Source organism: Esox lucius, chromosome 13, assembly GCF_011004845.1.
Source record: "Esox lucius isolate fEsoLuc1 chromosome 13, fEsoLuc1.pri, whole genome shotgun sequence".
Taxonomy (NCBI): Eukaryota; Metazoa; Chordata; class Actinopteri; order Esociformes; family Esocidae; genus Esox; species Esox lucius.
The window spans coordinates 28,364,263-28,623,607 of NC_047581.1; the positions used below are offsets into that span (position 1 = coordinate 28,364,263).

The 259,345-nt window shown below is 40.8% G+C and overlaps 2 protein-coding genes across 8 annotated transcripts; one reads left to right on the forward strand and one right to left on the reverse strand.

The window, feature by feature from the left end:
* The first annotated feature begins 24,013 nt into the window (after positions 1 to 24,013).
* lzts1 (leucine zipper, putative tumor suppressor 1) lies at positions 24,014 to 50,775 on the forward strand. Of its 3 annotated transcripts, none has more exons than XM_010876889.3 (5): positions 24,014 to 24,361; positions 41,154 to 41,599; positions 42,484 to 43,317; positions 43,566 to 43,760; positions 48,932 to 50,775. In XM_010876889.3, the coding sequence occupies exons 2-5, from the start codon at positions 41,264 to 41,266 to the stop codon at positions 49,418 to 49,420; spliced, it is 1,854 nt and encodes a 617-aa protein (XP_010875191.2). In that variant the 5' UTR covers positions 24,014 to 24,361; positions 41,154 to 41,263; the 3' UTR covers positions 49,421 to 50,775. The 3 variants fall into 3 exon arrangements, with proteins under 3 accessions (XP_010875191.2, XP_019907803.2, XP_010875192.2); XM_020052244.2 differs by having other exon boundaries at positions 41,154 to 41,476; XM_010876890.3 differs by lacking the exon at positions 24,014 to 24,361 and adding an exon at positions 38,803 to 39,012.
* Positions 50,776 to 58,138: 7,363 nt separating this feature from the next.
* On the reverse strand, positions 58,139 to 161,190 carry LOC105014502 (cAMP-specific 3',5'-cyclic phosphodiesterase 4D). 5 transcript variants are annotated; one of them, XM_020052812.3, is made up of 14 exons: positions 160,168 to 161,190; positions 80,192 to 80,383; positions 78,587 to 78,623; positions 78,354 to 78,430; positions 77,212 to 77,261; positions 71,706 to 71,818; positions 66,053 to 66,146; positions 65,485 to 65,663; positions 65,229 to 65,327; positions 64,960 to 65,124; positions 64,666 to 64,765; positions 64,202 to 64,356; positions 62,162 to 62,467; positions 58,139 to 62,048 (listed from the first exon to the last, which is right to left on the reverse strand). In XM_020052812.3, exons 1-14 carry the CDS (start codon positions 160,419 to 160,421, stop codon positions 61,578 to 61,580), a joined length of 2,292 nt encoding a protein of 763 aa, XP_019908371.1. In that variant the 5' UTR covers positions 160,422 to 161,190; the 3' UTR covers positions 58,139 to 61,577. The 5 variants fall into 5 exon arrangements, with proteins under 5 accessions (XP_019908371.1, XP_019908373.1, XP_019908372.1 ...); XM_020052814.3 differs by lacking the exon at positions 160,168 to 161,190 and adding an exon at positions 117,926 to 118,596; XM_020052813.3 differs by lacking the exon at positions 160,168 to 161,190 and adding an exon at positions 99,092 to 99,365.
* Positions 161,191 to 259,345: the final 98,155 nt, after the last annotated feature.

A 259,345-nucleotide genomic window follows, 5' to 3' on the forward strand; every position in this document is an offset into this window, starting at 1 on the left:
TTGTTAAATAGTGTAAAATAACAATTTGTTATTTTGCCCTTCTATTGCTGGGCAAATAATTTGGTTAGAGTTTTTTTGCAGTAATAGTAGAGCAATAGTGAAAATGCAAAGCAGGTTATTGGAAAGGAGGAAATGAAGCATGTTTTCCCAGAGGCTCTAGTGTATATTGCACACATATTAAGCACTGAGGCTGTGTGCACATTCATTAAAAGTTTTCATTTCATTTTCATAATTTTACCCTTGATCTTTCTTTAATTTCATTTTTAACTGCCTGCCTCATAAGTCAAGAACTGTCTAGTTTTTTTGTGTGTGCAAAGGGTATTGTAAAATGAGCATGGTTAGGTAAGAGAACCATTAGAAAAAAGTCACAGAAAATCAAAAACTCTGAGCCTTTAAGCAAGCAACGGTGTTGTCATGGGAGCGGACATAGCTTTTCAACCACAGTGGTTAAGATGTGATTTCCTGCTTTCTTGGAGAAAGTCTGGAGATGTCTACTGGAAATAGAAGAAGCTCTAAAACAATCGATTCTGCCACACCAAGTGACTTTGGCTGTCTCATTTCCCTTCCATGGGTTTCAAATGTAGGATGGTTATTGATGGAGCCATCATTTCCAAAGCCAAACATCTGTAACAAAATTCTACTATGTTTATTTGATTTCTTGATGGGATCTTTGTCTCTTACAACTGCTGGAGCTTTATTACACATCATGTCACCCTCTGTAGGCTTCTGCTGACCACTAGAGCAGATCATAAAATCTCTAATCTTTACTACTTTAAAACTGTTATTCCACAGAACACTCGCAAATAAATCAAATCAAATGTGTATTTGTAGAGTACTTGATATGAACAGGGACAACCTGGGTTAAACTTTACAAAGACCAATGCCAGAGGACAGGGTTCCTCAGCGTATAACTAGCAACCCACAACCCCGGTAGAATAATGGCTCTTCCGCATGAAGTGGGAAAACAACTGAAAGTATGGATTTATTAAATGAGAATGGACTTATTAAATTGATTTATTAAAAGAGAATGGACTTATTAAATGGATTTCTTACAACTCAAATCTTTGAATCCCAAGGAAAGAGTTCATTTTGTAATGATTGAAAGTAGAAGAATCTTACAAAGTGTTAAGTCAGGGGTGAAATAATAAATATTGTTGGTGAAATCTTCGGCTGAAAAAACTGAATAACTCGAATGTTATTGTAGGTGCCAAAGCCATAAGAACAGTTGTGTCTCTGCAGAGAGATAAAGACAGAGAAATAAAGCAGAGAAATAAAGACAGAGAAGGGCACACTAGTTATCTTCAATGCAAATGCTTGCCATGTGTTTGCAAGAATAACAAATGTGTTATTTATTGAAATATTGAGGGCTGCGTGCTGTAATGCTCCCTATATCACTTAATTACTCTCTTTTCATTTACAAAGCTCTGCTGCACCAGCTCCCATTATACCTGACCTCAATGTGAAACTGTAAAAACATGAGGCACCAAACCGGTCCACAGGGTTGGTCAGCTCTTTTTGGTTTTTTATGATGTGCAATGTTTTTTTATTTGACATCTAAAGTCCTTTGTGCCTCAAAGGCAGTTTAGGAGTCTGAGGGTGAATATGTTCCATGAGAACTGTAACTGTTTTGATTGAGTACACAAATGTGTCTTTTGTTGAGACTGTGGTGTTGAAATTGTATATTGTAATTTTATTTAGATTTTGTTACATTGGTAAACAGAGAGTATGTTTTTAAAAGTTTGATTTGATGTCCTCAGGGCACCATTGGAAATTAAACACAGGCCTCAACAAGAGACTAGACCAAAATCCAACCGAATCATTCAGACGGCGTAGCCCTTATTATGAAGCTCTTGCCCAGCATATGTATCATGGGCTAAACACAGTGAAACATTCATTATGGCAACTGCCAGTGATGATTTTAGTTAAAGGGATCCAGAAAAGTAGTTATTTTGCCATGTGAACATTTATAACTCGATGACTGAAGACCCCTTCGTAATGAAACAGACCCCCGAAGGAAAATAAATAAGGTGTAATTATTTATAATGCTAGCTTTCAAATCTACATAAACAAAGGTGGAACAAATCATCACTACCATCCATACCAAACTGTGGTTATGGTTTTAGTCCCAGTGTCTATGAATATGGGAAAAATATATATATATATATATTTTTTTTTTTTTTTAAATGTCCATGTTTCATAGATTTCCACTGTTAAGCAATGCTATAAGGATTTGTTTTTTATTTGTAAGACTCTAAAATAAAAGGTTCCTGGAGGACCCTTTAGTGGGTTTTCAAATTGAAACTATGGGCAAAGTTCATTGAGGGACCTTTTGTTTTGTAAGGTGGATTATTGGTGGGTAACATAGAATGCTCTGCATTGTCTCTGCGTAAAACAGGCAGAAATACCTCATCTTATTTACATTTACATACATCTACATATTCCAGGAGGACTGCAGCAGACAAACCTCAGTGCAAGGCATCACTAATTCTATGCAGACAAGGAGTTCTGGCAAATCTTAGCAAAAAGCATGAAAAAGATAAGAAATCAACACAAAAAGCAGTATACTTAAAGTGTATTCTTTTGGAACAACTAAGTTGTACTATAGTCTACCAAATTGTATTGAAATAGATTTTAAATCATGTTTAGTAATAGGTATACTGTGTTTTGGTGTGTTCAAATGGATCCACTAATTAAATATGTTTACGTAAAATACATGATTCCATTATTCCATTTAAGTACACTTCAAACATACTACTAATCATGTATTACACATATTCTAAAGTATGAAATAAGTTGGTCCGTGTTAACACACTTAAGTATACTTATTACTATTTAAATACTAGCTAAATAATATTTTATACCATTCTGTGTACTAAAGTACAAATTAACACACTGTAAATATAATTCTTCATATTGCTTGGGCTATTAAGAGCAAAATGTGTTTTTTAATAAAACTACAAACTTATAGGTATTGCTTCCTTTTTGAACATCCTGCAGGCTGTAACTAGAAAAGGCCTACTCCTCGACCAATTAGAAAATTACCCAGGATATGAATTACTGTACACTGGTGCTTCATCAATTACTGTAAAATTGAGTATTATGCTGCACCCGCAAACCTGCGCTGGCGGGGGTCATTATTTATGTCCTGCTGTTAACAGTCAGATCATAACCATGGCTGGAAACAATATTAATTAATTATGAAAAAATATAATACTGACGTGGTCTGCAAAACCAAAAACCTATATACAGTAGACGTCATCCAGACATGACGTGACCAGAAAACTGCCATTGACAGACTCATCGATATTCACTACTGCCTCATAGGAGTGGGGGAGCCAAGCCTTTTCCAGATATGACACACAGTATCGATAACCCTTTATTTATTGTCAATAACTCTAAATGACAAGTTATTCAACTGCCTTCTCAACAAACTGTATGCCCCCTACACACAAAATTAGCTAGAGTGCCGTGAAAACCCTGCCTCACGAGGTGAGCATAAGACGGCACTGGCTGCGCTTGTCAGAAGTGGCTGAGGATCCGTGTGACTTTGTTATGAACGGGTAGCTTGTATTTTTATGTCTCTCCCCTCAGCACATGTATGCACTAAGCCATACAGAGGAGTGGGGGGAGGCTAACGCAAAGGTGACTTCCAGGTTTGCATTGAAAGACCGGGTATTAGCAGGAGAGCAAAGCTTCACTAACAACAAATCCGACCCCAGAGGAGGTCTCCAGCACAGATGTGGACATTTCTGATAAACAAAATGTTAGGTCAAACCAGCAGCTGCCTTTACTAATTCAGCCAGGGGTTTGTAAGAAAGAGAGGGAGAGGAAAGAAGCCAAGACCCTGAAGATGTTTTTTTCCCTCTTTCAGCTCAGTGGTATTTCAATGAATACTGATACACAGCCTACAGAATGCCTGCCTGTGGACACCATTCACAATATGATCCTGGGGATGTGTCAATAATTTATTTTCTTCTGCCTTTTTTTTTTTTTTAGCTGTAGCTCATTACTGATTGTTTCAAGATTATGTTTAACTGTCTATATAAGTGCTTTTAATGCACGCTGTGTAACAACATTTGTTGTTACATTTGCTCTTAACGATTTCCTATCCATAACCCAGGGTTAAGGAAGGTTTCATAACAAGATAGATCGATTTGCAGTCAACTACACACCTTTACATTAGTGATAATGAATAGTCATGTCAGTACATGCGGTACTTATGGTAGCTCCATGCTTTCGAGATGGTGGTAGGAAGAACGACGGAACAGATGGAGGTGAAGGATGTGTTTGTGTAGGAGGAGGAAAATGGATTGACTAGGCCAAGTGTGCATCACTGGGAAAAAAAAAAAACTATGCATTTTGATGTTCACATTTAATGGAGGAAGATGGTAACTGTCAGAGGAATAATGGCCGAACATAAAGCTTGTGGACTGCATTTTGTACTTGTACTGTTTCCTGGCATTTTTTATTCTGTTATATGTTTTTTCAAATATATTATTTTTTGATAGATGTCTCTCCCATGCTGACATCTCTCATGCTGAGCTCAATGTCCAGGAATAATCTATTCTCAAGCAATGTGGGGCATTCCTACATCCAAGTCCATGGCTTCAAGTCCTTTCTCTAACACCTTTCTCTACCACCAAACTTCGAAATTGCATTGAAGATGTTGATATGATGAACTCGGGGATTTAACATAATCAGCTGATACTGAGAAGCAGCTTTGAGGGTGTGATGTGTTATACTGATGCCCTCCTCTCCCCGCGGGTCTAATGGGTTCAGGCAAAGGGGAGGACAATAGCTGACGTGAGTTCATGGGCATTAGCGTGGACCAGGCACCAGGCAGATCTACTTACCTTTAAATCATCTTCATTTAATAGATAATACAGCCAACTCCATGACTAGAGCAGCGTTGCCACCGGTCCACCAACACAGGTTGTAGCTCTCTGCAACACCGTTCAGTCAGATGGCTGCCTTCTGCCATAGTTCGCACGGGAGTCGAGGGCTGGTTTTGATGGAAGGATAAAGGGGACATAAGCATTTGTACCTCACAGTGAGGCATTGACATATTTAAGTAACACATTCTCTGTGCTTCTATGACTCAGTGATTGGCACCTTGGGGTTTAGAAACCTCATTTACCTCATTAAACTTTCCAAGTCATAATGTCAAATTTCCTGCAATTCCATTACTGTCTTCTTTTGATGTTGCAGATGACTATATCTTCACAATAATAGGAGACAAGACAGACTACTTTGCCATAAGCTGCTTTGAAACCAAAGTAGTAATTACCGACAATAATTCATTGTGATTACCAGCCAGCGCACTTTGACTGCAGTTAGTGTTCACATTACCGTCAGAACAGTATGAGTCTTACAAATAATCTTCTATTTTATTTGTTCTCTCCAACGATCTCATTTAAACCAATATGGCAAACCCCAAAAAACTGTTTGTGGAGTTAACCAAAATCACCACTGCTTTGCTCTGTTGCAAAAATGACAGAATATGTAATACACCGAAACAGCAGTGACTAACTGCTGTTTTGTGTTTTTGTGCATTTTGCCCCCTGCCAACAGCTGTATTTTCTCCTCTGTTGGAAAACCTTCCCTGGATAATTATCTATTGTAGATGCACATTCTCAGATAATGAATGCTTTCCCACCAAGCCATAAAATGAACAGAGGCCCTTAAGTGCTGAAAACACACATAGAGACAATAAACTATGTCCCATACCCTGGTGCTTAATTCAACCACAGAAAAGGAAGAATAGCTTGAGTGATGTTCTCCCTAAAATAAATATCACAGAAAACATACGGTATTGTCATTGCGTGTCCATTTCTATCTGGGAAAGAGAATTTAAATGTAGGAAAGGATTGTATACTTCAGAAAAAAAGGACAACAGTGCCCCCCTGTGGAACAAAGCGGCTCCTCAGCCAGTTGAATGAAAAACTTGACAGTTGAAACGAATGTGCAGTGCTGTTGGCCTTGGCTGCATTCTTTTCACAAATTAACTTCCAGGCCTTGTGGTTATAGTTTTATTATATGTTATATCTATATCCAATAACCATTAAGAGCAGCTTACGTCTCCTTCACACAATGAATAGTCGTTAGCTCGTTAAGTATTAACAATGAAAATGATATATGGCTTCATTTGTAAAAATCAGTGGAGCCAAAATAATTTTCTCTAGAGTTGTGTTTCTCAAAGCACCCACGTGCCACAGCAGTCTTCAGAACAGTGAGGTGGAACAAAACTGAGTTGGAACAAACCAGTGATTAAGAACAAATCAGTGAGATGGAACAAAGCAGTGAGGTGGAACAAAACAGTGAGGTGTAATAAAGCTCTGAGGTGAAGCAAAACCGTGAGGTGGAACAAATACAGTGATGTGGAACAAAACAGTGAGGTGGAAAAAAACAGTGAGGTGTAATAAAGCTCTGAGGTGAAGCAAAACCGTGAGGTGGAACAAAACGGTGAGGTGTAAATAAGCTGGGAGGTAGAACAAAGCAGTGAGGTGGAACAAAGCAGTGAGGTGGAACAAAACAGTGAGGTGTAATAAAGCTCTGAGGTGAAGCAAAACCGTGAGGTGGAACAAAACAGTGAGGTGGAACAAAACAGTGATGTGGAACAAAACAGTGAGGTGGAACAAAACAGTGAGGTGTAATAAAGCTCTGAGGTGAAGCAAAACCGTGAGGTGGAACAAAACAGTGAGGTGGAACAAAACAGTGATGTGGAACAAAACAGTGAGGTGGAACAAAACAGTGAGGTGTAATAAAGCTCTGAGGTGAAGCAAAACCGTGAGGTGGAACAAAACAGTGAGGTGGAACAAAACAGTGAGGTGGAACAAAACAGTGAGGTGGAACAAAAACAGTGAGCTGTAATAAAGCTCTGAGGTGAAGCCAAACCGTGAGGTGGAACAAAGCAGAGAGGTGGAACAAAGCAGTGAGGTGGAACAAAGCAGTGAGTTGGAACACAACAGTGAGGGGGAACAAAGCAGTGAGGTGGAACAAAGCAGAGAGGTGGAACAAAGCAGTGAGGGCATCACCAGTGGGGGACATAGGATTTCAAAAACCAAGTGCCAGACATTGCCTTTGTAGAGCTCTACATTTAATCTTTTAGTTGTGTTCTGATCTAGAGCAGGTTACAGCAGTGAGAACATAGTGTACATTTGCATTATTTGACCTGAATATGAGCTAATACACATTTTGCAAGGGGAATTTTAGACCAGGACTAGGCTTATTCTGAAAATGTGTATCCAAGACTTGGTGTATCCAAGGTCACAGACATGGAGCTAAATTGGTCAGACTAACATTTGCCTGAGTGATGTTCAGGCTAAGGACTTATTTCCCTGACCACTATGACTTAAATATAAACGATGTGACACCAGTGGGCACTCCTGGACATCAGCATGAGATCTGGAAGAGATTGACACTTGTTGTCCCCCACACCCATTGTGTGGTTCAGAGGGTCCAACTGACCCCATTACCTCATTTTAGTCCTATAGAAGGGGAACAACTAAATTGTCCTCAGTCAACCCTGCCGGTTTCTCTCTAGCCAGTATGTTTTTGTTGCCGGAGGAAGAAATTGTAGGGGAGAAAATTGCCTTTGCACTGCTTGATGTTTTACTATGCTCTCACTCTTAGCATCAAGGACAATTAGACTTTTTACAGACACCACACTCTATTGTGTATGTGCCTCTTGTCTGTAAGTTAGTGTTAGGGAATCGTCAATTTGTCAGCACAGAGTGCTATTCACAACTAGGTCAACAGCCAATGCAAATTAAAAACCAGTGTATAGCTAGCTCTGTGTGACATAGTTGCCGCATTTCAGAGCTAATTTTGGAACATGAAAACAAGTCATGGTGGGTCCCTGCTCTCTGGTAATTGTATATTGTTGGTATTAAACTCTTGGAAGCTGACTGTTGTAAATTAATGTGTGTGTTATTCTACGATGTGGTGCCATTTCTGTCACCAGGAAAATATAATTTGCTATTTTGTGTATATATTGTAATATATGTGTTTGGAACCCTTTTATTGGTGAATGAAAGTTGACAATGTCCACAGTTATTTATTTTGTGTATTTGTTATTTATTGAGTTCTATGAGAAGTAATTGAAAATCTCCATATTGGTTTTTCCCATAAATATTGCATTTATTATTAATCAATCAATGAATCAATCAAATGTATTTATAAAGCCCTTTTTACAACAGCAGTTGTCACAAAGTGCTTTACAGAGACACCCGGCCTTAAACCCCAAGGAGCAAACAACAGTAGTGTTGAAATTCAGTGGCTAGGAAAAACTCCCTAAGGTCGAATTTTAGGAAGAAACCTAGAGAGGACCCAGGCTCAGAGAGGTGACCAGTCCTCTTCTGGTTGTGCCGGGTGATTAAGAGTCCAATTGGAATAATAAATACATTTCTCTGGGCTAAATCCAGAGTCTATTTGATTTTAGACTAGGTCAGAAGTATGACCAGGTGGACAAGGACAGGGACAGCAACGGGCCCTCCAAACCAGGTAATCCGCAGGTGTGGACCAGGACCTCATCTCCTTCTAAAATTTAAAACTGGAGGAAACTGAGAAAAGTTAGTAGTACATCCCTCATATCCCCCAGCACAATAATATAGCAGCGTAACACCTTGGAACTGAGACGGGGGGGTCCGGTGACACTGTGGCCCTACCTGGGGGAGGCCCCGGGCAGGGCCCAACAGGCAGGAAATCAATCCAACCACATTGCCAGGCATCAACCAAAGGGACACCCACCAACCGCAACCCCCCTGAATGAGGGCCGAGTATTGCTAGCGGCGTACAGCCCAACAGAGAGTCAACAACAAGCCATTGACTCTTCCCCCGAAAGGCATTGGAGGGAGGGCATCTCAGTGGCGACGAGAGCCCACCTGGCAAGACAGCAAGGGTGGACAGTATCAAGCCTACTGGTCACCTTCACGCCCCAGGCTACACCTAATTATAAACCGTGCTGTAGAGATGAGTTTTTAGTAGACACTTGAAAGTTTGCACTGAGTTTGCATTTCTAACCTTAATTGGCAGATCATTCCACAGGAGTGGAGCTCTATGAGAAAAGGCCCTGCCGCCAACTGTTTGTTTAGAAATTCTAGGTACAATTAAAAGGCATGCATCTTGCGATCTTAGGTTACGTGTAGGTATGTATGGCTGGATCATTTCAGCCAGGTAAGTAGGAGTCCATGTATTGATTTATAGGTTAAGAGTAAAACCTTAAAATCAGCCCTAACCCTAACAGGCAGCCAATGTAAGAACGCCAGGACAGGAGTAATGTGTTCAAATTATTATTATTTTTGTTCTAGTTAGGATTCTAGCAGCCGTGTGCAGCACTAATTGAAGTTTATTTATTAATTTGTCTGGATAACCAGAGAGAAGAGCATTGCAGTAATCTAATCTAGAAGTAACGAAAGCATGGATTAATCCATTTCAACATTTAATGTGTGTACATAACATGACTATAAACCCCATTAGGTTGTAGTATTTCTCCTTTCACAAGCCCTTTCCACAGTGACATCACATTTTGGGAAGTGTCATAACATTTTAGGTGGGAAAACAACAGCTCAAAAAAGTACTTAATTATCATTCTAGCTTCTGTTTTATGTTTCATTATTGTGACTCTGAATGTTCTACTCAAAAATGTCCATGCTGACAATTATTTAAAAAAATGAAAGAAATGAATCATATTTGAACAATACCATCAGATGTTATGCATATTATTGTGTTAACTTGTAGAGATTGAAAGGTGCAACTTAATATAAAAAGAAATGTTGACCACATTCACCCTTATTAGGGAAAGAATTGCATGCAAATAAAGTGCTGCTTCTGAAAATAGGACACATTTTATTAAATAATTAGATAAAACAATGCTACGGAAGTATGTACAGTTGATTAATTTGAAAATGTAAATCTAGGTGAATATGTACATTTTAATGCGTTCAGATACAGTGAATGTAAAAAGTATACACACCTCTGTTTCAATGCCAGGTTTTGTGATATAAAAGAATGAAACAAAGATAAATCATGTCAGAACGTTTTTCACTTTAAATGTGACCTATAATGTGAACATTTCTATTGAAAAACAAACTGAAATCTTTGAGGGGGAAAAATGAAAAATAAAACCCTTACAATAACCTGGTTGCATAAGTGTGCACACCCTCTTATAACTGGAGATGTGGCTGTGTTCAGAATTAACCAATCACATTCAAACTCATGTTAAATAGAAGTCATTAAACACCTGCCATCATTTAAAGTGACTCTGATTAATCAAAAATAAAGTTCAGCTGTTTTAGTACGATTTTCCTGACATTTTCTTAGTTGCATCTCAGAGCAAAAGCCATGGTCCCCAGAGAGTTTCCAAAGCATCAGAGAGATCTCATTGTTAAAAGATATCAGTCAGTAGAAGGGTACAAAAGAATGTCAAAAGCATTAGATGGAACACAGTGAAGACAGTCATCATCAAGTGGAGAAAATATGACAGAGACATTACCAAAAACTGGACGTCCCTCCAAAATGTATGAAAAGACAAGAAGAAAACTGGTCAGGGAGGCTTCCAAGAAGCCTACAACAACATTAAAAGAACTGCAGGCATGTCTGGCAAATACTGGCTGTGTGCTACATGAGACAACAATCTCCTGTTTTCTTCATATAAAATGGCTATGGGGAAGGCTGGCAAGACGGAAGCCTTTTCTTACAAAGAAAAACATCCAAGCCCAGCTGAAGTTTGCAAAAACAAACATCAAGTCCCCCAAAAGCATGTGGGAAAATGTGTTATGGTCTGTAGAAACCATGGTTGAACTTTTTGGCCATAATTCCAAAAGGTATGTTTGGCGCAACAACAACACTGTACATCACCCAAAGAACACCCACAGTGAAGCATGGTGGTGGCAGCATCATGCTTTGGGTCTGTTTTTCTTCAGCTGGAATCGGGGCCTTAGTCAGGATGGAGGGAATTATTAAAAATTCCAAATACCAGGCAATTTTGGCACAAAACGTTCAAGTGTCCATTAGAAAGCTGAAGATGAAAAGGAACCCAAGCGACCCAAAACACACATCCAAATCAACAAAAGCATGGCTTCACCAGAAGAAGATTAACGTTTTGGAATGGCCCAGCCAGAGCCCGGACCTAAATCCAATTGATCATCTGTGGGGTGATCTGAAGAGGGCTGTGCAAAGAGTGGCCAAATATTGCCACGTCAAGATGTGCCATGCTAATAGACTCCTACCCAAAAAGACTGAGTGCTGTAATAAAATCAAAAGGTGCTTCAACAAATTATTAGTTTAAGGGTGTGCACACTTATGCAACCAGGTTATTGTGAGTTTTTTTATTTTTTACATTCCCCACTCAAAGATTTAAGTTTTTCAATTACATTGTTCATGTTATATGTCACATTAAAGGTGGAAAAAGTTCTGACATGATTTATCTTTGTCTCATTCTTTTCAATCACGCGTGTGTACACTCACCTAAAGGATTATTAGGAACACCTGTTCAATTTCTCATTAATGCAATTATCTAATCAACCAATCACATGGCAGTTGCTTCAATGCATTTAGGGGTGTGGTCCTGGTCAAGACAATCTCCTGAACTCCAAACTGAATGTCAGACTGGGAAAGAAAGGTGAATTAAGCAATTTTGAGCATGGCATGGTTGTTGGTGCCAGACGGGCCGGTCTGAGTATTTCATAATCTGCTCAGTATCTGGGATTTTCACGCACAACCATTTCTAGGGTTTACAAAGAATGGTGTGAAAAGGGAAAAACATCCAGTATGCGGTAGTCCTGTGGGCGAAAATGTCTTGTTGATGCTAGAGGTCAGAGGAGAATGGGCCGACTGATCCAAGCTGATAGAAGAGCAACTTTGACTGAAATAACCACTCGTTACAACCGAGGTATGCAGCAAAGCATTTGTGAAGCCACAACACGCACAACCTTGAAGCGGATGGGTTACAACAGCAGAAGACCCCACCGGGTACCACTCATCTCCACTACAAATAGGAAAAAGAGGCTACAATTTGCACAAGCTCACCAAAATTGGACAGTTGAAGACTGGAAAAATGTTGCTTGGTCTGATGAGTCTCAATTTCTGTTGAGACATTCAGATGGTAGAGTCAGAATTTGGCGTAAACAGAATGAGAACATGGATCCATCATGCCTTGCAATGCACCATGTCACAAAGCTTGAATCATTTCAAATTGGTTTCTTGAACATGACAATGAGTTCACTGTACTGAAATGGCCCCCACAGTCACCAGAACTCAACCCAATAGAGCATCTTTGGGATGTGGTGGAACGGGAGCTTCGTGCCCTGGATGTGCATCCCACAAATCTCCATCAACTACAAGATGCTATCCTATCAATATGGGCCAACATTTCTAAAGAATGCTTTCAGCATCTTGTTGAATCAATGCCACATTGTTGAATTAAGGCAGTTCTGAAGGCGAAAGGGGGTCAAACACAGTATTAGTATGGTGTTCCTAATAATCCTTTAGGTGAGTGTATATCCACTGTAGTTATATGTATGTCCTTAAAAGGGTGGGTATATCTCCTGATCCCATGAGAACAATCTGTCTACATTTATAAAGATTTTAGTACCTGAGTAGGACCTGAGTTTGACCAATGTCAAAACACAAAAACATGACCTTTTTCTGAAAGTATATAATAAACATTTAAAATTAAAAAAAAATCTTTGCAAATATGTTAAGTTCCAAATGGCACCGCATAGTAGGAATGACCCATGTAGTTAAAAAATGGAGCACAAATACATCACCCTACAGCGGTGTCCCTTGGGCCCAGAAAGACAAAGTTGTGAGAATCAATGAATCCCAGGCCCAAATCCTACCTCTACATATTCTTATCCCCTCATTTCTTCTCCCCCTCGTTTTCCTCCAATGCTTTCTTTCTCTGTGTGTCACTTAGTCTGCCGACAACTTCTGTCAATATTATCTTTTCTAACCCCCACTCCTGCCCCAGGTGTACAAGCTTATAGACAGCTGAGGATTCCGTTTTGGCTGCAGAAAAGAGAACAGCTCATTAAAACCAGGTCGACAGGCTATTGAAGGTCCTTTATCTTGTTAGGGCAGCTACCTGTCATGTCTGGATATTATAGCCTTCAAAATGTTGGAGATTATATTACCAATTCTAATATGAGAGCCTTCTGTACTACAAACAAACCTGTTCAGTCTCCAACTACAATGATTATGGTAAAGATACAGAGAACAGCATACATTCAGAAGTACATTAGCATTCATGGGTTTCAGTGTTAATGGAGTACCTTTTTACAGCCAACAGGTAAGCCCCTTCCTGTTGAGCATTTCAAATCAATAATTATGTATGTATGTATATACAGTATAGTATGTATGTATGTATGTACTCTCTGTATGTATTCATGTATGTACAGTATGTATATCAATATTAAGTAATCAAATGTGGATTTTAGGTAAAAGAATATTAAGGGAATTGTTATTATCAAATGGTTATATTTAAATAAATAAAAACACTGTTTTAAGTGAGAAGCATGAATGGGATTGATGCCAAAAATAAAAGGGAAACAAGAAAGGACATTTACACAAGTAAATGTGGTGTGCTTGCTAGCTTGTTTACATTAAAAAGTTTACAACTTCAGAATCCAGTAGGCGTTTTTAAACAAAACTTGGGTACTGTTTTGGTGAATGGGAAGGACTGTATAATTTTGCTGGTCTGTAAAAGGTTGTGGCCTTCAAGGGGACATCGATCAGAATGCAGACAAGATGTTCCTTTTAGATGATTTATTAGAATAAATATTGAAGCGGGTATTGGTGTGTGTGGTTCTAAAACAGATACAGACAGAAATCAGTAAATGAAAGCAAATGTAGATATAAGGCTTGCAAAGCAACACCTCCATTAATATATATATATATATATATATATATATATATATATATATATATATATATATATACTGCGTTCTAAACAATTAACATGCGGGCAGTGCGAGGCTCTGCCATTATACAATAACGAGCAGCAACGTGCTACAACCTCATTACAGCACAATAGACAAAGCGTAACTTTAAGGTAAACGAACAACAACTCACTTTTCTACAACCAACATCGAGGAAAAAGTAATAATTGAAGCATCTGAATTTCCAGAGCTGTACAATGTGTCCCTGTTCAAATATTAATAATGAGCAGGAAGGCATTTCATTTGATATTATTAATAGCTAGTTATTAATGTCTTCATAAAATACACAAACACTACACTAGCTACTGTAGCCTAGTACTGCCCTGTAGGTGCAGTACCTTCCTCACCTATACAACAATTTGAACATTTTTGTTATTTTCATTTATCTAATTATCCCTTTTACAATTTTAAGAAGGTGAGTTGGCATAGTCTAAACCTGTGAAACAAAGTTGGTTTGGTGTCTCTACCTCAAATGCTTCCAAAGATACCACTAGGGGGTTAATTAAAGATTTGCGAATTAGGCTAATTAATCATAGTCATAGTCAATAACATATAAGTATTTTAATTTGAGATTGCGAAAACAATGCAAAACAAATTTGGTTGGTCACTAGCTTGAACGGTTTAAGAGATACACACATTCACTCAGACAACTGTGTCACCTAACCCAAATGCAGAGTTAAAGCCTCCTTGAAATCTCAGTGCCAGGTGACACAGCAGGCTCCCATACAACACAGCCTGAATGACATCACTAACAGTGACATTGAAAACAAGAAGCTATTCCCACCATCATTATCACTCACCCTCCACAGCGTATCACATAATGAGGACATCACCTCTGGTTGGTCACGGTAAAGAATAGAGAGCTGCACTGCTGTTGCAGACAGATGTACTTCTACGCCAACAAGCATGGGATGATGTTATTGGATTTTGTCCTGGATTTTGATTACAGATAATTATACAGAAGGAAATACAGATTATATTCTTCATCAACGACAAAATGGCACAGCAGGGGTGTTGGAGTCGGGAACCATCATTTTAAAACGTGCATTGAATGCATTTACCATTCAGCACCACAGCAGGAGCTCGGCCCTGCATCCTGCTGATAATTAATTGACTTGTTACATAAACTGCTAAGAACCAAAACTTGGTATGTTGGTGAATGAGTGAGCTTTTCACCATAACATTGTTTTAATAATGTACAATACTGTACTTGTACTTGTTTTCGAAACAAAATCTATTTCTTGTCCATACAAATAGCATCAGATTGATCAGAAATACAGTGTAGACATTGTTAATGTTGTAAATTACTATTGTAGCTGAAACGGCTGATTAACAATGACTTATCTACATACTTTAGGTGTACAGAGGCCCATTTTCAGAAACCATCAGTCCTGTCTTCCAATGGCACATTGTGTTTGCTAATCCAAGCTTATCCTTTTAAAAGGCGAATTCACCATAAGCAAACCCAATTATGTTAGCACAGTTGAAAACAGTTGTGCTGATTAAAGAAGCAATAAAACTGGGCTTCTTTAGATTGAGTATCTGGAGCATCAGCAAATCTCGTTCTCGTTCTGAGAAATGAAGGCTATTCCATGCAAGAAATTGTCAAGAAACTGAAGATCTCGTACAACGCTGTATACTCATCCATTCATAGAACAGCTCAAACTGTCTCTAACCAAAATGGAAAGAGGATTGGGAGGCCCCGGTGCATAACTGAGCACAGAGGACAGATACATTAGAGTGTCCAGTCTGAGAAACAGACGCCTCACAAGTCTTCAACTGGTAGCTTCATTAATTAGTACATGCAAAACACCAGTCTCAACATCAACAATGAAGAGGCGACCCCAGGATGCTGGCCTTCTAGGCAGAGTTGCAAAAAAGGATAGCCATATCGCAGTCCGGCCAAAAAGAAAATATTAAGATGTCCAAAAGAACACAAACATCAGACAGAGGAAACTCGGGAAAAGGTGTTACAGACAATCTGTGAAAGTTTGAGGTTTCTGGATCACAAAGACAAACGATTGTGACAGGCAGACCAAATGAAAAGATGCTGGAGGAGTACTTCATGCACTTGACTCTGTCAAGCATGGTGGAGGCAATATGATGGTCTGGAGGTGCTTTGGTGGTGATAAAGGGGGAGATTTGTACAGTATAAAAGGGATTTTGAAGAAGAACTCCATTTTGCAACGCCATGCCATACCCTGTGGACGGTGCTTTATTGGAGCCAATTTCCTCCTAAAACAGGACAATGACCGAAAGCACAGCTCCAAACAATGCAATAACTATTTAGGGAGAAGCAGTCAGCTGGTTTTCTTTCTACACTCACCTAAAGGATTATTAGGAACACCTGTTCAATTTCTCATTAATGCAAATATCTAATCAACCAATCACATGGCAGTTGCTTCAATGCATTTAGGGGTTTGGTCCTGGTCAAGACAATCTCCTGAACTCCAAACTGAATGTCAGAATGGGAAAGAAAGGTGATTTAAGCAATTTTGAGTGTGGCATGGTTGTTGGTGCCAGACGGGCCAGTCTGAGTATTTCACAATCTGCTCAGTTACTGGGATTTTCACGCACTGTGACGACTGCGACCTCTGCTGGTTCACCTCCCCCTGCAGCGGGCGGGCCCCAGCGGTCGACGTCACCTGCTTTCTGACACCACCGTCTCATCATACATTTCACCTGTGTCTCGTTGGTGCACCTGTTCCTCATCATCGCTGTTTCCCCCCGGTATATATGTTCCCTCTGCTCCCCCTGTCTTTGTGTGTAATTGTCTCTACTTTATGGAAGAGCTGTTCAACGCTTTGTTAATACATTTACTGATTTCTCTCGCTGGGAAACATTAAACTATCATTCCATCACGCCTTCTCCGGTTCCTCCTTGCTCCTCTCAAACCCCGAAGCCGTGACAGAATTACACACCAAAATAAAGACAGCAAGGATATGGAGCCTACGAGAGCCACAGGCGAGGTCGGTGTTGCGGAGGCGGTCCAGGTACATTCAACGATGCTGGCCAGCTTAGGCGCTGCAATGGACAATGTCTTAAAAGCGGTGCAGCGCCTAGAGCTGCGCCAGCAGACCCCCGCAGCACCGGCCGTTTCTCCGCCTGCCCCTGCCGTGCCGCCAAGCATGGGGGCACTACATCTCCCCTTACCCAGGGATTTCGACGGGGCGGCGGACCGCTGCCAGGGATTCCTTCTACAGCTGGACATCGCGCTCCAGGCGATGCACCCTGCGCCGACCGAGGCACAGAAGATCACCTCGCTCGTCTCCTGCCTGTCCGGAAAAGCCCTGGAGTGGGCCACCGCCGTCTGGAACACCGAGCAGCCCACCCAGGGCAGCTACGCCGAGTTCACCCGCCGCTTCCGAGCCGTGTTCGACCATCCACACGAAGGAAGAGAGGCGGGTGAACGGCTGTTCCACCTACGGCAGGGGACGAGGTCGGCGCAGGAGTTCGCACTGGAGTTCCGGACCCTGGCAGCGGGATCAGGGTGGAACGAACGGGCTCAAATCGACCACTACCGTTGCAGCCTTCGCGAGGACGTCCGGAGGGAGCTGGCTTGTCGAGACGTGTCCCTCTCCTTCGATCAGCTGGTTGACATGTCCATCCGTCTCGACAACCTGCTGGCTGCCCGAGGACGTCCCGGAAGAGGCCCGTCCGTTCCACCCTGCCAACCTGACACCGCCGTCCCCATGGAATTGGGGACGGCTGCACTGCCGGGCAGATGTCGGGGAGGGCAGGTGCGGAGTGCCTCCAAGGGGCGACGAGGCCGTACTACTGCACCACACCGCACCTCCCTCCCTGAGTCGAGAGGCGACAGGCATGGCACTTCCGCGTCACCCCAGGTAGCACATGCCCATTCGCCACTAACCTCTTCCCTCTCTATGTGCACTGTTCCCGTTAGGTTCCCCAGCTTTCCGCTGATTTCCCGGTGTAAGGCGCTGGTAGACTCAGGCGCAGCTGGGAATTTCATGGATAGGTCTTTTGCCCTGCGGTCACGCATACCCCTCCAGGTCCTCGCCACCCCCCTGCCCGTGAGAGCTTTAGACAGCCGGCCACTAGGGTCAGGTCTGGTCACGAGTTGCACTGTTCCCCTCCTCCTGATTACCGACAGCCGACACAGCGAAACCATTTCATTCCACATCATCGACTCACCCACGTTCCCCGTCGTTTTAGGTTTCCCCTGGTTGTCCCTACACGACCCCTTCATCTCCTGGTCTAGTCGACGTCTGTCGGGGTGGTCGCGGAAGTGCCAGGGTAGGTGTTTGGGTGTTTCCGTTGGCTCGACCTCGGTGGAAAGTCCAGACAGTGCGCCCGCCGTGCCCATTCCCCCCGAATACAGGGACTTGGCTACGGTTTTCTCCAAAGCCAAGGCTGCTGTGTTGCCACCACACCGGCTGGGGGATTGTGCGATAGACCTCGTTGACGGAGCCGCACTCCCGAAGGGTCACGTGTATCCACTGTCCCGCACCGAAACGGAGACTATGAACGCCTACGTTACGGAAGCGTTGGAACAGGGCTACATCAGGCCCTCCAAGTCACAGGTCTCCTCGAGTTTCTTTTTTGTGAAAAAGAAGGACGGTGGTTTGCGCCCGTGCATCGATTACCGGGCGCTGAACAAGATCACCATTCCGTTCCGCTACCCTCTCCCTTTGATCTCTGCGGAGGTGGAGAGGATGCACGGGGCCCGCTTTTTCACTAAATTAGACCTCAGGAGTGCCTATAACCTGGTGCGTATCCGAGAAGGAGACGAGTGGAAAACCGCTTTTAGTACCACGTCTGGCCATTACGAGTATTTAGTGATGCCGTACGGGTTGATGAATGCTCCTTCAGTCTTCCAGTCCTTCGTCAACGACGTATTCCGGGACTTGTTGTGCGAAGGAGTGGTAGTGTATATTGATGACATCTTGATATTCACTGCCACCCGCGCTAAACATGTCTCGTTAGTGCGCAGAGTGCTGGCTCGACTGCTGGAGCATGACCTGTACGTGAAAGCCGAGAAGTGTCTGTTTTTCCAGTCGTCTGTGTCCTTCCTGGGTTATCGCTTTTCCAGCACTGGTGTGGCTATGGAGGAGCCTCACATTGACGCCGTGCGTAATTGGCCGACCCCAACCACGGTAAAGGACGTGCAACGTTTCTTAGGCTTCTCTAATTACTATAGGAGGTTTATCCGGGGCTTTAGCCAGGTCGCGGCTCCGATCACCTCCCTTCTGAAGGGGGGGGCGACCCGGTTGCGGTGGACCGGGGACGCGGAGCGGGCGTTTGTGGAACTGAAACACCGTTTCACCACCGCTCCGGTCCTGGCCCATCCCGACCCGTCGCTCCAGTTCATCGTGGAGGTGGACGCGTCCGATTGTGGGCTCGGTGCCATCCTCTCCCAACGGACGGGGTGTCGTAACACGCTCCGTCCCTGTGCCTTCTTCTCCCAGAAGCTCAGTGCGGCGGAGTGGAACTACGACATTGGTGATCGTGAGCTGCTGGCCGTGGTTCGAGCTCTGTCGGCGTGGAGGCACTGGTTAGAGGGGGCTAAACACCCTTTCCTCGTCTGGACTGACCACCGGAACCTGGAGTACATGCGGGCAGCGAGGAGGCTGACCCCTCGCCAGGCAAGGTGGGCTATGTTCTTCACCCGGTTTGTGTTTACTCTCACCTACAGGCCGGGGAGTAAGAACGTCGGGGCTGACGCGCTGTCCCGCCAGCATGACACGGAGGAGAGGCCAGTGGATGATGCTCCCGTGCTCCCGGAGTCATGCATCGTGGCACCGGTGGTATGGGAACTGGACGCGGACATCGCCGGAGCGCAGCGCGACGAGCCCTCTCCGCCCACATGCCCTGAGGGTCGTACGTATGTGCCGGCGTCTGTCCGCGACCGCCTCATCTACTGGGCGCATACATCTCCCTCCTCCGGTCATCCTGGAATCGGGCCAACAGTGCGCGCCCTGGCCGGTAAGTACTGGTGGCCCACTTTAGCCAAGGACGTGAGGGTATACGTCTCTTCCTGCTCGGTGTGTGCCCAGAGTAAGGCACCCCGGCACCTACCTGTGGGCAAGTTGCACCCCTTGCCCATTCCACAACGACCATGGTCCCACATTTCTGTTGATTTCTTGACGGATCTCCCCCCTTCCCAGGGCCATACCACCATCCTGGTCGTTGTGGATCGGTTCTCGAAGTCCTGCCGCCTCTTGCCTCTGCCCGGCCTTCCTACTGCCCTGCAGACCGCGGAGGCCCTGTTCACACACGTCTTCCGGCACTATGGGGTGCCCGAGGACATCGTGTCTGACCGGGGTCCCCAATTCACGTCTAGGGTGTGGAAGGCATTTATGCAGCACCTGGGGATCTCGGTCAGCCTGACCTCGGGCTACCATCCCCAGTCCAACGGGCAGGTGGAACGGGTCAATCAAGAAGTGGGCAGGTTCCTCCGGTCCTACTGCCAGGACCGGCCGGGGGAGTGGGCAGAGTTTCTGCCGTGGGCAGAATACGCACTGAATTCTCTGCACCACTCCTCCACGGGCGTGACGCCTTTCCAGTGCGTCCTGGGCTACCAGCCGGTCCTGGCGCCGTGGACGCCGAGCCAGACCGGTACCCCTGCGGTGGACGACTGGTTCCGGCGGGCAGCGGGCACATGGGAGGCAGTACAATCCCGCCTCCGGCTCGCTGTCCGCCGTCAAAAGACCTATGCAGACCGCCACCGCGGGGAGGCCCCGGTGTATCGACCGGGCGACCGGGTCTGGCTCTCGTCCAGGGACCTGCCCCTCCGCCTGCCCTGCCGGAAGCTGGCCCCGCGGTTTGTGGGGCCTTTTAAAGTCCTGAGGAGAGTCAACGAGGTAACATATCGGTTACGCCTTCCCCCCGACTACCGTATTAACCCCTCGTTTCATGTGTCTCTCCTCAGGCCGGTGGTGGATGGTCCCCTCCAGGGGTGTGAGGTGCGGGAGGTGCCCCCTCCCCCTCTGGACATCGAGGGGGCCCCGGCGTACTCTGTCCGCTCCATTATCGACTCGAGGCGCCGGGCGGGGGGCCTCCAGTACCTCGTGGAGTGGGAGGGGTACGGCCCGGAGGAGCGGAGCTGGGTTCCGGTGAAGGACGTCCTGGCTCCCGTCCTTGTCCGCGACTTCCATCAGCGTCGGCCGGACCGCCCTGCTCCGCGCCCCCCGGGTCGGCCCCGAGGCCGGTGTCGTCGCGCGGCTGGGGCCGCGCGTCAGGGGGGGGGTACTGTGACGACTGCGACCTCTGCTGGTTCACCTCCCCCTGCAGCGGGCGGGCCCCAGCGGTCGACGTCACCTGCTTTCTGACACCACCGTCTCATCATACATTTCACCTGTGTCTCGTTGGTGCACCTGTTCCTCATCATCGCTGTTTCCCCCCGGTATATATGTTCCCTCTGCTCCCCCTGTCTTTGTGTGTAATTGTCTCTACTTTATGGAAGAGCTGTTCAACGCTTTGTTAATACATTTACTGATTTCTCTCGCTGGGAAACATTAAACTATCATTCCATCACGCCTTCTCCGGTTCCTCCTTGCTCCTCTCAAACCCCGAAGCCGTGACACGCACAACCATTTCTAGGGTTTACAAAGAATGGTGTGAAAAGGGAAAAACATCCAGTATGTGGCAGTCCTGTGGGCGAAAATGCCTTGTTGATGCTAGAGGTCAGAGGAGAATGGGCAGACCGATTCAAGCTGATAGAAGAGCAACTTTGACTGAAATAGCTACTTGTTTCAACCGAGGTATGCAGCAAAGCATTTGTGAAGCCACAAAACGCACAACCTTGAGGCAGATGGGCTACAACAGCAGAAGACCCCACCGGGTACCATTCCTCTCCGCTATAAATAGGAAAAAGAGGCTACAATTTGCACAAGCTCACCAAAATTGGACAGTTGAAGACTGGAAAAATGTTGCCTGGTCTGATGAGTCTCGATTTCTGTTGAGACATTCAGATGGTAGAGTCAGAATTTGGCGTAAACAGAATGAGAACATGGATCCATCATGCCTTGTTACCACTGTGCAGGCTGGTGGTGGTGATGTAATGGTGTGGGGGATGTTTTCTTGGCACACTTTAGGCCCCTTAGTGCCAATTGGGCATTGTATAAATGCCACGGCCTACCTGAGCATTGTACTTGACCATGTCCATCCCTTTATGACCACCATGTACCCATCCTCTGATGGCTACTTCCAGCAGGATAATGCACCATGTCACAAAGCTCGAATCATTTCAAATTGGTTTCTTGAACATGACAATGAGTTCACTGTCCTGAAATGGCCCCCACAGTCACCAGATCTCAACCCAATAGAGCATCTTTGGGATGTGCTGGAACAGGAGCTTTGTGCCCTGGATGTGCATCCCACAAATCTCCATCAACTGCACGATGCTATCCTATCAATATGGGCCAACATTTCTAAAGAATGCTTTCAGCACCTTGTTGAATCAATGCCACATTGTTGAATTAAGGCAGTTCTGAAGGCGAAAGGGGGTCAAACACAGTATTATTATGGTGTTCCTAATAATCTTTTAGGTGAGTGTATAATAGAGTGGCCTGCACAGGCCCTGGATCTCAACCCTACTGATTTGTTTTGGTAAGAAGTTCCCATCAAGTCAATCCAAATAATGGGAGATGCTTCAGGAACCAATTAGGTGAAATCTCTTTATATTACCTCAACAAATTGACAGCTAGAATGCCAATAATCTGCAAAGCTGTAAATGGAGGATAATTTGACGAAAACAAAGTTTGAAAGATACAATAATAATTTCTATAAAAAATCCTTATTTCTAACCTTGTCAATTACTATATTTCCTATTCATTTTGCTATACTTCCTACTCAAACACATTTCATGTATGTTTTCATCGAAAACAAGGACATTTCTAAGTGACCCCAAACTTATGAACAGTAGTGTATACGTTAGTTTTTTTTTATTCCCTTCTTTCAAATTCCCTTTCATTGGAGCCAAACTGCTCTGAACCAAAATGCAATCTGTGAAAGAGAAAGCTCTACACTATAACATTGTTTTAATTAAAATATACGTATATAGCTAACATCTTTGGATAAAATATTTTTTCCAGATTCCCTTTCATTTGAGATATTATTTGAGCTATTATTCATCCCATACACTACTATTGCTACAGTATTAATGGCACCTCTTCTCTGTGAATTGTCTGTGTATCCTGTTTGTTCACTCTGACCTAATTTTTGAAAGAATGGATTTTAGCAGCAGGTATGTCATTGTTTGAGATACTTATGTAAGGCGAGACAAATGTTCAACTTGTTTAATCCAAAGCATTTTTGCACAGTTTACTTATCAGTCTGTTTTTAACGCCTAAAGCCTCGGCTAGTTCTCAAAATATCTCCGTCTGAATAATTGAACGGCGCTGTAGAAACCACTGAAGTGGGGGTTTGTTCAGTCAGCCGAACTGAATGTTTCGTAACTTAAGTTTCTATTGGAGAAATTCAGGTCCATCCACATAATCTTTGGTTTGCTGCAGATGATATTGAAATATTTTACAGAATAAGTGTTTTTGCAATAGAAATGCCAAAATGAATACACCCCAGGTTTAACCCCCAGGAGCAGAACGTTGAAAGCTAAAACCAGGGAGACACAGAGGATGAGTCATATCATTAGCTCCAGAGCAGTGGTAGCACTGTTATCTTTCATAAAAGCCCAACCCATTTTCAGTACACAAATCTACATAGCATGAATTTGTGTGCTGATGAATACGATACAGAGGTTGTGCAGGATCTTATAGACAAAGTTGTAATGGTTTTTTGTAATTTTTATTATTGACTTGCCTGCTCTTTATTATACAGTACATTTGGAGTACTGCATTTTGACATTTGAAGCTGTTGTGGTTAGAAATACATACATTCTGTGCTTAGGAATAGCTTTAACAGAGTGTGGAGGTATCAGGCTGTAGGGTAGGTATATGGGTATACAAAAGCAGTGGAGTGAGTTATGGGTTGATAGCAGAACCTCTAGGCTGAGTGCCAAGGAGGGGGGGGGCAAGAGAGAGAGAGGCATTGGGAAATGAAAGAGAGTGAGGGATAAAGAAAGCGGAGTGGGAGAAATGGGCTTTTGAGATAGCATGAGATACAGAATGATGGAAAGACTGAGAGGACGGGAAACAAGGCGAGAAAGAGCAGTAGAGAGAATGTGGGAGGGAGTTAAATAGGGAAAGAACAAGGTAGAGGAGAGGGAGAAAGAGGGGCTGAGCAAAAGAGTACATTCTGTGTTTCTGTGGGAGGGTGACAAGTGCATACTTCAAGGCAGATGGGATGTAGTGAACACAGTATGAGGAGATGAAAATGGGCTCAAAGAACAAAGATACATAAACAGTAAAGGAGATACTGCGCCTGCGGTCCTGCAACAACAGCTCTAGCTACCCTCCACATGAACGGTCAGACCAGGAAAGACTGCACACCACTCAATAACCCAGGTAGGTAACAACTGTATGCAGAAGATTTTTCTTAACGATGGAAACAACTTAATGAACAGCTCTCTGTAGTTCATGTGCTTGGTCCTGGCTGAGGTTTCAGTTTTCTACTGCTGTCTCTAAATGTTACCTGCTGCTGAAGTTGTTGTTGAAACTACGACGTTATACAGCATTATTGTTATTCTGGATTCTGTTCTTTTATTTCACTTTTTTTTTTTATTACACTTGCCGTAGCACGAAGATAACAGTCATTCCACTTAAATTCTGCAATCCATGTCACCGACATGACACAAACCAGTGCTTTACCTCTTTTTGATGATTTTCTAATGATGCCTACCTTAGGATTTTGGCTGTGTTTCTGATACAATTTCTGTTTTCTTATTTATTTTTTTCAAAATCATAACGGCTTCCTTACATTTTATTGACGCCACATTGGTCTTCATGTTGACAGACACCAATGACTGTGTCGAAAGGCAAACGCAAAACTTTGAATTATTAAAGATAACACATTGACTGCTAGTTTTGGCCTGCACAAATAATGAGACAGAACACACCCATATAACCATTAACACCTACAAAAGCCAATTATCCAAAAACGTTGTTTTGTGAGCAAAGTGCACACCCACTGGCAGCGTGAGTTTCAAAGTAAACACATAAGTATTCTGAATAGTGGAAATTCCAAAGATAAATGTGACTTTTAGAATCTTGTCAGAGTGCTGAGGCGAACGGGGGCTGCAGCTTCCCCATCACCCTCACTTCCAACGGTTATGCCCTGAGAAATAAAATCAGCAAATTTACTATGAACTTTAAAGAGCCAAAAGGAGGATTTAATCACAGTAGGTATTAAACACAAGTTTAGCTGTTATCACATTTGAGCAAAATTGTTTTTTGCGTTCTTACTGTAGTATTTGCGTTCTTAGTCTACTTTTAATCTACAAATGCTCATGACATTTTAGTCTTATTTAAGTCATGTATTTTAGTCTCATTTTAGGTTCCTCCCCTTCTGATGTTCCCTGCCCAGGGACCCACAGCTTCATACTTGGTATTTTCTCTCATCTAACCTAAATGAACTCAACTAGGCCAATACACGTATTGAAAATTGGAGCATGCGGACAGGTTATGTAGGTATGCTGTCAGTTTAGTCAGTTTTAGTGACAGTTGCAACTGTCAAATGGTGGCAGTTGCAACATTCGAATAAATAGATTACTCAGTCAACGCATACTAAAACAACAATAATTAATGGCCTTTTGAGCTAAATCAACACCAACACAAATCATCTCATGTGAATTGCTGTGCAATCATATAATAATAATGCATTTCCGTGTCTTGTGTATAACTACCTCATATATGCTTTTCTCTATAATGAAATACAGATACAAATTATTTTATTATTAAATGAAATCAGCAATATTTAACAAATCCAGTAAATGAGGCTGAATGTTGATTATTTTGTTTGCCACAAATGGCTCATGATACTCAGCCAAGCTTTCTGTCAGGCCAGTTGTCCCTGTTATAGTGCATTTAATGTACTGTACCAGTCAAACATTTGGACACACTTACTGCAGTGACCTAATACACTGGTCAACAAAGATATTTCTTCTTGGACACCTTTGGGTGTATCTTATAGATTTTTGACTGCTGATCAAGAAAATTAGCCTATCACAGGCCATTCTATTGAAATCTTCTATTTTTGCAATTTCATGTCATATTGTCATCTTTCAGATTTTGAACATGCATGTCTAGTGAATCTCATATAATAACTCAGTCAGAATTAAACGACCTGGTCAGGGATATTACAAACTTTTTTGCACAGGTGGAAAACCTTGTTTTCTGTACTTACATTGATGGGTTGTTCATATCTTTGGGTTGTGAGTATGACCCAAAAGACTGGCGTCTATTGATTCATCAGTGTTAAGTCTCAAGGCTATCTGGTTATACAATGGCAATGTCCACCGTTCAATACCCGTTGGCTATGCTGCACACAGGAAGAAACATATGAAAACATGGAAATGTTGTTGAAGCACATCCAGTACATCACGTGCAACTGGATCATCTGTGGAGATCTTAAAATAGTGGCTCTGATTCCTGGAATGCTGCTCGGATATATCAAGTACTGTTGTTACATTTGGAAATGGGACAGTTGTGCTAAAGAGTCACATACCATTAAAATGAACTGGCCACTCCATAAGAATTTGGTTCCAGGACAGAAAATGTGGCCCATGAACCACTTGTTGACCTGACAAAGATATTTGTGCCTCCTCTTTGCATGAAACTGGGACTGATGAAAGATTTTGTGAAAGCGATGAATAATGAAGGTGAAGGTTTTCATTATTTCAGAAAGATGTTTCCAAGAATAACTAATGCCAAGATTAAAGAAGGCATTTTCGTCGGACTACAGATCAGATACGTCATCAGCTGACAAGCGGTTTGAAGATCTGTTATTGGGGCCAGAGAAAATTCCTTGGAAAACATTCAAGGGTGTGGTTGAGAATTCTCTTGGCAACTACAACTACATGGTGAAGAGTTTCACCAGGACATTGCCACAATGGAAAAACGGTATCAGGGAAACAGGAATCCATCAATGCTGGCTGACCATTGTCGGACACTGCAATGAGATGGACCTGAAACTGAGTACAGACAAAAATCTGGCACAAAACACTTTTAGCCACTTTTTAACTTATGCATTGTGTCAGAAACATTATGCGATTAAACATGTTATAGTCAATGAAACATGTTATAGTCAATGAAACATGTTATAGTCAATGAAACTTAAATTCATGTTTCTCAAAATGATTGCGTGATACAGTCAATCTGAAATTATATGTGTGTTCACTTTGATGGAAACTATCATAATCACCAAAACTATTTCAGGAAGTTGTGTTGTCCAGTGATACTATAAAAAATGTGTTGTCCAGTGATACTATAGGTGGCCAGTTGCACCTGGTAGTTGGTGCCTTTAAAGATGCTTGTTTTTGTACATTTGGCCAAGAAATTCAGCTCTCTAGAAAAGTGGGATGAATTTCACCTTTAAATCCCTGAAAAAGACAGGAGCTGCAGGTTTTTGGCAGAGTTCTTGTGTTTGAGTTATTTTAACAAAGTTTGCATTTCCTGTTTATCTATGAAAACACATTGACACCTTTGATTTCTTTTATGCAAAATGTAGACACTTGCAGCAAGAATTTGATTTTAAAATTGATGAAGACTTGCTGTGGCAGCAGGGTCATTTTATTATTATTTTTGCCCTGTCGTATGTTGAGATTCGTCACGGCAAAAAAAATCAGAGGCAATATACTCAGGTTTTGATGACGAAATGATTGCCCTGGCCAAAATATCCATCACTGAAATGCTGTATGTTGGGAATAGGCCCATAAATGTCCACATTCTTTGCAACATAATTTTTTGAACTATTGCCTACAGTATGTTCTAGGCAGTTTTATATTAACCAAATAATTTGTTATTTGGTGGACACTTTGGGCCTCGACAGATTCAAATACATTGTAAAGAATCATAGTAAAACCGAGAAATATATTGCTGCTGGTAATGTAAAAAATTTAGTCTACTGGGAAATATGGTTGCCCCTTTGGAATGTAGAGGGATGGAACTAAATGATTACTACAATAAAATGTGTGTGTATAAATAAGTGTATATGTGTGCACATGGTTGAGTAGGTTACTCAAACTCAGTTACATAACCCTATTACTTTAAATTATTTCATATTAAGAGGCAAAAGAAGAAAAAAAAATTTAATAGCCTATAACCATTTGAACACATTTTGCAGTATATATTTGTTGTATATAAGAATCAAGATATCCATAGCTTTCCGCTATCTGGAGTAATCTGGTGTCTTGCTCCACAACCACCAAGGTTGTCAAAACATTACAAAAGCCCCAGGCACGCGAATGCACGTTGGCAATCATGAACACCCACACACAAATACATTTTAACCACGAGAACGTAACCTGCGATAAGGGCCTGCAAATGAAAGAAATAAACAGTGATTATACACCTGCACTTAGCTTAAATTCAGTGTAGTCAGCAGCAGCAGTGATAAATAAACACAATGTTCTGCGATGCAAAGCAAGCAGGATCACATGGCCTACCCGTATGGAAGGAGTTGTGGTGGCTGCGTCAAATGCAAATCATCACCCTTTGGCAGAGTGCTTCCCAACACCTTTTCTCCTCAAATATTCCATATCATATTTTATCTTGAAGACAGCGCCATGTTACTGTTATCTAACAAATAGTTGCCTAATCTTCAAAACAATTCCTATCTGAGTTGTTCAGTGCAACTCCCTGGCTGTGTTGTTCAGTGCATTTGACAAATAAACCTTATAAACTTGAAAAACATATAACACGAGGTAGGCCTCTCGCTTATTATTGTTCTGAGAAAAACGCGTCAAGTTGATAGATAAATCAAATATTATATTGGTCGGCTAATATCATCGTAGATATAGGCCTACTCTGTTATTACCAGCCATCCAAACAACCAAAATCGTAGAAAATTAAACAGCTTCATCAATCACTAATAAGGTAGTGTGCCCAATTTTTGCGCTTATGATGATCACACACAAAACTGAGGCGCGCAATTGTTATTTTGGTTCAAATAACCATGTTTTTCAAACATTACATAAAAAAAAATCAAACATGCAACGTGTCAATTATTTCACACACCTATTCTTATTTAATTAAAGTAATCCAAAAGTTATCATATTTCTTTCCATAAGCGTCGGTAATCCAATATTTTAGTTGGTAGTGTAAGGGATTACAGTTACTGTTTTTTGTAATCATGTACATGTCCCGGATTACTTGAAATCCGTTACTCCCCAACACTGTGTGTACATGTGTGTATGTCTGTATATGTGAATATAAATAATGGAGGACTCCCATAGTGATACTACTGGTGGTCTCGGGAATGTTTTATTGTATAAGTACCTCTGAATGAGCAACATATTTTGTTGCAGGCCAAAGTTTTCATGGCTCGTGCTCTGGGGGGACTTTCGGACACTGTGGCATGTGGGTGGAGCATCTTTTTATTGGAACTCATGATAAAACCACCTTGTGCTACAGGCAGCTGGAGAAACACTTGTGACATAAATTACATCCCCCAATCCCAACTGTGATATCGGGATAACCTAAGACAGGCACAGTCGTGCATCTGGCCACAATATACGTCTGAGTTATGTACCCAGAAACAGGATCTGTGCTGAACAAATAGCACAATGAGTAGACCAAGAACATGTGCTGCTTTCCAGGTCCCGGGAGGTTGTTGAGTTAAAGTCAGATAAATGCACTGGATTCCCAACTGTACACATTGTTACAGTCTCACTGGAGACTGGTACACCACCCACATACTGGTTGTTTATGGTTTCCCTGGAGTGTGAATCCTCACATCTGCCGGATATGAAGCAAGGGACAGTGCACTACTTGGATGGTGTTGCACTTATCTGTTTGTTTGTGAGCTTGTGTGATTGAGTGTAGAATGATGCATTAGGGGAAAAAAATGTGTGGGGGGGTGAAATTATGCAAATAATGACATGATACACCATTGACTTTTATGACTGATCCGCAAGAAATATAATAATTCAGCCACTTCGATCTCAGAAAGGCTTCACTAAACATCCTTTGAAAAAGAAACTATGCTTAAGTTAAAAAATATATGTTCAGTACATGTACGTTGATCTCATATGAACTCATATGAATTGAAATAAACTGAATTCGGCAATTCCCAAATAAACTGAATTCGGCATTTGCACTAACGACACATGAAACACTCAAGCTTTGATAAGCTGTGGTTGCTTGTTTGATTTGTCTGTGTGTATTGCATAATTTTCATGTTGAAAGGTACAACTCATTCTACATTTTAGCAGAGGTTCTGCATGGCTTGGTCCAAAATGTCTTGATTTTTGGAGTAATTATTTTTTAATCTATCCTGACCAGAGGTCCCCGCTGTGGAGGATGCTTGACAATAGGTACTGTTTTCTTTGGAAGATGACTTTTGCGGCAAAGGTGTCTTTTGGAATTTAGACCAAATAGTTACACATTGTCCTCATAAGACTATAAAACATTTTACCACTTGGTTTTGGGAGATTGAATGTATCTGCTTTGCAAAATGTACAGAGGGTTGGCTGTTCTTCTTGCTGTATTGCAAACATGCCACATAATTCGGACTTGAGGAGAATACACACACATTAGTTGTAATATGCATACTAGAGTGCCAAATTCCTTCTTTCCAGTTGCTGTTGGCCTCTTGGCAGCTTCCTTGATGAGTTTTCTCAATCCCTTCACATCAATCTTGGAGGGACATCCTGGTCTTTGCAATATCCTAGTGATCCTATCTTGCCTCCATTGCAATGATGGGGTTCCAGTTTTTACCAGTTAATTTAGCTAGGCTTAGCATAGCATGGCCTGGTCTAAGTGGTTTGGTATAACCATTAGGAGCACTGGTGAATTAAAAGGGATGATGGGTGGGGTGGTAAATAGGTTAAGCCACAGACTCTGACTCTGTAGTTTGTACGTTAACACTTAAAGGTCTCAAAACCATTTTAATTTAGATTCCAGTTATTGCAAATTGAACACATGCATTTATTTATTTTATTTTTGGATTTTCCATAGATGGTGTTGCATTTTGACACATGTATCACTATAGATCAGCTTGTGGGAATCCTAGAGCAACATCAAAACCAGGCCCTTGTTCCAGGGACATCTTATGCAGATAGAACATACGTTTTTTTTTTTAGCTCCAACTGTCAATTCTTAAGGAATTTATCAGTAAGTGTAGGTGATATGGGAATAGTAAATGGTGTGTTTTGGAAACGCTAGAATGCTACTAAATGCTGTGAGGCCAGGTTTTAACAAGCGTGAACTGTCAAAACCTGTAAATCTTGCAACATTTATGTACATTAGGTGTTGAAACCTGCAGCCAGGTTTTAGGCTGGGTGACAAGATGACACATTGGATAACCAGTGCACCTGAACAAACATGTTCAGCCAGCCAATGTAGTGCAGCTCACTGCAGGGAACGAGACGGGATACATAAACACGTCTGGGTGTAGAGAAACATGGAGAGCTTTGGAGAGCAGCACAAAACTGTCTTTTCTTTACTCCATCTGCAGTCTATTCTGAATAACCATTAAAACTGTCATGACCTGTTAAAGAAGCTCTCAAAATAACTGACCTAGATACCCAAATACAACATGTGAGGCTGCGTTCAACTATGCAAATGTAGTACTGCTACTGATATAGTTTTAGCACAATGAATGAGGAAACATCATTGATTCCTCATCCCCAAATAAGATGTATACATTGATCTCTAGTACATAAACGTATTTCCTTAATGTCAGCTGCACAATCAAAGACTTATTTTAAAGTTGCCCACAAGTTCTAACCTTCAGAATATGGCTTAAAATCACAACCTGGAAGTTAAATTTTAGCCTAATGGCAGCCTGGCCAAATTAGAAGAGATAGAAATGACCCTCACTGGCAGTCCTAGACATGTCACATTAGTCCTGCTAAGACACAGCTACTGTGTGTGTGTGTGTGTGTGTGTGTGTGTGTGTGTGTGTGTGTGTGTGTGTGTGTGTGTGTGTGTGTGTGTGTGTGTGTGTGTGTGTGTGTGTGTGTGTGTGTGTGTGTGTGTGTGTGTGTGTGTGTGTGTGTGTATGTATATGTGTGTGTGTGTCATTTCTGGCTGGCTCAGATTTCAGGACTTGTTCTGTTTACAGTTCAAGCCAGTGTATTAAGTTGAAGACAGTGTATTACCATATCTAACAACGTATGACATTATATCCAGCATGGACAATGCTCTATCATATAGACCTATAATTCCTGGTTTCATCATGTGAAGCTCTGTAGGCATGTGAATATGAGAAAAGGCTTTGTATTCCTGGAAGTACTGTAGATAGGTTCACATAGAACTTCAAATTCAGCTTGTGCAAAATGAGTGTGATGGTTATAGATTACAATAAAAACATTGGAGTCATTAGAGGCCACAACATGAAATTAGGTCCTTGATTACCTTTTGAGTCAGCACAGCAAGGTACAATATAAGAGATACAACTAGATACAAGTAGAAGAATACTACTTATTGAGTTGCAATAGCTAAAGGTCTGATGTGTGCTTTTTCAAGGGTCACTTTGTACAACACACTATCAATCAAGCAATCACATTTATTTATGAAGCCCTTTTTACATCAGCAGGGTGGACAGTATCAAGCCTTTCTGGTCACCTTCACACCCCTGGGCCAGACTACACTTAATCATAATCCATGTTGTAGAGATGAGTCTTTATTAGACACTTGAAACTTTGCACTGAGTTTGCATTTCTAACCTTAATTGGCAAATCATTTCACAGTAGTATGAGAAAAGGCCTGCATCTTGCGATCGTAGGTTACGTGTAGGTGTATATGGCTGGATCATTTCAGTTAGGTAAGTAGGAGCAAGTCCATGTATTGATTTATGTAGTCACACCTTCATGCATGTACAACCTAAAAATAAAACTCAGTCAAACAATACGTTTTGAGTTGACCTGGAAGCCTCACATTCTAAGTGATGAAATCACATACTGATCCTCTGCACTTCATTACGCTAAACAGTAGTTATCACAATTTTCATCCAAATTGAAATGAGCTCTAAACTTGGACCGCATAAGGCCAACAGGGGTGCTAGGTACAATTTCCCCTTCCAACCAAATGTTTTGCTTTCAGTTGACAAGCTCCAAGAGAAGCATGCCCTTAAAACATGATCAATATGCTTCAACCGTATCAAATATTCTGTCATGCATTATTGACAATTTGGCAGGAAATTTGTTGACTCTGAAAAGTATGAGGAATGGAACAGGGGTGTAATCTAACCATGTTCCCCTCCCTGAACTCAATGTGTCTCTTGGTCAAGCAGATGCAGCTGTTTCATTGTTCAAGCCTTCATTCGGTTCCCAAATTATTTTGCAAACATGTGAGCAAATGAAAAAGAACCCCTTCTCCACAGTGAGGGTAGACCACACATTACAATCAGCCTGAAATGATAACAAAATGTTCCCTCAGTGAAGGACTCATTGGGCAACCTGGTCTCTTTGAAATAAGTAAGGTATATTACATTAAGTAACATTAAAGTTATAATCCAGAAAAACAATTGTGATTGGCGTGTCCTTCAGCTCCACAGATGGGTGCGCTTCGCACTGCTCCAAAAAGGGACATCTTGTTAGGGGTGGCACGTATTGGTTGCTGCTATATGTTACAAGTGATTTTTTTCATCTAACCATAAACCAAACCTTAACCCTAACCGTAACCCCAGTGCTGTGATACCTAACCTTAACCCAAAGTTTAACCCCAGGGCTGTGACACCTAACGTTAACTGCAATGTTAAAATGCATTTATTACATATTGTAGTTACCTTGGTAAGGCCATAACTCCACTGAAATGTGTTGTCCCTGTATGGAGCAGTGGGTACGAAGCCCATCTGCAGAGCTGAACATGACTGACTTGAGACACGACTTGGATGTTTTGTGTACATTCGTAAAATATGATATGTTTTAGTACCATTCATAACATGTCATATGTTTTAGTACCATTCATAACATGTCGTATGTTTTCGTAGCATTCATAAAATAAGGTTTGAATAGCGTTCGTAACATACAATACATTTTAATAGCTTTAGTAAAACATATGTTACGTTTTAGCCAATTTGTAATGCTTTAAAATTTTTGGTTGCGCTTTGTAATGTAACCTAACGTAACGTAACTAATCACACAAAATCGTATGCCATTGATTTACATATAATAGTTAAAAAATTCCAATGAGGCCAGGTTGCAACGGTAAACAATGTTCTTGGGGTTTCGTGCTACACTCAAAACAAAAAAGAGACACTAATCCTGTGGATGGATCACACTTTCTTTGAACAGTTGTCACAACAAATGAGCCACTGATCCACAGCGCAAGGCACGTAATTCCAAAATTGGGTACTTCGGTCCGACACTGTTGAATCAGCATGTCCTACTGAGTTTTGACAACAGGCAAGTGGGGACGCATTCCCTCTGTTACCTCCTGACGTGAAGCAGTGCAACATACAATACTTCACAGGGTATTGCAACCCAGGTGCAGAACTACTTTCCTAGGGAACTCCAGCTCTTTAAAGTGGAGGCTCTAGCCCTCAGCCATTTGGGAGTGGTCAGCTGTCAGAGACCATAGCGCTCCACTAGACGCGGACAAACTCACACTAGGGGCCGCAGACCCTTCTATACACATTTTACTCAGTGGATCTGATTCACACTTAAAGTCTCTCAACGGTGGACTTTGTTAATGGTCGATGTAATCCTGGTTTCTAATTCTGTAAGTAGGTTCGTAAGCCACCACAAAGTGAACTGCCTTTCTGACCTGGGGTGTGACGATGGACCTTGTTCCCTGAAGGAGGGACTGAGGGTACAACACAATAAGGGTAAAGACCATCAAGAGCAGACATAAATCAATGTGGTTTGGGTCAAGCCATGACCGCCTTGATGGTGGAGCTTCTCAACCTTGGCCATGACTGAGGCGTGATTGAATTTCCTATTCAGATGGAATACGTGTCATCGTTCATTCCCTCCTTTCAGGTAACAAGGGTTCAAGAGTTATATTAATACATTATTGTGTTGATTATTCACTCTGTAGTTGGCTTTATTGATATATTAGTTAGCTCTGTTGACTGTGATCACTGTCAGGGTCAAATAAACTACTACTTCAAAAGTACTTACATGTATGTTGTCACAAAGAAATTAAAAGAATGTGGACGAAACAATATTTTAAGAAATTCATGTTTTAAATGTTTTGAACCTTTTGTAAGCCGGGCATTGGCTTTTGTGATAATATCTGACCAGGAAAGACTACATCTGGGCTGAAAAATTGGAGATATATCTTTCTCTCTCCACTCCATCTCCAGAGACACTTTCCTTGAAATGGGCTTCTACTTTTTTGGGGGGAGTTGCAAGCTTTTGGTGTATGGTCCCATACATTACTAAAGGAGGATAATATAGGATTGCAGATATTTTACTCACATTTCCTTTCCAAGATAACTTATGTTGTTTCTTGTAAACCAATCTAAAACAATAGTACGGATCAAATTGGCCAAAGACCATGGTTAAGATGCAAATAAAATAAATGCTGCCGTATATTTTGCCGTCATTAAATTTGTTTTGGTGGGTGGGGTCCGATGTGGATAAAAGCTAAAGTAAATATTTCATGTGAACGGGGAACCTGCTGATCTGTTACATCTAATGGACAACATACACAACTCTATAAAATGTTTTTTGGAAAGATTCCAGGCACTTCAAAGATCAGGAACTTTAAGTGTACAGCCATCAGAGAACAGTAATCGATGTATAATGTGGATAGCATGGCTCAGTAAAGGGGAAAAGAATCCTCATTAAGCATGAAGCATTAAGCACTCACAAACATCATTTGTTCCGCCTGGTCATTAAAAAGAGTATCCTTTGCATTCAGTTAAAGACATGTTTCTCCTTGCATGGAGCCCAGCTGCCAGGCTTATGTAAATGCTTTGTTTAATGGAAATATCATGCAACCCAGAAATGCAATAAATAGAATATACATCTCCTTTTTAAAGTAATAGTTGATTGTTTGTCAGCCTAATGTCTAATTTGAGGCAAGCATTCTAATGTCTGAGATTGGCCATGAATGTCAGAGATAGGCCATTAAAACTGCCTTGGCTGATTATATCTCACTGAATATATGTTCACTACACTCCAGCCACTCATTTAACCTTGCCCCCATCCACACAAAGCCTGTTTCCTCCAACCTTCAAAGTATTGATTGCCCGACATTCAAGGTAGCCTACAAAAACACCCATCGGCAAATAAATGTGAAAACTAAATTCAAACATATACTGTAGCTGACATTTTGACTGCAAACTCACTCACTCACACACACAGAGAAATAGACAGAAACTCCCTCTTCCCTTGGTGACAGTAGGGATGAGGGTGTGCAGTTTACTCTTCAGTGCTCAAGGATCATTCACAGAGCCTCCTGACTAATGCACGGAGTAGATTATCCAATTAGCTCCCATTGTGAGCTCTAAGGAGGAGAAATAACGCAGGGCATTCATGGCCTGGACGGATTGAAGGTGAGGGAACTAATGGGGATAGTGACAGATAGATGCTTGTCTGTTCCTCCCACATCATTTTCAGTACAGTCTAATTTGAAACGAGATTACTCATGCTTTCAATGCGGCCACACAATGAATAAGAGACCATGTCCAGTGATGTGAAGGGGGTCCTTGGCAGGCTACATAGGGAGAGATGGATGGAGACTTCTTTTGCAATTATTCACCTCATCACCCACTGGAAATGCTTTTGCTGTCACGCCCACGCCAAATACGCACACACACACACTTCTCTCTATACAGTATGCTGTCTGGCGTTTTTTTTATTGGGTGTAAATAAAACTTTTACAGGCATTTTATGCTTCAGAAAAAGAAATAAAACAGTTGGGAAAGTGTGTTTTCTGAAAGAGCAGTGCCTAAACAGCAGAAGAGCACTGGACCCAGCTGATTAGACTGTTGGATCTCACTAGACCACAGACTGAGGTTTTTCCATAAATTACAACTCTACTAATTACAAAAATATGCCATTCCCAACTTAAAAGCTATTGTAAGAATAATTAGTTGTATCGTGCCATTTCATATCACTCTAACCAGACATTCATCAGTTTTCAATAGAAATGCGTGAAGTGAATTGGGTTTTGAATTCAACCATGTAACACAGGACAAACAATGCAAACTCTATTTATTCAATGTATTGCAACAACAACAAAAAAAGTGATGTATTATTACTCCTTTGGTGATAACATAAATACAGACAACAATAAAAAATGTGTACAAAGACAAACTACTGTAGATTTTGCTAGATGTTGCTAGGTACTGCACACTTTGTGGAAGCCAGTGTAAATGATCTGCCACCTGGCTCTGTGGACGAGATACAGTAGAGCAGAGCAGCAACATTGTGTGGCAAGTGTAAATCATGTTCTTTTATGGGCCTGCTATCGCCTGTGACGTGATGGATTGGCCACGCATGTCAACGGGTGTCACTTTTCCATAAGGCCTGTACGCCAGGGCTTTACCCAAAAGGCTCAGACTTTTCTGTGTTCATTACCATGGATGGGTGCCGGGTGTCAGCTGGTCCAGTGCGTGGCAGGCTTTTGTGTCATGCAGATCAACTGGGGGTCGCTCATTGCACCAACCATCCTCCCCCCAACTGAACACACACTGAATCACCCAGAAAGATTACACCCCCAGAAAGCCCCAAATTCATGTGCAGTTACTGAGGGCCTTAAACAATGGTGATGATACTTTATATCAATGATGTTCAATCTTTTAACAATTAAATAGATTATTCCGATGATCAACAAAAAAACAGCCTTTATAACTGTACAGGTCTTCATTGGTCTACTTGATTCTTTGCCCTTTCTGAGATAACCAGTACATTCTTTCTTCTCTGTGTCGTACCAAACAGTTCATTTTGGCATGCCCAATTTTAGGTTATGTTTCTGATTGCAGTATTCCTATGTTTTCTGCCTCATGATTGCCAGCTTGACTGATATTTCTATGGTCTTTATGTTGTCAGACACTGGCAAATCATCATTTTAGAATCAAAAGTAGACATTGACATCTCTTCAATAAGACATACTCTATGAAACAGCAGTGTAGCGAATTGTCCAAACACTTTCAGCACCCAAAAATGGTGGGGGGGGGGGGGGGTGCAATGTATAAAACATGCTGTTTTGTATTGGATGATGATTCAAAATGGATGAAAGAACTGCTCACTGATCTTGAAAGAACTGCCCCTGCTGGCCCTTCATGTACAATATCGACCTCGATATTATATAAAAATGAATACTATCCATTCATTCTCTTTTATGTCATTTTATAAAAGTTCCTCATGAATACAATGCCAAAGTGACAATAATTTTGTAATGCACCTAAGATTCCAGGAACTCTTGGTAAATTACAGGGGCTTGGCAACCATGAGTAATGACGGCCAGTCAAAGTCCTTAGCAGTGAATAAGTACACCTGCACCACCGACCCTTATTCTAACATTTAGCTACTTATTTAACTCTGAAAGATGGTGTTTGCTGTCTAGCAGGAATGGATCAACTGCCAGACAAGAGTTCACACAAAGACGGGCACACTTCAGCGGACAAAGAAAGGCGAGGGGGTTCCTTCTCTCCAGCCAGAGAGGTGTTTGTTCGAGTGGGTGCGGGGCAGTGTGAACAGGGAGGGGAGGGATGGTTATAACACAGTCGATGGAAAGAAAGGGGGCAGAGGGGGTTTGGGGGCGTGAAGGATCCATTGTGAGGAAAAGGAGTTAATCACTTTAGCGGCGTGTGCCGTAAAAGGAACACATTGTACACCCCTTCCCTTAGGGGGCTTCCATGGTCCCATCTCCCGCCTAGCTGAATTTACATGTCAGTTATGCAAAGCCGGGCTGACTGAATAGAGAAAATAAAGACCCACGCTCTCAGAACGGTACCCTTTTGGTTTGTGATAGTAGTGATGTTTTCACTGCATGACTGGTTCATTCAGGGACACAAGGCTGACATGCACACACAGCTTCGTGGTATTTCCAGGACTGGAGGGATTGCTGCTAAACTACTAGATTGATGCTTTGTCGTGGCAGTAAGTCAATGTGAACATTTATAGTGTTGTGATTAATTCTGGTGTTGAATTTTTACAATTTAATAAGAGGGACTGTGAGAGAAAAAATGACCAGACTGTGTGTGGGGGAGGGGAAAAAGATGATGTCCAAGATTGTTTACATGTGGTATTTGCAATGTTAAAATGGTAACAACCAAAACAATGACATTATTCAATTGTAATAATAGACTGAGGACAATAGCAATGAACCATGCCAAACAGTATAAACATAGATTTATTCAGATTTATTTTTCTCCTTCAGCTAATTTATATATATATATATATATATATATATATATATATATATATATATATATATATATATATATATATATATATATATATATTACATCCTGTGTTGGATAGTGGGCAAGTGGCTGTATTCTGTTTTGTGATTTAAGTCCTGGCACACATAGCTATAATTATTGAACTGTCTAAGAAAAGATAAGCAAAGGCTTAATTACTTGGTGCATGTTTTGTATTTTCATCTTCACCAGAGACAAACACTGCTTAGTCGTTACATATTTTTACTGCATTTACATCGTGTTATAAACAAAAAGCACATTAGTAACCAAAGTGTCTTTCAGGCCAGCATCGCCGTGGATAGAATGATTTGCATCAGATTAGCTGTCAGCTATGTACTACTAAATGTGACTGTTTTAGTTGGCTTGTTGCACAATGCTTTTGTTCCTGTGGACATAATGCTTAAAACAAGGACACCAGGTGGCAGGGGAGGCCAAATGCAATAGCATTCACTTAGCTACTTAGGAAGTAGTGAGAACTGAAAGGGCACACGGTCTGTTCCCTAGAGTGTTACAGATGGTTAGTAACATCTGGGACCTTGCATCTACCAGGGCAGGGCTGGGATGGTGAGAAGGGAATAATGTCAACACTACAGTAGGGCTGAGATGGTGAGAGGGCGATAATGTCTACAGTACAGTAGGGCTGGGATGGTGAGAGGGCGATAATGTCTACAGTACAGTAGGGCTGGGATGATGAGAGGGGGATAATGTCTACAGTACAGTAGGGCTGGGATGGTGAGAGGGGGATAATGTCTACAGTACAGTAGGGCTGGGATGGTGAGAGGGGGATAATGTCTACGGTACAGTAGGGCTGGGATGGTGAGAGGGGGATAATGTCTACAGTACAGTAGGGCTGGGATGGTGAGAGGGGGATAATGTCTACGGTACAGTAGGGCTGGGATGGTGAGAGGGGGATAATGTCTACAGTACAGTAGGGCTGGGATGGTGAGAGGGGGATAATGTCTACAGTACAGTAGGGGTGAAATGGTGAGAGGGGGATAATGTCTACAGTACAGTAGGGCTGGGATTGTGAGAGGGGGATAATGTCTACAGTACAGTAGGGCTGGGATGGTGAGAGGGGGATAATGTCTACGGTACAGTAGGGCTGGGATGGTGAGAGGGGGATAATGTCTACAGTACAGTAGGGCTGGGATGGTGAGAGGGGGATAATGTCTACAGTACAGTAGGGGTGAAATGGTGAGAGGGGGATAATGTCTACAGTACAGTAGGGCTGGGATTGTGAGAGGGGGATAATGTCTACAGTACAGTAGGGCTGGGATGGTGAGAGGGGGATAATGTCTACGGTACAGTAGGGCTGGGATGGTGAGAGGGGGATAATGTCTACAGTACAGTAGGGGTGAAATGGTGAGAGGGGGATAATGTATACAGTACAGTAGGGCTGAAATGGTGAGAGGGGGATAATGTCTACAGTACAGTAGGGCTGGGATGGTGAGAGGGGGATAATGTCTACAGTACAGTAGGGCTGAAATGGTGAGAGGGTGATAATGTCTACAGTACAGTAGGGCTGAAATGATGATGGGAAACACTGACATTTTTATAATGTTGCCTATAATACTGCCTAGAATCTTAACTAAAATAATGGATAAATAAATTCAACCTTTAACAAACTGATTTACGTCATCATTAGGGCTCAACGATCAAAGGTTCCCCCTTTAAAACCACCTAAAGAAAATAGAATTTGTATTATTTTTACTCGATCCTCCAGCTCTAGTGTACATGTTGGTTGTTACACAAAATTAAGGCAAATTTACATCCTCAAAATTGTACATGTATAAAACATGTTTCTTTTCTTCCCTTCAGATGGAAACACAGACCATATCTTTCTGGGGTCATGAGTCGACCTCCCACTCCCAGTGTCTTTTCATCAGCATCCGGCAACACTGCCACGACACCTTTTCTGCCTAGAGACCATGGGAAGCGTCAGCAGCCTCATCTCGGGTCACAGTCTCCACAACAAGCACTGTCAGGCCACAGAGTACAAACTAAAGAAAGCAGGCCGTAAGCAGAAAACAGGACGGAGTCTGGAGGGATTACTAAAATGCAGCTTTGCACAGGGGTCCTCCAACCAAACAGCGAAGGTCATCTCTCGAGCAGGCAAGAGTGAGGACTTCTTTTACATAAAGGTGAACCACCAGCCGCAGGTGACTCAACCCTGGGGAGAGGACCATGTAGGAAATTCTAATAATATGGAAGCAGGTATTAGAGTGACACCCAATCTTTTGCCCATGTCTGGGAAACTGAAGAAGGTGAGCTTTCTTCTTGCTTTTCTACGTTGTATGAATAAAAACCAGTAGGACAACTTCAAGCACAATTTCTTACAAGACCAGACAAGTACAGCGTGTAGCAAACAACCAAATTAAGTCGGTCGATGAATCAAGCTTTGTTTGATTTTGGATTTTCATAACTGCAAGGCACCACACTTATATTGGCTGGGCAAGGACTGACTGTCCAAGAGATGATCAGTTTAACTGTAAACATATTTTCAAAAAAACTATTTTAATTATAAAAAAAAACTATAATGGTGTAAAATAAACCTAAATAACCTTGTGATTTTATGCTAATGAAAGCATCATAGGTTTTACAGTATTGTGTATTTTAGTCATTAAAATCCCAGAATACATTTGTAAGAGGTCATCACTGAGGTTCTTATGCAAAAACTACACTCTGAAAATACCTTTATGGCCCAGGCATGAAGTCAGTGGACAGGAATGCTGAGTCCACAAGCGTACCTCTCACACTTTAACAGCACTGTACATTATTCATGTTAGAGAGTAGGGCTATTCATCTCAACTCAGACAGGAGGAGGAGGAGTATATAACTGGTGGTATTTCCAGACAGATGGGACATGAGTACGCAATAAGTTCAAGCTCATCTCATAGTATATCATTTATGTCCATTTCATGTATCCTGTACAATTCTTACATTTCATTTTTACATGTACAATCTCCAAATTCTGGCCAGTTATAATAGTACTTTCTCTTCAGCACTGAATGGCAAATTATTAATTGGCAGCATTACGTTTTTAAAACTATCATCTCTGCTGATTACCTCTGTAAAAAGCAAGTTCAAAACAACACTTTGATATGTTCCCGGAAAACAAATTAAATTGATCTCCTCCCTCTGCCTATAGAATACCGAGAAGGCTTTGATCCGGCCCACGGCTTTCAAACCAGTCGTCCCCAAGAGCACCTCTTCTGCAGAGGCTCGTAACGATCCCGCCCACCTCCTTTGTCCCCCGGAGATGAACAGAGACTCGCAGGGGCCCGGGCAGGATAACTTTTCAAGCACCTTCTCAGACTCCGGGCAGGACTCAATGTCCAGCCTGCCTAGTCACAGCACCAGCGAGAGCATAGTTGCATCCACCGGCCCATTGACTCAAAATGCAGGAGTCTCAGCCCATTGCATGACTCATCCCCTCCTGTCTACAAGGACCAATGGGAACGGCATTAGTGCCAGCGTCAGGGCCGTGGCTCTGAGTAATGGTGATGCAGGGAAGGCCAACAGGGACACCGTCTCCCTCTCCTCACCTCAGCCGTCTAGCCCCCTGTTGGAGGAGATGGGGGGCTGCAACCGCTCGCCCATCTCCCCAGACGAGTCCCTCATTGAGCTGCTGGAGCAGAGGCTGCTGGAGAGAGAATCAGAGCTGCAGGAGCTGCAGGTGAGCTTTGAGGAAAAAGAAGTGGACACATGCAATCTGTTTGAAGACAGACAGCGCTATTGTGTTGAGGAGATGGAGGGCCTGAAGCAGAGGTGCTCCACCAAGCTCAGGCAGGTCTCGCAGAGGGCCGTGAAGAACCACCAGGCCTTACAACTACAGGTCAGCCAGCTACAGCAAGACAAGCAGAGGCTCCAGGACGAGCTGGCTCGGATGACTCAGGAGAAGGAGCTGACAGAGGTCAAATTGAATTCATTTGAGACGGAGAAGACCAAGCTAGAGCCTACATTAGAGGAGGCCCAGTGGGAGGTGAGTGATCAGCACGTGTCATGATCCTGGCCAGTAAAGTTGTAATCCTAATATTCAACATCACAGACTCACAGCCCTATTTTCGATAGGGCCCGAAGTACATATTTGCTGGTCAAGTCACAAGCAAAAATTAGTTGTAGTTACTGAATCCATTGTAAAGTGTTTGCGCAGGCAAGGGCTTATCTAAGTTCTTTGATGAAAGCAGCCACTAATTCAACAATGTTTTGTCTCCTCCCATTCATTTCTAGGTATGCCAAAAGATTGGAGAGATCTCCCTACTAAAGCAACAGCTCAGGGACTCTCAGGCAGATGTCACTCACAAGCTGAATGACATTGTGAGCCTCAAGGCCTTGCTGAAGGAGACCAGGGCTAAAATGGAGGCACTGGAGCAGAAGAAAGATGTACTGGAGGACAAGATACGCATTCGCAGTGTAGATGTTGAGGTAATACATCTGTATTAAAGGGATAGTTTGGCCAAAAATCTTATTTCGGTGACAGTCTCTTTACCTAGAGTAGGTTCTTCAGGCACACAAAGTAATTTTTTAAAACAATCCATTATTCAGCTCTGTCTAAATCAGTAATTAGCGTTATTAGCATTGTACAAATTCATGAATGGAAACCATACATAGCCATATTGCAAAGCTGCATTGCAAGCTACTCTCAAAACTACTCTGAAACACCGTTTTTTAAACTGTACACTGACAAAACAGTCGGTGGAATTGTCTGAATTCAAACTGGCACTATACTAATTATTTCCTATAGCCATCATACACAGCTTATGTTCTTCGGCAGTGATGTAATCGATGTGAGGGTAAACTTTAATCTCAACAAATTATGTGAAGATAGGCTGCTTTGCCTAGATTTTTTTAATTGCTGCAAGTTTACACTCATGTATATTATTGCTATATTTTTTGCTACATTTTTGCTTTATATAGTTCTTATTTCTGTTACAGTAATAGTTTGAATAATTTTAACTTGCAAGGAAATCAACAATGAAATCATAAATGATCAAACCATATCCTTAGCAGATTTTAAATGTCATTAACACATTTGAAAAAGTGGATATGGGAAGTAAAAAGAACAGAGGAAAATACAGGATCTAACAGTACAGATGGAATGCTAGGGAAAGAAATTTAATATCTTTTTACAAATATAAAGGTAAATGGACAGATCATTTTGAAAAATGCAAATCAAATGTCTACAAAACTACAAAACAAATTACAAAACTTTCAGATTTTTAAGAACAATATATTGAAATACAGTGGATATAAAAAGTATACACACCCCCGTCAAATTGCCAGGTTTTTGTGATATAAAAGAATGAGACAAAGATAAATCATGTCAGAAACTTTTTGGGGTCATGAGTCCCCAAAATATTTTGGGGTCATGAGTCCACACATTTTTAATGTGACCTATAATGTGAACAATTCAATTGAAAACAAACTAAAATCTTCAAGGGGGAAAAATGAAAACCTTACAATAACCTGGTTGCATAAGTGTGCACACCCTCTTGTAACTGGAGATGTGGCTGCGTTCAGAATTAACCAGTCACATTCAAACTCATGTTAAATAGAAGTCATTACACACCTGCCATCATTTAAAGTGACTCTGATTAATCACAAATAAACTTCAACTGTTCTAATAGGACTTTCCTGACATTTTCTTAGTTGCATCTCAGAGCAAAAGCCATGGTCCGCAGAGAGCTTCCAAAGCATCAGAGGGATCTCATTGTTGAAAGATATCAGTCAGCAGAAGGGTACAAAAGAATGTCCAAAGCATTAGATATACCATGGAACGCAGTGAAGACAGTCATCATCATATGGCACAACAGAGACATTACCAAGAACTGGACGTCACTCCAAAATTGATGAAAAGACGAGAAGAAAACTGGTCAGGGAGGCTTCCAAGAGGCCTACAGCAACATTAAAGGAACTGCAGGAATTTCTGGCAAGTACTGGCTGTGTGTTACATGTGACAACAATCTCAAATATTCTTCATATGAATGGGCTATGGGGTAGGGAGGCAAGACGGAAGCCTTTTCTTACAAAGAAAAACATCCAAGCCTGGCTGAAGTTTGCAAAAACAAACATCAAGTCCCCCAAAAGCACGTGGGAAAATGTGTTATGGTCAGATAAAACCAAGGTTGAACTTTTTGGCCATAATTACAAAAGATATGTTTGGCTCAAAAACAAAACTGCACATCACTCAAAGAACACCATACCAACAGTGAAGCATGGTGGTGGCAGCATCATGCTTTGGGGCTGATTTTCTTCAGCTGAAACCGAGGCCCTAGTCAGGGTGGATTGAATTATGAACAGTTCCAAATACCAGGCAGTTTTGGCACAAAACCTTCAAGCGTCCGTTAGAAAGCTGAAGATGAAGAGGAAGTTCACCTTTCAGCACGACAGCAACCCAAAGCACACATCCAAATCCACAAAAACATGGCTTCACCAGAGGAAGATTAATGTTTTGGAATGGCCAAGTCAGAGCGCAGGCCTGAATCCAATTGAACATCTGTGGGGTGATCTGAAGAGGGCTGTGTACAGGAGATGTCCTCGCAAAATGTCAGATTTGGAGCGCTTTTGCAAAGAAGAGTGGGCAAATATTGCCTCGTTAAGATGTGCCATACTAATAGACTCCTACCCAAAAAGACTGAGTGCTGTAATAAAATAAAAAGGTGCTTCATCAAAGTATTGTTTAAGGGTGTGCACACTAATGCAACCAGGTTATTCTTATTTTTCCCCCTCAAAGATTTCAGTTTGTTTTTCAATTGAATTGTTCACGTTATAGGTCACATTAAATGTGGAAAAAGTTCTGACATGATTTATCTTTGCCTCATTCTTTTACATCACAAAAACCTGACTGTGTAGACTTTTTATATCCACTGTATTTTGCTTCTGAAAGTATCGCAAAATGCAGTATATTTTGCACCTTGATGTCCGGCAGGCCTGCCATGCCAAACACGATCTAGCTGCATAGGGCACTGTCAGCCAGGGCACTGTGGACTCTACTGAGTTAACATATTACAGACGCATTATAGCATTGGTTAGTTAGCTTTGCATTACTGTATTGGTTAGCTAGCTCTGCATTACAGTATTAGCTTTGAGAATTATGTAAAATAATGCAGGTGAGAGAATATAGAGTAAGTAAGAATACGAAGATACTTCAGTTGTTGGGGAAATAATTATATTGATACTGATGGAATTATATTGATAGTAGCCTATGTAGTGTAGCTAACAAGTTATTGGGTTGCAGGTATGCGTTTGCCCATGCTGTTTCATGGAGCTGCAGCAGTTCAATTTATTTAGCTTTGTAAAAAAAGGTTAGATGAACTATATACAATTATTTACAAATTAAACCAGACAACTGGATTAAGACATGTAGCTAAATTCATAGTGTGGGAATTAATTAATCTACAGACTATTAAAGCAGATGTAGGAAGAATTTATGGATATTTAACAAACAAAAAATTGTGCTTTAAAAAGGTATGTATGATATTTTGTATATTGTTTATAAAAGTAATGACTTGAAAACAGTGAAAGAGTTAATTAAATCAGTAGCAAACAACATTTGATTCAACAGCAATATTAAGTCCCATTCAAAAGCCCCACATAGCCCAAGTCTCACCCAACAGCCCACAGTGCCCAAACCCCGCCCACCAGCCCACAGTGCCCAAGCCCCGCCCACCAGCCCACAGTGCTTGGCTGACAGTGCCTGTCTGCAGTTAGACTCTTCTCCATGCCAGTGAAATCGAATGCCCTCTCTCCATCATTGGAGCATGGACACCTGTGTGTTGGTATTGCCCTCTCTCCATCATTGGAGCATGGACACCTGTGTGTTGTTACTGCCCTCTCTCCATCATTGGAACACGGACACATTTGTGCTGTTTTTGCCTTCTCTTGTGTTCCTTATCATTGTCCCTATTTAAAGAAATAGTTTGACCTAGATTCATATTTGGGTAAAATAACGCTTACCTTGTTGTTGTTGAAGACCAATGGAGTACATTTTCACAACAAGACATTATTCATCTCTGTCCCAGCCTGGAATTAGCATGATTTGCATTGTCCATATTCATTAATTCAATCTGTGCATCCTGAGCTACAAAAGCTGCATTGCAAGCGGAAACCTACAGTGGGAGTTTCTTTTTTTCCATCTCAGAGAACCTGTCAATGTAACATTCCTCAAAATATTGTTTTCAATTTCCCTATATGAATCCATTTTTTAACTGAACTCATCTTTCCTATTTTTACCTGTCTGTTTTGTTCATAACGGTACCAATCCATGTTTTTTCAAGTTTAGACTTTATTGACCACCTGGAACAACCGCTTAAAATTAGCTTGCTACCAATGACATCATTGCGGAACAGAGGTGGTGTGTGGTGGTTACAGAAAATAGCTTTCATATTGGCAGTCTGAAGTCCCCAAATTCCGACAGCTGTTTTGTCAGTATGCAGTCAAACAAATTGGATTTTTTGTTAGTTTCTGCCTTCAATGTGCCTTCAAGCTTTTATTGCTCTGGAATAATTTTTGAAGGTGCATGTGCAAATGAAATACAGGGATAGGTTCCCAAGGTAGATGTGTCCATGTAGCAACTGAAAACTTCCTTATCAGACTTTGCAAAGCAGTGTCAGAGTGAGAGAAAATCTATACGTATTAAGTATAATGTGTGTTACAAGTGGGATGTATGGATAATGCAGTGTGGGGATAGCAGCAGTGAGGTTCCCGAGTTAGACAAGTACATGTAGCAACTGAAAACAATGCTAATAATGCTAATTCCTGGCAGGGACAGATATTGGCTAATCGCGAATTATCGTCTTATCATGAATAGTGGCTTGTCATGATCAATGGCTCCATGGCCCTTCGTGAACAAGCCAGGGTAAGCATTATTTCAAATATGAATCTAGATAGAACTATCACTTTAAGGTCCTCCTCCCCCTGTGTTTCTTGTCTGTGATTTTTTTGGATCCTGTTCCTTTGTAACACTGTTCCTTTCTTATCTTGTTTTAGTTATGTTACATTTTAGTTTTTAGCCCTTCATTCAGCCACCCCAAGTCCTTCCTACTGAAAGGGAATTTAATCGGTGGTGACTAGTGGTCCAATCACTGGCACCGAAGGAGGAGAGGAACTGGCATGACATGTACTGATTACAGTCAATTGGTGTCTAGCGACGCCATTAAGCATTAAATATTTATAAATATATACATTTTATAAATAAACGTAATATAATTTAGATATAATTTAACTAAATGACATTCGTAGCATATTTCATAGTACATTTTGAACAGGTTTTAAATAAAGTATGAATGGATACTTCATATATAAATGCTTGGATGGTTTACATTTCGTGAGTTTCCTATTCAGTGGGTGAAAATAATCTATAGCATTCTCAAGTGGAAAATAGTAAATAATGGCTACTTCTCTGAGAGATCTTAACTGTCAAGAGGACAAGGCTGTCTGCTGTCTCTTTATGTATTTTACAAAATTGGAAATCCAAGACTTTATAACAAAGGAGCCTGTGTATGTTGATGACTGATTTTGAATTAAGCCCACAAGGTTAATCACTGCAATCTCTTACTCAAAATTAACAATGTCACAATACATCAATTCTACAACAGGTATGCCAAAATGAGCTCCAGCGCAAGAAGAATGAGGCTGATCTTCTAAGAGCAAAGGTGGGCATCCTGGAGACAGACATTAAGGGAATGAAGAAGGACCTGGCCATGGCAAAAGAACAGAGACAGCAGCAGAAGGCCAAAATGGAGACCCGGGGCCCGGAGAGGTCCAATCAGATTGGAGGGAGCACTAACTCTCTCCAGAGAGAGGTAGAGAGGCTGAAAGAAGAGCTCAGGAATGAAAAGGATACACAGGAGAGGCTCACAAATAGCTTTGAGCGTGAGCGACAGACATGGAACAGGGAGAAGGACAGAGTCATCAAGTACCAGAAACAGCTTCAGCTGAACTATGTCCAGATGCACAAGAAGAACCAAGACCTGGAGAGGATCCTGCAGGAGCTCACAGTGGAGCTGGAGAGTCGTCCAGAACTTGATGTGGACTTCCACAGCTCAGTGTTACATTATGAGGATATTATCGCCACAGAAATTTGAGGAATAAACCCACCAAGTTGGCTACCTTATGACTGCAGAATATGGTCAGGTCTGACTGTTGGGCTGCAGAATGAGAATTGTGGTCAGGTTTGACTGTTCTTGTATATTAAAATCATAATTTTTCTCTAACTGTGTAAAGAATGGCCAATCCAGAAGAATGGCCAATGCATAGTGAAATACCTTTGTCCTGCCATCAGCATTGTTGAAGTGTACTCTGACCAAAATGTAAGAAGGTTCTGCCAGTGTGTGAATGTAGAAGAAATTTGTGAGAAAGGTAGAATTAAGTCAAGAACCACCTCTGAAGACCCCACTGCAGAGTTCTCATTCGTCTGACTGTTTTTGTTTCCCAATGACTTATAAATCATATTGTCACTGGAGATTCTCCACTGATCTTGCTTAACAGGTCAGTTATTTCTCCATTTCCCAATACTGTAGTAAGACAGAGGAATTATTTCTGCATGCGTGAAGTCCTACAAAGGATGATGAAAGTCTCCAGAACAACCAGTGAGACTCAGTGATATGATATTGATTTATTAAGATCTAGCCTTTTAAATCATGATCACCACTGTTGCCAGAAATACTGCGGAGCGAGGGACAAGAGGCTGCACTTATCTGCACCCACACTGATGCTAGCATCTGCACATGTAAAATGGGAGCATCCATGTTGCAGCAGTATATGCAGTAGCTTAATTGCAACAAAGTAGTCCCTCACTTTACACTGTGGTCGTCTGAAGATACCTTGCTCATGGTAAAAACTACGGTAAAAACGACCTTTCTAGAAGCACTCCAGACTTGAGGTATAATTTCAGCCAGTGGTTGTTAAGTGGTGTTCAAGAGCCAAAACGGGTCTCAATTGTGTGTGTACTAAGTCATTCAGCCGTGCAATACATCCACTTAATATGATATATTACATTGTGCAAAGAATTTGCAACTGAATACAAACTCGATGGGCTTAAGAACCTGGAATGCATCTTTAAGAGTCAAACCACTGGATTTAAATTTGGTGAATTGTCATGAATATTATTGATTTAAGAGACACTAAATGTCAACACACAGTATAGAACTGTTTGGTGTTAGATGACATGATAAAGTATGTTTAGCATTGCACTTACATTTTAAGAGGGACTGGAAGAACATGATTGTCAAAGTGTACCCACACCACATTGAGAATGTCTCATCAGTAGAGATAATCTTGAGGACGAGCAGATTACTTGAGAAATACTGTATAAGGATGTTTAAAATGTTCCCTATCACATGGTTTATTTATATGAAACATGTACAATCCCTTTTCCAAAAAAGTTAGGACACAGTGTAAAATGAAAAAGAAAACAGAATGCAAAGATGTGCAAATCATTTAAACATATATCCAATAGAAAATAGTACAATGATAATATATCAAATGTTGAAACTGAAATGTTTTATTGTTCCTTGAAAAAAAATATGCCCACTTTGAATTTGATGCCAGCAGCAGGTTTAGAAAAACTAGGGACAGAGGCAACAAAAGCCTGGAAAAGTTCTGTAATACAAAAAATAACCTGGTGAAACATCTCACGTCTAATTAGGTTAATTGGCAACCAGTCAGTTATATAATTGGGTATAAAAAGAGCATCCCAGTGAGGATGAGTCTTTCAGAAGTAAAGATGAGGAGGGATTTACAAGCATCCAGGGCTAAAAACCATTATTGGATAGCCTTCAGACGACACTCCATTAAAACCAGATTCTGTAGTGGACATCACTGCATGGGCTCAGGAACACTTCCGAAAACCATTGTCTGTGAACAGAGTTTGTCTGTTCACAGACAATGGTTGGGAATGATTGGGAATCATGGACGCTGCATTCTCTGAGAAAGGGAGCATCTGTCTTGTTATAAGAACACAGTTCAAAAGTAATCTGTGATGATTTGGGGGTGCATAAGTGCACATGGCAAGGGTGAATAACAAATATGTAAAGGCACCAGTAATGGTGAACAGTATATACATGTTTTGGAGAAATATATGTGCCATCCAGACAACTTATTTTTCAGGGAAGGCCTTGCTTATTTCAGCAAGATAACTCCAAACCACATTCTGCACTTATTACAACAGCATGGCTCCATAGTAAAAGAGTCTGGGTGCTAAACTGGCCTGCCTACAGTCTAGACCTGTCACCCATTGAAAACATTTGCCACATTATGAAAAGATAAATACGACAAAATCCTATAAGCTCCTATACAGCAAATGGTCTCAGGTCCCAAACGCTTACAGAGTGTTGTTGAAAGAAGAGGAGAAGCAACCCAGTACTAAACATGCCCCTGTCCCAACTTTTTATTAAATGTGTTGAAGGCATTATATTGAATAGGGGCATACATTTTTTGAAAAACAATAACATTTTTCTGGTTCAACATTTGATATGTTGTCTTTGTACTATTTTCAATTAAATATAGGGGTTAAATGATTTGCACATCAATGCATTGCTGTTTGTATTTGCACTTAATTCAGCGTCTCAACATTTTTGGAAATGGGGTTGTACATGACACAGATGTTGCTGTTTTTATCAGAGAAATAAATGTACAGTTATAATACAAAATATGTTTTTTTTCCTCTAATATCTATATCCCAAGCGCACACATTCAAACACACATGAAAAGGATCCAGCTTCTTGAATTAATAATGACATGTTTTCTCTTCTTGTTACTGCTGTATTTAATCTTAGTGTCTTTAGTTTGCAATGCCCTTGCACACAAAAAGCCTGTTCATTTTTAGCCCAGCTTGATTGTGACATACCACCCAGTATTAATGCCTATTAATAGAATAAACCAGCAGGTCAGAAAGGCTATGTGTGATCACCTCCACTTTCACCCCTAATACAATACCACTCTATTGAGATATATCCATTTTATCAAACAAAATGATTGCAATCAGATTTCAAAAAGGTCAAGTAGATATTGAAATGGCTATTAAATGTAATTGTATATTGGCAGAGGTTTAATGGCAAATAGCAATAAGGTTAATGTACATTTAATTGTCTAGGACCTCGGGATGAAAGAGAATTACAGACCAATAATAAACAATGTACATGGCAACTCAGATCTCTAAAGAAGAGAAGGCTGTTATCACATAGATGTTTTTAAATTCACTTTTCTTACACGACCCCATAAAGACTAGAACAGGGTTATAGGTTCTCTTAGACCAATAGAAGTAATCCAGCTTGTGTCAGTAATTGGACAGCAGTTAGGCACATGATCAGGATAAAAGAACGTTATCCTGCTGTGATTCAGCCAACATTCAAGCACAAAGACGTTTGAATAAATTACCATGGGAGGCAGATGTGCCGTGTACAAAAGAAGCGCCCAGATAATACAAAACTAGACATTTGGCTTAGAATAGGCCTAACCAAAAACTGAAATATAAATATTGAAATTCGGGAAAACGATTATAAACAATAGGTTTTTTGCACACATGATTTTAAAATCCGCCCCACAAACCACAGTCTGAAATGACATTTCATATTTTGCACCAATTGTACTTAGTACCAAGTAAACATGAACGTGAATGTTACTTATTCTAGACAGAGGCCCGGATACACAATATAAAAAAGTTTCATTTTTATTAGATAATGTTTCTATCTGAAAAGACAGGTTGTTGAGACAGCAAAACTACAACAGCTGCTAACAGCCAATTCAGTTTTGGTGACATTATTATAATATATAAGATGCAAAAAACAAAGGCAAGTCCATAACAAATGTATTTCAATGCAGGGAAGCTCATTTTCGGCAGATATCCGATGCCAATAATAATGTATTACCGTACCGGCAGGCTGAAACCATCCTCTTACCCGGTTGCTGCTGCCATCTAGGGGTGTGGTGGAGAAATAGATCAAATAACCTTGCTGTTGTTTCTTTTTGTAACAATGTGGAATCACTATCTCCTTTGGATATATTTTCCCGAATTCTACAGTGGGAATTTATGACATGTAGTCAATAATACACTGTGTATTCAGTAAATAAATCTAAAACTACGAATATGATGTTTCCAAATGTAATTGTAAATCCAAAATTCCAATATTATTCTTATTATATTATTTTCCAAGATTCAAAATAGCATTATTTTTCTGATTAAAATGTTTGTCTGAAAGGATAGTTTAAAAGAGTATCTTGTATGTTTATTAGCTTCCTCATCATGCAGATTTAATTGGCTTGCAGACATGCCTACAACCTGTAACTCCTAAGTCTTACAGGGTCAGTCCTGTACTCAGCCCTCTTGATGATAGACTGGCTTCAATAATTCAGAGGAGTCTAGGTCCTTTGTTCGAGCAGTTGGTCTAGAGGGAATAGATGTGTAGCCAGTAAACCATTGCAAACCATTGATTTCTACTGGGCTTAAAATAGGCTGTAACACAACCAAAACAAACAACATGCGAATTCCAATGACCTGGCATCTGTTCTGTGTTAAATGTGTGAGTAATATGAGTAGGGGGCGTGGCCAGTGAAGAACTTACAAAGACGCCTGCTGTACCTAGATTCTTTGATTACTTGAAGTACGGTCATACTAGGTGACCGTATATAGATTATCACATGCGCATGTAAAAAAAATTTAAACCCTATAGAAATCGGAATTCAAGACTGATATTGTTTTCTTTAAAAAAATTCTCAATCAAATACTTTTGGATCACACTGTATATTACAGTCAGTAGATAGCCTTGTAAATACACCGATCAGCCATAACATTATGACCACCTGCCTCACATTGTGTAGGTCCCCCTTTTGCCGCCAAAACAGCCCTGACCCATCGAGGCATGGACTCCACTAGACCGTGGAAGGTGTGCTGTAGTATCTGGCAACAAGACATAAGCAGCAGATCCTGAAGTTGCGAGGTGGGGCCTCCATGGATCTGACTTGTTTGTCCAGCACATCCCACAGATGCTCAATTGGATTGAGATCTGTTGGGTTCCTCAAACCATTCCTGAAAAATTTTGCTTAGTGGCAGGGCGCGTTATCCTGCTGAAAGAGGCCAATGCCATCAGGGAATACATTGTCCATGAAAGGGTGCACATGGTCTGCAATAATGCTCAGGTAGGTGGTACGTGTCAAAGTAACAACCACATGAATGGTAGGACCCAAGGTTTTCCAGCAGAACATTGCCCGAAGCATCACACTGCCTCCACCGGCTTGCCTTCTTCCCATAATGCATCCTGGTGCCATGTGTTCTCCAGGTAAGCGATGCACACGTATCCGGCCATCCACGTGATGTAAAAGGAAAGGTGATTCATCAGACCAGGCCATCTTCTTCCAATGCTCCGTGGTCCAGTTTTGATGCTCACATGCCCATTGTAGGCACTTTTGGCAGTGGACAGGGGTCAGCAAGGGCACCCTGACTGGTCTGTAGCTACCCAGCACCATACTCAGCAAACTGCAATGCATTGTGTGTTCTGACACCTTTCTATCATTGTGTCATTAAATGTGTGAAAGCGGGCACTTGAAACTCAAGAACATTCCAAGGTGTGGTATTCAGTGTTTTTCTATTCCATGTATTTGGTGTAAATAATGAGCACAGGGACATCTTGAGTTACAACATTTTCATTTTGATACAGCTTACTGGGACAACTATAACCAACCACAACCCAATAACAGTAAGGGGACCTTACTTAGCTACACGTTTCTAGCAGCAAAGTCAGTTTTAGAAAAGAACTGAATGCAAGGATTAGATCAGAAAGGCGACAGTGGAGAGACGGTGGAAACTGTAGAGTATTGTGGAAAGCACAGTTATCAACAAAATCTATTCAATATATTAAAATACATGAAAATCTAAACACCCAAAATAAATCCAGATTTAGTCTTGAATACCGCAGGCTTGGGTAGGTAGTGAGAATAAATGAAAAAAAAGTGTGAAATATTTGCTAGGTGGCAGCAAAACATTAAACCAAAATACTAGGTAGCCATGTACCTCTAGGTACATATACCTAGATTCACCACTAGATGACACCAAAAAGACTTGTAATGTATCTCAATGGGTTGGTCTTTATCACCTACATGCATGGTACATTCTCAAAGAAAGCGTTCCAGAAGTTTATTTGTCCTTCACGGTGAATCATTGTTAGGGTTTCAGGTACAACCCTTTTTAGTTCCAAGCAGCCTAAACACCTGTCGGGTTCCAATACTTGTCATTAACTTTTGCCTTGATTGAGAGCTATATATAATAATATCCCTAAATGACAACAAACATTAACAATTCCTTTTCCAAGATAACTGCTCTGGGTCATCTCCTTTAATGTTTAATAAGGGGGGAGAACACATAGGATGGGATCTGAGATCATTCCTCCATACATAAATACTCCAGATTCGTCCAATCCTTGGTCCTCACCTACAAACGCGATTCCAAAAAAGTTGGGACACTGTACAAATTGTGAGTAAAAAAGGAATGGAATAATTTACAAATCTCATAAACTTACATTTAATTCACAATAGAATATAGATAACATATTGAATGTTGAATGTGAGACATTTTGTAATGTCATGCCAAATATTGGCTCATTTTGGATTTCAGGAGAGCTACACATTCCAAAAAAGTTGGGACGGGTAGCAATAAGAGGCCTGAAAAGTTAAATGTACAGATAAGGAACAGCTGGAGGACCAATTTGCAACTTAGTATGTCAATTGGCAACATGACTGGATATAAAAAGAGCCTCTCAGAGTGGCAGTGTCTCTCAAAAGTCAAGATGGGCAGATGATCACCAATTCCCCCAATGCTGCGGCGAAAAATAGTGGAGCAATATCAGAACGTTTCTTAGAGAAAAATTGCAAAGAGTTTGAAGTTATCATCATCTACAGTGCATAATATCATCCAAAGATTCAGAGAATCTGGAACTATCTCTGTGCGTAAGGGTCAAGGCCGGAAAACCATACTGGATGCCCGTGATCTTCGGGCCCTCAGACGGCACTGCATCACATACAGGAATGATACTGTAATGGAAATCACAACATGCGCTCAGGAATACTTCCAGAAAACATTGTCGGTGAACACAATCCACCGTGCCATTCGCCGTTGCCGGCTAAAACTCAATAGGTAAAAAAGAATCTAAACAGGATCCAGATGCGCAGGCATTTTCTCTGGGCCAGGGATCATTTAAAATGGACTGTGGCAAAGTGGAAAAGTGTTCTGTGGTCAGACTAATCAAAATTTGAAGTTCATTTTGGAAAACTGGGATGCCATGTCATCCGGACTAAAGAGGACAAGGACAACCCAAGTTGTTATCAGCGCTCAGTTCAGAAGCCTGCATCTCTGATGGTATGGGGTTGCATGAGTGCGTGTGGCATGAGCAGCCTACACATCTGGAAAGGCACCATCAATGCTGACAGTTATATCCAAATTCTAGAACAACATATGCTCCCATCCAGACTATCGTCTCTTTCAGGGAAGACCTTGCATTTTGCAACATGACAATGCCAGACCACATAGTGCATCAATTACAATGTAATGGCTGCATAGAAGAAGGATCCAGGTACTGAAATGGCCAGCCTGCAGTCCAGATCTTTCACCCATAGAAAAAATGTGGCACATCATAAAGAGGAAGGTGCCACAAAGAAGACCTAAGAGAGTTGAACAACTAGAAGCCTGTATTAGACAAGAATGGGACAACATTCCTATTCATAAACTTGAGCAACTTGTCTCCTCAGTCCCCAGACGTTTGCAGTCTGTTATTAAAAGAAGAGGGGATGCCACACAGTGGTAAACATGGCCTTGTCCCAACCTTTTTGAGATGTGTTGATGCCATGAAATTTTAAATCAACTTATTTTTCCCTTAAAGTGATACATTTTCTCAGTTTAAACATTTGATATGTCATCTATGTTGTATTCTGAATAAAATATAGAAATTTGAAACTTCCATATCATTGCATTCTGTTTTTATTCACAATTGTACTGTGTCCCAACTTTTTTGGAATCGGGTTTGTAGTTTTCAATGGGATTTATGTAAGTGGACAGTGATGTCATTACCAATGATTTATCCTAAGGCCAGTGAACCACTTTAATGTAGATTTGGAGGAATGCTTTGGATTGTTGTTCCCACCTGGCAGAGGCAGACGTCTTCTTGTTCGTGTCAATGTTGCAATGTATACAAACAAGGTTTCCATGGGCTTTGAAATTTAAAAAGCCCCACAAAATCCCAGATCTACCAATCTACAATATGTTTTGGTTTATTTTCTGTATGACAATGGCTCTTTTTATGCCAAACCCACCTTCAATGTTTGTTGCCAAAAAGCTAAATGTCAGTCTAATCACACCATAGAACCTGGTTCCAATCCAGGTTCATTGTGGCATGCCTGTCTTCGATAAAATACTTATTTCTTCATTACACCTTTTCACTCCCTTTTTGGTTCATATTTACCTCGGGTTCCAATCATTCTGGAGGGCTCTGAAAATACTGTGCATGTGTATATATAAACAAAACAGACAAAAATGTATATTTTGTATAGGATTCATAGACTATCCTGAGACAGAATAGAACACTGCTTTACAGAATACACATACAAATAAAGCCACTGCCTGCGTTCCTATTTTACACATACAAATAAAGCCACTGCCTGCTTTCCTATTTTACACATTACTGAATCGGTCCCAGTTTCTGCTCCTTGTCTACTCAATTTACAGATTTTTAGAAACATACATCATCATATTTTGGGTAAACCTATAGAAAACCTACCATACAAAATTCCTTTATATTGACACAGTAAAGACCAATGGATAGGCAGAATCAACACATGCTTTATTTCATCTGTTGCATATAAAAACATTTTTTCTTAATTTTCGTCATTTTGTACAGAAAGTTTATGATCTACAGTTCTATCCAATAGACTGCAATTTACAAGGAATCCATTAAAATAACTTTATATTGTCTTGTGAAACTTCCAGACAAGTTGGCATTCTAAAGACATAACCCAAAAATAATGGTCCTTCAGACCTTTTTGAAGTTACAGTTTGTGTATTTCTTTCATACCATAAAAATAGAACACAAAATGAGAAAAGAACCCACTGATTCCATTGGTCCAGGGCTGTTTAGAATCTACAGTATGTGTGTCAAAATAAGAGTCCCCATTGCAAGACATGTTTTCAGGATGATCCCCGCCCCTAACCCCACCCCCTCCCTCCACCCAATATTGCATGTGGTATGAGTGAATGTGCTTGCCAAGCTTAAATGAGCAGCACATCTCAAGTGTTTCAGCCTAAATAAATGCAGCAGTGACTGAACACATGGATGGGTCTCAATGTCTGGGTACTTCATAACCATACAACTGAATGTTACCCCCACAGGTCCAGCTTGGCCAAGCCAACACTCATCCGACCGTAGGTCTGAGTCCACCTGAAACTTCACAGCTGTGACCTCCGTCTTCAACCTGGTAACATAACGTATAGCACGTGCAGCCTTGCCTTACCTATGTTCACATAATAATTCAGATTTGGCTGTGAAGTAAAAAAAAAAAAAAAAAAAGAGCAACATTATTTAATAAATATCTTTTGAAGCTGGAGGCCACTGTCTGGTTCAGGTCTCCTCAACCCACAATATTCTCTAATGCAGCAAACGAGGAGAAGAAACAGAAAAGGAAAAGAGATCCAACGAATGGCATGATGATTTTAAGGCACAGCCTATGGGCCAAGGAACAGCATCCCCTAAAAAACGATTTGGCTTTCCCTTCTACCTCATCGCTCGTGAGCGAGCTTCTCAGAAAACTAATATCAATGTGTTATTTTACACTGAATAAGCATGTGTAATAACCATTCTCTCAACAAGAGGTACATCATACAAACACACCATCACCATAAGGGATGATAAAAGTCGATCATTTACAACAAACAGCGTCATGATGAGAACTATGGTAGTATATACAGCACAATAAATATATGTTTGTAAACAGACACAACCAGATAAACTGTATTATGGTAAGGTCATTGGGTGAGGATGGAAAAAATAACTTGGCACAAAGAAACATTTAAATAAAACCTTTCTTCCAAAAGTGAGCGCTTGTTAAAAAGCCATCTTCATTGCTTCATTGTTATTCTTTTTTTTTTTTTTTACATTTCTTGATTTTCTATACTGTATATACATAGTAAGAGGGAAAAAAACTACATATTTGGGTATAGTAACTGGTTTGCCTGTACTGTGGTCTATGCTACAGTGAAGGTTTTACTGTACCGCTCTAATATACCAAGACAGAAACAACAAAGTAAAATAAAGCAATAAATAATGGCATCAGTTGTAAAAACAACAACACTGGAAATGTGGATAAGGAATCTCTTGGCTTAAGTCTACAGAGACTTGTTCAAGCCTAAATGTGCATGTGAGGTTGGCGAATTGAATAAAAATAGTAGTGAGATGAGAAAATCAGTGCATTAGCTATATAGCTGACTAGTCTTGAGACGAATACACCATGGAACTGATTGTCTTGTGTTCTTGGTCAAAACCAAACAAATCAAAGGTTAGAGTGATGACAATAACAGGCGTTTTCGTAATGTGTGAAATCAACAACCAGGTAGAGCACAAAGACAATCTGCAGTAAAGGCTACAGTCAATTCCATTTCAATGAAATTCTGGATACAAATTGAAATTCCTGTTAAGGAAATGCTTAATAAAATATCCTTTTGATTTGATTATTTTCCAATTAGGACAATAGCATTCATAAATGGTGGATCAAGTTTTTACGGATACATTATTTGACAGATTTTAAACGTTAATCTCTGTATTTACTTTTAACACCATTGCTAAATAAATTGCTTTCAGAATATGCAATGGAATTTACTATATCCCCACACCAGAATGAGGAAATTGGGACAGGTAGAGTTACCTGGTAATTAGCCGAAAAAGGTCCAGAACCCACAAAATAAAAAAAATATTTAACCAAAAGATTCTTCTTACATCCAATATAAGCAGATGACATGCGCTCACATCTACTGCAGGCAACAATAAGTAGAACATAAAGGCGTCTTTCTTCATGAAAAAAAATCATTGCCATTTTTGTTAGAACCATACATGGGGACTGTGTGGTATGGAAATAACAGTATAAATGCTTTTTGAAGAATGTGCAATCCTAAATCAAGTCTGACCCCAGTGCCACGGGTGGGCAAACAACGGCCCATTCAATTCTTTGAATTCTATGAGCTTTACAGGTTCAAATAACTGCTCTTTTTCTGGCCCACAAAAGCATTTTGATAAACTTATTCCGCAAAATCTCTGCGAAATCCCAATGTGGCCCCAAGCCAAGCAAGGCCCTACTTTAGGCCCTTGCTACAATCCATCCAATCCTCTCAGATGTGGTGTGTAGAGGTAGGGGCTAGGGCATGATTTGGATCTGGGTGAACACTCCCCTAATACTCCCCCATTACAATACCTGTTAAGCGGTGGCAGATGAGGCATTTGTCATTAACAGTTTTAAAGTGCCTTTCAAATGTTTGCAAGTCACTTATTTTTCTCTCAGTTAACAAAAGTAAAACCTACGATAGCAAAAGTAAAACCTACAAAAGGTCTTCATGTACCTACGGTACGGAACGTTACATAGGTTTTCTAGGAAGACTTAAACTTCAGAAAAGTGTCTCGATGAACTCCCACCATTGGTATTTTCTCAGTGCGCAGCGGCGCCTCTCTCTGTGGTGAAGCGTCCCGTTGGGTTGTCATTCATCCAGACAACACAGCAACTACTGTTAGCACTTTGCTTCACTTGCTTTGCTAAGAAATACAAACAACTGAGAAAAACAGACACTATAGCCACTTCTGCAGAATGGGCACTTAATAAAACAGAGAAACACTGCCATTGGTCAGGCAAGTCTGAACGGACATGGGATACACTACATGAACAGCATTAAACACACTCTAAACAGCTGATCCAAATCCTTCATCACGCTAGGACTGGGTTTTAAAGTGAAATGACGCAAGTAACACTTCAGTAAAAACGAGAATGGAAAATAGTTTTCCTGAGTCCAAAAAACATGTAGAAGTACCTGTGGGCGTGTCTGAAAAGCTGACCAATAGGATGAGTAGGGAGGAGTGGCCAAAGGGTGAAGAGCAGTGTGCGCTTTGGAACCATTAACATAGACATAGAAAAAAGTAACAGACAGACTCTCCACAAAAAAAAAACTATAAATAATCTTCTCTGTTTACTAAGAATATCAGTTCAGTTGCCTTCCACATACTGCTATGTATCAGCTGTTCTCTCTTCACCCTTTTCCTCCTCCCCCTCCTCTTCCTCTTCCACAACAGAAGATTGTAATGAAGAGGATTCTCCCTCCCCTTCCTCCGCCTCCCCTACCTGTTCATCAAGTGGTACCTCCGTGGACTCTGAGTCCTGCGTGCACAGTGTTTTTGAATCACTGCCACTGTTTTCTTCTTCCTCATCATCCTCTTCCTCAGGTTGGCTGCCACTGTCTTTCTCCGTGTCTGACTCCCCGTCTTCCTCCAGGGTGAGTTCAAATTGAAACTTGTCCCCACCAGGAGGACGGCTGCCGTCCTCAGGCTCGTCCAGAGTAGGTGAGGGGCTCTGGGGGATGGTGCTCTGGTACCACTCCCTATTGTCTTCCAGAGTGTCCAGGATGTCCTGGGCGTCAGGATGTACCAGGTCTGCCCAGGTCTCCCATAGAGGGTGGACGATATAGTCAATGAAGCCAACCTGGAGAGAGGAGAGGTTAGGGTTGAATGAGTGTACTGTATGTGGGTGGGGTGGGGTGAGGGGGGGGGGTCAGTGTTTTAGCATGTGTATGTGTGCCTTGGGTGTTTGGGTACCTGGCTCTTCTCAACCGAGGCGTTGTGTTTGTCACACATGGGGCTGATCTCCATGCCTCTCTCCCTCTCCCGGTCCCCCTGGGTGAAGAACTCTTCCATGATGCGGTCGGTCCACTGGCGGTAAAGCTGCAGGGGCTTAGTGGGATTACTCAGATCCGCACAGTGCACCATGTTCTGCAGAACCTGTATCCTGTCAGAGTAGTTGTCCAGGAGTAGAACTCCAGAGCTGGTCACCTTCTTGGTCTCCACCATGGTCTTCAGGTCAGCCAGGAGGTTCATGTGTTTGGACATGTCCGTCGCCAAGACCTAGCCAAAAGAAAAGACACCACACAGGCTGTCACAATTCTGGACCAAATCATGGAACAAACCAATAGATCAACATTACCGTAGAGGAAACCTGGAAAAGTACTAATAGGTATTATCACGAGCAGAATACTGTGAAACCTTTTACTGCCAATACTGTCAAGTCTGGTGCATTGCAGAGAAATGTTTTGGCCCAAAATAATTGCTGTATTCCATCCCATGGAGTACATACTGTACCATATTTCTGGAGCGACAAAAATCCTCTGACCACTAGTGGGAACACGACTAAATCCCAAATGTACCCCTTCCCTTTGGCTCAGCCCTCCATTTGTGTGTTCATGGCATTCACACCAGTGTCTCTAAGCTAAGGTGTCAAAAGCTAACTAAAACCATTAGTGGCTTCATCCAGTGCATGTACAACGGTACTATTAACCTACATTTATAGTTGAGTAACTTAGTAGACACTCTTACCCAGAGCAACTTACAGGAACTATTAAGGGTAACTGTTGCTCAAATAAGTACAATACAAACTATTTCCACAAACTTTTACAGAAACTTACTAGAAATATATTATACTGAGTAACACACGCCTTAGGTTTTGCACTGTATATGAATACGACCACATGTTATTTTTAAGGGATAGAAAATATTCCTGCACCGTAGGCTACATAATTGACATTTAAACCTACATTGAAATGAAATTATATTACAATAGTGGTTATTAAGATATGCTATTTAATGTTGTGTTTGTGAGAATCTCATAGGTTGGTGAATGCTGTGTTGCCATGCTAACAGGTGTGTGCTACCAAGCGTTGTGTGGATACCTTAAATTGCTTATGCATAGAACTTCATTAGAATCTCAATACTGAACCATTCATTTACAGTTGTCTATGTAGTTGTCTGCAAATAAACGGTAGCAAGCAAGAAATTCAAATGAAAACAGTTATCTTACTAACAGTAAACTTTTGAATTTAAGAGGTATTTCATCTTTTACATTAGGTCAAGTTTTGAAATCAGACAAACAAATGCACGCCATATACCTGTAGACACATGTATCCACTCTTTTGTTTGAAGTGGTGCAAGCTAAAACATAACATCATGCTATCCTTAGAGAATTCCAGTTTGCTCAATCAGGCTGTAAAACTGCACATTCGTCACTGTATAAAGGACCAAATTTGCCGTAATTACATGAATAAATGCATTGAAATAAATAAACTAAAAATGAAAAATGCACACAGAAAAAACGGAATAAATGCATAAATACATTCTATTTAAATACAAATATATGGTAAACTTTATCCTCCAAGCAGACTGCAAGGGGATTGTTTGGTATTTAGCCTTAATAAATATTTGTGTTCATATGCTGTAACAAAAAGATACCTAACAGTTAAACCTCTTGCATCCCATGCAATTACAGTAAAATACTGTAAAATGAAGTACTTAGGAATGTTACTGTGTCATTACAGAATGCTTGCGTTGATACAGTATTTAAATAACAGTAGGTAGATATACACTTCTGTACTGTATGCTGTAACTTACGAAACACTAGCTGCCTGAGAGTTACGCTAAAATTCACTGTAAATCCCTTTTAGTGCAAAATCTTCATATTAATGGAAATGTGCCTTAGGTAACATATGACTAGAAGAAGTAAACAATAGCAAGTACAACATTGGATATTTTTTTACCTACTTGAACATTGTTTCACTATTGGTTACTAATGATTATCCAGTCACTCACAATGTCAATAACCATCTTGCGCAGTGATTGTCGTTGTTTTTTGGTCAGGTTTTGAAAGATGTCACAGTTCTCTTCCTGAAGCAGCTTGAAGCCCACAGCCAGGTGGTGGTTCTCCAGAACGGATGAGTCATTGTACATGAGAGCCAGCTCTGAGTCTGAGGGACAAACATACTCCGATTTTTATGTATAAATGATGTTATGTCCACAAAACAAGTTTAAATGGAGACACATTGTTGAGGTCTTTTGCTTTACAAATCAAGAGTACTATATGATTGTTATGTTAAAATGTTTGTAGAGGTCAGTTTTGACCACTGATAACACACTTCATTTAATACATGAAGAACCCCCAAGATTTTGTCACATTAAAATTTTCAAGAGGTTTGTCCATCCTAGATGTGCGTTAAAGACTAAAGCATTGGTGAAACACTGACAGAGCTATAAGTCAAAGCTGCATTTAGACTCACTGGTGTTGATGAGGAACTGGTTGGAGACACCAGGGTGGTCTACATCGTGAATAGCACTGGCGAAAATGGCCGCTAGGATCTCCAGGTCTGTGAACACAGCCTGGGAACAGCACAGAGGAGTCATTCAAACATGGCAAGAAAGTGAGTGCCACACTGGGTAACATCAATCAAAAATGTGCCAGTTACATCATAACAAATGCAAAAAGAGGTCAAGGGTAGTAGGTTTCTGTTTTCTATAAACTGAAATGCAATATTTTCATTGAATTGATTGACCGGTTGGCTGAGGTGACCAACCTCCAGAGCAGGGGTGGATAGAAGCACATGAGTGGACTGAGTGACATCAGCAGCATGAATGTTGTTGTGATAGGCCACGTCACCATGGTAATGGTCTTCTAAGGTCATCAGGTAGGTTATAAAGGTGTCGAGTGGAATTTTAAAAGTTTTTAACAAGTCTCTCTCCTATAGGAAAAAGGAAAACAACAAACCAAAAACATTTGGTTTTCTAGTCATAATAGTACAATCAACAAAAACATACCGGATGAAATGTATTGTTGGATGTTTACCTGGAATATAGTGTGCATCATGACCGTTAGTGGCCGGTTCCCAGAGAACTCAGTAACTTTGAAAACGTTAAGGCCCCATTTATTTACATCTTCCAGTGCCTGCAGAGAACAAACAACCATTGTTACGGCATTCCTCCGTTTTAGAGTCTATTGCAATTTTGATTGGTCTTCAACAGACCCTGTGGTCTCTGGTCTCCTCCCCCTCTCGCCCACTGCCGGCCCACTGCCGGCCCACTGCCGGCCCACTGCCCCTCACCTTAGCTAGTTCATCCTCTGTCTCTGTCTTGACACCGAAGCGAGATATGTTGGAGTTGGTGAGGCTAGAGCTGTGCTGCAGTTTCTTCACCCCACTGATCTGTGACATAGGCCTGTTCTTCTTGTCTTCCTTCTCCTTCTGCGTCTGGGGAGTAGGCATCTCCACCTCATGCTGCTTGTCTATATCCAACATAGAGATGTACAGTCATTTAGCTGACACTCCTATCCAGAGTGACTTACATACATTATTGATTGCCTACGTTTCTTTGTTTCGTTGGTAACAGGGGTTTTTGGAAAGACAAAGAACAAGGCAACTGGAAGCTGCAGATGATGATGTCCATAAATAGAACATTTTCTTTGTGCAAATTACAGAAGGCACTCAGGCCAATATTGAACAGAGAGTTGTGTTGTGACCATAGACAGATCGGTTTTGGAATTTCTAATGAACTCAAGGTTATGCTAGAAATGGCGTTCAGGCCAGCCTTGAAAGGCAACTGCCATGCAGAGATTATAGGACTTCCAGATTTATTAACGCAGAAATCAGTGCAGAGTTCACTGTGGTCACTCACCTAGGAAGGTGCTGGAGATGAACTCCGACACCTGATTCCCAGAGCGACTCATCTCGGACAGGTGGCTGAGCTCCCTGTTCAACATTCTCTTGAACTGGAAGAGAAGAGAAGGATCATCAGAGAGAGACAAATAGTCATTCATGATTTGGTATGATTTAGGACAAAGCTGTTCCTGGAGCATTTGGTTTTAGAGGATTATCTCTGATCATGTCTGCCATTGAGGGCCAAAGTGTTGTTTATGTACAAGGACAATAGAATACTCTGGACACACACTGTTGAGAGGCCGAAGGAAAAGAGCTGCCCCCCCCAACCAGACAGAATTCTGATGTCATCAGTAACCAAATTCTCCATCACCCACTTTTACTCTCCCTCCCTCTCTTCCTCCCTCTCTCTCCCTCAATCTTTCTCTCTCCCTCAATCTCTCCTGATTGAAGTGGAAGATCCAAATTTAGCCTTGGCCCTTGATTGAAGACAGTCAGAGGAAGGTGGAGGAGAAATTGAACAACAGTGATTGTGAAACAGTGATTTCTGTAGGCTAAAGGCTGTATGGCAGCAGCGCTGACAGTATCTTAATATAGGCTGTATCTTAATATACAATTTACATTTCATTCTCAACCTGTCATTTGTGCTCCCCGTGTTGGGCGCCAGCACACATACTGCATGGAAATGGTCAACATTAATTAATACTAAAGCCCATTATAAACACATAGTATTTAATGTACAGTAGCAAATTACCAGGCCAGAAAATTTATTAGAATTGAACACATGCTTTGGATGTGAGGCACATAGTTCTGAATTTCCCAGCATCATCGGACAAATCTTCCCTTCCTTGCAAACATCGCAACAATTATTTTGGTACCCAAAGCACAACAATCATTTTTCTACAGAGTGACTGCCTTTCAACAGCCTTTTCATCAGTGCACTCCATCCCACTGCTTTATGTACAGCAAAACCCTGCTTCTGCATTATTATGAACTAGAGCACCACCATTAGCACAAGAGCTGAGGTCTATGCAGGAGCTACCCACTGCGAGCCATACTACCATTAACTCATAATGCCAGCAATACATACATTACACACAAATCACATTTTGTCTCCCCTTAAAAGCTCAAACAAAGAGAGCCCACATGCTTTGTCAGGGACAAGCCTGGTTATCTGTTGTCTGGTAATGACATCATTCTCACCTCATCGCAAACAATTATGTCTTGCTTTATCCGATGAATGTGTATAGTATGACAATATGTTCTACTTCCAATCTTACCTTAATATATCCCCAAGACACAGAAAGCAGGTAATTGGCCTCAGGCATGTTGAGGAAAAAAAGTGGTCCAAATATTAAAAGAACCTGCAGACTAAAACGAGCTACAGTACAAAAACCTCAGAATGGGCGCAAGAGAGAAAGAGAAAGAAAAAGCCCACCAGCAGAAGACGCTCAGCTCAATACAGTGAGAGAGAGAGCAGAGTCTCAGAATTAGAAAGGCTTTGGGGTGTATTACACGGCCATCCACTGAACACAGCCCTATCTGCCAGGTCCTCGTCTCCGTTCCAACGCATGGGAAAAGCCATTGTCCAGGATCTCGACTGGAGCGCTGCGCTCCGGGGAAGCTGGGGACAGTGAGGCTGCCAGTGGCTGGGATGAGAGCCTCCTCTGGCGCACACACACACACACACACACACACAGTGAAACACAGGTGGTGAACGCTGGGCTGCTGAATAATACAGCGGAGGAGGTGAGAGGTGGAGGCTTGGGTGCTGCTGGGGTTCTGGGAGAAAGAAGCTCTCCCGTCAAGGATTGGTAAATGAGGCTGCCTCTGGCTCTCACACACACTCAGTGAAAGCACACAGCTGCTGCCCTCACCCACACACACCCAGCCTATGAGGGAGAGGATAGGGGGAAAAAACTGTGAGCTCATCACCACAGTTGATTGGCTGGTCTGGAGCAGAATGAGCTAATCCGTCTGTGTGATTGGCTAAGAATAAGGTAGGAGGTAAGTCCTGTAAAGTCGTGTCTCGAATAACTTTACGCCTAGGGTCCCCAGAGATGCCTCCAAGGCTCTATGGGTTTGTTTAAAGCTGCGCTAGAGAAAATGAAACTGCTGGTCTCCCTTTAAGAAAGATATAGCACCTCCGCCTGTGTCCTGGAGACCTGGAACAGGCTTTCGCAGGCCCACAAAGCACCTACACACATACACTCAGGCAAGCACATACACGTTGCCAGAAAGCCAGACAGCCATTGAAAGCTCATTGAAGAGGTGTGAACACACTTTTGGGTAGAAATTGGAAATGATCACACCATGTTAAGGTGAGACTTGTGTAATTACTTTTTAGGGACGTGAGACCCAAAATAGGATTTCCCCACTGAAAATAAACCTAGTATTGGGGAACTGTCAGGGCCTTATAAAGCTTCAGAGAAACATATGATTGACGCAAATGTATACTCAATATATGATTTATATTATTATTTAATACTTTTTTATTGATTTAACCATTTCAATTATATTCTGATTAAATGTATTTAGTTGGGATTGGAAAGAGAATGGTTCATCCTAAAGATAATAGAAAACACAATCAGAATGGTCTGGGGGTCTGTAGGCAGCTCAGCTAGCTTGTAATGTCTAAGGATGGAACTTCAGGATGTGGACAGAAGACATTCTACCATTCAACTGTATAAGAACTGCATTTTTCTACGATAGCAGAATAAACCAATCACAATATTATTTGCAATGGGTGAGGTGTTTTAAAGTGGAAAAATAACACGATTACACCTTCTAGAAATGTCCTTGTATGCAAATGATTTTAGAGCTGGTTGTCATTGGTCACGACTGGAGTTTACTTATTTACATCCAATAAGTTTGATTATGTTGTTTATCTGTTTTAGAAAATGTGCCTTGATTGATTGATGATTAATAAAATGGTCACTCCAGCTCTGACATAATTTGTGTCCATGACTGTAAGTTGTGGTTATGTTAGTGCAGGTGTAGCATAACATGGCCAGTACACTGTATGGATGTTGCTGTTGTCAAATTATTCTGAAGCTACTATTCTCTATCTGCCCAAAGTACTGACCATAGTAAGTCAGTGAACTTACCATCTGTACTCCCACTAATCACTCCTTTCCAGGGGATTTTTTTTTTATTTCCCCACCCCGCAAAAATCATTCCATGATTGCACAAAATTTGCTTAATTTTTTTTCACATTAACAAACAATGCAAATATCACACTGTCAGAATTTTGATACTTTTTTTTTCACTCTGAAATTGTAGGTTACTATGTGTAAATAAAACCCGTAAAGTCCAATTCTATGTTTTTTCATTTCATGTTTTAAGGCAACAAAACATGAACATTTTGAAAGACCTTCAATATCCACTGTACTTAAACAAATTATTGCAATATTTTTTTAACTAAAAACGTTTGGAACAAATTCAACATTTGTAGACCGCATTTTTTGCATTTTACATGTGTAAATGCACATTTTTATACTTGTATTAAGCAGCTTCTTTCATCATAAGCCATACCAAAAAGATATCAAAACCATCAAAAAAAACTTATGTTTAATGATGACACCACCGATTCCCACCTGGGCCTGTTCCAGGTCTCCATTTTCAGGGACAGGCAAATGCAGTACACTGCAAAGCAAGCAAGACAGCCTCCAGGGACTGCAGTGTGGTTGACCACTTAACATTGCCTGATAAAACCATTTAATAAAGAAAAAATTTAAACATCAACGCAAGACTTCTACCTGTAACGAACTAGACTTAGACTTAATTTGTGCAATTTTAAATAACAAATTCACCTAATCATTTTCACTCCAACATAAAGGTTATATCTACATAATTACATTTGTAATCTTATAAGATAAATGTTTTTTTTTACAGATGTTCTTATTTCCCGGGACATAATTTAATTGTTTAACTTTACATTCACCTAATAATATTGTGTGCAAATTGTTGCCTTAATTAAGCTTTTATTAAGATTCAACACATAATGTTTTGCAATGTAGAAACTCTCTACCATTGTGGGCCTGTGTTTATTGTGGCCCCAAAAAAAATATGTTACATTTTCATGACTTTTTACAAAATTACATATGCATTCTAGTGGAAACATTGGCATACAAATGATGGCCCTGTTTAAGAATTGCCTTGCCCAATCTTGAATCGTCCTGAATCAACAATTAAAACATAAGACCAGGATGTACTGCGGTTCAAAACCATATAACTCTATTTAGGTCTTGATCGATTCACAGATTTACACTCCTACAGAATCCCTCCACGAAACATAACAAAAACAGCTACTTATGTCAATACTACAAACAGTACGCAATTATACCAGGTAGCTCTTAGTGTCCTCTAACCTGTAATACATATCTTAATGTATTGAATGTAATGAAGAAAATAATAAAAAAAAAATATATATAATGATACTGGTAAGCAATGCTACTAAAACACTTAACTTTTATGTCATAGTTTGATAATGTCACATAAGAACTAAAAGTTGTATACATGGTACTGTGTGTATAGGTGTGTGTGTGTGTTGGAGCACCAGTACTGTGGGCTGGAGTGAGACGACAAACCACCCAGGACTGTGTGTGTTGCTATGGAAACCAGAGATAGCCGTGTGTGCGAGCCTCTCATATAAGAAAGGGCAGCACTGGCAATGGTACAGAGTACAGCATGCACTTCTCCCTTCTATGGGGGAAACACATGTCTGCCTGTCTGTCTGTCTGCACTATCCTAGTGTTAGGCTACAGGATCTGTGTGTCCCTTTGTCTGTCCGCCTGCCTACCTGTCTCGCGCCAGGCCCTTCCCCTCACTGTGACATCACAGGGTGTGACATCAGCAGGCATGCGGGCAGGCGCTTCAGCGGAGCCCAGGGATGATCAGCATGCAGCGCGTTGGGCTGATCTGAGCATGCTCCAAACATGCTACCTCCCTGCATGACAACGCTGGATACAGCTACAGATACTGACACAATGTCTTTGCCCATATACCGTGAGAAATGGCTGTAGGAATTACAAGTATTTTACACATACTACTGTAGCAAGTTAAGAAATATAGAGGGGTCCGGGGAAAAAATGAGGTAGAGAAAGACAGAAAGAGAGACAGTGAGAGAGAAAGAGAAAAAGAATGAGTATGGATATAATCTCAACAGTATAATTTCAAGTATTAATCCAAGATGGCCATTGCAATAGCTGTGGACAGTTTTGGGGATAACAGCAGTTGGATACCACCAAAGTTACTGTAAGGTGACCAGACACAGTGCCTAAATTGAAAACCTGGGAGACATGAATTCCCTTTTTTGAAGCTTATGTAATTGCTAGTCAGTTCAGATTCACCTAAATTTGGGAGCCAATGTTGTTGCTGTTAAGGAACTGGTGTCCAGCACAACCCATTCTGGCTCTGGATATGGTTAATTATGAATGAAAGCAGGCCCGTTTGGTAGAGAAATTTGGTAGAGGCATTCTGATTCGACTGAAGTGTTTGATTAACAATATATCAGCTGCGATTCAACTTCAGAGTTAACTTTTCTGAGTTCTAACCAGGGACATTTTCAGGAGCAGCCCTGAGGACAGGTGATCAACAACAAGGACCTCACCCAGAAAACGGGGACATCTGGTCACCTTACCAGTAGGGAACGTTTGTTGGTCTTACAGTACCTTGTTGGAGGCCATCTCACCGACTGAGTGTCTGGTCTGAAGAGTCTCCAGCTGGTCCAGGCACCAGTCCAGTTCCTCCAGCGTCTCAGTGGCCAGTTTCTGGAAGGCCTCCTCTGGGGGGGTGAGACAGGGGGTCAAGAGGTCAACACGGGGACACTTCAGTGGGCTAGTGCAGGTTGCTGGCCCAGGGTCTGCCCCCCCACACACAGCGATGCCGAGATGCCCCGAGCGAACACATGGGTGACTCTTCATACTGGTTCAGAGGGGCCAGTTAGGGAGCGTGATGGGCCAAGTCCCAAGGCCACCTCAAGGCAGACTGCCTGATGGAGCCAGACCACAGAGGCCTGTACTGGTGAGTCTTAGTCCAGATCCCAGCTACCTGAACTGTCTGGACAGGCTGTTCAAATGTTGAACCCCAAAAGTCCTACTTCTTTCTAAACCCTTGGAGGATGCCAGAGTCCTGTAATCCCAGCCCAAGCCCAGCACCAGGCTTCTAGCACAAGCACTCCCTAAAACAGTAACATTGTCCAGCAGCCGTCAAAAATGATCTCAGTCAGGAGAGCAACAGTGAGGAAGGGCGAACGGCCGTAGTTAACCTGAACGGAGCGTGAAACGTTACAGAGCCGAAAGGCTGTGGGGGGTGTCACAGTTCAAATCACAGGGGGGGGAAATGTGGAGGGTGGTCCATAGGTTCAGATACCATGCATATAACAGTTGAGACAAAGAGGAACACAAATGCACAAACACAGACACACAAACCCGCAAAACACCACACACAATCCCGTTCTCTCACTGAAGTGTGTGTGTCTCAGTATGAGGTCCACAACAGAGATACATTTCCAGTCATGGAGCAGGATGAAGAGCTGTCGTGTGAGCAGGCCCATGTCTGCCTGGAGGTGGGGAGGAGGAGGAGATGGAGGGACAGGGAGATGGGGTAAAGGAGGTGGGGAGGAGGAGGAGATGGAGGGACAGGGAGATGGGGTAAAGGAGGTGGGGTGGAGGAGGAGATGGAGGGACAGGGAGATGGTGTAAAGGAGGGAGGGATGGGGTGGAAGATGGCCAGTATGTCCAGACGCAGTCCCAACCAGAATCTCACAACCAGATGGATTTCATCTCCAGACTGAAACACCAGGTAGCACACTATAGTATGCTGACTGACTGACCGGCTGGCTGGCTGGCTGACTGGAGGGTGTGCGGTTACTGCACACACCACACACACCCCACACACAACCCACACATACCAGATGGAGAGCAGACCATAACACAATAACACTGCCTGCCCAGCCTCCCTGCTGCAAAGCTACACGTCAACGATATCCAGAAACAGAAGTGCTTATAATCCAATGAGTGTGTGTTGTGTTTGGGCTCCGTCCTAAAGATGCTGTGTGGCTAGCGTCCCCGGTATCCAGACGGCAGATCAACGCTCTTCCTCAGAGCTGTACCTACAGCCTGGGAGGACTGCACCGTGGATAGGGAAGGGCTGCACTGAAAGCCTGGCCTGGAATTGTGGGCAATGGAGCTGGAGCTCGATGCGTGCATCCATTCAACAGATACGGGGGGGTGCGTACAGATGAGGAGAGGACGGAGAAACAGGGGTGGTGAAGAAGGGGTACTGTGTCGTCATGCAGAATCTGCCTGAGACAGAGCTCTCTAGGACGAACTGGCAACAGACTTGTCGTCGTTTGTGGGAAGATTTAAGATAATGGCACATGGTGAATTACAATGTAACTACAGTGCACACTGAGAGGAAGAGAGAGAGAGAGAGAGAGAGAGAGCACGAAAGGGAGAGCAGTCAACAGTTGATTATTAAGAAACACAGAAAGGCACATTGATAAACTGGAGTGCATAGCTGTGGTAAAAAAAGGAAGTCCCCTACACGCGTACATTCACGTCTGTGTGTGTATGACTGCCACAGTAATGTTCCCAGCATTCCTCACAAAACATCAGCACTGTGTATGACTGCCACGTGTACACTAATATTCCTAGCATTCCTCAAAAAACATCAGCACTGTGTATGACTGCCACAGAAATATTCCCAGCATTCCTCACAAAACATCAGCACTGTGTATGACTGCCACATGTACAGTAATGTTCGCAGCATTCCTCACAAAACATCAGCACTGTGTATGACTGCCACATGTACAGTAATGTTCGCAGCATTCCTCACAAAACATCAGCACTGTGTATGACTGCCACATGTACAGTAATATTCCCAACATTCCTCACAAAACATCAGCACTGTGTATGACTGCCACATGTACAGTAATATTCCCAGCATTCCTCACAAAACATCAGCACTGTGTATGACTGCCACAGAAATATTCCCAGCATTCCTCACAAAACATCAGCACTGTGTATGACTGCCACATGTACAGTTATATTCCCAGCAATCCTCACAAAACATCAGCACTGTGTATGACTGCCACGTGTACAGTAATATTCCCAGCATTCCTCACAAAACATCAGCACTGTGTATGACTGCCACAAGTACAGTAATGTTCCCAGCATTCCTCACAAAACATCAGCACTGTGTATGACTGCCACATGTACAGTAATATTCCCAGCATTCCTCACAAAACATCAGCACTGTGTATGACTGCCACAAGTACAGTAATGTTCCCAGCATTCCTCACAAAACATCAGCACTGTGTATGACTGCCACAAGTACAGTAATGTTCCCAGCATTCCTCACAAAACATCAGCACTGTGTATGACTGCCACGTGTACAGTAATATTCCCAGCATTCCTCACAAAACATCAGCACTGTGTATGACTGCCACATGTACAGTAATATTCCCAGCATTCCTCACAAAACATCAGCACTGTGTATGACTGCCACAGAAATATTCCCAGCATTTCTCACAAAACATCAGCACTGTGTATGACTGCCACATGTACAGTTATATTCCCAGCAATCCTCACAAAACATCAGCACTGTGTATGACTGCCACGTGTACAGTAATATTCCCAGCATTCCTCACAAAACATCAGCACTGTGTATGACTGCCACAAGTACAGTAATGTTCCCAGCATTCCTCACAAAACATCAGCACTGTGTATGACTGCCACATGTACAGTAATATTCCCAGCATTCCTCACAAAACATCAGCACTGTGTATGACTGCCACAAGTACAGTAATGTTCCCAGCATTCCTCACAAAACATCAGCACTGTGTATGACTGCCACGTGTACAGTAATATTCCCAGCATTCCTCACAAAACATCAGCACTGTGTATGACTGCCACATGTACAGTAATATTCCCAGCATTCCTCACAAAACATCAGCACTGAATCCCTTTCTCCTGTTTCCCTCCTCCCTCACTCTCTCCCTCACATTGCTCTGGCTACACTGTATCTCCTCCTCTTTATCATTGTCCTTTTGCCTCTTTCTCCCTCTGTTTATCATTCTTCGTCTCCCTCCCCTGATACTTCTTCCTCCTTCTCCCTCTCTCTGCCTCTCCCCGGTGTGGTGTCAGTCGCTGGGGTGCCACTGGTTCTGACAGGGACTGCACTGACGTCAATGACATTCTTCTCATGCTTAGTGCGACATCAGACACCAGCGCACAGAGAGACCTCTCTGCTGCACAGACGGCAGGCTGCTGCCAAACACTGAACTGGACCAGCTACTCTGGGAACACCGGCGCTGGGCTAGAGCTGAACGCAGCAGAGGGGTGAAGCTGAGCACTGTCTGCAATGTTGAAAACGAATGGCATGTCGCTTAGGGAGTCATCGCTATCATGATCATCGTTGTTAGGTTTCGGTGTCCCTCCACAATGTTTTAGTCATTCATCTTGAACAAAAAAAGAATGATGTCAAATGTCCCTTACACGCCCCTGATGTTATTGTTCTTCTAAAACGACCATAGCTACAACAGTGTAATGATCCACGATGCAGGGTGTGCTTGGTGCACATCTAAATGAACACGCTGAACATCTAAATCTACACCTCAGCAGACAGCTCACTACTGGACAACCACTACTCTCTGTCCTGCTCCGGGCAGATTTCAGACGTCTACAGCGTTCCTCATTGGTCCATTCCGCTCTAGAGGCCACTCTGAACAAAGTCTTGTTCGAACACCAACCATGTGACACGTTGATGGACAGTCATTGATATGGGAGAGAGGAGAGGGTGGCGGTGGGAGACTCAACGGCAGGGCTAAATCCAAGGCTCCGCCGGCCCCTCCATGTCCCATTTACACTGTAGTAAATCACCTCCTTCATTGTCCTCCTCAGCAGGACGGAACTGGCAGCACAGACCTCCGTGTGAATTACAGGCAGTCAATTAAAACAATCATGACTCTCATGGCTCTTGCAGTGTAGCAGGGCCACATTGGACGTCACGAGACATGATGCTCTGAGGAGTTTTGAATATAGTGCAATGTCACATGTTCTTCCTATGAGACCTACTATTTAAAACAGTCTCATGACTCTCATGGCTCTTACAGTGTAGCAGGGCCACATTGGACGCCACGAGACATGATGCTCTGAGGAGTGTTGAATATAGTGCAATGTCACATGTTTTCCTATGATACCTACTATCAGAGTGGCTAGGAAAAACTCCCTAAGAAGACCATAATTTAGGAAGAAACCTAGAGAGGACCCAGGCTCAGGGGGGTGACCAGTCCTCTTCTGGCTGTGCCAGGTGAAATATCAAGAGTACAATTGGAATAATTAATAAATGCATGTGGGCTAAATCCAGGGTCTATTTAAATTTAGACAAGGTCAGAAGCATGACCAGGAGGACAAGGACAGGGACAACACAGGGGAGGGACTATCAGAGTATGGGACCTACTATCAGAGTTTAGGACCTACTATCAGAATATGGGACCTACTATCAGATTATGAGACCTACTATCAGAGTATGGGACCTACTATGAGAGTATGGGACCTACTATTAGAGTATGGGACCTACTATTAGAGTATGGCACCTACTATCAGAGTATGGGACCTACTATCAGAGTATGGGATGTTCTATCAGAGTATAGGACGTTCTATCAGAGTATGGGACCTAATATCAGAGTATGGGACCAACTATCAGAGTATAGGATCTACTGTCAGAGTATGGGACCTACTATCAGAGTATGGGACCAACTATCAGAACATGGGACGTTCTATCAGAGTATGAGACCTACTATCAGAGTATGGGACCTAATATCAGAGTATGGGACCTACTATCAGAGTATGGGACCTACTATTAGAGTATGGGACCTAATATCAGAGTATGGGACCTACTATCAGAGTATGGGACTTACTATCAGATTATGGGACCTTCTATAATAGTATTGGACCTACTATCAGAGTATGGGACCTACTATTAGAGTATGGGACCTAATATCAGAGTATGGGACCTACTATCATATTATGGGACCTTCTATCATAGTATTGGACCTACTATCAGAGTCTGGGACCTACAATCAGAGTTTGAGTACTATCATAACCCCCCCCACACACACACACACCCACACACACACACACACTAATAGAAACATAACGATGATAGACGTACCCGTGAAGGAGGTCTTGGTGATGGGAGGTGGATTACACATCGGCGATCTCCTGGTGTGGGAAGAAAAGCATAACACACACTGATGCAGTTGTCCTCCCAAGACAAGCCTTCTGTACTGCCTACCTCAGTGATCACGAGGACTATGGCGGTTGTCACCTTTACTGAGTGGGACTACTGTTGTTGTAGTCCCAGTTAAGACCAGTAGAGGGAGAACTACAGTAAAATTACGAGTAACTGTCTGTCTCGTTAACATTACACTCTATTTACTTCATGTCATCCGCCAAATACACTGTCCTTTCTTGAATATAATCATCCTTTATTAATGAGTGCAAGGAAAACAGAGGATTGTATCCTCATTGTTTAACCCTGACAACTATCCTTCAGTCACAATGATTATGCACATAATTCTTTTCCCACACAATATGTTGGTATCTGTGTTTTTGATTGTCCCTACAAAAACATTAGGTCAAAGGTTGTAAGCTCATGTCCACATTCTCAAAATGAATCTATATCATAGACATATCAACTGAAATTTCTATAACAAAACTTTTCAATATAAAGCCTTAAAATACAAAAAACAGCCTAGCTGACAGCTGAATGTTTGTTTCTCATCATGGAAAGTATTAATGTTAATAAAATAAACTAATTAGCAGCTCTTCCATTAATCTGGCTGTAAATGAAACATTGAGATTGTTGAAATGAGTGGCGTGTTGGCTAAAACCATACTATAGATTCTTCATCATAACTATGGCAGAAGGCACCTTTAATGAGTGGGATTGCTGTTGTTGTAGTCCCAGTGAAGACCAGTAAGGGGAGAACTACAGTACAGAAGTGATTTAAATTCACACTCTATTCACCACAAACTACAGAATTTAGCAGCAGTAGGTTCCTGGTTCGGCAGCAAACAGATCAGGGCACCAAAGAGAGATGGCATTGGGTAATGCTGACGCCCATTAACAGCATGGTGGGATACCTCATATGTAGACACAAGAGTCCTCAGACTGTACATTCAGAATATAGCCCCAAAAAACACTGAACAAGACTCATATTCGGCAAAGAATTATGGCAGCTTGTGCCTTGGGGTAAACTACTAGGTTCATGAACTATACAGTACATGCCAGTGTATGCTTCTGACAACTTACTTGTTGGATGTTCGGTCTTGTGAACAATTGGTTAACGCAGCAAAATTATTCCGTACAGTTCTTAGACTGGCCAGAACCTGGAGGAGATCAAGACAGATTAACATTAAAACCTGCCTCCTAACATGTTGAAACAGTTCCCCACTCAATGTAAATCTGTGAATAGGCTTGGGCCTGTTGCACACTATCATGAGAATAATTGGAATTAGGCAATGATACAAGTTAGCATTGCTCACCTGTGCAAATGGTGTTACAATCATGTCATCGCCGTGACTGCAAAAAGAGACAAAAACAGAGGTTTTGTGACATACCGGATACACCTTTGATGAAGAGATGATTCTGGCTGATTCTATATTATGGCAAGATGTGTGTATAATGGTTGTCCGAACTAGACTAGGCTACAAGGCTATGTAATGGACATAGGAGCATATGCTTCTCATTGACCATAATGCACTTTCATCAGCAGGGAACCTACCCACAGAGTGGACCACCAGCTCCCTAGAAAACATGCCTCCATCTCACATGGCTGTCCCTACACCCTCACATTGATCCCAATTACCACACGGCAATAGGACAAGGAATGCGCTATTTCCATTGCCTTCCCTTCTCTTTAAGTTGCCTTATTCCTCTTCTCCTTCTAAACCTGTGGGTGTATGTATGGCCATCAGGGAGGGAGGGAGGGAGGGAGGGAGGGAGAAAGAGAGGCGAGAGGGGAAAGCACCTCAGAGGTTGTTTACACTACTGCCTCGTGGGTATTTTCATTAGTAGGCTAACAGTAGTAGTTCATAGGGGCAAACTTGGAATGAATTGCTAGATACCAGGGATATTGTACCAGGGTGAGTGGATGAGCCTATTTCAACCGTAGTACTGAAGCGCTGATGAGTAGGAGCAGCTCCTGGTAGTCATGGATGAAACACATAGTTTGCAGGGTCAGAACTCTGTGCTGTGTATGTAGACTGTCGTTAAACCTGAATAAAATCATATCACTGGTCCTAATCGACTTTGTGGTTCACCATTATTTGTGATGTTTAAACGTTGGCTTTTCTGTCAGGGGGAAAAATACTTTTACAGAGTCTATAAATAAGAACAAGGAGAGAAAGAGATAGAGGGAGAGAATGAGGCGGCGACCTCTCAGGGGGATAACTGAAAGGTTGCATTCCAGTATTCCACTCATTCCAGTGTCTTAGAACCATCATGATCTCAATCTCACATTCTATTTCGCTATGCTATAGATCTGCTAACCGAACTGTTTACATAAAGAGGCACAAGGGAGATTTAAAAAGATTCTATCAGTTAATTGTTTCCTTAGAAACATCTGCTCCCTGTGTCTATTTTCCTAGGACAATTTGTTCTTTAGACCATCAGAAATGACTATTTTTAATACAGAAAATAATATTCGGCATTCACGTTAGATAGGAAAGACAACTTCATTTCTTCATGTAGTGTTAAGTCAATGATAAGCCTTATTGAGTCATAATTGGTCTCACTATATCACCCCACACTCCTGTGAAAACAGTGCCACTTCACTGAGAGACAAAGAAATGCATTTGCAGTCGAAAAGTGAGTGTGTGTAAAAGATCAAATTTGGTTTAGCATTAGAATTAGTGTCACAGGTTTCTGTGTTTAGGGTTACACTTAGGTTTCTGGGTTTAAGGTTAGGATTAGGTTTAGAAAAATATAATTTTGAATGGATTCTTACAGTGATGGCAAATGTGAATGTAAATGTGCCTGGGGGAACATGATTGGATGGGATGTGAACAACTAAAAAAAAGAATGAGAGAGCTAAAGAAAGAGAGAGACTGATCGAGAACAGTTGAAACAATCAGAGAAGGAATGCTCACATGTCGCTGGCGATGGAGGAGTTCCTGGACATGGACTTGGGCGACAGGTCGTAGTCCGAGTCGGAACGGTAGAGGAAGGACTCCCTCCGCTGACTGTGGACAAAGTTGCCCTGGAGTATGAGCCCAGACCCCGGACTGGCCATGGGGTCCAAAGGGCTTCGCCCAGACGATGTGCCGTTGTCCACATCGAAACTGTCAGAGAACAATCAGAGAGAAGAAGGGGAAACGTTAATGAAAGCAATGGATCAGTGGGTGGTTGCTGAAACATAGGGGTGTCTGTGTCTTTGTTCGCACAGTTGTATTCCAAATGACACTGGACACAGAGTTATTTTTTAAAAAGTATGAATTTCAGCACCCAAAGATCCTACAACAAAGGACACACAAAGGTTAGTGTTTAATATGGCACATTTGTACAATTATTGACCCTCTGTGATTTGATCAATCAGTGATGGAGTCCATAAACGTTCAACAGTGACCCTCTTCCTGAAAAAAATAAATATTGTGGAGATTGGTTTTCTTAGTGTTTTTTATTGCTTAGGATTTTAAAAACAGCCGTGTAGCTGACCAGTTACCTGGGCAACAGACCTAGCTCCACTGTAATACTTTAATGCATCTAAATCCTAACATTCCTGATCATTATAATCACCACTGATGTTGGTTTTGATTATTCCTATTCCTATTGATTGCAAAACTTAACATAAAAAAAAATTACCTTGATTGAATATGAGTTAATTTATCTGAAGGGTTCTTTAACAGAACCCTATGAGGATTTGTTCAACAAAAATGTAATGTGACATGAGATTCAGCAGCAAGCTTTAAGGGAGAAGTGGCTCCTATCAAGTGACATATTGAAGTGCTGATGCTGACTACTGTGTTGTGGTTCGCAATTGTTCGTGGACTCAGTCCAAGGATACTTTTCCTTTCGTAATGCTAAGGTCATTCAACACATTCGTCGCAACTGCAAGGTATAGCCTCATACCAAAAACGTATATAGACACACACAGTCCTGCCCACCGTGTTACCAGGGTTGTGGTTGTAGCCCCTCCATGCAGACCAAGTTGAAACCTGGATCTAAACACATGGCCCTACCTGGAGTCTAAGGCTGCTGCATAAATGAATATTGCACTTCATTTAGTACACTACTATTGATCAGGGCCTATAAGGAAAATGTTGTGTGCATGTAATTTGGTGTGGACCCTGCTGTTTCCTGCAGGCCTCCCCACTTTTATGGGACGGCAACTCCCCCTCAGCACAGTCAAAGCTCTTCTATGTGTGGCACACGGATGGTGGAAACATCTTCCTCTCAAAGCTAGTGCAGCTGAGTCCATATAATGATTTTCAGTTCTAATTGCGTGTCAAACATCTACGGCAAAAGTTAAACAAACCATAAAACAGAGACTAATATTTATTTTAAAGCAGTGTCTCTCAACCCTGCTCCTGGACGCCCCCTTCCCTGCATGTTTTAGATCTCTCCCTGCCCTAACATACCTGATGTAGCTCATGAAGGACTTGATAATCAGCTGATCGTTTGAATCAGGTGTGACAGAGCAGGGAGAGATCTAAAACATGCAAGGCAGGGAAACGCCCAGGAGCAGGGTTGAGAAAGACTGGTGTAAAGCGTGCACCCCTTTTCAAACAATGCCAAATTCAGTTGATATTAAAAATACCTAGGTTTATAGATCACAGAGCACAGAGAACAACAGAACAGCACAGAACCGAGCTGTACAAAACCCAGCAGAGGACAAAACAGCTCATAGTGGCTTGACATTCCATAACCCAGCACAGCAGCAAGTACAGTTCTGTATATTAAAGAATAGTTCACATTCATGATACTGTAGCGTGCATAAGAAATGAAATGATTACATGCATTCCTACATGCAGGAATACTGCGGCATGACCATTTCTGTCATGAATGACATACCAAAACGTACTAAATAAAAATAAACATGTATTTTAAGAGCTTTTTTTCACTTTAAACTAACGTACGATGATCATGTTCTCTTAGGAATACAGGATGTTCCATGTACTTTTCTCTGTCCAAATGAATGGGTAATCATGTAGTTATCAGTCTGATCTCTTTAGTCTAGTTCTGCCCAGCAGATTGAGCAGACAGGGCCTAACTGCTCTGACCTTTGGATGGACAAATTGCCAGTTTGGCCTTGTGCCTAATGAGTGAGTGAAAGGAAAACATATTGTTCTCATTACTGTGTCCCGTGTCCCGTCTCTTTCTATCTGCTTTCTCCTGTTGGTGTTCTGTCTGTTTCCCTCTTAGATGGCCTCTCTATGCACTCTGTATCTTCCTCCTCCTCCTCTCTTTGTACTCTGTATCTTACTCTCTGTGTCACATAGTTTTTGTAAGGAGGGCAAAAACTCTCCACAGTAGCTGTCACACTGACTGACGAATGATGTTCATCTGTTCCTTACTCTAATGCCCTAGCAACACAATTAGTAAACAAAACCTAAAATCTGATGTACAGCATACACACATTGTTGATAAGGTACCACTTACCGTAAAAAATAAAGTGATGACTTTTGGCAACTGTCTTCAAGATAGTAGCCTAAATTGCAGTGTACACTGACTGCTATACTGTACATGCATTTTGGACATGTCGTAACCTGTCGTAATGTTAAATAATGGTCTATCTGGCCACACTCTTCTTGGCATTTCCTTTGTGTAATTGTGATGGACTGTCATTTTACTGTTACTGCCAGAGTAAACATTTATTTATTTTGCCAGGATGCCGTAATGGATTGGTTAACTTTCTGTATACTCCTGAATGCATATGTAGGTGCGTCGTAACCCATCATGCCAAGATCAAAAGACCTATCCAATATTATTGAAAGATTAGTCAGGGAGGTGTTACAAAGCCATTTCTAAGCAATTCCAATACATAGTTCCCTTATCCTACGGATCAAGATTGATGTTTGCCAGACAACACCTGGTTAAAGGCCAAAACTACTGGAGCAATGTGCTGTGGAGTTGGGTGGCAGTTGGTGGGGTGCTTGGCTGAAAAGCCAGACACTGTCCTCGGCGATAAAGAAACAATGACATTGAAGAGAAGGCCTTCCGGAAAGTATGGATGCCGTGGCATTATGGTTTTCTGCCTCAGTCCTTGGGTAACTAGCCGTCATTGAGTCAACTATGAATTCCAATTTGTACCAGATAATTCTAGAGGGGAATGTGAGGAGATCTGTCAAAAAAGCTGAAGTACTGAACATACATCTTGCAATAGGTCAAGGATCCAAAACATTCAAGCAAAGCTACAAAAAAATTGCTTAAAAAAAAGAAATACATTCAGAGTCATGGAAAGCCCCATCAAAATGCTGTGGAGGGACTTGAAGTGGGCCATGCATACAAGAAATCCCTCAAGCCTGACACAGTTGTTAAAGCAGTTCTGTAAAGAAGAGTGGGCAAAAATGCATCCATGTCAATGTAAGAGACTGATAGAGAGTTACAAAAAACAGCTACATGAAGTTATTTCAGTCAAGAGGGGCAAATCCAGCTATTGAAGCTACGGGCAAATCCAGCTATTGAATCTACGGGCATATCTAGCTATTGAAATATACTAAATATTTCTGCACTATGAAAATCTGTTTATTCTGATAAATAAATAAAGTGTAATGTTTCAGTGTCATTTCTTTAATTGTGGTTACCTTTATCTTTCAATAGTGTTGAAGTGAAGATTACACATCCATATGTTGAAAAACTTTCCAGGGGGCAGTTTTCCACATTACTGGATAATACCATTCAACAGCACCTGATTAAAACACTCTCTAAAAAAATACACTGCTCTATTTTGTATTGATTCACTACTAATCTGGATTGCCTTCTACAAGGAAATTGGTAAAATGCATGCAACTTGATCTGTTCAAACAAAGCCTGAACTCCTACATATAGACCTAATTGAGAAAGTATTTTGGTTAAAAAATAAATTGGGGGCATGCTACAGTACGGCTGACCTTCCCACAGAATCACCCATATTCAGTGGGAATGACTGGGAGAGCACAGAAAACCACATAGCAACACAGAGGTGCTGGGCAATACAGTTACTGTGATTTCTGTGGCTGACTACAATAATTCTCAGCCCCTATTGGACAGGTCATGAGATTAGTTGTTGATCTGGAACATGTAGCAATCACTCTGTTGAGCACCACTCTAAGACCTAAATACATCTTGGGCATGAGCCATGCAAGTCCACTTAAAAAGAAGGCTAACTCTGTTTTTAGCAGAGTCCATTTTCCAGTCCACTTTCCAGTCAACTGGTATCATGTGACGTATTTTGGAATGTTTTATAACACGTCATAGACACATTTTCAAATGTGCATTGTAGTCAGTGTCAAATGATGACTTGTAATAACAAAATGTAAAAACATTTGCAACTGAATGCCAAAAAACATATTTCTAACCTTAAGACCAGTCATTTAATGTCTATTGCTGCTTGGAATAACCTTCACCACAGGTGATGATTAATAATACCACCTACATGGCTGGTCATCAACAGTGACCTCAACAGTATTACAGCAAGTCTGTTTGGATTTTAGGCTGACCAGAGCTGAGGCTCTTGGGTAAACAATCAACTCTGCATAAAACAATGCTCCGAAGACTAACGATGAAGCACAGACAGAATAAGGAGAGGCACTGGTGTTGACAGTGTGTCCTACAGTTGGTTACACTACAAATTCTAAATTAAATATTACAGCCAGCCAAAGGATTTAGAGATGACAGAATGAAGTAGGCAGTCACAGAGATCTGGTAAAGTAGTCAGTTGGACACAGACTAGGGAAGATTTAAGACACCATCATTGGATCTAACAAAGTGTATATTCGCTACATCTGTCATGGTATATTTATTTCAACAGGCCCACAATCTGGTGACTCATGTCTTGGTCATTTTATATATTGGTCTGCTTTTGCTGATATTTACAAGTTGTCCTTTTTGGGTTTATAAGTGACAGCTGAATGTGTGGGGGAAATCATCCTGAATCTCACACAATGTGTGTAAATCTTGGCAATTATATGGGCATTTCACACTATGTTGAGGTAAAAATTGCCGTAAGATGCTTGTATTGATGTCAACCCCAATACAGTGGGGAGAACAAGTATTTGATACACTGCCGATATTGCAGGTTTTCCCACATACAAAGCATGTAGAGGTCGTAAATTTTTATCATAGGTACTCTTCAACTGTGAGTGACAGAATATAAAACAAAAATTGCATTGCATGGTTTTTAAATAATTAATTTGCATTTTATTGCATGACATAAGTATTTGATCACCTACCAACAAGTAAGAATTCCGGCTCTCACAGACCTGTTAGTTTTTCTTTAAGGAGCCCTCCTGTTCTCCACTCATTACCTGTATTAACTATACCTGTTTGAATATATTTTTATTTTTTACAGACTAGATTGTCAACTATATTGCCATATACATTTCAATGATGACTTTTATTGTGATAAAGAAAATCTGAGTGCTACCAGCAAAAGATCCAGCTGCTAAAATAACGCTAATGAGGCCTCATTAGGCCATCACTAACTGTATGTTCATGCCAACGTCACCAATCAACTGCAATACAGATTAAAGTGACTTTGACTTCCACCATTTCTGGATGCTAGCTATGCTACCAGTGTATACAAAGTGAAGGTAGTGTTTACCAGTCTCTTCTAAATCTAAAAAAGGCCACATGTAAATCTTACACAGCAAAAACAGTCTATATCCAAATATGACTTAAATAATCAATTTTTCTGGGTCTGTCACATAAAAAACATGAAAGATAATACAAATACGAATTCTGTTTCATCTGTTTCAGGATGTTTCGTTTAAGGACTTGCCTGAAACATGAAAGGAATGGCAGGAACAGATTTATAAATTTTTTATTTACATTTCCAGTGGTATGTTAGCAAGATTTTTATTCCAAGTCGTAGTATAGAAGAGAGTGGTCTGCACAGTTGTGCGAATGCAGCCCAAGATTATTTAATTGACATTCTGGTCATCTGGTGAACATTATTCCCACTTAAGGTGCAGCATTTCATGAATAATATTTAATGCTGTAACCAAAGCATTTTCCTACGGAGACACAGTCCATACAGTGGGGAGAACAAGTATTTCATACACTGCCGATTTTGCAGGTTTTCCTACTTACAAAGCATGTAGAGGTCTGTAATTTTTATCATAGGTACACTTCAACTGTGAGAGAAAATCCAGAAAATCACATTGTATGATTTTTAAATAATTAATTTGCATTTTATTGCATGACATAAGTATTTGATCACCTACCAACCAGTAAGAATTCCGGCTCTCACAGACCTGTTAGTTTTTCTTTAAGAAGCCCTCCAGTTCTCCACTCATTACCTGGGGCTCCATGCATGATCTCACCTCGTGGGGCATCAATGATCATGAGGAAGGTGAGGGATCAGCCCAGAACTACATGGCAGGACCTGGTCAATGACCTGAAGAGAGCTGGGACCATTCTAAGGAGGGACTCCGTAAGAAGCATCTCAAGGTCCTGGAGTGGCCAAGCCGGTCTCCAGACCTGAACCCAATAGAAAATCTTTGGAGGGAGCTGAAAGTCCGTATCGCCCAGCGACAGCCCTGAAACCTGAAGGATCTGGAGAAAGTCTGTATGGACGAGTGGGCTAAAATCCCTGCTGTAGTGTGTGCCAACCTGGTCTAGAACTACAGGAAACGTATGATCTCTGTAATAGCAAACAAAGGTTTCTGTACAAAATATTAAGTTCTGCTTTTCTGATGTATCAAATACTTATGTCATGCAATAAAATGCAAATGAATTACTTCAAAATCATACAATGTGGCAAATTAATTACTTAAAAATGTGATTTTCTGGATTTCTGTTTTAGATTCCGTCACTCACAGTTGAAGAGTACCTATGATAAAAATGACAGACTTCTACATGCTTTGTAAGTGGGAAAACCTTCAAAATTGGCAGTGTATCAAATTCTTGTTCCCTCCACTGTATGTATGAAAATAAGACTCTGGTTGTGATGGATTTCTATTAGGTTCTGTTTTTGTTCTGCTTGGATTTTGCCTTTCCTGTTGCCTGTTCTATTCATTTATTTCCTTTGTTCTTAAACGTGGCCTGGCCTTTTTGTTCTGATTGTTTTCACCTGTGTGGTTGTTTTCACCCCTCATTAAGTCCTTATGTAAGTCTCTCCCCTAGTATGTTTGTCAGTCATTTTTGGATGTTACAGATGTTACGGTTGTTGTGTTTAGCGCTTCATGGCACTTTCAGTCATTGGAATTTAAGAGCCTTTTGTTTCTGTGCCTGTGTCCTGCTATGCAGCCTTCCGAAATCGTGACAGTTTCAGACACTTCATGGTTGGGAGAATTATCATGGTGTCTCAAGAGGACACATATAGATAAGGTGACATGACAAAGGAAAAAAATGAAGAAATCCCTTAGAGTTGAACCTGCAGTGTATTCAACCATGAAGACATTATATAACAGAGAGATCCACCTCTTTCCCCTTCTCCTCCCACCTCTCCAGCCTGAGAGCCCAGATAATGAGTTGACAGGGAGCAGACTCTTGGCCCTGTCCTCTTCAGACATGCCATACAGACCTCAGTACACACTCCTCTCCCAGTCCATGTAATTTAGTCACCCCAAAGGATTGTACTGAGACGTCCTACTCCTTTTCCCTCTACTTTTCTTGTCACCAACCATGCGCCTCTCCCTCACCCAACTCATGTTGACACCCAGCTCATGCTTAACCAAACAGTCACTGTACATGCACAAACACGGACACGCACAGATCCATCCATCAGAGAACAAGAGTCAAGCCAGACAGAGAAATAAACAACAGCCCAGTCGTGAATTTTCTTTTTGAAAAAAAAGAGTCTGGTAGTCATTCAGAAGGATGGCTCTTATCAGCCCACTGCTCAGTTTACTCTATAACGGAATCTGTAAACTCTAGCAAAATCTTACAGCTATGTGCAACATCTTCCACATATATGCAGCATTGTGCAGTCAATATCTTACAGATACAGGCATACACAAACTCACAACAAGTAAAAGAGAAAGATGAGGTTGAACACTTATAGAATAGTTATTTAGTAAAAACCAAACTTTGAAATAAGGGTCTTTAGAAATACATGTTTTTGGAATGGATCAAAATGAATGGAATCACTGTTAATCGTGGTGTTTGAGGCAACCAAATAGAGTTTTTTTCTTTCTTGGCTACTGAGCCCTGCTTGTCTGAAAATCATTCCTGGCTACGGACCCCTGCTTGTCTAGTGATCTTCCCTGGCTAGCAACCCCTGCTTGTTTAGTTATCCTTCCAGGCAACACATTGTTACGTTACGAGTCAATCATAGCATACTGGATGAATACAACAAATTCCAATCTGTTAAATGTTTTTCTAATCTAATGTTAAAGGGTTCAGCGATGATACATACAGACATTTGATTTAATCACATTTTGATTTGTTACCTAATTATGTTTAAATAAATGTTATGCATCAATACTCATCAGTATGTATAAAACAATGTAGATGATATAGATAGAACACATCATTTTGATTATTGATACAATTTCATAGAATCTGATCTTTGTCATTGCAAAAAGACAACATGTTAGACATCAGTGTTTTGGAAAATGCAGTCCAGGCATTTTGTGAAATAATGCCAGTTACAAGGGTGTTGCTTATGTTCATTTAATGACAAAACATTATATGAAGGAGGGGATATTGGTAAAGAGGAGTTAAGTCCAGCACCTGGGAAGGTCCACTGACTTTGAAGAGATTCACTTCCCACATCATGATAGAAACCTTTCTCTAACACACTACTGCTCTCAATTAAAGATGGCCTCAACAAAGCCATTTACCAAGCTTCCATTGTTCCCCAATACTGCAAGTCACCAACACAGAAGTTTAGGATTGTACAGTATTCCACCTACTACTGATCCACGGAAATTCTGAAAACACAGTTGCACATAAATGACCCTGAGCTGAGTTGCTGCTGAGAACCTAGTCTATATGTTCCAGCATTCTCTGCAGCTATGAGTAACGTTTTAAATAGAGGACTGAAAATGTAAATAAGACCTATAGCGATATGTTAATTTGTAATTTCAAACAAATACTATCTAATGACATGTTTTTATATATATGTATATATATATATATATATATATATATATATATATATATATATATATATATATATATATATATATATATATATATTATCAAATTGTAAATACACTCAAAAGTTTATTTCAAATAAAATAAGAAATGTAAATGCTAGTTGAAATGTCTTGAAACGTAACTTGAAGCCATGCCGGTGGGGTGCTTCTACATGTTAATCCAATTGTAATACCTGTCATAGTCAGCATCATCCAGCCAACTCTGCAATGGCTTTAATGACGGCACACAGTTCACACAACCATTCTCCCAGACTAAGGGGCTTATGTGGATAATTATCAGACTGTGTGAGAAGACAGTGACCCTAGGGCCAGGGTTGAGGAGGGTCGGCGTGCTGTTTGTTTGCTGAGGACTGATCAGCTGAAGTACAGCCTGAAAGAAAAGCACCCCAGCAAAACACAGCAAACATAAAGGACTTACCCTGGCAGACAACACGTGAGCGCAGACAGGATCAGAGTCCAAAGAAAGTGCCAGTGTGCAAGTGGAGACAGGAGGGAGACGAGACCAGAAGGCAGGGTGAGGAACAGCTCCCAGTGGGGCACTCTAACAAAGAGGGGAACCCTGGGGCCATGACAAACTTCCCCGGCTGACTGATAGACATTCCAGGGTAGATGATGATTTAAACACAGGCTTCGAGACCTCGCCGGTCTGGGCTGTTTGCTGGGGTTGATACAGCAAGCGTTGATGCAGGGAAGGGCAGGAACATACCCAGAAATACCACGGTCAAGAAACAAACTGCCACGTTGGATTCCTGCTCTTCCTTGCACCCAGTTACAGCTAACAGAGTTGAATACAGGGCAAGGCACTCACATACAGTAAACCATACAGTAAGTACAATGACATGTACCCGAATAAAATCCCAAAAATATCTGACATGAGACAGACAAGTGAGGTTTTGACAGCCGGAAGAGGTAAACAGAACTAGGGAACAGTAGGAAGTATGACAGGGGTGGCGATGGGGAGGGAGGGATCAACAGGACAGGCAGAAGACAGAGCCAGGTTATGCACAGCATTGTGGAGGTGAATGAAAGTGAGGCAGAGAACTAAAACGAAGGAAGCGCCGCTGATAAATCCCGACGACTGAAAACCCGATGAGTGACAGTTGGGAAAGCTGACGGACAGGAAGGACTAAGGAAGAGAAAAGGTTCGAGGAGGATGATAACGGATGAGGGTGGGAAAGGGAGAGAAGAAGAGGTGACGGACAGATGGCAGTGTGCGGTCGATAGAGGCTGTATGTCTGTTTACCAGATTCCTTCGGCGTTCCGTAGGGAGCTGGTGGAGCGAGATCGGGGCTTCATAACAATGCTCATGATGTGATCCCCGCTCCCACACCCCCTCCGGGTCGAACCACAGACACCACAACGACTTTGAAGGGAATGTGGTCGAGTTGTGTTCAAACCACAGTTTCCACCTGCTACTCCTGGTCCTGTCAGGCAGTCCGGTTTTGTTCAGACCGCAGCTGAAACACCCTCTTCACTACCTTTTTCACCGCGGTCTCTGATCATACAGTTATTTAGAAAAGTGTTCCTGCCCTGGTCATTATCATTTTTCAAAACGAACTGTCCTTCGGAACTACAGTGATCCTATGGAGCGCTCCAACGGTGCGTCCTTGTTGTGGTTGTGTTGAGAGCTTCTATGCCCCAGCCTGATGGCGCATGGTCCACTGTGAGACGGAGGTTGGTAGATCAGTCAGACAACACATGACTGGAGTCCGAACTCAAACTATTCACAACACAGTAATCCTCTCTCTCAGACCAAGAGTGTGTGGGAACTGCCTCTGTCCCTTCCCCACCACTTCCTTTCCCTTTTCCTTCCTACAACTGTTTTCTCTGTCTCGCTGTCTCTGTTGATGTGTCCAATGTCTTGGAGTTCTTATCCTTTTTCTTCCTTCCCACTGCGCTCCATTGCGCCCAACATTATTTTCCTGGTCAGCGAGTAAAAACCCTCCCTGTCCTCGTTCCCTTTTTTTCTCTCCTCACTCCTTCTTCCTCTCTCGAAACACTCTCTTCCCGACCGCTAGTGTGAGCTTTCTTCCTTTTCCTTCGGTCTTTCCTTCCTTCCTTCTTCCCTCTTAAGAGGGGTTGGTGTTGGGGTGGGCCGGGTTGTTCTAACTCCTACAGGGGTGGGGCTCTATCCTATCTGTCAATCACATTGTTTCCACGGAAAACCACAACACTGGGGGTGTTGTATTACCCACAGTACTGGAGAAGTACTATAGAGGCAGAGTGATATGTAGCTACTATTATCACAGTGGCTTACTATGAGTGTGAAGAAAGCAGTTGCATAAGTCTTAATACTATGAGCATGGTAACTTTAAAAACCTAACATTTAGAAAATGTTAATGGTGAAAAACTGTGAGAATAATAGATGGTTGAGGGGGTGTGGAATAGAATGAGTATTAGAGGAAAACATCTAAAAACATAAAGAAAGAAGATGATAGTGTTTAGGGTATGAGAGACGGAGGCTACAGGACCCCACCAGTACCTGACTAATCTGCAATGCTGTGAAAACCCAGCGTTGCATGCAATCAAATCAAACAATTACATGAGGTGAATTCATCAAATGCCAGATCTCTTAAACATCAATATATTGTCCATTTATTGTTAATTATAAGTCTAACTTGACCACCTAGTGTTACTTATTGTACAGTATGTGTCTGACTTCACTTCTTTTTTTATAAGTTTAACTTGAGAGAATGTGATCATGGTGAATATGTAATCGACAAGTGTATGTGTACAATATGTAAACAAAGAAAAGTCAATAAGCAGTACATCATTAATACTTCAACTTATTTGTTATGATGTGTAATACTCAACTATAAAATAATGTGTACATGCTTTAAGTTATGAAATGCCTAAACAGACTGATACAGAATTGCGTACATTGCTATTATACATTTTAAATGTGGCAAACATTTATTTTCTCAAAACCATACAATTGACCATTTCCACATCATACTTTCTTATGTTGTGAAGGAGAAGGCAAGTATGAGTATTCCCATTCAATTTCTCTGATGTGTGTCTTTAAGATCTTAGCGATATGGTGACCTTGATGGCACCCCACCAGGGACAATTTACCCAACAGACTCACAGGATACCTGCCCTGGGGCCCCACACTCTATGGGATTCTAACAGCAATAAAATATAACAGCAGGAAAAACACTTTCAAACTGAAAAGGTTTTCACAAAATGGTTGAAATGAGCTTAAAAACCACAAGATTAGCTGTCAATTCCTAGAAGCTCAAAGTACAGTAGTCACACATGCACTTTGAATTCTGTATACTGTCCCAAGATATTGTCTAATAAAAGCAGAACTGTTGCACAAACAAAATATTCAGCGTATCTGTAAAATTAGTTAACAAATCAAAGTGATACTGAAGGGATGATGGTCATTATAATAATTCAAAATCCTTAAAAAAAAAACTGATTAGTAATTATAAAGCACTATGATTGATTTGACTACACTTATAATAAGGAAAGAGAATTGTTGATAAATGGAATTAGTTGAAGTTTGTCGTTGTGTGTTTTAAATTTTGCTGATACTGCAATGCAACTCCATAATTGATCATGTATAATTCAGCAATAAGATAGGAGGGGGTGTGTGTTACATAGGCAATATACCAAAGCTAAGAGCAGTTTTTATGCCCAACTCATTACAGAGTGCCTGATACAGTTACTAGTAGTGTTATATTGGCAACATACCACAAACCCCAAGATGCCTTATTTATATTATATACCGGTAACTAACAAAATTAGAGCATTAAAAAGTGATGTGATGTCAAACCCATTGCATACGGGCTCATAAACCACAGGGGGTCTCATATATCATTACTTTTAGCCAATCATCATTCAGGATTTTAACCACCCAGTTTATAATGCTTTATAATGCATTACACATAATTCTGGATTTCATGTAAAGTATAACCAAACTATCAATCCAATTGCAGCTGCTTGCTTTATATTGTATGTTGAATCAACATCTTGTTTTCTCTTCTTCGCCTTTTATAGCAATTCAACCAATATACACTGGCATAACTAAGGGTTGTTAGCACACACTCCAGTCCAAAACACAATGACAACAAAATGACATCAACCGGAGTATGTTGTCTCTGTTTTTACTTTGTAACTTCACTTTCATGCTAATGGCATGTTTACTTAATGTTGTGCCTTGACTTTTGCAAAAGCCTTTCAGAATTTGCAAACTGCCTTTTATGCTGTTCAACATACCTTGTGTTAATTTAAACTTTTTCCCAATGCGGTCAAAACCGAACTGATGGTGTTTTCCAATGCAAGAAATAGACCTTTGAATCTTCCACATACTGTATTACTAGTTATCAGGGGAATGAGATTGAGGCAGTAACTTCATATAAATATCTTGGAATTTTAATTAGTGATGACCTCTTTTTCAAGTTGCATATACAGCAACTTGCAAAAAAAATAAAATAAGGTGGGATATAATTTTAAAGATAAAAGGAGACTTGGTTCGGCCATGTTCATGCCTATACTGGATAATGGTGACATTTAATATATACAGTATCTCACAAAGGTGAGTACACCCCTCACATTTTTGCAAATATTTGATTATATCTTTTCATGTGACAACACTGAAGAAATGACACTTTGCTACAATGTAAAGTAGTGAGTGTACAGCTTGTATAACAGTGTAAATTTGCTGTCCCCTTAAAATAACTCAACACACAGCTATTAATGTCTAAACCGCTGGCAAGAAAAGTGAGTACACCCCTAAGTGAAAATGTCCAAATTGGGCCCAATTAGCCATTTTCCCTCCCCAGTGTCATATGACTCATTAGTGTAACAAGGTCTCAGGTGTGAATGGGGAGCAGGTGTGTTACATTTGGTGTTATAGCTCTCACACTCCCTCATACTGGTCACTGGAAGTTCAACATGGCACCTCCAGTGCTCCATATACTTAATGCTGATAACAGATAATAAGGTAGGTAATAATGTGTGTAGAATAATGTGTTTAACACATTGGATGCAGTACATTTCCCATAAACATCAACTAGGGAATTCAGTGGTTCCTGGTGCAAGGATTTTGACACCAGGAACCTGAAGTGAAGGACTTAGTATACTTAATCATTTTGATCACATCGTAATGGCGTGTGCATGTATTATGATGACATTTTGTGGTCAATTGGGTCATTTCGCTGTTCGTGCACTTGACATTTGTTTCTTGAGGCGATTGGTCAACTTTGTCAGCGATGGCAATGACATGAGTTTCTCGGTAAAGCCATATGCAGTATGGATTGCACACAAAACTATTAACAAATGGCCATACAGAACTGACATATCAATGTATATATTTGCAGTACCCTATAGGGAAAGTATACAAAGAAAAAGTATGAACAAATTATTAAAAGAAACTTAAAGTATCAGCACAACAGAACATGCCGTACTTATGTGACTGATCAGGATTTTTTGAACAAACACTATTAAAAAATTATGTACGTGAGTCTTTAAGTTAAAAAAATTATTCTAAACTTACTTTAAGGAAGACGAAATACAAAAATCAGCAATGCTTATGGTGCAATCTGAAAACGCAGTGTGTCAAAGAGTATTTAAAATGTATAAACACTTTATAAAACTATCCTTTGTATTATCAGGCTTGACAGAAGAGAGACACTGAAAGAAAAGAGAAGGAAAGAACAGGCAGATGGTCTTCATTATTGTGACTGTCAAAGTGTTGCCTTGTCTTCCAAGAAATTTTGCATAACTGGTTATCATTTCTTTCTATAATTTTTAAGACCTTATTTATTTTTAACTTAAACCTTAATATGTAATGTCATGTGAACACATCCAATGCTCAGGTTAGCAGAACAACGCACAGTTACAGTCCCTATGAGACAGGGAATACAGCTGGAATTGATTACAATCCCCAAATGGGATTAAATGGGAGCCAACTAGGCCCTAGTGGCAAATCAGCTTAACCATAAAATTTTGTCAAAAATAAGCCTATAAATACAAATGTTTTCCTAGATATTAGGTAAAAAACTTATTCTGTGTAATATCATATACAGCTATGTAGAATGTAGAAAAGGTTTTAATCAGTTGATGTCTTTTTATTTGTGCCTTTTCCACTATCCACTACAATATAGTACCACTCATCCATAAAGCTATCAAGATACTGAAAAAGTTTGCATTGCGGTTGTGTGAATTATATTGATGATGATAGGTTCCTACTATTACATTTCATCATGGATATCTCCTCCCCTCACAAACATGTTTTGGCTATTGTTGAGTTTGGTGCCGTTCTGTTCATGCTCACACACCATTCTTGCATCGCACAACAGTACCCTACCCCACACCACTGGTATTAATGTTCAAGCTGTTAAGATGTCCAAAAAGAGACAAAGGAAACCAAATATACTGTACATCAAACGAGACCTTCATGAAAGTTTTTCTTTGCAAAGAAAGTGTTCTTCAATGACTGAAAAGCGTACTGTATATCAATCAGCTTGACACTGCCAGTCTAACAACACTTTGGTTCAAATCAACGTTTTATCGTTGCTACATTGTAGAATTCTAGAATACTCTTCTTTCTATAGCTATAAAACTTGTGTCCCAGATCACAACACACTATTTAAATGATGGAAGCATCAGACAAAGAAAGTGTCAAACAATTTAAGACTTTGGTGTGAAGCAGAGGCTGAATATTTTTTTAAACACAAACACCAGTGATTTTTACACTATATTTATTTTAAACTAAAGTCACTTAAAAGGTCCACAGAAACATCATAACAGCACAATAAGTGCATGGCTTAACAAACATAAACTCAGGTCATCAGACAGCATTAGGCCGGTCACTGAAAGGTCACTGGCCGGAGCTGTCAAGTTTAAAACATGCCATTGTGCCCTTGAGCAAGATAACTAATTCTAATTGTGCCTGTACTTTATTTGGCATAAGAATGTTGGCTAAATAAAACATTTTTATTTTTTTAAATAACACAATAAATCAAAGCAACACAGAAAATTAAGCATACGGTAGTTAGAAAATTAAAACATTTACTGTAAGTAGGTACTGTAAAATCAGTTCAGAACACCGATAAATGAGTAAATGCCAAACAGGCTTGTGAATCTGTTTTGACTATTAAGTTATTTCATCCTGTACAAGGTATCATACAATTCTAAAAGCATTATGTCCCCCTGGTGGTCACTTGAAGTTATATTTTTGCCTGGTAACCTTATAGGAGTAAGAAGCAAGCAAGAACAGACCAAAGAAGTCATAAAAGTCTAAAGTTACTTAGTTGTATTGACATTAATAATAATTGAATGATACGATGAATAGAATAAAATTAGGTCTATGTAACATCAGTTTATGATGCATATGACCTAATTTACTCACTATCTGTGCATACACTGTAGTGTTATAGATAGGTTTAAGTTAGGTTACAGGGGACAGCTGGTGCCCCCACTCAATCAATAGGATAAGCACACACATATCTATATGTCTATAATGACAGTCTGACCTTTTACTTATGGCTTGGTTATGGCACATGGACTCATTAGCTATATTACACACAGGCACAAGCACACATGTACTACACAAACACACACACACACACACACACACATTAATATATACCATATGCCCTCCTCTATTTGCCTTAATTGCACATTTAGCATTGCCAATTGTACTGCATTTGCCTTCATTACTCATCTATACATTATACTTTGTGATAAACATATACTTAATACTTTTTCTGCCTTCTTCTATTTGCACTTCTGATTAGATGCTAACTGCCTTTAGTTGAATCTAATCTAATGCTCAAAATGGTCAAAAACAAAGAAAGTTATTCTGAAACTCATTTGACTATTCTTGTCCTAACTGAAACTGAAGATCTTGTACAACACCATGTACTACTCCCTTCACAGAACAGTGAAAACTGGCTCTAACCAGAATAGAGAGAGGAGTGGGAGGCCCTGTTGCACAACTGAGCAAGAGGAGAAATACTAATATTTGAGTATCTAGTTGGGGAAACAGACGCCCCACAGGTCCTCAACTGGCAGCTTCATTAAATAGAATCTGCAAAACACAAGTCTCAACATCAACAGTGAAGAGGTGACTCAGGGATGATGGCGTTCTAGGCAGAGTTGCAACAAAATCTCAGACTGGCCAATACAAAGAAAATATTAAAATGGGCAAAAGAACACATACACTGGACAGAAAAAAGTGGGATGGACAGATTAATCTAAGTTCGAGGTGTTCGGATCAACATTTATGAGATGCAGACCAAATGAAAAGATGCTCGAGGAGTGCTTGATGCCATCTGTCAAGCATGGTGGAGGCAATGTGATGTCTGGGGGTGATTTGGTGATGGTAAAGAGGGAGATTTGTACAGGATAAAGGGGGATCTTGGAGAAGGAAGGCTAGCACTCCATTTTGCAACTCCATGCCGTACCCTGTGGACGGTGCTTGATTCAAACCAATTTCCTCCGACAACAGGACAATGACCCAAAGCACAGCTCCAAATTATGCAAGAACTATTTAGGGAAGAAGCAGTCAGCTGGTATTCTGTTTATAATAGAGTGGCCAGCACAGTCACCGGATCTCATCCCTCTTGAGCTGTTTTGGAAGCAGCTTGACCGTATGGTACATAAGAAATGCCCAACAAGCCAATCCAACTTGTGGGAGGAGTTTCAGGGGTGAAATCTCTTCAGATTACCTCTGCAAATTGACAACTAGAACGCCAAATTCTACAAGGCTGTAATAGCTGCACATGGAGGAATCCCCTTACAAAAGCAAAGTTTTGAAAGATTATTATTTCAGTTAAAAATCCTTATTTCAAATACATCCCTGCAGAATTTGTATTAGTGGTAGGAAAGTGCTTTGGCTATGTGGTCACAGAAACCAGTAACCTGGATAACTGTCTGAATGGATCTGTCTCCCCGAACATGTAGTAAAACTACATGTTATTAGAAGAGTAATATATTGGTCAGATACGTTACTCTTCTAATAGCTTCGATCTTTCTACGGTCGTATCTAACAGTAAACATGTTGCTCGGCAGCGCTGCCTGCACACACAGGTGTGCGCACATGCACACACATGCGCACACACACACACGCACACACACACGCGCTTCAATGTGTACCGTAGCTATCGACCAGCACCTTTGCAACACTGGATCTACACAGAGCAAACTGCAGAACTAAAGGCCAACAGATCCCTCATGAAAACCAAAGCCACAAAGCTATCGCAGCCTTGCATAGGGGAACGGAGCAACAGCATTTTAAATAGCCATCCAATGTGAACACGACTCTGGTAGTCAGGGTGGACATATTTATCAGTACAGTCCAGGTAGGGCTCAAATAAGAGCACACACACAAGCACGCAATAGCGTCCACGGACATTAAATTAGGAAGGGCTTTAATGAACCCTCTCTGATCTACAAACTCGCCCTTCGGTTTCTTCTTCCAGCGTATCAGCCTCCTCCATACAAGGAATCACTAAACTGACGATTCGCTGAACAAAGAAAAACTCTTGCCGATTTGGTAAACAACAAAGACAGTGCAGGAAGATCAGGAACATTTATATTGTGCTCCAGGTCAAAGCTCAAAATATCTGTGAAAACACACCAAAGCAACAAAACAATAACCAAGCATAGACCTGACACAGTGGCGTAGTAACAGTAATAATAATCTTATTAAAAGATATTACTGGAGGAATGCAGTCACAGCATCCTGCCCTCCACCCTTGTCCCCTCCGCCCGAGCCCCTGGCCCATCAGTTACCCTCTCCTCCTGGGCTTGATGTCGATGGGCTTGTTGGTAGCGAACGGAGAGCCGTTGGAGCAGGCGTGCCGGTAGAGTGCTATCCTCTTAAGGGACTCGGAGTTCGCCGGCAGACTCATCTTACTGCTCCTCCGTAGTCCACAGACAGCCTCCACGGACTCACAGTCGACACAGGTACACACACATGCAGGCACAAAGTCCCACTCCCACACAGCTCAGACAAACACTCAGAAACACAAGCGCTGGTGACGACACCCCCCACTAGAGGGGAAAAGCCCTCTGTGAGGTGAGAGAAAGAGGAAGGAAAGACGGATGAAGAAGCATGAGATAAGGCGAGCATAAGAGGAAGGAATAGAGGGGAAATAGACGGATGACGGACAGAAACGGACGACGGACAGAAACGGATGATTTAAAGAGAATAAGAGAGACTGAGAGAGAAAGAGAATGAACGAATGATTGTGTTGAGGAGCAGGAACACATAGCACCTGGCTGTCACGTCATGTTTGCTAGTTAGCACAATAGGACAGCCGTGCTATTGCGGTCACTCTCTAAGTCTAATTATCTGAAAGAGTGACTATTACTGTCGCTCCCTAAGTCCATTTAATATAGCTAAGAAGATAATACTCACTTTGCTCGCTCGCTCACTCACTCACTCCATCTCACACTCGATCTCAGCTGTGATATCAAATAAGAACTGTGATACCCCACAGTCCAAAGCTAGGTGGCAGCAGTGCCTCATGCATCGACCTCCAGATTTTAGAAACGGGGTCCAGTTGCAGATCTCATCTGTCAATCACCTCTCAACCGTGTAAACAATTCTCCTGGGCCTGTCACGTGGGGCTGACACGAGACAGTAGCAGAATATATGCTTCAAGGATAGCATCCAAATGACTGACAACAAGCGGGACAAGTTATGTAGCCGGCTAAGGGCTTATTTACAACATCAACAGTCATCACAAAACATTTTAATATAAATACCATTTAAATAATATGTTTATTTAATTTTCTATTTACGTTCGCCATGCCACAAGCTATTCCATATGAAACGTACAAAATAATTTATAATAAATTATTATTATTTGACTAATCAAATGTAAAGATTATCTGACCAGCCAAATGCTGTTATAGTCATTTGAAAAAGTAAGTACACCTCCTGGAAAGATATATATGATTATATGATTAATCATTAATAATAGCTTTTTTTATTCTTTTTTTTAACGCAGTGGCTTCTTCCTTCCTGACCTCCCATCTAGGCCTAAAGACATTTTCTGATAGTTGACTCATTCACTTTGGGGATTTTAGAGACTTCCATGAAAGACTTCTCATTCAGTTTGGGGATCTTAGAGACTTCCATGAGCATACCAAATGTCAATTTCAAGTGTGGAACTATGGGCTGAGTAAGTTTAACAGTCATGAATGGTTGTATGCTAGCTGAGTCTAGCAATCACACCCGGTGATCCATAGGTTGGGCATCTACACCAAAGGTTGCCCATACTACTTTGGAAAGGTGATGTTTGTCAATTTAAATGGTAAACTGTTTACACTAAAACAAGTGAGTCTTGCAAAGTCTTGCAACAAGTCTCCTGACAGAATCTCAATAAACTATGGTATTGTTAATAGGCCAAAAGACTTGGCTAGATAATGTTAACTAACATGCTAGATGACACAACAATGAAGATACCAAGCCACAAAAAAATGACATATTTGTCCCCCCTTATTTAGCACTGAATATATAGTAACAGTGAAATGTTATGACACACTTTCACTTGAAATGTGTCCAATCTACTTTACTTTTAATTGGTACTGTATGCACGAAGACACTAGACCAGGGGCATATAACGCTTACCATACGAGGTCCAGAGGCTTGCTGGTTTTCTGTTGTACCTCCTCATAAATTGCACCCATGTGGTGTCTCATGTCTAAACCAACCACCTATTAGAAGGCAGCAGAAAGAAAGAAAAAGAGTGGAATTGGCCTTGAGGTCAAGAGTTTGAGGGCCCTGTACATACACTCACACATACTTCCACTGCAACACACAAACGCTGCTGCTTCTGTTCATCACTTTTTCACTATGACCCCTCTACACATACAAAACAAATGTACTCTGTATTACCCCATGTTGACTCAGTACTCGGTACTCCCCTGTATTTAGCCAGATCATTGATATTTGCATCAATATGTATCTATTATTTGTTATTCTTTAATGCATATGTATTCTGCCCTCTCCCCAGGGCCACCCAGACTTTCTACAATTTGGTTGCAGACCTCAGCAGGCACACCTGATTCACTAATCAAGAGCTTGATGATTAGCTGACAAGTCTAATCAGGTTAGCTAGACCTGGAATAGATCAAATACAAGGAATAGCTGGGCCCTGAGGAGACAGTTGAATACCTCTGCATCATGGGATACATACATACATACATACATACACATTATGTACAACGGGTTGTTGTTGCATGATAATTATTAATAATACCATCAATCAACAACTAGAACTTACTGGTTCCTGCAACAGCAAGCATCAACATTGATGATTTGACCAATATTTGACCATAATGAGATTGAAATGGGCATGCCATTCACAACTAACCGAAAAAACAGTGTTTTTCATGGCTTCTCTTCTGTGCACCCAAAAGCAGAGCTAACAGATGACAACTGCCTGTTGGTATCTATCCACTGCTTTACAGTGCCAGGTGCAATCACAGATGCAGCACTGCAGTATGTTTAAACATATACACACACACACACAGACACACATGTCTAGCTGCGAAACCGGCCACACAACATGTGAGACACCAACCAGGTGTTTTGTTTTTGTCACAAAACCAAAGAGAGAAATGGTCCTGTGTAGCTCAAATGGTAGAGGAACTTCCTTGTCTCCTGCTTGTCTAACCCAAGCAAAAATGTATGCATGCCTTGTACAATCACTCTCTGTATAGTGTCTGCTCAGCGACAAATTGTGTTTACTGAATACAGATAACAGATAAAATACTGGAGAGAGAGAGTGAATGGTGACAGATGTATAAGGAAAAGGGGAAGGGGATTGCTAGAGAAAGAGACAGTGGCCAGTTAATTGGCAAGGTGTGTCAGTGGGATTGGGTTATGAGGTGCCCCCCTCTCGTGTAGGGTTACGTACCTTGTTAGGGGATTAGAAACAAACCTCTGTCACCTGCAAAGCAACAGGGGATAGAGGGAGGAAGGGAAGTGGGAGTGAGTAAGACAGAAGGGAGACCCAGAGAGTACGAGGGAAGGAGAGAAGAACGGGGAAGTGGGAGTAAAACAGAAGGGAGACCCAGAGAGTACGAAGGAAGGACAGAAGAACGGGGAAGTGGGAGTAAAACAGAAGGGAGACCTAGAGAGTACGAGGGAAGGAGAGAAGAACGGGGATGTGGGAGTGAGTACATCTGGGTGTGCTTTCCTCATTAGTGGGACTACGACACTTCTTCTGTTCATAGGGGCCTCCCCCTCTGCCCTCCAATGGCTAATTCACACTCGCTATGTCCCAGTCACTGTCTCTTAGTAGCCCCTGTGCTGGCCCAACCCGGGGCCCGACCACCAGAGCTTTAATGTACGTCAGGGCTAGTCAACTAGTATATTCTCACAGCGACCAGATTTGAAAAAGGGTTATTTATATGGGGGCTCGACATTTTAGGCATGAAATTACTCTTCCTCAGACAAGAATAAATTCAACCCACAATGGCAATTAAAATAATATAGCAGTTTTAAAAAATATATATAAATGCTACATTTATTCAGATAGTACAAAAAGACAGTACATCATTATATTTCCTGTATGTTTTATTTAGCATTATTTATTGTTTGTTGTTTACATAAGAAAAACCATATGCATTGCACATATGTCAATGCTGCCCTATTCTTTTCACATTGCAGATATTGTGGACTGTATCACAGAATCCAGACCTAGAAAATGTAGTGTTTAGTGCTTAGCAATCAGATTGCAAGTTGGCAACAGCCTGGTTCGTGGCAAATGCAGCTGAAAACAGTACTGTATTGTTAGCATAAAAAAGCATATCCTTTTATACATTGCTACATCGAACGTCAATTACATTATGTTAAGAAATGTAGGCCCCAAAACAGAGCTGTCGGGTACCACTTTACGCACTTGCCGAGATTTCAGATTTGACACCTTAAGGCACAATAGACTGAGTTCTATCACAAAGAAACAGCAGTCCTGAAACCACAAGCAAGCATTATGTTGACAGAAAACCGCAGAGATTAGCATCTTATTCAAGGCTCAAGCAACATCATTAACAATCGCTGTGTTTGGAATCAGATGAACCACAGGCTGGATCTACATTTCACCCTACATTTCTTAGAAGTGACATGTTAATCTGCCATTGTGAGGAATTCCAGATGTGACAGGAATTGGTTTGATTGACTTGGTCCACCAACCAAACACCCACCAGTCTTGTGCACTCAAGCACCAATTGCCACCACGTATCGTCCATGATGATGGGAAGGTTGACTATTTTTACTGAATCAGGCCTTTTCAGGTTCTTCTAAATGTTTGTTAATTTGTGTCAGTAGCACCCAGAGCATGCCGGACACACTGCTGACAAATGATGAACAGAACTCATTGCTAATTGTTCAAACAAACCATTACATGGAAATAACTCAAATGTTCTGAATGTATGTTCTATAAAGCAGTGTCTATTATATTGTTCACTAATTAATACACAATATGAAATACTGCATCTGCATCCGATTGTCAGTCCTTAACTTGTCTTTTTCTCCTAAAATGCTACCTGCAGCTTTATCAATCTTTTCCATGCATGCGAGATAGACAGTCACTGGTCGATACACTGAGCTGGACAACCACATGTGAATCATGCCTGTGATATTGTTTCAGACCTCTTCTGCCGGCCATTCAAAGTAATTTTTTATTGAATATGAAGAGAATGGCGCTATATGCTTGATAAAGGGCCTCAGATAGACAAAGAGGATCGTTTTGTGTATTTCTTTGATGGAAAAGGCATCAATTCCACTACCCACAAAGAGAGAAATCCCAGTGGCTGGGCAGTAAAAACCTATGGGAATTGGCCAACATCCTGCGGATATTCTCACTGATGAAACATCTGATCTACAAGTGCAGTTTTCTGTTCCCAAAAGTAGAAGCACACTTCACAGAGTAGGCGTATTGTGACAGAAACATGCTGAAACCCACCAAAATATTGCACAGTGGGATTTCACTAGCTTGTGCTTGGCTCTCTTATTTTCCTGGTTTCTGCCCACTCGGCTTACACCAGCCTCCCACTGTAAACTTTAGCTGCTTGGCTATCTTGGTTTAGTCATAAAAAATGTCTGCGCTAGAGGTGGCAAGATGCTGACAAAACAACATGCCTACTCACTTTCATGTTGTGATTTATGATCATATTTGTCATATGATCTTCATCTTCATGCAACCATTGAATAGTAACAAACAAAATCACAGGAAATGAGATATTCAATATTCAGATATTCAGTATTCAATGTTTTTACAGTTTTGTTTTGTCACTTTGGTACTACTATCAATAGTATGTTGTAAATTTTCAAAACTATTAGTACAAAACTCAAAAGCGATGATAACCCATTAAACCTTGCATTCAAAACAACTGCATTTGCTTTCATTTGTTTTATAAACATCTTTCACCACAAGATCATTTATTCAAGTTTTTGGTGAAATACAACAAGTATATCAATCAATTCAGCCATTGTAGCAATCTCTTATTCCAAGACCAAACAATGTCAGACACACGTTTCACAAGCAATGTAAGACAAGGAATCTTTGAAGCGCTTAAGGTAACCTGTTACAGTTTATTTCACTGTTTGCACATTAGGCAGAACTCTTACTGTACACTGCCCATTACAACGGACTAAAAAAAATGTCCCTGATTTCTATCCCATAATCAAAAACGTGATCAATAAACAAATCTTCTATAATCATTGATGCAACAAGCTAGCTTTTATTGCAGAATGGGTTTGTTGTCAAATCAATTGTCACAAATACAAAAATGTCAATGTTTAGCACACATTACACTAATGTGCGTAAATTCTGTCATTGCTATTTGGCCATGATATTTTGCCCCCCTCACAATTGATATCTTCATTTTTCATGCCCTGTCGGAAAATATTTTGGCATGGCAAATCCAAAAAGGAGATTATAGGACCAGGTCTAGGGTCAGGAATCAGGGGTTAGCCTAGAGCAATTCCTGAATCACCTTTGAATGGTGGAACCTAATATCGTCCCACACAATTTCATTGAGGAACTCAATAAGGTGTGCATCTCTAACATTGTAAGATTCAAGAAGGGGCTTACGTCCTACCACCTAATCTTCAGATACGACTGCACAAATGGTTATGTTTCCATCACATTGCTCAGGCACATGGACAGTTACTCATTGGCCAATGACATTGCATCAACACTGTGTAGTGGGTTGGGCAAGTAGAAGCCAGCTTTATCCACTGTGTACTTGTGATGCTTCACAGCAGCTCAGTAAGTTGCTATTAATCCGGCTCCATTATGAAAGACATTGCCAGTGTTCCCACGGTTTATGTGGTTATTTAGTTACCAGTTGTGGTTATTACTATGGATGGGAATCATGTCCTGTATTTGATAGTATTGTATTGTACACAGGTAATCCAGTGGTCTTTTGTGGCTAACACTTTCAATAGCAAGGTGGTGGGTTTGAACCCCACTGAGGTCACATACGTACACATCTATGGCCCTAGGGTGGGCATTCTGTACTTTTCAATCAGAACATAGTTGGCCAAACCATGTAAAATACATACTGTGTATTATGTGAGTATGAATGTGTGTGTGTATGTAAAAGCGTGAGTGAGCCCTTGCCACCCTATAGGCTCCAACAGGGAGGGAGCACTCACACTCCTGCTTTTCTCCCACTGGCACCTCCCACCTTCCTTTCATTGAAAACATCTTGATTACACATAGCACCATGTTGGATCTGGATTATTAGGACTGTATGAAAATACAAACACACATACACATTCATTCAAACACACATTCATGTCACTGTATTTCAACTCTGGCCGAATGGAGATAAACGGTAGGTAAGCTAACAGTAACCTCAGCAACGTAACGTTTATGCCCAAACTTAAATTAGCTGAAATTCCAAACCTTAACCAGAAATGCCTAACCCTACCACAAACCCTAACCCCAATCCCTAGGCCAAAAGTTGTGCCTGGTGTGGACCTGCCAAAAAACTTTATGGGGACCTGTTTTCAGACTATACTATCTTTTTGGGGACACCAGGTCCCGAAATGTGCACATAGCTGTATTAGACGCACACACACACACACACACACACACACACACACGCACACGCACCCACGCACACGCACACACAATTGGACCAGCACATGGCTATACTAATAGGTTTAGCCTGGCAACCATCCCAGTGATGTCAAGAGTAATCCCTCTTTAAAGCCCTGATGGCATCAGCACAGCCTGGCATCACCAAAACATGGGTGAGTGCATATGGGTATCTACATACTGAGAAGCGGGTTATTCAAGTGTTTTTTTGGGGATGGGTGACGCATCCATTTGTGACAAATAAAGAACCAGCTCTACAATGGTTTTTTAAGAGTTCAGACATTGGTGCTTCAGCCTATTTGTGCTAATGAAAATGTTATAAAGTAAGAATCACATTTTAGGTGTGTTAATAGGATTTGTGTGCCTAATGACTTAATAAACACTAATCTTTAACCATTAAGACACAACAGAGTGTGGTTTATGGCCAATATAGATTCTATTTGCCTAATATGGCAAATAGAATATTAGGTATAGTGTATGTTACAAGTGGGATAATCAATGTTTGGGTACAAATGTCAATTTCCAAATGGCATTCTAGATGTGCAACGAGACAAATAAAGGAGTAATGTAGTAGTGTAGCATGAGCAACCGGGATGCAGAAATGGCAGCACTAAGGTCCCTGAGGTAGACATGTGTGTAACAACTGCAACAACTGGAAAACGTCCATTACCAGGTTTTGCAAGGGGGGGTGGGGGTTGGTAAGTGATGGGTCACAGATTTCAAAGAGTTCTCTGGGTCACAGTGTTCAGCAGGGTTACAGTAGATGGGAAGAAACTGTTCCTGGGCTTGCTGGTGTGGGACCAAAGAGACCTGTACCACCTACCTGGTGGAAGGACGACAAAGTTTGTGGCATGGATGTGATCCCTGATGATTCCACGAGCCCTGTGCAGACACCCTTTCCCTGGAGGTATGCGATGGCAGGAAGCTGGGCACCAGTCATGTTCTGGGCGGTTTTAACCACCCATTGCAGTGCCTTCTGGTAGGCCATGTAGCAGCTGCTAAACCACACTGTGGCGCAGTTTGTCAAAATGCTCTCAATTGTGTAGCGGTAAAAGTTCACAAGGATCTTTGAGGACAGGCCAGCTTTCTTCAGCCACCTCAAAAAGTACAGGCGATGCTGTACCTTTTTGAAGAGAACTGAGGTGTTGAGGGTCCTGGCGAGGTCCTCAGAGATGTGGACACCCAGGAATTTGAAGCTGGACACACGCTCCACCTTAGTACCAGTGACGTTGACTGGGGCGTAGCTGCAGCTTTTAGACTTCCTGCAATCCACAATGAGTTCCTTTGTTTTCTTTGCATTGAGGGCCAGGTTGTTGTCTGCTCACCATGCCGCCAGATGCATGACCTCTTTCCTGTAGACTCGTTATTGTCACTAAACTGGCCTTCCACCGTGGTGTCGTCTGCGAACTTGACGATGGTGTTGGAACTGGGTATAGGAACACAGTCGTGGGTGAAGAGGGAGTATAGGAGGGGGCTCAGCACACAGCCTTGTGGAACACCAGTGTTCAGGATCAGGGTGGAGGAGGTGAGGTTCTCTAACCTGACAGACTGGGGTCTGTTGGTTAGGAAGTCCTGAGTCCAGTTGCAGAGAGAGGGGCTGATCCCCAGGTCATGGAGTTTGTTGACCAGCCTAGAGAGGATGACAGTGTTGAATGCTGAGCTGAAGTCTATGAATAGCATTGGTGTTGGTTTTGTCCAGGTGGGTCAGGGCGGAGTGTAGAGCCACTGAGATAGCGTCCTCTGTAGACCTGTTTGACCGGTAGACAAACTGTTTGGGATCGAGTGCTGGGGGAGGCAGGACTTAAGGTGGGCCAGAACTGGTCTTTCAAAGCACTTCATGATCGTGGGGGTGAGTGCAACAGGTCAGAATTAATTCAGGCTAGACGTGGTCGACTGCTTCGGCACTGGAACAATGGTTGGAGTCTTAAAGCACATTGGGACAACCAGCTGGGCCAGTGACAGGTTTAAAATGTAAGTAACGACCTCGGCCAGCTGCCCAGCAAATGCTCTGCGGTGGACAGTCTGAGGGGGAGGGGGGGGGGCGTCTGCAATCTTGTTTCCAGGAAAATACTGACGCTCCAATCCATAATACATTTTTGTGAGATGATTCTCAGTAATATTTCATACATTTTGTTCGCCAGTGACCGTACGTTAGCGAGGAAAAGGCCAGGTATTGAAGGCCGATGGGGGCTAGGGGCTAGCATTAGCCTGGCCCGGGTTCCTCCATGCTTCCCACGCCTTTGTTTAAGATTCAGACGCTGGAATCGTAACATGGGTAGGATGGGTAGATAACATGGGTACAGGAGGAACCTGCATCAAATGACACTAATGATGTAAGTGGTATCCTTAAGGATTGAAGAGGGGGAGCATGGTTTTTGCAAGTGTCCAAAAAAAGACAAATAACCCTTATTTGGCACTTGTATTTAGTGTGCAGACAAAGTGTTTGTGTGTGTGTGTGTGTTTGTGAGTCACTGATCAAGGATTCACGGAGATCCCACAGGAATGTGAAGATTAACAAGGTTAAGTTGTTCTCAAAACAGAAAATAGAGCAATCAGCATAAACATGACCATCATAATAATACTAAGCTCTGACACAGTCATAAACACACCAATGATGTCATCATCCTCAGAACTCCTATGTTCTTCTGAGGTTAAGATTCTATTCATAGTTTTTTTTTGATGTCACAAATTCTGATTGCGAATGTTATGTTGCTAACTCTCATATTTCTGAGGTTTGGCAAACCAGCATGCACAAGTCTGACAGAACATTTCTACAGCCCATATGCCACCCCGTATATATACAATGGCCCATATGTCCCCCAAAAAACTAAATGTTTATGACCACAACTAGTAAGTCATAGTGAAACCTCACGCTTTACAATGGGACCGCCAAGATGAGTTCCTTTCATTTTCTAGCTGGCTCCCATCTTCACACTGGAATAACTTGGGAAACACAAATGTGACCACTCAATGTTTTTTTTTTGTTGATTCCTTTGTTGATTCTTCTATTCCGTGTGCTCTTGTGGGTTCCCCCTCTTGGATTAGCAGAATGGTTTTTGCCCTCTTGTGCTGTAATACGAGAAGATCCGGGCTAGCCTATATTGTGTGCGTGTGGGGAACTCCCTCTGTAAAGATAATCCAAGGTAAGCTCCATCCATTGTCGTCATCATACTGATCCTAATCACCTTGGTCGTCATAAGTAACAGGACTCCATTGTAGGCTATTGTCTGCTGTCTTGATTGTTGAAGTTCTCATAAATATTTTCATCCTCTTGAGGTTCTGCAGGTGTAGCCTAATATGATTACCATAGTAATGTCACATTCAGGCCAATGGATAGAAGCAATATGACAATAGACGGACGTCAGATCAGTTAATAGTTCCTATCTGTTCCCAAATGACCTACACGCACAAACAAGTAGACCTTGCCAACTACTTGCTGAATGATACCTGGAAAGTTATGAGAATGTTCTAACCCTAGTCAGGTTTGTATGGTTCATGTGCTTAACATGTTGTATGGTTCATGTGCTCATAATTGTTAAAAGCAGCGTAAGCACATCCTTTTTGTTTCATTAGATTTGTTTATTTTATAGATGTGCTGTGACTCCAATTGGCCGCCGGTTTCAGTAGTTCTTTGTTCCAGCAGGAAAGGCCTGTCTGATTAGATCTGATGTCCTGGGGAGGAAGCATTGTTGGGGTGTAATGGTGACGTGAATCCAGACCCAACTCTCTCTCTAGCAGATACTGTATGGTTGAGTAAAATATTTACTGTAAGGCTGCTTATGTAAGTCATCCTCATAGATCTGTCATGTATGTTTTTGTGTTTAGTTTGAATGAAGCTGAAGGTTAGCTTAGCACAATTGTTGTTGTCTGGTGGGTACTAGCTAGGTCCTCTCAAAAGCAGGGACATAGAGCCTCTAACTGATCCACAGCGGGGTGGTTGTTAATTTACAGTGCGGCAAAAGTAGATATAGTAATCAGCATTTTATGGATTAGTTGTACCTATAATCAACATTCTATCCCAAATTCTCAATATTCTTCTGTTGGTAGATTACAATTCATAAATCCCATTTTTCTTTGTCTCATTAGGGCATCGGTAAGTACCAGAGCAGCACCTGGGAGACTGGTATCACTGAGGTTTCCAGACACCCTGCTGTGGCGCAGTTACAAGATCAATCTTCCTGCAATTTGAGAGGAGCTAGCTGGTAACCACCAAAGATTTCTGGCAGTTGTGCTAAGCTAACCTTCAATATCCTTCAAACTGCAGCAAGAAGCATGCAAATGGAATCCAATACATTTGTCTGGGTACTTTGGGTAAGTACGAAATTATCCATAATCCCCAAGAACACCTTCAGAGAAGATGGCATCTCTAAATGTGCTTACATTTGTATTTGTCCTTTTTTATCTCCAGTCTCTTCCTCTCTGGAATGTGGGAAAATGCCATGCTGTTAGATGAGATGCTCACAGTTTACTTTACCCCTGCTATGAGATGTTCATCCATTAAGACACAAGTATATGAAAAAAAGATACAGATCTGATTCATGGTGAGTTTAGTCATGAACCACCTGCAGCCATATCGTCCCCCAAAGACAGATTCGAAGTGAGGTTGCATTTTCATTGATCTGACTGTCGTGTTCCAAATGTCCCTGGGAGATATAGGAGATTGAATGCTCTATCTTACTGCTGCTACTGGGTAAATGGGGGAAGAAGAGCGGAGGGAATTCAGTTAAATGGATGGAAGTGTTTTGTGGCTGGCTCTCCTCAATGTGAGGATGGGGCTGCACATATCAGCAATAAATGAATTGACCCGCTGTGTAAAAGGCCTTGTGGCCATAATGGTTACAATGAAGTATATGACACGTGGTCTATGGTGTCAAAAAAATGCTATAACATACCACAATGCACATCATAGTCCTATAAAACAGCACGATGCACGCCCTGATGTTATAACACACCATGACGCACATCATAATCTTATAATACAAAACAATGCACACCATAATGATATAAGACAACACTATGCACATCATCATTTTATGTACCACAATGCTCACCATAATGTTATATCATACCACAATGCACATCATTACGTTATAACACACCATGACACACATCATAATGTTATAACACACCATGACGCACACCATAATGTTATAACACACCACAATGAACACCATAATGTTATAAGACAACACAATGCACATCATAATTTTATAACACACCACAATGCACATCATAATGTTATAACACACCACAATGCACACCATAATTTTATAAGACAACACAATGCACATCATAATTTTATAACACACCACAATGCTCACCATAATAATATAAGACAACACAATGCACATCATCATTTTATAACACACCACAATGCTCACCATAATAATATAAGACAACACAATGCACATCATCATTTTATAACACACCACAATGCTCACCATAATGTTATATCATACCACAATGCACATCATTACGTTATAACACACCATGACACACATCATAATGTTATAACACACCATGACGCACACCATAATGTTATAACACACCACAATGAACACCATAATGTCATATAACATTATGGTGTGCATTATGGTGTGTTAAGACAACACAATGCACATCATAATTTTATAACACACCACAATGCACACCATAATGTTAAAACATACCACAATGCACATAATAATGTTATAACACACCTTGACACACACCATAATGTTATAAGACAACACAATGCACACCATAACGTTATAACACAACACAATGCACACCATAATGTTATAACATACCACAATGCACACCATAATGTTATAACATACCACAATGCACACCATAGTGTTATAACACACCACAATGCACATTATAATGTTATAACACACCATGACACACACCACAATGTTATAACGCAACACATCGCACACCATAAAGTTATAAGACAACACAATGCACACCATAATGTCATAAGAAAACACAATACACACCATAATCTAATTACACGCCACAGTGCACACAATAATGTACTAAAGACAACACAATGCACACCATATTGTTATAACATACCACAGTGCACACAAAAATGTATTAAAGACAACACAATGCACACCAAAATGTTATAAGACAACACAATGCACACCATAATGTTATAACACACCTCAATGAACACCATAATGTTAGGGGTCAACCGATTATCAGCCGTGCCGATAATTGGATCCAATAGTCAGCGTTTTTACAATAATTGGAATCGCTAATTTGTCTGATATGATTGTCGATAAAATACTTAGTTACTGTGGAGTAACGTCAATCCACCAAAAATGCTTGAACTAATGTTTGGGTGCAGCCTACAAGCAGAACACAAAGACATTGGAACGTGATCTTTAAGGGCCCCCATTTAATAGGGCAAACAAGATCAGGGACTTCATCCAACGGAGGCAAAAGCAATGGCTTTTAAATCAGTCACACCTTTTCCGCCAAAGTCCCTACCCAATGCCCTTTGTTGAAGTAAAACTTAGCTAACACTAACGTTTCAGTTGATTTATGCAGTGATACTTTTGTGTAACAAAGTAAGCGCTAATGAACTAGATAGCTTCAAAATATAATGTTTAAATATTCTGTTTTCTAGTATTAAATAAACATATTTTTAAATGCATGTGCAGAAAGTTTTGTGTTGGTGTTTGTATATCCGCCCCAAATATCAGTCACTGGTCTCTTTGAATTATTATTATTATGCACTGCTCAGTGATAAAAAATAACTACATGACTCAGACTTATGGTCAGTATAATCCTGCATGATCCTTGTGGGAATAAATGACCAGTGACTGTAAGGCCCAATGGTGCGGTACATTATAATTATTATGATTATAATTATAAAGCCTTGAGTACTGTCGGTAATGAATAGATGTGTCGTTATGCGTCCATAACTACTCCTAAACTGGATTACAAATGAATCACAGGGCATGATTAGTACATGTATGATAAATTAATTGAAGGCACACACACAAACACACACACAGCATCTGCTTACATATTTTGATATCATTTTTGCCAATATAATGTATGATACCCCTGACAACATCCCAATCTGCTGTATATACGCAAGAAAACTGATAAAACCAATAGAAAATATTATATAAAAGATACAGACTTGAGAATGTTCACAACTACTGTATCGGCACCAGAGAATTGTAATAAATTTTATTGTGACGTCAGTGGAAATTCCCAGGCCTACCGAACGCACACATTTGCCTGTAAAAACAGCGTCTATGGTCTCCCTTAGAACGCTGCCTGGTCTGGCTGAATAGAGCCCTCTTTAATAAAGACCTGCATCTCACCAGCAGCCAGGTGACAGAGGCTGATGCTGTGGGAGAGCAGCTATGCAGCATTTGACCCACACATGAAGGCACACACACACACTTTCTCCCTCTCTCATCTCTGCTGGTCCTATGGGTACACTGAGTGATGGCATTGCTTCCAGAAAGCCGTAATTCTGTCAGAGCTCAGAAAGCCAATTTTGTTAACCTGCAGCCCAGTCACAGCAATGTAACTGAGTGAAGGAAAGTTTGGGTTTGGGTTTACACTATTTGATCCTGCAGAAACCTTAATGGAGAAAAAGGAAGCAGCTCATTTCCCCAGTGTCACCACAGGGCCTGACTTGATTCTTCAGGCCTCACATCAACAATACTTTAGGGAGAAACAGCAGTGCAGAGCTCCTTCTCAATGCCTTTATACTAACTACATGTATATACATTTTGTTTGGTACCCTTCTCCGTTCATCAAAATGAATCAGTACTACAATGGCTGTGCCTTGCTATACAAAGAAGACTGTCACAGAGGCATTTAGTTCCAGTTAGATTAAACTTCACAATGGGCAAAACGAGTGACCTGAACAACTTTGAACATGAAACGATAGTCGTGGCAGTCTCATATGAACTTGCACTCTGCAAATGCACATCTAAGGAGGAATAATCAAATCGTCCTTTTGTGTGCATGTGTTTGTGTATGTGGTTACTTGCTTCCTTGTATGCCTGTTGAGTGTCAAAGCCAAGGCCAAATGGGATTGTGTAACAACTCCCCAGATGAGCCTTTATTGTCTGGGAGTTGAATGGCAGATTTAAACCGGCTTCTGCCTGGACTTCTGATGCCCTGCTGTATCAATGAGGATCAGGAAACATGGTGCCTTCAAATAGATGCGTGGACCAGTTTATTGTAGTGAGTGGTACATTTTAACAATACAAGATGGTCTGCAAGTAACAACACAGACTTGACTTAAGAGCTCTACTGTACTCTACTGTACTACATGTACTTCTGGAAAAAAAAAAAATAATAATCTTAAGGATGAATATGTCGAACCAAGAAAAGAGGACAACAGAAGCAACATGCTAATCCTGAGAAAACAATGATAATGAGAAGGAGAGTTCTGGTCATTCAGTCAGCCAGGGTCAGGGAAGGCTGTAAGAGGAGCAAGCTTGTCCATTATTAAGACAAAATGAATAAATAATACACAAGCTTCTCAGCACAGACACACACATACACACACTGTAGGGTAACGTGCATTCCTCGTCTCTGGGGACTGAAACAACACTCTGTCCGTCTGCAGCATATAGACACAGTGCCAAATGGGCTTTGACAGCTCTTCTCTACAGGAATGAGAAGAAAGCTTGTGTTCAGACAGCCATGATGACACGCACATGTAGTTTTAGCATTGTCACTTAATCTGTCTGCTATGGAACATCAAACCATTCAAATGCTCCATGAAAGAGGAAACGTGTGATTGAAAAGCACATTCATCAGTACCCTAATTAAACTGCAGGCCTAACATTGTACCACGCAATGTTTTTTGGTATTTCTATAATGCCATTGTATGGACTTAACAGCAATTCAGATTGCCTATCCATTTATGACAGTTAACATAGATAACGAGAGATAATCAACATACACTCAGAGTTCCAAAATCACCAGGGTGAGATTTGAATGAGGTCAGGTTACCATGTCCCACCTAATTCATTCCCAGTATACGGTCATTGGCGCATTTTTGCCGAGGTAGTGCCGGGAAGAGACAGAAATCACATTTGCGTCTGTAAATATCCCACCAATTGTGGATGAATGGTTTGGTACACATGGATCAGAAGGGCAGAGCCTGGGGAACACACAGATTATTTTTCAATAAGACACACATAGCCTTATAGCCATATCCTTCTGGAGTCAACAGTGATGGTTCTTCCAGTACATAAATATCACCATGACAAAATGGTCCAAGCTACAAAGTCATAGGCACCCTGGTTAGAATCAGGAGTCTCTCCACAATAGCTGGTCAAATGGAGCATCGCCTCCACTTTTATTAAGAAAATAAATCATTAAAATATGTTCAATACCCATAACAATCACTGGAACAAGGAGCTGGTTTAGATTTTTCTCCCACAAGTTGATCTACCGTGATAAAAGTATGCATGGGATCACCTCTTCTGATGATACTGAATATCACCTCTTCTGATGATACTGAATATCACCTCTTCTGATGATACTGAATATCACCTCTTCTGATGATACTGAATATCACCTCTTCTGATGATACTGAATATCACCTCTTCTGATGATACTGAATATCACCTCTTCTGATGATACTGAATATCACCTCTTCTGATAATACTGAATATCACCTCTTCTGATGATACTGAATATCACCTCTTTTGATGATACTGAATATCACCTGGCACATATTTCAGTCAAGCACTGAAACAATGAGATCCATATAATAATAACTGAGAATTGTTTTTTTCTCCAGTGATCTCCCCTGAATAATCTGCATCCCAGACAACACTCTATTCCTCACATAGTGCACGATCGTGCTGTTTAGCTCACAGTCTTACTGAGGAAGAGACCTGAGGCAGTTAACATGACCCAGGCCTACTGTACATGCACTATGTACACCGCCAGCTACTGTCATGGATGTGAGGAGGAGGATGAGCAAGCACCTCATGGCAGAACAGCCACATCTCTGTGTTTTCCATTATTTCTGGTTTGGTGTTTCTAAAAGTACCCTGAAACATGCGCTACAGAGCTTTTGTGTGAAGTCAGTAGTTTTGAAAGTTGCGCTCAGGAGCTGAAAGTGTGGCAGTTCCTGTGAACTATGTCATCCACTTGTGTAACACATTATTCGTTTTGTTAAACATCTAATTAATATGTCAAGGATTACAACAATAAATAAGTATGGTTTTAGCTATGATGTAGCAGTGTTAGAGAGACAGGGCGTGGAGGGACTGGGGACAGCTGTGTGTCTCTGTCCATGCAGCCACCATTGGATTAGCTAGGAACACTATATATAAAACAGACTACAGAGCATCCACCCAGAGCCTCTGGTCTGACCTCTCTGAAGGTCACCACCTCATGGCACTCCTCCATAACCATTCATCTAATACTGATAAAGTAAACAATGGTTTGGCACAAGAGCTCTTCCTTGCTATGTTACTTGACTAAGAGAAACTAAATAACTGAAACTCAAAAACCAATGCTAAAAAACTATTGTCGTTACTATACTGTCTAAAGTGGAGTATTCTTGGCTGTACAACGACGCTTGGCTGTGAACCAAAGGAATATCTTTGACTTTACACAGCGTGTGCTGCAGCCAGCATGACATCTTCTGTCAGTGCACGCTTCTTGCACTGCAAGTAACCATAGGCAGAAATCTGTCTGTCTGCGAGTCTGGTCTGTCAGTGTGACTGTCTGTACTGTACACATTGCATGCTATTCTGGACAGGGAGGAGGCAGGCGAACTGAGGAAATTTAAGGTATGGGTTTGTGTTCCATTGTGGTCCAAACATGGAGTCTCATATGACGGGCTGTAATAACAGACCATCTAAAGACGGCAAAAAACAAAGAAACAGTAGCACAACAAGACATCTTTCATGGCGCTGAGCAAGGCACATCCCCAAAGGCACATCAGTTTAACTGGCGGGTGAAAAGTGCACAGGAAGAATCCCAAAGCAGGGAGCATCGGGCAGCTCTGAGCCTCTGCTACGGTATATTCAGGTCTGTCCTAAATTAAAGCTGCGAAACCCTCCTCCCTGCATGTTGCTGTATTTCGGGTCTGATTTAGAGTCTTGTTTATGGATCAACACGACAGTTTATTGTGAGAGGAAACGGCGGGAAATGAGCGGCCCATTGAACTGTAAGCCTCCCAGAGCAGGCCTGGGTCAAAAGCCTTGTCTGGGCACTCTGTCGGGGGCACTGACTGCTGGAGAACATGTCCAGTACAAAACAGCATTAGTGCACCAGACCTAGCAGGAATACAGGACATTATGCAAGATAAAGAAAACACTATGGGTTAGTGCGTGGTCACGCAGAGCAGGGGTGGGCGTGTGTGTGTGTGTGTGGGGGGGGGGGTTGTCAGTGCGGTTGGAGCGAGTTTCACGTCGGGGAAGGGGGGTGGCGACAACACGTCCAGCTGCTTCCGTGTTGGGAACACACACACGCACACGTGCACATGAACAGATACTGACACGCCACTCACCATATCCACGAGTGCCTCCTGAAAGGGTAGTCGCTGAACTGCATCACACTCCTCTCCTGCGGCCCGTGGCAGAGTCCAGGCTTCATTGGAGCTGCGCACTGGGTCTTCCCCTAACTTTTAATTATCCACGCGTACGGCGAAACTCCCCCCTGTTGGCATGCCCCTACACCGCTCTACACCTTAGTGGTGACCAGGGGCCACTAAGTAAGTCCCCTGAGGAGCCATCTCGTTTACAAGTCAACAACTAGCCATTGGAAGGGATATGACTGTACATACCACAAGGACTGTACTATCCCAACTCGGTTAAAAAAATAAAATAAAAAAAAAGAATCACACAGTTAAACTTAATTCTAAAACAAAGAAGACGCTGAGAGACTGAAGATGGTGCGTCTGTAAGCCAGCGGTGTGGACGGGGCTAAAGTCCTCAGCACTCTGACCCAGGTGTCCACCCCGAAACAGCTAGGAGTTTCTCGGTCGGCTGCTCTTTTTTTCGCGGGATTCTTCCGGAGAGGATCTGGAAATCGCGGTCCCACATCCTCATTGTGAATGGGTTCAGGGATTCATCTTACCGGAAAACGTTCCGTTTCCTGACAGCCAGGAAAGACGGTTGGAGCAGGAGCAGTCAACTCTTGGTGTGACAGAGTGCTACTCTCCCTCCCTCTTAATCCTGCCTGTCCTCATGAGCTCAGTGGGAAGCACTCCCTCCTTCCCCTTCTAATTCCCAACCTCCCTCCCTCCCTTTCCTACTCCCTCCCTCCCTTCTTCCCTCTCTAACTCACCCTCCCTCTCTCCCATGCAGTGAGTCAGTGGGTTGTCCTAACCCTGTTATGCCTGTGTACAGTGAGCTAAACCTATTGATCCTCTTAGTGCCTCACACTGCTCACAGCCTTCATTCAACTCACTAGTGTGTGTGTGTGTGGGGGGGGGGGGGGTTGAGGGAAGCTCCCCAGTCCTCAATTGTAGTCGGATTGTTGTGAAGGAACCGGCAATGAAGCATGTAGTATGAATGCACCGTAACATGTCTATGTCAAACGTGGTTTTGCCCATCTATTTGTTTGTGTGTGTGTGTGTGTGTGTGTGTGTGTGTGTGTGCAGTGTGTGTCAGCTTGTTCACCTGAGGCAGCGTAGTGAGGTTAAAACCCCAAACATACAACCATGCCACCTTTACACAAATGAAACTGACACACAGATGTGTTGTCAGAGATAGGCTGGGGTGGAAACACAGACCACTTCCCACATGTGCATACTTTATTACCTTGAATACTAAAACAATGCTCCGAGCATCTCTACTTCCTGTTTATTCTGTTTTTTTCTGTTTCTGTTTTTTTCTGTCATGTTTTTTTCTTACTGCACCATGAGATTTCAGATTGCTGAACTAATGGTGGCTTATAGTTCTGATTCTACGTGTCCAGGTGTACAATATCTGTATTAATTTGTGTCTGAATGTGTTTGTTGCATATTCATTTGTGTCTGCATGTGTTTGAGTGTTGAAAATACACAAGCACTCTTCAGACATGTTCTTAGAAAGAAACATGCTACATGAAAGCATATATAATTCAGCCACATGGGTCAAGCCAACATCCGTTTCTTTGTAATGTAGACCTCTCGAGAGATGCCTGCCTGACTGACCACATACTCATTACATTGCTGGCACCAACCTCAAACCCATAGTTGAATATGATCTTACATACTTTCTAAATAGAACAAATGATATAGAATCACAGTGCACATGCATGATCATGTCAAATATGCTGTTTGTTGTTTGTGTGTGTGTGTGTGAAAGTGTTGGATGCAAATAGATGGAGGTCATGGTTTGCATGTGTATTCTGAATATGGGAGCGGGTGTGTGTGCGTGTGTTTGAGCATTTTAACCATCACCCTGGCTCTCAGCCAATGGCTGTGGTCTGAAAAACAGGATTCAGTCCTGCCTCTTACACACATCCTGCCCAACACGCACGTCAGCAGTTTTGTAACTCCTGCCAAGAGTCAAAAGGCCTCGCCCACCACAACCCTATTTATCACCCACACCCGGCAGAATGATAGGCAGGGGTTCAGAGTTGTGTAGAAACAGGTGGTAAGGGGTTAATTTGGGAGGAAAAAATTGGTATTCCATTATTTTGACTAAACAATCCATACACTGACATCCAAAACTATGTGGTCAGTGACAATTATTTAGTTTTTCGCTCTTTACTGAAGCATCTTGGATATGAAATGATATCCAAGTGCAGACTGTCAGCCTTCATTTTTCAGGGGAAACCTCCTCAAGTATGAAGGGTGTGGGTGTGTGTGTGTGTGTGTGTGTATGTGTGTCTGTGTCTGGTTGGGGAGTTGTATACAAGGGGGTTGGAGAGTAAGTTCACAGTGGGTAAGCATAGCTAGAGTGCAAGGCTCAGTGAAAATATGGTGGGAGGAAAGAGATGGATGTGAGCCTCAACCATCAATCTTTACGGTCGCCTATGGGCAACAATAAAACAAATACTATTTCATTCTAAAGAAGCACTTTCATTCAACCAAGCACAACAAAATGGCACATTATGGATTCCCCTGCTTGGAACGGGAAATGGATGGCAGGATTATATAGGATTATTTAGTCCTGGGAAGTGGAAATTGATTTTGTGTGCAATGACATTTACCTAAATCCTTTTCTTCATCAATCTCCAGATCATTTATACAATATCCTACGATACATATTTGGAAAACAGTAGAAAAAACGAAACAACTACAGCACGTCATGGTAAGAAAAGAATGCGTCTAGAGTTCCACACACATCTCCCCACTGCTCACTTCTCAGTCGCCACCAGGTGGCGTTGTCTTATTGACAGACGTGAGGAGCTGCCAAACCTATCAAAGTATTCTTTATCTCAAATAAACACAAGGGTAATGTGAAGAGATATGTGAAGAGTGAAGTACCCTTTATTCTCTGTCCATCAGGTGCTAGAGAGATGCTGAGTCGTACCTGGCCAATCTTGGCAAGCTGTCCGTCAAAAGGGTTGTCGTGGAAATGCCAAGGCCCGTACATGCTTGCCTTGTCAATCTTGCCGTGTGATGATGTGGCATTTCACTAAAGGTCATTTTCCCATCAAATTATACATTGCCGATAAGATATACAAACCTAATGTGGGATTTTGGTAAAAGGATAGTTTGTGATTTTGGCAATATGCTTTTTACAAATTTTCTCAGAAATCAGATTAACTGCTCAATGAATCTCTTCATTCGGCTTGAAGAAAACTGTTAACTAGCATTAGCATAGTAACTAAAAGTCTTTTAAAACAGCTAGAAGTTCCTTTACACCTGGTTGAACTAATGCTAGCAAGCAACATCATGTAATACAATCCACCTAAAAACTGCCTTCAAACTGGATGTAGGTAAATACAAATCATATTCTCAAGATCATATAACTCTGGAGAACAAGAGAAAAGGAGTAATTATGAACATTACAAACTACCTCTGTAAACTGTTGTTCTAAATACAGATGTGTAGAATTCAGAATAATATTATATACAACTTTCTAGGCATCATAGGCATACACAGTAAATGTAATGGTTCAATAGAAGATCAACGATCACCTGAGGAAAAACATTCTGGAGCGTCAACTGGGTATAGGTTACAATATTCCAAAATTAAACAAATTGTCATATTATCTAAAGATGTGTGGTTTCTCTACAAATATGTATCAAATAATGAATAATGTATTTTGTCAGAACGCAGTGAATAATGACAAGATTAAAATGTTCAGGTTCCCTCGGAGGACTAGGCCACATTAAGCAAGTTGAGTTCATGATTAGCCACCAAACATGACGAGTCATCTGCAATGCATTTGGAGGTGAGGAGGAATAGCAAACGCTGTGTTTAACCAATATGGCAGAGTGACGATGACATGGAAAATGCTGTTTACATTTTTCCTCTAATTTAAATGTATTTGCGTTCCAATATATAATGGAGTGACTGACACCACGTGCATTTAATTACTAATAATACAATGTTTCAGACACAGGCTGTACCATGAAATCGATAATAAGTGTTACATGTTTCAAAAGCACTTCAAGCACTTATTGAGCTAGCACATTATGGTTATGACTTCAATGACCTTATTTTAGAAGTGAGGTTATGTCATTGGAAATCACAATTCATAATCCTAATTGCAATATTTATCCAACAAATCGCAATTCAATATATATCCAAATCGTGCAGCTCTATTTCTTAGTGAAGCTGATGGAGGAGCGAGAATGCGTGGCTTTTCCATTTAACAACAAAAGACTGTCTGGCTTCCGTCAAACAATAGAAATTATTAAATGTAGACAATTACTGCACTTTAACTCATCTAAAGCCTTTCATTTATATATAATGGTTCCAGTGCATATCTCTTGTGATTCATTCACAATAACTCAATTAAAGTCTTCCACTTTATTAATATACTCCCAATGAATGTGTTCTGTGATTACTGCATGTTAATTAAAGTCTTTCATTTTAATTGGATAGTACCAATGCATTTCTATAGGAGTTATTAAAGCATTAGTGGAGACACTCAACCTGCTCATCTGTTGAATCATATTTTAATGTGAAGTAGCCAGAATGTAGTCCAAAAACTTAGTCAAACAACTCAGCACTACAAGTCTATTTGGATAGATACTAGGATGATGGGCAATATGCTGTTACATTTGAAGATGCTGGTAGTGTCCTGATATGGTAGATAATCTATATCTGTATACATATTAGGGATGGGCACGGATAGTCGAATATTTGAATACCCGAAATGAATTTAGTATTCAACGAATACTTGTGTGTGTATTCAATTAACCCCCTTTTCTTTTCTGTTTTCTTTTTTTTTTACCTATATGTAATTTTTAGATTGAATGTTATTTTTCTAAATACTTTTTCTAAATAATATTTTTTTTTACATTTGACAATGTACCATGACATTTTTAGTCTACTGTTAGCAAGTGGATGAAAGTCAGCAAATTCAAGGGAAGATTGAATATATTTAATGAATTAATGCTACCTGCGGAAAAAAATATTTGGCCACAAAGTGCTACAATTCAGCTGTGGAATCGAAAGGCGGTTGAGAGCGCAGAAAACAGTGAGTTAAGCAAACTAGCTTCTTAGACTAATAGTCGACAGATAGTGTTGTATAAAAGCAAATTATATACTGAACACGCTTACCTGTCCTTACGTTAGTTCTGTCCAGTCCTGTCCACATTTCAAATAAAATTTAACAATCTCATTGGTTTGATTTTAGGCTGCAGGGATGATATCTCCTGTATGATGTTTGGTTGGACATTTTCTGGAGGATGTCAATACTAAAATATTACATTGGCTTCAGGGGCAGATAAACAAGAATCTTATTCCACAACATCATAGGTAAAAGAAAAACTGTTAATGCATGGGCTATGTTCATTGTAGTACCATTGGGAATAGGAATACAATTTTAAACAATTGAATAATTTGAATAGCACACCAAGACGTCCCAGTGATCCACAGATCCTTAACATTAGTTTAGCTAAATCAAGTTGGTTATACAGCATATTGAAGCATTCATTACACAGATCTATTGATTTTAGGAATTTATACTGTATAAGATAGACATTGATTTTTTGTTCATGATCAGGCACCATGCTGGAAAGTATCTGTTCAGTCCCGGGGGGTTGTTGATGCTATTATCTGTTTTTCTGGTATAATAACTGCTTCACCCTAGAGCAGGTAAACATGGGAAGCTGGTGAAATAGCAACGGGCCATGACTGCAGGCAACCAACAACAGTACCATCTGCTGCAGCTAGCTAACACATTCTGCTGCTTCTCTGTAAGACATACGTCCCCTCTTAACCCAGAGGACCAGTTGAAAGTGTGTGGCCAATCTGAATTTTCATCCCAGTTGGGGTGAAAGACATTTTGTCAGGCAGTGTCAAGTTAATTTCCCCACTCAGCTCCAACTACATCCTGGCCAAAGCCAACTCTGAACCTACTCCACCTGGCTTCCAGCCAACAGTTCCTCTTAGAAATTGCGGTTGTATGAAGCTATTTTGTAAACCTCGATTACTTCCAGTATGAAAATAAATTGGTACGAATATGTTTGTCATATGTTTATCAACATATCCCCAGTGCTATTGGTCCTTAATAACTTGCTATTACGTTGCTTTTTTTACGTTTCACTATTATGTTGTTCCTTAACGTAATCTATTAAAAATGTTGCAAATATCATTAACCATAAAGGTTCACTTGGTGTAAAGGTTAGGCATCACAGTACTGGTGTTAAGGACCAACAGCACTGGAATGTGTTGGAGTTGAAGGTAATAGCTTTGGTGGTCATCAGTAACTTGCCCAGAATGTGTTTTGGGATCAAGTGTTTTTATTTTTTAACACTAGATGAAATACAATCTATCATGAGGGGAACACATTCACTGGCTTTAAAAATACAAGCCAGTTAGCTTATTTAGAAAACAATTTTAGTTGTGGGCTAGAGTTATGCTAACCTGTTAGCAATCCCTTAAGCTTTACTCCAGTAGATCACTCTCTGGTTAGTTACAGTATATACAGTAGTTTGCTACTGCCATAGAATGTTTTGATATTACTATCGACTATTCCTCTGTTTGCAGATTGCATACTGGCATTTGAATATAGCTCAGGAAAAGGGAATCCAGACACAAGATTGACACATTTAAATGTAGGTGTAGACACATGACGGGTTATGAACTCCATAGTCAGAAGAGGAACGGTTGATTTGCCAAACATTCACTTTTGCTGTCACATTTGGATGTGGTTCTGGGCAATGTCAAGACAACTTTCCAATAATTATACAGATCTTGAAATTCCTCCCAGCACAAGATGTTATATCAGTCCCAGAGGAAATCCAGCGATGTTTCCATGGCAAAATATTCCCACCTCAGGGTAACGCAATGACCTCCCAATGACCTACGTGATGTCCAACAGTCAAAGAAGTACCGGTGACTTAAATGTGCCTTGAGTTAACTGCTTTGTCAACCGCTTTTATTCGCACCTTTGGTCAGTGTAAGTGCCCTTGGAGAATGTTTCAGCCAAGGTTTCAGACACGTTTAAATGTCATCACATGTTGCAGTAGACGGTAATAAATTATTTGGAGCTTCAATTTGTTTTACGGGGGACGAGTGAGTTTTTCATAATCCTATGAAAACCCCAGTTTGAATAACTACCACTTCATGTAATCATATTTAACAAATATTACACATCATATAAATAATTATTCAGGAAGTAATTTTCTCTTAACATGAAGTGAATTATGTTACGTACCGATTACAATGAGCTCCATTGTATATATGGGGAATTTAAAATAGATTTACATCAAATTTTAAGATGTTAAACAACACTGACGTCAGACTTAGTGCATGCTATAATAAACTAATTTGATCATCTTAGTTGCAATTGATTGACACAGGTACTGTTGACCAGATGTCTCCTCCTTATACCAATAACAATGTGACCTGCCTTTCCAAGGGAGAGCAGAGAAGAACCGAAGGAAAAGTAATCAACTCATTTAGACGTGGTTAAGGCTCTTTGTTAGAGAACAATAAACAGGGAATTAAATAATCAACGCCTCCCGTCGGAGAGCCATTTGCATAACACTTGTATGCGCAACACATTTCTGCGCCACACATCACTTTGTTTTGAATCTCTGGAATTCCATTAAAGAGCATGAATTATGAAAACAGCTCTGTGTATGAGTGTAATGAACTTAGATGACATTAAACTGCTGAAGCAATTACATGCTAGGTTGAGGCAGCCAGCCCATAAAATTACCCAAATGGCACTGTCTACGAGATTAGTGTGAAGCTCAGGGACACAACTGTGTTTGCCTTATCCGAAGTAGCACTGAATCCGTTTTTTTTTCTCAATATTGCGGCTTCACTGTGCATGGCAGAAACATTATTTCATAGGACACATGATTACTGCGTAGACCATGTGATTCTAAGAGGGGTTTGACTGGAATACAAAATGAACTGAGCCAACTATGCTACAGTCCCCTACCCAGAGTAGATGTGACAGGACACCCAGGAGTGAGGCTGGGCAGGCTATAGTGACTGCTACTACTGCAGCCTGCCCGCCATTCCCACCTCTAGCATCTCTACCCTCCATTATGATGTGGTTCTACCACGTGTCATGGCCACCTCTACCTCTCCTACACTCATCCACCATATAGGTTTCTTCATTCTCTCTGAATAAGGGAAAGCTAATAACCCTAACTAGAAAACATTTCGGATGATATATGCCTAAAACAGTAAATTCATCAAATGTCCATGTTTTACTGGAAAAAAACACATTATAGCATCTGTTGCAGGTGTCGCAAATTCGTTTTGTATCTACTCCTAAACAATACCATGGGTTCAAAAAAGTTGCGCTAATGCACAAAAAGAAAGACCAAGTCCACACAAGTTCAAATTACTAGGCAAGCCTAGTTCAGCCCGACCGCAATAGAACGTATTGCCCTCTTGAGATTCAAACCCATGTGAAAGGCTGTGTCGCTAACCACTGCACGACAGAGCTCTATGTTAAACGAGCCTCTTGTGTCTATGAACAAATCCTCTTTTGCCACTGGCTGTTTTGATATTGAATGATATTGATACAGTTAAATTTACGTTTCTTACTAAGTTTACCTCCACCACAAATAGCGTCTATGAACTGTTAGCTTTTGCCACTGGCCTTTGAACAGCTTATTAGCCAGTAATAGGCTTTACTAGTATCTAATAACTTACTGGAATAGTCATAAGTATTGAGCAATTGCTAGCAAGTCTGCCAAAGCTATTTCATTTCATGGCATAAGAACGTATTTTCTTTCTTTCACGGCATATCAACATACTTTTTTCTTTAATTCGTGAATGACATTGATCCAATAACTATCAAGAAAGGTGACGATAACTAACTTTTTCATCAAGTGAAACGACGAGATAATCGTGGAAATAAAATAAATTAATGTGGTTTTCACAATATATTCCCTGTGAGAGGCACTGTCTTTAACCATAACGCCACAGCATTACACATTTCACCAGTCGCGAAACACTATTGAGCATTGCGTTAAACTGACTAACGTGTCTTATTAAGTTTACCTCCACCGCAAATAATGTCTACGAACTGTTAGCTTTTGCCATTGGCCGTTTGAACAGCTTATCAGCCAGAAATAGTCTTACTGGTATCTACAAACTTCTTAGGAATAATCATAAGAATTTAGCAATTTCTAGCGAGATTGAATATGAACTTCTCCATGCCAGAAACTGTCACAAAATAACCGTATACAGTTTTAGTTAAGGCTCACTGTTACGTAACTACTGTAGCCTATGTTGTAGCCAACAAATGTGTATGTCTATCCTGACCCAAAACGCATGCACGAATGCATACTTCGAAAATCCACCAGAAACAGTCGCACTATAACCGTAAACTGTTTTATTTCAGGCTTACTATAATGTAGTCACTGGATGTTTTAACCAGCGATGTTTTCGTCTATACCGAATAATTCATAACGCGAGTCCGCTTCTCTAACCACTATTCTATTTAAGAAGGGTCAGTCAGTCATTCACTCACTCACTCACACAGTGAGAGACATCTTACTGAAAAGATGCAGTTCATTAAACAGTCTGATGGCCTCAGGGATAGGCATCTTTCAGTCTATCGGTCAATCTTTCAGACTATCCTGGTTTTGATGGTCCTGCATTTTCTCTTTCTTTTAGATCATTGTATATTTGTGTGTAGTAAAATATTGGGCTGAACTCACCTCAATCTGAGCTAGCTACCTAATGTTATACTGTGTCTAACAATCAAGTGACATGAACATTTTGGCAAAGGATTTAGCTACCACTTATTTTCCATCCTTGGAGATGGTATTGTTTTTCGAGCCTCAGTAATGCACTTTACGCCAAATCTTCATCAGCTTATTCAGTAAAAAACACTCTGTTGGGCATCAAACATTAAACAAATATTCAGAACAGGATTTTGATGAAATGTGCAACACATGAATACATGTAAAAAATGAACTGAGATACACAGCTGAGAAACACTTTGTACATATTACATATGTACATGTATAATCTTGGTCACATTCACCAGCACTCAACGTCGGAGGTGAAATATGACAGAACAGCACTATTACAGACATGATGAAGGAAGGAAGAGCAGAAGGAAGGAGAAGAGGAAAGAGGACAGGAGAGAATGAAAGGAAGAGCAGAGAGGAGAGAGAAGACAGAAAGTACATTTCCGTAAATGTTTTATAAGCCACAGAGCTGGGCCAGCTAAAGGAAGTGGATGTTTCAAGACCTGAAAAGGTTCTCTGAACGCCAGGGTCAGGGTATGGGGCGGCTCCAACTTGGCTTTAGCTGAATAAACGAACTGTCATTCAATGAACTGATTAGACTATATTGCCACTATAAACGACTGCAGGAAGTGGTATTTCAGGAGCAAGGTTAGCTTTGAAAGCCATTATGGAGAAATGAGGCTGTGAGGAAGCTTGCACGATTTGGAGAATAAATGTACAGGAAGTGAACTGAATCTGACCTAAGCTAATGGTATAGTATGTATATTCACACTGAATTTCATATGGCTGTCTGGCAGGTTAATGTGGCCCTAACAGGCATAGCCAGTCATGAGAATCCGATGAGAGCATGTTGGAATTATTACACTTGACCTCCAAACGACCCCTGAGCACCGCAAGCTCTTCCTGCCTGCTAAACACTGCAAAATGCTCTATAATACTGCAATATGAAAGAAAATATATATATTCCAAACACACTCCAATAATATTGTATTATGCACTACACATATTTGGGAACTGGGGATAAAAATGAGGAATATCAAGTGACAACCTTAACCCTTCCAACTGGATTGGCAACCACCACGCACATAAACCTTGTAGATTTCAAAATTCCTTCCTCTCTCCTCTATCTACCTCATCCTGTCTCTCCCAGGTCCATCTCTGAACACTGTAGGTGAATAAATGATTGAATATAATAAGATATGACGGTATTCCCCTGTAAATGCCTGCCACACCTTGTATGTGTCTCTGAGTAAGAGTGAGGGGAGAAGATGGAGTGTGGGAGGAGAGGGGCAAAGACAGAGAAGGAAGAGAGTGCTGACTGTGGATGTGTCAGGGCTTGCGCTGTATTGCAACGCATTGCTGCACAAACAGACACACACACACACACACACACACAAAACGTACACTCACAGACATTCAAAGGCAAGAATAGCAGTGTTATGCAAGGGGTGGGAGCAGCCTTAGGGGGGCTCCTGGGTCTGACTGAGTGGCAGATTGACATTCAACACTGGAAACTACAACGGTACACACACTGTACCCAGTGCAGGTAGGCCAATCAGACTCATCTATCAACATCTCACTTTGACAGGCCGGCCAATCACAGCCGTCTATCAATACCTAACTGTGACAGGTAGGCCAATGACAGTCATCTATCAACATCTCACTGTGACAGGTAGGCCAATCAGAGTCATCTATTAACATCTCACTTTGACAGGCCGGCCAATCACAGTCATCTATCAATACCTAACTGTGACAGGTAGGCCAATGACAGTCAACTATCAGCATCTCACTGTGACAGGTAGGCCAATCAGAGTCATCTATTAACATCTCACTTTGACAGGCCGGCCAATCACAGTCATCTATCAATACCTAACTGTGACAGGTAGGCCAATGACAGTCAACTATCAGCATCTCACTGTGACAGGTAGGCCAATCAGAGTCATCTATTAACATCTCACTGTGACAGGTCGGTCAATCTCAGTCATCTATCAGCATCTCACTGTGACAGGTTGGTCAATCTCAGTCATCTATCAGCATCTCACTGTGACAGGTTGGTTAATCTCAGTCATCTATCAGCATCTCACTGTGACAGGTTGGTTAATCTCAGTCATCTATCAGCATCTCACTGTGACAGGTTGGTTAATCTCAGTCATCTATCAGCATCTCACTGTGACAGTAGACCAATCAGAGTAATCTTTCAACATCTCACTGTGACAGTAGACCAATCACAGTAATCTATCAGCATCTCACTGTGATGGGGATATATTTATCACAAAGCACCAGAACAGGGGAAATGACACAGTCATTGTATAATGCATTAGAAAGAACAGAAAAAATCAGTCTATATTGTTCTAATATAAGGCAGGTCTACTCTGACATCTCCACGGTCACTTCCACCTGCCCCCTGCTTTCAGCAAAAAATAGCTAGTCATACAGCAACAATGTTTGAGCTGACAAGTCATCACTCTGGTATATACTGTAAAACATTGGGTAGTCAGAATTACCCGCAGGGCCCAGTTGATTAGATTAGATTCAACTTTATTGTCATTGAACAAGTACAAGTACAGGACAACAAAATGCAGTTAGTATCTAACCAGAAGTGCAAAAAGAGGAGTGCAGAAAACGGATAGGTAATAAGTATACGTATATTACAAGTGGAATGTATAGATGTGCAGTGAAGGCAAATGCAGCAAAAATGGCAACACTAAATGTGCAATAACGGCAAATAAAGGAGCCAATTTACAAGTATTAAGTGTAATGTATGTTACAATTGGGATAAACCGTTGTGTGGGTTCAAATGGCAATTCTAAATGCGCAGCCGAGGCAAGCTGAAGGTGTAAGGTAGCATGTGCAGAGATAGCAGCAACGAGGTCCCGAGGTAGACATGTACATGTAACATCTGAAAAATGCAAGTGTGATGGCAAATCTAAGTGCAACGAAGGCAACCTGAAGGCGCAAGGTGGCATGTGCAACTGAAATGCAGGAATAGCAGCAGTGCGGTTCCCGAGGTAGACACGTATCTGTAACAACTGAAAACGACCTTATCAGACTTTGGAAGGCAGTGATTTTGATTGATGTCCCAACTGATAGGTTTAGGCGGCTGCCACATCGGATTCCCAAGAACCAGTTGTGGTTAATTACTTGGATAATGGCAGAACAACATACAGGATTCTGTAGGCCACCACTCCGCCTCCGGCAGAGGTTTGATGTAGCGGATTGTCAGAAAACCCCCGGAAATGATTAGAATAATTCTAATAATAATGTACACATTAAATAGAACAAAACTAAACCTAAAAAGAGAAAGTGTTTTAGAAGAACATTGATTTTGTACTGTGAGACAAGATCACATTGTCTCTTTTTTGTATTGGAGGGAATTTCCTCCCTCCACCCACATTTTTTAAATGTTTTGATAATGTTGCCAAAAACAGAATAGTGAGGCTAAGGAAATCAACATTTGCTGACCCCTGGGATACAGCCCATAATCCACATGCACAAATAGCTTGACATAGGAGGATCAATTGATGAAGTGTCACTTACAGATAAAGGGAGAGGGAGAGAGAAAGACAAATACTAACAAGGCATGTCATCATTTGCAATCACATTTTCTAGAAACAAGCAGTAGGTCTTTGGAGTGTGACCCTGGGCCTGCTACAAACCTGCTGCTGAGAAACACACACACACACAGTAAAGGCTGTAGGTTTAGAGTGACTATTTGTTCAAGGATCTCTGTGTTTAGTTCCCTATTATAACTCATATTTACATTTTTGTCTAAATATCTCATTCCTGGCTTAGGCTCCCTTGCCCATCTTCTTTATCCTCTGTTTATTCCACTGGTACAATGGTGGACCCACTGCCATAGAGATAGAAATGACAATCTGACAATAACTTTTTAATGACTACAACAGTGCTATGATGAAGGAAGTAGATTTAAAGGTCCACTCTCAAGGAGTGAATTTACTGTAAAACTCTTTTAAATTCAACCCTGTACTCCCCCTGGTGTTGGATTGGGCACTGATGGTTAAACTGACATTCCAGCCCCATAAGGGATTACACAGCAAGAGGTACACAGTACCTCAAAGCTGGATAATTACCAAAGGCTATAGATAGTAGAGCACAATAAATAGATACACTTGTAAAATAGCACAAGTTCAATCATAAACAGAATATACTGTTATCCAATAGTTACAGCTCAAGGGTAGTCTCCAGAATATCATCACTGGCAAAAGCATCACCAATATCATATTAATGTCAATGTTTTTCTCTGTCGTGATAATGTGGAGTTAATTTGATGTTCCTAGTCCCAGTGTTGAGTCTTTACATGTGCTGCTGGAGTACCGTCTCGTTAACCGCCTATGATATTTGTACAGAGACCATTGGCAGACAAACACCAGCTTTAAAAAATATCTAATCAGAGGGAGATTACTGGGGCTACTGTGAAATATAGAAGGGCCTGCCTATTGTTCTTAATAACAGGATACAATGAGCTGTATAAACTTACACTTGGGGAGTAAAAATACAGGTCTTTTACAGAGCTTTCAAAAACCACTAAATGCTTAACAACTAGTTAGTCAGTCAACGTGTGGTTAACTGGGCTCCAGGTACCATCACACTGTCTTTTGTGTTTAGTTGCAAAACATTAGCAAATGCTACAGATAGAAATTCCATTAACACAGCAGAGGTCATTCTTAATTCTACTCGTCGGAGAGGCATGTTTCTTCTACAAAGCATCTTTCTTTCCAAACAATCCAACATAACAGCTCAGTCCTCCTCTCTCTGAACCCTGACATCATCCCGCAGATGTGCTGGAATCTGACCGGAACGAGGGGGGAGGGGGGGAGGGTCTCCCCCTAACTAAAGCTCGAATCAACACCCTCGGTGACGGCCTCGTCGGAGTCTGCGCGTGACTGTTGCATCCGTTACATGACCCACAGATCTGGAGCCCTCTGGGGGGACTGATTATATAAGCTCGTACTGCACTTGTCCTGAATGAACCCTGTCAATTCCCTGGACACACCGGCGAGTAAAACCCCTTAAACTGTGATTGTGCTACAGACCTCTGAGCTGCACCATTGGATTTGTCTAGTGAGCTAAGTGGCAGAGGCCTTTGAAAGACAACGGCGCATCCCGAAGGGCCCATGGCTGGGTCTTTTTATGTCTCTGAAAAACCTCTATAAAAAATATGCAAAGACGGCAATGAAAAGCTGAGATTCTCGTAAACACATATATCTAATGTATGTCATCGGTAATCTTACTTAATGATTCTTATAAGCCACACAGCAGTAATTAAAATGGATAAAAGGAATTTCACAAGATAGAAGTTTATAGGAAATTACAGAACTTGGTAATCTCTGGTAATGTGTCAAAGAGTCAAGGTTACTGTCACAAACTCAACTTATTAGATATTGGTTTTTGAATTAGCACAAATCATTTCTTTATATAAAGGATACAATGTTTTATAATTTTTCTGTTTATTGTTTGTCAGACCTAATTTGTATATAAATTGCTAATTGTCAACTTGTTTTGTGAACTTTGTTTAGCCCACATAGTACTGAAAACTACATGGGCTAAAATACTTCAATGTGTGGTGAAATATCAGGGCAAAGCAAGCAGATAGATTGAATTAGTAATTAGTATGTGCAGGGTGTGCTGTAATAGTTCTTCTCCTTTAGATAACAAGGCTTGCGTTAAGGGTTCTTGATTTGTCTGATTTATAACATCAGATGGTCATTATCTCCACACCCTCATCTGAGAGTGAAGGACAGCAGCTTGTTAAAGAGAACAGCTGTGGAAAAAAGGTGTGTTTCTCATTAAAAGCCAAAGAGAGATAAACAGGGATTTAATCACCTGCTCTCTGCGTGGTGCCAGACCATAGAGGGGAAATTATGTGTGGATGTGTGTGTGCGCTTGTGTGCTTAATGTGGTGTGTGTAGTAAATGTGTATTTGTGTATGTGCATAGTATTTGTGCGTATGTGCTTGTGTGTGTATGTGTGTCTGTGTGCAAAAAACCAAGAGAGAGTCTGTGTTCTCTAACATCAAACACGGTTAGATTTCCATTGTAAATAGTGCAGTGAAAGCTACAAACCAGTAATAAGGCAAATTATTTTCACTCGGGTGCAAGCTTGCACAGATAACTGAGACCAATAAGCTGTAAGACGTGGGCTGATATTCAAGCAGCTTTTCAGCTTTTCTTTCTCTGGCCTCACCCACACGGACTGCATCATGTCCTTGAAGTGCTTAAAGTACTTGAATTTGGGTCAAAGAAATGTAAGTACTGGGATACCTGGAAAATCACCCCTTGGACAAAGCACTTGAAAAAGTTATTAAAATTAAAATATCTCTTATATTACAGCACAATATCCACCCGTGTTTATAATCTCAAAATTCTTCAATTGCTGTGTGACTATCCACGTGCAAGCTACTTTGCCTCAGAAAAAGTGACTCCTCTGCAATTGTAGCATTCTTCCTAACTGCAGCAATGTTTCTATACAAATTTGAAAAATACACATTTTTTGACCAAGTTGTTAAAGGTGCCATTCCTTAGATTTCCATCATACCATATTAGAAAAGTTATAATTATTTATCAGAAGGTATTGGGGAAAGATTTAAAACAGTGCGCCATAAATCATTTGTTATTAAAGATGCATTCCATTCAGTCGAAGTTCAACCTGAACTTAATGTTTTCCAGTATCTCCAAATGAGATTTATTAAAAAGAACGGTGAAAGAAATATGTGACAATCATGAGTGTTACCTAATCTATAGATTCATTTTATTTGTAAGCATTTTTTACAAATAGTTTACTACTGGATGTTATTACAAAGTGTTATCCATCTTTGTGTTGATATGGCTGCATGTATAAAGTACTGAACAAGTCTTTGGAGAGTAGAACTATTCATAACTATTCATTAATTTGTTTCTTTATTTCTACTTGTAGCTGACAGAGGGCTAATCTTACCAATGGCACCTTTAAGCAGTGCTTACGCTTTTTTATTGTTAACTAAATTGAATGTGTTTGCCATTTTCTTGTACAGTAAGCAACTAAAGTTAGTGTTCCTGACGTACAGCTATTGGTTCTGGGTGCCGCTTAGACACAGTTAGTAGCTGGTGGCACTCTGGATGCACAGTACACAGGGCCGGCCCTAGGCGTAAGCAACATAAGCAGTCGCTTAGGGCCGCCGACTGCCAGTGGGCCTCGCACCACTAGTGATCCCCGGACCACTAGTGGAGAGGGGGCCCCCAAATCAAATTTTGCTTAGGGCCCCCAAAAGGCTAGGGCCGGCACTGACACACAAACACACACACACACACACACACACACACACAAACACAGAGAGAGAGACAGATAACAGTGTGCGACATAGTAACACTGAAAACCTTCCTGTGAAGTTTTCAGTGAAAACCAGGGACCTCTTACAAGCCAAGTCATGAAGAAAGAGGGTAGGGAAAGAAAGCAAGAAAGAAAGTGAAAAAAGAGAGCGAAAAGAGAAGGAGAAGAATGCAAGCCTGGACCCTCACCTCACTGCAGATTCTTAAGAACATAATCTCCACAATAAACGCAGAGAATGGCAAAGCTCGAGATAATCATCCAGGCTTATTCCCCCGTGACTCCGCCTGACCAGGAACCCACGCTAGGCTGTGTTCCCACCGTCCACAGGCGCCGCTGCTGCCTGCATGAAGACGGCTGCTTATACACACACACACACACAACAATCCCGCAGGTCCGCTACCAACGTCATTCATTTTATTAAGCATTTTTTACAAATGGTTTATTACTGCATGTTATTACAAAGTGTTATCCATCTTTGTGTCGATATGGATGCATGTCTAAGTCTTTGGAATGTAGAACTATTCATAGAATCCCAACTCAAAAATGTAATTCACCAATATTGACTGAGTGGGTCATGACAGATCACTAGAATGTCCTTAAGTGTCTTGAAAGTTTGTAAGATAAAGTGTATTTATAATATAATTTGTTATTAAAAGTATTATATAAGAAAATGAGAACATGGATATCTAACTTACTCTCCACTGATTTTGCAGCAATTGTTGCTTCCATTCAATCTGTCCAGTTAGAGGCTAGAAGATATGTGATATGGTGAAGACATAATTAGGAGGTCTTAGGAGCACACACACACACATATGTGACCAGAGAGCAAAGAGCACCTTCAGTTGCTCAGAGAAGACCTCATCATTTCCTGTTATAACTGCTTTTATAATGTACTGTATGCTGTCCTCCCACACGGCTCTAATGCGTCTAGCTACTGATTAAATCCAGCCTAATTGAATTCCAAGATGTGGTAATTCAATTTAACAGTTAGATGTGATACAAGGCTTTAGAGCAGTGAGTAGGGCTGTGGTTGGTCTAACGCATATTAAGTAATTTATAAAAATCGAGGACTTGTAGGGATATCGGCCAACATAAATCATCAACATTTACGGAATGTGCTCTCCTTTCCAGACCCAGGAGTAAACACCCCTGGCAGAGGAAATGGAGGACCCTGGGATGCTCCTGTGATTGCTAGACATTAGTCATATGGTAAAATATTGATGATACAGTTACATATTGTGAAGCTGTCTTTGCGATAAATCCTACTATGTACTGTTTTCCCAATACTGCACAAAATGTTAGCGCTAGGTCTCTGTATTTTTCTAAAAAATACATTATTTAAATACAGAACCCGATTGTTCTTATAGTGCTGGCTTGCACAGGGTATCCAACAGGGCTGGAATAATAAGACTAATCAGGGGAAGAAGGGATGTCAGATCTCTTTTTTGTTTTTAGCATTTCTAGTTTTCTGCGTCACTTGTTTGTAAAAGAAAAATAGGCATTCATCCCTCTGCATTCAGTACGCCAATACAATATGCCTGTTCTGAATACGTGATGAGCAACACATTTAAAAAGCACATGTCTCAGAGAACAACTACCTGACTGGCACTGATCCATCAACAGATTATGCTTCCCCCGTTCCTTTGTTCACAGAGAGGAGGGGATGTTAACTCCTCGTTTCACTGGAACGGAAATGAGAACTGTCCAAACAAAGAATTTGATGCAATGAAACTTGATGCCACTGACACAAACTAACTCAAACCCACTTTCTTTCCCCTCCTCTCATTTTCTCCTTTCCGGTTGCCAAGATAAACTCCCTCTTGAATTCCTATTTAAAAAGAAAGATTAAGTAGTTCTGCTCTCAAATCAATTGTGCCCCATGCAGCTACTTAAATCAAACACAAACTGGCTACTACAGTACAACGCAAATTCTCTGCAGCTGCCTGATTAAAATACATACAGTTGCACTACTCAGGGAGCAGCGTAACAACCTGCATCACACTGCTGGCTTTAGTGATGTGAGGTTGCTAACGAGTTGTTCTTTTAAAAATATATATTTTTACAGACTCCAGACTTGGGATAATATTTTTCTGGAGAGATCAATTAATAGTCGTTTGAATGGCAAGCATAGATCATAAATGGCACTCTAAAATCTAGCAACTGTTATCAATACATTGATATTACAGAAGACAAGTCAGTTAGCAGAACATAGACTGAAGCAGAAACAGAGTGATCATTGCCATTTGACAGTCAGGCCAGTGTAACCACATAGAGTTTGGTAGATCGCCCATAGAATTATGGTGGCTGCAAGAGGTTTCTGTAGTCGGAAATGTGTAAGCTGATACAGTCAAGTACTGTAGATCTCTTTAGGCATTTCCAAGAAGATTTCACACTAGCATGTACAATCTCAACAAAGAAAAAAGCTAAGAAAAAGTCCTGCTTTGTCAGGTCTTAGAACATGCTGATAGGATGCCAAACCAGTGTACAATAATGTAGCAGGAACAGAAGAGGGGACAAACTGCCTGAACAGAGAGATTTTCTAAAGGTCATAATTGTTACCGTGAGTAAGAGAGGGACTTGTGGCTGCTGTGGTCACAGGGACCAGATATGCAGTAAAGAGCTCCAAGCCAATATTGGCTGCCGCCAGGTAATTTACAGGTTGGAACAATGTTTCCCTGGTAACCATTGCGCACAGCTGTCCAATAGAATCAAAGCACGTTTTTCCTCTAAATCAATTACACCAAAGACCCGACAAGGTCCTTAGACCACTGGCAGTTTTCTGAATTCACATTTATCTGCTGTCTAATAATTCTAATAAAATCACACAGAATCACACCTTTCAGCCCTTGGAGTTACTATATAGGTGTGAATGTCTTTGTCAGCAGCATTGTGACACACAGAGTGGGGAGACCAAGAGGTCCCACTACTGGGTCTGGAGCATTACATTCTTATACAAAGAAGTGTCATCCTTGATGTAGATTAGTTTCAAGATTAGATTCAACTTTGTTGTCATCGATCAGTACCAGTAGTATCATCCTTGATGCAGGACGAGGTGCGCAATCAAGGGTGACAGTAGCTTATGACCACAAAGGCAGTTACTGGCTCAGTTTGCCTGTCAGTCTGTGTCCACCTGAGCTCTACTACTGTGGTTGATGAGGTCATTGTGGTGTGGCCAGTCTAACTGGTCTCCAAAGTCTGCAGGTCCATTTTAGCATTGGTCTTCCTACTGAAGTACATTCCCAGTGAAGTGTTCATGGCCAGCGGGACCTCTCTCCTTTGAAAGTCCATTAGGAAGAATGTGTTGGCCAGCTACTGTTCAATCGTCATGGTTTACTTTGTACAGCTATTGGGTAAGTGAGCTAGCTATTTACCTATTTAACGTTTAGAAACGTAATAATCGCCTTTAACAAATTGAGCAGCAATTTTAGTTTGTCCAACTGAAAACTGTTCCATTGAAAGATTTATTTCAAAACATTTTGATCTTCTGGACATTTTTTTATAAATTCCATTTGAGTCACTGAAATCATCAGCAAGTCCATCATGAAAGTACTTGTCTCTCGTCAGCTTAAACTGCCTACAGTCACATCAGTACTTAACCAGACAACCTCCAGAAATATAGGCCTATCAAACCCGCCCATACTGACTAAGATCCTCTTACATTTCTATCCATATTTGGCCACTCATAACCTATTTGATTCCTTCCAGTCCGGTTTCAGCGCTAAACACAGCAGAGAGACTGCCTTGGCAAAGTAAACAGACTTTGTTCACTTTCAACAGACTTAGGTTGTCCTGAATGCCACTTGCACCATCATTCTAACTACATCAGTAGTTATAAACTTGATATTACAGGTGCAAATATAATATAACAATGGAAGACTCATGTCTTCAGAGTAAACCATCATCAACTATTTAAAAAACAACATTTGTACTGAAAAAACTGCTACTAAATACTGAAAATCCTAATAGAGTTGTGCTCATAAGTTTGAATACCCTGGCAGAAATTGTGAAATGTTGATATTGATTGTGATCATGCAACATTTTTAATTTTAATTTTATTTTATTCTATTTAAGGATAGTGATCATATGACGGCATTTATTATCACATATTTGTTTGGCTCCTTTTAAAATCATAATGGTAACAAAAATCACCCAAATGTCCCTGATCAAATGTTTACATACCTTTGAATGTTTGGCCTTGTTACAGACACACAAGGTGAAACACACAGGTGAAAATGGCAATTAAAGCAAATTTACCACACCTGTGGCTTTTTAAATTGCAATTAGTGTCTGTGTATAAACAGTCAATGAGTTTGTTAGCTCTCACGTGGATGCACTGAGCAGGCTAGATACTGAGCCATGGGGAGCAGAAAGGTGTCTGTCAAAAGACCTTCATAACAAAGTAATGGAACTTTATAAAGGATGGAGAAGGATATGAAAACATACCAAAAGTCTTGCAGATGCCAGTCAGTACTGTTCAATCACTTACTAAGAAGTAGAACATTCGGGGATCTTTTGATACCAAGCCAAGGTCAGGTAGACCAAGAAAGATTTCTGCCAAAACTGCCAGAAGAATTTGTTCATGATACAAAGAAAAATCCACAGGTGATACAGGCTGCTCTGGAAAAAGACAGTGTGGTTGTTTCAAGGAGCACAATACAACGATACTTGAACAAAAAAGAGCTGCATGGTTGAGTTGCCAGAAAGAAGCCTTTACTGCGCCAATTCCATTTGGAGTGATGAGACCAAAATAGAGCTTTATGGTCACAACCATAAGTGCTATGTTTGGTGAGGGATCAACAAGGCCTATAGTGAACAGAATACCATCCCCACAGTGAAGCATGATGGTGGCTCACTTTTTTGGGGTTGATCTCTAAAGGCACAGGGAATCTTGTGAAAATGTATGGCAAGCTGAATGCAGCATGTCATCAGAAAATACTGGCAGACAACTTATATTCTTCTGCACAAAAGCTGTGCATGGGACACTCTTGGACTTTTCAGCATGACAATGACCCTAAGCACAAGGCCAGGTTGACCCTTCAGTGGTTACAGCAGAAAAAGTGAAGGTTCTGGAGTGGCCATCACAGTCTCACCTTAATATTATCGAGCCACTCTGTATATTACCAATTCTCCAAGGGTATACAAATTTGTGAGCGCAACTGTAAAGACACAAGGGACAGCATCATTTAAAGACACAAGGGACAGCACAATTTAAAGACACAAGGGACAGCACAAGGGACAGCACGATTTAAAGACACAAGGGACAGCACAAGGGACAGCACGATTTAAAGACACAAGGGACAGCACAAGGGACAGCACATTTTAAAGACACAAGGGACAGCACAAGGGACAGGACAATTTAAAGACACAAGGGACAGCACAAGGGACAGCACAATTTAAAGACACAAGGGACAGCACAAGGGACAGCACGATTTAAAGACACAAGGGACAGCACAAGGGACAGCACAATTTAAAGACACAAGGGACAGCACAAGGGACAGGACAATTTAAAGACACAAGGGACAGCACAAGGGACAGCACAATTTAAAGACACAAGGGACAGCACAAGGGACAGCACAATTTAAAGACACAAGGGACAGAGCTTTGCATGCAACGGCGTAGGAGGTCAGGGTCATAGGATCCCAGGATTTTCTCTCTTTTCCAGGAGGGTCAGATTGACCTGTCTGTAATATTGCAGGGGTCATGACCTCCCAATTCCCCCCTAATCCTACAACCCTGCTTGCATGTATTAGAAACGACTAACGGCCAGTTTCTTGATTGAGAGAATAAAAAAGAAAACATTTCAGAAATAAGGAATCACTGAACTAATCCGGGATGAAGAATACTGATACAGTGGCAACATGAGGAAGTCAGATTTTTCAGTGTATTCTGATCAGTTTTCTGTTTGACTGTGTATAATACACTTGCCTAATAACTGTGTTCATTGTTGAGGACCTATTGCAGTCTAAATATCGACGACATGATTGCTGAAATGAACCATTGGAATTAAATAAATATAAATCAACAGATTTTGGATGATATTATCTTTAAATTAGTATTCTGCAAAGCAGCCTGAATATACTAGCATAATATTGTATAATGTTACTAACTGTAACAATGTAATTTCTAACCAGGTTTAACAATGAACAGATGTTTGTTTTTTTCACGATGAGGACAAAAATGAACAGAGAACGCCGCTTTGATTCATACCAGTGGTATGTTGTCTCTACTTCTGCCATGTCCCTGGATCTAGCATTATCACACACAAAGCTACAACTCCCTCCCACGGAGCCCTTTCTGGCAGCCATGTGATTGGACTGTTATCAGTGCCCCTTTTAACACATTCATCCTGGCAATCAGAGACACTGCTCATGCTGCAAACATACATATACAGACCGCAACCACAACGCGAGCCAAGAATCGAGGCAAACCCATGACACGACACCGCCAAATTAAGTTCTATAAATAGATCTTATGGTAGTGGAGGATCTGCTACAGAACAAGTGTCAATACCAGGAGGTGGGCAGACAGTGTGAGACAGAAAGATAGACTGGGAGATAGAGCAACAAGAAGATAGAGAAAGATAGACTGGGAGATAGAGCAACAAGAAGATAGAGAAAGATAGACTGGGAGATAGAGCAACAAGAAGATAGAGAAAGGTAGACTGAGAGAACGAGCAACAAAAAGATATAGAAAGAGGATGGGGAGAGAGAACGAGAGTGATGGGAGAATTCTGCTGGAACACAATATAGGTCCCCACACAGTGATTTTCTGCCACTCCCCTCTTTCATTCCAGTTTCAACAAACTGCGGCTCTGCGACGCTCTCAGCCATTTGGCATTACCACCTAGGGACAAACTACGAACGTTATACATATTAAATTTCAAAATGCACCCTTGAAATCATCCAGTTAACAAATTTACTGAGAGAGGACATTTGTGTAAAGGTGAAACGTTGTTATCTACAGTATATTTGTTAGTCAAAAATCTCCAGAGAACATGTTAAGCTTGTTTTGGTATAAGAAAACATTCTCTTAATATTAATATATATAGAAATAAAACTAAAATGTCATCACCATGTAATCAGAAAGGCAAATACATGTTTTAGATATGTTTCATTTAAAGACTGCAAAGGTATTCCTGTGTCATGTTTTGTAAACTATGTACTATTCCATTATAAACACGATTGCATGGTACATATGGAGTATTCCCTTATCCAGCAGAAAACTGCAAACAATCTTGCAATATCAATAGAACATGTCCTGAACATTAATATTTCATATTCTGAGAACAGAAAATCATGTCTGTGTTGGATATGACAATAATCTTCTCCCAACTGGTCTCCAACGACTTGACCTCCACCGCTGTTCACCTGCTTTGGATTATTCTGTCACTGAAATCATCAGCAAGTCCATCATGAAAGGACGTGTCTCTCGTCAGCTTAAACTGCCTACAGTCACATCACAACTACAGGCCTCTCAAACCGGCCCATACTAACTAGGCTCCTATTGCATTTCTATCCATATTTGATTCCTTCCAGTCAGGTTTCAGCGCTAAACACAGCAGAGAGACTGCCTTGGCAAAGTCAACAGACTGTGTTCACTGTCAACAGACTTAGGTTGTCCTGAATGCCACTTGCACCATCATTCTAACGACATCCAGCTACAGACTTGATATTACAGGTGCAAAGGTGCTCCCATCCAGGGAGGTTAACAAACTGCAAATGTTACTTGACAGTGAGCTCTTGTTGAAAACCCACATCAAAAGTGGGATGAAAATATATTTCTTCCCATCTACAGAATGTTTTAGACTGCTGTAATTCCCTTTCTTTGTACCTCCCAAGGCTACTCTCTTTATCATACTCCAGAGCTGTGTGTGCTTCACTGTTCTCAAAATCGAACAAAACCTGCCCCGTCCCTGTTTCTTGCCCCTAACACCTAGCCTTCTTAAAATAGATTTGCCAATTTAACATTGGATGGAAACAGTGCAGCAATGCTGCTGTCATAAGCTTGAGTGTCAAATAGTCAATGGAGATTTAGTCTATCCAGCATTGCTGTGGCATGACAGCAGAGTGAAACCAAATACAAAATAGGCTGCCTGGTTGGAATCAGGGCTGCAACTGCTAAACACAATGACCGTGACTAAATTGTTAATACATTGCCCAAACATGCACAGGTACACACACAAACACACACACTCACACAATCAATCACATTTGACAAGCCACAAGCCACAACACAAATTTGCTCAAACAAGCTGCGCTGTTGCTCATTTGTTAGCATCTAGAACAGCTGCAGTGTTTGATATTTTCTCTAGCCAAACAGAAAACCAACCACTAGGGGCAATGGTGAACACTATTAGCATGTTGTTTTGGGATGATGTATGGGCAATTAAACCCCAAAAACAGACTCAAAGGTTGTAAGTTCAAATCCTGTTTTAGTTGTTTTTTTCTTTGTTTTAAGTAAGACGATTGTCCCTTGGAAAGCATCTGATTCTGAATCAAATGGAAATATCTGAAAATAAAATTAATTTGTGATCCATTTTTGATGTAGCCAGAAAATGTGACTACAAACTTATGATGGCTTTAACCAGAGGTGACTTACTAGGCAGTGAATAATGCAGCCTTACAATAGCCAAAAGTCACACAATAATGATTCTCTGAACGAAGGACTCCATTTTTGATGTAGCCAGAAAATGTGACTACAAACTTATGATGGCTTTAACCAGAGGTGACTTACTAGGCAGTGAATAATGCAGCCTTACAATAGCCAAAAGTCACACAATAATGACTGATCTGTAGTCAGATTAAGACATTGCATTACATTTAACAGTTCCATTTCACATCACATTGTTCATAGAAATAATTTATGATAATTGTACAATTTCTCACCTTTATTTAGAAAGACAAGAATGTGTTTCAATGGGATATCCTCAGTAACCTTAGTCATGCTATTAAACAGAAAAGAAGCAACGCAATCAAAACAGACAGGAGAGGACTAGTACTCAGATTACAAACAGACAACTACACAACACACACAGACAAGCATGTGCACACAAGCTGCAATGTTCACCCACAAACAAGGGTGTGAACACACACATACACACAAAACCTAGACAGACAGAATATGTGAAACAGACACCACACCCACTCATAAAGAGCAGGATATTGGAAGTAGCTCTAGACAATGACCAAGGGGTGAAATGTATAACGGATGGATCTGATCTTAACATCTGAGGCATCTGCATCTTAATTGGATTCCCTCCTTATTAAACTGCTAGTAGGAGCGGCTGCATCTCTGTCCCTTTCGTTCACATTCTCCTTGTTGGGTATTTTTACACAGGAGAAAGAGAGTTAATGGGAGAGGGAAGAAGCATTATTTTACAAAATAATTTACACGATGATTCAGTTTACACTGGCACATACCACCAGACAAGCTGTGAGAGGACTGTGGCCTAGAATCAAGGCATATGAGCATACAGTAACTTGTACAGACTCTTAACAGTTTCCACTATCTATTGTAGACATATTTTTGTAGGTTTCATTGGGAAGCCAATGTCAAATATTTTGGCCTACTAAGGAAGAGAAACTGAACTTAAAATGTCCTTTCTCACTCAGTTGGAATCCTGTTTTGTGATCTATTATCTTCAATCAAGGGCTTCAATTTTTACTGACACATTACTGCCTTGCCTTGCCTTGCCTATTCGTTTTAAAATTTGGTTATTATTTTGTTGCTTGAACTGAGAGCAGCACCTGCAAAATTCTAACCTTTTATTGGTGGCTAGAGAGGGACATTTCCACAACTATACACCGCAAAGTAATCAAATGGTACTCCATGCCTGTCTCCACATGCTTGTGCGAAACAGTGGTTATTTCTTGACAATGTGAAAGTTTGAAATCATCTCTTGAAGGAGTGTTCAATTGACCACCTCTTTGAGACAAAATAAATCAAGGTTTGTGTTGACATAATAGTTTTTGTGTGACACTGATGACAGCCAATCCATCAAATGAATGTGATAAGACACATCTCATTTACAAACATCAGATCTCATCTGAAACTCAGACACAACTTTGACAGCTGTTAACATCTGGTGGTAATGTGTTGTGTACTAGAGCTGCTTTGGGGATCACAAACTCCTCCCCCACTTTCAGAGACTCTGGTTTGGGACATTTAATGTCCATATAATTCTCACCACATTTTGACAACATCGCTGGTTTTAGTACACACAAACTTTGAATAGAGAAAGAACTCTCTAGGATAATCATTAATTGAAAATATTAGCAATATTACGTCAGAATGTGTAGTCAAGAACTAGCGAGACCGGGAAAATTAATGCAAGCGTGTTTTCTTTCATTTTGCATATTCTCCATGTTATAAAGATTGCAGTATAAGTCAATTTGTGTCTAGTCATGGTTGTGCTTGATTGATAGAGCTATTGGATGTCTTGTTCCTATCGCAGATATCTCGATAAATGTAATTGGTGTCCAAAAATACAACTATGGTAGGGTGGTATTTCCTGCTTTGAACAAATTGATTTCAATTTTTTTTATTGAAAAAAAGTGTATGGGAATTTACTATTGAGACTAGAAGACTAACTGAAATGTATTCCGTACTCATCATTTGCTTGCTATAACACTGTTTGATAAAAAGGTATCTCTCGGAATGTATACTGTCCACTACGATCTTTAATCAGCTCAAATACAGTTATTTGACTGCTATTCTGACTGCTGCACATGCAGACGAACAAACTGTGGCATCTTTCATAGAACTAACGAGGGATGGGCACAGATAGTCGAATATTTGAATATCCAAAATTAATTTACTATTTGAGTACTTGTGTGTGTATTCAGTTTTGCCCCACATTTTTTACATTACTTTTTTTTAAATATATAGACTTTAATATTATTTTTCTACATGCTATTAAAATTCCAATCTTCCAATTCACAAAACGCTACATAAAGTCCGGCTGTGGAATCTAAAGCCTCGATCAGACCTAAGCTGTTTCTCAATGTCAAGGATCCTTCCTTGGTAGGACTAGTCCTTCCCATAGACTGTATATGGTCCTTCCAAGGAAGGATCCTTCAGAGGCTAGGCCAGGCCAGGCTCCTCCTTAGCATTCGAAGAACACGTACAATGGAACAGGCTACCAAGTGCACGTCATTGCGTCATTACGTCATTTAAGAGCTGGCAAAGTTGTGCGCATAGGATTGTGGGTAATATAGGAGCGCAAAGGATACACATATGCATCCTTTGCCGTCTATGGGAAATTCTCTGAACGAAGAACTCAGTCCTTGGTGGGATTCGGAGGATCCTCGACATAGCATCCTCCAAATTCTGGCTTCGAAGGATCCTTCCTTGACATTGAGAAACAGCTCTACAGTGTCAATGCGTTGTGATACACCGGAAGTTGTGATACACCGGAAGTTAATTCCTTTCAAATGGAAGGCTGCGACTGGCTTGCAGCATTGCAGTGTAGAAGCAGCTGCAGAACGTTTGGTCTTGTGTATGCGTTGGACTTTTCCAACGCATACAAGGCGGAAGTAGTAGCGAACGTCAAACTTCTTTTGCACTTACAGCAAACTTTTTCTTATAAGAAATATCATAATATATAATTTGTGGATAATTTACTAACAACATTAATAGTACATATTTCAGAAATTGTATTGTGCAAGCATATCATGTTTGACTGTCTATATAATCCAATCTCCCTCTGTAATTAAAAGCTTGGAGGTTATTACAACACTAAAAAGTCAAGATAGTCTTGAAAGACTCATTCAACAATGAGACCAACCAACTGCAATTTTCTTTTTGTGACTTTCACCGACTGATTGAAGAGCTTCGGCATTTAGGAGAGACATGTCTTAGCTATTTTCATCTGGAGCAAGGCCAATACAATCAACTGTTTGCCAAGTTGAACGCCTGGTCATTTGTCTCCGGTAAGAAGAACGTATTTGATTTGTATTGTTTAATACTGTAACTGGAATTTAGAACGAACAACCTAAACTAAATGTTATGTAACCTGCTTTCACAAACTGTATTGCTTTTGCATGAGAAATTGGACTGATAGGGATGGAAAGTCTATAAAGTCAAAAAAAAAAAACATATGGTTATGTTAGCAAGCTGCTAGCTAGCCAATAATTGGTAGCCTATGTAGGTAGCTACTTAACACAATATGTTCAGCGTAAATGATTCTCTCCATTTTATAAAATGCAGCATCTGTTTAGAATCAATGCGTTCTGAGTAATTGCGTTGCTGCAGAAAATGTCCCACAAGCTTTCTGATCTGACGCCGTAGGTCTGATCGAGGCATGACGCCTGATGTCCACCAGACAAGTCAGACTCGTTGCGTTGCGCCGGAAATCATTCATTGTCAATGAAGCAATCCGAAAAGGTACGTTTCAAATGCGATGTTGCATTGCGGTGCGTTTGGTCTAACGCATAGGTTAAATAACTTAAATTTGTGCATGGTTTTACTGTTGCGATGGTACGACGGAAGTTCAAGTTCCCAATGACTGGAGTACGTGGCAACGAATGGCACATAGCATGACCATAGCCTACAAAAAAATAATAATAATTCAGTCTTCTACATTTTTATTTTTCAATAACATTTTGTGGTATCTACGTTTGTTATGAATGCTGGAACTTGTGGTATTTTATGAACAGTCAAAATAAAGAGGTAGTAGTCAACAGTTCCAGATCCTACAGTAAAATTCCAATTCTAGATTAGGGGTGTCGTAATATACCGATAATGACTCCTCTCAATTATACATTAAGTGTAATTGTTCTTTTTGTAAGCTTTTATTTTTTTATTTGTACATTTATGGTTTCAGACTGGCTCTACCTCCATACACTCATATTTAATTTGCCAAAAAAGAGGGGGAAAAACACATTAAACAAAATGTCTATAGATACCGCGATAAAATCGTTACTTTGAATTATTTTGGCCACAATAATCGTGTAGTGGAAATCTGATATTGTGACAGCCCTAGTTGGGATGTTTTATTTTTATGACACGTTATTTCTTTAATGTCATAAAACTACTAATAATATCTAATTACTTAAACATTAGTAATTAGTACATTAAGTAGATCAGCTGTGGTGAAATTCCCTTTTTAATACCTATGCTTATTATGTGCTCCCAGTGGGGAGCAACACATTACACATTCAGCCAAAAAATTTTGATTTAACAAAATAAAGCCTGGGTCCCAGACTGCATCCTAAAGAATTAATCTGGATACTAAAAAGGAATTAGGCAAGGCTTCTGATGATGATAATAGCCCTTAAACCAAATCCAAATATGACAAATGGTTTCACCACAGTCATGCATCCCTAACGGTTGTCATTCTGGGTTATAAAAAAGCCTGAATAATTTGGGCTGTTGGGGAAGGATAGCTCTGTAGACCCCATTAAAAGCTATTTCTAGCAATGCAAATTACTCATTGGTTAAGGATCCCGTAGCTCTAGTTCACATAATGGGGAATGCTGATGAGACATGGCCGATGACGCAAGGCCTGCAGCCTCCTCTACAGCTACAATGGAGAAGCCTTGGCACTCAGATTGGCCTTGGGCACCTGTTCAATAATAGATGAATATAGCCCTCTTCCTTCAGGACTTATTCTCTTTCCCTCCTTTTACCTCTGCTTCTTCATGCTTTCTTAATAAGCTGCTGTTATACACATAAGTACATATAGCCCTTAACCCAGAGGAGAAACATTGAGGCCAGGCCTGAATGATCTCTAATCAAAAGAAACCAGCTCTCACATCCTCCCACAACCAACAAAGGATCACAGTGTGAGAAGGATGCATGAAGACCGAGAGAGGCAGAGGAGAAAAAAAGGGAGCAAGATAGACAGGGAAAGAGTGGGAGACAGGAGAGTGAGTAGGAGAGCAAGAGCAACAAAAGAGCTGCAGACTGTCATAGGCTCAAGCACATTTCTCCTAATTTTGCTTCAGCTTAAACAGGCATCAAAGGGCCTTTGAAGGAATCGTGAAACAGCTGGGTCCTCCTGTGTTCAGCCCTCAGCTCATTATGTCTGCACTCTTCTCCATACACTTTCTTCTAACATCAACCGACTGGACACACAGTGCATCACCAAAAAAGGCATAGTAAGGATGATCCGTTACATGCTAAGGATATACAGCACATACAGTATGCAGGTAAGAACAAAACAGAAATGAAGAGACATTTGATTGTGTCTTCAGAGTTATCAGGTTGGACGTTTTTCACAGAATGAGAGGAGAAGTAGAGGGGGACCAGAGTAAGTAAAGGAAGCACACTGAGATTCATGGGTATCTGGAGGTGGCGGAAAGACACAGCCTTGAAAACTAACTCTTATAGTGGATGCTTTTCCTAATCGTCTCAAGCCAGAGAGTTACTGTGTACAAAGACACACTCAGTTCTACTCTGGTTTGTAACAAGCGTTTGCAAACTTTTCAAACGTTTGAAGTCGAAGATTAATGTATGCTGAACAAAAATATAAATGCAATCTGCAGGAATTTCAAAGAGTTTCAGTTGATATATGTAAATCAGTCAATTATAAATTAATATAATTTGTGCATAATATGCATTGCAAATGATAAGGAATTCTGATGTGTGGATATGGAAAATGTCAGAGATATTTTATTTCAGACCAGGAAACACTGAACCAACACTTTACATGTTGCATTTATATTTTTGTTCAAAAAATTCAAACAATGCAGGAAGGGATTACTTAATATTGATAGAAAATTATTTATAATCTACTGTGTAATGGTCTTGCAATGCAGAAACACCTTCTCGTGATGTTCAGCTTGGCTGAATCTTCTACCAAAACCTATATTAGCTAAGCAACAGCTACCAGCCTTACTAAGTGGATATATATATGTATGTATATGTATGGGGAGTGGGGAGAACAAGTATTTGATACATTGCCGATATTGCAGGTTCTCCCATTTACAAAGCATGTAGAAGTCTGTACAAAAATCCAGAAAATCACATTGTATGATTCTTAAGTAATTCATTTGCATTTTATAGCAGAACTTAATATTTGGTACAGAAACCTTTGTTTGCAATTACAGAGATCATACGTTTCCTGTAGATCTTGACCAGGTTTGCACACACTGTAGCAGGGGTTTTGGCACATACCTCCATACAGACCTTCTCCAGATCCTTCAGGTTTCGGGGCTGTCGCTGGGCAATACAGACTTTCAGCTCCTTCCAAAGATTTTCTATTGGATTCAGGTCTGGAGACTGGATAGGCCTCTCCAGGACCTTGAGATGCTTCTTACGGAGCCACTCCTTAGTTGCCCTGGCTGTGTGTTTCGGGTCCTTGTCATGCTGGAAGACCCAGCCACGACCCATCTTCAATGCTCTTACTGAGGGAAGGAGGTTGTTGGCCAAGATCTCTGGATACATGGCTCCATCCATCCTCCCCTCAATATGGTGCAGTCGTCCTGTCCCCTTTGCAGAAAAGCATCCCCAAAAATGATGTTTCCACCTCCATGCTTCACGGTTGGGATGGTGTTCTTGGGGTTGTACTCATCCTTCTTCTTCCTCCAAACATGGCGAGTGGAGTTTAGACCAAAAAGCTCTATTTTTGTCTCATCAGACCACATGACCTTCTCCCATTCCTCCTCTGGATCATCTTGATGGTCATTGGCAAACTTCAGACGGGCCTGGACATGCGCTGGCTTGAGCAGGGGGACCTTGCGTGGGCTGCAGGATTTTAATCCATGAAGGCGTAATGTGTTACTATGAGACTGTGGTCCCAGCTCTCTTCAGGTCATTGACCAGGTCCTGCCGTGTAATTCTGGGCTGATCCCTCATCTTCCTCATGATCATTGATGCCCCACGAGGTGAGATCTTGCATGGAGTCCCAGACCGAGGGAGATTGACCGTCATCTTGAACTTCTTCCATTTTCTAATGCTACCCTAATACAGTACTCCTTCAATTTGCCTCAATTGTACACCTAGAATGCCATTTGCCCTTTGCTACCCGTACAACTATTTATCCCACTTGTAACATACACTGTACTTAATACTTAAATATCTGCCCTCCTTTATTTGCCTTAATTGCACATTTAGTATTGCCACCTGCACTGCATTTGCCTTCTTTACACATTCCACTTGTAATACTCGTATCCTTAATACTTGTATATTTTCACTTCTGGTTAGATGCTAACTGCATTTTTGTTGTACTGTACTTGTACTTGTTCAATGACAATAAAGTTGAATGTAATCTATTCCAATTCTCGCAAATGTTTGATTATTTCTGATTCAATACCTATTTAAGAAAATAGAGAACAAGCTGACAAAAAATATACTGACATTCTGGTTTAGGTTAAGCTATCGCAAAGATAATATTGTGAATATGTAATTTGCCTTCATTGAACATTTATACACATCCACTTGTAATATACATATACTTAATATGTGTAAATGTTCTGCCCTCTTCTTCTGGTTAGATGCTAACTGTAATTGCACTTGTTCAGTGACAATCATGTTGAATTTAATCAAATTAAAGTAGAAATTTATAGCGTATAGCAGAAACAGTGTAATCTAGCTGATGTTATACAAGGCATTGTTCAGAATTCCCATTTTTAAAGCCAATCCTGATTCATGCCCCTGGGATAACTAACTAACTAAGCTAACACTTTCTCTATAGATTACCTAGGTTAGAAGCACAGGGCAGGGAATACTTCAAAGGTTTATGTATTGGAGCAAAACGGTAAGGAGTAAACCTAGAATAAACGCAGACCTTATCCGAAGGGGATATAAAAAAAAATAAACACGGATTAAATTAATGGTGGAATAACACAAAGAGACACTTTCAAGTTTTGATGCTAGTTTTTAAGTGGATAATGACTCGTAATATTTTTGTTAACCATGGTACATTAGCATGTACCAAAACTCATCAGGTGCCTTGTGATATTACCAACCTGTCACCAACCTAATCAGAATTATACAATGATTTGTCAGATTTGTGGTATACAGTGTCATGTAACTTTTGAAAATCAAAAGCTTAAATTAAGGAAAAAACACTTCAAAAACCCGGCTCAAACTTCTACCTCCAACAAACCACCAAAAAATTTGAAGAAGGAACCTGGTCAATCAGTAGTCTGCACACATTCATGTTTTTATGAGCAGCATTAGCCCACCATTACTGCTCAGAAAACTGCTTTATAACATAATATCGTATATCCACTGACACACATATAGTATGCACAGAGACAGATCAACATTGTCCCCCCCATTTTCATTGCAGGGACAATAAAGTTTTAGGACTGGTATCCTTGGAGATTTTCCATTGGGAAAGTATTCCTCTAATGATTCTTATGTGACTCGAACCAGTAAATCAAATATGTGTGGAAAAATCCTTGTTTCTTTAGTCTTAATAAGAATGCTTGGACAAAGGTTTGGACTGAATATGGCCTCCGAAGGCACCACGCACGTGAAGCTGAATACGCCCACTCACCCTTCTGATGCAGTGTGCACAGTAAGGACTGCCAGGCTCTCGTAAATATTGGGACAGTTGGTTTTCTCTTTGTACTTTTTATGGTAGAGAGAGATGACAGATAAGAGAAAAGACAAAGTGAGGTTGTAAATAAGGGGTGGAGGAGTAGAGTCACGCTCGGCTTGGATAAAAGTGGCTGTGCCTCAGGCTCTCATCCTACGCATTGACTCTCCCTGACTCCATCCTTGTCTCTCTTCGCATCTCTCCCTCCATCCACACCTCCCTTTCTCTCTCCATCTCCACCCCATCTTCTTTCCATCCCTTTTCCTCCAGCGGTCTCTTCATCTCCATCGCTACTGCTAGCCAAAGCACTCCAAAAAAGTAGCTTTAGGCAGAGTGCCCTGATTGTTTAACAGCACTCATGCACTGTATCTCATGCACTCACACTGTATCATACCCCCTTACTGAACTCCACAGTTACGTAAATAAAGACATTATTTTTACCGCTCTGGTATTTTGCCCTGATTACTCAGTCAGCTCTGATGATTGTGATTAGAATGTTAAAGATGCGTCTCTGCTAAACCAGCGCTAGCCCACACATTGCCTATGCAGTACTAGTCACACATTTCAAGAGCATGCTTAGCATACAGTTAAAATTCAGCTATGTTACAGTCCATGGTGAAGTCCCGACTAAGATGAAGACAGTGATGAGATTGCATCACTGACCTCACTCCCCCACACCACCACATCCAGCAGTAAACCTCTAAACACAGGAGGCCTGAACTCCGTCATCTGTTTAATTTAAAGCAGTTTACTAAAGCATTGCGTAGCCAAGATGCACATTTGGGTTCTGGGTGGAACAATATAATATGTTCCACCCATATGTGGAACAATAGAACTTTACTGCTACTGTTTCTCACACTATTGCTGCACCTCTTATAACTACTGCTCCTCTTACCGCTCCTCCTCTTACCGTTCCTTACCACACCTCCTCTTACCGTTCCTTACCACTCCTCCTCTTACCGTTCCTTACCACTCCTCCTCTGACCGTTCCTTACCACTCCTCCTCTTACCGTTCCTTACCACTCCTCCTCTTACCGTTCCTTACCACTCCTCCTCCTGTTGTGAATGGCTCCTGTTCACACGTAGAATTTTAAGGTCTTTACATTTGCTTCTTTGATTCACAGAAGATGAGGTAACTGCCCATAACATTGTGCAGCTATATGAAAGTTTTTTTTGTGACCAGCTCTCCGTCTGTTTTGCCAGTCCAGCCCACGGCAGGGCATGAGGCCATGCAAAGTGCACGCCATACCTAGACTACTGCAAATTGCTGAGTCCGGGTGGTCTGCTGTGAGATGTTTTCTTTTCGTATGCACGGGTTCAGCGTGGGCTGTAATTCCAGCTTTTCATACTACAAATTGCATAGAGAGCACAGACTGAAGGAGAACATGTACAAAGCAATGAATACAATATAACTGTTCTTCCCAAAAGGAGTGAAATGCGGTACAGCTTAATTTTGTATCGCACTTAACAATACCGGGCTCATTGAAGAACAGTATTTTTTAATTTGCCTTGTCAGGGTTCATTTAAAATCTTCAAACAAGTTGTTGAAATTGTTTAAAGGTAAAATAAGATTAAGAATTTATCAGGTTTCGGGTCCAGGTAAAGTATCTTCTAATACACTCTTTCATAATAAATTGTGTGCCTATAAGTGTGCCTTTGCTGGATGACGTCAATAAGTTGCTCCCACTGACCAGGTACTTATATAATATTCAGAGTAAAGAAATGCTGCCCACTCACTATTTGTAACTATTTTGTTATTGTTATTATACATTTTTACATGATTTACAGTAGTAACTGCTTTTTTTTTTCTCCTTCATTTTCCAGATTCAATAGTTCTTTTCTTTTGGAAAAATCCAGTACCTGAGGCATCTGGTTACAGGTCTCTCTCTCCCTTATGATCTATCCCTAACTCCTAAACCTGAACCTAATTGTGACCCAAACTGTAACCCTAAAACCTAATCCAAACTCTTACACTAACCATAAAACACTCTCCCCTCAACACACACACACACACATACAACACACCCTCACAAAGACAACCCCACATAAGTAAAACCCCATGTTAATACTTCTGTCATTGGGCAATGGATGTTAGAAATGATTGCCATCCGGCAGACCAATTACAAATTGCCATCCCTGACTCCTCCTTCCTAAACATACGGTATCCTTTGTACAATGTAAGCTGAATGCCACAATTACTCGTTAATTTCAAACTGCAACCTGGGATGAGGTTATATTTCTGTGGCAGATGTTTTTTGTGTTTTGCACTTCAGAAACATAATGGCCAACCAGTGACAGAATACCCATCCCCTAAACCAGTGGCTCACTCTCTATTATGTCCTCAGTAAAAGGTACACCACAAATGTGTATGTGTCTCTCTAAAGGACATGTTGCTCTATTATAGCCCCAAACGGTATTGCCTTTACCATTTCTCTAAATAGGAGTCAGGAGTCAGCATTTCATACAGTTATGTGCTTATTCACCACTCAGCTCAACTGAAATGAGACAAAAGATCACAAGACCTTATGAAAACAGTGAGCAGTTGCTGGTGCTACTAAAATGGTGTTAAATGGAACTTGTGTTTGGCAGATAAGAAAACACCTGAGCAAATCCATCTCTCTTCTAGAAACGAACAATTTACAACTCCTCCCCTTTTGCGGAGTTACAATACAGTTTGAAGGAGTGGGACATTATTATGTCACTGAGGTCTTAAATTCTTCCAAGACAGCATGTCTTTCGGATTGTATCTCCCTTGTTTACTAAAGGAATTCAGCAAGACTTTAATGTTAAGTCATTCACACTGAAGATCGGCTTCTCCAAAGCTCTACCCCATCTACCTCCATTCATTCTGGGTGGAGCGGATGTTCCAGTTGTAACAAGCTCCGAATGGTTGAGCTTCCATGTGGACAACCAACTCAGTGGCGACCAGCACACTGTTCAGGGGCTGAAAAAGGCTTCAAACCATCTCCATTTCCTGACGGCGGTGGTAAGATTTGGCCTTCCCCACTGATGACCTTGTGAAAACGTGCACCACTCTGATCTGACTTTGGCTGGAGGCTACACAGGGAAGGGTAGGGAAAAGGGCAAGTGAGATCAGGACAACGTGACATCCCACTGACACCATCAGTACAGCCTCAGAGAAAAGCGAGGAGAAGATTACAGTTGTCACTGACATGCACAAACCAGACCCCCCTTAACATGACCTCCCTCCACAATCAAACTACTGTCCTACACAATCAAACCTTTAAATAAACTAATGTGACTTTTCAATCTAATGTGACAATTTTATGGTGAAACAATTAAAATGTATGTAGAATTTGGGGGTTTTAAATGTTGTTTTAACTATTCATACTGCATTATTCAGTCTTTATGACTCCGAGCATGAATGAAAATGAATCTAATCTAATCAACTAATTGACTGCTTGATGGTTATACCAGCTCCTATTATTGTATAATTTTTTCCCATATCCCTCCCACATCCATTCAGTCAAACAATCAATCTAATGTAATTTTAGACCCCAGTAGTTTTCACAAACACAAGCAAGCAATATCATTTGAATCATTGTACCGAGAAAACCATCCTTTGAAAAGCAAGAACCAAGGAAGGTTGACTATCTCTGTGAGACCGTTCTCCTGTGTTCTTCTTTTTCAGGATCCATTGGGTTCTTCTGCACAGCTCCTCAATCCTTTGAACACAATGCAACCAGCCTCCTGAACTATTGAATCATTAAGTGCTTTCCAACATCAATAACCTTCAACCATCTGAACTGTCAAGATCCTTTAACGATCCTGAATAATCAAGATCATTCACCTATATTAAACCATCCAGATTGTTCAACGATCCTGAACCATCAAGATCATTCACCCATCTCAAAATATAAAGAGCCTTCAACTATACGGAACCATCATGAACTTAAAACATTTCTGAACTATTACAATTGTTCAACCACCCCAAACCATAAAGAAACCATCAAGCTCTTCAACCAAATCGAACTGTCACGCTCATTTAAATATCCAGAACATTCCTTTCAACATGTGACACCTCTCCTGACAACTTCTCCCACTAGATTTTTCTCCTGCAACCACCTGACTATCATCCAGCCTGATTCCAAACTCAAGCTCATTCAGCTGACGTAATTGTGGATGCATATAGTGTAACGTATCCTACATTTAAATATCTTAAACATATTTAATAAGCAATTTCTTCTAGATTGAACCTATGCCAGAAACAGTCTAAACAATTCTGACAGCAATTACCCCAAACCTTACTAGAACAGGAGATTTACCCTATATAATACTTTTTAAATCGAATATTTTGGTCACACTATCATCAATATTAATACCATTCATAATGCTTGTACTGTAAATAAGCTCTGTATTACCCATCATCCTAGCAGCTTTATCACCACAGCACAGTCAGAGAGATAAAAATATCTAGCACCAGAAAGAGTCAGTAGTGTGTGTTGTTAATGAAGTGTGTAGCAGAGCCTACAGGGCAGTAAGCCATCAGATTTACTGGCCTGTCCAGTTGTCCTGCTCTCCTCTGAAGCTGTGCTGTAAAACAATGAGAGACTGATTGAGAGTAAATGGACTTCAATCAACAGTCTAACTGACAATAAGAGTCACTCACTGGGCCTAGGCATTCCCTTTATGTCACTCAAGTACAGGTAATCACTGGTTACGCACTCCAACCAGGAAAACCTGGCAGTTAAAATGTACTGGAATTTTGCTACCGGAATTTTGCTAATCTGACTATGCCTGTAAGCCCTCAGTCATTCCATGGTACCTGTTTTTGTAGTCATAAAATGGTAACACATTAGGATAGAGAAGGTTTGGGAAAAATTATTCTGTATACCTTTCATAAGGTCTAATATGTATGCTTTTTATAACATAAATCTCTGTCACTAAGATGGAGAAGATAAGTTGTTCTATTACTCTGTAATAGTTCTTACACCAAGACACGACTCAGTGCTGAGCAACAATAACGGTCTTTCTCTCTGTCTTGCTTCATATCAGTCATTGTCCTGAGTCGTGACTCGTGAGCAAGTACTGCTGGCTGCACCTCACTCACAGTCTACTCAGTTTGGCATTGCACGCACATTCTACCGCATACACAGATAAAGGCACACAAGCAGACACACACACATTCGTAAGTATATATACAAACTAATGTACTCACACACACAAAAAAACACTTCAAGGCCATCTTGAATCAGAGCCATTAATCTTTGAGGAGCCGAGAGTGTTTGTCGTGTGGCTGGAGGGGCTTCTTGTCACATCGCACCAGGCATGAGAACAGAATCATACCAGTATCATCTGAGTGTGGACAAGCACAGTTTCCAGTCTTAACACTAAGTTCGTGGTTAGAACTTCATGGTAGGAACATTGTAAAATCTTTGATCTGTATCCCAAAGCCTTCATTATAAAAAGCTGCACTTGGAAACACTCAAAACGTGACAACTGCCTAGTCCCATTTTAGAGCCGCTACCATCCAGTATCTGCTTGGTTGGACGCTGTTCCCCTTCCACATAAGCTGTCACACAAAGGATCTCTGCCAAACACAGCTTACTTTTTACTGTCTGTGACCACTGACAACCTCAGAACGAAGTGGACTGCATTCTCTATTTTTTGTTATAATAGCTAGCATTGCTTGCATTGCCAATAATACCAAAGCAATAATAACAATAACATTGGGCATAATCTTTGAAGACTTTTGGCACAACCACTGACTTTCTCTAGCAGTTGTCTCCCAGGCTTGTGTGACATCCGTACTTAATCAGTGCTCTTAACCTCACAAGCAGTAAAAAAAACTGTGATGTGTGATTAATTGGGTCAAAAGAAATGCACAAAATAGCAACGTGTTCTCTTCGACAGCCCTGGTTTATATCAGTGGTTGTTTATCTTCACTGGAGTTTTTGCATCTTAGCGTGATTGCCTGCTGGATTTAATAGTTTTCCCACCTTTTTTAGCCACTAAAGGCATGTTATTAACCACAGTAGACAATGGTTATGCCAGACTGTGCGGTCGCAAATATGGCGAAGAGAACAAAATTAGATTGCAAACTCGACATAGCTGGTAACTATGAATTTTGTTCATTCATCACATTGCTTTACTATTTTCAAAGGTTTTGCGTAAACCATTTGTGGTATGTCTCTAAGAGCTTGTTATTGCAAGTACATGGTAAGCCCAAGCCTTATTTATTACAACAATGTTATCTTACTAAAACCATATGTACTTCACATTATGTTTTTCAAAATGCATTGGTTATACATTTGAACTGCCAAGTACAGAACAATGCTTGCAGCACTGGTTTTTGTCACACGTTAGCTAGCAAATTTTACTTTTTCATCACGAATGCAAACACATCACCCTTTTGCTATATAAAGAATGCACATTTCACTTGAGTTTTTAAAATTCATTTTATAATGTTCATTATCTAAATGGTTAGGAGGCTGGAATTTCTCTCTCTCTCGCTCTCTCCATCTCGCTCTGTCTTTCTCAGAAGGCAACGCAAAATTAAGATGGAGAACGACGAGGAAGGCAATCGCGAAGCCTAGCTAGTTTCCATATCCAACTCATTAGCTCCATCACATCAAGAACAGAACACTAGAGAAAACTAGGGAAGGGATGGAAGGACATGAGGTAGAGGAGGAGAGGTTGGGGAAAGGCTAGAACGAGAGGGGAAGGGATGCTAAAGATCAGGACAGAAAAGGAATCGGGAAGACGTAGGGGAAAGAGGAGGAACATTAGAATGGATTTTTCATGAAAAAGATAATGAATGCGAAACAGGATGGTAAAATGTGGAATAAATGGAATTTTAATCACATAAAGGGCCTTGTAGAGGTTCCCTGGAGAAAAATGGGAAGAGGGGGAGGAGTGGAAAGAGGGAAGAGAGAAGGAGGGATGGATGATGGGAGGGGGAGAGGATGGTTAAAGGCGTGGGAGGCAGACAGGAATAGATAGGAGGCCAATTTATTCCGCAACTGCAGCTCCACACCCACTAGATGATGAAAGAACAGGCGGCTGAACAACATAATGCTGAATATCATTGTTTATAATACCAGCATAAACAGCGGCATAAACCAATATCGCAGGCAAGGTAGAATATATAGCAGGTACTTTAACAACCAAACCCATTTTTCCTTTTTCCTCCTTTTTTCACTGCATTCTAACACATCTCTCTCTCTTTTTCTCTCACTCACTCACACGCAGCAGCACATACACACATGCCCACACACACACACACACACACACACACACACATATGTCAGGACTGGACATGCACATACACATTCTATAGCCCCTGTACAGTGTGACAGCAATGCTATCGATAAGAACTCTGTTGGCAGTAGATTCAAAAATACATCAGCTCTGGAAATTCCGCAACAACAGCAGACACAAATTACAAACAACCAACAAAGAACGGGAACGGGCACACTTGAACAGCTTATCCAATCTCCCACACTGCCCAGAAAACCAACTGTCCTACACACAACTTGCTCAAGTTGGATACATGAGAAAATACGGCCATGCCCCGCATACCCACACAGTGTATTCACCCGTGAAGGTCGGGGAGCCCATTGAGACGCTCTCAGACCGACAAGCGCACCTTTAAAAGCCCTGCCCGCCCTCCCTCCCAGAGGCTCATGTTCCCTCACCATGTGTGCGCCACTGTGAACCTCCTCTGCTTGTGGTTGTTGTTGTTGATCAGCATGCGGCGTAGGAGGCGAGGGGAGTTCCGGGGGGAGAGGCGGGGAGAGATGGACGAGGGCGACCGGCGGTGCCCCCGGGTCCTCTCCGGCTGCAGCAGGTTCTCACGCAGGATTTTCACCAAGTCCTCGTTCAGACCGATATGTTTGACCATGGGAGGCACTGCCAGTGTGTCAACCCCCACGCTGGCCTGCTGGGCCATGGCTGCCTCGGGTAGACCGCCACCAGAAACAGCCGAACGACCGTGACCAACTGCCAGTCAAGAGTCAGTCTGGAACAGCTAGCGGTCGCCCACAGAAAAGCACTTCTGCGGCTAAACAACGCACTGAATCCCCAGCTCCCCCTGCAGCGGCATGGAAAACACCCTCCCACAGCTGGCTCTTATCTCACCGTTCTTCTACAGGGAAAAAGGACGCAGAAATCCCCCCCCAAAAAAACGAAACAACTATTTTGGGTCTTCCTGTGCCTGTCTTTCTCTCGGCTGACAGACGTACAGTGCATTCATTGTGCTCAGTTTCTCTGCTGGGGAGTACTGAAAGGCGCTGCTGTGGAGGTGTGACACAGGGATTGGCGCCTGAGAGGGGGTTCCGTCTTCCCAGCTCCCAAAGGTTGTTAGCCAGCCTGGCGCCACGCAGCCCTGGCTGACCTGTACCCTCTTGCCTGGCACAGCCTAGCCCGGTTTACTGCAGACCTCGTCCAGTGCAGTAGTCCAGTCCAGTTTGTGTTATGAAGTAGAAGTCTAGCTGTGCAAGACAGTCCGGTAGAGTCCGGTAGAGTCCGGTAGAGTCCGGTACGACAGCCCAGTGAAGTACAGTCCTGGTCTGCCTCTTTCCTGGTGCTGTGCAGAGCCTGGTGTAGATTGCTGACTGCAGGCTGTCTCTGTGATAATGATTCTCTGGAGCAGAGCTAAGCAGCACAACGCAAAGCGTCACAGCTCAGTACGGCACAGCCACTGTTTCAGCTCTCCTCCGAGCTCCGCTATGGCTGCCTAGGAAACTCTAACGCAGCAGGAGGTTGGCTATGTGGATGAGTCTCCGTGACATAACGACCAGAATCAGGAGAGCTTGTGTGTGTGTGTGTGTGTGTGTGTGAGACAGTGTGTTTAAACAGTGATTATGAAGGAGAATCAGGAGAGCGTGTGTGTGTGTGTGTGTGTGTGTGTATGAGACAGTGTGTTTAAACAGTGATTATGAAGGAGAAAGGAGCGTATGCGATTGAGATTGAGAAAGACAGACAGAGCAAGTGTCTGTGTACAAATGAGACGAGACACGGTGGTGTGACAGGCTGGTGGAAAGAGAGTGTGCACTGACCACATTTTGCAGGTATTCTACTGATATCAATCATTGTGATAATTATAAACGTGACAGCCGTTACTATGGACACCAATCACACTTCTAGTTCATTAATTGGTCATAAAAAAAAATGTGATTGAACATGAATGCATAAACAACATTCTGCTTAGTGTTATTATATTGATTCAGGGAATTAATTACGTTGAACAGTATGGATTTTGTTCACATCACCGAGATTTACATGAATGCGTGTGTCCACTCCATTCATCTGTCTGTGTGTCCGTCTGTGTGTGGGCAAACAGAAAGGAGCGTGAAGGGCGTAGGTTACTCCTGGGTCACTTGACAGCAGGTGCAGGAGACAGAACTAAAAGTGCACATTAGTTATTGAGTAACCCTTAGCCCGCTGAAAGCAGAACAGACTCATTAGCGGATTAGACAAGAGTGACTGGCTGGCTGGGAAACGCCCCAGGATGCTGGGAATGGTGTGTGGATTCCAAATGCAGCCCCATATCAGTACACTTAGCAATTCATGAACATTCGTACTTCACTGGATGGCTTTCCTGATAATGAATTAGCTTTCAACTGCAATAACCTAACAAGGGAAAAAAGACAGTGAGAAAAATGCTCTTCAGTCTCACCCAAGTACTAAAGAGCTTGGCATTAAATGAGAGCTAAAGTCACTCAAAGCTGGGAGAAATATGTAATTCATTAAATTAGTTTAATTGTATATTTTAGAGCAATGTTAAGGCTAGAGAAGTTGCTAATTTTTATCAATATAATTATATATTTTTTTTGTTTATCTATCCAAAGAGAAATCTCAAGTGCATAGCCAGCAGGTAAAAGAAGAATCAAAGATAATAACAAAAGGATAGTAACAACATTCCACCAGTCCTGTTCCCCGCTAACCACCAGTCAATTCCCGACCGAACTGTTGAAATAATTAATTGATTTGTTTTATGATTGTAATTATTTATCAATTTCTGAATTAATTACAGATCACCATTAGGATTTTATTTTGATCCTAAGTAAACAAGAAATATACACCGATCAGCAACAACATTATGACCACTGACAGGTGAAGTGAATAACATTGATAATCTCGTCATCATGGCACCTGTCAGTGGGTGGGATATATTAGGCAGCAAGTGAACATCCTGTCCTCAAAGTTGATGTGTTAGAAGCACAAAAAATGGGCGTAAGGATCTGAACGACTTTGACAAGGGCCAAATTGTGATGGCTAGACGACTGGGTCAGAGCATCTCCAAAACTGCAGTCCTTGTGGGGTGTTCCCAGTCTGCAGTGGTCAGTACCTATCAAAAGTGGTCCAAGGAAGGAAAAGCGGTGAACTGGCAACAGAGAAGTACACTCTTTTCCTGCCTTATACATAATGCCAGAGGCTGTTGTAAATAGCTACATATACGACTGTCCCTCTATACTAAATGCTGAGACTAATCACATGCCATGCATAAGGGAAGGAAAATAGCAATATAACCTTTGCAATCTGTCTGTTTCCTGTGTCCCTCCCTGTTACCCCACTTTAATTATTTCATCAGTAGTTTCACTGGTCTGTTTGTGATTACCTTTGTGTTACACTTTCATTCAGAAGCATACATATTGCTCAACCACTGATAAATGACTGACTTCTTGCCTTCTTGCAGGCCACAAACAATCTCTAAAAGCAAATAGCCAGCTTATCTTTATATTTAAAGTCTAGCCAATTTAGATATATTTGCTTGCTAACAAGGTGCAGTTTAATTGTTATGTACACACATGTCCAGATTAAACAACATGCTAAGTAAACTTTGTTTACATGTTCAAATCAAGTAGCCTATAAAATGCTTATTTCTCATAAGGAAAATGAGTGGCCTTAATTTTTTTTGTTCACTTTTCCAACTCCCAAATAATAAGTATCTTACAACTTTTTCTTTAGATCAGAAAAGAGGGTGAAGGGCCCACAGCTCTGAGCAAATGTTGAGTGGTCAGATAACCATAAACTCTCTATTTTGTAATGGTTACAAATAACATTTTGATTTCCTGTACAAAGAATAGCAATGGAAATGTCTGGATGACTATCAGATGTAAATACTGTCACGGTGGCAGGTAGGCAGGACACGAGATGCAGAGCTGTAAAACATCATTTTAATGTTCTTTCAAACAACAGAACAGAAAACAAAAAAAGGGGGGGGGCCACCAACCGAGAACTGTACTTAACACAAACAATGATCAACACAGAGTGTGATCTTAATGGAACTTAAATAGGACCCCCAATTAGAGGCAAAGCAGGGCAGCTGCCTCTAATTGGTGACAAACAAAACCAAAAAGCTGAGAAGCCTAGTGTCATCCCTGCTGTCAGGTCCTGCCTATCACCCCTAGACCAAGATAGGGACAGGTAGGGGCATCCCTAGGGACCTGACACAAACAAACCTACAGTATCTCATAGACTTTTGGGTGGGTAGGGAAAGGGGATCTCTGATGGGTGTTATTAGGTGTGTGTTATGTCAGTTGTTTCTATGTATTTATGTGGAATAAGCAGAACTCTCTGACTATTGAAATGGTCAAATTCTGTCTCAGGACCATAATGTACACTCTGTAAACAGTTAATTAGTTAGTAGTACTGGGTCAGACACTGTTGCCTCCAGAAAATAATTATTCAGAAAGTGGCTTCTAAAAGGTCTTGAATAAGCTCTATGGGGATGTTGGTTCATGTTGACGCCATTGATGAGATGGCATCACGCAGTTACTACAGATCAGACTGTGATACACTCACATTCCAAGCACATTCCACCTAATCTCAAAGATGGGTTAGTTGAACCAGGCAATGTTTGTCCACTCCTCACAGTGTCCTGTGTCGGTGATTGCATGCCCACTGGAGCTACACCTTCTGTTTTTTAGCCGATTTAGCTGAGTACAATCTATTGTGGTCGTCTGCTGCAGCAGATTCTTTGGATTAAGGACGGACAAGTTGTGCATTCTGAGATGTCGTTCGGCACACCTCTGTCCTACTGTGCCATTTTCCTGGTTGTGGCATGCCTATTAGCTTGCAAAATACTTGCAATTTTCCTTCAACCTCTTTTAAAAAATATTTTTTAACACACAGATGTTTTCACACACCTTTTTTGTCACACCCTTTTCAAATAAACTGTCCATTAGGTGTAAATAATATAGTGTTATTCACTGGCTACCACAACATACCTTTCTAGATAGCTAGCTAGCAATATATACTGCACTAACACTCAAAAGCTACCACAGGCAGCTGGTTTCCAGTTCAAGAGCGTGGAAGTCCTTTATTGCAAATTTGATACAGGATCCTGACTCAAACATGCATTATTAGAAGCAACAACACATACAAGTGTAAACAGAATGTTTTTCTTCATGTTATTAACATAAAAGAAAACGGGCAAGACAGATAGACAGCCGACACTAAAATTAAAAGATGAAAATATGCATACCCTATAGATTCTCAAATCATATTATTTAGCCTCTTTTCAATACCACCCCTTTAAGCACACTGTGTGTAAGTAGTCCGTGATTTTCCATATAGGCGGGATCTGCTGGGTGTGTGTACTGTAGGGTTTGTCGAGGAGAACAGTGTGTTACTTCGGTAAGAGGCCTCATCTTGTCCATCCCCCTTTTATAGGCTATTCACAGAAACAACTCAAGAAAAGCCAGATACACAGAAAAGGACACAAGATCACAATCATTATTATCGGCATTGACAGCATTGTCACCATCAGAGTAATAATCTCCATCATCACCGCCATCATCACCGCCATCACTACTGTATTCACCATCTGCATCATCATCCTATTGCAATGATCAGTTATCAGCCAGCGTTATCAACATAATCTTTCAATTCCTCTAATCTCGATGTACGACTGTCAGAAAAGTCCTGGCCAAACCACTCTTCGGGGTCTACTAGTAATTAGACATTAAACGAAAGACTAGAAAGACTAGCAGACTTCACAGAATCTTAAAAAATTCAGTTTGGAAAAGCACACCTTCGAAGTTGGTGGTCTTTACAAAGCCAGAGAAAATGATTCCACATTCACACACAGCCTAAATGCCACCAAATGGCCAATTCCGTGAATAATATGCAGCAATATTTTATGTATGTAAAAATGGGAATAGAATCGTGGGACTTGTAAATCTATAAGCTCCAGCTGTGTATGAATGGAGCGGTAATGCAGTGGCAGCTGTAACAAGGAATTGTCTATATAGAAAACAATATGGATGAATGTCTCTTTCATAAGACAATATTGAAAAGTGTTTGCAGACTGAGCCTAGTAGCCTAGCTACCTTATCGTCTTATTTTTCACATCATTTAGTAACGTTACAGCGGAGCCAAAAATCACTGCACTTGCACCTCACATAATATATATATATATATATATATATATATATATATATATATACAGTGAATATAATGAGTCACACACCCCTGTTAAAATGCCACGTTTTTTTATGTAAAAGAATGAGACTAGGATAAATCATGTCAGGTGGAATATTCGAGGGGGAAAATCGAAAAATAAAACCATACAATGACACTTAATTAATGAGGACGTCCACCTGAAAAGTCGCTGTTTCCCCAGAGGATCATACAAGTGAGAACATCGCAACAAGGATGAGAGAAGCTTTAGCTGATTGGGGCCTAGATGAGAGTCGTCTAGTCTGTATTACAAAAGACAATGCCTCGAACATGGTCAAGGCTGCACCTGAACAAGTGGACCAGATTGCAGTGCTTTGGCCACAGACTGAATCTTGCCCAATTGCGCATTCTATTTTACTACTGTTGCTATTGCTATACTATTACTGTTACATATTATTACCTAGCAACCTGTTCTGAAATATAAAAACCTTCATAAGTTTCATACATTTTCATTGTTGAGGATGGGACTGGGGAAGAATGAAGGATACAGACTATCAGGTTAATAGCCAAAGCTCTTTCTGAAGACATCCTTTCATATTGCAATATATATATCGCAGAAAAACTAAATATTGCAATGTCAGTTATAACCCTATTGTAGAGGCAACTGCAGAATATTGGTGTAGGAAACACTGGATTAGACCAAATCATTGCTTTTCTCTCCAATCCCTTCTTTCTTTGCCTCTCTCTGTCTATATCTCCCTTCTCTCTCTCTCTCTCTGTCTCTGTCTCTGTAGCCCTCTCTTTCTCCCCTCCCCCCTGCCTGCCAGCATGACGTCTGTATGTATTTCAACATCGTTTCCAGGGGCAACATGGATGGAAGAAGACAAGTGGTTGTGTGAAAAGAAATGGCTCAGGGCTTGAGACACAAAAGAGGATTGAAAATCTGCAGGACTCATAGCTCCTGCTGAGGACACACATACCTACGTAAAATACACACAAACACATACTCTTTCTCACTTCTGTCTATCTTACATCTTACCTATTTCTCTCCTTTAAAAACACAGCAGAATACAACACACAATAATATAACAAGCATAATAGGCCTACATAGATAATATAATACATAAAAATGTAAAATGCTAAATATTGTCTGTTTGTCTTCACACTCCCTGTGGTGCAGCAAGGTGTTCTGGACTTGAGAATGTGAGGAGACCTAATGTGTTGTGTGGGACTGATGTGTGGCTGACCTGTGTGGCTACTGCCTTCAGACACGTGAAAACTCCCAACACATCTGAGGGTGGAAGCCTAGTGGTGAGAGCAGTAACCGAAAGGTTGCTGGATCAGATCTTCAAGCTGGCGAGTGTGAGAAATATGTTGACACGTCTTTGAGCAAGACAGTTAACCCTACATTCAGCATAAAGACCAAGAGCGACAAAGCAGTCTGTCTGTTGTCCACTATGCGCAAGGAGAGACTGGCATGCACATCACTGAAATTAATTCTCCCTGTACATCTAAAGAGTCAGCCGCACCCACCTGTGAGGAAAACAATCCATGGCTACCTTGGTTACCCATTAACCAAATGGAAAAAACTTTTTCAAATGCATTTCTCTTCAAATCTCCTTGATTCAGTCAGGTACAAAACCACAGTTATGAAAAGTACGAGATATCTGAAGATTATTGTCAACATGAGCTAATCCCAAGCATATTCACTATCTACACAAAATAACATAAATCCAGTTCAGAAATTATGAATTTGTGACATTATGGCAAAAACTAAATTGAGGATATTGAGAGAAAATAAAGAGAAATTGTTGGTAGACTAAATTATGAAAACATAGCTGCAATATGTACAGGTGCAACTCAAAAAATGTGAATATCGTGGAAAAGAATATCCGTAATTCAAATCAAAAAGTAACACATTCAGATCATCACTGACTGTGGAAACTTCAAGCGACTTGGGTTATGTGCTTCTCCACTCTTCCTCCAGACTCTGGGACCTTGATTTCCAAATGTATTGCAAAATTTAATTTCAAGACTTTTGGATTTCAATCTTGATGATTATATACACTCACCTAAAGGATTATCAGGAACACCATACTAATACTGTGTTTGACCCCCTTTCACCTTCAGAACTGCCTTAATTCTACGTGGCATTGGTTCAACAAGGTGCTGAAAGCATTCTTTAGAAATGTTGGCCCATATTGATAGGAAAGCATCTTGCAGTTGATGGAGATTTGTGGGATGCACATCCAGGGCACGAAGCTCCCATTCCACCACATCCCAAAGATGCTCTATTGGGTTGAGATCTGGTGACTGTGGGGGCCATTTCAGTACAGTGAACTCATTGTCATGTTCAAGAAACCATTTTGAAATGATTCAAGCTTTGTGACATGGTGCATTATCCTGGTGGAAGTAGCCATCAGAGGATGGGTACATGGTGGTCATAAAGGGATGGACATGGTCAGAAACAATGCTCAGGTAGGCCGTGGCATTTAAACAATGCCCAATTGGCACTAAGGGGCCTAAAGTGTGCCAAGAAAACATCCCCCACACCATTACACCACCACCACCAGCCTGCACAGTGGTAACAAGGCATGATGGATCCATGTTCTCATTCTGTTTACGCCAAATTCTGACTCTACCATCTGAATGTCTCAACAGAAATCGAGACTCATCAGACCAGACAACATTCTTCCAGTCTTCAACTGTCCAATTTGGTGAGCTTGTGCAAATGGTAGCCTCTTTTTCCTATTTGTAGTGGAGATGAGTGGTACCCGGTGGGGTCTTCTGCTGTTGTAGCCCATCCGCCTCAAGGTTGTGCGTGTTGTGGCTTCAGAAATGCTTTGCTGCATACGTCTGTTGTAACGAGTGGCTATTTCAGTTGATTTTCTATCTGCTTGAATTCAGTTTGGAGTTCAGGAGAATGTCTTGACCAGGACCACAACCCTAAATGCATTGAAGCAACTGCCATGTGATTGGTTGATTAGATAATTGCATTAATGAGAAATTGAACAGGTGTTCCTAATAATCCTTTAGGTGAGTGTATATATATATATATATATATATATATATATATATATATATATATACACATTATATACTAATAATGTATAATTTAATTTTAAAAAGACATTTAGCAGACACACTTACCAAGAGCGACTTATAGGTCAGTTAGGCTTAAATCGTTCACGAGATCAAACCTTCAATTTACTGACAAAACTCTCCTGGCCACCAGGCTATCAACCCCACTGTTAACACATAACAATGGTCAAGATAGACTGATGCCAAAAAGAAATGTGGGTACAATATCATATACACTCAGTGCCCAGTATATAAGGTACACCCTGTTTGTGGGAAAAGGCATCTGACTTACAGTGAGATGTAACTTGATACATAAAGCAAGCGGGCAGGCATGACAGATTCATTTAGTGTTCTACTGAACATTACAATGTCTAAATGAGTGGCCTTGGCAAAGTTGAGGATGGTATGCGCCAGACATGTCAGTTCCAGTATCTCAGAAACATCCTCCCTCCTGGCCTTAGCATGCACGACAATGCGGAAGGTTCACTGAGAACGGCGTGACAGACAGAAAACAAACATCCAGCTAGCTGTGATGTAGGCAGAAACAGCCTGTTGATGAGTAAAACAGCGGCGTGTCGAATTGCATCTCTGAACGCACAACTTGTCAACACCGCGTTGAGTTCCACTCCCATCAGCTAAAAACAACAATGTGTTTCCAGTGGGCAAGCTGTCTCCAAAACTGGACAATCATTTTGGAAAAACATCGCCTGGTCCCACAAATCTCTGTTTTCTGTATCTGCGTCACGCTGATGCCAAAGTCAAGATTTGGCATAAGCAGAATGCGTCCATAGATCCAGTTTGCCTGGAATAAACGATACAGGCTGGTGGCAGTGTTGCAATGTGTTTTCCTGGCACACATTAAAGCCCCTGATTCCAACTGAGCAACCTTTGAATGCCACTAAATATCCAAACATGGTTGCAGACCAGGTGAATTCCATCATGGCTACAGTTTTCCCTCCATCACATGGATACTTCCAGCAGGATAATGTGCCATATCACAAACCAGGTTGTGTGGTCTCCCAAATCTGGGTTGTTACGAGACAGGCATGATAGGGGCATGAACTGTGACTTCTACAGAGCTTCAACCGGCATTGGGAGCTGTTGTGGACACATTGGCAGTGTCCACTCAAAGAATCTCAAGGTCATTCGCCAAAGATAAATCTACATACTATGTCCAGTTATTCTGATTGGACTAATGTGTCCATTTCATAGCTAATGGTTTATCAGTCATTGCGAATCTCTTCAGCCAGCCAATAGCAAACCATTTCCAAACGTGGCATTATGAATAACATTTTGCAATGTTTTTTCAGACTGATGCTGAAATTGTTTGTACAGTTAAGGAAACATTGCATCTACTCCCCACTGCTGTGTTCAGTACAATGAGTTAGATATTTAGAAAGTGGCAAATAAATGGCCAACTGTTGGCCATGGGTTTCTGTGGCCACTAGTTCCTGTCCTAGTCCCACAGAGATTGTTTGCTACTAAATGATAATGAAGTAATCTATGTCATTTTATGATGTAAACAGCATTGTTTTGCTGATACACTGTGTTTGCATGTTTGGCATTCTGCAGACCTGCTAGCCACTATGGACTCTAAAGATGGATGAAACTGTTCATAAGCCAAACGTTATGTGTGGGTGAGTGGTTCAAATCACATTTTGGGATTGGTTATTTTGGGATTCACTCACACAAATTTGCACAGTCCTGATTCTGTTCTCTAGGCCCAAAAGGGAGGCATGACTTCTCTCCAATACTGTATAGCACACTTAATGAACCTGAAATGATATCTACTACTCCTGAGACACTCATCCCCATGAAATATTGCCTTCAAATCACCTCATTCATTATACATGTGCAAGTTTTGTATTTCATTTAGTGGCATGAAAATATGTCACCAAATCATATAAAAATCTAGCTTCTGCTATGGAAATGTCATTAGTCAAGGATACAGAAATGGAATACATACAGTGAAAGGCTGGTTGGTATGTGCTGCCCTCTACTGGTGACTTCAGAGTATAGTATCAAGCAAGCCAAGTGTAAGTTCATTTTCTTGAATGGAGACGAGAGGTTATCGTGAAAGTATTTTACTGTCACAGAAGAATCCACACACATCTAATTTGTAGAATTGAACTTCACAATGAGCATTAGTCCACTTTCCTGACTGTGAAAGAGAGAGATTTTACAGATTGGCACTATTTTTGAAAGATTAGACACAGAACATTCAAGCAGTGAAAACCAAGGCATAGAGAAAAGCAGACTGTTAGAATCCAAAAATTTCTGATATAGCCAGGAATTAATGTCGTTGATAATGCGAATTAACACGTGTTACGGAGAGTGTTTGGGACAGTGTTAAGGGAGAATGTTAAGGGAGAGTGTTAAGGGAGAGTGTAAAGGGAGTGTTAAGGGAGAGTGTAAAGGGAGTGTTAAAGGAGAGTGTAAAGGGAGTGTTAAAGGAGAGTGTAAAGGGAGTGTTAAGGGAGAGTGTTAAGGGAGAGTGTTAAGGGAGAGTGTCAGGGAAAAATCACAGTAAACTGCACACTTAAAACAATACAAACTAATGTACAGAATTAACTATACCAAAGTGCAAATCACAAAACAACAAGAAAATAAATGCCTTTTAGGAATGTATGGTTAGAGATATAAAAATCGCTGTCCCAAATTCTGGAATGTAAGATGTCCTTTAACCTGTCTGTTAGTAGACCTCATGACAGGGCACATGGTGAAATGGTATCCAATGAATAGAAATATTTATACTCACATATACTGAACATTTTATTAAAACACAGGAAATTAAATGATCCTCAGATTCTAAGAAAATGGAGGAATCAAATTATATAATTCAATATTTAAAAACAAAATGTCTACAGACAGGAACGATGATAGTCATCTAGCCTCTGACCTTTATACGGTTCTGTTTTGTTCCGTTCTGTTTTTTCTGTTTCCCTGACTGTTGCCTGTTGTGTTTTGTTTTCCCCTTTGTTCTTAAATGTAACCTGTCCTTTTTGGTCACATTGTTTTTCACCTGTGTGTTGTTTAGTCCTCATTAGCACCCTTTCAATTTGCCCAATTTTGTCAGCCCTTTGTTGAGTCATTGAGTCTTTTAGTGCCATTTTCTTTTTTTTTACCTGCCTCAGTTTCCCTATTAAACCCTCATGTTTTCTTTCAACTCCCCGCCTGGCGTCCTGCTTACCAGAAACAGGACACCCGTAACCAGAGTGACTCAGCAGAGAGTGCATACATTTCTAACCTGGTGCCCCGTGGGAATCAAACCCAAAACCTCCGGAGCTGCAAGCACCATGCCCTACCATTTGAACTACACAGGATTTCCAGGAAACTAAGAATGTGGAGGTATATGGGGAGAGTCCTGTATGCACTGGAAACAACCAATGGCTGATAACAACTGCTTGATTACAAGACAAAATAAGAAAGTATTTCCAAACTAAACAAAAGAAATGGGAATGATGAAGCATTGATGTAGTGGAAGACTGGGTCTGAGCAAGTCTGCCACAACCTCCAACTGAGAACTTAAGGGACCATTTACTGAAAACATCACGTAATGACTGGCTAAAATATAATGTCAAAATAAAGAGCATTAAGCCAAATGCCAATAGTTCATTAAACACATTTTATCTTTACAAGATACTGTATATTATAAAGCAAACATCATAAAACAAAAATACACTGCTCAAATAAATTAAGGAAACACTTAAATCACACATCAGGTCTCGATGAACGAAATATATTACAGATCAAAATCTTGCAGTGCTCCTCCTGTTCCTCGTCACACAAAGGAGCAGATACTGGTTGTGCTGCTGGGTTCATGCCCGTCTATGGCCCTGTCCAGCTCTCCTCGTGTAATGGCCTTCTCCTGGTATCTCCTCCATGCTCTTGAGACTGTACTGGGAGACCCAAACTTTGCGAAGGCGCTTATGGATGTGCCATCCTGGAGGAGCTGGACTATCTGTGTAACCTGATTGGGCAGCAGGTACCACTTCGTGCTACCAGTAGTGACAAGGACACTAGCAAAAATCTAGAGAAGAATCAGTCGGGGGATAAACATAGAGCAATTCTCTGTGGCTAGCACCAATTCTCTTTTTGTAGGTTGTCTTGCTGTTGCCTCTCCAGTGCACCTGTTGTCACTTTCATTTTAAAAAAGGGTGATACTGATTCACAACTGCCTATGCTTCCTAACTGGATAGATTGACATGACTTGGTGTAACACTATGATGATTACGTGTTCCCTTAAGTATTTTGAGTGGTGTACACTAATTCCACCACTAGAGGGCAGGCATTAGCCAGAAACCACTCCAGTAACCACATAGAGCATTGACAGTGGGAAAAGGTTACATGACACCTGTCTTACCACAATAGAGACAATGAGTCTACTATATTTCATTTCCAGAATTGACACTATGAAGAAAACTATCATCATAAACGTAGCTGTCTTCAACTGTCGAATGAGAATTTTTATCTGACTGACCTTTCATGCCACACTGAGGTTTAAGAATGCCTTAAACTTCAAAACATGTCACATAAAACCCTAAATCCCTCTGCTAGCTACACAACAAAACAAAACTCCTAGGCATGGACAAGGTATTCTGTGTAAATATTTGCACATCCTGGTGTTGGCACGAGTTATGCACCACTATTTTTTATAGCAAGCACGTAAGCAAGTTTATTTATATAGCACAATTCATACATAGAAGCAATTCAATGTGCTTTGCAAAGAAAAATAAAAAATATACAAATAAATGTGCATAAAAACAAATACTCAAATGAAAACATCAAAACAACATCATAATATTAAAACATAGAATAAGAAAATATAAAAAGAACAAAAAAAGGTTAATAATATAGGAAGCTATAAAAGCTGTAAGGCTAAACAGTGTGGTTAAGTTTAAGCACTCAGTCATAAGCACATAAAAAAAAAGTGTTTTTAACCTGGATTAAAAAATTTATACATCATGTCAAAGATCTTCTGGTAGTTTATTCCAGTTGTGTGTAGCATAACTGCTTTAGTTTGTACTCTGGGCTCTACTAGCCGACCTGTGTTCATGGATCTAAGAGCCCTGCTCGGTTTATATTCTTCAAACATATCAGAACTGTATTTGGGGCCTAAAACATTAAGTAATTTATAAACTAAAAGCACCACTTTAAAACCTATTCTGTTACTGACTGTAAGCCAGTGCAAAGATTTAAGAACTGGAGTGATGTGCTCTGTTCTCTTGGTCCTGGTTAACATTCTATCAGCAGCATTCTGAATGAGCTGCAGCTGTTTTACAGTATTTTTGGGGAGTCCAGTTAAGAGGCCATTACAGTAGTCAACCCTACTAGAGATAAAAGCATGGATGAGCTTCTCTTGGTCTTTTTGGGATACCAAGCCCTTGATTCTGGCTATATTGTTAAAATGATGCTATGCTATGACTGTTATGATGGGTGAACGTGCGATCTGAGTCTATCAGAACACCAAGTCCCTGGTCCCTGGTTTTTAGGGCCAGAGAATCCAGCTCTAGTACTAGTTATTTTATTTTAGTTGCCAAACACAATAACTGTTTTATCTTGGTTTAATTGTAGACAATTTTGGTTCATCCAGGTATTTATGTGCTCTATACAGTGACACAGAGAGTCTATTGAGCTGTTGTCATTTGGTTCGGCAGCCATATATATTTGAGTATCATCGGCATAGCAATGGTAGTTAGTGTTGCTGTTCTGTAGAATTTGGTCCAGAGGTAGCATATAGAGATTGAACAGAAGTGGTATGTGAACTGATCCCTGGGGAACTCCACATGTCATAGCCACCCTATCAGATTCATAATTACCAATGGTAACAAAGTAACTCTGGCCATCTACATTTGATAAGATCTGAACCAATTGAGGACTGTCCCGAAGATTCCTACCTAATTTCCCAGTCTATCTAGAAGTGTTCTATGGTTTACAGTGTCAAATGCTGCACTGAGATCTAATATAACCTAATAGAACTGTCTAATAGAACCTTTTTAAAATTATACAGTTTAAAATGTAAGACATGTTTGTCCAGCTGACATATCCCACTAATATATGCATTTGGCTGGCTGGAGAGAAAATGTCACTGTGATTCAAAAACAGTTTGAGTGTTAGGTGGAGGTTGTGAACCCTCAAGTATTCCCTGACTCAAAGCATTCTGAGCAATCAAGTATTCATGTGTGGACTTGTTCTGGCTGAATGCATAATTCTACCTTTCTTCTAGTGATGTCTCCTTGATCACAGAAACAAATGGCAGCACCGTCTACAGGAATACTTAAATGATCCCAGTCTGCATCCTTTGTCATCACACGACCCACAAACTAAAACCCTGTTTCCAATTAAGTTGTGTAAAATGGAAATAAGAAGAGAATTCTGTATGATGTGCAAATTAATTAAACCCTATATTCAATAGAAAATAGTACAAATGTTGATTTTTTTTTATTGTTCCTTGAAAAATATATGCTCACTTTGAATTTGATGCCAGCAACAAGTAAAAAAACTAAACAGGACAGAGGCACCAACAGACTGTAAAAGTGGTTTAATGCAAAAAAAACTAAACTAACTAAACTGGTGGAATATCACCCAACTAATTAGGTCAACTGGCAACAGGTCAGTATCATTGCATTCTTTTTCTATTTGCAGTATACGCAGCATCCCGATAGTTGTCCAGACAGTGTAAAATCCAACCAACAATGGTTTGCATATAATCAAAACACTAGCAAGAAAAACACACATCTCAGCATCTCAGCATCTAAGGCTAACTGTAAGGCTAACTGTAAGGCTAACTGTGCCAGGTTGCGCTACCACCCTGGTGTCCCAGGCCTAAATGTGACCAGACCACACCCTGACTGCAACAGCGTAGCTCTGCACACTGTGAGTGATATCCTCGACTGTACATTCACTTACAGTACACCCTTCTGTGTAGATATATTGTGATTATTGCATCTGTAATAAATACATTTTTTAGAAACTGGACAGTCTGGGTCCTGGATGCTGATTGTCTTAAAGCTGTGATATGTCATGAGAAGATCCCTCCGGGATGGCGCCTATGTGGCTGTACCCTTATCTCTATTGTGCTTGTGGTTGAACGGAGTCAAGTGTTCATTTTAGTGTTCAAAGCAAATCTGACTCAACTCCACCCTCTATCTGATCACTGCACAGGATTATTCAGCATAGGCAATGGAAATGGAACAAGCTATGTTCCTCAGAGGTGACAACATTTTAAATGTCACACAATGTTGTTTTTTTTACTTTATTACACAGATTTTGTTACTGAATGACATAAAATCCCAAAATAGGAACAAAAGTCCGTCTAGCAGAAGACTGTAGAGTTCTCACCGTGTTATTATGTTAACATAGATATACACACAAATAGGACTATGGCATTGGATTTATTTTAAATGTTGTTTATTGCTGCCCGCACCATTTTACCAGGTAGAATAACGAGCGTATGGAAAATAATCTGTTTATTATTCTTATCCTGTTATAAATGTAACTTGGTTACTGCAGACCATTTCAATAAAAAGAAACACTGAAAATCTCCCTACAGAAAGGTACAATGAAATTCAACAGCGGTTTTTACAATACCATGGTTCTTTTAAACATTTAATTAATTACATCTCATGCTCACACAGTTAATTAAACACATGAATCTACACAAAGAATGTAATAGCACCAGGTTCCACTGACCAATTTACTGTGTAACTAACATTACAACTGCCCTTCTGAATAGCTCACTACGCAGACACACAAAACCCTGCACTCTGAAATACAACAGAAGCAGCAGTCATTTAATGTTTCATAAATGCATCAAGGTTGCTCCACTCTACACCGAGTATTCATGGCATGCTATTCCTCTCCGCCAGCAAAGTCTCATCAGGCTGAATGACATACCGCCTATGTGTTGTCTTTTTGTCTCTTAAATGTCTTCATCGAATAGAAACACTTATCCGATGCTGGACGAGGCATATGAGCTGTTATTAATCACCCCTCTCCTTGGCACAAAGACAAGCATGATTAAAAGAAATACTGAGTGAGGAATAAAAGAAAGGGGGGGCTGCAGACTGAGAGACGCAATGAAAGGAAGGTGGTTGAGGCAGTGAGGATGGCACTTACCCAGACAGAAAGGAGAGCTGGGGGTGGGGAGACAGAAACAGCCAATAGACCCTAGTGATAAACAGTGATCACAACTCCTCCATGCCCAGTCAGCAGTTTATGCAGCAAGGTGTTACAGGGGCTGAGGTTGTGTCCTCAGGGACTGTAGATTCATGATTCAAAATGAAGGAACGGAGGCCATAACAACATAGTTTCCCTTGATCCTGCAGATATTACACAGGGTGGACAAAATAACAGAAACTAATAAGGAGTGGGGCCACACTTTGCCCTCAGAACAGCTCCAACCCCTCCAGGAATGCTGCCATACAAGTCCTGAACTGTGTATAGTAGGATATTGCACAATTCTTCAAACTGAAAAGCCTCCAGTACTTTGGTGGATGGAAGTGGAAATACTCCAGAACATCCCATAAACGTTCAATTATGTTAAGATCTGGTTATCGGGGAGGCCATGGAAGGTTGTTTGATGTCATTCTGGTGTTAATAAAACCACTCTACAATTTGTTGAGCAGTGTGTATGGGGGCATTCTCAATTACATTCAGAGGTAAATATCAAGGTCAGCTTTGACTTGGGACCACTGTTCCTCTTTGCCAGGGCAATTTGCAAATGTTTAGAATATTCTGTCATGATTTTTGAGACTGTTCACTTCGACATATTGAATAATTTAGCAGTTTTTGTGACCAATCCACCTGCAGTTTGGGCACTGCCTATTTGGCCTCTTTGGAACTCTGTTACTTGACTCATGTTGAATTCTAAAATCTAATTGCTAGTTGCCTTACCTGACACATATGTACAGGTCATTGACAATCAACTTAATGCAACCAAACAGTGGTCTCAAAATATTACAAAATCTCGTTCCGATCCCCTGGACTTATGCAAGAAAGAATCACAATATAAATTTGCCAGGTAGGCATAGGTAACTGTACGTCGCTCTTAATATGTGAAAAATGTAAATGTGTAAAGGCTACTTTGTAGTTAACAAGCTTTTACATCAATCAAAAGACAGTTATCAGAAATATTGCTTACAGCCACACAACATGGTAGTCAAATGCACACAAACAGGCCGTGCGTAACAGCAATACATTTAACCTTGACAAATCATTCCAAACTCCACGCCTCCCTCTACTTTATGTGGTTGGGAAGAAGTGTGTCATCCTTTAACATTCGTTGTTGCTTGTACATTTTCATCATTCCCTCTCACATTATTCCTCTGTCAAAGTTTTACTGGACATAACAGTCAGCAGATATTACCGTCTCCTCTGTAGAGGAGACTGAAATTGCATGAATCCCATTCAAATAAAACAATGATAACAGTATTTGAAAATTGCCAAATAAATTATTCAGATTCAGTATGAGTCAGTCTCAGTAGCCAGAGGCAGATGAATGTTCCCAGTGGGCTTCCTTGGAATGGCACAATGAATCAATGGAGAGCTCATAACCATCACCAAGAAGCCATCTAGATCAGCAGTCCTTACTAACAAAGCTCATGTGGATCTGTTTAATAACAAAATAACTCAATATCACATATTTTCACAGCTGCCATCACATCCCCCGTCAGCTGAGAAAGCTAATATTGAAGCTCATGTCCAGTTATTACTCTTTCACAATCTACCCACTTGTGTCAGTGGCTTGGCAAAAGGCACCGATCTCAGCACTTGCATTTGCTTTGCCAAAAGCTACTTTTCATTGGACAGTTCATAAGAAAAGATAGTATTTTTTTGCAGAACGGATCACACATTCAGCGACACTGAATAATGTATGTTGTGTCTTTCTCCTCCTCCTCTAACTGATAACTAATCGCTATGCTATTATGACATGGGCTGCACCTTTCACAGGTGTTGATAGAATGAACACTATACCAAGCACATCCAAAGATCCAAGGCTTAGTGTTAGTGTTTAGACATCCACAGAGAAACATAAAGACATTAAAAACCAAAATCAAAAACAGGCTTGATTCTTACTAGGTCCGGACCATAGTGAGGCTTTTTTAGTTTAGTCAATGAGAAGAGATAAAAAGTGGATCATGAAGTAAATCTGAACGCAACCTCTTGTAGGGTACTCACCTACAAGAGGTTAAGGATAAAGAACCAGTCCAGAGTCCAGAGCCCACAGCAATGGAAGAGACATGGAAGAGACATGGAAGAGACATGGAAGAGACATGGAAGAGAGAGAACATTTAATAGTATAAATGTATACATTAAACATTTGGACACGTATTTTACCAGGTAGGTATGACTGAAAACACATTCTCATTTTCAGAAACAACAATAATAATAATTAGGGTTGACTGCCTCACCCATCGACAGAAAATATTTTCCCCATGCCTATGGTAGAATGTTAAGCGGGATCACGAGAACAAAACACATCATGGCATTGAACACATCACAAACCTAGGCACCGGCTTCCAGTCAGTTACAGAATAGATTTTAAAGTGGTGCATTTAGTTTATTAATCAATGAATGGTTTAGGCCCCGAATACAGTTCTGATATGTTTGAAGAATATAAACTGAGCAGGGCTCTTAGATCCATGAACACAGGTCAGCTAGTAGAGACCAGAGTCCAAAGTAAATATGTTCAAGCTGCATTAAGTAGTTATGCTGCACACAACTGGAATAAACTACCAGAAGATCCCCAAAACGTATACATTTTTAAATCCAGGTTAAAAACACAGGTTAAAAACACTCTTTTCACGCAACTATGACTGAGCATTTATACTTATAAACACTGTTTAGCCTTAAAGCTTTTATACCTTGCTGTGTTTCTATCCCGTTTTTATTCTATTTCTATTTTCTTTTTCTATATTGTATTACTATGATGTTGTTTGGATGTTTTCATTTGAGTATTTGTTTTTATGCAAATGTATTTCTTTGCACTTCTTTCTTTGTAAAGCACATTGAATTGCTTCTATGTATGAATTGTGCTATTTAAAATGAACTTGCTTGCTTGCTATACAGTGGCTGGACATACTTTTGGAATTCACTGTAAAGTAAGTACAATGGGGTGAAAGTGCAGAGTCAGCTTAAATCTGAGTGTATGTTCATCCTTATAAAACCATTTAGACATTGTAGCTCATTTTGTAAATAGCTGGGTGTTGGACAGGGCTGCCTTGCTTGAAATGTATCTATCAACTCTTTGTGGCTGAACGGGTGTCTGCAAGCTCAATATGCTTGCAAACTGAGCTGTGGTTGTTGGCCAGAAATACTTGCACTCCTACCTGCATTTAAGGGATCAACTCCCAGTGTGTCTGATCCTGGTCTATTCTAAGTATTAGATGCTCCACACTCACCTCGGAGTTATAGTGATCTGTTTGCTTGAATTGCTTAGTATGTCCATTCAATTAGAAATGATTATTTAGCTAAGATTTGAGAGAAATTGGGAAATAAATACTGTCAATGTAAAATGATAAAATGCTGCTTGTCTCAAAGTCAAAGTTTTTAATTTGTCAAATGCACCAAATCACATAGATCCTTTTGAACAGTGAAATTCTTGTGACATGGCATGCAACATCTACACAGTAAGGATTTAGAAAGATAAAGCAAAAAATATAGCAAAAATATGCACGAAAACTAGCAGCAATTTTGTGTGTAGAAATATGCTCTCATTGTGTTAATTTAAGAAGAAAGTATTATTTGGGCATCTTAACTAAGAAGCATCTGTGGAACACTTTACTAAATAATTGTATGTTGACGGCAATAATTAAAAAAAATCCAACACCTGCAACAGGACTAACATTGACAATGTGTTGGTTTATGGCATCTTAGTAGTGCTTGTAGTAATAGTTGTAGTGCACTCTGAATTTGTTCAGTATTAACAAATAATTCTGTAAGTTTAACATCCATAACTAGTCTATCTAGAATCCATAGACAGACACATAAATGGTGCAGTAACAAAGGTGGAACCTTAGGTTCTAGTAATGAGCCAGAATTATGCAAAAACATGCAAACAAATGCATATCAGGACAAAAAACAGAAACTCAATGTCCCCGGTATTAAGTCTTACATTAAGAGAAGAAGAAAAACATTGCTTGACTTTCAAGGTCTTACATAACCTGCTAATGGTTTGTTGTTCCACATTTCATTAGCAGACCCCCACAGACACATTAAAAAACAGTAGAACAATATCCACTAGACACACGTCCATGCTATTAGTCAGAGAGCAGCCCTATGTGGGACCGAAACTTTTCTATACCTGCCAACAGTGATTCTCAGTGACTGAATTTGAGCTGAATATTTTTAACCAAGAGACAGGAAGTTGTTTTGCACATCCTTGAAACAGTATTTAAACTCCTGGGGAAACTCAAAGTTGAGAGGGTGAAGTAGGCCGAAGAGCACTCCAAAAGAGGTCGGGAAGTCTGGAGGGCTCTCAAAGACATCTTCCTCCAGCACAACTGCCACATCCACCACTGATCCTGGGTTGGCAGAACCCTCCAGGACACCGACTCAGCCTCTCCACAGCATCAGAACTCCGATTTGGAGCACAACAGAGAAATACGCATTGAATCTTGAGTGCCACAGCATTTCCCTGTTGTAAAGATGTAGATTCTCCTGACAGATCATCACAGTCGGGGTGTATTTCAGAAGATAAAGGGAAAGTTCTCAGAGGGCCACAGACCTCTGATACATGTCTATGTCAGTGGTCTGCATATAAAGTTGGTTAGAATCCCAGGCACCATACAGATGGGTTTGGTGAAACATTTACAATATTGTCAGAAAGGTAACATAGAGCTGACAACTCTACATCAAATGTACAGTGGATATAAAAAAGTATACACACCCCTGGATTTTAACTGCTGTCAAGGCATGAAAAGTTTGCTCAAGTACCTACAGATCTAGGTTCTGTAACAGGGCCTTCAAATCTAATTCGCCTGTACAGGGATACATCCTGATCAGGCCTCTTGCATTGTCTAGCTCTAACGTGGTTAATCTGCATTGCACTACTTAGCATGACGGTGTATAGTTGTGGATAGACTCAAATTAACTATCTAATGAGAGAAAATAACATGAGATTAGAAACATTCCATTTAGTCAGCTACACTTAACTGTATATAGACGTTCTCAGAATAAATCGAGTCGAATACAGGGGTGGCTCCATCTGTCTGAAAGTGGTGTGACCAACTGTTTTTGTCGGGTGGAGTCCAATGTGTGGGCATGAAATTGCAGAATTGCCCTATATGCCATTTATTAATTCAAGCTTGTAGCCTAGATATTTAAAAAAATTCAAAAGGCATGTCGTGTTTTAATGAGCTGCAATGTTTATTACAAGACATATTCAGTGTATCTGACATACATAAAAATACACCCGACCATGGAACTTCTTTTAAACTATACACACACTTTAACACAATAATGTCAACTATAATTAATGTTCTTGTATTTTTTATATACTTGCAAAAAGTTCAATTGGGATTTGGGAAATGGGGGGGCCCTACTTTCTACATTACAGTTGTATCCAAAATGTTAAACTGCAGGTCGGTGGAAGTACAGGAGCTCAGCTCTCACTAGGTCTCACTAGGTCTCATTTCATTTACATGTGCAGGAGTCTTCATTAATTGTTAAGCTTTTCATTGATCCTGAGTGTATGAGACTGCTCTTAGTACTGTCCTTTATTATCGGCACATCAGCTGTTGCTCTGAACAAGGAGGCATGAAAATGAAAGGGTAATTCCTAAGATACTACAGTACTAGATACTACACAGAAAGACTCTGAATCTTTGCTTTGAATAAATGTACTTTTACTTGAAGTATAGGTACGGTTAGATAAGATTTTTGAGCATGCAAATAGTATGACTGTCCAAACTTAAGCAAGGCGAACCAAACTAAAAACATGAGAAAAAAAATCTACATTTAATGTCAACACACAGACAACAAGGCAAGCAACTATACACAGATAATTGCTAGGGTTTATGTTCCCGGATTGTCCTTGAATCATGTCTTTAGGTATTGTGTGAAAGCATGGTAAGTGGTATAGTCACGTGCCAAAAGGAGGTATTCCAAACATGGAAAGCTCTAATAGAGAAAGCTTTCTGACAAAGTGCTTTTCCTTAAAGAATAATACATGCCGACCTTGTGGCTCCCTTTCAGTCTGTCATTTTGGTACGACACAGGCTACCTGCGCATCTTACACAATTCACTACACAATCATGACTTCCAAGGCCAATGAGGGCTTGAGCCTAAATTAGAAAACCGTCTTCCAGGTGATTTTATTACTCTGATCCTCCATTCCACCATCACACTGAATGCAATGTCTCGTACTTTACAAAAGAACAAGTCCGCCTAATCTGGCACCTGCCTGCCAGGGAAGGTGTACCCAGCTGGGCATTGTCACTGGAAAATGTTACAGTAAGACATTTCATTTAAAGTATACTGGTGCTTGTCCCCTAGCTAGCCCTCAGCTAGCCCTGGCTACAGATGAATTGGGTCAGATCTGTAGCCAGAGTCAGTTGACGAAGGCATCCAGTTAAATTTTGCATTTACACCATGTCATGCAGATTTGATTATCTCACCCCGCTGAGTTCTCAAAGATGCATGGGTAGTGCTCCTACTGCCCTTCTGCATCTGCCTCCTTGAAATTTCTGCACCAAATGTCTGCTCCAGTAAGACAATTAAACTGCCATGGATGTCTCTGCCTCCTCCAAAATATACTGCTTACATTTGAATCCGGTAGACAAGAGGCTCGTGTTCCCCCTCTCTCCCACTCCCATCACCGTCTCTACCAGCTCCATCTTCTTCCTCTCGTCCACCTCTTCAGACAGGATGTGGATGTATACAGCGCTGGTTCCACAGGAACAGATTAAGCAGGGTCGTGGACTACAACATCTTAGATTACTGATCAAATGCATTAACCTCTAGGCCAGGGCTATTCAAATCTGGCCCTTGAAGCCAGTTCCACTACATTTTTTCATTGCAACCCTCTAATCAGGGACTTACTCAGACTCAAGACACCAGATGGGTCCAGTTAATGATGCGGTAGAACAGAAAACCAGCACAGGCATGAAGATATGTGTCAAGTGTATTGATGGATAAGTCGATATATTGAAATCAAAGCAGGAAAGTTGAGAATTAAGCAGCAATGGGTAAACTGCCGAGACAGACAGACATGTCCAGTCGGCAACAGACAGACAGATATCCACCTATCGGCAGAGGCATATACAATCGTAGACAACACACAGATACCCTTATAGATAGAAATATCCTCTGACAAGTAGTCAGACATATCCACTGGTAGGCAGGCACATACATTCTTACAGAGTCAGACAGGCAGGCACAGACAGACAGGCAGGCACAGTCAGACAGGCAGGCACAGATTTAGCAGTATGCACATCCAAATTCTTTTCAGCACGGTTGTCATTTTATCAAACTGCAAGACAATCCTGTGCAATTGAAACACTTTTGGGTCAGTGTACTTGAAAAATGCCAAGACCTGACGCTACTCTGTTTAAATAATAAAAAATTATTAGGAATCACTTTTTAACACTCTGAAATGTAACATTGCCCAAATACTGTTATTTCCAACAATCAACAACACAGGTTTCAAATCGGTCCCACAGAGGGCGGAGTGTCTGCAGGTTTTCACTCTCACCTTGTACTTGATTGATTAATTGGGTCACTAATTGGTAAGTTTCTACCCTCACCTGGTTGTTTAGGTCTGAACTGGGAACCAATTCATAAGAAAAAACTAAAACCTGCAGACACTCAGCCATTCGTGGAACGGATTTGACACCCCTGATCTACAATATCGTGACATCACATCCGTGATTACGAACCTGCCGGATTTACAGCAACTCCTCAGCAGATTTGGGACAGAGTTAAAGACTGACGTGTACATGCATGATTGACTGACATGGATGTGCATGCCAAGGTGTCGCTCTTCTTATCACTGCTCACACAGCCAGGGAGTAGTCAACAGTACGCGGACACTTGGAAGAGGCCACATGCTCGGGCAAACAACTAGGACGGAGCTTGCGGGCACTCGATCTACCACAAGGAGTTGCTAGAGCACTGTAAGAAAAGGCAGCGCAGTCCAACATCCAAATGCTCCACCCAGAATGGTGCTGAGCCAGTTCACACCAACCTCCACAGTGTCACATTGATGCAACTCTACTGCAAGACTGGGACTTTGAAGACTGCGCCAAGCAGGAACCTGACTGCTAACATGTCTGAGGCTCTGTGTTCAGGTTGACTCATTCATGAAGTCCATCACTCCTTGGGTCTGTGTCTAACACTTCACCAGACCAAACACAACCGCGAAAGTCTCTCAGGTCCCCTGAAGCACCGCCGCAATGCGTTATATTTTACACTGAAGGTCGCCGCAGAAGCAGACTCTGTTGTTGGCTACACCTTTGTATGCACGCATGTTCATAACTGGCTGGGGAATGACGACTGGAAACCTGTGAAGGATCTCATGGCCATCTTAATATTATTTAAAAAAGCATGCACTGCATCCATTCACAGGGGACTGAATATTGTACATGTTCTGCCTATATAAATTGGTTCACTGCGGTAAAATAATAATAGGCCTCTAGAGCCTGTAGTTCCTCACTATTGGAAACAAGGAAATCAATTACGAAACATTTCAGCAACAAGGCATTCAACGATTAGCAACAACATGATGTGTTGGTCAAGTTTTGACAGTGAAAACAATGAAAGCACTGGATAGTCTATGGACATCCTTGCCGTATAAATGCATTGATCAGTTGATTGACAGGTGTAACCTACTGCAGAGAAATAAACTGCCTGCTGATATGAGATGTAGATGTTCTATATAATTGATTTGTTAGTTGTTGTCCTTGGTGTGTATCTGGCCAGTTCTCTCAAGGGCAAGGGAAAAGAATAACATTAAATGAGTCACATTAACATTGATTTGTCATTACCTTGGTTCTTGAATCCAAATTGAATTAATATTAAATTAATAATGGGTGGTGGGAGGTTCACTATATCAGTTCATAATGGGTGGTGGGAGGTTCACTATTTCAGTTCATAATGGGTGGTGGGAGGTTCACTATTTCAGTTCATAATGGGTGGTGGGAGGTTCACTATTTCAGTTCATAATGGGTGGTGGGAGGTTCACTATTTCAGTTCATAATGGGTGGTGGGAGGTTCACTATTCCAGTTTATAATGGGTGGTAGGAGGTTCACTATTTCAGTTTGTAATGGGTGGTGGGAGGTTCACTATTTCAGTTCATAATGGGCGGTGGGAGGTTCACTATTTCAGTTTATAATGGGTGGTGGGAGGTTCACTATTTCAGTTCATAATGTGTGGTGGGATATTTACTATTTCAGTTCATAATGGGTGGTGAGAGGTTCACTATTTCAGTTCATAATGGGTGGTGAGAGGTTCACTATTTCAGTTCATAATGGGTGGTGAGTTCACTATTTCTTTTTTATCAGGATGCCCATGCCTAGGCAGCATGTTTCCCCATCCTGAAAGCTGAGCAGAAATCAAAATACAATACATGATAGTATTCATACAACACACAGACTAATAAGCCAAAAGATCCTTCATGAACAAATCCCTACTATATATATATATATATATATATATATATATATATATATATTAAGCAGGATTTTTTGGGGGCAGGGGTTTTCTGGTTTTCCACTCAGGGCAGCAGTGGGACGGTAGTGAGATGTGCCAGTATGACACGGTTCAGTGATGGACATCGTTGTCCATACGTTCCTCGCAGTGATGCGTGTCAATACCGCCAATGGTACCGCCTTGTCCCGATCTGTCTCGTACCAACCCACGCTCTGCCTCTGTCTGCACCCCTGCCCTGAGGCAGCCCTCTTCCAGAGGCCATGGCATGCCTTTTACTGTAACCAGCTTCAAGTACGGTCATCTTTCCTGCACTGGCTTTTGCCAAAAACAAATGATTTAATTCATAAGAATGCACTCTCTACGAAGCTGTGCGGTCATTCTGGATAAGTCTGCTAAATACATGAAATGTAAAGTAATACAAATACTAGTGGTTGGAGTATTGGACCATTCACCAAAACGTCGCTGATTCGGAGTTGGCAAAGTGAAAATGTGTTGTTGAGCTCTGGATAAAATCTGTAAAAAAATTTTTATAAAAGCTTCTGCTACATAATGAAAATGTAGTACCATTACTGTGCTACAGTCACAATTCCCGCTACTTTTACTCTGGACAAAGCAGCGCTGTCGCTGCCTCAGCAGACCCTGGCAAGAATCGTCTAGTTACTTTTTGCTTTGAATTGGCCGCTACTTGTACTGCCAATGTCCTTTGCGTTTCACGCCAAAGCAACTGGTGCGCTGCGTTGCTGAAACAAGCGCCGAGTTATTCAGATCTGTTCAGAACCCCAACTCCTCTCCGAACCCCCACCCCCGCTCAGCCGTCAGCACTCTCTGATCAAAACACCCCCCCCGCGGCTCTGACTATAAATACCGTGGTACGTCTGGCAAGTCGACCTTTAATGAAAAGCAGCAAACCGACAACCTTGTTTCAAATTATTTAAATGAAAGACAGAAAAAAGAGACAGGAAATAGGCCTACAAAGAAACTAAATTATGTTGAACATGCTGAGGTCTGTCAACAATGTAATTCCTTTCACAAGGATCCAAATAAACAAGCTTTTATTTGTTGCATGTTGTCCATGAGTTCAGTTCTCTAGGTGTTGATAATAACTTACACTAATTGAGCTAAGTTACCAGGTTAACCTCCAACCAACTTTGGCATGTTCACATAAAACAATGTATTCCAGTTTTCAGGTCTTGACAATGTTCCACACAATGTTATATTTTTGGGCTTTTCTCTGTGTTTGGCTACCGAAGTCTAGATAATCAGCTTTTGGAACAAATTTGTTCTATTCATCTCTCAGAAGCTATAAACAACACACATCAATATGGTAAACATACTATACAAATATGTTGCAAGTGATTTTAGAGTCAATGGTGTGAAACTGGATAAGAAAAATCGGCTACATATTTTAACAGGCTACACTGTTAGTATTTTATCTGTACCATACCTACCTTTGCCTATTCAATGTGGTTACTAACATAGGCTTTCTGTGTTGAAAAAAAAGCATTGTCTTACAGTTTTTCTCAATCGCTTTGGTTCAATTCTCAAAAGAGAATATTTTCTTTCAAAAGGATATGTTCAAATCTCTGTACCATTAGTTTGTTGTTGCCACCAGATTTGAAGTTGTTATTTATTTAAGCAAACTGCACGCGTTTTGGAACATGCACAAAAGAGTAAGTACAACTGTCTAAAACAGGCACAATACATACATACACATGACTTGATGACCAAAACCGATGAGTTGATTCTCAGTGAAATTGTCTCACTCTTCACAAATTCTAAACATTCTTTCATTGTGTGAGCCAAAAGATCTATTCAATTATCAAAATCTGTCTGACATACATGAATATACCATAAATGTACACGACATGGAACGTTTGTGATGTCAACTAAATTGTCAAATCACCTGCCGGTTGACATGGTAATGAAATAGGTAATTGCAAGCAGATTTTACCCTCGGTGCATCACAAGGAAAAACACCTGATGTGATGTTGACAAACACCTCTGGCCAGACCAACCAGAGCGACAGGACGTCCACCAAGAAAATGGGAACTTGTAGTGTTACATATTGGGAGGAGGTACAAGTTATTGTTTTTAACAGAACAACTTCAGGTTTTTTCATTTTTATTGCGTTTTTTATCTTTTTATTTTGTGGCATATTTTCTGTTCGCTATCTATGATTCTACATGTAATTTGACTGCCATGGTGAATTATTATTTTTTGACCAGTATGGCTCACACAATAAAAAAACTATTCTAGTGGCATTGGCCATTTTACTGACACAATAACTATCACTGTTTGGTCGTGTTTATATTCTGTTGTTCACCTACCGCCCCTCACAGGTTATTAATTGCCTGTTGTTACCATGTTGGTGCGCTTGTACAAACCTTAAAGAGTACAAAAAAGAAAGGCTATCGAATTGCCATCGTCTGTTTGGTTTCTTTCCCCTTTTTGCCTCACTTTAATGCACTTGTTTCACTCGCACCATCATAAAATGTTTGAGAAAAACTATAAAATCCTACAGTTCAATTAACTAGCAGCTAACTTTCTTGAGCTGACATTATTTACAGTTTTTCTCATTTGCTAAGACACGCTTAATGAAATTGGGATCCACTTGAACTTCATCATCACCTTCTAAGCACAGCAGAAGTCTTCTCTTGCAAATGTGTTAACACTTTTTCATTTGTTTCACATGTTTTTCACACTCTTTATCAGAACCTTTACCAAGACCCCAAACTCTATTGGATTAACTGTGTTGAACAAAAAGAAAACATCTATTCGCAGCTGATAGAAAGTACTTGCATAATTACGAATCTCAAATGCACCTGTGTGAAACTCCTTTGCACAACTCCTCAATCAGCAATCAGTCCTCATCCATACATAAAATATGCCACAACTGTGTTGCACTTTGCAAGCATGGATCAAAGAGGCCAAAGGAACGTAAGGAGAGGAAGAGGCCGTGGCAGAGAGGCCCGAGGAAGAGGAGTTGAAAGGAGAGGAGGAGGACATGGCACTGAGGCCAGAGGGAGAGGAGTTGAAAGGAGAGGAAGAGGCCATGGCAGTGAGGCCAGAGGGAGAGGAGTTGAAAGGAGAGGAAGAGACCATGGCAGTGAGGCCAGAGGGAGAGGAGTTGAAAGGAGAGGAAGAGGCCATGGCAGTGAGGCCAGAGGGAGAGGAGTTTGCATGAGTGGTTGAAAAGCCGCCACAAGAGGAGAAAATAGAGCTCAAGTTTCAAATGAAATTTGGCCAACAGTTATTCACCATGTCATCAATCATGGTTTCATCTTTAGAGAGGCCAGACAAAGGGCCCAGCCTATTCTGAGTCGGAGCACTGTGGCATTTATTGTCAGGCTTTGTCAGAATGAGAATAGGTAAGTCACAATGTTACTGTATACCACTGTGTATTTCAGCTTTATTGCGTTGCCCTGTTGGCAGAACAAACTGTGTCTACAGTAATGCCGTTGTTTCATCAATCTCATTTATGTGACTGTCGTATTGTCAATTTTGTCAAGCGTTTTGCATGTACTTTATAGAATCCACATACTACCACACACTGGAGGCAGAGGAAAGACCTTTAGTGTAGAACAGGAGACTGCCACTGTAGATATGGTTGTGGAAAACAATGCGATCAGACTGTGTGAAATTCAGGCAGCAGTAACTGCAGATCAGGGAGCATTTAGAAATATCAAGTGTGAATATCAAGCGGGAGTTTGGCAACTATTGATCGAGTCCTTAAACAAAACCATGTTGGAATGAAGCTGTACAGAGTTCCATTCCCAAGAAACTCTGACATGGTGAAGGAGGCAAGGCTCCAGTATGTGCAGGAAAGGATTGGTTATTGCAGTGCCTTGTCATACCATACAGTTACATGTAACTGGAATCATTTGCTTTATGAATTTGCTTTTTTTCTTAGAGAAGAATGGAGCTTGAAGCTGAAGGGGCAAATCACATTTGAATGTATGTGAATGAAGCCAGCTTAAACCTCTGTAAAGTGAGGAGACAGGGGAGGAACATCATTTGGCAGAGGGCCCCTGATAGAGTGCCAGGTTAGAAGGGCACCAATATCACCATGTGTGCTGCCATCTCCAATGATGGTGTCCTTTGCCACATATTGTACCAACTACCCCGATAGTAGGTACAGTATGTTGGTACATACAATACAGAACGCCTCATCTCATTTCTAATGCACTGAATTATAGACTGGGTCCACCCAAAGAGAGCCTGGCATGACTCTGTATCTCATCATTTGGCCTTCCACCACTCTCGCCTTGTGAATGAATGGGTTGCCGCACAGCCCCGCGTGATGGTACAATTTCTCTCTCTTTATTCTGAACCCAATTGAGGGATTCTTCTCTGCTTAGAGATGAAAGGTGTATGATCACCGTCCATATGAGCAGATGTCCCTCTCGGAGGCAATGAATGCTGTGCGCCTGGCAGTAGGTGCAGAGGACTGCCAGGGATGTATACGCCATGCAGGATGCTTTTTCCATCAGTACACTGCAAGGGGAAATCCAATGGGATGTGGATGAGAACCTGTGGCATAATTGTCAGGAATGAATGGAATAAATGTTAAGTTCTGAGTACGCAACACTTTATTTTTTTTAATTTTTTTTTATATTTCCACTCATAAGTTTCCTTTGGTTTCTTTTTGAAAAGTACATTAAAGAGTTTTTGTTTCAGAGTATTTCTGACTGTGAGTTAAATTCTTTATTCGTTCTTTGGTGAAGACAGAATGCAGTACTACTGTAAAACGGTACCATAATGAATGTCTGAATTTGTCAAAGGGATTACTGTAGGTCTGTACATGTCAACAACACTTCATGGGCACGGAAAGACCTGCACACAAGAATAAAATGAATGAAGAACTTTCTCAGCAAATGTCTCTTGTTTCTACAGTATTTCAATGGGGCATTTCAAAGTGTAAAAAGCGCAGGTGCAGAGAGCCGCAGGGTTTGTTATCTCCAGTAAAATCATATTTGGAGACAATAATACAATTCATGCTGTGATAACCTTGCTTGCCTTTTGGAGCATACTATAACTATGAAAAGTATCAACAAATGGCACAGGCATACAGCATAAATTACTGTAAGGTTGGTTCATACTGATAGCTGTATTTTGTTGTCCATTGTATAATGATTGATTGAAAGAATGTTAATTATGGAAATATTAGCTTTTGTTGCATGTTTTTAATGTTTTGTGACTGTTAGAGCATTTTGTAAATACAATTTGTCATTCTAGCCAGTCAGCTTCAGTTTCAGCCTGTGTGTTAACTGTTTTGAAGATGTGATGTCAGAGTGGACAAATGTGTTTGAGCTATCGAGAAAAACTGTAATACATAAACCCACAAAACCTTACTCTCCTGATAACGAAATAAACACAGGAGAAGTAAGAATAATGAAAACAAAAATAGAGAAAAAGTAGAAGATACTTGTGCAAGTATGATTACTTGTGCAAATAAGATTACTTGTGCAAGTATGGTTTTACATTAAAATGCATTGCGAGACTCTGCGTTATATGGTCTGGGTGTTTCTCAAACGACTACATAAAATGTTTCAAGCTTCTGAGACATTTGGAAAACCATCACAGCCACTTGAAAGGTAAACCAATCGAATATTTCCAGAACTGTACTTGCATACTTTCAAAGGGCAGCAAACGTTAATGAAAAAGTAATCAAAGATGAGTGAGAAGCCACTCAAATCTTCTTTCTAAGTCTCAAAGCACATTACTCAACCATGGCACGAAGGATTGATGAAGTGGCATTGGATGTCAATGAACAGTTAATAGAAAAAAATCTAATTAGCAGAAATACAAATGGATGAGTCAACGACATCTCCAACAACACAGGTAACTGAGAACAAAACACTGCACCTGGAATTTCTTTTTTTGCAAAGCACTCCCAGGGCACACAACAGGTGTGGGAATCTTCAGAGCATTATTACTTTTTTAGAGACAATGACATACAGCGGGACAAATGTGTATCCTTGTCTAGAGATGGTGCCAGAGCAATGGCATGTGAATATTATGGATCAGTGAGGAAGAGTAAAGCAAGTTGAAGTAATGTTGGGCTAGGGAGGATGAGTGGTCTTTCTAAAATTAAAATCTGACTGAAAATGCCAAATGTATCATATTTGGAGGCGGGGTTAGGAAAACAGATTTGAGCAGAGATAAGATGTTAATAATATTTTAACGAAAGAGAAAAGGTTTTTGAAATCAAAACATCTGTTAATATAATATAATTTTAATTATGTACCAAAATGATGAACAAATTGCTATAAAAAGCAGTTAAATAAATTATATTGACTTTGAGTATTGATATTGATTTGAGAAAAACACCCATGCTTTTTTGATGGGGTCCCTGGTTTGACTGATGACCTGGGTGGCACTGAAGACCCTGTAGACCGTGTTGATTCCAAACACCAGAATCATATCTTACGTACACACAAAGTATGATCTCTAAGTCAACAGAATGACTATCAGAGATCATTGGGGTTTGTATGTACCAGACTCCTAGTGTTTCATTGCATGTAATATGGGTCTAAATGGCATTGGAGAGCTGTTACAGAGATGGTCTTTCAGCTTTAGTTAAACTGCCGTGGAGAAGTCAGAGAGTCAGCTGACTCCACCACTAATTAGAGCAGTGGAATTCAAGTGGCACAACTCTGTCTGTATAGGAAAGCATGCGGCCTCAAGTAAGCTACTGAAACCAGATGGCCAAAAAAGATGAGCCCCACAGAGTATTTAAAACAACAGCGCAACACCATATATCACATTTCAACAGGAGCACTAAAGATGCATTTCCTCTATAAAACTCATATGTGGAGAGAAGCTCACTAAGCCAGTGAGAATATTTATTTTATCAGGTCATTCTCAGACAGCCAATATAACCGGAAAAGGAACCAGGCAAGCCTACTTCAGCCGGCCCGCAATTAAAACCGATAAATGTTGTTGCCCTCGCTGAACCCTCGTGTGAGGCTGTGTCTTTAACCACTATGCCACAGAGCTACATGTGTGAAAGTGTAGGTATAGCATCACGAAATTAGATTTTGTCTTGTCACGCATTTACTTTACGCCAAGTTTGAGTATTTTGCAAGACACCATTAACCATTGTGTTAAACTGACTTATTAAGTTTACCTCCACCACAAATATTATCTTTGAACTGTATGGCCTTTGCCACTGGCCGTTTTAACAGCTTATTAGCCAGGAATCGGCTAACTAGTATCTACTAACTTACTACTTGGAATAGTCATAAGAATTGAGCAATCCCTAGCGAGAGTGAAGATGAACATTACAATGCTAAAGATATTTCATTTCATGGCACAACACCATTCGTTTTTCTTTCATTTGTGAAGGACATTGATACAATAACTATCAATATAGGTGATGATAACTGACTTTTTTGTCAAGTGAAAAAATTAAAGAATCATGGAAACCCCTACTCTTCTATTGCCCAAGGGGTTTTGATGTAGCCTATTTTAACCCAAAAATCCTGCACAGAAATAGTTGCAATATAAACAGTTATATGTTAGGTTTACTATAACGCAGCTACTGAAGCTTGTAGCCAGCAACATCTTTGTCTATCTTGACCAAAAAGGCATGCACGGATGCGTACTTAGAAAATCCACCCGATATAGTCGCAATTACAGATGCACTGATACCACTTTAATTCAGACCGATTACGAGTACTTATATTTGGGTACTTGCAGATACCGAGTACCAATACCAAGTACTCAAAGCTGCACTAGGTAGGATTTGTTCAGTAAACAAACAAAAGTTTGTTAACATGTTGTGGACCAGGTTCTGGTGTTTCCACGATTCTCTCGTCTTTTCACTTGATGAATAATACAGTACAATGTCATTCATGAATGAAAGAAAAACAAATGTTGTCGTGCCATGAAATTAAATCAGTGTAAAATTTCTTCAGTCTCGCTAGCAATTGCTCCATTCTTATGACTTTTCCAAGTAGTAAGATACTAGTAGGCCTATTTCGGGCTAATAAGCTATTAAAACAGCCAGTGGCAAAAGCCAAACAGTTCACTGATTTTATTTGTGGTGGAAGTAAACTTCATAAGAAATGTTAGTCAGTTAAACACAATGGTTAGTGTTGTCTAGCTAAATATTCAAACTTGGCATGATGTTAATGCATGACAAAATGATCTGAGATGCAATATTATGATAGGTTTGTGGGTCCCAATCGGTCCCAATACTGGCATACAGTGACCGAAATTAACATTTTGACTCAGGTAATTTTTTACTGGCCAAAAGAATAATTTCCTTCTCATGTCACATATACATTAATTTCAGTACACTTCATTGAGATAAGGTATTTTGTTGAATACAAACTTTTCATTTCCAATGACAAATTAGTTGTTTTATCTTTAGCATACTAGCCACACACAAAACAACTCGTCACCACAGCCTCAGCATCGTACTGTAGCAGCCTCTTGAAACTCTATCTCCAAAACTCCAATTCTCACAAAACATAATTTTTATATGTGATGCTACAACATTTTTTTTAATGTATGTTTTATGAATTGCAATAACATCATCCTTTTACATCAGTCTCTCTTCCTTGTCAACTTAACTTCCTTGACCACTAACCTAATTACTCACTCTCAATTAATCATTCTTTAAAACTGTTCATGAATCACCTCCCTGATTTATAACACAATCACTCTCCAAAACTAATGAGCAAAAGCAAATTAACAGCAATAACATCAAAAAATATATTTTCTTTATATTACACTGAACAGAATTATAAACGCAACACTTGTGTGGTTACACGTGGTCTGCGGTTGTGAGGCCAGTTGGATGTACTGCCAAATTCTCTGAAACGCCTTTGGAGATGGCTTATGGTAGAGAAAGGAACATTCAATTCACGGGCAACAGCTTTGGTGGACATTCCTGCAGTCAGCATGCCAAATGCACGTTCCCTCAAAACAAGCAACCTTTATGGCATTGTGCTGTGTGATGGAACTTCACATTTTAGAGTGGCCTTTTATTGTGGCCAGCCTAAGGCACACCTGTGCCATAATTATGCTGTCTAATCAGCATCTTGATATGCCATACCTGTGAGGTGGATGGATTATTTTGGTAAAAGAGAATTGCTCACTAACACAGACTTAGACAGATTTGTGAACAATATTTGAGAGAAATAGACCTTTTATGTACATTGAGAAAGTCTTAGATCTTTGAGTTCAGCTCATGATAAGTGTTGTGTTTATAATTTTGATCTTCCATGAGGTTTTCCTTAACTTCCCGAATACTTGTCTGATGAATCAAACTACACAGTGCTTGCAAAAAAAATTTTGTATCAAAATGTCCATGGAATTGAATCTTCCTCCATGCAATAGTCTTACACCCACCTGCTAGATACTACAGTAGACTAGATTCTTGGGGAAGTTAAAGCAGGTCAGACTGATAGATGAGTGCTTTAGGCCAGTTTTAGGTAGACTGATGGGGGAGGGATGTGGCAGGTAACCTGAGCTCAGCTGATGCTGCGCTACAAGTCAGAAAACACAGGATCTCATTGACATGGATGGGAAATTGAATTGAAGACAACTTAGCAGGGGTAGGACCTTAATCTGACATGTTATTGTCTTACCTCCACAGCGTTCTCACACAGGCTAAAGCATATGAAGCAGGGCATATGATCCTTGCATTAAACAAAACCTCCCTGTCCTCTCCTCATCCTCACGCTACTCCGTCCTCTGTCTCAGAGAGATTTCATCCTTTAATTCAATATACAGTGCCCTCCACCTAATGTAGTCATGGAGACATTACTAAATGAGAGAGCTGACCTTCGAAGCATGTGTTTAGGGAGATTGGAATCAAAGCATCCAGCGTGCTACAGCTTATTATTTACATCAAACTGACAAAGCAGTGTGTCAGGTCAAACTTGGTAGGATCTCCATTTCCAATAGATTCACATTACAAGGGACAAAAGTAGAGAGATATTTATGTATGATTTGGCCATGTTAGTTAAAGATGGAAAAATTGTTTTCTCCCCCCAGGCCCAGCATTGCTGTCATATGAAAACTTGTTTGGGTTATTTTGGGCTGGGGCAAGCAGCAATGTAGAAATTGCTCTAATTTCCTGGTTAATATTTGTTTTTGTCTTTACAAATAAGGCAACCATATTATAATGCAAATAGATTTGAGATTTTTAATAACAAAACATGGTGCTTAATGAAACACTTCTAATTTCACATGGGGTAACAATTCCATCTAGTACCTATAACGATAACGGGCATTTCACCATAGCACAATTACTTAATGTACTAATTACAAATAATAGCAATGATACATTTATGTCATAAAAACACAAGATCTCCTCAACAAACGAAATTGAATTCCGTGGTAGAATCTGCTTCCTAATAATAATAAAGACAAAAAAGACACCCTTTAAAACAATCACATTTTGAATAATTACTGTGGTAATTACAAGCCAACGCAGAAAAATGCTCTGTCGTCTTTTGTTTGCCTGGTGCCATTGCAAGAAATGCACCTGTAAAATGAACAACAGATCTCACTATACCACGTTTGTGGCTACTTCATTTATGTACCAACAAACAATATAATTAACAGATTTACCTGACGCCATGGATCATTTCCTTTTGACAAGCTAATCCTAGTCATTTGCGGTTACTTGACAAAAATACATTAACACGTTTAACCGTGAAAATAAAATTCATGCTTTCTCAACTTTCCACTAAATCTGGTCGATCTATGAAGGATGAATTTGTTTTTGCAATAAAGGCAATGTAACCATGTTTAAAAAGAGTATGCATTATCCAGTTGAATGCTGCCGACAGTTCTCAAAAGTGAATTCCACAGGCCTTCCACAGGCCGTTTTCCATGAGCAAAACGCAAATAATTTGCCATTATAACAACAGTACAAAGCCAGGCTAAAAAGTAGAATACTAGCTGTAGATCATAATAGTAAGCTTAACCTAGCCAAAATAAGCAGTACATTCTCACTGTTTGTTTAGCAAGAAGTAAGGCACAAATCAATAGAATCAACCTTTTACTTTGGTCCTGTTGTGGTCCACGTTTCCAAGTGTCAAATGACAGACAAACTTCTCCTGAATAAAATATCAGTCCAACAATACATTGCTGTATTCATGCCCGGAGAGATTTTGTGTAGCAAGCAATATATTCAGTTATAATACTATATGCAATTTCCAGTATCATCAAAATTAAGTAGAAATGTAAAGAACATATTGGTTACTGAGACTTAATCTTATTACATTAAATGAGAAAAGAACACGCTTAAGTTCCCCAGTAACCAGAGGCAGCAAAGCAGAGCCAGCAAAGCCCCACACCATTACAGAATGTCACCCACATTAGATTTTAGGTGGTGTTCTTTTCTGGAAAAGAACTGGAATGTTATAAAGCAGCTATCTGTGATTTTGCCATTCAAATATTCATAGAACACTCGTTCCATCAGGAGTTGAGGGTTAAACCTCCACACTCTCTCATTAGGCCCAAAGTCTCACAGAGGATGGGAGCTGTGATCCAAGATTACAGGGTCATATAATGTTTAAGGGGTGCCCTGCTCAACTGCTGATTACAGCTGGGTATTTAAATGTTGTGTCAAACTGTGCATTCTGCATAATTCAGCCTTGATTACTGCGTGCATGAATGAAAATGTATTCAATCAAAAAGTACTTTGAAATTCAAAAATGTACTTTCTATTATAGAAAAAAGGGAATAATTTGGCATGGAACAAATATTGCAGGTGTTAACAATAAAGACATAAAAATAAAATATGTGGTGTTAGAGACGCTCCACACATTAAACAGACATGTTTTTATTCAGGTTATCAGGAATTTCCTAGAGTTAGAGCTATAACACAGCGAGTAGAGAATCAACACTGTTTAACCACACGGTTAAGGACTCATTCATAAAAAATGTATAAATACAACATCTTTTGTCCATAGAAATTTCCCAGAGCACATTTTCAAATCTAAAGAATAGATTTCAACTATGCAGCCAATTAATCATTTCCATCCATGTCCTTGGGGTTATTGTCTTGTTGGAAGATCCCCCTGTGGACAAATGTTATCCTTCCGGGTAAACTCGCAAACCCCACAGGTTTATAAGGTGAGAAAAACATCACTTAAGACCTACTGCAAATCACATCACCCAAGAGCCCCTAAAACTATTCTGGCTATTGTGGGGCGTCATCATCATTTCCAGCAAGTCCCTGAGGTAAACTTAACTGACACACCAGATAGGACTGATGTACAACGGGATCTCTAAATGTTGACGTAACTCAGAATATCGCTAGCCCATACTATCTGGATTGTTTTCTTAATGGGTCCAAATTGGGAGCCATCAAGACCCGTCTCTATCCAAGCCTCTCTTCTGAAACCCATCTCCTCCTAATAAGTTAATGGACTGGATTTATTAGGCAATAACAACACCAAATTAACTTACGATTCAGGCACACAGAGTTGTTGTATGATTCACACTGAAACAATATCAATCAGTATGACCATGCTGCCAGACCTGTAAAAAAGCAACAGTCAATCACTGTATAATGTACTGCCACATTGAACTGGTATATGGTTACTACAGTGGCAGACTACGTTGCACTCCAAAAGTATTAAAGTAATATGGTATTATATTAACATTAATATTATTAATAATTGTGTCAAACCTTTAATTTAAAATATACTGGAATGTGGTATATTTGTTTTACCACCCAAGCCTAGTGCCTAAGGGTTCGTTATAGCCAGTAGCACAAACCATTCATCAGCCTTTAATACTATCCAGCCACACATGCTAATGGAAATCTTTAAGTTGTATTTGAGCATTGTGGGCTGGATAATTCCTTACCGACCTATGTCAAAGCAGTTTGGCTCTTCCACCAGATCCCCACAATGTTGTGTGCCCTCTCTTCTTCTCCTCATATACTGTACACTGTCGCAGCCATAATGAAAATAGACACATCATTAAGTTTGCTGATGACTCTTGCATCACTGAAGAACAGAGTCTGATCATGGGCCTTTAGTGGATCACTGTGATCATGGTGTGGCAAGTGTTTGCACAAAACAAATGATAAAAAAAAAAATCTGGGAGTATAAAATAAATGTCTTTAAAACTAGACATGGCCATTGACTTTAGAAGGCAGTCATAGAACCCCCACACAACCACGCTGGTCATGGCCAATGAACTGGTGAACACAGACTTTACTTGAAAAAGGTACAGCTGTGAACCTTTTAATGTCAGCAAAACCACGATGACACTGCTTTACAGGACTGTTAGAGGGCTCTCTTAATGTTGCCAATGAAAGCAGTTTAGACAGGATGGTAAAAGGGGCTAGATCGTTCTTATCACCCCCTGCTTACCCATTTTGAGATCCTCCCCTCAGGTTGTAATTTCAGACTTCCCACATTAAAGAGTAACAGACATTGGAACTCTTTTATCCCACAGACTATTCCCTGTGTCATTCTGCTCATGAAATGAAAGAATGCACATTTGAATGCACATTTGCCCTGCGACTGTAATGGCTGCAGCAATGTCAGGTTAATGTCTGGTATCTGTTGTATGGTAATGCTGTTTTTAATGTTGTTGTTTGTTTTTACTATTGAACCCAGCAGATACATGTGTTACTCCAGTTCTATAATAATAACACGTAATTTATAAGGCTTTACAAAGTCGTCTAGCACAAGAAAAAATGTCAAAACTAAGTCAGCAATACACAATAAAGGAAATAAAGGAAATATGAAACAGAAAGAGTGGGAAGGGGCAATGTGGACCAGCTGAAATAAAACAGAGCCAGCAAGCGGGTTCCTGGGGAAAAACAAAGTCTAAAAGATGGTGGAGGCCTTTACGACATCCAAGGACATTTAGTTAATAGATATATGATCCAAGGAGAATGTGAGTGCATGGGGGAGGGAGAGACAGCTATGTTGTCCATGCTTAGTGTGAAGTTGTCACTTTCACTGCGGATGGATTTAGTGCAGATGAGAAGGAGGTCCATTTAATTACTGCTAAGCTTAAGGAAGTTTAGATGCATCCATGTTTTTATTGCTGAAAGGCAGTATTCAATGTGGGGCCAGGGGAGGGTTTGGTTGGTGAGGCATTTGGTGCTGAGGTAGACCTGAGTGTCATCAGCACAGCAGCACTTCAAGGTTGAAGTGACAGAGGATCTGACCAAGGGGGAGGATGTAGATGCAAAACAGAGCCCTGGGGGACACCCGGTGTAACTGTGTGTAACTGTGTGCCTTTGAGGGAAATGTTGCGAATGTGGTTTGTGAGGGATGAATACAGCCAGTGGAGTGCGATGACCTCAACACCCAGACTAGCATCAGTAGAGGTGAGGTCATTGACCACTTTGAGCAGTGCAGTTTATGGATTGGGGAGGAAGTGTAGACCAGATTGGAGATGCTGAAACAGGTTGATGGTTAGCAGATGGGTTTGTAGTTGAGGCAACAGTCCTTGCCAGTCTCTTAGCAAGGAAGGGGAGGTTGGATTTGGGGTGGAATTTACTGAAGATGGCATTGTCGAACCCAGCCTTTTTTTTTTTTATGAGGGTGACTGCTGCAGTTTTGTAGATGCAGTAGAATGTTCTGTGGATGAGGGAGAGATTGAAAAGAAAGGCAGCCTTTAATAAAAACTGTGAAAAGGGATCTAGGGAATAGGTAGTGTTCTTGGATTGACATTATTAGTTTTGAGGTAGAGGTGGGGTCAATGGGGGCAAATACGAAGAGCTGGATTTCAGGGGAGAACAGTGGGAAGTTAATAGGGGGAGGGGTGGCTCATCTATGAAGAACGCATAAGACCAGCAGGCATTCCTCAACAGACTTGTTGCCGGTACAGAGACCAGGGTTTGAGAAACAACCTTGCTATAGCACCCATAATACAGCTTGAACTGTATTAAAGCTAGCTGTATCTGTCTCTAGAGCCCATGTACAAAACGGCTCCCCTGCCAGCTGAGTAGCTAAAGGACACTATTGATAACCTCATGGTTTGCAAATGAGAATATATAAAGAAATATACTTTACCCTGAAGCCTATGCTGTTTGCAAATAATCATTTCTATTCCTGTCCAGGTTTTCTTTTTTTTTGTATTCCAAGTATTTCTTTTACATCACATTTGCATTTTGATCATTTAGAGTCAGTGCAATCCAAGTATATAACTACATATCACAGTCATAACAAGTAAAAACTGTTGGATGTGCACAACCAGTGGTGGTCCTACAGCAGTGCGTACTATTGGTAGTGTGTGACAGGTCTTTAGATTGTATCTGACACTGTAGGCAGGAGACGTGGGCCTGAAAGTATATCATATAGCACCAGCCGCTTGAGGCCTTCGGACAAAAAGACCCTGCATCACAGCCTGAGGCCTTGGAAAAAAAGTCAGTACTGACTGGCTAAGGCCTGAAAAAAAACAAGGGAAAAACAAAGTACGATACAGACCCTGGCCTCAATTCAATCACATCGAAAGTTAACCCGTATAAAGTAGGAAATAGACCTTAAATCACATTGAAAGTTTAGCCGAGTAAACTAGGCGATAGATCAATAAAATCAAATGTATTTTATAAAGCCCTTTTTACAACAGCAGTTGTCACAAAGTGCTTTTACAGAAACCCTGAAACCCCAAAGAGCAAGCAACAAGAGTTAATGCACAGCAGCTAGGAAAAACTCCCTAGTCCAAACAAGAAACCTAGAGAGGTACCAGACTCTGAGAAGTAGCCAGTCCCCTTCTGGCTGTGCCAGGTGAAGATCATAAGAGTACTTGACGTTATGGGCCACATCAATGTTTTTGCATGATCATAAGAATGTAAATCTAGACTTAAATTCAATAACATTAAAAGTTAACTCAAGTAGACCATAAGATTGATCTAGGGCCTCAATTCAATCACATTCCAATACTAAGTTGGAAGTTAAACTGTATACACAGTGGGGAGAACAAGTAATTGATACACTGCCGATTATGCAGGTTTTCCCACTTACAAAGCATGTAGAAGTCTGTAATTTCTATCATAGTTACTCTTCAACTGTGAGTGACGGAATCTAAAACAAAAATCCAGAAAATCACATTGTATAATTAATTAGCATTTTATTGCATGACATAGGTATTTGATACATTAGAAAAGCAGAACTTAATATTTGGTACAGAAACCTTTGTTTGCAATTACAGAGATCATACGTTTCCTGTAGTTCCTGACCAGGTTTGCACATACTGCAGCAGGGATTTTGGCCCACTCCTCCATACAGACCTTCTCCAGATCCATCAGGTTTCGGGGCTGTCGCTGGGCAATACAGACTTTCAGCTCCCTCCAAAGATTTTCTATTGGTTTCAGGTCTGGAGACTGGCTGGGCCACTCCTTAGTTGCCCTGGCTGGGTGTTTCGGGTCGTTGTCATGCTGGAAGACCCAGCCGTTGGCCAAGGTCTCGCGATACATGGCCCCATCGATCCTCCACTCAATTCGATGCAGTCGTCCTGTCCCCTTTGCAGAAAAGCATCCTCAAAGAATGATGTTTCTACCTCCATGCTTCACGGTGTTCTTGGGGTTGTACTCATCCTTTTTTTTCCTCAAAAACACAGCGAGTGGAGTTTAGACCAAAAAGCTCTATTTTTGTCTCACCAGACCACATGACCTTCTCCCATTCCTGCTCCGGATCATCCAGATGGTCATTGGCAAACTTCAGACGGGATATATCGTTTCAGCATCAACATTGCGATGTACGCATCTGCAATAGTCACATCGCAGAACGTGCGATTTAGTAAGGAAAACATATATTAATCTACAATCTTTTTTTTTTCAAATGGAAAACTTGAATTATATCTGTCTGATATAAGGTAATTTACTCTGATTTCTGGGTTATTGGATACACAGTTTATTATTATTATTTTAAACACGGTTTGTTGCTGCACTTGACATGCAGGCTCTGCTTGCGCGTGATGAAATGATGAGCGAGGAACAGGCAAAAAAGACCGAAAAGGAGAATTTGGTAGCAAAAAGAAATGCATCATCAATTACATGGAAATACTTCGGCTACAGACAGGATGATGTTGACCAAAAACAGGCACTTTGTCGAGAGTGCCTTGCAATTGTTGCCACAACACAACCAATTTGTTCGATCATTTAAGGCGGCACCACTAATCTTCATATGACAAGTGCAAAGCATCTCAATGCCGTCCAAAGCAAAAATCTATTTTGGATGCATTTGCAAGTATTACACCATACGAGAAAGGTTCCAAACGGCAGAGAGAAATCACAGATTCAATAACATTTCACGTCGCCAAAGACATGGTACCAATAAACACGGTTACCAAAGAGGGTTTTAAAAATACTATTTTTCTCAAGTTGCCATCCCAGAGCTGTATGAGAAATGCAAGACACAAGTTGAAACAGAGCTGTCACTAGTGGAATATTATACAGCAACAATGGACTTGTGGTCCAGCCGGACAATGGAGCCCTACTTAAGTCTGACCGTACACTTTATTAATGAAGACTTCCACCTGAAAAGTCGCTGTTTGCAAACTGCATTTTCCCCAGAGGATCATACAAGAGAGAACATTGCAACAGGGATGAGAGAAGCTTTAGCTGATTGGGGCCTAGATGAGAGTCGTCTAGTCTGTATAATAACAGACAATGCCGCGAACATGGTGAAGGCTCCACCTGAACAAGTGGACCAGATTGCAGTGCTTTGGCCACAGACTGCAACTTGCAGTTGATAAATGATGCCCAATTGCTCATTCAATTTCACTACTGTTGCTATTGCTATACTATTTCTGTTACTATTACCGGTTCTGAAATATAACAATATTCATGAATTTCATATATTTTAACTAAAAAGGACTAGGCTGGGGAAGAATGAAGGATACAGACTGTCAGGTTGACAGCCAAAGCTTTTTCTGAAGACATCCTGTATTCTTTCATATTGCAATATATATCGCAGAAAAACAAAATATTGCAATGTCAGTTATTTCCAATATCATGCAACCCTAATGTGAACTGCTGCTCATGTCTCTCACCACATCCTCCTTTTTTTAAGCCTAACTGGGTAAGCATTTCAAAATGGCAGAAGAAAGGAGTAATGCTTAATGTGAATTTACACATGGTTAAGCCACCAGTCCAATGGAGGTGCAAACAACAGAACGTCAGCTATTCAACAGTTTTAACTTGCAACCTGACTGCATGTCAGGTTACAAGTTCTTCCAGGGCATTTTTCAGATTTTAACGTTGCATGGTGCCTTTGCATCTGTTGGCATTGTCCACACTACATAGCACAAAAAAAAAACAGATCTAGCATCCTGCATGTGAGTGTTTTGAAACATCTTATTGACACACACCCCTATAACCAAACTCCCATCCACAATCAGACTCTTCTGGTCGGCTCACAGGAACATGGCCAACGGGAGCTGTGTGCAGTTAGGTTTTTACTGAACTCTCCAGGAGGCATTGTCTAATGACTCATTGCCTGTCTCTTAATCCAACAGATGTGTTTAAAACCAGGATGTAGTTGGACTTTCTGTTTAATAACACTCCCCAATGCTGTCATTCAAATGTCTTTTTAACAGCTGGAGCCATGCATTATTCATGATCTCTGTCTCCAAGGTCTCCCTACTCTACAGCAGGGTCAGTGTTTGGAGGCCCAGCTGGAGAGGCCTTGAATCGCAGTGGCTGAGCTGGAATCGGTGTAGCGCAGCCAACCATCAGATGAACCCCCTCCCACCCACAATAACAGGACAGCTGCCACAAGGGCTTTGGTTGTCAGCTCATCAAACGGGGTCTGTCTTTTAAAAATGCCATCAACCATATCATTAGAGTGCTCAAGAAAAGTGTGATTTTTTTTTTTTTAAGCCTTCAATAAGACAATGTTCTCTGGCTCCTAGGCTGCTATGAAACTGTCCAGTGACCTAGTTGCACTGGATTCATGTCTGATTCATGTCTCCACTGGATTCATGTCTGATTCATGTCTCCAGACAGGTTTGAGGGATATTCCATATTGGTCCTTGTTGTTGTTATTGTGCGATGAGACAAGGGGTCAGTCTGTCCCGTCTTAAGTCCCACTCGTTAATGTTGCATTAGCTTATCTGACGGGGGACAAGAATCAGTATGAAAAGTATCCTCAAATACCCTTTTGATTCCAAGGAATTCTCTCTTAGCTTTCTTGGTGTCCCGTTTAACATTAGAAGTGGGGCCTTGGGACTCCCTGGCCCGAATGACTCGTAGCTGTCCCTGTCGTTGCAGCCTGATGATTGCTGTTGCCACTGCCCACACCCCACCTGATTGTCCCCTTCCTTGTCTACCTGGTTATGCAGCAGACCTGGAGCCTGTTTATAGACTTTGGATACAGCCCACATGCATTTATTGACCTGCTTGTTATCAGTACATGCAAAAACATTGAAGTGGCGCAAAAGGTCACGTACTCTTATAATCACAGCCAGAAGAGGACTGGCCACACTTTAGTGTCTGGTTACACTCTAGGTGTCTTCCTAAGCTTCAGCCCTCATAGGGAGTTTTTCTTGTCCACTATGAATCTACTCTGTTGTCTGCTGTTTCATGCTGGGTATCTGTTAAAGCAATTTGATTGACTGATTGATTGTTGCTTTGTCCCAATATGCTGTATTTGCAATGACAAAATACAATCGAATGGTTGTACCCCATAATTAACTGTTAATACAAAGGTTGGGTATTTACAACAAAGTGTAGGGAGAAATCCCAAACTGACAACCAGACTATGTTTCTCCCTCATGCCTGTTTAATTTTCCAACAGAGATTGAGTGGTAGACCTGGTATATGATCTATCTATCATATAAAAAACCCTGTGCTGTTGAAGTAGAACTGCAGTGGCAGACCAGGCCCTGACCAGACTCTCATCAACAGGGCAGTGAGGATTCCTTTGTGTTGTCTTAGGAATGCTGCTGTATCCCATCTCCACATGAGACATCTCTGTTCATTTGATTCTCATGTCTTTACATCCTTTACCTCTCAGCATTACGTCCTGCAGGTCACACAATGTTTGCTTAAAAGTAACAATACTACATGACTGTTGATGAAGCTTTGTAATTCACACAACTATCACACCAGCACTAGAACAATGGGGCAATTTTCCGACCAGAGGCAAAGAAACTTCCATTAAATATGCTCATTATGTGCAGTTTGCACCTTAACAAAGAAACAATGCATGCATTTAATCACCTTTGCCCTATTGCACAAGGACATACTTATATTAAGATATTTCTGCTGGTCTGGACACTTTCATACATTATTATAGATATTTTCCATAAGATTTCAGTAGAGAGGTGTCATAAGCTGAACAGGTAGACCTGTGCCAGCTGAATCTTCCATCTTGTGGAGACACAGGATGGAGTCTCCCTCTAGATTTTCTTGGTTTATTTTTAATTAAAATGAGTTTTTTGTTAGCTAGGTAACTCACTTCAAACATTGGTTTCCAACACAGGGATTCAAAGAATAACACTTCAAAGTAACATATCCAAGTGATTTGTGACATCCAAATATTTCTTTGATCACAAACAGTGTTCCAAAATTCAGTCTCCAAGAGTTCCCTCTTCAATGCCAAGATGCTTTTAAATCTCTGCACCTTATATACCAATTAAAGAAAATTGGATTTCAGTATTTGCTACATAAGCAGTGGTAGTGTCAAGGACTTAAGACATAGGAAAAAACAGAATCAAATCCAGTAAAAGTTTCAATTATTTTATATTTTGTGGAATTCACACTACTTTTGTTCAAATTAGTTTCATATTGTGGATCCTACAACACATATCTTCATCATTCTAAAAACTAAAGCAGATGCATAGTTTTTGAAAAGTAGTTAATTGAGAGGAGAATCCTGCATTCTAACCGATAGTATACAAGGTGGATAAAGGAATCCCAGCGCCAAGCACAACATAGTTGATGCACGGTAGACTGAAAACAAGCTGAAGTTCACCCATGACTGGCCAGCTCTAAAGCCTGATTGCATCGCAGAATGTGTATGATGAGAGTCGAAATGGGGTTTATCTGTTTGTTTACCTGACTTTCAAACATTTTCCATAGACAGGGCAGGATGGAAATCGGCCGATAGTCATTTCAGTTTAATTTGTCACCTCGTTTGGAGATAGGAATGACAGCCGTGGCTTTCCAATCTCTGGGGATTACATACAATTTAAGTGATAGGTTAAAAAGGCAAGAGATCGGGGCTTCGATTACGGCGGCTGACAACTTTAAACGGGGTCCAGATCATAGAGTCCACCTGAATTATAAGGGTCCACATTTTGGAGCTCCTTGCAAATATCAATCACTTGAACAGGGTGGAAATAGAAATAGTTTCCCATGACGAGTTCAGAGGGAATGGAGCAGCAGCACTACCAGCAGTGAGCATAGCAGATTTGAATGCATGGCCAGCCATAGCAAGGCGATTATTGAAACCCTCGATACTTCAGGCTTTGGCAGAAATAACGGTGTTATCAACTTTAATTGCTGTAGGCAGCTGGGAGGAGACTATTTATTTTCCATAGATTTTACAGTCTCCCAGAATAATTCTGTTAGCTCTACAAGTCGTAAATCTTTGTTTATAAAAGCTTGCCTGAGCTTTCCTAATTGACTGTGTACACTGGTTCCTAATTTCCCTAAAGGGTTGACAGTCGTGAGGATTACTGAAGGCTATCGCAATACACCAGAGCCAGTGTTTATGTTGGATAAGCACAGTAAATTCAGCAGTAAACCAGGGGGTGAACTGATTCTTTAATCACTGAACGGGCACGTTTCTTATGGACAATAAGGAAAGCAATGGGACCAGGCGTTTTCAGCAAAGTTGACAGTGTTCATTCCGTGCCAGTGTACAGAAGCTAAGTCATGTAGGAATGCCTGCTCATTAGGGTGTTCACAAATACAGGTGATACAGTCGTGGACACAGTCGTGGACACAGGCAATGACACAGGGATTTCTAAGGTATTTGCAAAAAAACTGCAGAGGTGTACTTGGATGGCATGTTAGAGAGGATAACATCAATGAAAGTGTTGTTATTCATGGACTTGAGGTTGTATCTAGTGGTATTGTAGAATTTCAGAGGGAGATTTAGGTCATCCAGCTGCAATTTCACATGAGAAGGGGTTACATGTTCTATTGGTCAGTGGTCAGATGGTTATCTCTGATTCAATGTGTTTTTGTCTTTCTACTGTCTCTCTCCTCCCTCTGGAGTTGTAGGTTATGGCCTTTTAGTCTGTTAGTTATTTATCCCTCTCTTTCTCTGATCATGCCTAGAATATAAATGCCTTCGTTCATCATGAAATCCAAACTTTTGACTGCTACTGTATGATGTATATGCTTTGCATAAAATAACTGTCTGAAATCTGCCACCAGCTGACCCCACCACATAGGCTTCCACCATGCTCTGCCACCACCTTCAGTTATGTTCAATTGGTTATAAATCTGGATACTGAGTGATCCCTGTCAACAGCATCAATGTAACAGTATTTCTTCCTCCACTGTCCGACAGCCCCACTTCAGGCAGAAGCCAATGGTCAATTGAACACACCGACAAAAGTCACCCAAAATGGTCATTCCCATCAGCGCACAAAAGCTACAGCTCTTATGAAGCAAAGGAAACAAAGCTCTCAGTGCAAGTGAAAGCACTGATTAAAACACTACCAGCACACACTGCTAACTGGTTACACATTTTACATAGATGTATGTGAAGGCCAGTCAAAGGATGCAGTGAAAAAAACTGATTTTCTGTTATTGTTCATAGATCATAGCAGCAAGCATAAACTCAAGCGGGCAGGTATGGGTAAAATTTATTTTGACATGCAGTTCTGATTATACTAAAGTATTACTAAAATCTTAGTTAATTTTTTACTTCCTGAAGGGTAACCACATAGAATGCTCAAACCATGGAATGGCCACCATGGTACAGTAGCATTATTCTTGTTTTGAAGAATCGGTTGTAAGAAAGGTAAAGAGACGATAAAAACAATGGACTAGAAATATAAAGGAAGTTACAAAGCTTTACAGTGGTTTAAAACCTGTACACATACTGTAGATCCCCAAAACCATATATTTGACATATTTACAGTAGAAATGGGTGTGTATTAGTGGCCAGGCACCACAGGTAAAAATGTAACATTTTGTGATCTGTCAAATTTTGGGATATTTTTCAACTATAACTTCCATACTTTCATAAAATGTACACAAACATTGAAAATAATTGATGTAAATACTTGATTTATATCATTTTCTCCCAACTCCGTCAACTAGACCAAGCAAGAAATTTTAGTTTCCATGTTGAATCATATACAGTGGATATAATGTCAAGATGTGCTATGCTAATAGACCCAAAAAAGACTGAGCGCTGTAATTAAATCAAAAGGTGCTTCAACAAAGTATTAGTTTAAGGGTGTGCAACCAGGTTATTGTGAGTTTTGTATTTTTCCCCCTCAAAGATTTCAGTTAGTTTTTCAATTGAATTGTTCACATTATAGGTCAAATTAAAAGTGGAAAAAGTTCTGACATGATTTATCTTTGTCTCGTTCTTTTAAATCACAAAAATGTGGGATGTGTAGACTTTTTATATTCACTGTATCATTCAAAAGCTTGTTTTACAGAGCATATTGTTAGCTTGTCGATACATGTCTACATCCTTTGTAGATGTGGTGTTTGGTGTTAAAAAATGCATCATTCTTATTTCTGGAAAGTACATTCTAATTGCATTAGCCTCTCATCATCGACCATTTTCTCAAAATGGCATGTGCCAATCCCTTTTTCACAGTCTTCAGTGGAGGTATATTCACAATATTCCACACACAGGTTCTTAGGTCTTATAGCCAGACTTATACAAAGGATTTTAATTATATCTTGTGTCATTTGATCTGTAAATATAGGCAAAATATACATCTGTCATACATATGAATATTGCTTTTAAAATAATTTCAATAAATAACAATATTTTGTTAAACTGTTCTTTGTAAGTCTGACCACTGAATATCTCATCACAATAGAAAAACAAAAAACATTATAGTTTCAAGTAATATGATGAAAAACATATTCTCATGATACGCAAATTGGCGAATATTTAGGGACGTTTAGCCTCATATTGCATATTAAATAGTTAAATAAAACTAGTAATACAAAAATATCTTGTATTTTTTAATACTGGCAATTGGTAAAGGAAAAGAGTAAAGGAAAAAAATAAACCTATTAGAGGGCAGTGCCTGGCCTTGAGTGATTTTCCAACTCTGGTGAAATGATTAGCACAGGCAAGTCTGATTAGACTTGGTTATCGCACTGCATCAGATGATGCCTTTGTGATTGTTGTTGTGCCTTAACAAAGCAGAAAGTTGTTTGTCTCCATCTCCTAACTGTCACGGGGCCCTCTGCGGAGCTGGGAGTGTATTATTTACTCAGCTTTATTTCTGCCAATGTCTGCACACTGGCCAAAGACAACTGTTGATCTAGTTTTGATTTACATTCGGTTGAATTTGGGATGTGAATTCAAAGTGAAATGTGAAAAAACAGCCGGCCATTATATTTACATAAATGTAAATTTGAAAAGTCAACATTTACAGTACTTCCAGTAATTCATTTTTCCATGTTGATTTAACATTATCGTATTTTAGGTTAAAATGCATTGGAATCAACATTGATTGAATCCTTTGCTGCCCAGTGGATGAATACTACCACCATATTATGTGTACACATATGCCCAGAAAGGACCAGGATACCCTGACAAAGCAGGATAAACATGGTACTGTAGTGTTGAAAAGCTACTTTGATCCTGAGAGCTTGCAGGCTTCTTAACCAGACCAGTCATTACAACCCTGTCTTAACAGCGTCCTAAAGCTGAAATTGAACACTATGATTCATTGTGGGTTTTTTTATTTCATTTTTGTGTGTTAATGCTAGGTTGGATCTAGTCTACATTTCTGTAATTCCTCGTTCATTACCTGCAGTGTGTATAAACCGCACAATTCATTTTATTAACCGCACCCATATATAAACCACATCAGAGAATTATCACTCATACATACATTGCACATTAATATTAAGCATCTATCATAGGGCGCTACCAAAATGTATTTGTTGAAGAATTTAAAAAAATCTCGATAACCTTGTAACGCCAATTGTTTCATTTTTGCTACATGACATTCGTCAAGCACTCATCTGTGAAAATGTTTGCTGGTGGAAACGGTTTAAAAAATTTATTAACCGCTGTGGTTGAAAATGTTTTCAAAATCCATGTATATAAACAGGAAATTACGGTAAAGCCTACAGTCCATGTGAGGACAACTTCAGAGAGGACAGAACATTGGTAGCATCGAAGTAGATCTGAGAAGAAAAACATTTCAGACGTGTCAAATAAAAAGCAATGCAGGCTTTAAAGTTGTATCGACCTGGTAATGGATAATAAATGGCTGTCAAGTGGATATGGATTTCTACCCTCTATCTGATTGTGGTTCTATTTCATCCACTTCAGTGGAGTCACATTAATTACGATGGTGAAATGTGCTTCCTTTACACATCAGGAGCACTAGAGCATTTATAGTGTTTGTATTGGTTTGTAGAGAATCATTAAGTCTTCAGAGTGATAGTTTACAACCCTGTGTCCTAAACATTGGGGCACTGCGTGAAATGCAAAAAATAAATAAAATTGAATTATGTGCAAATCATTTATCCCTATATTTAATTGGAAAAAGTAGAACACAAGACAACAAATGAATGACGAGAAAACAAATGAAATGTTGAAACTGAGAAATGTTATTGTTCTGGAAAAATACTTGCCAATTTTGAATTTCCTACAAACAACACGTTTCCAAAAAGTTGGGACAGGGGCATATTCGCCACTGTGTTGCATCACCTCTTCTTTTAACAATACTCTGTAAGCATTTGTTAATTTTGAAAGTGAAATATATTCCCATTCATGCTTGATATACGATTTCAGCTGCTCAACACTTCAGAGTACCCTTTGTCTTAATTTTCATTTCATAACGCTACAAAGGTTTTCAATCGGAGACAGGTCTGTACTACAGGCAGGTCAGCTTAGCACCCTGACTCTTTTAATACAGAGCCATGCTGCTGTAATATGTGCAGAATGTGGTTTGCCACTGTCTTGCTGAAATAAGCAAGACCTTCCCAGAAAAAGTAGCCATCTGGATGGCAGCATATGTTGCTCCAAAACCTGTATATATTGTTCAGCATTAACATTGCCTTCACAGATGCAAGTCACCCATGCCATGTGCACTAACGCAGCCCCATACCATCACGGATACTGGCTTTTTAACTGTGCTCTGATAACAAGCCGGATGGTCCCTCTCCTCTTTAGTCCAGAGGACATGGCGTCCATGATTCCCAAAAATAATTTGACGTTTTAAGTCGTCACTGGACAGTTTTCCACTTCACCTTAATCGATCATAAATGCCCTCAGGCCCAGAGAAGACAGCGGCGTTTCTGGATCTTGTTTATATCTGGTTTCTTCTTTGCATGGTAGATTTTTAACTTGCATTTGTGGATGCAGCAACATAATGTGTTCACACTAGGGGTGTTGCAATATATCAGTATTGACGGTATACAGTGAAATTTAAAAAATTAAATATTGATATAATGTTAAACTTACACATATGATAATGTCATATTCACTATGCGAAACTGAAGTTTTTTTCAAAAACTCCTTTCGGTTTTTCCATAGCTTATTCATGGACAATGCTTGTGCGTAAACTAAGAGTCTGGACCTATACACTAGTGTTTGAATTAATGCCTGTTTATAGCCTATTCACTAGGCACAAATGTTTTGTATTTTTCCAAAAACTCCTCTCGGTTTTTAAGCCTTGTGGATCTTTTGTTTATCAGTTCATCGGGTTGCCTTTTCACTATCCATTAAGTGTAATTGTTCTTTTTCTATGCTTTTATTTTTTTTATTTGTACAGTTATGGTTACAGACTCTCTATTTTTTGAGTGTAATTAATTTTCCAAAAAAAACTAAAAACAAAAAAAACAGCTAAGAGTTTCTTAAAATGTTCTATTCGTACCGCAATAATATTGTTACCGTGAATTATTTTGGCCACGATAATCGTGTAGTGAAAATCTGACATTGTGACAGCCCTAGTTCACAGACAATGGTTTTCGGAAGTTTTCCTGAGCCCATGCAGTGATGTCCACTAAAGTCTGTTTTTAATGCAGTGCCGCCTGAGGGTCCGAAGATCACAACCATCCAATATTTCGGCCTTGTTCCTTGTGTACAGAGATTTCTCCGGATGCTTTGAATCTTTATATGATATTATGTACCGTAGATTATGAGATCCCCAAACTCTTTGCAATTCACAATGGGAAACATTATTCTTAAATTGTTGCACTATTTAGCGTGTCTTTCATAGAGCGGTGAACCCCTCCCTATCTTTTCTTCTGAAAGACTCATCCACACTGGGATGCTCTTTTATACCTAATCATGTTACTGACGTGTTGCCAATTAAACTAATTAATTGTAAGATGTTCCCCCAGGTTTTTTTTTTTTTTGCATTACACAACTTTTCCAGTCTTTGGTTGCCCCTGTCCCAGGTTTTTTAAACATGATGCTAGCATCAAATTCTAAGCGGGCATACATTTAAAAAAAAAAAAATATATATATACATTTCTCAGTTTCAATATTTCATAAGTTGTCTTTGTACTGTTTTCTACTGAATATAGGGTTTAAATGATTTGCACATCATTGCAATCTGGTTTTCATCTTCTTTACATTGCACACAGCGTCCCACCTTTTTGGGAAACGGGGTAGTACTATAGACTATTCACTGAGCAGTGAGTAATGCCATAAACTATGTGAAGGGTGAGTTTCTGTGAAAATGGAAAGTGACATATGGAAAAATGCATTTTCAATGTACAAATGCATAACTCAGTCTTGCAATATACTGTTCACACGCTTGTGGTGTAAAAATAAATAGCATCTACTTCATATTGATCATCTGTTGTTTAAAGCTGTTCTATGCATAATGAATGATGGGCACTAATTGCTGACCTTTGGAAAAAAAAGAGTAGTCTATGCTATATTAAGTACTTCATTGATGTTTCTTTGCAAAGGTTTTTCATGGCATTAAGGAAAAGACAGTAACACCTCTGCTTCACTGAAATGGGTTACATAAAAGGGTGCGGGTGGCAATAAATTATCAGACCAGAGACGAGTTCAGGGGATTTGTTCCCTGGGTATTTTCAGTATTTTCTCTTATCTTTTCTTTCTTCACACAATTACAAGCATCCTTTTGCAGTTTCCAGCACACTGCCAGTTAAAGACAACAAATGAACAGAAATTCAAACAATGAAGGCTCTTCTGGAGTTTCCTGTACTCTAAGGATAAATCGAAGAAAACCCGACACAGCTCTTCTGTCCCCACACTTCCCTCCTGCATCAGCATGTCACCAAAACAACCAGGCAATCAACAACAGCCACACCTGAATAGAGGGCACAAGGTGATTACTGGGTGCAGCTGTGAACGAGTGGGAGGTGCTACGAGTACATGACTTCTGGTAAGGATTCGAGAGCGCCACATTGTTCTGCATTGGCCACTGAACTATCATCAAAATGACAACATCAACATCAATAAATACAATACAATATAGCTTGATTTTGAGGGTAAACTATCCCATCCAGTCACTGATTGTACCGTTGCACCTCCAAGCACTGTTTCAGTGCATCAGTAGCTTTTTAGTGATAATGCTAACACTTCGAGGCACAGTTACATTTAAGAGACGATTGGTCTGATGAATGTCCAGAATTCAAATTCAGCTGCGCAGAATAAGTCAATACTGCATGTCCCATTAAGCCAAAAATGCATCTTCTGTCGTATCGCACAAACCCATTGTGAACATAAGGCCCCTTTCTAAGACATTGCAGTGTTTTATGAGAACTTCTCTGAAACACCCTAAAAGTTCATACAGTATCTGCTGGTGAATTGCCATTTACTTTCAGTTACTTTCATGCATGAATTAAAATGACACAAATTGCCTGCAGTTACTCTTGCAAATGACAATTTGTATTATATTAGGAAAGTCAACCATGCATTTTACAGGGAAATTACATAGGGCTTTATCATTATTGGCTAAAAGAGATGTCAAAATAGTGTTGACTGTAGAAAAAGAGCATAATGAATAATTGCAATGGGAGCTGTTAAAAAAGGTTATTTAACTATTTTGAGCATGGAGTTCACCTGATCTTCACAGGTTGCCACTGGAGTCCTCTTCCACTCCTCCATGACGACATCACGGAACTGGTGGATGTTAGAGACCTTGCGCTCCTCCACCTTCCATTTGAGGATGCCCCACAGATGCTCAATAGGGTTTAGGTCTGGAGGCATGCTTGGCCAGTCCTTCAACTTTACCCTCGCTTCTTTCGCAAGGCAGTGGCTGTCTTGGAGGTGTGTTTGCGGTCGTTATCAGGTTGGAATACTGCCCTGCGACCCAGTCTCCAAAGAGAGGGGATCATGCTCTGCTTCACTATGCCACAGTACATGTTGGCATTCATTCCCTCAATGAACTGTAGCTCCCCAGTGCCGGCAGCACTCATGCAGCCCCAGACCATGACACTCCCACCACCATGCTTGACTGTAGGCAAGACACACTTGTCTTTGTACTCCTCAACTGGTTGCCGCCACAGACGCTTGACACCATCTGAACCAAATACGTTTATCTTGGTCTCATCAGAACACAGGACATGGTTCCAGTAATCCATGTCCTTAATCTGCTTGTCTTCAGCAAGCAGTTTGCAGGCTTTCTTGCAAACCGCTTGCTGAAGACAAGCAGATTAAGGACAAGGATTACTGGAACCTTGTCCTGTGTTCTGATGAGACCAAGATAAACGTATTTGTCCAGAATTCAAATTCAGCTGCGCAGAACAAGTCAATACTGCATGTCCCTTTAAGCCTTCATTTTTCCCCCTTGAAGATTTCAGTTTGTTTTTCAATTGAATTGTTCACATTATAGGCCACATGAAAAGTGGAAAAAGTTCTGACCTGATTCATCTTTCTCTCATTCTTTTACATTACAAAAACCTGACATTTTAAAAGGAGTGTGTAGACTTTTTATATCCACTGTAATATTGGACACAATGCCAACATTTGATGTAGACATATTACTACAATACACTCCTTTGATCTTTCAAATATCTATTTGTCTTTCTGAGTAATCACATCGTAATGTTCTCATATAATATTGTGACCATTCATGCTGTGAGTGTGACTATGTGGATTAATTGCATCATGCCCAGTGCTGATTGCAATCTTGACCAACAATTCAGGGATCTAATGATACAGCCAGAGGATTAGACCACACTTTAAAATATGTGGATGAGGGCTGTGCTCCAGGAAAGAGATGGGGTTCCACTCTTTGAGGCAGAAGAAAAGTCACGTTTGATATTGAATTAGACCTCCCATTGTTGACGTCCCAAAAGATGGGTGTTGGTGACCAAACGAGCTCCAAGTGTGAAATGGCATAGATGCCATTATGACTGAACTTTAAGAATTCTTCCAAACCTTCACCCAGAAGTGCTGATTGGGGTACAGGCTTGATGGCGTGGTGACACATTTGGGGCATTTCTTTTAACATTAGGTCAGCTGAAAGCACTGAGTAACACATTCAGACCGGCAGCTCCTAGGCTAACACAGACACCACCTCAGACAGGGAATAATTTCACACAAAACTCAAGAACCTACCTGAGAATGGTGTTCCTAATAATCCTTTAGGTGAGTGTATGTCAGCCATCTAGTGAATATATATACTTAATTGTTCTGGATGCATTTTACAGTCCTTCAAGCACAGCTAGTTCAATATTCTCCATAGCCCCGAGGTCAGGTGTCACTCAACTGAGAATAATTTTATTCTAGAGACAGACACTACAGTAGCGCCAGCACTTCAGACATGAAACCAAGTTGACCTTATAATATTTTATGCCTTTCTCTCTTTACTCTGCAGCTAGAGCGGATCATTAGAGCAGGAGATTTAAAGTCTCCCCAGGGCTCTGAGTGTGGAGCAGCCTTTTGGTCTCCACCAATGCCTAAACATTTACAGTCAACTCCTGGTATGTAGAGTGGCATGATAATTTGGTGTTGGTGTATCACCCTCTTCCCACTGCTAAGCCAAGACAACGCACTCTATCCAATAACATTTGTACAGTTAATGATAGAGACATACGAACCAGTTTCCAAAAAAGATGTGTAGCTGTGTAAAATGTATAGAAAAACAGAATGCAATGACGTGCAAATAATTTAAAATGTATATTCAATAGAAAATAGTACAAAGACAACATATCAAATCTTAAAACTGAGAAATGTTATGCCCACTTCTAATTTGATGCCAGCAACCCTGGGACAAGGGCAACAAAAGACTGGAAAAGTTGTATAATGCAACAACAACAAAAACTGGTGGAACACAATAAGGTTAATTGGCAACAGGTCAGTTACATGATTGGGTATAAAAAGAGGATGAGTCTTTCAGAAGTAAAGATGGGGAGGAGTTTACCACCCTGTGAAAGACTGCGCAGGCAAACAATTTAAGAATAAAGTTTCTCAACTTAAATGTTTTGGGTGTTTAGGGTTTTCATCATCTATGGTACATTATATGTACCATAGATGATGAAAACCAATATTGTATGGATGTGATCTTCGGGCCCTCAGTTGGCACCGCATTAAAAACAGACACGATTCTGTAGCGGACATCACTGCATGGGCTCAGGAACACGTTCAAAAACCATTGCATGTGAACACAGTATGTCGCTGCACCCACAAATGCAAGTTAAAACTCTATCACGCAAAGAAGAAACCATATGTAAACAAGATCCAGAAATGCCTTCTCTGGGCCCGAGCTCATTAAGATGGACTGAGGTGAAGTGAAATTGTCCTGTGGTCTGACAAATCAAAATGTTTAATTATTTTTGGGAATCATGGATGGCACATCCTCCGGACCTAAGAGGAGAGGGACAATCCGGGTTGTTATCAGCGCACAGTTCAAAAGCCAGCATCTGTGATAGTATTAGGGTGTTTTAGTGCACATGGCATGGTTTTGGAGCAACATATGCTGCCATCCAAAAAGCATATTTTTCAGGGAAAGGCTTGCTTATTTCAGCAAGACAATGCCAAACCCCACTCTCCACGTATTACAACAGCACTATGGTCCCATAGTAAAAGAGTCCGGGTGCTAAAGTGGCTTAGCTGCAAACCAGACCTGTCACCCAATGAAAACATTTGGCGCATTATGTAACGAGCGACAACGGAGACCCTGAAATGTTAAGAAACTGAAATCCTGTGTCAAGCAATAATGGGAATACATTTTACTTTCAAAACTCAAGCAATTGGTCTCCTCAGTTCTCAAACATTTACGGAGTCAGGACTGTGCAGTGTGGAATATATAGCATGTAAGCACATGCTAAGAAATATTGGTCTGTACGATGAATGAATTTACTGCAGTAGCACCTGTGCGATACAGTTTTATGTGCGTGTGAGATAGAGCTGCTTGTTTGTGTGAAGTCACGATTTGTGTGCTTGTTTCTGTGTGAGGTGACTCGATGGCACAACGCTATTCTTCTAGGTGGTTGTAGTCTATTGTGCGATTAAAAATCCTGTCTGCATACATCTAAAACCAAATACCCAAATTCCTAACGAACAATCCCCGGTCTCTCAGCGAATCGAGCAAGCTAGCTAGATGATGAGAAAATTAAGAGGTATTTTCAAGTGCATAACCAAAACCCCAAACAAGCCCAAAGGAAAAAACAAAAGAATCAGTGCCAAATGAAAATAAAGGCTAAACAAAAGGGAAAATGTACAGATATAATGCTGATTGAAAAAGGAATTTCCCTTGGCTAACTACTGATGCGAAACAACAGCTCATTCTGTTGCTGGTGCAGGGAGGCTCCAGAAAAGATCAGAGTAGACAATCCTTATGTACTGTATTGGGTAACAGCATTTAAAAAAAAAGTATAACATAAAAAACACAGCACTTCCCATTAGTGATTTACACTAATGTATGATGATATAGATTTAAATTGAGCATTGCACTGCTTAATTTAAGCTATACTGTATATTGACTTTTTGTATACAGTACTTTGTGTCCCTGCATTTTACCATTATGGGCAAATAAAGAAAATGTTTGACTGAAAATGTTGTTTGTTAAGGTTTGGGTTTTGTGTGCCCTGTATGCAGCATTCATGTTCTCTGTGATGAACTGCACTACTTCTGGTGGTTTTTAGAGATGTTAACAGACGTTTTATACTAATGCTACAATGTTGTACCCTGTGCTACCACATGATCAACCTCTGTAGCACCAGTGCTATGTGCAAAACAAGGTAACGTACAGCCCTGAGAGTACTGTTAAAAAAGGTGATAAAGTGGTAAACATGATGTGTCCCAATCTTTTTGAAATTGTGTTACTGACATCAAATTCAAAATGGGCATGTATTTTTCTCGGTTTCAATATTTGATATGTTGTCTTTGTATTATCGCCAATTAAATACAGGGATACATTATTTGCAAATCACTGCATTCTGTTTTTATTTGCATTTTATGCAGCGTCACAACCTTTTTGGAAATGGCGGTTATTGGGGTTATTTTCAACACTGATCAAAATATGCAGCTTTGATTGGAGGCTCTAGGATAGGGCACAACTGGGACTAATAAACAGTTATTTCTCCTTACATTGCATCTTAAAGTTTCACTATTGGTCCTTAACATAATCGATTCCAAATGAAAAACGTCTCTTTACGAAAAATATAAATAGTTTACGATTTAGGTTAATTTAGGGTTAAGGTTAGGCATCACAGTACTGGCGTTAGGGTTAGGTTATGGCTAAGGTTAGGCATCACAGTACTGGTGTTAGGGTTAGGTTATGGCTAAGGTTAGGCATCACAGTACTGGCGTTAGGGTTAGGTTATGGCTAAGGTTAGGCATCACAGTACTGGCGTTAGGGTTAGGTTATGGCTAAGGTTAGGCATCACAGTACTGGCGTTAGGGTTAGGTTATGGCTAAAGTTAGGCATCATCATACTGAGGTTAGGGTTAGGATGAAGGTTAAGAGTAAGAGTAAGGTTACAAAGACCCACAAACGCTTGTCTAAACAATACAACACCCCCAACAAAAAATGCCTCACCTCTCACTGTGATCAAACTCACAAAGACAGAAAAACGCTGGTCTAAAATAAACTATTCCCCAATAAAAAACATCGGTCTGAAAGCCGACAGCGGAAACAACCACCCCTGTCAAAATGGCAACCACAACACTCTAGCAAACAGCCACTCTATTTAACAATGAAACAATTCTAAATATGTTGAACTTCATTAAGGACCAATAAAACTGGGTTAAGTCATTAAGGACCAATAAAACTGGGTTAAGTTGATAGTGAACATTGTAGCTGCTGATGTGTTCATACTGATCGTAATCTAGTTTTCCAAAAAGATTACATATGCACGTAATACCTTGCGACTCCTGGTCTAGGTGATACCACAGTTAAATACCACTGTTAAAATGGGGAATACAATGTATTCATGAATCCCCTTTCGTGTAAGGATTTTGGGGACGTTAAAGACTAATAATAACAATACCAACATAATAATACCAAAGCCATTAAATTATTATTTAAATGTAAGATGCCATTTTCTGACGAACAATCTTTAATAAACATGAATTGATCTACCATGCTACCAGGACCGGATTAAGATGTTTTTTCATGTATAGCTCCCAGTTAATTTTCAGCTGTAGATATGGCACATCAATCTTTCAGATTCTACTTTGATACATTTTCTTCCAGGCCATATTTGTTGCCTAAATATATTGTCCTTTTTATATAACCATGACAACTTTGACAATTATTAACGGAGATACAATATAAACAACTTGGTTTATATTATATCTCTATATAAAAAAGCTCTATATATTATAGGCTACAAAAAGCTACTAAATAAAACATCCAGCAGTACTGCGTAATTAATATGGGCTAGCCATGGGCTACTCATCTGCGATGGAAGATGCACTCGTTGTGGCAAAATAGCATATCTCAAGATAAACTATTTTGAAAAACATTGCTTTTTGTGAGTTGACAAAAATATGTTTATATAGGCATACGTCATCTATTTTCAGAAGTAGATTGTGCTTTCTAAAGCTTGAGATTAGTTTTCTCTGCAATTGTTTTTTTATCTGTAAGAGACCAATTGACAGCTTCGACCAACCATTTAAAATATAATCTCTAGATGGTCCCTAAATGTCAGTTCTCTTTCAAGTCAGGAATGGCAGCCACTGATAGAGTACCCATGAGTTTACGAGTTAGATTGGTTCTTCAACCTTTATAGAGGCAAACAGCTATGGATTTTATGTAAAACAATAAAAAAGTAATATTAATATATATATATATATATATATATATATATATATATATGTATATATATATATATATATATATGTATTTAATAACTCCTATTGTTGAGGCAGTTGGGGTCCTAGCGGTTTAACCTGGTGTAGCAGGAGAATATTTAGCATCACAAAAGGAAATGGTCCAGTTCTCCAATCCAATAGGCTTTCTTTGTCCCACCTGAGATTAGAGGGGACTCAGGCACTAGGTTTACCCCCTTAATAGGTGGACATGTTCTGTGTTCTAGCCTTGGCAAGGGACTTATCCAGTCCACTTTGCTAAGTGTCCTTTTCCTTAGGGAAATCAATACTGTCCCATTATTGATGGAGAATCCTTTGTGCAACCATAGGAGATGGGTGATTGTTCCAGTTAATAACCCCAAACAGCACAGCATATGACATGCTTTTATTCACAGCTAGAGAGGTTTTTAAAGAGGTTAACACTTGTACAGCACACAACGATCATAGCATTGGTATTTCTTTCTTATTCTAGATAGTCCGTTCAAGGTCTTCCTGAAGAGGGGAAATTTGGTTCATGATTGGCCAACTGCCCCATTTCAGACCAACTAGGGAGGGTTGGCGCAAGGTCCCTTACAGTAGTGATTACTGTTTTCACTGAAATTCTGATGGTATCAGCCATTATGAACTGGTACCCTACATTCCACTGAGGTTTTTTTAGTCCCAGCCCAGTAAAGTGAGCACTTGCTCAGTCTAGTCAAAGATCTTCTCTGTCATGGCACAGCAATGGTGGAACCAGCTTTCACCAGATGCAAGGACAACAGAGTTCTTGTTCATCTTCTGGAAACGTCTATAAGCCTACATCTTTAAAGACAATCTATAACAAAACAGCTCAGTATTGCACTTAAAGCTAAGAATCACAGTTAAATGAGCCAGACCTTGAAAAGCATGTGCAAGAATAACTGCTAAATGTGTGCCAAGCAAATGCTTGCAAGTATTTTTGTATGTTCATGTTAGGGATGTGCATCAGACAAGATTTTACTATCCGAATATTGTGTTATTATTCGAATAGTATTGGGTTAACCGAAATACATGTATCTAAAACTACAGATACAACAGTAGTGCTACTACATGAAGCGCGAAGGAGAGGGTCTTGTTCTCGTCTAACATCGGCTCAACGACCGTTTGTATGAGAAAATACTATTTATCGACACATGACATTGAGTTTATTGGACTTTCTTAAGGAGTCTAGACAATGTAGTTAGCTAAGCTATCCAGCTATATGCTATTACTTATTGCCGTTTTCTGCACTCTCAACCGCCTTTTCTGCAACTCTCAACCAAACTTTACGAAGCGTTTTGTGGCCAAATATTTTTTAATTGAATTCAGTGAATATATTCCATCTTCCCTTGAATTAGTTGACTTTCATCCACTTGCTAACGTTTGCGTCTTTCTACCACACTACTACCGCTTTGATTGACGATTCTAAACAAAAGACACGAGTGATGTAGCGCATGTTATAAAAACGGCCTAAAAACGCATAGGCGTAATTCTATGGGGGGACAGGGGGACACGTCCCCCCCAATATTCAAAGGACAATTTGTGTGCATGCGCCAACACAAAAAGTCCCACAGCTGTCCCAATTTCGCCCTTGTAAAAACGTATACTTTTTTCATATGTAAAATAAAAATAAATATTTGTAATAGTTTTTAGAAAAATAATATTCACATCTATTTATTACAACAACAAAAAAACTATATATTCGTTAAAAAAAGGGGGGGGGGGCAAAATTAAATACACACACAAGTACTCGAATACTAAATTAATTTCAGATATTCGACTATCCGTGGACATCCCTAGTTCATGTGAAATATATAAATATATCAACATGTCAGTTATGGCTTACTCCTAAACGACGATCTTTAGTCTTATCTCAGATCTTGCATAGGCTTATACAGCGTGGCTAGATTATGGTCATTGACCGCTAGACTGCCTCTCCTTGAACTGCCACCTTAACGTGGTGGAGGGGTTTGAGTACCCGAGTGACCCTAGGAGCTATGTTGTCTGGGGCTATATGCCCCTGGTAGGGTCTCCCAAGGCAAACAGGTCCTAGGCGACGGGTCAGACTAAGAGCGGTTCAAAAACCCCTTAATGAAGAAAAAAATCATGTGTTCTGTGACGTCGCCCGGCATGGCGCAGCCGGGGCCCCACCCTGGAGCCAGGCCCGGGGTTGGGGCTCGTTCGCGAGCGCCTGGTGGCCGGGCCTTTCCCCATGGGGCCCGGCCGGGCCCAGCCCGAACGAGCGACATGGGGCCGCCCTCCCGTGGGCTCACCACCCACAGGAGGGACCATAAGGGGCCGGTGCAGAGAGGATCGGGCGGCAGTCGAAGGCGGGGGCCTAGACAACCCGATCCCCGGACACGGAAACTAGCTCTAGGGACGTGGAATGTCACCTCGCTGGCGGGGAAGGAGCCTGAGTTAGTGCGTGAGGTTGAGAGGTTCCGACTAGAGGTAGTCGGGATCACCTCTACGCACGGCTTGGGCTCTGGAACCACACTCCTTGAGAGAGGATGGACTCTTCACCACTCTGGAGTTGCCCATGGTGAGAGGCGGCGGGCTGGTGTGGGTTTGCTTATAGCTCCCCAGCTCTGCCGCCATGTGTTGGAGTTTACCCCGGTGAACGAGAGGGTCGTTTCCCTGCGCCTACGGGTCGGGGATAGGTCTCTCACTGTTGTTTGTGCCTACGGGCCGAACGGCAGTGCAGAGTACCCGACCTTCTTGGAGTCTCTGGGAGGGGTGCTGGAAAGTGCTCCGACTGGGGACTCTATCGTTCTACTGGGGGACTTCAATGCCCACGTGGGCAACGACAGTGACACCTGGAGGGGCGTGATTGGGAGGAACGGCCCCCCTGATCTGAACCCGAGCGGTGTTCAGTTATTGGACTTCTGTGCTAGTCACAGTTTGTCCATTACGAACACCATGTTCAAGCATAAGGGTGTCCATCAGTGCATATGGCACCAGGACACCCTAGGCCGCAGGTCAATGATCGACTTTGTTGTCGTTTCATCTGACCTGCGGCCACATGTCTTGGACACTCGGGTGAAGAGAGGGGCGGAGCTGTCAACTGATCACCACCTGGTTGTGAGTTGGATCCGATGGCGGGGGAGGAAGCTGGACAGACTCGGCAGGCCCAAGCGTACTGTAAGGGTCTGCTGGGAACGTCTGGCCGAGTCTCCTGTCAGAGAGATCTTTAACTCCCACCTCCGGCAGAGCTTTGACTGGATCCCGAGGGAGGCTGGAGATATTGAGTCCGAGTGGACCATGTTCTCCACCGCCATTGTCGAAGCGGCCACTCGGAGCTGTGGCCGTAAGGTCTCCGGTGCCTGTCGAGGCGGCAATCCCCGAACCCGGTGGTGGACACCGGAAGTAAGGGATGCTGTCAAGCTGAAGAAGGAGTCCTATCAGGCCTGGTTGGCTTGTGGGACTCCAGAGGCAGCTGACGGGTACCGACAGGCCAAGCGGACTGCAGCCCGGGTGGTTGTGGAGGCAAAAACTCGGGCCTGGGAGGAGTTCGGTGAGGCCATGGAGAAGGACTATCGGCTGGCCTCGAAGAGATTCTGGCAAACCATCCGGCACCTCAGGAGAGGGAAACAGTGCCCTACCAACGCTGTTTACAGTAGAGGTGGGCAGCTGTTGACCTCAACTGGGGATGTCGTCGGGCGGTGGAAGGAGTACTTCGAGGATCTCCTCAATCCCGCCGTCACGTCTTCCATTGAGGAAGCAGAGGATGAGGGCTCAGAGGTGAACTCGTCCATCACCCGGGCTGAAGTCACCGAGGTGGTTAAGAAACTCCTCGGTGGCAAGGCACCGGGGGTGGATGAGATCCGCCCTGAGTACCTCAAGTCTCTGGATGTTGTGGGGCTGTCTTGGCTGACACGCCTGTGCAACATCGCGTGGCAGTCGGGGACAGTGCCTCTGGGATGGCAGACCGGGGTGGTGGTCCCTCTTTATAAGAAGGGGGACCGGAGGGTGTGTTCCAACTATAGGGGGATCACACTTCTCAGCCTCCCCGGGAAAGTCTATGCCAGGGTTCTGGAGAGGAGAATACGGCCGATAGTAGAACCTCGGATTCAGGAGGAACAGTGTGGTTTTCGTCCAGGCCGTGGAACACTGGACCAGCTCTATACCCTCTACAGGGTGATGGAGGGTTCATGGGAGTTTGCCCAACCAGTCCACATGTGTTTTGTGGATTTGGAGAAGGCATTCGACTGTGTCCCTCGCGGCATCCTGTGGAGAGTGCTTCGGGAATATGGGGTCCTGGGTCCTTTGCTAAGGGCTGTCAGGTCCCTGTACGACCGAAGCAGGAGCTTGGTCCGCATTGCCGGCAGTAAGTCAGACTTGTTCCCTGTGCATGTTGGACTCCGGCAGGGCTGCCCTTTGTCACCGGTTCTGTTCGTAATTTTTATGGACAGAATTTCTAGGCGCAGCCAGGGGCCGGAGGGTGTCAGGTTTGGGGACCACACGATTTCGTCTCTGCTCTTTGCGGATGATGTTGTCGTGTTGGCCCCTTCAAGCCAGGACCTTCAGCATGCACTTGGACGGTTTGCAGCCGAGTGTGAAGCGGTGGGGATGAAAATCAGTACCTCCAAATCCGAGGCCATGGTCCTCAGTCGGAAAAGGGTGGCTTGCCCACTTCAGGTTGGTGGAGAGTGCCTGCCTCAAGTGGAGGAGTTTAAGTATCTAGGGGTCCTGTTCACGAGTGAGGGAAGGATGGAACGGGAGATTGACAGACGGATTGGTGCAGCTTCTGCAGTAATGCGGTCGATGTATCGGTCTGTCGTGGTGAAGAAAGAGCTGAGCCGCAAGGCGAAGCTCTCGATTTACCGGTCAATCTACGTTCCTACTCTCACCTATGGTCATGAGCTTTGGGTCATGACCGAAAGGACAAGATCCCGGATACAGGCGGCCGAAATGAGCTTTCTCCGCAGGGTGGCTGGGCGATCCCTTAGAGATAGGGTGAGAAGCTCGGTCACCCGGGAGGAGCTCAAAGTAGAGCCGCTGCTCCTCCACATCGAGAGGGGTCAGCTGAGGTGGCTTGGGCATCTGTTTCGGATGCCTCCGGAACGCCTTCCTGGAAAGGTGTTCCGGTCCCGTCCCACCGGGAAGAGACCCCGGGGAAGACCTAGGACACGCTGGAGGGACTATGTCTCCCGGCTGGCCTGGGAACGTCTCGGTGTCCCCCCGGAAGAGCTGGAGGAAGTGTCTGGGGAGAGGGAAGTCTGGACATCCCTGTTTAGACTGCTGCCCCCGCGACCCGGCCCCGGATAAGCGGAAGATGATGCTATGATGCTATGCTATGCTATGACCGCTAGACTGCCTATAGTTGCTACCACTAGCTCTGTGGTCGATTACTTTGGATTGCTGACATGCAAGACTAATGACAGGTTTTGACTATGTGTACCTTCATTGATTGATGTGCACCCTGTGATTATTGAGAAGAGTGCTGAATGAAAAGTCTATGAGAGGTAGCCTACCAAAATTATACTTATTATTTCAAAATAGACACTCAGAAATTAAATAATTCATGGATACAATCTAATATATTTTTGTGCATTTAAATACATTCCTTTTTTGTTTGGTAACAATTAAACTCACACTTCCTTCTCTATATTGTTAAATTTTCGGAATTTTGAAAATAAAAATAACTTAGCAAGCGACATCTGAATTCATAGATACAGTGAGGAGAACAAGTATTTGATACACTGCCGATTTTGCAGGTTTTCCCACTTACAAAGCATGTAGAAGTCTGTCATTTTTATCATAGGTACTCTTCAACTGTGAGTGACGAAATCTAAAACAAAAATCCAGAAAATCACATTATGATTTTTAAGTAATTAATTTGCATTTTATTGCATGACATAAGAGTTAGATACATTAGAAAAGCAGATCTTAATATTTGGTACAGAAACCTTTGTTTACAATTACAGAGATTATACGTTTCCTGTAGTTCTTGACCAGGTTTGCACACACTGCGGCAGGGATTTTGGCACACTCCTCCATACAGACCTTCTCCAGATCCTTCAGGTTTCGGGGCTGTTGCTGGGCAATACAGACTTTCAGCTCCCTCCAAAGATTCTCTATTGGGTTCAGGTCTGGGGACTGCCTAGGACACACCAGGACATTGAAATACTTCTTACAGAGCCACTCCTTAGTTGCCCTGGTTGTGTGTTTTGGGTCATTGTCATGCTGGAAGACCCAGCCACGACCTATCTTCAATGCTCTTAATGAGTGAAGGAGGTTGTTGGCCAAGATCTCGCGATACATGGCCCCATCCATCCTCCCCTCCATATGGTGCAGTCGTCCTGTCCCCTTTGCAGAAAACCATCCCCAAAGAATGATGTTTCCACCTCCATGCTTCACGGTTGGGATGGTGTTCTTGGGGTTGTACTCATCCTTCTTCTTCCTCCAAACACGGCGAGTGGAGTTTACACCAAAAAGCTCTATTTCTGTCTCATCAGACCACATGACCTTCTCCCATTCCTCCTCTGGATCATCCAGATGGTCATTGGCAAACTTCAGACGGGTCTGGACATGCGCTGGCTTGAGCAGGGGGACCTTGCGTGCGCTGCAGGATTTTAATCCTTGACGGTGTAGTGTGTTACTAATGGTTTTCTTTAAGACTGTGGTCCCAGCTCTCTTCAGGTCAATGACCAGGTCCTGCCATGTAGTTCTGGGCTGATCCCTCACCTTCCTCATGATCATTGATGCCCCACGAGGTGAGATCTTGCATGGAGCCCCAGACCGAGGGAGATTGAACGTCATCTTGAACTTCTTCCATTTTCTAATAACAGTTGTTGCCTTCTCACCAAGCTGCTTGCCTATTGTCCTGTAGCCCATCCCAGCCTTGTGCAGGTCTACAATTTTATCCCTGATGTCCTTACACAGCTCTCTGGTCTTGGCTGTTGTGGAGAGGTTGGAGTCTGTTTGATTGAGTGTTTGAACAGATGTCTTTTATACAGGTAACGAGTTCAAACAGGTGCAGTTAATACAGGTAATGAGTGGAGAACAGGATGGCTTCTTAAAGAAAAACTAACAGGTCTGTGACATCCAGAATTCTTACTGGTTGGTTGGTGATCAAATATTTATGTCAAGCAATAAAATGAAAATTAATTATAAAAAAATCATACAATGTGATTTTCTGGATTTTTGTTTTAGATTCCGTCACTCACAGTTGAAGAGTACCTATGATAGAATTACAGACTTCTACATGCTTTGTAAGTAGGAAAACCTGCAAAATCGGCAGTGTATCAAATACTTGTTCTCCCCACTGTATGATGCGTTACTGTGTGTCTCACAGTTGCTTCCAGATAGTTATCATATGGTTATAACAATATCTTTTATATTGACATAATTGTTAAAAAGCGACTAACAGTGAAATGCTTATTTAAAGGTCCTTTTCCAAAAATAATAATTCATAGACATTGCAAGGCATACAGGACTATGCTGGACTCTTCTATGATTTGGAAGAGAGGTGACCAATACATTTCCATATTTCTGGAAAACAAATACGACAACAATGGAGAGACCAAACCAGACTGGCATTGAGCAATATAAAGCCTATCTATTTCTAAGTTTCTTAGCAATGGGATGCTGTAACACTGAATTTCTTGGCTTGCAAGGTCTCGCGCATTTATTAAAGCTGGGCCTGTCATCATTGAGAAGTCTTGAATGTTTTACATGTATCAGATAACAGATTCAACTTCTGAGCATGTGAGCCAGAATACAGCAGAACCATGAGCATTTATATTGGAATTATATCTCCCAAATCATCCTACAATGTGCCTCTTATTGTCTGGATTAATTTAAATCACACAACTATTACCCAGACCTTTAATAGTCATTTTCTAGTTAGGCAATAACACACCCAATCCTGTTTTTGTGTAACTACACAGTGTGTTGAGGAAATTATGTATTTTTAACACACAAATGTATCTTTGCTAACATCAGTAATTAGTTCATTTAATAGGCCTAGGCAAACTTAGGTGAAATTCAAGTTATGGGGTGCCAAAAATCATGACATGCACATCTTTCTGAATAATATAATAATAATATAATTCTTGATTGAGAATTGTTTCCCTTTTAAAATATTTGACCTGAATTAAAGGTAAGATTTATTGCATATTTTAAGATCAAGCTGATGAATAACTGTTACATATTTAAATAATATTTTTCCAAGGAGGCCAATCAATTCTAGGGGGCACTATGTGTTTGACATAAATAGTATTCTCCATCCCATATTGAAAGTAGCTACAGAATTGTCACTTCACGTGGCCTAGGCTACACGATGTTATTCACTGACCCGCATTATTGGATATTATTAAAAACGTTATTACTTCCCTTTATTTTCATGAGTGCCATTTGACTTGTAGACCCTGTTTCTACTCTGGAATATTCATAGCACCGTATCTTAAGCTATTCAGTCTTTATTCAAACTAGAGTAATCAAAGGCATCCATAAAGTGAGAAGGGTATTGACTATGGAACGTTGCCTGAACAATGTGCACACATTTCCTTTATTCATTATTACATATGCGTTTGCATCATTTACAAAACAGCCTTTTATCTCGTCTAGCGGGTTAGATTCTGGAGTCGGCTTCCTGAATAGAAATGTTTTCACAGCTGATGAAATGCAAATCATGACGGAATCGAAACCAAAGCATGTAGACAACAAAGTTCCGACATCTATTTTATGTAGTGAAGTGGCCACCTTTTCCACCTTTTGGTTGCATGCCAGTACTTAGGCTACTTTTATGCTTCATATCGATTACCCACGCCCTTCACATTATCCTTGAAACTGCGGGAGGGTGGGGGTTGTGTCCTTACCGTCGAAGTCCTTGGAACGACGATGGCCATGACATCCGCGATTTCTTCAAACAGGGTCGGTGCCCGGTGTCCACTGCATAAGTCCGCTCCATCCTAGGGTTGAGGTATTTCTCGGTGTCAGAAAATCCTCTTTGTCTCACCCTGTTGTTCTTCTGTACCCCAAGCACGTGGTGTAGTGGAGAGAGTACGGGTTGTTGTCTCCACAAATGTTTAGGCGCTTTTACGTTTCCCCCAGTGCTGGTGGTGCTGTTAAAGCCATCGCTGCCAGCGACAAGGGGTGCTGAAACTTTACCGCCGGCAGTATCCATCGCAGCTTGCCAAGGTTTTTAATAGACTGGCAGTCTGCGTAAAAACATTCAAATTGAAGTCTCGAGACTTTCTAGGCGCGGAGTCTTTGGGCTGTTGTTGCCCGGAGGTCTTAAACTTTGTTCTGCATGAGACCTTCATTCAGTTTTGTTTTAACGCAGCTTTTGGGTTTGTTAAAAGTCCCTAGAACAGTGCATAGCCTTATCGGAATAACTTCTATCAGAAAAGAGAGGCATCACATGTCAAGCAGTTCAGTAATGTTGATTGCATCGTTTTGTTCCGAAATACAGTAACATCTCACAATAACATCCATTCATTTATCAAATACACGCTTCATATCCATTTGGTGACTATTTCCGCGATGTCATCTTAATAATCGCCGACACACACTCCAAACAAGTTCCCAAATTCCTAAAAACACTATTCCCATCTACACTGTTCTATGGAAAATAAATCCTGGTTTTCAGTTATAATTCCATCTTTTGTTATTGCAATATGAGTAACGTCCCGTCCTTTGTCACTCTCTCTTGTCGCTTCGGTAAGAACCCGTGCGAAGTAAAATTCCAAATGCTCCAGGACTCTACGTCTACGCCCATTTCAGCAAGGTGCTTGTGTGGCGACTGCTCATCCGTGCTCACCGCGACAGGGATCAATTGGATAGACTACGTTGAGCCTTCAGGCAAATCCACCACGACTTGAATTATACGTTTCTGAAATAAGATGTTCGGAAACCATGGAGTTGCAATATTACGCACTTGATGCGTAAAAGCATGCATGGAGCAGGCCTAAAATCTCCATATGCGGCATTAGGGTATGTAACGATGTAATATGAAAGCGGTTCGAGCATAAGACAGGCGATCTTGGTCCCCATATTTTGAACTCAACACATATAGTGAAGGACATTCAGAGGAACGAGTGGCCTAATGTCAAGGCAAAAATGTGGATCAGTCAAAATGTTGCGTCAATGTTTAATCCAGGTGGTTTCTCCATGTCGTAGTGGAGTGATAGAATGCCTCTGTTCACTCCCTTTGATTCGTATTCACGGGCTAAAAATTATCACATTGAAGCTGGATAACAGGAGAGGCAAGTGTATGATTTATGTATTGTTAAAATAATATATTGCGTTGCACATTTTCTTTTAAAACGAATTCTGGATTCTCTGATGATTTTTAAAGGATTAACATAACGTGTTATTTTATTTTTCAATCAGATCCAGACAGTGCAAACAAGGTTATTCAACTTTAGATGAGGATTCATAACTTGGCCATCTTAACAATTAAACACATCCCCAAAAGTTCAGAATAAACCATTTCATTTGACTCCCCAAAATGTACCTTGTGGCTCTGTTTATAGATGCTTAATTCCAGATTTGTAGACTTTATAATTGCTCTACACAATATTGTACATCTCTAAAAAGAAAAAAGTACATATAGGTGTTAAAAAAGTTTTGGTACCAAAAACTGGAAAATAATGTACATTTCTGACATTTCAGAGGCATTTTCAGGAAAACAAGTAATGGGTTAACAATTTACAGCTGATCCGCAACATTGGAAGAAAATTAGGCTTGAAAGTTGATGGTACCTATTCCTACAAATGCTACACCAATTCTTATACATTTTGTCTGTATATAAGCACTGTTGGAACAGACTGTGTTACTACACCCTTTTAAGCATTATTTGGACAACATTGTACTGCAGGAAAGAATTTATTGCAATAATTATGGCGAGAAAAAGGCAATTAACAAAGACAGACAGACCATTATAACCCTTAAACATGTAGGTCTTTTCTATAGAGAAATTGCATAGAATGCCAAGGTGTCAGTCAATACAGTTTCCTGCACAATCAAAAGGCACTTGGAAACTGGAGGAAACTCTGACAGGAAGAGGTCTGGCAGACCCGAAGCCACGACAGAATCAGAAGACAAGTTTCTGTGAGTCAACCTGCGTGATAGGCAGCACAAAGGACAATTGCTTCAAGCACAGCGTAATACTGGTCGAAATAAGCACGTTTCAGCTTCAACCTTGAAGAGAGGACTTCAAACTGCAGGTTTGACAGGTCGAGGGTCTCTAAGAAGGACATTGCTAAGATGGCAAAATAAGAAAAAGAGGCATCCCCTTGGTCTTATGGACCTCTGATTCGATGAATCACTTGTACAGAGTGAGTGGCACCCTGAAACAAAATATCTACTACAGCGATTGCAGAGCCATGCAATACACTCTGTTGTGTGCCTAGTTGGTTCCTCCTATAGCAAGAACATCTGCAACAGTGTTGGGAAGAACTTTTCGAACAATATTTCAATATTTCTATTGTAGAAAGAATGCCGCGTGTGTATTTGGCTGTTACAGTGAGGGAAAAAATTATTTGATCCCCTGCTGATTTTGTACATTTGCCCACTGACAAAGAAATGATCTGTCTACAATTTTAATGGTAGGTTTATTTGAACAGTGAGGGACAGAATAACAACAACAAAATCCAGAAGAATGCATGTAAACATTTTTATGAATTGATTTGCATTTTAATGAGTGAATTAAGTATTCGACCCACCCTTTGTATGTCTGCAAAAGGTGGCTACTTTGATGAGTCAAATTTACAACCCCGTTTCCAGAAAGTCAGGATGCTGACAAAAACAGAATGGAAACATTTGCAAATAATTTATCCCTATAAGAAAATACACTGCTCAACAAAGGGAACACCTAAATCACACATCGGGAACACCTAAATCACAAATATATTAAAGATCAAAATCTTTACTGTACATTATGTAATTCACTGAGAACAAAATGATGTAAAAATGGTCAATGGAAACCAAAATCACCAACCAATTGAGGGCTGGATTCAAACTCACACCAAAAATCGAAGTAAACAATTGAAATCACCGGCAGTTCCAACTTGTGCGTATTTCATCACAGTAACTCATAATGTGACTCAGTAGTGTGTATGACCCCCACGGAACAGTAAGCACTCCTGTCATTGTTGGGGCATGCTCCTGATGAGTTGGCGGATGATGACTTTGTTGCCATAATCTTGGTAGGTAGTTCCTACATCACCTTTTTGATTGTGTAGATATGAACATTACTGTGCATCCTTTCTTCAAGTTTTTCCACAGTTTGTTGGAGTGAATATACCAGAAATTATCAACACTAATCATACCAAACATGTATAGTATTTTTGCTATTACCAATATGTATATAGTAGAGAAATGTGAAGAGTAAAATGAAATATGTTTCCTAATATGGTGATTGTTAAATGAGAAATTAGCCTATTTAGAGGAGTTCTGAATGGTATTTTTGAGGATTCTGTGAAAATGCACAGCAATTGTCTTTCATTCTGTGAAAATGCTGGTTGTCCTACATCTGGTGGCTGTCAATGCATTAAGTGTAGCCTTGTGGACACTCCTGTTGCCCTAATGTACTACCCATGTAACACAGCTGAGAGTCAAGTGGAGATGAATGCATTCGGTTCAGTCACTTCACTGATGAGCCACTTGCAAGTCACAACTACAGTAGCTAGTTTGTGCTTGCCAGCTGGCAACAGGGCGGTAGATCAAAATACTCAAAGAAAGTTCTGTTCATTTCAATGGCTGTGGGAGAAATAACTTGTATGGCTACCATCTGGTTGTTGATGTTACATGCCCATTTGCCGAAGTGTGCAACTGTGCTGTATCGAGGTGTGCCGCAGTGATTGTTACTTCCCACAGTTGCAACAACAAAAAAGGTTACAGGCTACCACCACACAAAAAGACACTTGATAAGTAAGTGGAAAAAAGGGCAGGTGCCCAGATGTAAGTTGACTTCAATCTGTGCAATGGCCTGCTGTCTGGAGGTTTGGTTTTTATGGTTGGTTAGAGGGCAATTTAAGTAACTGTTCTCCATGAATGACAAGTCTCCTGAGCCCAACCCTCAAAGATCAAGCTTAATAACAGCTTATTAAAAGAAAAAAGTATTACTTAAACATCCTCAAAAAAGGGGAAAAAATATTTTAGACCCGACTGTAGGCAATGACTAAACTCCTGTTTTCCAGAGCGGAGAGAGCAATGAACGTCCGGCTCCACAATCGCCACCATGAAATTGCTTTTGGTATATTTTCCATTTCTTTGTTTTCTTTAAATCAAGAAAGGACAAGCAGTGTGTTATTTCTTCTTCTCCCCCTGCTTGGTTTATGCCCGTTACAATGAAAACTAACTGGCCAGGGACTCCTACTTCTTTAATGCCAATAGCACCGATGCAATCTCCTCAGATAATATAGGCTTGGGACAGAACATTGGTTGCTTTGTACACGCTATGAATGTAGACAAGGGTACAGTTCTACAAGAAGTGATTGATCCAGCTCCATCTGTCTTGATGTCTGTCAGTCCATCTTTCCTGGGGCAAACTGTTGCTTCATCCCACTATATTTTAATATTACTGTCCTGGTACGGGGTACTGACAGGTATTTATAACCTATTCTAGTTAAGACTGTTCTCTCTTGCATTGTTCCAAATGCAATTTAATTTGAAAGGGGTAATTTGTCTGCTTTCCAATATTCCATAATAGTTTTCCTCTTCGTCATCCCTGCTGAGTTATAAATGGATCAGGATAGAAGCTGAGTTACAGTTTTTCTCAACCACTTTGGCTTAATTCTCGATTGAGAATTATTTTTTTCAGAGTTCAAATCTTTTAGTAATTAGTTTATTGATCAAACCAGATTAGAATTTCTTATTAATTTAAGCATATTGCACATTTTGGCAGATGTGTGCAAAATATTAAGTACAATTGTCCACAATAGGCACAATACTGTACCTACAGTGTATGCACATGGCTTGCTGAACAAAACTCATTAATTGATTCATAGCCATCACATGCAAAATGATCTATTCAATTATCCGATTTTGTCAGACATACTTGTATATTCCATAAATATCTATGACATGGAATATTTGTGAAGTTGGCAAATAACCTGCCAGGTGACATAGTAATGAAATAGGAATCGGCAGGAGATTTGTGCTCTGGTGCATCTCAAGGGAAAACATCAGAAGAGATGTTGATGAAAATCGATCAATCACTGAGCGACAGGATGTCCACCAAGAAGATGGCCACTTGTTGTGTGACGTACCATGAGGAGGTGCAGTTCATTGTTTGTTACAGAACTGCCACAGGTTTTTTCATTGTTGCAGTTCTTTTTGTCATCAATGTCATTTTGTGGCAAATTTCCAGCCCACTATCTATAACTTTACATGTAAGTAATATGTACTATTTCATGTAACACCACTACATTTACTGTATATATTTATACATTGCATACACAAATGTACATATCCTTTTTCTGTGTACCACACTACTGTACAGAATGTACTTTTTCCAGTAAACCTTTACCTACTGTTGAAACTGGTATCTAAACAGCTCAGTGTGATACACAATAGCATTCAGCTAGATGAAACTGACATTCTTGTACATTAAGTCAGTGTCAACAAAAAAAATAGTTTTACTACATTTTACAGACATGTCATAAAGCTGTGATGTCTCGTGAAACAGTTATGATGATTGCACTTTCAGTTTAGAGAATTTTAAGACTGTTTCAAAAAATGGGCCAAAGCGATTGAGGAAAACTGTAAAACCCTGTGCAGTATTGTATTGGTTATAGAATTTGCTCAACATTTCTTCCTGTTGTCCATAGAGCAAGAAATACAGGGCGTATCAATTACAGTTTTTCCCAAAACAGAAAAAGGATATGCACATTTGTATGTCTACAGGGAATGTAGCGATGATTCGAGAATTGAGCCAAAGCGATTGAGAAAAACGGTAACAATAATGGTTAGGAGAGGCAACTCAACTAGTGGGTTTTTAAAATAAGTTTTTTTAGATGTGTGATTCTGTTTTTCAGTACTAAGGTAGCAAACATCACTGACATCATAGGCAAGAATGTAATGATACACAGGAATACCGAAATGGCATATAGGACAAATATGACCTTGTGTTGGTGGTTACACTAATGCTTCTGAATTCCACCGTGAAATTATTTTTACAAATGAAAAAGTAGTTGTTTTGCAAATGGACGATAACACTGCTGCTGTCTGGCAGCCGAACAAGGTGCATGGAATCAAGTTTGGCCATATTCCAGAGCAAAATGGTGTTTTGACATGAAGTCATTATTTGAGAGGTAAATTAAAGTGATTTCTGACATCCAACACCATATGCCTGAGACCAAAATGTTGACAATCTTTTAATGTGTTGACGAAGGCATGAACATTACTATTGCTGTCGTGTACAGAAAAGATCTTGCTTAAGAAATGTGAGTACGTGGAAAGGCTATTGAACAGAAACCATCTGACTAATCTGAAGTCTCCTCTTGCTGTCTTTAACAATCCATCTATCTGGATGACAGAATTCTGACATGCTCAAACATTGACAAGCATCCTCAGTGGAAGAGAATTGTGATAAGACATGCATGCGCTTGTTAGAGGAGAGCCATTGTGTCAAACCACTGGACAGTGTAATATGTGTAGCATGTTGTTGAAGAACAAGACACTTCTCTTCCGATCAGGATGTTTGTGCTCAGTGAAGTGTGGCATTGTACAGACAAGGGACTCTATCCATTCTATGAATTCTAATGACATGGTCCTACATATTGTCTCTGTCCTAATAGAAAAACATTGCTCGGCCACAGAGCACCTGCCAAACTTGATGTGTTCTCTAATGTCCAGATCAAATGCAGCATTGTGGATTGCATTAATCCTCAGACACTGGAAGGTTGTGTTCCTTTTTATGATGCTTTTTGGCTGTGCTTTAGGCTTGGGTTTGTTTTTCCCTTTACTATCTTGGGTCTCTGAGAATTCTTTAACCTAGGGTACTTGTGAATGCAAATCTCCCAACTTATATAGCTCAGGTAACTCTCGCCTGACTTCAGCGAATGGCGTGTTATTCACAGCAACTGCAAAGGGCTTAGCTTCCCCGCACATTAAAATACTGCTCTTACTTTGTTTTGTTTGTTTCCAGTACTATCTTGGAGTGGGGTTAAAACATTTGTTTTACAGTCACATTTAAAGTCCTCTGAGCCACCAAAAGGGACACACATTTATGAAATCAGGTTTGTTTATGATAAAAAATTGTTAATGCTTCCCTGTTGGTTTATGTATAGCACTTTTGATTGTGAGACAGTGTTTTTCAGGAGAAGAAATAAACATATTCCCCAGATGTGAGATCCTGATAATGAAATAAGTCAATTATTGTGCTAGCAAAGATAACTCTATTACATTCGGGTGACTCAGACTTCAAGAGACAAGTGAGTCAGTGTTTACTTAAATAACTCCTGAAAACAAACAAACAAGAACATGAAAATGGTGAAAATGTAGCTCAACCAAAAAAACAAAGCAATATTCACTGAAAACAGTGTCAAAATTAGGTGTGGTAATTGCATTTGTACAAAACGAGCAGAGTAAAACACTACAATTAAAACCACACAGAGAAGGGGAAGAAAAATTCTGTTGATTTTGAGAGCTCCTAACCATAGGTTTATGTGGCAAAAAGGGTTGAAGGCTTTAACACTTAAAGGAGAAATGCACTTTTCTTAACTTTAATACATTATTCCGTTTTCTTTAATGAGAAAATAAAACTTTAGTTCACTTTCAATGCTATCAAAACATCACTGGAAGTAATCAGCATGTGTGAACATGTTTAAAATAAAAAATATAATCTATAATGGACTCCAAATGTGCCTTTATGTTAGTTATACATTGTTTGGCTTTAAACAAAATAAACATTCTCACATAACATGACTTCTTCCATTGATATTTAGCTATCAGTGGCTAATGAAAAGTGAAGATTGTAAACATCAGGCATTCAAATTTCTTAGATGACAAAATAAATAGAGATTCCAACTGTATAATATATTTGTGCTTTTTCTTGCATTCATTATGTAGCTGGAGAATGGTGAGACAGCTTGATGAATTTAGTTGGAGGCTGTGCCTTTCATTTTCTGGAGGACCATTGCATGTTTCCATTGGTTCTGCAAGTCTTTTCCTTACAGGATCAACCATTAATATCTTCAGCCCACATAGCTTAATTACTGGCCATTAACATTAAAACTGGACCCCTCTCCTTTTTTAAGCAAATGAAAACATAAACAAGATCTTAGAAATGTAATTATTTATATTGGTGTGTATTGTGTAAATCACCATCTATCAATTTTAATCACTATAAATAATTGATGGGATTTGTTGAATAATGGGAGAAGAGTAGAAGGCTCTACGTCATATTTAAGTATTTGATTCGGATGAATAACTCATTTGTGCATGCCTACAGCATGAACAAAAACGATAAAGCAGCTCTATAGGTGGGGCTGCCGAAATGAATGTGACATTCCCCGAATTGTTTTCCTTCCTTCCCGGTGTGCTTTGATGTTGTGGGTGGCTGAGGCAATATAAACCAACTACTGTGCCAACACGTTTGACCTCTAAGTCATACTTTATTGTTATACTTACAGTAGATTCTGACCCAGGCTAGGCAACCCGTTTCCAGGACAGCAGCAGGGTTGGGAAGGTTTTACATTTTATCTGGAAGACCTGGTGTGTTGCATTGAATCAATCACTGAGCTGACCACCACACCCAGTTAATCAGTTCAGTGACATACGAAAATCAGCACAAAAAGCGATTTTCCAGGGTAATTAAATTCTGCACACCCTGCAATTCTCCATGAGCAATGTTGCCTGACTACTTCTAGTAATCAGAAGGCAGGGCATGAACAGCATCCAAACCCTAACAGCCTTCCTTCCTTCTTGCTTAGCAAGTCACTTGGGGCTCTTGTGCAGCTCACTTAGTAAGAGCATGGTGCTTGCAAAGGGTTTGATTCTCACTGGGGGACCAACATGAAAATGTAAGCTGCTAGTGAAGCTAAGTTGTATGGGTGTGCTTCCCAGCTGGCAGCTGTAGGAGTTGTGGCCATTAGATATCCTGAGAAGGCGACCAGTCTGCAGTGCCGTATAGTCGATACATCAGATAAAGACATCAAAAACATAGAATTTCCTTTGTTTCAGTCCAATGCTGTCACTTATTTTCATGGTCGCCTTCAACATCAGTTTGTATTTATTCTGCTAGTACCAAAACATGTGTATTCTTTCTTCAGCTGTAGCAATGGATGCTTTTGAGGGAGTGTTTTTCTCTTGACTGAACTTGACTGAAATGTACAATAATATAGCATTTTTTCCCACGAAGGTGACAAAGATGAGAACGACAGCATACTGCTACACAACAAGCAGATGGGAACTCAGTAGAGTCCAGATGACTGTCTGATTGAACAGGGGGTCAGGTCTAAGTGAAGTCCAGATGACTGTCTGATTGAACAGGGGGTCAGGTCTAAGTGAAGTCCAGATGACTGTCTGATTGAACAGGGGGTCAGGTCTAAGTGAAGTCTAGATGACTGTCTGATTGAACAGGGGGTCAGGTCTAAGTGAAGTCCAGATGACTGTCTGATTGAACAGGGGGTCAGGTCTAAGTGAAGTCTAGATGACTGTCTGATTGAACAGGGGGTCAGGTCTAAGTGAAGTCTAGATGTCTGTCTGATTGAACAGGGGGTCAGGTCTAAGTGAAGTCTAGATGTCTGTCTGATTGAACAGGGGGTCAGGTCTAAGTGAAGTCCAGATGACTGTCTGATTGAACAGTGGGTCAGGTCTAAGTGAAGTCCAGATGACTGTCTGATTGAACAGGGGGTCAGGTCTAAGTAAAGTCTAGATGACTGTCTGATTGAACAGGGGGTCAGGTCTAAGTGAAGTCTAGATGACTGTCTGATTGAACAGGGGGTCAGGTCTAAGTGAAGTCTAGATGACTGTCTGATTGAATAGTGGGTCAGGTCTAAGTGAAGTCCAGATGACTGTCTGATTGAACAGGGGGTCAGGTCTAAGTGAAGTCTAGATGTCGTGCCAAGCCGACACCGCACAAAAAGTAGTTTCAAATTTGCCTCTTAGAATAAATAACCCAAAAGTAGTTTTTATGAACGTAAACCCAATCCCCAGTTAAAGCAGTTTTCTCACGCCATGAAAGCTGACTGGAAACAATTGCTGCCGTATCTGGCATCTGTAGACTCTGTACAACAGGCGCCACCAACAGATGTGGTGAGGGGTAACAAACCTAACAATGTCTTTATGTTCCAAACAGTGACAAAACATGCATTATGAATGATTCAAACTGTAAAAAAAAATTATCATATTATTCATATGTATTTATTCCTTGAGAAATGTTTTTTAAAAGCTTACTGATGCCAGTAGAAGCGTTGTGAAAACAAAAGGCTCACCGTCAATACATTGAATGGAAGGCTATGCTTCGGCGCTGTGGGATTTAGTCCCATTCTTTTGCTTATCTTTTCCTACCATTAGTTGCTCACATGTCAAATCACACCCAACAGATTTAGATGAGAGGGCAGTGAGGGTCTAGTGATTGAGCCATGGTGTGGGTGTGTGTGTGCATTGTTAAGAACCACATTATTGTAGTTCCTGGGTGTGCATTTGATAGCCTATTCATCCAACAGTTTGACGCTGTTCTGGGACACGGAATCTGTATGTAAGTGCTGATGTAGTCTGTTGACAGCCTGCTGGTTCTACCTAACACTCTGTAACTTATTCCCCAAGGTCTGTTTACTCCACATTCCGACCTGGAAGGGGTCCCGATAACCAGCCTTATTAACTGTTCCTCTCAAGGTTGAAAAAAGGACTGACAGATAAACTAAGGGCAGATTGTACCAACTCGCCGCCTAGGCTGCCTGTCATAGCAGTCTCCAGTATATTTCATGGGGGGAAACTAGCAAATTACATTCTTGCTCACCAATCAGGCTGTTAGTCACACCTGAGGTTGTTCCATTTACAGTGCACACTGTTATTGTCTGTTTTTGTTTATTAAATCGGATAAATATATACACATATATATGTATTTGTTTGCTTATTGTTTGCACCTGGCTCTCTAAAGACCAATATTTAGTTCCATACATATTGAGGTCCAACCAAGGTTTATCTAGAAGTCCAACCAGGAAATATAACCAGACCATCATGGCTACAGAGGGAGTGCTTTTCATTAATTTAAAGACATTGTCAATCCCATAAGGTTAATGGTAAGATAACGTCACATGTTCCTATGTGGGATCTGTTTAAACTGAAGAAAACACATTTGAAAACATAATGTGTAAATGTGAAAGATCACTGATAAGAAGTCTATGTTTTCTGTTGCCTTCTAAATGGTCTAAAATAGTGGAATCTAATTGGTTGGAAACATTCAATGATGAACTACTTTGGTTGGATGTTAAATATGAAGCTGTTGTGACATTCCATGAGAAATCTTAAGTAAATGACTAAGTAAGTAGTTTGAATAATCTTTCGGGCGTGTGTAACGGGTGAATACATTTTAAATCAAAATACACACAGACGGAACTTAAAAACCAAAAGCAAACTATATATGAAAAATTATTTGAAATCTCCATGAGAAAACAAGGTAACCTGCTCCAGAAGTAGGTGGAAGGCCCTTCCTGTTTCTATGGGTAATATAAAATGTATGTTCACTTCCTTTCTTCCTTTATTCATACCAAACCTAGTGAGCAAAGAATTGTGTTTTAAATGATGAAAAAGTACAATATCTGTATCTTTCTGCAAAGTGTATAACCTCATATATTTAGGCTAGCTCCCTGAACAGGGACCCAGTGAGATTAAAAAGGGTCAGCCCAATATTACTAGGAGAAATAGATTACTGCTATGTTTTCATTTCATCTAAACCCTTAATAACTGCACATACTACACAGGCTAGATACAGGCATACATTCCTTTAATCTAGTAAACTACTGTGGTGACTGGATTGATTTCAAACCCATACCTTAATAATGGCTTCCAAAGATGAGTATTGTTGGCTGGTTCGGCAATTTTAGAGCAAATTAATCACTAGGTTGCGAGGTCATAAAGAATGGGATTGGTAATATAAATGGTATTTGGATCAGGCAAGCAAAGCAGGATATGTTGAAGGCGGCAGCCCAGATCAGTGGACCCACTGCTGGAGCAGGCCGAAGAAAAGGAAAAGGCAAAAGATTGATGCGCAATAGTGCTAATGATTGAAACTTAGAGGAGAAGGATTTTCCAGTGTACAGCCACAGTACTGAGTACAAGTATGGGAGATATAGTGTCACACTTCTACACAAACTAAAAATGTTACCCATCAATCATTACCTACAATCTATTGTGCATATTTTCATGGCTGGATGAGGCATAGACTAGAATTATAGCAACTCATATCAGTCTGATCAAAACAGATGTTCTGAATTGTTAGAGAAATAACTTAAGTACAGATCTCTGTCTGTTTGGTCCTAAAAATAATTATAATAATGTTTATTTGATATTGATGTTTTTTCTAATCCAGATCAGGAAACAGTGGAAGCCAATTATGCTTATTTTATCATGCTCCCCGATTCATCAGAATTATTTTGACTGATTCTTTAGAAAAGTTACATCATGTCTTTTTGATATACAATGTTTTCATATTGTAGATGCCTCTTTATGAAGATTGATTGAGACGATAACATTTCTCTCTCTCTCTCTCTCTCTCTCTCTCTCTCTCTCTCTCTCTCTCTCTCTCTCTCTCTCTCTCTGTGGCTGGTTAGTGAAGACTTTGGTGCACTTTGAAACCAAAAGCTGATGGTAAAACATGATTTGAAGGTTGTAACCTTCATAACTGAAGGCCATGATATCGACATGAAAATTTTTTTTTGCAAACTTTGTTAAACTTTGAAAATGTTGTTTATGTTGCACAGTAAATTTGCTGTTGTTAATATTAATTAAAGTACCAATTGAGAATTATCTTCTGGATCTATTTGTTGATTCCCTATATTCCCAGTCTTCAACCCAATGTGCATCATCATGCCAATTTTCATTGAGCAAATCACCAGCCTTCATTCCTCCACAATTACTTGTACTGGCAGCTGGCTGGAGGCTGTACTGACAGCACATTAGTGAGGGAGAGTGGGGATGATCACGTCATTACAGTTATTTGCCCTCACTCTTCTCCAGGTCTTGGCATCTGAATTTGAAATGAGGTGCCATTGGACACTAACTGGCAGCAGTTAATCAGAAATAACAATAAGATCTCTTCCTGGCAAATGAAAAATTGTGGGGAGGTTTTCATCTGGACTATACTTCAATCAGGTTGGTGTTATATTGTAAAATTGTCTGTGGACTCCTATCCCACCAAATTGATCATTATCTTTTATAGAAAACAGAGTGTGGACTCCTATCCCACCACACTGATCATTATCTGTAATAGAAAACAGATAGTGTGTGGACTCCTATCCCATCACATTGATCATTATCTGTTATAGAATACAGCGTGTGGACTCCTCTCCCACCACACTGAACATTATCTGTTATAGAAAACAGATAGTGTGTGGACTCCTATCCTACCACATTGAATATTTTCTGTTATAGAAAACAGATAGTGTGTGGACTCCTATCCCACCACATTGAACATTATCTGTTATAGAAAACAATGTGTGGACTCCTATCCCATCACATTGATCATTATCTGTTTTAGTGTGTGGACCTGTCTATCATCATGATATTGAATTTTGTCTAGTAGGTCACTCACTTGCACAGTCCTTTGCTCTCTCTTGTTCTCTCTGTCTCTCTCTCTGAACACAAAAGCGACACGTTAAACGTTCTGTTCATACAGAAGACTGTATGAAGTGAAATGTAACCTTGACTTTCCACAGGACTGTCCTTCTCTTCCCCTGCCTCCTGAATTTTAGACCTTGATGCAGAAATCTAGGCTCTCAGACCACTGTGATGCATAACAGAAAGAGAGGCTCGGAACGGGGGAAAAGGTAACATTTCAAGGGAAACGGACAAAAGGAGACCTTTCAAATGACAAAGCAGCCTAAGCATAAATTTTCAAGTCATGCCCTACCGACCGGTGGTGTCGTTTGCCCTGGGCGTCCAGGGCTATAGCCCCGGATCTTTTATGAAAATCCCCGGATCTCAAATTTACCCCAAAAAAATGTATAACCCCTGATCTATTCATCCATAATTCCGATCGCACATTATGACAATGTAGACGTGCAGGCCGCCAGCGTGTACATGATCAAAATTGTCTGTGTGTACCTTCAAAACCCTGTACTTCCTGTCCCAGGCGGGGCGGGGGGTGGGATCAGCCCCGAATGTATTGTGATCCTAGCGATACCTCTGCTACCGACTTTTGTCGGAGGTCTCAGAAAGGTTGGCATATATTGGCCCAGCACCATCTGGAATCTAGGGAGGAAAGCTATAGAAGGGTGGCCTTGACACATTGCTCTCTAGTAAATACTTGTGGTGGATCATATGTCTGCAAGATTATTGGGGTTGTTGCATGTAGAGTCACTAGTGTGACAAAACAGCAGCGCAGCATCAACTCTCCAGAATCAGCTGGAATTGAGACCAGGCCAAAGTCACATTTTACAGTTACAGTATAAAACAAAACTGATTGAGGTATAGTACAAATAATATCCTCCCCATAAACTTATCGGCAATATTTCGGACATATTGCTGATAGTTAAAGCTCATTTCAGAGAGAATGAGAACACTAGATGGGCTTGTTTAATTTACACTACATTTTCCGAGACATAATGAAGACGCTAGACTATCATGTTGTGTAAACTTGTAGATATCGATAGGTCAAGACGCCACCTCTAGAGGTCGTTTTGACGCATAAAATCCTACACGTTTGGAACATGTGAATTCAAACTATATGGAAATGATTATAAAAACCAAGAAACATTTCTGTCCAATGGCACATAAGATTTAGGGTGTCTGTAATGACGTGAATATAATTATCATGGAAACTGAGACAAAAAAGTGGGAAAATGGCTAAGAAAATAGATTAAAAGGAAAGTGCCAGAGGAATCGAAAAAAGGACACAGGTGGAAGTTAGCATCTCAACTAGGGAGTACAGGCTCATAGTAATGTCTGGAACCAGATTGATGGAATGGTGTCAAACACATGGCACACAAGGTCTACATGTTCATTACCCTTCCCTTTACTCCATTCCAGACATTATTATGAGCCATCCTCCTTTAACCTGCTTCATGTAGAGCACAAGTATTGAGGATTTTCTGAATACAGGTTCGTTGTGAAAACCAACAGTTCAAAAGCTATTCACTTCGGTTGATCTCTCTCCTGTTCTCCATCTCTCCCTTAATCTCCTCACCCTCTCTCTTTATCTTGCTCTTTTTTTCTCTTTCCTCCTTCTCTGTCGGTTTCTCTCCAAATCTTTATGATATCCAATTTGTGACTACTGTTTTTTTTTGGGCAGCATTTTCCAGTGAGTCCTTGTAACAGGTTGTGACAACGGAGAGATTTCCTGATATGAGGTGAATCCCCCCCAAAAAATATTTTAGCATGAATGCCATACATTTTGTATGATTCATAATTCATGTTAATGGGATTGGCATAATAAAGAACATTCGGAATAATATCCTACGTTTCTTTTCAAAATGTCTTTGTGGCCCCCTGATGAATGTGGTAATGATAAAAAGACAAACAACGAATAACTTCACAACCCCAAATTGTTTTATTTGGCTTTTAATACTGTGTGACCATTCTGAAACTCTTTTAATCCATTTTCTTCTTATCCATGATAGATGTTTCCCCACTGGATTATTTGAATGAATTAAACTCTTTTCACTTTCAGAGTCCAATGGACTTTTTATATGTCCTGTCTGTCAGAATGTTGACATTGTTTCAATTTGTCAGCATTTTTTCCTTGTGACATTAATCTGTACTTTCTCATGGGTTATCTTCATTCAGTTCTTTAAAGTCATCCACTCATGCATTATTCAGTGTTTAATTTAATTTTAATTAGATTATTCTATCTGCCAAACAGGATGCCCCCTCAAACAAGCAAAATATTTAATAAACTTTTCTTCTTCGACTTTTAACCAGATCACATTTTCAGAGACACAACACTAGACAGTTACAGGTCGTGACTGCCTTGTGTTTGTTATGCTCCCTAAAGGGAAGCATATATAAATCCTGAAAAATCAAAGCTTGAAAATAGATGGATTAATTATATAGAACTTGATCTTTCTACTTTTATGAGGCACAACTAGTTCAGCCACACATTATCTGACATCAGGATCACTCCTACCAGTCTCTAAAATTCAGATTTAATATGGCAGTCTATTTAAGTCAGTCAGGGTACTCCATCCATCATCTTCCGCTTATCCGGGGCCAGGTCGCGGGGGCAGCAGTCTAAGCAGAGATGCCCAGACTTCCCTCTCCCTAGACACTTCCTCCAGCTCTTCCGGGGGGACACCGAGGCGTTCCCAGGCCAGCCGGGAGACATAGTCCCTCCAGCGTGTCCTAGGTCTTCCCCAGTGTCTCCTCCCGGTGGGACGGGACCGGAACACCTTCCCAGGAAGGCGTTCCGGAGGCATCCGAAACAGTTGCCCAAGCCACCTCAGCTGACCCCTCTCGATGTGGAGGAGCAGCGGCTCTACTCTGAGCTCTTCCCGGGTGACTGAGCTTCTCACCCTATCATGACTGAGCTTCTCATTTCGGCCGCCTGTATCCGGGATGATATTTAAGTCAGTCAGGGGACTCAGTCTCTAAAATTCAGATTTAATAAGGCAGTCTATTTAAGTCAGTCAGGGGACTCAGTTAGTCAGGGACTCAGCGGTTGCTTATCCCACCCTTCACCCCAGCTGCAACTATTTAGTTCTGTTTCCTTTTGTGGGTGGATTGGTATTGGCTAACTTGCTCATTACCGTAGGTATTGCTATAAATAATATTACAGTGTTAATGTTTCGCATGCTCTCAGATGACTTGTCTTGGCTTTTACTCAGGGATGCTTTCTGTCTAGCCAGTCTGCCGTTAAGGCCTGACTGATGAGGTGCGCAGAGGTGATTGTCCTTCTGGCCGGTTCCCCCAAATTTGAGAGAAATCCCAAAGCTCTGTTGATGTAATGGTACATGGAGAAAACATGGAATGACCTGAAATTCAGTGGTTGTCTCAGAGACTGCATGTTGTCCCATGGCGCAATGAATCAATTCTGCAGCCTCAGCAGCACCATTACGGATCACTGTAGTTCTGTAAACAGTGAAACTGGGCTGGAAGGTTGTGCTTGAAATTGGCACAGTAGCAGTAAGCTAGCTGGCTATGCACCCTCATCCCAGTATCAAGGACTTGTTGTGACTTTTCATATGAACATGTTCTATAGCGATTGTTTGGCAATGTGACACGCAGACTTGGGTGTAATGATAAAATGTTTGTAATTTGGTAGATCAGTGTAGAACAGTAGAATGAATACCCTCACATCTTGGTAACATTTTGCCAATGAGTAAATTGTAGATACTACATATTCCTTATATATTCTCATCCATTCTGCCTACATGGGGCAGAGATGTGTTCCATATTATGAAGACATTAAAGGAAGTTTGTAATGAATGCTGATTGTTAATACTTCCCTTTAATCCAAGGCTCATTTACTTCCAGATCTATTTGGGCAGTCAGCTCCATGAATTACGTTCAAAAGGGAAGCCAGTCTCTGTCTCATCCTTGGGAACTTTCTAGAACTATTCACTTGTGCACAAGTGCATTTGCGATACATTATTTGTGAGTGTGGGCAGGTTGACTTGGGTCACTGCAGGCTCTTTCTGTGTCTGGTATAATTCACATCACCATTTATGTAGGGCTGTCACAGTACAATCTTGAATGTTGCCTTCATCTTCTCTGCCTCCTACAGCAGAAGAGACAGAGAGAAGAGTGAGAGGGGTGAGATTAGAATTTATAGGCCGTGATATGATGGCCGTGTTGGAGATCACCAGGCTGGTAATCGCAATGCCACCTGCAGGGGACTGCCACCACTGGATGGTTAGTGATGCAGATTGTTGTTCAGCCTCAGTTGCATGATTCCGAATAGCTGGGTGATCTGTGAACCATCCAAGAAGCAAAATGGATGTTTTTCTATGTGGTCTACATTTTAAAATTTATCTGTCTTTCTGTTCAACATTCCATTTGCATAGCAAAACATCACCACAATCTCTATCCTCGTATTCAGCTGTTACAACGTCACATAACTAGGTAACAAGAGCATGTACAGGCCAATACACTCCGTGAAACCCTCAGCCAATCAGAGAAACATGCATACAAAGGTTTAAACAGGCTCGTTCTCAGGTGGTTATTATTGAAACCCTCCCGGGCGTGGCATCGTTGGTGTTGAACTAACAAACCCACTGCACAACATTGTGGATTGGGTTTCCTTGTGTCGTTGTGCTCTAGCTACACCTTACACCTTGTGACAGCTTGGACCCCTGCAAGGCTCAAAGTAGAAGTCCTTAGAGAGCATTTCATAGCTTAAGGATTCCAGGCTGGCCTGGCTGGTTGAGTGAGCAGCTTGATAAGAGCCAGAAAGACACTGGATGTGCTTCATAATAAAATATCTCAGCAGTAAGTAAGTACCACATTTTTTTTGTAGAAAAACTAGTTAGTGGTAAGAGAAAAATCTTAACCTTAAGAATAATAATCCATCTACCTGAATGCTGGATCCTAGTCTTCAGTCACTAAAATCCAGAACTGAACCAGTCGCCAGTCTTGTGTGCCCCTAATCAAACAATGTCTACATCTACAATTCTTTGTCATGCTGTACCAAGCTTGGGTGGAATAACAAATTATGTTTTCCTGGGCGTCTGGTTCTGCCTGCTAAGTTAATTACCTGTCTTAAAATGCAGAACATCGCCCTGCCTGCAAATACATACATAAAAAGTTAAATGAGGAGAATCTAAAAAAAACAATTAGCAATGTTTATCCTGCTGCCGTCTCAGTGATAAATCCAAAGCCATGTCACCATTCTATGTCACTGAGATTGGAATTAAGAAACAACTTAGTAGTGGATGAAGAATGTTTGATGTAATACTGGTGTAACACTACAGCTGCACTTAATATAACATAGTTGAGAATGTACCATATGATTACTCCACAGCTAGCTTGAAATGTTCCTGATGGGGCTATCTAATTGGTCCTCTGTAGCCTGGCTCAAACGTATAGAATGTATGGAGGACTAAATGTGTCATATTATGAAATATAGGAATAAAGTAAATACACATTGTATTTGCATTTGTATTTTCATTGTTGTGGGACAGGTGGACTGTCAGTGAAGGAAGGTAAAATGTTATCAGCAAAGTGGTGCTTTTAGTCTATAAATCACTGAATGGTTTAGGCTCCGAAAACATTTCTGATATGTTTGAATATTATAAACCAAGCAGGGCTCTTAGATCTATGAACTCAGGTCAGCCTGTATAGCTCAGAGTCCAAACTAAACATGGCAAAGCTGCGATTAGCAGTTATGCTGCACACAACTGGAATAAACTACCAAAAGATTTTAGACGTGCCCCAAATGTACCCATTTTTAAATCCATGTTAAAAACACTTCTCTTTTCATGTGCCTATGACTGAGCATTTAAACCTATCCACACAGTGGGTCTTACAGTTTTTATAGGTTCCTCATAGAATCTATTACAGAATGTACAAGTTTGTTTTTTGTTTTTATTCTATTTCAATTTTCTTATTCTATGTTTTATTATTATGATGTTGTTTTATTATTAGGTGGTTAGAGTCCCCCTTGTTTTATTATTAAGGTGGTTAGAGTCCCCCTTGTTTTATATTTTTATATTTTTCTTTTTCTTTGTAAAGCGCACTGAATTGCTTCTACGTATGAATTGTGCTATATCCATAAACCTACGTGCTTGCTAGCAGCATCACTCTGAGAGTCAGTTTCATAAGCCCTCCAGAAAACAAGACAAGAGTTTCTATAATGTTGTTAATTCCCATTAAGTTATTTCTGGTCTCTGGCAACATCCCCTGTGCAACTCTCTTCCCTTCCTATCGGTTGAAGTTCCACACAAACAGTAAGCTTGGTCCACTGCTATAGCCCTAACTGGAGGTCAGGATGGGTCCCTGGGGAGTTTTGTTGGTTCCATCTCTGTTCTCCTATTGCATTCACTCTGGCCACTGTTGCATCTGTGTAGCCATGGTGATGTACATAAGGAAACTCCTGATTTTTCATCAGTACAAGGCCCTGATTTGTCGGCCTGTTTTTCTGTTAGGTATTCATTAGTCTGGACTGTGTCCCCTCTCTTCCCCACTGATGCCACCCTCCTGGGGCATTACACTTGTACTTCCATTCAACCCCTCTCCCTCCTTTCTCCCTGTCTGTCCTTTCCTCTCTGTTCTGTGCACACTTTTCTCTCTCTATCTCACTCTGTCTCACCCTATCCCTCCCCTTTTCCTCCTCTCCTTTATTTACTTAGCCTTGTCACTCTCTGTCGCTCTCTCCCTGAATCCCACCCTCTCTCCCTTTATCTATTCCTCCATCTCTCTCCCTTTCTCTCTCCCCCTCCCTCTCTCTCCTTTTCTCTCCCTCCCTATTTCCCTCTCCATCTCGCTCTCTCTCCTCCCTCACTGCCACGTTTATCCAATTCTTACCAATCTTTTACTACTTATCTCCCAGTACATTGCAACCATTAGCTATCCTCTTCTCTCTTCTGTTTTCTTTTCCCTGAAAAACATCTGTCTTCCTCAATCGAACGCTTCGATCACACCTATAGCCTCATTGCACAAAATTGAATGAATGCATCATTTGGATGTGTGTGCACCAAAAGTTCAACATTCACATCTTGCTGCCATTTCTGCCACGCCGTCTTCACATACAATTTGGTACATAGGCCTCAGTTGGATACAGCACCCAGAATGCACTGCAATTGCCTCTGCAGGGCAATGCTGCAAGGCAAACTAAGCTTACCGTTGGAAATTAATGTAACTTTGGTGTACCAAGAATGAATGACGCTATGGGAGTGATTGATTAAAACACCTGAAAATGCCACAGTACATCAGTATTTGACCCTAATTTATTCCATTACAATATATATTGCTTATATCAATGAATCATGCTGTCACAATGTGGCAGTGGTAGCAGGACACAGGCACAGAGGTTTCAAAAGCAAAAGTAGTTTAATCAAGAAAAACTAACAAGCAGTACAGCCATAGACATACAAATACACAATGACCAACCAGAAACACTGGGGCTGGGGGAACTTAAATATGGACACAATGAGGGGGCAAACAAGACACAGGTGTAAAGCAATAATACAAAATGACAAGCTGCATTCACAATCAAAGAGCAAAAACCAAACAGAACAGGCCATGTTCAAAATCTAAACCGAACAAAGCAGAACTTCACACATATAGCAAAGTCAAAAGAATTGTCATAAACAGTGCATTTGAACTCTGATGTCTCTCCTAGATTATTTCCTCAATAACCTATAAAATATAATAAAAATCAGGACTAAAGATAAAAAATGCTCAGGCTGTTAACTGCCCTTAATACCGTATAAAATAAGAAGTCAACTCAGCTGCCTAATTACAGATGACAAGCTAACATTCTTATAAAATCAATGTCAATCTTGTAGTTACTATCAGCTAGTTAGATCAGGTACATTTATTGCTAGCTTGTAACAAAAAATTATCAACCGTGATTCAAGCGAGAGCGCTGACAATATCAACTGAATGTTATCTTAGTTTCCCTTTTGTTGCCACCACTACAAGAAATGGTTATGATTTATGATTGTTTTACAGAGACATACTTTCATGCAGAAGCCCTACACAAATATGAATAAGAAAATCATTAAGTAAAATCATCAAGTGGAAAAAACACAATTAGGAAAAACTATTTAACACAAAGGAAAAAATTAATAACATAAGTGAGACAAAATGACATTATGTTAATAGGGAGATAAATGCTTTAAGCATTTGGTACTATCAAGATCAAACCTTTTCAAACTTTCGCAAATCAAGTACGCAAGTACGCGTGACTTACTCCTCCTTACCTTCTCGCCTGTTATCTTTCTACAATACAGCGTCATGCATCCAAGAGTTTGCATGTCACAAAATGTACAACTATGTCTATCAAAGACAGGGCGCGTGGTGGCTTGTTAACGGAAGTATTTTGTAAAAAAAGTAAGCCAGAGTACCAAGAAGATGTACAAGGATAGGAGAGTAAGGTGAGCTATATGCTATCGCGAAGTGTTTCTGAAACTATGGTTCAGGGACTAAAGTGATTTTGGATTGGATATTAGAGAGTGGAGAGTTATGAGAACACGTGAAGAATCAGACTCTGTTGGAGGATAATTAGATTCTGCAAGGATGTCCAATTATACATTTTGGTACTGACTTAATGACAATGAAAGATTTAGTTTTTTATCTGCGAAATTCAGGGCAGACTCGATAAGGTTAATTCCTATGTAGATTGTGTAAATTTTTTGCCAAACTTGGCATTGCAGCCAAACAATTCCACCTTGGACTCATCAGTCCAGCACAAATTGTTCCACGAGATTTGATCTTTAACTTGCTGTTGTTTGGCAAACCTCAGTGGTGTCTTGATTTTCTTCCTGATGCCTGTAGATCCTTTGATGTTACCCTGGAGTTATTAGAGTTACAGGGTTATTACTTCTATGAGCATCTTTCGGTCAGCTCTTGGCCTGAATTTGGCCGAACGACCTGTCCTATTTAGATAGCCAGTTGTCGAGAATTTTCTACATTTGTTAGGAAATGGCTATATAACCCCTCCTAGACTCATGGGCATAAATAATCATTCTTAGGGCCTCAGATATGAGAGGGGTCAGTTGAGGTGGCTTGGGCATCTGTTCCGGATGCCTCCTGGACGCCTTCCTGGGAAGGTGTTCCGGGCCCGTCCCACCGGGAGGAGACCCAGGGAAGACCTAGGACACGCTGGAGGGACTATGTCTCCCGGCTGGTCTGGGAACGCCTCTGTGTCCCCCCGGAAGAGCTAGAGGAAGTGTCTGGGGAGAGGGAAGTCTGGGCATCTCTGCTTAGACTGCTGCCCCTGCGACCCGGCCCCGGATAAGCGGAAGATGATGGATGGAGGGCCTCAGATATGTATGTTTTGATCTTGGCACCCAGATTTTTTACCTTTATCAGTGAATGTGGTTGAATGTGACAGCTTTCCAGGTGGTGTTCTTTTTCACATGACCGTAATTAACCGGATTAACATCTGATTCTAATTGCTGATGGTGCATCGTTAACATTTATACATTACAGAAAAAGCAAGGTGTGATACTGGTAGAACTAGAACACAGTTTTCCCATTATGGACATTAATGTCATTATTCTTATTTATAATAGATAAAAATCCATGCTTCATAATGTATAATACTAACTTTAACACTGTTTAATTTCCTTGAATCATTCATAAAGCACAATGTATTCCACGTTGTAAATCTACAATATAACTACATAATCCTTTTTACCTGGGATAGCTATCATTTGGACTGCATGTTTGTGCGTGCGTTTCCACTCACACTGTCCATCAGGCTAGTCCTGGCCTGGGCATTCTTTTTCATTGTATGTTCGGCTTCTCAGAGTTGGACGCTTTGATTATGCTGCGCAATACAAACGTGTCTGATTAGAAAAGAACAAGAGATATTGAAATATTGGTCCTATGGAGATGCTTTACATACAGTGCCTTGCAAAAGTATTCAAACCCCTGACCAATCCTCTCAATTTCCTGAGTTACAAATGGCATATTAAAATATCATTCTTTTGGATATTTTGTTGTAGGACAATGACACTCCGGACCAATTATTGTAAGCTAATCTTCTCCACAGATTGAGATCAGTGGTGAGGTAAACAAAAATAAAAATCTACTGTTGACCTGAAGGAAAATGGAAACAAAAGAGTATTTCCCAGAAGTTAGAGATAAAGTAATACAAATACATAGATTTAGGAAAAGGGTATAAAATAAGATTACAATTGTTGGATAATCTGAGCACAGATCAATAATGCATCACACAACCTATGCACTGATGAGAAAAGGTTGTCTTTCAAAACTCACTGCTAAAACAATAACAAAACTTGTGAGAGTAGTCACATGGAATCCAGCAAACCCTTTGAAGGAACTACCGATTTCAGTTACTGAGAGTGGGATAATGGCGCATACACCAAGTATATCAAGAGCTCTGCATAAAACTGCCTTGAATTGGAGGGTAGCAAGCCTTTACTCAAAAAGAAGTAGTTACTCAAAAAGTAACTTTTGAAATTTGAAAGCATGACAGGGAACCAGCTATCATGTATGAAATGGCTTAATGGTCAGATGAGACTAACTTAAAGATTTCTGGCTAAGTGTCCAAACTTTTGACTGGTAGTGTATGTGCTATTTCTATGGGGTTACACACAAGTATTCTTGAAGGAAAATGTATGTTCAATAACAACAGAAGAGTAAGACCTGAGAAGAGTTTTCTAAAGTCCCAACGAAATCCATGGTGAATTAGTAAATAGTTAATTGATTTAATCTAAATTGGACATAGTATGAAAATGTAGAAATTTGCACAGAACATACCAGGTAAAATGCACTGAACATATAATAGAACCAACACACAAAGTAGAGAATATATTTCACATCTGTCCTCTATTCGGTACTAAATACATCAGGAGCAACTGGATGTCCACGCATTTATCACAGAGTATTTGTTCAGTGGCTGCACATCGATTGGGCTGTGGAGAGTGGAGCAGCATATTGTTCATGGTGCCCCTGTGGGACATTAGTGTAGAGCAACCAATAAAGCCCAGTTTCTATCATCAGGGAAGGAGTGCAGATCTAAACACCTTTTCCTTTTAAATAATTCAAACTCTCAGATTAAAGCTGAGGTGAAGGGTCAACCATATACTGTATGTACTGCTCTTATGCTATGAGTTCACATACTGTATAGGGATGCGGCCATGTTCTTGCCTTTCTCTTCTGTTTGTAAAATCACACAAACAGGCATAGCTCGGTTTAGTAACATTGGTCTAGAAGTGATGTCTGATCCGTAAACCTCAAGCAATTCACCTGAGAACCATGTGAACAGGATTATACCAGGCAGAATGGAACCTCTGCTATGAGCAAGGTGAGACATTACTAATTCACTAATTGCTAGGCTTTTGTCGGTGTCTAGATTGACCCATTTCCATGCAAGTATTCTGAACTTTGCGTAGTAAAAATGTTCCCAGCAGTGGTGTGTTTGCACGATTTCTACAAACTGATGTTTAATAATGGACGTTCTCCAGTTAGGTTTTTTTCATGTACCAAATACAAATGCAGGGCAGCCGATGACCATTCAGACCGAACCAATGTATTGTATTACCTCGGTAGTGGTCAGCCAGAACCAAACCGGATGGGGATTGAAGAGGTGAGGATGGACTCCTCAAATGATGGATAAAGGCTGACCAGGATTTACTGGGAGACCCTTTACTTTTTTTGCTGCCTCAAGTGGTAGATCCATTAAGGTGCCTTCTTGTTGGTCACTGTGGTGTGGTTCTCCAACCTGACGTTGTGGAAGATGATGCATACATTGGTGTAGAGGAGCATGGAGTGAGAGCAAAAAGCATGCTTTCCCAAGTCTTAGTGTGAGGACCAGAGAGATGGTCACACGGCTCCAAGTATTCTGTTGATATGATGGTGATTTCTTCCATGTTTGGGCAAAAGGTTCCAATGTAACTTCTCGCATAATTCATTTTACTGGCACAAAATGTTCCCACATATTGTCTGTGCACATTAATAAAACCATTCCTGATTCCATCACACCCGTCATAATTGATTTAGCAACAACTTTGATTAATATGTACAAAACTGTGGATGAAAACTTTTCTTTTGGTGAGTTGATCTACTGTTGTACCATACCATACCATACCATCTTCTTCCGCTTATCCGGGGCCGGGTCGCGGGGGCAGCAGTCTAAGCAGGGATGCCCAGACTTCCCTCTCCCCAGACACTTCCTCCAGCTCTTCCGGGGGGACACCGAGGCGTTCCCAGGCCAGCCGGGAGACATAGTCCCTCCAGCGTGTCCTAGGTCTTCCCCGGGGTCTCCTCCCGGTGGGACGGGACCGGAACACCTTCCCAGGAAGGCGTTCCGGAGGCATCCGAAACAGATGCCCAAGCCACCTCAGCTGACCCCTCTCGATGTGGAGGAGCAGCGGCTCTACTCTGAGCTCCTCCCGGGTGACCGAGCTTCTCACCCTATCTCTAAGGGATCGCCCAGCCACCCTGCGGAGAAAGCTCATTTCGGCCGCCTGTATCCGGGATCTTGTCCTTTCGGTCATGACCCAAAGCTCATGACCATAGGTGAGAGTAGGAACGTAGATTGACCAGTAAATCAAGAGCTTCGCCTTGCGGCTCCGCTCTTTCTTCACCACGACAGACCGATACATCAACCGCATTACTGCAGAAGCTGCACCGATCCGTCTGTCAATCTCCCGTTCCTTCCTTCCCTCACTCGTGAACAGGACCCCTAGATACTTAAACTCCTCCACTTGAGGCAGGCACTCTCCACCATCTACTGTTGTATAAATTACATATACAACCCCATTTCCCAAAAAGTTGGAATACTGTGTAAAATGCTACTAAAACCATAATGCAATGATGTGTCAATCATTTATCCCTATATTCCATTGAAAATAGTACAAAGGCAAAGTATCAGATGTTGAAACTGAGAAATTTTATTGTTTTGCAAAAATGTTGGGACACGGGCATGTTCGCCAATGTGTTGATTAACCTCTTCTTTTAACAATACTCTGTAAGCGTTTGGTATCTGAGACGAATTGCTGTAGTTTTGAAAGTGAATTTTTCCCCATTCTTGCTTGATATAGGATTTCACCTGCTCAACTATTCAGGGTCTCCTTTGTCATATTTTTCATTCCATCATGCACCAAATGTTTCCAATGGGTGACAGGTCTGGACTGCAGGCAGGCCAGTTTTGCACCTGGACTATTTTACTATGGAGCCTGCTGTTGTAATACGTGCAGAATATGTTTTGGCATTGTCTTGCTGAAATAAGAAAGGCCTTCCCTGAAAAAGGTCTGGATGGCAGCATATGTTGCTCCAAATCCTGTATATATAGTTCAGCATTAATGGTGCCTTCACAGATGTGCAAATCACCCATGCCATGTGCACTAATGCACCACCATACCAACACGGATGCTGGCTTTTGTACTGTTTGCTGAATAACGTTTCCTCTTTAGCGTCCATGATTCCCAAAAATAATTCAACATTTAGATTTGTCAGACCAACGGACAATTTTCCACTTCGCCTTAGTCCATCTTCAATGAGCTCAGCCCAGAAAAAGCTGCAACGTTTCTGGATTTTGTTTATTTCTGGTTTCTTCTTTACATGGTAAAGTGTAACTTGCATTTGTGGATGCAGCGATGTACTGTGTTCACAGACAAGTGTTTCTAAGCCCTTGCAATGATTTCCACTACAGAATCGTGTCTGTTTTTAATGCAGTGCCGCCTGAGGGCCCGAAGATCATGGCCTTCCACTATTGGTTTTCAGCCTTGTCCCCTGCGTACCGAGATTTATCCGGATTCTCAAAATCTTTTAATGATATGATGTACCGTAGATCAGTGGCTCCCAACCCTTTTCAGTTACTGTACCCGCAAAAATGTTGCACTGCTTGGAGTACCCCTGAAGTACCACCTCATGTTAATTTCACTAGTAAGCTTATGGTGTGATGAGTGTTTTCATGTACCCCCTGTGGAGAGGCCAAGTTCCCCCAGGGGTCCTAGTACCCCTGGTTGGGAATCACTGCCATAGATTATGTGATCCCCATACTCTTTTGCACTGAGAAACATTGTTCTTAAATTGTTTTGTCATTTGCTTGCGCAGTCTTTTACAAAGTGGTGAACCCCTCCCCATCTTTACTTCTGAAAGACTCATCCTCTCTGGGACGCTCTTTTTATACCCAATCATGTTACTGATTTTTGCCAATTAACCTGATGCTCCACCAGGTTTATCAAATTCAAAGTGGGCATATATGTTTCAAGAAATAATAAGATTTATCAGTTTCAACATTTGATATGTTGTCTTTGTGCTATTTTCTATTGAATATAGGGTTTAATTTATCTGCACATCATTGCATAATGTTTTTCTTTGCATTTATCAAAGTGTCCCAACTTTTCTTGGAGCAGGGTTGTATAAGGACAATAAAATATCAGATGCATGTTTATTGTAACACTTTGTTATGGTACCTGGCATAGATCAGCTCCCAATAGAGAACTGCTTCCAATTATTTTTGGGAACACGCAATTCTTCTGTAATATTCACAAAAGGTCACAGTCATAGTGACATATTCACATTATGTTCCCTTACATAATTTATGTGTACATATTTATGTGAAATAAATCAGCATTTCCTATCTCTCATCAAAAAGCATTGGATTGAAAATGTCTCAGTGTGTAGTGAGGACTATGAGAAAGAAG

Excerpts from the sequence above, each read along its gene's own strand:
- lzts1 (XM_010876889.3), top strand. The coding sequence starts at position 41,264 with ATGGGAAGCGTCAGCAGCCTCATCTCGGGTCACAGTCTCCACAACAAG. Across the intron at positions 41,600-42,483 it reads TGTCTGGGAAACTGAAGAAG|AATACCGAGAAGGCTTTGAT; the intron begins GTGAGCTTTCTT and ends CTCTGCCTATAG. Across the intron at positions 43,761-48,931 it reads TTCGCAGTGTAGATGTTGAG|GTATGCCAAAATGAGCTCCA; the intron begins GTAATACATCTG and ends ATTCTACAACAG.
- LOC105014502 (XM_020052812.3), bottom strand. The coding sequence starts at position 160,421 with ATGGCCCAGCAGGCCAGCGTGGGGGTTGACACACTGGCAGTGCCTCCC. Across the intron at positions 65,125-65,228 it reads TGATGCACACTATATTCCAG|GAGAGAGACTTGTTAAAAAC; the intron begins GTAAACATCCAA and ends TTTTTCCTATAG. Across the intron at positions 64,357-64,665 it reads CCAGTTCCTCATCAACACCA|ACTCAGAGCTGGCTCTCATG; the intron begins GTGAGTCTAAAT and ends TTTGTCCCTCAG.